Source organism: Puma concolor, chromosome F2 (assembly GCF_028749965.1).
Source record: "Puma concolor isolate L17-30 chromosome F2, mPumCon1.1.hap2, whole genome shotgun sequence".
In the NCBI taxonomy this organism is placed as follows: domain Eukaryota; kingdom Metazoa; phylum Chordata; class Mammalia; order Carnivora; family Felidae; genus Puma; species Puma concolor.
This window is the reverse complement of record NC_141684.1, coordinates 45,359,404-45,587,758: the sequence shown is the minus strand read 5'-3', so window position 1 is coordinate 45,587,758 and position 228,355 is coordinate 45,359,404. Positions and strand designations below refer to the sequence as shown.

The 228,355-nt window shown below is 38.2% G+C and overlaps 3 protein-coding genes and 1 long non-coding RNA gene across 9 annotated transcripts; 2 read left to right on the top strand and 2 right to left on the bottom strand.

Moving 5' to 3' along the window:
• Window positions 1–5,394: 5,394 nt before the first annotated feature.
• PIP4P2 (phosphatidylinositol-4,5-bisphosphate 4-phosphatase 2) lies at window positions 5,395–91,360 on the bottom strand. 5 transcript variants are annotated; one of them, XM_086695179.1, is made up of 9 exons: window positions 91,115–91,255; window positions 59,987–60,400; window positions 51,271–51,346; window positions 38,526–38,674; window positions 33,369–33,475; window positions 31,878–32,001; window positions 22,196–22,248; window positions 7,825–7,915; window positions 5,395–6,963 (listed from the first exon to the last, which is right to left on the bottom strand). In XM_086695179.1, exons 3-9 carry the CDS (start codon window positions 51,275–51,277, stop codon window positions 6,820–6,822), a joined length of 675 nt encoding a protein of 224 aa, XP_086551305.1. In that variant the 5' UTR covers window positions 51,278–51,346; window positions 59,987–60,400; window positions 91,115–91,255; the 3' UTR covers window positions 5,395–6,819. The 5 variants fall into 5 exon arrangements, 4 of the variants coding, with proteins under 4 accessions (XP_086551305.1, XP_086551304.1, XP_086551306.1 ...); XM_086695178.1 differs by lacking the exons at window positions 59,987–60,400; window positions 91,115–91,255 and adding an exon at window positions 58,878–58,992; XM_086695180.1 differs by lacking the exons at window positions 59,987–60,400; window positions 91,115–91,255 and adding an exon at window positions 54,248–54,604.
• Window positions 91,361–91,447: 87 nt separating this feature from the next.
• OTUD6B (OTU deubiquitinase 6B) lies at window positions 91,448–107,822 on the top strand. Of its 2 annotated transcripts, XM_025922829.2 has the most exons (7): window positions 91,448–91,668; window positions 92,289–92,440; window positions 94,875–94,955; window positions 99,690–100,002; window positions 101,804–101,865; window positions 104,349–104,455; window positions 105,482–107,822. In XM_025922829.2, the coding sequence occupies exons 1-7, from the start codon at window positions 91,587–91,589 to the stop codon at window positions 105,564–105,566; spliced, it is 882 nt and encodes a 293-aa protein (XP_025778614.2). In that variant the 5' UTR covers window positions 91,448–91,586; the 3' UTR covers window positions 105,567–107,822. The 2 variants fall into 2 exon arrangements, with proteins under 2 accessions (XP_025778614.2, XP_025778615.2); XM_025922830.2 differs by lacking the exons at window positions 91,448–91,668; window positions 92,289–92,440; window positions 94,875–94,955 and adding an exon at window positions 97,589–97,721.
• Window positions 107,823–111,120: 3,298 nt separating this feature from the next.
• On the bottom strand, window positions 111,121–122,705 carry LOC147571999 (uncharacterized). The gene is made up of 2 exons (XR_015246620.1): window positions 122,652–122,705; window positions 111,121–111,473 (listed from the first exon to the last, which is right to left on the bottom strand). It is a non-coding gene; the product is annotated as an uncharacterized LOC147571999 (long non-coding RNA).
• A 67-nt stretch (window positions 122,706–122,772) lies between these two features.
• LRRC69 (leucine rich repeat containing 69) lies at window positions 122,773–201,846 on the top strand. The gene is given in 8 exon segments (XM_025922890.2): window positions 122,773–123,003; window positions 137,414–137,540; window positions 141,162–141,234; window positions 147,981–148,176; window positions 150,887–150,958; window positions 180,164–180,265; window positions 191,977–192,156; window positions 201,727–201,846. Coding segments are annotated over 8 exon segments (1,053 nt in total). The 5' UTR covers window positions 122,773–122,820.
• Window positions 201,847–228,355: the final 26,509 nt, after the last annotated feature.

Below are 228,355 nucleotides of genomic sequence, written 5' to 3'. Positions count from 1 at the left end.
TAGACGTTTACGGTCCCCCAGGCCCTGCTGATGAGAGCCACAAGTAAGGTAGGTAGGGGCACGAAGGAAGAGAAGTGCATGTATTTGAGAGAACAAAGGAAACCGGATGGACTGTAAAGGGTAGAAGAATGAGAAGTGAAAATGCTGAGGCCAGTTATTGATGTGGGCAGCTAGATGGATAGAAATAACGACAAGATATTGTGAGTTCCCTGAGGAGGAAAGAGGGAATGGGATGGATCTAGAGGGTAGGTGGAGGGCGGGGACAAAGGAAAGAACAGTTACGATAAATCATCTGCTATGAGAGGAAGGGGGTCTCCTGTGGAAAGTATGATAAGGGGCTATAGGACTTTGAAGTTTGCAAATAGTATCTGTGGGAAATTTACACAGAGAGCCGGAGACAGGTACACAAGGCTGAGGAGTAGCTGAAGGTGAAAACTAAAAATCTGTAGTGGTATTAATCTGTGTGGTTGTGGGATTCATTGGTAAATATAGAGAAGACGATGGAGTGGAAGGATAATTAAGAAACTGGAAGTGTTGAAAGTGGTATTCATGCATAGTGGTACCAAGAGAGTGAGAAATTTATAAGAATAGAAGAGGCATGTGTCCAGAGAGTGGACATCTGAGTGTAAGACTTTAGAGATGGAGTGGTTCTAAATATGAGCACACTGTACAGCTAGAGGTGAATAGCAGAAGCGGAGCAGAGGTAAAGGTCATTAGACTTGAGGGAATCAGAACTGAGTCCAGACCAGAGCATTACCATTCACATTGATGCTTAAATCAAGGGCATATGGTAAGAATGAAAACCAGGTACTGAAGTCTTCACTGATTACGGGAGCGTGAAAGGAGATTTACAGATGGCAGATGGTAGGTAGAGAGGATCTTTTAAAGGAAGGAGTAAGGCAGGTGTTCAGGAAAAAGCCAGGAAAAAAGTAAAGCATTGTATGAGCTAAGGAATTCTCTACACGTATCCCAAGCTTACTCTTCCTAAAAGCTTAAAAACCAATAAAAATGTAACGCATTTTTTCCATATTTAAATGTCCAATATCTTAAGCCGAAGGTATAGCTGATGTAGAAATGTCAGGCTCTGCATCAGGGATTTTCAGAAAAATTGATTGGAACATTGGGAACTTTCAGAAGCTCTGTAGCCAACCACTAGCACTGACACATATGCAGAAGCCACTCAGGGTAGGTATTTAAAAAATTTGTGGAGGGGCGCCTGGGTGGCTCAGTCGGTTAAGCGACCGACTTCGGCTCAGGTCATGATCTCTCGGTCCGTGGGTTCGAGCCCCGCGTCGGGCTCTGTGCTGACAGTTCAGAGCCTGGAGCCCGTTTCGGATTCTGTGTCTCCCTCTCTCTGACCCTCCCCCGTTCATGCTCTGTCTCTCCCTGTCTCAAAAATAAACAAAACGTAAAAAAAAATAAAATAAATAAAAATCTTAACAATAAAGCCATACCTAATTTCAAATGTGAACATTTAAAAAAATGAGGGGCGCCTGGGTGGCTCAGTCGGTTAAGCGGCCGACTTCGGCTCAGGTCATGATCTCGTGGTCGGTGAGTTCGAGCCCTGCGTCGGGCTCTGTGCTGACAGCTCAGAGCCCGGAGCCTGTTTCCGATTCTGTGTCTCCCTCTCTCTGACCCTCCCCCGCTCATGCTCTGTTTCTCTGTCTCAAAAATAAATAAACGTTAAAAAAAAAAATTTTTTTTTAATTTGTGGAGAGAAATGTGAGTGACCACTTCCCAGATTTAGCAAGTTACCTTAGATGAATTTAGTTACACAGTCAAAACTCAAAAGGCTACTTCTGTCATAGATCAAATATTCTCACCTGCAAATTACAAACCGTACTCACCTCTTAGACCTGTAGCTTTATCTGATACCTTAGTCTGTGGGCCAGTCCCAAAAGAATATAGGCTTCTTATTTTCTGCTTTTCACATAGTATTCCACCTCAAGTCAAATATATGTGTATTTATCAAAATATAAAGAAACAGTATTTATTTATATTTGGAACAAAGCATGTAACATGGATTTTAAAAATTAAAAACCTTCACAAATCCCTTTTTAGCATCTTGTGCTATTTAACAATCATTTTAATATTGCTATCAGTATTAAAAGAAGTTACACTAAAATTCATTGTCAATTTCCTCATAGTTAGTAGGTGATATTCCTAGCTAGTTTTATGATATTATATGATAAAGAAAATAAATACATGTAATATTTTGTTACATAAAATGCTCTTAAATAAAGCTGGATATAACATCGAATTCATAAAAGTATTTTTTAAACAAAAGTATTCTATTCTTTGTGAAATACATACTGAGGGCAAACATTTTTCAATTTTCTTTCCACAAATGAGTTACAGACAATGAACAGCAGGGGGCACAAAATTCAAGTTACTCTCTACAGAGCAAAGCGCAATAAAATCTGCTGTACTGGAAAGTAGATCAATTTTGGAGGCAGACAGACTGTTTGATTCCAGCGGGCGCCATCACATATAAGCCGAATGACCTTTAATTATTTAGCCACTCTGAACTTCTTCAGTGGTAGAGTCATGATAACTATGACATAGAGATTTAGTATCAACATATATGTAAGGCAGATCAGTAAACACTAGGGGTTTTTACGTCAGTGCTTATATCATACGTAGATATAGATATATGTGTACGTGTGTACCAAACCTACCAAATAAGTGCAAATTTACATTTTATAGTAATTTGTGAGACTATGCACATGGAAAAGGTTATGATTTCATAACATACAAGCACAGGTATAGCTAAATCAAAACTAAAAACAAAAGCTAAACAAAGGAAATGGTGTTATTTACTCATATCCAACGAAAGCTTTTTCTATACAAGAAATGTGAATGCCCAAGAAGGTGGATGCGAACATGTGTGTGCAATGTATAGGGCAGTGTTTCAAGAGTAGGATCCAGGAAAACTACACCAAAACCACCCAGGAGTGCTTGTTTTGAATGCAGATGCCTGTCCTACTTAAAATGCTCATCTACGAGACAGTGACACTCAATTTCTTCTGGTGAAACAGGAATGGGAACATGTGCTTCCTAGGCTTCCCGTGGCTGTTAAACGGCATGTGCTGTGAGGCCAGCCCTGTACCTGACACACAGCATTATTAGGATCTTCTGAATGACATATGCACACTCACAAATGACTTACTCAAGAATAATTGATCGTGGTTCCATTGTTTCCCTCTTTTCTAAGAAGAACTAAGCCATCTTTTACTCCTTTGGACAGCAGGGGACAAAAAGAATCCTTTTCTGATTAGTGACTATGATCTATTCTTGCAAAAAACATTTTCCCAGCCCTTTGTGTGTTTCGTATCTGTACCAGGCATTGGAAGAAATGCTCTACTTTGACTAAAACTGGGTACAAAGTCTCATAAATGTGGATTTAATTAATTAAAAATTTATGTTAGTTCATAAAGGACTTAGCCTAAATATATAATTGGTTAACTTTAAAATTTAAGATTTTATCAATGAAATGAATTGGTTTGGATTTTAATAAATTTTAAAACTTCAAGAGGCTAAATGAAAATGGAACGTGATCATCACATAGCATTCTTATCTATTGATCAAGAGCAAAACTTAAACTTTCCAACTGTTAATCTGGCACAGAAACTTTTAAAAAGTTGGACTATCTTCCATCACCCAGGAATAAGCTCTGTTAATGTTTTAGTGTTAATTTTCCTTAGTTTTTTGAACACATACACCTAAAATCATTTTCTTCAAAAAGTGGATTATATTGTCCATATTGATTTGTAATCTGATTTAGTCACACAATGTTTTATGAGCCATTGCCAATTCAATTAGATGAGAAATTTCATCATTTTGTTAATGACTACTTATTATTTCATACTATGAGTGTACTATAACTTATTTCACCTATCCCTTATTCCTGAATTGAAGGACTTCTTGCTTTTAATCCCTAGTATGAACACAAATGTGATAAACATCATTGTACAAATATATTTGTTCTTTTATCCAGGACACCTTTAGGATAAATTCCTAGAGACAGAATAACTACATCAAAGACTGTGTGTGGTGTGTGTGTGTGTGTGTGTGTGTGTGTGTGTGTGTGTGTGCTTCCTCCTATCCTCAACATTACAGGGATTAATCACTCTTTGATTCTTTGTTAATATGCTAGGTAAAAAATAGTATTTCTATGTTTTAACTCACTTTGATTATGTGTTATTACTTTTTGTATTTCTTCTTTCATGAATAGTTTTTTTTCATGCCTTTAGTCCCTTCCTATATTACAAAGATTAACTCTTCTTACTAATTCAGAAAGACAATTTATCTTTTGGCTTTCGTTATACTTTTTTTTCACACAGAAGTGTTTTGTGTTTTTGGTTTTTTTTAATCATACAATCTATCAATCCTTTTGTATGATTTCTGCTTTGGGGTTTTACTAAGAAAGTTTTTACTTAACAGAAGATTATATGAATGTTCACCTATATATTCTGTAACAAAATATAAAGTCCAGACCCAAGGGATAAGAATTTAACACACTAATTTATTCAATCATTTATTCATCCATACAACAAATCTGTTGAACACAAATACACTAAACACTATTGTAAATGCTGGAGATAAGGCAGTGAACAAGATCACCAAGGTTCCTGCTATCGTGGAATTATATTCCAAAAGGAAAAAGATCATGCAGCATACAATTTAATGTGGGGTTTCAAATTAGTGGGAAAGGAATGCGTTGGTTATTCAATACACAATGCAGGTACAACTAACCATTAAGAAAAGAAATAAATTAGATTCTTATTTCATACCTTACACCAAGTGCATTGTAAATAGATTTTAAATCTATACTTTTAAAAGGAAACCATGAAAATACTAGAAAAATATAAGTGAATATTAGATGAAGAAACATTACGTAACGTTCTTCCTTTTTTTATTATTTGAGAGAGAGAGAGAGAGCACACGAGCAGGCAAGAGAGGCAGAGGAGGAAAGAGAGAGAATCGTAAGCAGGCTCCACACTCAATGTGGAGTCTGATGTGGGGCTCAACCCCATGACCCTGGGATCATGACCTGAACCGAAATCAAAAGTAGGTCACTCAACCTATTCAGCCAACCAAGCACCCCGACATTATATATGTTCTTAAACATGAAAACGCCTTTGAGTAATAACTCAAATCTATTTTGGAAACACCATCTTATTTTTATTTTTTAATTTTTTTTTAATGTTTACTTACTTATTTTGAGAGAGAGAAAGAAAGAGAAAGACAGTGCATGAGTGACTAGGGGAGGGGCAAAGAGAGAGGGGGAGAGAGAGAATCCCAAGCAAGCTTCATGCTGTCAGCACAGACAACTGACCCACCCAAGCACCCCCCACCATTTTATTTTTTTTTTAAATGGAATGTAACGAGGCAGTATTTGAACAATAATCTTTATTAGTGTATTTTCAAAGGTACATATAATCCTGAGCTACGGCATTTAGACATTTATCATTTACTCTTTTAAGTTTACATGTATTTTGCTCCAAATTCTCTGATGAGTACATTTTCATACTAGTCAGGAACATAAATACTTTATTATTCTTACCTCTTGAATAGCCAATTAATTTACTCATATCATCTCATCATCTTAATTCTACTACATTAAAGGCTTTAGAACATTTCTTCTCAATTAAGCAATTTCTTTTTCAAAACTGCAAAGATAGGCAGTGCGAGAGCTGATTCCTTAAATCCTAGTGAATTCTTAGAAAACTATGTTGCTTTTTGTCTTTGATCTACTTTCTGGAATAAATTGGGTAACTATCTGACCAGCTATATTTGAAAAGAATGATAAGAGTAACTACCTCTAATCTTCACATTTTAGCTAGTGTAAAATGTCATAGGCTCTCTTCTCATATAAGTAGTCCATAATTAGCCCAAAGAGGAAAAATTTATTATGATCTAATGAAAAGGAGGGCAACCCAGTGTAAATATATCTTTGTTTAAATGGTTAGTTTTATAAAACATGTTATGTGAAATACTTCCTCCAACATCTATAAAGGAATACATACAGATGATTAACATTAAGTTTCATAAATCTAGACCAGAACTTTTATAATTAGTAAATAAAAAAGCAGACAAAAATGAAAGACAAAACTCCTGTGATCTTTGAGAAAAAACATTTATCCAACATCATCTCCAACTGTGGACAAATAAATATTTTCATTCTTGTATTTTAAGTTACTACCAAAATATTGTATCTTTCTACAAACAACAAAAAACAAGCATACAGTATCTAGAAATGGTTTTTATCTGACAAGAACGTCAAGTCTTTGAAGGTACACTCAATTGTTCTTCCTGAATAAGGTCACTATGATCTTAGGTTAAAGTTACAGTAAGCAGTTCAAGCAAAATGCATATTGCTTAGATTTTAAAGCAAGCAATTTTGACACTTTTTAATTAAAACGTGAGTATAAATGTGAAGCTTTTGTAGAAACATTTATAAATACTCCTTGGGAATACTCACAGATCAGCAAGTAATGGAATAACTGATTCAAAAATAACGAAAGGGTGATGTTATATGTAATGTTTGGTGACAAATCCAAAAATACCTTTAAGAGATGTCAAAGAAGATGAAGACACAGTTTTTATTATTCGGAGCTTGAAACCCTAGCAGCAAAACAAACTATTTGCATATAATGTAGTGCAATGAGCATTTGTTCATAAAATACTCGTAAAGTCTTGAAACTTTATACATAAACCAGAATGGGATCCATTAGGATACATGATTTAAAGATGTCCAGAGTAGCTTATCAAGAACTGCTAGATACTCTCACCTGCATCACTGAATCATAAGCGAGCTTACGCAAAACTATGTTCTGGATAACTCACTCTTATGGCTCCCCAGTAACAAGCTCGGATAAGACAGATCAAACCTAAGAGATAAGCAATTGCCCAAGAAACATAGGTTGCATGAAATCGCCTTGCAAAGTCTTGGGTGCCAACCTAAAATAAAAAGCAAGTATAGTAATAAAAGATCAAAAACTTTAAGCAAACACTGCTTAGAGAACTTGTATAGGCTTACATGCGATTTTTATGAAACCTATCCCGGAGGCCATAAAATCCCTATGAACTATGAGTTGTCAGATTTGTTGACTATCACTGACAGAGTAAATTTTAATAAGACAATACTGTTAGTTACATCAACTATAAATTTTACGAAATAAACAAAAAAGCCCACTTGATGAAGTTTATTATTATTATTATTACGAAATAAACAAAAAAGCCCACTTTAAGTATTTAAATCTGTAATCTGAACTCCGTAGTGTTATACGACACAACAGGAGTGTTTAAATAATATGGGATGAGGGGACACAAAGGAGCATGGGAAGTAAATGGAGACAAAAAAGATCAGTAACTCCTCCTTCTCCTGGGACCGAATAATCCTCATGCCAACTATGTAGCTTCAGTCTCCTCTAAAAATAAGCCATCCCCAAAATGATAATAAATGTGTGCTTCATAGAAACAAAGAGAATGGTTTTTCAGAACTTCGTAGCTGATTGAGTATTGCCTTTGCTTTGGCCATGGCACTAAATAAAAACAGTGGCCTTCTGTTAAACGGGTGGTAAAGTCCCCAACGTCAACAACCTTTAGAGGAGCCCCAAAAGACTATTTCACAGGATGGGCAAGCTCCATTAAAAACAGGCCCACGGAGTGGGCTTCAGATTGCCCACAGGCCTTCAGAAGCTTCCAGGCCTAATACACCGGGGAGCTCTTTGGGGATCATTGAAGGTTCAGGCCTCATCAATTTACTACTGATAAAGTTGAGAAGAAAGAATTCTAACAGTGAGGTAGAGTAGTACTCACAGTTAATCCAACTCCAATGAAAATACAGATCATTCCAATGGTAATATATGCACAGCAGCGTCTTCGTGGGAGCGCACTACCCACTGAAGAACTGAAAATTCACGACAGCAAAAGAGAGCATTATTCACACGCAGATTCTCCATTTCATCTCTGTGAGTTTGCTTCTACGGTGTCAGTGACATATGTGCTTCCATTTATTTCTTCCATTTGAGACAAGAACATGCATAAAAATGTCATTTTTAATGAGTTAAAATCATAAATGGTAAATTATATTATATTAATTATATAATTTCTATTCTATCCTATTATATTGATTATATTTCATTATTGTGGCTTCAAACAAAGTTCAAGTCTTGGTTATTGACCGTATCCACAAAAGGACGACTATGGTCAGTAATGATCTTCCAAGATAAAAATAGATTTCAAAAAATGTATTCTAAGATGGAAAATACATGCTATCTTGCAAATTGCACTTGATTTCTTGCAGTTATAACAGTTACTATGTTTACTTTAGAAAATTTGGAAAACAGAGTAAAGAATAAAAAGGATAAAGGCAATTACCTCTAATCCCATTACTTTAGTCACCTAGTATTTTGGCATATTTTCCTCCAGCCATTTTGTTATTTTTTATTTTTGCAATTTACCAACCTACGTAAGTATTTTTCTGTCATTAAGTATCCTCAAATCGGAATTCTGATGGATGAATATAACATAAGTTAACCAATTCTTTGCTACTGGATATTTAGGGTTGTCATTATTGTCAATAATGCCAGGTAAACATCATTTAAGAGCATTCTCCTTGGTGTGCCTGGGTGGCTCAGTCAGTTAAGCATCCAACTTCGGCTCAGGTCATGACCTTGCAGTTTGTGAGTTCAGGCCCCATGTTGGGCTCTGTGCTGACCGCTCAGAGCCTGGAGCCTGCTTCGGATTCTGTGTCTCCCTCTCTCTCTGCCCCTCCCTTGCTCATGCTTTGTCTCTGTCTCTCTCTCCAAAATAAGTAAACGTTTAAAAAAATTTTTTTTAAAGCATTCTCCTTAGTTTTCTTTGTTTTCTCAAGATAAATATTTAGAATTAGGATTACAAGATTAAAGAGATTTAACTTTTCAAAATCTTTTAATACATACTCCAAGAAGCCTATGGGAAATCCATAAAAGCATATACTATTATCATACTTCTCACCTGAAGTTTTAAATCCAAAAGTTTTTAGTTATTTATACTTCTAATTTTTGTAATTTTCAAAACGATACAAGCACAGCAGAGATCACACAGCCAAATTAGCACTTTCTATTTTTCCTAAGCATAAATATATTAACACATGTATAAGTGCTCAAGGAATGTATGCTGAATAAACGAAATACAGAAATACATTACTTGCTAGGCATACTTTAGAAATTTGCTATTCCAAACAGGTTAACTTTGCAGAACAGAAAAATGGTTTCCTTTAAGTTCCAAATATTTTTTAAAAATGTTATGACTATCATTGCAAATATATATCAAAAATATTCCTGAATTCTTGAACTGAAACATAAACGTCTGGATAACCTGAGGTCATCGTCAGCATAGTATATGTTGCTATCTAGAGTTACCAGGGCATATGATTCACTGCCTTTATGTTATATTTAGCCTTAGACTACTTTTGGTTTTAATTTTTTTTTTCAACGTTTATTTATTTTTGGGACAGAGAGAGACAGAGCATGAACGGGGGAGGGGCAGAGAGAGAGGGAGACACAGAATCGGAAACAGGCTCCAGGCTCTGAGCCATCAGCCCAGAGCCTGACGCGGGGCTCGAACTCACGGACCGCGAGATCGTGACCTGGCTGAAGTCGGACGCTTAACCGACTGCGCCACCCAGGCGCCCCCTACTTTTGGTTTTAATTCTTATGCAAGCATTTGGTGGTTTGCCCTGCCTTTATACCTCACAGCTGGCTATCATTTCTCATTTACCTGTGTATCGGCCTCTGGCAGTCTAATCTGCCATGGATTACAAACCAACTCAGTTTATTAGAATTATATATTAAATAATAAAAAAAAAATCTATATTAAATAAATCAAAAGGTTCTAAGTGAATATTGGAGCAGCTCTTCTGTGAGCTGTAGCACATTAATTTCAGTGCATGAATTCTCCTTTGAAAACCCATGCTCATTTTTCATCACCCAATTTACAGTCACTACCTCTGGGAAGTCTCCCCAGGAAAAAAAATAACCTATTGCTACTCTACACCTCAAGTGCCATGTTATCGCCAGGATAGAGCAATGACCAACAAGCACCTGTTGCATAGATTGAAAAAGCTCATATACATTTATTACACAGGTGGAATCTGTATGCAATATGTATTGTTTTGCATGTTGTTAAAACTTTGTATGTGCACATGCTAAAGTACACGTTTGTGACTTGCCCTTTTTCGTTTGCTGAATACTCTACATGAGACTCTTCCATACCCATACGTGGATATGTAGAGATCTAGTTCATTACCACAGAAGTGCCAGTTTACTCATTCTCCCTATTGATGGAGAGTCAAGGGTTTTTTTTTCCTTAACTTTTTGCTATTATAACAATGCTGCTTTGAACACTCCTTTATATTTCCTACATACATATGCAGGAATTTGTCAAACATATTCCTAGGAACAGAATTGCTGGGTTGTATTGTAGACATATCTTCAACTTGAATAAATGCTAAATTTATATCCCTACTCTCTTTATATGAGAGCTTCCAATGCTCCTCCCACATCAACACTTCAACTGGTATTGTTTCCATGCTTGACAATTTCATGGGTGTGAATGGTATTTCACTGCGGTTTTAACATATATATCCCCGATTTCTAGCAAGAGAGAACATCTTTTCAAACATTAGCTGACTACTGGTTTTTTCTATTAAGTGCTTGTTCATATTATCATCTCTTTGTTTTGGGCTGTCTTCAGCTTACTGATTCACAGATGATATTTACATAATCTGCATACTATTCCAGGCAGCTATATACACTGTCTATATCTTCTTTTAGCCTATTTTTTTTTAATCAGCAAGATTAACCTTTACTTAAAAAACAAACAAAACCCAGGGGGCCTGGGTGGCTCAGTCGGTTAAGCATCTGACTCATGACCTCAGCTCAGGTCATGATCTCACGGTTCATGGAATGGAGCCCGCATGCAGGGCTCTTCTCTGACGGCACGGAGCCTGCTTGGGATTCTCTCTCCCCCCCTCTCTCTGTAACTCCCCTACTCACACTCTCTCGCTCTCTCTCTCTCAAAATAAATAAAAGTAAACTTAAAAAAATTATTAAACAAATAATTTAGAAATATTATGAAAACCCATGAAAAGAAGACTCAACATGGGTTCTAAACCTGATTAAAACACACTTCAGAAAGATTATTAATGCTAAACTTCTGCCAAACGATGACCTTAAAGTGCCAAACACAAAAGAATCTGTTAGGACCGTTTCTCAAATAGGTAATCTGTCCCTGGCTTGGCCATCTCTCCTTTAACTATACACAAAGTTCTGCTAAAAGTACACATTTTAGTTGACTGTAGAATTACAACGTAAACTAAACAGGTTCTTGGTACTGACAGTATGTTACCAAGGTTTTTTTGTTTTGTTTTGTTTTGCTTTCATCTCCAAATCCAACAATTGGTCACAGAGGTCAAGGATCATCAAAGTTCCTTTGTGGGTTCTCGATCACGTCTGCCTCATCCATCCTTCAGGTACAGGAGGGGCTCAACAGTTTTCAAGAGGCAGAAGCCTGAGGCCATTTAAGACTCAGATGTAACAGGATTGTGAGGTGAACCCATCTGAATAAGGACTTGATACAGCCACTGGAGGAGAGCATGCAAGTGGATCTCAGCCCAGCAGGGGGTGCTAGTCACACGCTGGTGCCAGTGTCCTGCTCCTGGACGCTTTACAAAGCTTATGCGCATACATGTTTTAGTAACCTCGTATACTGTCTCAAAGCCATGCTTCACAGACTGTGCCAATAACTGAGTGAAGTCTTGGCTATTCAAAATTTTTAAACTACATCCACCAGGGATCTTGCAAACAGCAATGAGGTGAAATCCGTGATAGTAGTGGCAGTTCCAACTTGGTACAGTTGGTGAGGATTCTGGCCTGTGGTTTCTAAAATTCATTTTTAATAACATCTTTGGATAATGAGTTTTTATTCATGAAATCAATGTAATGTAAGGTAATTCTTTTTTTTTTAAATTTTTTAAAATGTGTATTTATTTTTGAGACACACGAGAGCGCGAGTTGGGGAGGGGCAGAGAGAGAGAGGGAGCCACAAAATCCGAAACAGGCTCCAGGCTCTGAGCTGTCAGCACACAGCCCGATGCGGGGCTCGAACTCACGAACTGTGAGATCATGACCTCAGTCGAAGTCCGACGCTTAACCGACTGAGCCACCACACGCCCCATAAAGTAATTCTAATATAGTAAAAATTATCAATATTTTCCTTTCAGGTTTGTGCTTTTTGTTGCCTTGTGTAGGAAATTCTTTCCTACCTGTCATAAAAATATTTTTAAAGTCTTCTAAAAGTATTAGAGTTTACCTTTTCATATTTATGTCTACAGGAGTACAGTCCTTATAATTATCAATTTTTATTTTACTTAATTTTGAAGTTATATTATGTGGTGCATACAAATTCAAAATTTACGTTTTTGATGAAGTGACCATAATAATTCTTTTTACCCTAAAGCATATGACATACTTAGGTACCTGCTAGAATCCGATCATAGAGACATCCAGAATACAGTAGCTTAAAAAAGTTTATTTCTCTTGCAGAAAAGAATTCAAAGGTAAATACAGCTTAGGGTTGGTAGACAGCATGGTTCCATGATTAACTGTCATTGCCAGATGCAACGGGTGACAAGGCTCCTGCTGTAGGTGACTTTTTCAGTCACATGGAAGAGGGGAGAGAAAATTAAGGCAAGTAGTTTTGCCTTTCAGGAGAGTATAAGGAAGCTGCACTCATCACTTGTGTCCGTATTCCATTGGCCTTAACTTAAATACATGGCTACAACCTTCTGCAAGAGAGGCTAGAAAATATGGTTAGCTGGGTGGTCAGTTCCTCTGATAAAAGGAAGAGAACAGCTCTTTTAACTAATATTAATATTACTATTTTAACGTTGGTTAGTGTTCGCCTGGTATATCTTTCCTTTGCTGAGGGTTTCATGATTTGATCTTTTTCCCTCCTTTAACTTCCATCCTATGCTCCTGTATTTCGTGTATTTGCTTTTCAGATTGCACAGATGGGCTTCAGTCTAGTCTGATAATTTCTGGCAAGTCTTACTGAGAAGTTTAGTCTAATTACACATATTCTGACAACTGATATATATATATATGGATTATTTCTGCTCTTTTATTTTGTTTTCTATGGTTTCTGTATTTTCTATGCTTTTCTACCCTCTTTTCTGGATTTCTTGTGGATTAACTTTGATTCTTTTAGTTTATTTTCCCCCTACATTTAGAAAGGTTTACAATTTATTTCTACTAACTTAGTAGCTGCATATAAAATTTTAATATACCTAACATTTAAAAACTAAAATCATTTAGTAAATCTACCTTCCCACTAAATACAAGAATCTTAGGAAGTTTTAACTTCAAATATTCGCTCCCAGCTTACATGTTCTTGTTCTCCAATATTTCAGTTCTGTTATGGGGCACCTGGGTGGCTCAGTCAGTTAAGTGTCTGGCTTTGGCTCAGGTCACGATCTCAAGGTTCATGAGTTCGAGCCCTGCACCGGGCTCTGTGCTGACAGCTCAGAGCCTAGAGCCTGCTTTAGACTCTGTGTCTCCCTTTCTCTCTGCCCCTCCCCTGTTCACACCCTGTCTCTCAAAAAAGAATATTTTAGTTCTGTTGTATTTTTATTTCTATAAATTAATCAGCATTAATATTACCATTACTGTTGTTTTTGCTATTTTATTCAACATTCTTTATGGCTGTTTACAATGTCTTCGTTTACCTTTTCTTCTTGCCTTGTAGAACCATCTTCTGGGATATTTTTCCATTTTCCCTAAATTACTTTTTAGCAGTTTCTTCAGTGAGGATATCAAGATAGTAAACGTTCTGGATTTTTTGTTGTTGTTTGTTGGTTCATTGGTTCTGCATTTGAAAACACTTTTATTTTGCCTCCATTATTCTATTATGGTTTAGATCTAGAATACCAGTTTGATAGTTAATTTCTCTTAATGAAGTATTTTTAAATTTATTTTTTGGCTTCCATTGTTGCTGTTGAGATATTTGTGGGCAAAACTGTCATCCTTTTTACAGTAAAAATCTGTCTTGGGCAACTGGCTCAGTTGGTGGAGCATGAGACTTTCGATCGTAGGCGTGTGAGTTCAAGCCCCACATTGGGTGTGAAGATTACTTTAAAAAAATTAAATCTCAAAAAAAAATCTCTCTTTTCTTTCTTTGATTTTAATATTTTCTATGTATCTTAGGTTTTCTGCAATTTCACTATAATGCATTTGCTCATTTTGCATGGATTTCATTGTTCTCTTCAAATCCAAAGGCTTGTACCTTTCATAGATCTGAAAATCTTCAGGGATTAATTAGCTCTTCAAAATGCCCCACCCATCTCATTCTCTGTTTTTGCCTTCAGATATATTTTGAATGTTCTCATATATATTTCTCCTAATATTACTGTCACCTCTGTGTCCCTGATGGATTCTGGGTAATTTCCTTATCTCTATCTTCTAATCTACAACGTTGGTTTTCAGCTTAATCTTCTGCTTAACCTGTCTACTGCATTTTAATGTCTGTAACTTTCAATTTCTGTATGTTTTATTGTTTCTTTTAAATCTACCTGGTTGTTGCTTTTGTTAGGTAAAGGTTTTATTTTAAGACAACTGTAGATTCATAAGCAGTTGTAAGAAATAATATAGAGAGATCGCATGCATTTTTGGTGCTATGTATCCAGGGGTAACGTCTGGCAAACTACAGTACAGTATTTATGACGAGGATATTGACACTGATACAATCCACTGATACTCAGATTTCCTTCTTTACCTATACTCATTTGTGTGTTTAATTCTACACAATCTTATCACATGTGTGGGTTTAAGTACCCATTACCACAGTCAACATACGGAACAGTTCCAACACTACAAAGATCCTTTCATAACCATACCCACATCCCTCCCACCTGCCTATTGTCTGTACTCACTAATCTGTTCTCCATTTCTAAAATTTCACCATTTCAAATGTTACATAAATGGAATCATACTGTAGGCAACCTTGTGGGACTTTTTTTTTTTTTTTTTCACTGAACATAAATTCCTCAAGATTCATGCAAGCTGTTGCATGTGTCAATAGCTCATTCCTTTCATTGCTAAGTAGTATTTCAAGGTAGGGAAGTACCACAGTTTGTATAACCATTCACCCATGGAAGGACATCTGGGTTGTTCCCAACTGGGGTCTATAAAGAATACAGTTGCTATGCAAATTTATGTACAGGTTCAAGTGTGTGCTTGTTCATTTTTTTATAGACTGTTTTCGAATTTCTATTTTCTTAAACATTTTACACATGGTTATAACACATTCTATAACTAATAATTATATGTGAAGTCCTTGGGAGTCTAATTATACTGTTTGTTATTGATGCTGATTCTGCTTATAGGACCTTATTTCCTCAAGTGGTTGGTAAATTTTGTTGAAAAATTTATTTTGGTTAATCTTAATGTAAGAAAGCCATAAGAATGGTTTAGGGTGGCTTCATCCACAGAGAATTTTCACTTGTCTTTCTTAGGCTCCCTAGAATGAGGCAAACCCTAAACCACTTTAAGTTGATTTCTGGGACTGGGTTTTCCTAGACCACATAAAAGAGTAAAATATAAGGCTCAAAGTCATTGTTCTTCTAAAACCTGTACTTTGTAATATTCCTTTCCTGGTAGATTTTTTTCCTGACTACTCTTTTCATGGACCATGAAGGACTTTCTCTGGGGACAAAAGATGGTATTCCAATTCTCCACTTTCTGCAAGGCCAAGGCCTTTCTCTTGTTCTTCATCTGAACATGGAAACCCAAGGCTGTGGACCCCTATTATTGGCAAATACTCTAAGGATATTTGAAATCACAATCCTGATTGCCATTTCCTCTTTATTGCTGGTCCCTAGGTATTTTCTTAACTTTCATAGGAACTGAGCTATGCCTTTAAAAGGATGTTTGGTATAATCATTAACTAGTCTTTCATTTTACTGAATGTGAAAGTCAAGAGACTCTAATATGCAAAATATGGAGACTGAATCTCCCAAAAGAAAAAGATCATGCAATACTTCCCAAACATGTAACTATTCACTCTTCAAATTATTAACCTTCCCCTTCACAATATTCCCCTTATGGGCCACGAGCAGTGTAAAGAACATGTAGAAAATGAAGGTGATGCCAAGCAATGTTATTTACAGCACAATTTTCAGAGGAAGTCACCAGGGAAGGTTTTATTAGGTGAGGTTTAAGGATAGGATAAGATGTGGATAGATGAGAAAGTAAGTAAGTCATTTTAGCAGGTAACAGTGGCACTGTTCAGGTATGAACAAAGTAAGAATTTTGTTCAAAAAACAAGCAGCGGAATAACCTTTCTTCTGGAGAAGGTTTCTGTAGGAGAGGAAAGCAGTGGAAGCAAGGGCTGTATGAGCTAATATGTAAAGTTAGGTAGGGATTTTCCAGATTTATAATAATGAGAAAGGGACTAGCCAGGTCATCCCAGGCCTAGCAGGATGAGGATTAGGGACAGAAGCAAGAAACTCTATTGTATATTTACAGAAGTAGAAGAATTTGTTGAAGTTGGCCCATAGTGGGTTGTGTGTAAAGGTGCATAATAAAGATAACACTAGGGAAGTCAGGCAAATACCTACACCTGGGGGCAAATACCTAAACCTTGCTAAGAAAATTGGAGTTTGATTTTGGATTTTAGGCAATGGGCCTATCCTATAATAATCCATATGGTGCATTTATATCGATAACTAGAATATATCCTTCCTCAGGATAGTTTATATGCCACATATATAGACAAACCTAGGATAACAATGAAAACAGCACCTCGTTGTGAAGTCTACAACTTGCACAACTGTATGCCATGACCGTGAATTTCGGAGCTACGAAAACATGTGAAGACAAAGAGTTTAAAATCACATTTGTATCTGGGGTCATTCTCTAATAGATGGATAGAGAACAGCGAGACTGAAGGCCAAGAGATAAATTACAAAGCTATGATCACAGTCCTGGAGAGGGACCTTAAATGCATGAACTCAAGCAAGAATAGTGAGAATAAGAGAACAGAATTGAAATGTCAAGAGACAGAATTGACAGGGAACAGAATTGCTTCCATTTGGATATGGAGAGTAAAGATACATTCGGATTTCTGGCGTGGTCAGCTGGGCAGACGGGATAACATCCACTAGTATAATATACTCACCAACATACAAGGAAACTTAGTAGAGTGGGGTAAGGAAGTTGGATATGACCATTTGAGATGCCTGTGGACACCCAGGTTGAAATAACTACAGGGAAAATAGCGAATACAGATTGTATATCTATATCCGAAGCTCCAAAGAGAGATCTGGGGTGATTCAGTGGCATTTTGGTTGCGATTTCATGGTATACAAATGGCAGAAGAAACTATGAGAAAACCAGGATACAGTGTAGTCAAGTTGCAACCCGCAAGAAGAGCAATATTTAACAGCTTGGAAGAGAAAGTGAAATCAACAAAGGAGAGAGCAAAGCAATGTTTTCAGAAATGGGAGGAAACCAGGAAAAAGTGGTACCTGGACTTCACGCAAAGAACAAATTGTAAGGAAAAAAAGAAGATGATCAACAAGAACCTAATACTCACTACAGAGAAAACAAACAGGATGGGGACTGAACAGACCTATTAGAATTTGCAATGGCGATGTGAATTTTATCAGAACAAATTCAGTGGCCTAGTGGGGATGATGGCTAACTGCACTTCACTCCAGAGCGAATGGGTGCCGTGATTAAGGGAAGGGAAAAGCACGGAGAGGAAGAGACCCCCTCCCTGTGTGAAGAGGAAATGAAGGGCACACAGTGTACAGGCAGGCAGCGCAAAGACGAGGGAGTTCACAGATAGGTTCGATCATATAGGAGGCAGAAGGCGACTCATCTGCGGAGCCTGCGAGAGTAGTAGCGTGAGGGATGGGAGCCTAAGAGGAACAGTAAATATCTGGAGATCATTATTTTGGAGAACGGAAGAGGGAGTTAATGAGGGACACTTCCAACCGGAGCATTAAGCCAGGGTTTTGTTGAAGTGTAAAGCTATACTTTTGTAAAAAGATAACCAACACAGAATTCTTGGGGCGCCTGGGTGGCGCAGTCGGTTAAGCGTCCAACTTCAGCCAGGTCACGATCTCGCGGTCCGTGAGTTCGAGCCCCGCGTTGGGCTCTGGGCTGATGGCTCAGAGCCTGGAGCCTGTTTCCAGTTCTGTGTCTCCCTCTCTCTCTGCCCCTCCCCCGTTCATGCTCTGTCTCTCTCTGTCCCAAAAATAAATAAATGTTGAAAAAAAAAAAAAAAAGAATTCTTTCAGCTGTCAGTTATCTTGGTAAAGGAAGGGAGAAGTCATGGCCATATTGATCCAGGATCAGTAGTTTGAAAAGTGGATGGCTCTGAAGTTCAAGGGATGAAGACTTAGCCAATCTGGCAAACCTAGACTGTCTTTGTATCTAATATGTTCAAAATGAATGTAGCATCTTTCTTCCAGACCTAGTTCTTCTAGATGCTAGATTCCCTGTCTTAGTGAGTGGTTCTATAGCCCCTCAGATATAAAGCCATCCTTCAGCGCAATCTCTCTCTTATACCTTCACATTCAATCCTATTTATTCCATTTCCTTAATACCACGTCTACACTTTGACTCCACTGTGCCTCTGCACAGGTAGCTCCTTCTACAAGGAAGCATCCTGCAGTCTCTTTCACATCATTCCCACTCATCTTGAATGTGACTTACTTCATATACCCCCCTCCTGGAAGTCTTAAGTTCCCTTTCCCTCCAATCTGGGGGGAAGGCTCCTGAGAACAGAAAAGGCAGGGTGTATCTCTTCCAAAGCACTTAAACAACTTTACTCTAGTTGCCTATTCTCTTCCCTATACCCACAAGAATAAGTTCCCCGAAGGCAAGGTTGTATCTTTTATTTCAAGCGCCCAGTGCCTGGTGCAGGACTATTTACTGAATTCACGGAGAATTATAAAAGAAAGCACTAAACAGCAAAATGAAAGAGAGTAAGAGTCCACCACTATTTAAAACGTCAGGAGGTGATCCACAAAGGAGTACATCACCGAGACAGAGAAATGATATTCAGTGATAATCACCGTGGATTAAACCGCCGTCTCTACCAGTCTGAGGACGGTTATAATGATAGGGTACGAGTAGGACTCTCAGAGGGCTAGGACTACAGCTCCTGTCCTGCAGTGGCCACAAGCCGCCCACCTGAAAGAGCAACCTCACCTTCAGCTACAACAGCCCACTCGCTGCATGAGTAAGAAACAGTGACATGAAAAAACGCTCCTTGGTCTCTGGAGGCCCCTGGGGGAAGCTTTCCAGCACATGTTCTGTGATGGTTTCCTAGTGATGATTTAGTAACTCCTAGAACTTAAAAATAGTTTTAGGGTATTTTATATTTGTGTTTAAAGAAACAATATTCCTTAGAATCGTATCGCAACAGATGTCTCATCATTTTGTTACGAAGAAAAACATTCCAAGGGAAAAGAAAATGTAGACAAGAAGCCATGAGTGTTCATGTGACAGCAGTATCTTTACTCAAATAAGTAACGGATGTCCTGAGTCCTCCCATGGTTAGCATGTGATCCCAATTCCATAAATGTTCCTTTAAGAATGATATTTAAGCAGACTTATTCCATGTGAAATGTCTTTGCAAGTTGTTCCTTAAGTAATTGATATAAATTCTTAACATTAATACACTGTCTTGTGATATTTTAACCAATCATAGACTATCTAGACATTCAATACTTCTTTATTATCAGCAAAATATTGCCACTGTTCTAAAATAATTACCCAAGTCATTTGAGCAAAATCCTTAACCTCTCTAACAGTTCCTCATCTGTAAAATGAGGATAATAATTCCTGCATTCCAGGATTGCTGAAAGGATTACAGTTCGGGTATCTCTGTATATAAAGTAACCATCACTGTGCTTAGCATACAATCTGCTAATCACAAAAAGTTTCTGCTTTTTATTTTCCACAGAATTTTTAGTGATCTTGGTGAAGACAGTTTGCAATTTAATATTTTCCTTTTTGTGGAAACAGAAATAACACTCAGAAATCTGGATCATTCAGGGGTGCCTGGGCGGCTCAGTTGGTTGAGCGTCCGACTTCGGCTCAGGTCATGATCTCATGGTTTGTGAGTTTGAGCCCCGTGTCGGGCCCTGTGCTGACAGCTCAGAGCCTGGAGCCTGTTTTGGTTTCTGTGTCTCCCACTCTCTGTCCCTCCCCCACTCTCTCTCTCTCTCTCTCAAAAATAAATAAACATTAAAAAAAAAAAAGAAATCTGGATCGTTCACATACATATTCACGTACATGTGGGGGGAGTGTCTCTAAAGTATATATTTTTCTGTGTGCTTATTGGGTTTATCCACTTTGCCTCTCCACGTACAGACTTCTACTGGATTCAACAAAGTTAAGAATTCAGCTGATTAATTTCACAAATAAAAAAGGAAGTATCTGTTCCTTTGAAGCTAGAAATATGCTGTAAAAAGTTATTCTTATGGGGCTATATTGAGTTGGAATTAGATCTAGCAGAGATAAATAGATTTTATTACATACATTCTATTCAGACACTTCAATTCTTTTCTCCTAGAAATCATTCTTAGGATTTCCTCAAAATAGATACGGTTTTTATATCAAACTAGGGACCACACCAATTAAGCTCTAAACCCATATTTTCAATGTTAAAAGTTGACCTGTCAGGGTGCCTGGGTGGCTCAGTCAGTTAAGCGTCTGACTTCAGCTCAGGTCATGACCTCACGGTTTGTGAGTTCGAGCCCCGCGTCGGGATCTGTGCTGACAGCTCAGAGCCTGGAGCCTGTTTCAGATTCTGCCTCTCCTCTGCTTGCACTCTGTCTCTCTCACTCTCAGAAAAATAAACATTAAAAAAAATTTTTTTATAAAAAAAAACGTGACCTGTCAAAACACTGCAGTTTCATTTCCTTAGGTTAAGTTACAATTCACACACATAAGTGGACAACAATAATTTTCAAATTAAAATTTTGTTATCAAAATAAATACTGTGCAGGAAGAGTCAGTGTATAGCAAGCCTGAGATAGCTCTCCTTTGAATGGTCTGCTTTCAAGATGGGACCCTTGGCTAGCATCTGTGAACCTAAATTTCTAAAATGTTCCCACAATTCCCTGATAAGAATGGCTTACCATGCCTAAATTGTTTGTGCAAACAATATGGTTTATGCTGAATACTGAATGCTTTCCTTCTGAGAGTTTGGAAATTTGGTATGTGCCATGTAATAGGTGCCTGTGTGGTCAGCTCCAATAAAAATCTTGGACACTGAATCTCTAATGAGCTTCTCCGGTAGATAATATTTCATCTGTGTTGTAACAATTCCCTGCTGGAGGCATTAAGCCCTTTCTGTGTGACTCACCTAGGAGAGGACTCTTGGAAACTTACATGTGGTTTCCTTCAGACGTTGTCCCATGTGCCTTTTCTTTCATTCATTTTTCTTTGTATAATAAATCATAGCTATGAGTACAAATATATACTAACTCCTAATAGTACTCCTAGAAAATCACAGAATCTTGGGGTGATTTGGGGACCTCCAACACAGCTGCCATAAAATGTCTTTGATCAAACTATCTTCTACTTTTTTCCCATTTTTATATTACGTTTTGTTAATTTCCTTAGGTACACTATTTAGGAATAGAGAAAATAGACTGAATAGTTAAGACAGATAAATAATTATATAAAATCTGCTATCAGAGAATAATCTCAGTAGATAGGAAATGAAAAAAAGCTAACAACTACCTAATTATAAACCCCCAAACATTTGGTGTTTCTCCTAGATTACAGCCATATTTTAAATACAAATTTTAGAATATTTGCAACAGATCATAACCTCTCAGGACATTTGCAAATCCTCACCAGGTTACTGGCAATTTTAGTAATTTCTTTCTTAGAAATGATTTCCCTTTGGAGAGTGATAATCAAGCCCAATCGTTTTCATTTCAAAATAGAATACATTAATCAATTTAAAGATGTCTTTTTTTAGTTTTGAAAAGCATAAATATATTAAACATGCATTTGTCCCACAGCATGTCTGCAAATCAAAATCCACCGAAGTGAGAATTCTGAACTCTTTAAACTGTTCTCGAGAACTTCCCAGTAGCATTTCCAATGGTAGAGAAACTTACATTTTTTTGCAGTGTGGGCATTTTGCCAGAGTGTTGAACCTCAGTTCCATCCACTGTAAATAAAAAGAAAAGATTGAAAAGAAAAACAACTGAAAACTATCCAATCTGATAAGATGCTTCTCTTAGTTCAAATGTTACCAGGGATCACAGCAGAAGCAACCCCCTTCTCTGGGGGTATAGGCGCTTTCCCCCTCCAACACTTCTTCCGTCCCTTAAAATAAAGTTTGGGACTCTCCTTTGCGACAGTTCCCATGACTTGCCCAAGGCTTTGACGCAATCTAGGTTGGCTTCACAATGAAAACTGAATGTAATGCTGTAATTAGAATGATTTCTTTCAGCCTTATATCTCAGTTCACTCCCAAGGAATAAAAACATATTTTAGGGACCTTCAAAGAAGTTTTGCCTTTAAATCTTGAAGATTAACCTTCAAAATATATGAATATTTAAATTCATTACTAGAATGCAGCTATTTATAATCTATTTATGTGGGAAACCCACAAAGTAAGTAAACTAAGCAAAGGAGGTGGAGGGAGAACTCAAGTCAGGCGGCTGCTCTCGGTTCTGTCCGTGCGTATTCTAAGTAACAAATACAGTCTTTCTACAGCACCAATTTTTTTCCCTTGTAAATGTAGGCAATAGAATGGGCTATCTTCCTTGTTATTGAGATCCTTGAAATGGTTTCCTGGTAGCGGGTGAAAGTCTTTGAAAGAATGTGCAATATAAGTTTAAAGTAAATCTTAACTACAAAATGTATATTTAAAAATGCCTTGGGGTACCTGGGTGGCTCAGTCAATTAGTTAAATATCCAACTTCAACTCAGGTCATGAGTCGAAGTCTCACGGTTTGTGGGTTCGAGCCCTGCATTAGGCTCTGTGCTGACGACTGGCTGGAGCCTAGAGCCTGCTTCAGATGCTGTGTCTCCCTCTCTCTCTGCCCCTCCCTGATGACACTCTCTCGAAAAATAAAAAATAAAAAAAAATGCCTTTCTCAACTTCCATTTTGCTTGCTTTTCTATATACCTTCTTACAAAGTCTATTTCCTTTATAGTTTTAGGAGAATTCCTTTAAGTACTTCAGTTTTATCATCAAAACAACTTAATCTTTTATTAAAATTAATTTTTGTTTAGGATTCCAAATCATTCCTATCTCTTTTCATAACTTTCCAATTCTAAGTATAGCAGGGTTTCAATAAATTATATATATCCAAATGTTTTCCACACAATAGAAGATAACTTTCAGAAAGTCTTTGATGCATGACGTTTTTTTAATTTTTAAAAAATTCTTGAGTTTTGGGGTACCTGGGTGGCTCATTCGGGTGAGCGTCCAACTTCGGCTCAGGTCATGATCTCCCCAGTCGGTGAGTTCGAGCCCCATGTTGGGCTCTGTGCTAACAGCTCAGAGCCTGGAGCCTGCTTTGGATTCTGTGTCTCCCTCTCTGCCCCGCCCCCACTCGTTCTCTCTCTCTCCCTCCCTCCCTCTCTCCCTCTCTCTCAAAATAAACATTAAAAAAATAAATAAAATTTAAAACTTAAAAAAATATTAACTTTTAAAAAAGATCAAATATATCTGGGTTTTCCTAGGCGTCTCTTTCTTCATTTTTATTTCAAACCTCAAAGAAAGTTAGTTAACCTTGAAATTATCTCTCAGTCATGGTAGGGACATACAGTCCCAACATAAACAAACTAGAGATGAAACCACATGAATGTTCATTCCCTTCTCAAAATCATTATTTTTCAGCATCTGGGAATGCCACACCAAGGCTACATTTTTTTTTTTGCAAGCAACAGTGAATCTTTCTTTCATACTTATTTTGTAATGAGTTAACTTACTGCAAAACTTATACTTTTTTTTAAAAAAATATTTATTTTGAGAGGGGGGTTGAGAGAGAGAAAGCACGCACATGTGCAAGTGGGGGGTGGGGGGAGCGGATCTCTGACGGTGCAGAGCCCAGTGTGGGGCTTGATCTCACAGACAGTGAGATCATGACCTGAGCCGAAATCAAGAGTCAGTCACTTAATGAACTGAGCCATGCAAGTGCTCCCCACAAAACTTATTCTAAGTAAAAATGCCAGAATTAATGTGCTAATAAACAAAGATTGCTAGAGTTGTACAGAATATTGAGCAGTGAAGAACCTAGAAATCTTATCAGTGCTTTTTTATGTTTTTATAATTAGTTTTAGGACAACTACTGAACTTGTAACGTCATTTCAAATTTTATTTATAAATAACAAATTTAAGTTTTTCCTAGTTAAAAGAACCAAAGCAGCCAAGGGGGCAATTATGAAACCCTTGAGCGAAGAGGAACTCAAAATCCAAGCCTGAAGGCTGACGTGTTGGCATAGAAATTCTAGAATTTTAGATGACCAACCTAAGGAGGTGATTTAGTCCAGTATTATCATTTTATAGTGTTCTTCATTTTAGCACAGATTATGCATGGTAAATTTAATTATAACTGATAAACAAGTAAGACTTCATTATGTAATTAGTAAATTATACAGCCAGCAACCTAACACATCGGGTTTTGTTATCTCCAAGTACTCACTTAAATGCAGCAAACTAAGAACAGAAAATCATCTATTATTAGAAATGATTTTGTCATAACCTATTCAAGGGAATGCAAATACTTGTGCTTATGAAAGGAAGTTGACTTACTACTGTTCTTTTATCTCAAATGCAGCCTCTGCACTCTTAGAATTGTATTGCCAGAACTTTAATAGGGGAAAAAAAAACAAATTATCTTTCTTCTATCAGAAAAATTAAAGGCAACTTCTCTAAAACTCTAATCATTTTTAGCGAAGGTCTTCCAATATTTGGCTTATTTCTAACGATTCTATGTAATAGGTAAACTCAGTTTCCTCAAGATATATTTTTAATCAACCTTAGAAGGCTCACAAGAAAGTTACACTGCTAAAAATGAATCATTTGACAATACCTTATTGGATTTTATTTTTTATTGGATACACTAGGCAACCGGTGTCGTGTCGTTACTTTGAAGGACGCAAATTAAAACTATTGTTACTCTCCGCTACAGCACCAAACTGTATGTCCTATATCCAAATAAGGAAAATCTTACCCTGACTGAAGGTACTACATCAGAGCGAAGTTGAACCATCATGTATGACTCAGGCACATATTGTAGACTGTGTTAGTTTTTACTGAGGCATGTCAGCCCACAGTCAGATACTGGTTGACAAAGCATCTTGACCTACCTTTCATCAGCAACAGAGAACATCTGCCCAGTGGAAATGCAAAATTAAACTCCACTGTTCAGTGTCTTAAGAAACTTCTTTTATTTTCATGCGGGGCTAGCTAAATGCTACGTATTCCCTTTATTCTTCTGGAAAATTATTTTCCAAGCAACGTTCCTCCAAACAGTACTCTGACTAGATGATGCCCTCAAAATGATTTGAAGCTTAGAAAATGTGTATAAATACTACATTAAAACTCCCTCCTGGATATTGACAATGATGCCTGGTAAGAGTGCTAAAGAATATACCCGTAGGGGCACCCGGTAGCTAAGTGGGTTAGGCATCTGACTCTTGATTTCAGCTCAGGTCATGATCTCACGGTTCCTGAGTTCGAGCCCCACCTCCAGCTCAGTGTTGACAGTGAGGAGGCTGCTTGGAATTCTCTCTCTCTCTCTCTCTCTCTCTCTCTCTCTCTCCTTCCCTCTATCCCTCCCTGCCTCAAAATAAATAAACTTAAATAAAATACACCTATAAAAAAATATTTGTTTAGTTTTTTTTTTTTTTTATCCTAGCAATTCCCAATGACCATGGAACTCTTTATTCACATAACACCTATTATTATCCTGCAAAATGAATGTTCTATTGAATACGGTTTGGAAAATACAAATCTAGCTTTTCTAAACATCGTCCATGGGTCCAGCCAGGCTGTGAAATAAATAGTGGGAATAGTGTGGATTCATAGTAAATTTAACTTTAGCATTGTAACACTGAGATATTAAAAGATGTTATGATAAACAGAAGGTTGTTGAGGACATAGTCCATTATATTGTTCTTTTAGTTTAATCCATGGAAATAATTCTCTTTCAGGTCACAGTATTCCAATAAACCTTCTCCTATGTGATCTTTTTTAAAAAAATCATGAATATCTTGTAATAGAGTATGTTTTCCTCTCTTCATTGACTCTAGAGGTCTCAAAGCGAAAATTCAGACCAATTTTAACAACTGTACAGGAGTAAATATTGTACATATTTATATCTTTATGTATGATTTATCATATTTTTTCTTCCCTTTGTTTTCATTGTCCCGAAATTTTCAAATTTCCTTTTCAATGCTATTGAACTTTGTAACTTATCTCAATTGTTTCTAAGCCTTGTAAGCCAAGCTGAAACAAAGTAGAGAAAAAGTAAATGAATCCTAATAGTTAAAAGCTTGAAGGACAAAGGACATATGACAAAGGACATAAGACTATTTGTGGTCAGCATAATAATAAGGAGAAGGCAAAGTTCTTGAGTCAGAATTAAGATATTTGCAGTTTATTTATTTAAAAATTTTTTTAATGTTTATTTATTTTTGAGAGAGAGACAGAGCGCGTGAACAGGGGAAGGACAGAGAGAGAGAGACACAGAATCCAAAGCGGGCTCCAGGCTCTGAGCTGTCAGCATGGAGCCTGAGGCGGGGCTGGAACCCATGAACCATGAGACCATGACCTAAGCTGAAGTCGGATGCCCAACCGACTGAGCCACCCAGGCGCCCTAAGCAGTTTATTTATTTTTTACAACACCGAGTAGCTCTCATTAATCTGAAACTCTCAAAAGTAAGAGCCACCCCATTAGGTATGTACTGTGTACTCTAATTACCAAAAAATTGTTTTCTAGGAATTTTTAAATCATCTTTAAATATCACATATTAATCCAAAACACCCTTTCCTGCTAAAGAATTAAGATTTTTAATCATATGCACTGTGTTAATATGCTAATATGATTCACTTGCCTACACTAAATATTAGATAAAAAAGAGCTAGTTTTAGAAGTTTGTCTCTGAATTGTTCATTACTTTAGTAGTTTTCTTCTAGTGTGAAAATATCTAAATGCATAAAGTACTTTTTAAAGTATTAAAAATCATGTCACATACATGTGTTTTAACCTCTCAATTTGGATCACTCTCTTGGATTCATACCAGGTGATTTCAAAAAATTAAATATGACCTTTCTAAGAGTTGTCTTTGATTTCCTTTTTTCCTCATTCCCTTATCTACTCTATTATCAGCACGTTAATTCTCTCTCAAAATCTTTACGCTATTCCCCAACCATCATCATCACTTTTTTTGAATAATAAAAGTCAAACATCTAGTCTTGCCCCTCTTCAGCCTTTCCCTCCATGCAATCCATGTTCCGTTTTATACATAGCATCCCTACACACAGAATTAATTATAAAGCTCTACTGAAGCTTTCATTACTCTGAGCATAATGTCACTCGCTCCCTCTAGGCTGGGTACTTCTGTGGGTGCGCAAAGAACCCTCCGTTATTTCCCACTCTAGCCTAAACACCCTAAACATATTTCATATAATTCTTGTTTTAATTGTCTTTCTTCTCCAATTAGATTATAAAACTGCATGAGGGCAAGGAATGTGTCTTCCTGTTCCTTCATTATGCAGTCCAGTGCCTGGCGTGAACTCAGTAATTATATTTGAACAAATGAAATCAGCTCACTTACAATGTGGCTCTAAGGATTATCTGTGGCAAGGATTTAGAAAATAAAATTTAGCTGAGCAAATGCAAATGTAAGCTAATTATGGAGGGGAATTGACTGAACAAGTTGAAAAGAAATCTGTTTTGAAGATCTTTAAATGGTATTTCAAAATATAATTTGTTCACATGTAAGAAAGAAAATAATAAATATATTTAATATGTATTTAACTTAGTCAAATCACTCAATATCTATCAATACCTACAGAGTGTATTATCCTATGTAGTAATTTTCAAAAAGAAATATTTTAACTACTCCCACCAGCTATATCTTCTAATTAAGCAACTTAGTCACCAATTTAATGAATAAAATATAAGGAAGAAGATTTATCTTCTCCTTACAAGATCAGAAGTATCCTAGAAATTCTGATTAAATGAATTAAATCAGATAGATGCATGCATTTCCATTTCTTTTCCTAAACTTGACTGAAATAGGGGTAAATGAATTTTAAAAAGTATAATACCATAAGGGTAACGAGGAGAGATGGCCCCAAATCTCTGAACAACGGAACGCTCATGGAGCCTGGAGCTGGCTTAGTGAAAGGGGTGCTGAAACTTGCCTGTCTGCAGAGAGATATGCCAAAGGAAAGCAAGCTTTTTCAGGTATTGGGGCTACCACGTGTTTTCCAAGGTGGGGCTCCTAGCAGTATCCCCTGTAAATGCTTCCCTACCCTCCGCAAAACTGGAAACCCCTCTCTTCCCGGTACATGCAAGAAAAGAGTGATTTATTCTGAAAAGAAACTGGACAAGAGAGCTTGTGAACTTAGAAACACCCGCCACAGCAGAAGGCAAGAATAAAAGAAAGGAATCAAGTTAAAGTCTACGGTTTGAACAGTGGATGAGACCTTCATCTCATTACCTTTAACTCCTAAATGCTGCCTCCCAGGCATATCACTCACAAGAAACTGCAGGATTTTTTCCCCAGAGAAACTTGCCCTCCAAGAAGACTTCTTGATATTAAGAGTTGACAGTTGTTCAAAAAAATGGGAGAGGGAGAAGAAAAAGAAGAAGATGCAGAAGAAGGAGGAAGGAGGGAAGGAGGGAAGGAGGGAAAGAAGAAAGGAAAGGAGAAAGATCTTAACTCTGCTGCATGAATAGAGGTTCCAATCAGTGACTGACCCTCAAATATAAATGAACTTTTCTGTAAAATCTCTACCACAAAAAAAAAAAAAAAAAAAAGGTGGGGAGAAAACAGAGACAAGGCATAAGGAAGAAAAATACTTCACAAAAAAATAGAACTAATAGTTTCAGAAAGATGCCATAGAGAAGAGAATGCTCTTTAGAAAAAGGAAAAACTAACCAGAGAACACAGGAAAAGTCTTTGAGATTAAAAATTAAGTTAGAAAATCTGAAATTAAAATTTTGAATTAAGTTTGGAAGATATAATCAGGAAAGTGTTCCAGTAAGTAAAAGAAAAAGCCAAACCTTCAAAGAAAATGTAAGAAAAAGAAAAGATCAATAATTCAGGTGATCTAAAGAGTTCTAGAAAGTGGGAACAAAGAAAAGAAAATAGTCTAGACCATAAGAGGGCCCACTGAGTACCCAGACAATGAATTCAAACATATCCTCCCTAAGACACATTCTTTTTATAAATGTTTTTTAACTTGAGTATAGCTGACACACAGTGTTACGTCTCTCGAGTGAACAACACAGTGATTCAACTAGTCTTTATATTATGGTATGCTCACCACAGGTGTAACTACCATCTGTCATCATACAACACTATTACAATATCATTGGCTGCGTTCCCTGTGCTGGTCCTTTTATTCCATGACTTACTCATTCCATAACTGGAAGCCTGTACCTCCCACTATGCTTCAGACACTCACTCCCTTACACTGGCAACCATCAGTACGTTCTCTGTGTTTATATTTATGGATCTACACTTTTTGTTTGTTCATTAGATTCCACATATAAGTGGAATTATATGGTATTTGTCTTTCTAAGTCTGACTTATTTCACTTAGCATAATACCCTCTAGGTCCATTCATGTTGTCACAAATGGTAAGATCTCATCCTTTCTAAAGGCTGCGTAATATTCCAGTGTGTATGTATGTATGTATGTATCTGTATCACATCTTCTTTTTCCATCCTAAGACATATTCCAATGCAATTTCAGAGCACTGGAGAAAATGAAAGAAGAAAGAGGCAAATAAAGAGAAAAAATAGAAAGGACACGGAATTAGGGCAGTAGTTGAACTTTTCATTAATAGTGGAGCAAAGCCTTTTAAATTTTTGAGAGGAAACAATTAGCAACCTACAATTCTACATCTGGACAAACTATAAAGTACATGTGAGATCAGATTAAAAACTGTTTAAGAAGTAGAAGGTCTCTAATTTATTTCCTTGCATATTTTCTCAGAAAGCTAAGAGGGGATGTAGTTCACCAAAATGAAGGAGTAAACCAAGAGCTGTAAGGAAGGCATGAGATCCAATACAGGAAAAGAAAAAAGGAAATCCTCGGATAATGATGAGGGGAAATCCCACAATGGCAGCTGTGTAGCAAGAAGCCTCAATAATAGATTCCCTGATGTGTCTGACTATATTGATAGGAATTTTATAGTTCTGTAAAATAATATGGGAATAAGTAATGATTTGTAATAGAAAATTAAATTCAAAAGGAGGAGAGACAATTATTCTTTTTTTTTTTTTAAGTAATCTCTATACCCAGTGTGGGGCTCAAACTCATGACTCTGAGATCAAGAGTCAGATGCTCTACCAAATGAGCCAGCCAGGTGCCCCAAAAGGAGGATATACAATTATTAACAAATCCAAAAAAAATCTGAAAAGTCATACAGTGCCAAAATATAATATATTGCTTGGCTAAGCTGTGGACATAATTTACCTAATCATAAAAAATATAAACATTAAGCTTTAATTGAAAAAAATATTAAAACTCTAGCTGGAGCATGGAATCAAGAAAAGGACTATGAGTGGGGGAAGGGATGTTATGAGTGCTAAATCCTCAACCTGCATTGTACAGGGTAATAGGTAATATCTAAAATCAAAAAGAAAAAAGGGTAAACAAACAATTTAAACACATGTACATAATACCAGCACAGCAGCTGGAAATGCTGGAAGTATTTGCAGGATGGTATTTGGGGATGATCACTATTTTCCTTATAAGCTTTACAATCCCATTTAACATTGAAATTATGCACATGAATTACTCTACTAAAAATAAAAATTAGAAGGAAAAAAATGCAAATCATCTACACTTGCTTAAACCTGTTCGTCCCTTAGATTATCCTGCAGTGGAAGACCACTGTGACCTCAGCCCTGCCCAGGCTTACACTCTGGAAGTTTTCATTAATACTTAGGTTCTAAAGAAAATTTTTTTGTCTCCTATGAGGGCTGAATAACAAAAGAAAACCTTTCTGACAGGGCAAGGCATTATGAACTTAACTTTTGAAAATCAAACTTAGGGGTGCCTGGGTGGCTCAGTCGGTTAAGCGTCCAACTTCGACTCAGGTCATGATCTCACAGTTTGTGGGTTCAAGTCCTGTGTCAAGTTCTGTGCTGACAGCTCGGAGCCTGGAACCTGCTTCAGGTTCTGTGTCTCCCTCTCTCTCTGCCCTTCCCCCACTCAGTCTCTCTCTCTCTCTCTCTCTCTCAAAAGTAAATAAACATTGAAAAAAATGTATTAAAAAAATCAAACTTAGGGTTAGAGTTAAAAGTTAGTTGAACAAGAATTCCTATAACTACTTATAACTTCTTATTTTTTCCCCAGTAGTTTATCTAATTATGGACACCAGAGTTAACTCCCTTTAACTCCAAGTTTAATTTTTTAAAAAGCAGAAAAAATTTTGATAAATTATAATAAGAATTTTTCTTGAATCTAGAAACCACAAATCTTCTGATTAAGTGCACTTGGATAAAACTACAAGACCATGAGCGGTGGTCAAATCTATGTGATCGTGACCTACATGTTACAGATTGATGTCACTGTGACAAATGTCCGGTTACTTACCAGGAATGTGTTTCCACAATGCCCACACACGACCCTTGTACCTTCTGGTTGGACTGGCAATGCAGGTTGAGCTGGTTGTTCTTCAGAAATAAGCATTACTGGGCCAAGGTTAATTATGCGTCTACTGTGGAGAGAGAAATGAAACAACGTCATTATCCCACAAATGGACTGAGGGCAAAACCTGTAATATATGACCAAAAACATGGAATATAGCATTGAAAATAAATAAATTGTCAGGCTTCGAAGCTAAATTCACAGAAAGTAGTAATAAGCAATACTTCAAAAGCAAAAAAAAAAAAGTGAGAGTTTTTAATATTTTTGATGGAAACCATGTATTATAGTGTTGGATCCTAATCAATGACCTTGGGAACCATTTCACTGCCTTTTTCAAGTTCTTATAAGTCCAAATCAGAAAATAGTTTTTATCATTCCCTATCTAGGAACACAAGTTGAGTTTTGTAGAAAACTACAAAAGTTAAAATATTCCATATCAATAAATACGTTGCGTGCCATGAAGGTACCAAAGTGCTGAGTCACAACCAAATTTCTCTGAGTAGGTTGGTATTCCTTGATGTCTATTTAATCACAGTTGGACAAAAAGGAAGATGAGAAGGCTTCTTTCTCTTCCCTCGCCTGCCATCAGATGGGGTTGCAAATGATTCATAGAAAGGTCAAAGAGCCAGAAATCACAGAAAAAACACAGGTAAAGTCTTGACAGACTCCGATCTGGGCACATCTATAATGGCATTTGATATGGGCAAATAGCTCCAGAATTTACTGCATAGAGTATGTTCAGCAAAGACCAGTATAGCACATGGTAAGGTACATAATGATGACTAAAACACTTCCAGATTAAGATGAATTTCATCAAAGGTAAACTAGGCGGTTACTTTTACTTATTTATTTCCCTTTGGAACATCTTTATTTGAGTTGATCTTAATCACTCATATATACATTACAGTTGGGTGCCACCTCCCTTCACTGATGAAACAGGGGTCTGAGATGGCTTACAAATAGTATTTTTAGAAACACCTTTATTACAACTGTTTAAACATTTGACTACATGTGTTACAGAATGGGTTTATTCCATTCACTCATATAATACCAGTGTGAATACAGGTTGCAACTAGAGATCTCATAAATATCCTTATTACAAGTGTTCCTAATAACTTCACTATATACATAACAATGAGGATAAGTGGTTACTTTTAAATAAGTTTCATGAGTCACTAATTTATTACACTGCATTAAGTACTGACATAATATCAAGAAATCTTCATTGCTCATTCAAGAATATTATATCTTATAAATACTTGTGACCATTAATTTCAAACTAACCATATCATTCCTTTAACAAAGGGAAAATAATAATCTAACCCCTGTAATTACTTTGAGGACAAAGACTCTAGACAAAGCCTGGCACATAATAAGCCTTTAATAAATACTAGTTGAATGAACGAATGAATGAATGAATGAATGTTTATCTCTTACCAGTTAGGTCTCGGACATCCTATTCGCCGAGATGTGTCCTTACAAATGAGGAGACAATTACAAGGGCATCTAACATATTTCTTCCCTGTTGGGGGGTTTTTGATTGGCTAGATAAGGGAAGAAAATGCAAACACAGCAAATTAACCAAAGGACAGATTGCCAAAGCTTGTTTATGTATAAAAAGGAAATGATTCCTTAAAAACGTAGGCTCCCCATAGTGCTATCAAAGTACAGGTTAAGGAAAAGTGCATCATAAGTGGTTTTAAATAGCTCAGATGTTGGCAAGCACTCTATGAAGTCTGGGGGCTGCAGAAATTTCATTGTGAAGGGCGTATTTCAAAGTTCGCTTGCACTGCCCTTTCAATATGAGAAGAAAATTTAAGTGCACAACAAAAATTGTTTTCCCTTTAAAGTTTTAGGACAAGACAAAGTCATCTATCTGTCTCACCAGGTACAAACATTCACTAGTTTCTTGCACCTGTCTGGGAAGAGTGAGCTCATTAAGAATAGTGGGCAAAGAGGAGTGTATGATAAATTTGAACTTGACTGCCTGGAATATAAGAAGTGATCATTTTATTACATTTTTTAGCTTAAAAACAAACAACCTGCAATAACTCTTAATGTTAACGTCTTTTTAACTTTACAGTAAATGTAAAAGCAAGAATAAACACCAAAGAAAACAATCCTTTCAACACTAGGACTCAGGCCTGTTGAAGTAAATAACCTATGAAGCAATGGAAGGACTAGAACATCACTCTCTTGGGCATGCCTGCCAAAAATGTACAACCTGAATCCAGTCATGAGGGAATACCAGACAAACCCAAACTGAGGAACATTCTACAAAACATCTTGCCTATACTTTTTGAAAATATCAAGGCAGTACAAGACAAAGAAAGACTACATTTCAGATTAAGGGAAATTAAAGAGACATGACATCAAACATGATATGCAATTCTGGATTCACTCCTGGACCATGTGTTTTGTTTGTTTGTTTGTTTGTTTTCTTTTTAAAATTTTTTTTTTTCAACGTTTATTTATTTTTGGGACAGAGAGAGACAGAGCATGAATGGGGGAGGGGCAGAGAGAGAGGGAGACACAGAATCGGAAACAGGCTCCAGGCTCTGAGCCATCAGCCCAGAGCCCGACGCGGGGCTCGAACTCACGGACCGCGAGATCGTGACCTGGCTGAAGTCGGACGCTTAACAGACTGCGCCACCCAGGCGCCCCTGTTTGTTTGTTTTCTAATGGAACCATTGAGCAAATATGAGTTAGGTCAAAAGATCAGATAATAGCATTGTGTTAATGTTAATTTCCTGCATTTGATAACTGTACTATGATTGTATAAGTGACTGTCCTTTTTTTTTTTTTTTTTTTAAGGAAATTCACACTAAAATATTTAGGAGTAGAGGGGCCTCTGGGTGGCTCAGTCAGCTAAGCATCCAACTTCAGCTCAGGTCATGATCTTGCAGTTTGTAAGTTCAAGCCCCGCGTCGGGCTCTGTGCTGGCAGTTCGGAGCCTGGAGCCTGCTTCTGATTTTGTGTCTCCCTATCTCTCTGCTCCTCTCCTGTTCACGCTCTGTATCTCTCTCTCTCTCAAAAATAAATAAACACTAAAAAAAAATTTTTTAATGTTTAGGGATAGAAAAGCCCCATGTCTGCAATTACCTTAAAAGGTTCTAAAAAAAAAAAAAAAAGAAAGAAAGAAAGAAAGAAAGAAAGAAAGAAAGAAAGAAAGAAAGAAAGAAAAGATTATTTATTTAAAGAGAGAAAGTGAATGTGACAAAATATTAACACATTTGGGGAATGTGGGTACAGAATGTGTGGGAATTCTCTGTACATAATATGTACTATTATTTTTGTAACATAATTTCAAATCTGTGACATATTTCAAAAAAATATTTAAAAATTTAAGGAAACAACCTTGTTAGAAATATATAAAAATTAACAATAAGTCATCAATAATTTATTAAGCTATATTACAGATAAAATCTGAAAATCTGAATATCCCAAAGTTATAAACATCCAGAATGTGTTACTATTCAATCTAAAATATCAAGAAAACCAGGGGTGCCTGGGTAGTTCAGTCAGTTAAGCATCCAAATTCAGCTCAGGTCATAATCTCATGGTTTGTGAGTTCGAGCCCCACGTCAGGCTCTGCGCTGACAGCTCAGAACCTGGAGCCTGCTTCCGATTCTGTGTCTCCCCTTGTCTCTGCCCCTCCCCATGCTCATGTTCTGTCTCTCTCTGTTTCTCAATAATAAATAAACATTAAAAAAATTTAAATATCAAGAAAACCAGAACTTGGGTTAATTTATCTATACATCCAAATTCTACCATTAAATAAACGTGTACTTGGCAAATGACAAGTTTTTCTTAAAATTTTTTTAATGTTTATTTTTTGAGAGAGAGAGATAGAGCATGAACAAAGGAGGAGCAGAGAGAGGGGGAGACACAGAGAGAGGGAGATCTGAAGCAGGTTCCAGGCTCTGAGCTGTCACGACAGCACAGAACCCAATGCAGGGCTCGAGCTCAAGGACCGCAAGATCATGACCTGAGCTGAAGTTGGCCACTTAACTGACTGAGCCACCCAAAGGCCCCTACCAGGTTTTTTATATTTTATTCCCACCTTACCTGTAGACCCCAGTTCCCTCGTTTACAAAACAAGGCAACTGAATTAGACAATTTTAAGCACTAGTCCTTAGTGCCAGCTTGTGGCTTGTCACGGGGACACGGGGGTGACACTGTCCTGGTGCATAAGTTTTAGAATTCTTACTTAGCAAAATGAACTTGTATGTGCCAGATGCAGTGCTGGGCACTTTGCCTCTGTAATCCCAAGAGCAACCCTATTAGGTAGGTATTATTATTTTACCACTCTACATGAGGAAACCACAGTGTGGAAAAGATAAATCCCAAGGATAGATAGCTCTCAAGTGGCAGAGCTAGGATTCAAACCCCAGTCCCTCTAGTCCGTCAGCCTCCAGATCTCACACTCCTTAATCAATCACTCAGCCAATTAGTTCCGCTCTTCCTCCAGGACTTCTCAACTTTTCCATTACCTTGCCCTAGAAATTGCTTCTCCCTTAGCTTTAAATTCTGTATTCTCTAAGTCTTGTTAAAATTTGTCCATATTTTCTCTCCTCCCACTTTTTACTTCCTTTCCCAATTCTAGCTACCGAAAGAAGGACTTATGTTAGCCTGGTTTTGTTTTGTTGTTTCATTTTTTGAATCTCCTCAGGAATATCAGGTTCCTATCAGAGGTGGCTGCCCAGGAGAACAGACACACTGATACCCTGTTTTAGGTGACATGAGGAGAATGAACCACAGTGAAACTGAGCAGGGGATAGTGACAGTGAATAGAAGGAGTGGCTCTGTTGGACTCTGGTCCGTTTGTCCGTTCTTTTTAACCTAGAATTTCTCCAGAGAAGCTGCTGGCTGCCTAATACCTCTTCATTCATAAATTTAAGATCAAGTTACATTGCCAACATTGGGAAGTCATCTCTTAAAGCACTCCTCACACACACTTTCCCCTCCCTTTCCTCCCCTGTAGTATGACTGACTCCACACAAGGCAATCTAATTAGATACTACTGATTTTCTCCAGGATACTGACAATTATTTACATTACTTAACAGGAGCAATAATGATACAAAAATGTCAGCACGATTTTCCTTATGTCCAGAAGTAGTTTATTTGTGCCCAAATCCTACTGTTCTGGTATCATGAACTCCTCACTTCTAAGTAGCCAGACTGAGGCTGTTGACGAAACCCATAGTCTGCTCTGTTTACTTCCAAGGGTGAATATAAAGCTCTAAAACTTTTTTTTCTACTCATTAAAGAACAAAAGTTTGTGTCAGTGGTGGCATAGGAGAAAAAAATCAACAGGAACATCGAATCCAAAGAAATCTTTAAGGTACTGGTATTTTTTTTAATTGCCATCTATGTCTAACAACTCTTAATTTGGTTGCTAACTCTAAAAGCAGCACGAATGAGGCTGATGGCTAAGTTTGCTAATGGGTGTTTAACTTAAAAAGGAAATAGCAGGTTTTGTAGGTATCACCTCTATTTACACAATAAAGTTTATCCCCAAATGATGTCCCTTATGAAAATGTATATTTACAATGAAACATATTGCTTCAAGCCTTAAGGTTTTATTTTATGACTTTTCTATAAAACACATAATGCCCAGTGTGCGTGTTTTATGGTTTACAGAGACACGGTAATCTCTGGTTGACTTTTTTTCAGACTTTTCTAAAAAGGAAAAATATGCAAGTACCAACAATTAAATTAATATTTAATTGCAAACTTTGAGAGAGATTGAAATTTTATTTTTTAGTATAACTTATTGTCAAATTGGATTCCATACAACACCCAGGGCTCATCCCAACAAAGACTGAAATTTTAAAAATAAAGCCTAACCATGAAAGTAGGAATCTATTTAATCTAACCAGTATACACTTTGTCAGTTCATTACTTGAAAGTTTCAAAATTGTACTTAAAATTTAGTTGCCTTTCTCAAGGTTCATTTAAAAAAAAAAAAACAATATACCCTTCAAGTTTTTTGAACGTTTCACTAAATTACTATCAAGCAAGTAGAATAAAATATCAAGCTATTTATAAACCCTTTGGCACAGATATTGTTACTACATGCATAATCTTAAACCCAGAAAAACCATACAAACATCCTATAGACATAGAGCAAATTTAAATAATTTTCCACATAGTAAGTACAAAGTCCACATGTGAAGTGAACCTTGGTGTATGTATCTGTGTATGTATATATATATATATATATATATATATATATATATATATATCCTCATTTTTTTGAAAATCAAAATGGATTTAGTTGTGACGTGGATAGACACTGAGGACAATTGTAAACATCTGTAGAGGGTCAGTCTCATGTTAGAAAGTAAAGAGCCAGATGGCATTATGCTTAAATTCACCATGAAATTTTCATAATGGAATTAACCTTAAATACCTGGGCACATCTTTGTATGATAAAAGAGGAGTAGAGAGAAGAAAGAAAGGATGAGAAAATATGGTTGTATCTCTATCCAGTGCACGTCTACCTTTAAGTAACATTAGTGGAGTACTTCCTTTAGACAGAAGATGTCAGACAATAATTTATGCTTTATTAATGGAAACCCCCACTTACCGTAGCTTCATTGCAAACTGTGCACTTAACCACATGCTGGTGAAGCTTGCCATCCAAGTTGATGAGAGACTGGCACACGCGGCAGTTAATTACTGGAATACCAGTGGCATCAGGACTGGCAATGGCTGTATATGGAGGGGGGAGTTCCGCTGGAAAGAGCATCAGTCACTGAATCAGGGCCAATGGTATTATGAAGGGTTTGAGCATATAAGCAATAGCAGTAAAGCAGAAACTATCAAAAATGTCCTTACTCTTGTATTTATGTTTTTAAAGCTAGCCACCTTATCCTGGTTTCTGAGCGCAAACACACATGGGCCTACATTGTGAAGGGGAAGAATTCTTAACTCCAATAAAATCCAAATCATGCTTGCCTTGGTCTATCCAAACGATCCAGTTTTCTTTTACTAATCTATACTCAACATACCCATTCTGTTCCCTCATAAGTCACAGAGCTTGTAATAGGAAAGGGATGATTCATGCCTAAAGTAAGAATCTTACAACTAATGATCTGATTACCAAGAAAGAGAAATAGTCAATGAGAGAAAGGTTTAAAATCACTTATGCATACACATAAACTATGCAGTTGCCATGCAGTGTTTATAAAGGGACCACTATACAACTGCTGGCTGTGACAAGAACAAAGTAGTTTTGGTGGCAGTTTAAGGAGACACAAAAGTGAACCCAGGAAAACTGAACTTATCAACATGGAACAAAGCCAGTTGGAATGGAACAATGCTAATTTCAGACACAAAACAAAAATAAAAATACACTTAACATTTTTTTTATCTCAAATTTTTAACGTTAAAAATGGGGCGCCTGGGTGGCTCAGTCAGTTAAGTGTCCGACTTCGGCTCAGGTCATGATCTCACAGTTGGTTCATGGGTTCAAGCCCTGCGTCAGGCTCTGTGCTAACAGTCCAGAGCCCGGAGGCTGTTTCAGATTCTGTGTCTCCCTCTCTCTCTGCCTCTCATCTGCTCACGCTCTGCCTCTCTCTCAAAAATATATAAACATTAAAAAAAAATTGTTTTAAATAAAAAAAAAATCTAGGAAATGCGTTTACGTATTTATGGGTAAAAAATACATCTGGAACTTAGTTTAAACGCCCTAAGAAAAAAATGGGTTAATAGATGAAACAAGATTAGCAAAATGTTGATAATGAGTAAAAATATAGTAACACAGAAGGTCATTTTGGTCTATCTACTTTTGTGTGTGTTTGAAAATTCCCAGAATACGTGCACACACACATACCACATACCACACACACACACACACACACACAGTTTAAGAGTCCTAAGATTGCCTGATTGGGTAAAGGGTAGTGGCCCAATTTCAGAACTACGCTCATCTACCAGAAGTATATATTTGTTGTAGAAATTTAAGAAAAAGAATATAGATATACTACTCTGGAATGAGATTTCTAAAGGACTGCCTAACCCCACTCTGTAGCTGCCTCAATTATAGGCATAGGAGGCCCTTTTAAGGAAAGGTAGTATCTTAGGACATCTAGAAAGGCCTACACCTCAACACACGATTCATGTTTGAAGCCCCACTAAAGAGATCTGATATTTCAAGAGGCTTCTGTGATACTATAAAATAGAATCGCAAAAGCTAATCATGAAAAGAGCCATTTTTGAAGTAGAGATTTCTACCCACTGAATTAGATTCTGAACTCTGTGGTATTTTTAAAGCATAGCACACTATGGTATGTTTAAAATCCACATATCAGCACCTGGCATCCTTGAGGTTTATCATATAGATGTTTTTTAACTAGCAAATGACTAGCAATAAGTGTTATTCATTTAATTTTTTTTTTCAACGTTTTTATTTATTTTTGGGACAGAGAGAGACAGAGCATGAACGGGGGAGGGGCAGAGAGAGAGGGAGACACAGAATCGGAAACAGGCTCCAGGCTCTGAGCCATCAGCCCAGAGCCTGACGCGGGGCTCGAACTCACAGACCGCGAGATCGTGACCTGGCTGAAGTCGGACGCTTAACCGACTGCGCCACCCAGGCGCCCCAAGTGTTATTCATTTAAAGGATTCATAATAAGCTGAATTTCTGCAGCAGTCAAGGCTCTGAAAAGGGCCACTTTGAAATGACAATACGTTTCTGGAAGGCTTATGCCAGAACACCGCCAAATACTGAACTTGAAAAGAAGCTATAGATGTCTTACGTTATAAAAATAGCTTTAAATCTTTGAAAGAATTTGAGGTTGATCCAGAGTGACTTGTAAGGTATTAATCAAGAAAAAAAATGGGTTAAAGGAACAATGAGTCAAATATACACGTCGCAGCCCTCGCAATTTGCAGATTCTTTTATCAGCTTTCAATAAAGAAGATATTGTTCTGGGAAACTGAATACATACCTCACTAGAAATGCTAGACAAACTGCCTGGTGCTTAATAATAAATATTGTTCTTCATAATTATTAGCATTATTATTAAAAGCAATTTCCTCTCTTGCCTTTTTCTTGAGTTATAAAGTCACATGAAGCAGTTCTCCCATGATTTCCGGTCTCCATCTTATGCAGTATGACAGAAAAGAAATTCAAAGACAAGAAAATTTCACAGAGGAAACAAGTGTACTGAGGGTGAGGGAGGCAGCTGCACACTGCAGTGCACATAAAAGGCCAGCAAAGCCCACCTACTCCAATAGGGCAAAGGCTTCGCTCAAAGGAATCTAAAAATCCCAGTAGGGGACCTTAAAAAAGCATTTAAAGTACATCACGGTCAACAAACCCCTGTGACTGTTTTCGCTAAGATTTGTACTACGTAATTTTTAACCTGTTGAAAAAAGAAAGCTTCCAATTATGACAAAAAATATGCTTGAATCTTTTGGAGGCTTGAGAAGTAGAAGGAGAGGAAAAGAACAACAAGTGAGGATCAGAAATTTAAGATGGGAGAGGCTTTAAGCTCCATGAGGACTGAGGCATATCTGGCTTGTCCGGGACTGATTCACCAGCACCTGCACAGTGCCTGGTCTAGGATAGATGCTCACTGAATATTCACTGTGCGGACAGATGGATGGATGGATGGACGAGTGAATCACTGAAATTTATGAGACACATCTATTTCTCTTGGGAAAACAACACTAAGTATATTACTGCTGCTCTCCTTGAAGAGGACCTGGGGTGCTAACACATGAATAAGCTTCACTAAAAAAAGGGTCTCTTCTACACAGAATACCCTCCAAATCATATACTGACAGAGGTGAGGTAGTCAGGGGCCATTGGCCTGGCCCACCGGCTAGATGGAATCAATCCAAGAGATCAATAGAACGACAGATGCTGCAGCCTAATTGCTCCACAAAACAGTGCTTCCAGGCTTATTGTCTCAATCTTCTGTCCCTGACCTCAGCCCTAAGCTGACATAGAGATATGTCTTGTACTTTGGCCCCAAGAAAACCTTCACCTCCAACTCCATCTCCTTTTGTAAGGGACTTTTTTAAAAATTTTTTTTAATGTTTATTTATTTCCGAGACAGAGAGAGACAGAGCATGAGTCGGAGAGGGGCACAGAGAGAGGGAGACACAGAATCTGAAGCAGGCTCCAGGCTCTGAGCTGTCAGCACAGAGCCCGACGCGGGGCTCGAACTCACAAACCGTGAGATCATGACCTGAGCCAAAGTTGGACACTTAACCGACTGAGCCACCCAGGCGCCCCAAGGGACTTTTAACTCCAGAGATAAATTCCACAGTTAGTAAACCCGTAGTAATTGGCAATGTAGATTGTTTGTCCTCTTTTCACTTTAAAAGTCAAGAGATGACAACTATCATACCTATTTCAAATTTCTGCCCTGGATAAAAAGTCCACCGTAATCTCAGAACTCAGGATCATTAGATATTGAGAGTCACAAAAAGTCTTCATTGTGGAAGAGTCTTGTTACTTGTTTGCTGTTAAGTTTATTTATTTATTTATTTATTTTTTAAATTTTTTTTTCAACGTTTTTTATTTATTTTTGGGACAGAGAGAGACAGAGCATGAACGGGGGAGGGGCAGAGAGAGAGGGAGACACAGAATCGGAAACAGGCTCCAGGCTCCGAGCCATCAGCCCAGAGCCCGACGCGGGGCTCGAACTCACGGACCGCGAGATCGTGACCTGGCTGAAGTCGGACGCTTAACCGACTGCGCCACCCAGGCGCCCCAAGTTTATTTATTTTTGAGAGAGAGAGAGAGAGAGAGAATACAAGCAGGGGAAGAGCAGAGAGAGAAAGAGGGAGACAGAATTCGAAGCGCCTCCAGGCTTTGAGCTGTCAGCACAGAGTCCGATGTGGGGCTCGAACCCACGAACCGGGAGATCATGACCTAAGCCGAAGTCAGACACTCAACCAACTAAGCCACCCAGGCACCCAGAAGAGTCTTACTACTTAAACAACGGTCATTTTCTCTATGGGGTTTGTCTAAGTGAAAGATCTTTTTTTTTCCCTTCCATGTGAACAGTATTTGTTAGACCAGTAGTCCCCAATCCTGAAAACTCTCTCAAAGTTCCAGAGTTGTACCATGTTAGAAAATCAAGCAATATTAGGAATTACACTGTCTAATTTCTTCATCTCATGGGAGAGAAAACTGCAGCCTAGAGATTCTAACTTTTGAATAGATTTTTATACAGCCTTCAGAAAAGTCAGGAGCGGACTTCTCTCCCAGAGGTTTCTCCAAGGTAACAGTTGTCTCTTTCGCTCAATCATTTCATACAGGCAGAAAACGTAAGAACTACTGAGGATTCCGTAGAAACACCTAGACAAGAATCAGATCTGAGCTAAAGAGGAAGTAGAGAAGGAGAGGGAAGAGAGGGAAAATAAAAAAATAGCACAGAGTATGAAAAAGAATCCATTCATGGTAATAAAAACTTCATAGAAAAACTGAGACTCTTAAGAGAGACGATATCAAAGAATATGGATCACAAGGCACATGTGATGGTCTTCCTGAAACACTCCAAAGGAACCATTATTATTCTGTAAACCCACCAGATGAGCAAGAAAAATATAAAGGATCAAGCCTGGCTGGTTTTTTCCCCTCCTTAGGATCCTTGGGGAGAATATGCATCAGGGAGGGTGTGAGCCTGGCTGGTATGGGTTATCTCTGCTTCTCGGGTAAAATCTCTCCAGTCCAGTTCAGCACCCAGAAAGGGAAGACCAGCTTGTGTTCCTCCCCTCTGTGAAACCAAAGGAATAAAACTATTCCGGGAGACTCTTGGGTTCTTGCAGAGCCATGGATCCATTTGGCTGAAGTCAGAATGGAAGGTAAATGTGCTACTTATTAGGTTACTGACTCTTTGCTCCAAATCTCCCCTTCTCTGCTTTGTCATGCTGGCACTGGAACTCTGCAAACCACAGCGTGGTTTTGCCAGCTGGCTGCAGGCTGTATTCTGTAAACAGGAGGCGATAAAGGAAGCCTGGATGGTTGGAGGAAGAAGGGACTTGCAGCCCTTTCCTCGGGGGCATGAAGTCTTTCTCCAGAGCTCAGAGGCATCAGCTCCAGCTGGCCCGTGTCTCTCAGAAGTCCTGTTTCATTTCTGCAGGACCCCGCCTCGAAATTATTACATTTTACTAATTCCAATCCCTTCCCTCTGTTCTCTCAGCCCTAGACTCTGTGGTAGGTATTTCCCACGTTCGATGCCTACTTGACACCTCAGAATAGTATTTTCACAACTTCATACCTAATTCAGAATTAAAAATCCATACCTAATTATATTCTCTTCTGTGGTGTCTCTCTTCAGCTATTCATGCCAAGAATAATCCCAGGAAACTGACCCTCAAAAATGGGATTGAAGAAATGGTTTGGTCCTGCCTTGGGCTCAAAAGCAGTGTTGAGCTCCTCTACCAGTGGGACACGGTATGATCCTAATTGGTGGCTTGCAGTGGTATCCAGATGAATCAGATTATCCCTGAAGATGACTGTGATGTTTGTGGCTCCTTCAGTTGACCATTATGGCCGTAACAACTACTATATGGATTGTGATGTGGGATGGATTCCCCTGAATACATTGGGAGCCTTTACAGAAAGAAAACGAGCAGCTCAGGTCTTGAAACTCTCAGCTCAAGTCATGGTCGGAGCACTTCTAGCGTAGCCCTGAAAGTATCACCTGTTTCTAATTGTCACAGGGCTTATACTGCTGGAAATCAAACACAAATTTAATTGTGTAGACTGCAAAATTAGAACACCACATGAATTCACAGCCTTACCAAGCTGTCACGTGAAAGCTGGGGCATTGACTGCAAAGGAGTGGACCTCGGAAACACGGAATGGGCCATCTGGTTGTCGCCAAACAGAGCTGAGAATATGAATCCCTGAGTTACTGTGAGCCTCCCTGGTGAGTGGAAAGCAGCTCTTCCTCCGAGTCTGAAGAGATGAGCCTTCCTTGACAGGAACACTGCCCCAACCTCCCCTGAAGTAGTTGTCTCACAAGTGGACAGTCATTCTCCTGAAGATGCATTCTCATCTGTTGTTGTCTCAAGACACGTAACGAAGCTCAGATCTCAACATGTTCCAGGAGGTACAAGTAGAAAGCATGACTCAGGAAGAAGCAGCCTATACATCAAGAGACTTGCAAGGTTTTGAAAATATATACTGCCAGAAACTTGGAGAATATGTGTGGGGGGAAATCCTAAGGGTGTTAAACCAAAGAGGATGGAATATAACACTGAGCTGAGCCAAATTTAATCATACGGGTGTGCTCGTCAGATGTTCTGGGTTCCATGTTTGTTTTAAGGCTGCAAGTAGCTCTCTATCAGTTTACTTGTCTGTTGGTGAGACTTGGCCTTACCTTTCATGGCACTGTGGTGTCAGAGCATCCCTAGCATGGTGCAGGAGAAGAATCAAAAGTTTAGGGAGCTAGGAAGTTGGGGTGAATTTATCATAAGAAATGTGCATGCCCACACCTACTACATCAGTTTGCTTATTTTCTAAGTCGAACTGCTCCTCCGGGGAAATCCTAGTGTTGTGACTGCGGACGTGTGATAGGAAGCCCCGCTGTAAGTTGTGATGCCAGACAAAGTCAAGAGGCCTTCAGCAATACCCAGGAGACAAGTAGCAGCCAGTCAGGCACTCTACAGTGGGTTCCCAGGAGTTAGTGAGCATTCAGTGGGTCACAAGCATCCATTATGTACCAGGCACAGTGCTAGATGCCCGTCAAGGACACCATGGGGAATGAGACAGGTTCCAGAGGTCAAAGAGCTCACGTTCTTAACATGGAAAAAGGCAGTGAAACTGAAGTACAACTTGGTGTGGTAAGCGCTCTGATAAGGATGTGCGCGGGGGCTTCTCGAGCACAGAAGAAGGCATCTAAATCTGACTAAGGCAGAGCGAGGGTCAGGGGCGCAGGGTGGGCAGAGGGGAGAGGAGGGTAGCAGTGGACTCACTCTAGCACAATTTGGCTTTCCTCCAATACTGCAACCTTTCTCTATCCTGTTACCATTAACCCCTCCCTCCGCAGCAGCTCTAGAAGAGCCACACGTTATTGAGTGTGGTTGTAATATCAGCTTGGAACCAAGATCAATCTGCATCCCAATGCCTCCAGCATTGCTTGTAAGAGTTTATGTGGTGCCCACGGCAGGCCCCAGGCAACGACAAACCAGGCCTTCTTCTACAGCAGCTGATGATGTGTACTGAATTCCACTACGAGCTATTAATCTGTCGTTTTCCTCTCCCTCCGTGGTCTCAGGCGTTCGGACTGTGTCAGAACACTGCCTCCTAACTGGAGGTGCTGGCAAGAAGTGCCCAGTGACCTGCCAATGACCAATTCCTGGACGACAAAAGCTTTTTGCCCTGATTTCTCTGTTTCTCTTAAGGCAATATTCCTGCCTCATTCTATTAATGCCTCTCGTCCGTGGTACTAGTGCTCTCTTCAAGTATTGACAGTGAATAAGCCACATTTGCTTCCTCCACTTGATCAACTACAGTGTCTGTGCTGACTTGTATTTCAAAAAATGTGATTTGTTTCCTGACCTGATTCATTCTCCGTAAACCTACGCAAAAAATCAGACACATATTTGGAGTGAGATGAACCTCCTAAAACCAGTACTTATTTTTTAAGCATACACTAAGTGTATAAAGATATTTAGTGAATAAGTCCCTTAAATTCTAGTGTTCAGATATCTTTACCCCATGGGTTAACTAAATTTCATTTCAAAATACAGAGATTGCTAATGAAAGCCAGAAGTTAATCCAGGAGAGAAAGTTCCTCATTATAGCCAATAGAGGGTATAGCCACTGTATATCACAGCAATCTTCCCATAATGGAATGGAGAGTTTCCTCATTTCTTTCCTAGCTGCATGGTTTTCCAGTCCATGGCTATCCCATGCTTGTTTCTGTGGTGGTTTTACAACATTCCTGCAACTTTTGGACACTCCTCCCGTTGAGAGGTAAAGTCTATGTTTCTTCATCTTAAATCCAGGTGGTTTCTAACTGCTCTTACCAATACAGCATGGCAGAAAGTGACACTATATTTGACTTCTGAGACTAGGTCATAAAAGACCGTATGGCTTCCACTTAGGTCATCTTGTATTCAGGCATGTCTAATAGTTTTAGTAATAACCTACATCTTCATTTAGGACTGGTAGCAAATACAAACACCCTTTCATTGAGCATGGCAAAGTATTCTGTACAGAGAACCAACAGAACCGGATCCCTGAATTCTGTAAATCTGAAAATGGTTTTCTTAGAAATTTTTGAAATAGTTTTGTATTAATTGGTAGAATTCATACAGCTCAGTAGATATCAGTGTTTTTTAGGGAAACATCCTATGGCCTAAGAGTAATAACAACTCGGATGTTTATGAAAGTCTTCTCACCTTAAATCTACTCACTATTCTCACCCTGTGTTTCTTTTCTTTTGGACTGTGAATCTTAGCACTTTAATCTCTAACACTATAAGATTTCATCTTATAACATACCTTCCCCCAAATTCTCCCTCTGTAGAAACCACATGTTCAAATGTTGAACAATTAGAAACTTTCTTATACACTGTTTTAAAATCCCTATTATGAATCTACCAAGCTTAAATATTTCAACTTGGAAGAAGGATTTTGCCATTACCTTTAGAAATAGACGCTTTGATAGAATGCCCTAACCGTCATGTGGCACATACAAATACTTTCTACAGAATAATATATTGCACGTTAGTTGGACTTCCAACGCTTAAAAGAGCTATGTAATACTCTTTAATACAATATCTTTCCAATTTTCAGAGAGTAATAGAGTAGGAACTTAAGTGAAAGAGGGACATTGGAAGTGAAAGAGTGAGATAAGATAACCACCTATATTTCAAAGTTATAGATCTATTCTCGTAGGTGTATCCAGATTGCTTACCAAGAACAACTGTGTCATAGAATAGAAAAGCAAAAGGAAATATACTAAACCACGCCTTCTCATTTAGGAAACTGAGGCACAGAGATGTCAAATAACTATTCTCAGGTCAGCAGCTAGCCACTGGCAGAAAGAACTCAAGCATCAAGTCCCACAGGCTAAACCATACCTGGTAGTGAGATCATCTCTGACATTATAAAGGGATTTAGATATCCAGTGCTTGAGAAACTGACCTGAAGGCCAGGAAGAGAAGCCATGCTTTCCATTCCTTTGTCACATTGTTTTTAGTCTTACGGAAAAAAAAAAATTCACTTTACAACAGCAATCAGGAAAAGGAAAGAATCTGGAAAAGTGCCAAAGCAACACAAACGCTAATACATTCCCCCCACCCCCAAAAGTAGAGAAGTCCTCTCAAAAGAACAGAAAACAACAGGAAGAATGTATTCCCTTTTAAGAGCTAATAGAGGGATATCCCTCCCAGTGTATACAACATCTCCTCATCCTTACAAAACTGAAACACAAAACAGCTGAGCACAAAACTATATCCAATGTTGTCTGCTTTTCCCCATTTGGATCACTTCCCAGATAGTTGCTTATTGCCCTCAAAGATAGTTAATGAACATCCATCTGGCTAACTCGCCTCTCTAACATCTGTATTCGTCTGGCTAACATCTGTATCCATCTGCCAATCTTTCAAGATTTTAACAATGTTATACCCTAAACATCTGCCATTCCTGAAAACCATATGCAAAGTCCTTCGAAATGAATGGGAAATTCACAGCATCACCTCTCACCACAGTGATGTGTTATCATACAGATGATAAATAATTGCTGAATGAAATTTACTCTTTAGCCCTGATGTGTCCTCATATCCCAGACTTGCTCATCCACTGCCTACTCGACACCCCCAACTGAGTGAGGAGTGAAGGTATTTCAAACTCAATGCTTCTAAAACAGAGAATTGAGGGGCACCCGGGGGGCTCAGTCAGTGGAGCATCAGATTCTTGATTTTGATTTTGGCCCAGGTCATGATCTCATGGTCATAGAATCGAGCCCCGCCTTGGGTTCTGCCATAGGGCTCTGCGCTGAAAGCTTGGAGCCTGCTTCGGATTCTCTCTTCCTCTCTCTCTCTCTGCCCCTCCCCCACTTGTGTGTGTACACTCGCTCTCTCTCTCTCTCCAAATAAACATTTTTAAAATATAAAATAAAATAAAACAGAATATGGATTCCCACTGTCCTTCCCCCTGCCCCCACATACACAACTTCTTCTCCTGTTTGTCTACCTTAGATAAAAGAGTTTCCTAGTTGCTTGGGTCATTTTTGGAGATTTGTGATTCCTTTCCTTCCACTGACTCAGTCCGTTGGCAAGTCCTGCTGCTCTATGCTTAAATATGCCCTGAATCCAACCACGTCTCACTGCTTCCTTCCGTCACCTCCACCCTGGTTCAGACCTCTTACCTAGCCCACATGAACAGCCTCCTGATTAGTGCCATGTCTTATTCAGTGTCTTCTTATTTTCCCCCCAGTAATCCACTCCCCACATCCCAACCACGATGATTCTCTTTCTTTTTTTGATGTTTATTTTTGACACAGAGTGTGAGTGGGGGAGGGGCAGAGAGAGATAGGGACAGAGGATCCAAAGCGGGCTCCGTGCTGACAGCAGCAAGCCCGACGTGGGGCTTGACCTCATGAAATACAAGATCATGACCTGAGCCAAAGTCGGATGCTCAACTGACAGCCACTCAGATACCCCGATTTTCTTAAAAAGTAAAGCATTTCACGTTTCTCCTTTGCTCCAACCCCTCCACGGTTTGCCATTACCCTCGGAATGCAACCATATCTCTGACGGTGACCTACAAACCCTCCTTGTCTTCCCTGGTCCAGTCCCCTAATCCCTTCCGCCACACTTCCCCTTAGACACCACGCTGTAACCCACCGCCCTCCTTGTTTTCAAACAGCATGTTTCAACTTGCACACTTCTCCCCTGTCTTCCAATGGTTGATTTCAACTAATTTTTCAGGTCTCTGAGCAACTGTCATGTCTGAGGTATCTTTCCTGAAGCAATCAGAGACACTCCCCATGCAGTTAACTCTCCATCCTCATACCCTGCTTTATTTTCTTCACTCTCTGAAATTATAGTGCTCACAGTATGTATCTCTCACTGGAACATAAGCTCCCAGGCATCTGGAACAGTACAATAGGCACTCAAATATTTGAAAGGATGACTGACTGAATGAAACACGTCTTGATTAATGTACTAAAGATGCTGGCTAGAGCCAGGAGGAAGTGTGGGCATTATAAAATAGAATAAAAGAATCATGGAGACGGATGCCTGCCAAACGGTGGGAAAGGGTTGTAATAAGAAATGGGCTTGCCGCAATACTGGAAAACTAGAAGCAGATACACTTCACCGACGTTTGGGCTCCATTTTCCCTTCATAAGGATGTGGCCTCAGCGAAGCAGCTTGTGATCCAAGAACCAGTCTGAAATCGTCCTCCTATAGGTGGCGTTAGTTTTAGCCTATCACAAAATCAGCTTCAGCAAGACCCTACTTGCTCCATACCACAGCCGGTGCACACCCCCGGGGAGGCCTTCACGGGGTGTGTGGTCCAGCCGCTAACCTTACAGTGGGTCACGCGTATGGTGTGGGTCTCCGGGTCTGCCTCACCTTCTCCTGCCAATCCACAGCCAACCCCAAACTCCGCAAGGGTGCGAGGAGGTTCAGAAATGTAACAGACTGCCCACATATATTCGAGAACTCTAATTCAGCGCACCGGACTGAATGTTTACGTCCCCTCAAAATTCGTGTTGAATCTCTCACCCCCAGCGTGATGGTATTAGGAGGTGGGGCCTTTGGGAGGTAATTAGGCCATAACGGCGAAACCCTCATGCATGAGGCTAGCGCTATTACGAAAGGAAGCGGAGAGTGAGTTCTCGCGCACTCTTTCCATCATGTGAGGAGGATACAAGAAGTCAGCACTCTGCAACCTGAAGACACTCTCAGCTCTCACCAGATGCTAAACCTATTGGCACTTGGATCTTGGACCTTCCAACCTCCAGAACTGTGAGAAAGAAATGTGGTGTTTCAGCCACCCAGTGTATGGTATTCTGTGATAGCAGCCTGAACTCAGACACTCAATAAAACTCTAGGCTGGAACAGAACATAGTTCTAAGTGAAATAAGACTTTGCCCCACTTTAAACTGAGGCACCATTTCTAACTTCAGATTTCTGCAGGTAGAGGACAGAAGACCACTAAAAACATACCTTACTTACTATACAATTTCTAAGTGAGGAATGCAGGGGTTACATAGTAAATAACTTATCTCTTCAACCAGAAGTGAATTTATTTTCTAGTCACTGAAAACATTTCCTCAAGCAATTTCAAATGTACACGTTTTTAAAAAGTGAAACAAAGGCGAAAAGGAAATGACAATGTCTACTTACATTTCATACGAAATCTACGTGTGTTTCAGAATAAAGAATTGGCCTCTTCCCTTTAGTTAAGTCACCTTGAAGGGATCTTACAATTAAAATAAATGTACATTAGAATATTAGATCAGGTGGAAATGAATAATTTTTCAATTCTTTAAAAAGGACTTGAATATAAACACGTATAAACAATTATCACTGAGGTTACTAATGACCTCCATGACACTAAGTTCAAATGACATTTTTAGCCCTTATCTATTTGTTCTTTCTTGCAACTTTGGACATGTTCGACTACTCCTTTCTTGAAGTGTTTCCTCTCCTTGATTCTGTGATATGAGAGTCTTTGGGTTTTCCTCCTACCTGCCTGGAAGCTACTTATCAGTCTTCTCGGAGGTTCGTCTTCCTCTAACTAGTCATTGAATGTCGGAGAATCTCAAAGCTTTACCCTAGGCTCTCTCTTCTTTTTACTTTGTTTTTTTTCTCCCTAAGTGGTCTCATAGATAGTCTCCCAAACTTTTGTGCATTTTGGTACACAGAGAACATGACAATATTTTTATAGGTACTCAGAGATGGAGGCCTCTGGCCTAAAGCCTTCTGCTGTTCCAAGGACTGATGATAACCAATATCTTAATACACGTATGTTCTATCTCAGCACATTGCATGGCACACTGGTGGGGCCTCGGGAAGTTCTGAATCAACATCCATGTACTTGGCTGTCACCAATACACAAATAACACAATTTTGTGTTTTTTAACCCAGGCTTCATTTCTCAGCTCTACACCTGTAGATCCAATTGCCTATCTGACATCTCTTCTTGATATTTGAAACCATCTTAAATGTATCATGTCTAAAAGTAAGCTCATGACCTGTGTTTCCCAAAAACTGATGCTCTTCTGGGGATCTCTCAGTGTAGGCAATCACACCAGGCTGTGGACACCAGAACTCTGGGAGATATTCTTGCCACCTCCTTCTCACCCTCTCAGCCAATCTACCATCAAGTTGTCTTTAATTTACTTCCTTAACATCATCTTGTCTCCACCTCCACCACCCGAGTCCAAGCTATCATCACAGCATAACTGATCTGCCTGAATCATTTCAGTGGCCACTCAAGCCATGGATCCTCATTGACTCTCGCTCCACTGTCACTCATTTTCTACTCTAGAAATAGAGTGATTTAAAAATAATAAAAATAGAATAGAGATTTCTCCAAAGAAGACATACAGATGGCCAACCAAACCATGAAAAGCTGCTCAACATCACTAGGCATTAGAGAAATGCAAATCAAAACTACAATGAGATATCATCTCACACCTGTCAGAATGGCTAAAATCAATAACACAAGAAACAACAGTGTTGGCAAGGATGTGGAGAAAAAAGGAACGTTCTTCACTACACTGTTGGTGAGAATGCAAACTGGTGCATCCATTGTAGAAAACAGTATGAAGGCTTCTCAAAAAATTAAAAATAGAAATGGCATATGATCCAGTATTTCACTACTGAGTATTTACCCCAAGAAAACAAAAACACTAATTGAAAAAGATATATGCACCCTATGTATACTGCAGCATTATTTATGATAGCCAAGATGTGGAAGCAACCTAAGAGTCCATCAACACAGGAATGGATAAAGAAGATGCAATGTGTGTGTATACACACACACACACATACACACACACACACACAGAAACACACACACAGGAATATTACTCTGCCATAAAAAAGAACAAGATGCTGCCATTTATGACAACATGAATAGACCAAAAAGGTATTATGCTAAGTAAAATACGACAGAGAAAGACAGGGGCACCCGGATAGCTCAGTCGGTTAAGCGTCTAGCTCTTGATCTCAACTCAAGTCTTTATCACAGGGTTGTGAGTATGAGTTTGAGCCCCACATTGGGCTCTGCACTGGGTGAAGAGCCTACTTAAAAATAAAAAGACAGGGGTGCCTGGGTGGTTCGGTCAGTTAAGCATCTGACGCTTGATTTCAGTTCCGGTCATGATCTCACGGTTCATGGGATCGAACCCCATGTAGGGCTCTGTGCTAACAGTGTGGAGCTGGCTTGGGATTCTCTTTATTCCCCTCTCTCTGCCCCTTCCCAGTTATCTCTCTCTCAATCAGTTTTTTGTTTTTTTTTTTAATTTTTTTTTTCAACGTTTATTTATTTTTGGGACAGAGAGAGACAGAGCATGAACGGGTGAGGGGCAGAGAGAGAGGGAGACACAGAATTGGAAACAGGCTCCAGGCTCTGAGCCATCAGCCCAGAGCCCGACGCGGGGCTCGAACTCATGGACCGCGAGATCGTGACCTGGCTGAAGTCGGACGCTTAACCGACTGCGCCACCCAGGCGCCCCTTGATCAGTTTTTTAAAAAAACTTAAAAAAAAAAAACACAGAGAAAGACAAATACCTCACATACGTATGGAATCTAAAAAACAAAACAAACAAATAGCAAAAACAGATCCATAAATACAGAGAACACACTGATGGTGGTCAGAGGGAGGAGGTAGGAGGGGGTAGGAGGGTTGGAGGTTGGGCAAATTGGAGAACGTGGAGTGGAAGATACAGATTTCCAATTATTAAATGAATAAGTCCCATGGATAAAAGGCACATCATAGAGAATATAGTCAATGGTACTGTAAGAGAGTTGTATACTGACAGACGGTAGCTATACTTGTGGTGAGCACAGCATAACATACATCCCAGTCACTGTGTTCTACACCTAAAATGAATGTAACGTTGTGTGTCAATTGTATTTCCATTTAAATAATGATGATGATGATGATGATGATGATGATAAATATGTAATACTACTACTACTACTAATAATAATAAAGATGTAACCAGATCATCCCTTCGTTGAAGGCAAAATTTCTCAACATGACCAATAATAGCCTGCATGGACTGAGCAATACTTAATTGCTCTGGCCGTCTGTTGCTGCAAAACAAATCACCCCAAAACTTAGTGGTTTAAAACAACAGTTTAATACTACCTTTAATGATTCTGTGGATTGTTCAGCTTGAGCTGGATGGTAATCATCTAGAATCTATCATACAGCTACAATAAGAATTTGGCTTCAGTTGGAGTCATCTGAAGGCTCAACTGGGCTGGGCATCCAAGATGGCTTCTTCACTCACATGTCTGAGGGCTGGTCAAGCATCCCTCTTCCCTTGTAGTCTCCCCACATGTGTAATCAGGGGTTCCTTAAAGCATGGCAGTCTCAGTGTATTCAAATTCTTACAAGACAAGTTACTTTCTTCAGGGTACGTTTTATAAGAGACCAAGGCAAAAGCTGCAAGACCTCTTGTGACCTTGTCTCTGAAGTCATTCAGTTCTCTTCTATTTTATCCTATACATCAAAATTGAACCACACGGCCAGTCCAGATTCAAGGAGGAGAGGAACTATCCAAGGACTTGAATATCAAAAAGCATAGCTCTTTGGAGGGCGAGAAGGGTCTTTGGAGAACATTAACCATACCCACTTCTCCAATCCCATTTTGCAGTGTATTCCCTGTTAGCTTCCACATTAGCCACACGAGCCTTCTTCCAGTTCCTTGTACTCATCATACTCCATCCTCCTGAAGGCTTTTGTAACAGAATGTTTTCTTAGTCTGGAATGTGTTTCCAATCCCCCTTTCCCCACGTTCAACTTGGAGACCAAAGTCTCAATCAAGTCTCAGGAAAGCCTTCCCTGTCTTCCTAAACAGGTTAAGTCTTTTTAGTATATAATTTCATTGCACTGGATAAATTTCAGGCACTGTCCTTATCCCCACTGCACTTTGAATTTGTTCAAATGACTATGTAATTGATGTCTCAATATCCCCCACTAGACTGGAAGAGGGGCCATATCTGTTTTTCCCATCCTATCACAGAACTTAGCTAGTACTCAAATATTTATTTGCTGAATGAATGACAGAAATAAACTAAGTAAATGAACTGTCTCTTATAACAACTCCTTTAAAATTATAGTGAAGTAGATAAGCACATTCCCTATTCAATACATGGATAATTAGGCAATCCCAAATATAAACCATTTTTCACAGAGTCTCGTCTATAAATATAAAGGTCATATTCTCTTGCTATATCCTACTTATAAAAATAGCAGATGTATAAAGAAATCAATTAAATATAGTCAAATTATGTAAGTTTTGTGGTATTTCTTCCAATCTTTTTTTTCAAATGAGCCTAAACCTGTCTTTGCTTTTAATGTCTATGCCTTAACAAAAGCTGACACATGTACCAAATGGAGTATTCTAATCACTGGAGAGGTGCTCCTCTCCTCTGTGCAGGAATCCGATACTGATGGTAAAAGACCACTAGAAGCATTCCACTTAGAAACCCAGGTGGATTATTACACAGACCAGACATGATTCTCACTGCGCTAAAACCAGACGCAGAATACTAACTGCTTCCCACTACATTATCAATAACCTGTCTATAAATAAACACTTCACCAACTTTCAACTTAAAACGGAATACTTCATCTTGGAGTGAGAGCTAACATTCCTGTTCTTAGATGGTAACACAAACAGCAAAGGATTCGATTAGAGAAAATAATCACGAGTTACGGCTCTTAACTATTTTTTTAAAAAGTGCATAATTATGAATGGTATCATAAAACAAAGTTCGTTATCAAAAAGTACATTCTATTCTATTTTGAATCCCAACCTTCAATTCTAATTCTTGTCAACCACTTTCAAGACTTAAAAGATCTGGTCTAGCAACAGAGTGTTTCCTACAATACAAATAATTCGCCATTGTGTTTATTTATTATTTCTGCCCACTTCAACATGGGCTCCAAGAGGGGATGGGTTTGGTCAGTCTTGTTGACCTAGAGTAGTCTCTAGCACATCATGCTGCCCAGTGAATCACTGAATGGGTAAATAGCACTGGTGTTCTAGAATCAGATCTTGTGTATTACTCAAAATATATATGAAGATGCTTATTTGTTAGTTAAGAGAAGATATTCTGACAAAAATGCCAACACATAAAACGTTCTCACTTCTCATCTATGTTTCTTGCTTCCTAGGTATTGTGCCACATGAAATTAGTGTTTCTAATTATCTAATCTTTCTTATCCACCAGGTATAGAAAAAAAAATTATATTCTACCATAAGGCAGAAACAGCTTTTAGCTAAATCAATTGTTAAAAACAAGACAACAGGCTCAAAATGGAGTCACTTAAGCTCAGCTCCATATCACCAAACTGAGACTTAATTACACTTTTGACCTCTTCCAGAAATGGAATCTTAAAGTGAATCAGGAACTACCTGATCAGCACGAGTGAGGTCATCTGCCTGATAGACCCCTGCCATCCCATAAAGGAAACTGGTCTTCCCACAACCATTCCACTTTTTGGCAGTATAATTTCCTTGTTCCCACTCCCTTCCACCTATACAAGTCTTTCATTTTGTACAGCTTTTGGAAGCTCCCTTCTGTCTGCTAGATGGGATGCTGCTCTAGTCATGAATCATTAAATAAAGCCAGTAAGGTCTTCAATTTTTTAACCTTTATTTATTTTTGAAAGAGAGAAAGTATGAGCAGGGGAGGGGCAGAAAAAGAGAGGGAGACACAGAATCTGAAGCAGGATCCAGGCTCCCCACTGTCAGCACAGAGCCCCACTCAGGGCTCAAACTGGAACTCTCCAACAGTGAGATGATGACCTGAGCCTAAGTCGGATGCTTAACTGACTGAGCCACCCAGGCGCCCCAAGCCAATAAGATCTTTCAAATTTACTCAGTTGAATTTCGTTCTTTAATACATTGAATTTCTTCCATTATTAAGTTATCTAGAATGAAACTTCTTTTTCTCAGTGGCTGAACTGGACTTTGCAACTTCTTCTGTAATGTGAGGGGTTTTATCAGATTAAACAAATACATGGCAAATGATACAGAATTCTACAAGCAGGTCCATGAGTATGACTATTTTTGTGGAATAATTTCGCCACTGTGGCTAAAAATACAAAAACAAAGATGCAAGATAGAGGGCATGAAAATCTGTCATAGGACAGTTGCTTAACTCCAAAGTTTGTCTTTTAATAAATTGCAAACGTTTTGCCTCAAGGGGTGACTTGATGAAACATTCATTTATAGGTGGTTAAACTTCTTCTAGACCACCCAATTTAGGTTAAGAGTAAAATATTAATATCAAATTTGTGCATTAAAGGAAATTCCCCCAACTGGTATCCTCTGATGCAAGTTTAACATGGACCTACAAACATGACTTGTGGTTTTTCTGTAGGTGAGTCTCTGCTCCATTTTGCACCTTATTTCTTAACTCATTGATCACACTGAATTATTCACAGCTGAACATCTTTTTCCTCTGTCCTGCTTCTTGTTAAGTGCAGATTAAGATCTAGATTGTTGTAATTCATTAAGTGGAAATTTTAAACACTAAACAAGTTGAACCTGCTCCACAACCGCTCCAATTCCAGACTTGAACTTAGAAAAAGTTGTGTTACAAGAAACATGATCTGCCCATATTTTCAAAGGCATTAACATCTGTCTCCTCCTAGGGTTTTTAAACTCCTCTCAAATTCAGCCAAAAAGAGAGATGCACTTAAGCTACGTTGGCAAGTGCCATATTTGACCATTCATTACTCTAAGTGGTTTTTTAAAGTCTTGTCTTCCATTTTCTATAAGTCCTGACTCCACCTTCTTTCTACTATAGAACTCGACTACAAGGCTTAGAACAAAGATCTTTGAATAGTTTGCTAAACACCTCCCTCCACCCACACACTTCTTTCTTCAGATCCCACCGCTATCAAATTGTTTCTGATTCCATCCTGAGCAGTAAATAAATAGAAATACATGCAGGATTAACTTGGGTTACTTTTAGAAGTAAGTTCATTTCGATCTCACCCAGACATGCATAAAAAATAGTACATCTTCCTTTCTATTCTTCATCATTCACCATTAAAGCTAACACATACTCATTACTAAGAGGAGTAACAGGGAAGGGCAGGAATTTCAGACATATTAGGAATATTGATTAATTCTATTCCTTTTGGGGAGACAATTCCCTGATTGAACAGAGCACTGGTGGGGGAACAGGAGGAGATGCACATTTTTCAAGCTAAGCCCTTTCAAGGACAGATCCCAAGGTGAGCAGTACTAGGGGTTTCTCAGCAACCTGAAAGGATTTGTGAATGATTGTGAAAGATTTGCACCTCCTCCAGCTGCACTTAGGGGCTGTTCTAAAACAGTAAAGCCCAGCTTGGGAAATTCATGTCACATCCTGTACCCCTGGGCAAGAAGTGGTGAAATACACACACACGCGGACGGACGCGCGCCACACACACACACACACACACACACACACGCACACGCACACGCACACTCCCCACACACACCCAGCGGGTGAGAAGCGGTGAAATACACACGCGCGTGCACACACACACACACACACACACACACACACTCACGCTCACACCCCACCCCACCCCACCAAAAGCCCTGCGGGGAAGCTCCCAGCCAAGCAGGTTCGGGCTTGGGAAGGCACAGTCAGCATCCCTCTCTCCCAGCCCAAGTGAGAGGCTCGCCTCCGCCTCGGAGCTACAGCTCCCTGGTCTTTCACATTCTAGGCTTTTCCTTACGAAGTAGAAAGGTCTATGCTGGCCTTACCTCTGGGGCTGCTTTCCTGTAAGTACGGCGGGGCCGTGGGAGTGACATTCCCCGAGTGGGATGCTGACAGCAGCGGCGAGCGTTCGTCCACCCCGTCAGCAGCCATGACTGCGGCGGCGGCGGGGCCGGGGGGAGGCTGAGCCGGGGGCTGCGGCGCCCGCGGAGGTGGTGGCTACTGCCGCGGCCGCTGCTGCTGCTGCTGCCGCTGCCGCTGCTGCTGCCGCCGCCTCCGGGAGGACCCGGGCTGTGTCACAAGGCAGGAGGCGGGGGGAGGGGAGGGTGCGGGACCGAGAGGCGGGGGAAGGGAAGCGCGCTGGGAAGCCAGTCTGGGGGAGGGGAGGGAAGCGAGAAAGAAGGAGCCCGGGAGAGGGGCGGAGGGGAGGAGTGGAGAAGGGGAGGAGCGGGAGCCAGTGAACACAGTAGGGCTGCCCCCGGAAGGCGGGGAAGGGAAGGTGCGGAGCCACGGAAAGAGGGGCGGGCGGGGGAGGCGAGAGAAAGGGGCTGCAACTCTTCTCTCTTTGTACTTTACGTTTCCTTAGCTAAGAAGAGGAAGAAGGGTAAAGAGCAACCTGAAAGGGGGTAAGAGAAAAGGCCTTGACTGCGGAAAAACTACAGCAAACACGGATCTCAAGTTCAGCTACAAGATGGGGGCGGGGGGGGGGGAGGAGGAGGGATTCTGTGCCGTCCAACTTTGCAGCAGTTAAGGGAAGAAAGCTTACTCCTAGGGTTATCAATTCCTTCTTGAGGGCTGCTGCTGCTTTTGTTGGAAAATCACTTTTCAGTATCTGTTGTCTAGGACGAAGTAAATTTCTGCAGGAGTGGTGCATTCCTTGCTTGTCCTTGTTTTCTCGTATCTGTTTGGCACTCTCCTAACGGTATCTTACTGAAATGATGCATAGTGTGCTGGCTTTTACAAGTTTAATTTGACAAAATACGTTGCCCTCATAGTTTTGTTTTTGGACCATATTGTCCCTGACACCTTATACAATAATGACGCTTATGAATAATGTAAAGCAATTAAAAACTACTTTTCTTGAGCTAGCGTTTTAGAATGATCTTTCACATGTAAAAGAGAGTAAGAAAAAAAAAAAAAAGCTAGGCATAGTTACCGGCATGCTTTCTTGTTTTTTTTCTTCTCCTATTTTGGTGGTTGGCCAAAGTGGCTTAAAAATCAACGTTTTGAGTATGCCAGACAGAAACGCAATAGGAAATTATCGAAAGATAATTTTTCTGCAGTAATTCTTGGAGCCATTCAACAAACATATATTATGTACTTCCTGGGTCTACAAAGGTGAATACACGGGGCAATGGTCTTTATCCTTCAGATGTCTGTGTGGGAACACAGTTGAAAACAAATAAAAAATGAGGCTGGTAGTCCCAGCTGTAGTTTTAAAGGGTCAGGAGGAAAAGCTGGCTTTAGAAATTTGAAACTGCTTCTCATGTTACATTAAGAAGGGTCTTCATTTTGCTCTCTGAAGATACTCTTTCTTCAAAAAAATCCATTTAGGCATCAGCTGGAAATCCTAAGGGAAAATCAAAGAATAATGCTTTCTATTATGCAGCATCTTTTATGGGTCAGTAGTATCAGGACCCAACACAATATAAGGATCCCCATACGATATAATCCAAGGGCGTTTATAGATCTCCAGAAACCTGAAAAGTGAGAGGTCAAGATGTAGTGCTCCCTGCAAAAATGAACATTTTACAAAAATGAATGGCAGGCTTTTTGGTTTTTGTTTTTGTTTTACGGTGCAGTGAAAGAAGCTATTGAGTTAAAGAAACTTTTAAGAAGAATCAACAAAATCCTATTACTCTAGCATCCTGTCCTGGGGCCTATCACACTGGATTGTAACAGTGTATTTACGTTTCTATTACCCACCTCCCCCTTATTCCCCACTGACTTTGTGAGTCAGAAACCATAACTGTCTCATTAACTCTTGTATCTCCAGTATCTAACACAATGCCTGGTTCATTAAGAAGCACTCGGTAAATATTTGCCAAATAAATAAGCAAATGAGTGTATGAGTAAATCCTCCACAGTGCCAGAATCTTACTAAAGCAAATTGTTAGCAGAAAAAACATGGAGCATCTTGTGATTTTTTTGATGAAAATGACAGCGTTGCCATCTGACCACCGTTTTTACTGTTCCATTATTATCTCTTCAACTAGGGTCCCTTTATTGTCCAGGTAAAAAGGTTTCTTTCTTTCTCTTTCTTTCTTTCTTTCTTTCTTTCTTTCTTTCTTTCTTTCTTTCCTTCTTTCCTTCTTTATATGGCTTCTTTATCTATTTCAGAATTCATTAGAGGGTGACACAGCTAGTGGAAATCACTCTTCTCAAACTATACAAGGTAGAGGGTAAACCAAGAGTATATTTGCAGCAATGCGAAGTTTCATAAAAAGTAAACAAAAACAAACAAACAAAACACTTTTATTAGGTGAGTATCACTTCATTCTAGTTTAAAAATAATACTATAGTTTATGGTTACTCAATAAACATTAAATAATTCTTATCAATCCAAGGCATTTTATGATGATAATATTTTTCCATCTCTACTCAGGAAATGAGGTAATGTGTCTTTTGGGATACAAGTACAATATAAACAGATAATGTGTGAGCTAGTAAAAGCTGTATCTTACTACTTACTGAAGCTACTTACACTACAATTTTAGTTACCTACTACTGAGCAACCTACCATACCCAAATCCAGCGGTTTAAAACAACATGATTTGTTATTTTTCATGACTCTATAGGTAGTTGTGTGGTTATTCTATTGGTCTTGCCTGGGCTTGTATTCAGGAAGCTGCATTCATCTGGCAGATTGGCTAGGGGCTAGCTCAACTGAGGCAGCTTGGATGGGGGTTGGGGGGGTGGGGGCGGGTTGTCTCTCTTCAGCTCTTCAAAGTCCGTCATTCCAGGCTTCTTCACATACCTGGTAGTCTCAGAGCAGTATTTGAGGGGTGAGAGGGTGACTGTGGAAGCTATGGCACCTTTTCCAGATCTAGGCTCTGCGTCTCAAATAATGTCACTTCTACCATATTCTTGTATCTCCCTCAGCCTGCCTCCTGCTTCCTGTCCAAAGAAAGTTAGAGGCTCAGAGGCCTCTCTTCATGATCAACCCCTATTATGATCGTCAGTCATTGTAAAGATTAAACAACTTCCTCATTTTCACTTTATAAGCCATCCTATGACATCCTGCCTCTGAGTTTCATCTCAGTGTTGGATTTGAAGACCTAATTCGTGAGCTATTCTTTTGTGCACAATAAACTCTAGCTAAATACTATTTTACTCATCTGGTTTTAATTTTTACTGCCTCTGGACTTCAACAGAACTGTAAAATGATACATGTATGCTGTTTGAGCTGTTGAGTTTGTTGTAATTTTTTATGGCAGCGATAGAAAATGCCACCTCCCATCAAAGAGAGCTAAAAGAAGCTAATTGTTACTTTCTGTGTTCTACATGGAAATGACATTAGTGAGATCAACGAGTTCATTAGGTATGTTTACTACCTTACAAGGTACCACAGACAAGAGTTAATTGGTCTACTTTCTGCCCTCTGGTCTCCAGGAGCAATCTCCTCCCTGCTTTTCTAGCTTTCACCGACAGTCTCGTCTCTGCCCCTTCCAGCATTCACCTGCTGCCTGGCCTGAAGACTGCCATGTGCTTTGGGTTTTGTTGGAACAATACTAATTTCTCTTACATTTATCTATTGCTTTGTACTTTAGCTACTCATTCCTGTTGAATTAATCTATTACTTTGTACTTCCGGTCCATCCCACTTTGTCTGGTTAACCTATTATTGCTTTGGAAGAATCCAGCATCCTAAAACTTAGAGACTGAAATAACAATGCGTTATTTTTCAGAAAGGTGCATTCAGCTGGTGGTTGCGCTGGTGACTGCACTCAGCTGAGAAAGCTGGATTGGCTGATCCTCGCTCTCCAAACTCGCTTTCATCCTGGGCACCTTTGTTGAACTCACTCTCAGAATAGCGCTCCCACAGGGCAGAGGCAGATGCTGCCAAGGCCTCATGGGTCCCAGTTTTGGAACAGCTACAAGCTTGTTTCTACCACTCTTTACTGGTCAGAGCAAGTCATAAGGCCAGCCTGCATTCAAGCCAGCAGAGGGATAAATTCAGTCTCTTGAGGGGAAGTGTGGCAGTGTCACATACAGAGGGGCATGAATGCAGGGAGGTCACTGTATAATGACCCAACACAGCTAAAACAGTATTTGACATAAGAAAAGCAGTGAGAAAGGCAAAGGAGAGTTCCTCAAGAAACATCATGTTTTGGGGAAGAAGTTTAATTTGAAACGTTAAAGTCCATCTAAGAAATATGTTTTATTAATATCTATGCAATGTAAAGCATATTCATATTAAATATGTTGTTGTAAGGATTATGATTTCTCTCCTTGGCGCATAACAACATGCTACCTCCACTTGGTCACCTTGATGTCTCCATCTTTCTCCTCTGTGCTGGGGGAGGTGGGGCGGGCTTGGAGATCAATTATATTTCAATATGATTGTATATAATTTGAATTCAGTACCTCTAAATAGTGATCTTAGTTCAGTTAATTTAACTTCTCTATACCTCTTTTGTTGAATTAGTCTGTAAAACAAAGAAAATAATACCAACTCATAGGGTATTTATGATGATTGGATGAGAAAATGTATGGAATATAAATAACTATCAGTGCTTGGCACATAGATTTGCTATAAATATAAGCTTTTTTTTTTTTTTACTGTTCTCCCTTTTTAACTCTATTAGAAGGGAAACCAGGGGATAAGCATCACTGAACTAAGCTAGGAGTACAATGGTCTTGTATATACTAGGAGTACAATATATATAAATTTAAACAAGACACTGGGATGGGGAAGGCCCCTAAAGAACTTACACTTGGGCCTTCTCTGGAAATCCGTATATATATATATATATATATATATATATATATATATATATATACACACACACATACACACACATATATACATATATATATATGTGTGTATATATATGTTTAATCCATATATATATATGTTTAATCCATACACACACACATACACACACATATATATGTTTTTGCTTGTTTGTTTATTGTTTTTTTTTTTTTTTTTAAGTAACCCCGAGGCCCAACATGGGGCTTGAACTCATAACCCAAGATCAAGAGTTGCAGGCTACACTGACTCAGCCAGCCAGGTGCCCCTGAGTATGTTTATATGTGTATATATAAATATACATATACATATATATACACATATATATATATATACACACACACATAAATATATATGTGTGTATATATGTATATATTTATATGTATATATAAATATAAAAATATATATTTTTATATGTTTATATTTATATGTGTATATATATATATATTTATATGTATATATATTTTTTAAGTAGGCATCATGCCCAGTGTGGGACTTGAACTCATGACCCTGAAATCAGGAGTTGCATGTTCTACTAACTAAGCCAGCCCGGCACTCCTGTTTATATTTTTAACTCACTAATTCATTTATACTTAACTAATAGTTACACAGGGTAGCATCTCAGTGTGTAGCCTGCATGCTCAATGCAAGAACTCCGGAGCATCTCAGCAGGCCTGAAGGGGTTGTATTTAAGCATAAAGGTTCCCAGGTCCTTTGGAAATTCCTATTAAAGAAACGTTGAGGAACACTGTCAGATCCAAGGAAACAGGGATTTATATTTCAAATGCAGAATGAAATATCAGTGCCCCTTCATCACTGTGGGGCTTGGGAAGGCAGGAACCTGGGTGTTAGGTGAGGGAAACTTGAAGGATGGGTACTCCACCATGTCTAGGGTAAAGAGGTTTGCCTTCAGCTCCAAGGGTTTTTGTTCGCTTCTCCAGCAGACAAACTTGTAAGCCCGAAAGAACAACGCCATGTTCCGGAGTTGAAAAAGGTGCTACGTTTTGCAGACACAGTCGAGGAGGGGTGCAGACTTGACTGTGGTCACAGAAGAGTTTTCAGTTAATTTGTCTTGGATTGCCTGTCACTATCTCAGTTTCATCAGCAAAATGGGGGATAGCTGTCTTGCATCTCATAGTATGCTAATATGCGTAAAATAAGACACAAGCTCTATAAGCACCCTCCAAAAGAGAAGAGTGAAATGAAGTTCAAGAGAGGATATGTGACCTGAACTTGTGTAGAACTTTCCCTGTTGACCCAAAACTGACAGCCAGGGTCCAAAGCTGAAGATAAAGAAGCAGTAAGTATTTGCACATACTAAATCAGCAGCACTGGCCCCTCAATAACCACAATTATCCCAAATCATATAAGCCAGAGAAGGAGGAGAAAAAATGAGAATCACTGGAGTCATAAATTGTTGGCTTAACAAAGTTCTACTGTGGCTTTTCCCTACCCGTTTCCAAAAGGCCAAGTGAGAAGGGCTGTAAGAGAATTACTTGCAAAGTCTGGGGGTGCCTGCACTCCGTTTTCTACTCATACCTCAAATTAGGACACAGGCCAGTCCATCTTCCTAAAGTCTACGTGAACAGGAAAAAAGGAATTGGTGAATGTCAGTAAGAGAAACAGGAAGGCTTGTGGTGTAGCCCAGCTATCGCTTCTGCTTTGATGAGAATGTGAGTTTCTGGTAGGCCGAGTGAGTACCACAAAGCTGGGCTTGTGCCATCATGTTCACACCAACACACACACACAAAACTAACTACTGGGCAAAAAAAGTCCCCCGGCAATAAAAACAAAAGTTCAGGAGTATGCCACTTAGTGCAAGAGCTGAGGAGAGTTGGAAAAATTTAAACGAGACACTGTGGACTGGGAAGGCCCCTAAAGAACTCCTATTTGTGCCTCCTCTGGAAATCCAGTATCTGAATACCTGCTATGGAGAGACCATTGTCAATGGCAGGGTGGTGTTGGTCCAACAGTGAGTGCCAAACAGCCTGAGGAAGATGACGATGATGGCCCCTTTTATCCCTCTGGCTCCTCCCCGTGTCCACTCCCTGGAGAAGCTAGGAACCAGAAAAGGAAGGAAGGACCTACAGCCCAGAAGTAAACTACACTCTTCCCTCCAAGGTAGAAAATGGGAAAGAGGTAAAGAGAAGGCCATACCGTCTCCCCATTTCCAGTCCTTCAAACCGCCATGCTAGCAGATGACAGAAAAAAGAAATCTTTTATTTGGATATGAAATTGGAGTTCTAGACTGAATGGATTTTTAATCACTGAAATTGACCAAGAAGTTATAGAACCTACAGATGTGACAAGATATCTGTGACAGGAGGTGGGGGTGTGGGGGGGGCGGGATTTAAAATGGCTGTTTTAAGGGCAGTATTTGGAGGAGACTATAACCATTTCTTATTTGTACCTTACTGAGTTACATTTGTTTAGTAAGTTGGATAGATGGATAGATGATCGATAGATGGATAGATACAGAGATACAGAGATAGAGAAATATATATGACTGCTGCCCCAAATTCAAGCTTTCCTTGACTAAAACATTTTTGATGAATAAGTACAAGTATCTTGTTCTAAATGCTGTGACTACAAAGATGAGATACAGCATTTAAGAGGTAATTAAGGTTAAATGAGGTCATAACAGTGAGGCCCTAATCCAATAGGTTTGATGGTCTGATACCTGAGCTTGTGCTCACGCACACGTGCTTGCTCTGTCTCAGCCTCTCCCTTTCGATGAATCTGCACTGAGGAAAGACCAACTGAGGACATAGTGAGAAGACAGCCATCTGCAAGCCAGAAAGAGTGTCCTCATCAGAAACGCAGCCCTGTTGGACCTTGATCTTGGACTTCCCATCTTTCAGAACTGTGAGGAAATAAATTTCTGCTCTTTAAACCAAGCAGTCTGCAGGCATTTTCCTATGGACACTCCAGCACACTAATACAACCTGCAAAGAATAAGATTGCTTTTTAAAAATCCTCTTTGCCCTTGGAAACACCCATTTTCACAGAGAAACCTATTTGAGACCACAGGAGCAGTCGATAAACGCAAAAACACGTTTTATGATGAGAAACTTCCTTTTCCTATGGTTTCAGAAACCAGTTGGGTAAGAAAAGTAACTGTTACCTCTTTAGAAATTGGTATTCCCAGAATTTCCTCCTAGGAGATACAAAACACATTCTAGTTTTATTTTCTGCACGTCTAGGCTTTCGATTCTGTCTTAGCAGAAGTTCAGACAGAGGGTCTGTCTGACCCTCAAGTGCACCATCCAGTTTATTTAACCAGTCCCCTATTTTTTAATGTTTCAGAAATTTTGCAATATTTTATTCACTCATTCAACAAACACTGAATGCCTTCCATGTGCCAGGCACTCTTCTAGGAGTTACAAAACCCCTGACCTCATTACAACTGAAGACCAGTAACACTCAGGTGAACAAGGATATGTAATATATCAGGTGGTGATAAATGTGATGGGGAGAAATCAAGCAGTGTAAGGGGAAATAGGAGAGAGAGAGGTAGAGGGGGCACATTGCTTTCTTGCATGGAGGAATTTGGTAGGCTTCCCTGAGATCTGAGCAGAGATAGGGACAGTGAACCGCAAGGTCCCGAGGAGGGAACACACTTGACGCGTGCAGGAATGGCAAGGAAGCCTGTGTGGCCTGAGCAAAGTGAGCTGGGGAGTGAGGGTGGGGTGGGGGAGTAAAAGATGAGATCAGAGAAGTTTGCCATTGACCTGGGTGTGGCAGATCGTATGCAGCCGGTTTGGCTTTTCCTCTGAGATGAGAAAAGTTTGGAGCTCTTGGGGGCTTTTAGGGTAGAGGAACGACACAGGTTTTAAAAGAATCACAATGGCTGCTTGTGTTAAAATTGGACTGTAGGTAAGAAAGATAGAAGGACTAAAGGTGGGAAAAAGGAGTCAGATTTTGGATATACCGTGAAAGTAAATCTAACACGATTTCCTGACAGATTTCATGTAGTGTATGAAAAACAGAAGTCAAGGATGACTTCAGTCAATCTTTGAACACTTTTCTGAGATTTACTTATGATAAATTTTTTTGAATGGAAGGCCAGATCAGAGACTATGCACATGTAAAAATTTGGGGGCATATATTGTCAACTGCCCTCTGGAACTTGGAACCATTTTATACCCTCACTTGTAGTGACGGAGACTCTCCATTTCTCAGTAGCTTAGGAAAATAACATGGACCATTATTTTTAATATTGACAGCTTAATATGAAAAGTAGATTTTTTGTGACTTATTTAACTTTATCCTTAATGATTCTTAATATTCTTGAATATTTTTAGTAGTCCTTGGTATTGACCACTTTTCCACTGGGAAGTTCACCTTTTTTATTATCACTTAAAATTTTTATTTATAAGTTTAATTTAAAATTTTATTGATCGACAAAATCCATTCCCTTCTCCTTCTAAAAACCCAGCTAGACCACATTTCCCAGCCATCCTTACACTTAACAATAGTTATATGTCCAAATTCTGGCCAATGGAAGATTACAGAGGTACTTTTAGCCTGGCCCATAAAAACATTCCTTTCATGATCCTGCAACCCTCTTTTTTCCTCTAAGAGAGATGGCAGGGAATGACCCCCAAGGAGACCATGGGAGTCACATTGTTGAAAATGGTACCAGAAAGAAGGATCTCGAGACACTAATCACTATGTACAGGAGAGCTACCCACCAAGAACACTGGATTTGGAGAGTTTTGTGAGAAATGCGCTTTACTGTGTTAAGCCACTGAGATTTCAGAGTTTATTTATTACAGCAGGGGGTGTTTTCCCTGATCAAGAAATACATAGAAAGAGTTATAAAGAATTTCTTTATCTTCAGATAGGCAAATATACTTGTCTTTTGCCTGTGTGGAGAAATGTAAAATTTTCTTCTCTGAAGGTACACGGACCCTGGTGCTCCCTGGTACTGAGAGAATAATCCATCCCTCTAAATTCCTTCTTTGAGTTAACAACTCCAAGAACAGGATGTAATGGACTAGAACAGGCCAAATCTCTCTTCCTACGCCCCCACTCTTTTTTTTCTCTCTCTCCCTATCTCTCTCTCTCTCCCTATCTCTCTCTCTCCCCACTCCTCTCTCTCTCTCTCTCTCCCTCTCTCTCTCTCCCCCTCTCTTCCCCCCACCCCCACACATGCATGCGCGCATTTTTTCTGAAAGATTGCCTGATTGCTTACCGAACTTGTAACTGGGACTCTGCCAATTTGTTTCTTTGCTATATAAAATATCTCGTTTCCCATTTTCCAGGAAATACTGCCTTTGGATATTCTCTCTGTTGCAATAGCCTGAATAAAATACCTATCCCCTTGATTCGCAGTCAGCATTTGAAAGTTCAACACATATAAAAAAATAAGGCAAATGTTTTTTCTTAGTGTATTGTCTTTCTATTTTGTCTGTGAAAATATTTTTCATGGCTGTCTAATTTTTCAATATATTCTGTTTCTGGATATGATCTTTCTTTATATGCTCTGTAACTTATAGCCCATGAAATAGCAAACTGTCTTCTTTTGCTCATAGAAGTTCTATCTACATTCTTTCTCATTTTGTGCTAAACCTAGAATATATGGTACATGAGTTAACAGAGTACAATTTCCTGCCTTGTCCTTCTCATGTCTTATTGGGCACTTCCTCTCAAGACTACTGTCTTGGTCATCTGACTGTTAAGGATATGCCTCAGGTCACTGAGTCTTTCGAAGGCATCTTGTTTTGTCTACCTGAGTCAATTTGCCACCGGCCTTATGTGTTATGTATTCTCACTGGTCACCAGTCACCCTGACCACACTCGTGAACACTAGTCAGACTAGCGAGACTGATCACATGCAGCTGTCTCTGGCCTGCATGACGGGAGGGGCTTTTCATTTACCAATAATATCATGTATGTAGAATAATACAAGGGGAGTGTATCAGTTTGCTTTGCTGCTGTAACAAATTACCACATGCACATAGGGCAGTGTAGGATTTTGATCATTAGTTGCGAGTGCAGGGCAGTGTAGGATTTTGATCATTAGTTGCGAGTGCAAAAGCTCCATTTTTATGGATGGCGAGTAATATTTTCCTTACAAATTAAAAAAAATGCAAAACTACTATCTTACATTTCTGGAGCTCAAAAGTCCAAAATGGTTCTCACTGGGCTAAACTTGAGCTGTCAGCAATGCTGCATTCCTCAGTGGAGGCTCCAGAAAAGAGTCTGTTTTCTCACCTTTTCTAGCTCCCAGAGACTACCTGCACACCTCCCTTGTGTGTCCCCTTCCTCCATCTGCAGAGCCAGCAGTGCATCCCATTCAAGTCTCTGACTCTGCCTGTCCTGCCTTCTTTCACAAAGAAGGGCCTTTGTGATTATTCATATGGAAATTCTTTCCATGTCAATATTCTTAACTTAATCACCTCTGCAAAGTCCCCTGTTTCATGTAAGGTAACATATTCCCAGGGCTTAGGATGTGGTGGGCCACCGTTCTACCTTCCACAGAAGGATTTCTCCGCACTGTAACACAATGGCAAATCCTCTTAATGGGCCTAAGTTGACTCTTAAATTATGTCTGGTCACGGATCACGCCATGCAGACAAAAAATCTCAATTCTTAACTAAATTCTTAACTACTTTGTGTTAATGAACACAAAGTAAAAAAATTACTAGAAGAAAGTAAAATATATACAAATAAAGGTGATACTCTTTATGGTGTAAGAAATCTATAATCCCTTGGTAGAAATAGTCAGAGTAATAATCAGAGATAAAAAGGTAGCTTTTAGTGGGGCTGATACAAAAAAGATCTACATTTATATGTGACTTGCTTTTTGTTTCTAAAAGTTGAAAATATCTCTTGAAGATAATAATATGAATTTCCATTTAGGCAAAATTGATTAAAATAAAACATAAGCTCTAAACAAGTGTTTCTACCTTTTAAGTTTTCTCCTATTTCTTTTTTTTAAATGTTTATTCATTTTTGAGAGAGAGGCAGAGTGCATGCAGGGGAGGGGCAGACAGAGAGGAAGACAAGGGGAGTGTACCAGTGTAACCAAAGCAGGCTCCAGGCTCTGAGCTGTCAGCTCAGAGCCTGATGTGGGGCTTGAACTCATGAACCGTGAGATCATGACCTGAGCCGAAGTCAGATGCTTAACTGACTGAGCCATCCAGGTGCCCCAAGATTTCTCCTATTTCAAATGAACCAGACGATTAAAAACATAAATCAATACAAAATGCTTCCCAGGATTAGTCAGTAAGGTAACATAAAATTTTTCAATATTGAAATTCTTTCATTACAATAATATTAGAGTTTCAGATTCAACTGCTTGATTTGTTTTCTCCAAACGGCTATTCTTATCATCTGCCCTTTTCTTCAATATAAAAATCATTTATTGATTGCTTCCTTTGTACAAGCACTATCCTAAGTGTGGGGACATAAAAATGAATAAAGTGTGGCTTCTAATTTTGGACTTTGCAGTCCAGTGTGACAAAACTTAGAAAATCAAACCATTTCTGCACTAATGGTTATATGAAGAAAATACCATGAAAACACAGGTAAGGGAGCATCTAACTATTTTTTATTTTTAAATATTTATTTATTTGTGACAGAGAGAGAGAGAGAGAGAAGGGGAAGAGAGAGAGGGAGAGAGAGGATCTGAAGTGGGCTCTGTGCTGAGAGTGGAGAGCCCAATGCAGGGCTCGAACTCACAAACTGTGAGATCATGACCTGAGCTGAAGTCAGATGCTTAACCGACCGAGCCACCCAGGTGCCCTGGGAGCATCTAATTCTTAAGCAATCACACTTTAGAAAATAATGTACTTAGTCTCAGCTAAAAATACTCGTACTAATAAGGTAAAAGAACAGTGAACCGAAAGACAAGATGTATTAACAAGTAATGGAATAAAGGAGTATTTAGGAATGAAAGATGATTTATGAGCACAGATTGCAGTAAAATTATTGTTATAGATACCAATATTTTGGTTACAAATCTTCTCTCTCTTGGGAAAATAGAATGGCTTCTTTGAGAAGCAGATTTCTCTTCCAAATGTTTTTCACTAACACCAATCTGGACGAGAGGAAGAATTTATCTTCCAGGACTGAATTTAACTTCTCTGTTTAATTTCAGTAAATATGAACTACTTATTGGGAAAAGAATTTCTTGTGCAGGTAGTTGCGTGGTTGTCTTTTACAATTTGAAATTCTAAGCTAAATGTGCCTTCTAATTCATCATTACTCAAAAGCATGTAAGAGTGGCCCTACATTTAAACAAAATACTGTATGAAGCAGTTTACACTTGGAGAGGTAAGGAACTATAATAATGATACTCTTATTATTGGAAAAATGATATATGCCAACATGCCAAGTCTAGAACATACCAAGTCTACTCAACAAGACCGGCAGCAGTCATTTATAATCATAAGGACTATTAACTAAACAAGAGAAAACAGAACAAACATGTTTAGAAAGTTCCACTGATGGGGACGCCTGGGTGGCTCAGTCGGTTGAGCGTCCGACTTCAGCGCAGGTCATGATCTCACGGTCTGTGAGTTCGAGCCCCACGTCGGGCTCTGTGCTGACAGATCAGAGCCTGGAGCCTGCTTCGGATTCTGTGTCTCCCTCTCCCTCTGCCCCTCCCCGGCTCACGCTCTGTCTCTCTCACGCTCTGTCTCTCTCTCTGTCAAAAATAAATAAACATTAAAAAAAAAATTAAAAAAAAAATTAAGTTCCACTGAGGAAAGTAAAGACAGATGATGGATAGATAGGCAGGTAAATACATAGATAGATAGATAGATAGATAGATAGATAGATACACAGATGGAGTTATATAAAGATAGAAATGAGCCATGAGGTAAAAAAGGAAGGGGGAAACTTCCTGTTCTGAAAAATTGAGCTCAACTGTAACCCACAAATTTTTCAAAAAATGTATTACTATTTTTTTTTTAATTTTAATGTTTATTTTTGAGAGAGAGAAAGAGACAGTGCAAGCAGGGGAGGGGCAGAGAGTGAGGCAGACACAGAATCTGAAGCAGGCTCCAGGCTCTGAGCTGTCAGCACAGAGCCCGACGTGGGGCTTGAACTCACAAGCAGTGAGATCATGACCTGAGCTAAAGTCAGATGCTTAACTGACTGAGCCACCCAGGTGCCCCCCAAAATGTATTATTTTAATAACATTTTCTACTTTCTCTATTATTATAGAAGAATGTATTTTCATAGTTTTACACTTGGAAAATGGACAGAGGACAGAGAAGATGATAGAAACCCCGTTAATCTCATTACCCAGTGATATCCACTCAAAAATTTACCTGCATTTGCTTCATTATTTGTCTATGAAAATGTATCTTACCCATAAGCAAAATTAAAATCCTTGTGTAAACTTTGTTTTGTAAATTTCTTTTGTTTAAAAATGTGTTATTGGGGTGCCTGGGTGGCTTGGTCGGTTAAGCGTCGGACTTCGGCTCAGGTCATGATCTCACGGTCCGTGAGTTCAAGCCCCGCGTCGGGCTCTGTGCTGACGGCTCAGAGCCTGGACCCTGTTTCAGATTCTGTGTCTCCCTCTCTCTCTGCCCCTCCCCCGTTCGTGCTCTGTCTCTCTCTGTCTCAAAAATAAATAAACGTTAAAAAAAAAATTAAAAAAAAATGTGTTATTATATTTCCCATGTCATGAATAGATTTTAAAAATATATCTTTAATAACTGTACTTTATATCTTTTTGTGGATATTCCATGATTTATTTACATAATTTCTTAATATTAGACACCAGTATTACTTCCAATATTTTGCTACTAAAAATGTTGCAATAAGTAATTTGCAATAATTATACAAAATTTGTTTCTTCAGTATATAATGTCTACTTTAAAAGTGGAATTTCTGGGTCAAAATACCTGGACTCTTTCAAAAGTCTCTTAAAAAGGGGTCAATTTGTTTACTCCAGGCTTCCCCACACCGAATGTAATACATAAGAACTTGTCTATCTTTTTTATTTACATAACTTGAATAATTCTACATGCATTTTTCTGTGTCGTGTTTTTACCTACTCATTTATTTCGGAGATCTTTCCATATCAACACATAAAGATCAGTTTCACTCTTTTTAGATTAGCATTTATTTCCATTGTATGAATTGTATGAATATTTCCAATGTATGAATTCCCAAGCCTTGACTTGTCCCATCCCATCATGAGCAAGTACTTTTGGGAGGGCACAGAAGTTCATCATCAGGTAGAAGATGGGAGCTAGTGTGGAGCCCAGTGCCAGAGAGGCACTGACCTCTCGGAGAGAAACAGGAGCCGATTGGATGAAAAAGTGTAAGAGAAATGGGGGGGCGGAAGGAGTAGAAGATAAGAAAGAAAGAGCAGGGGCGTCTGGGTGTTTCGGCTTAGGTCATGATCTCACGGCTTGTGGGATCAAGCTCCACCTTGGGCCCCAGGCTGGCAGTGTGGAGTCCGCTTGGGATTCTCTCTCTCCCTCTCTGCCCCTCCCCACTTGCTCTCTCTGTCAAAATAAAGACATAAAAAATTGGAAGAAAAAAAAGAAAGAAGGAAGATAAGGGAATAAAAAAAGTGAGAGAGGAGACATACAATGAAGTAGCTAGCCATGTCAAGGAGACAGACAGGGCCAGAGAGGAAAAGGAAGGGAGAGCTGACAACAAAAGAGGAACTCTGTCCACTATCGTTACAGTGTTATGATTTATAGTTTAAAATATGCTTTGTGTACAGACTCTAATTTCACAGTAAATACATGCAGCAAATAAGTAGGATAGTTAATACTGTTGAGCCATATGATATCAACCCCACATTTCTTATCTTATGAGATATGTCCATGCTTTTTTTTTTTCTTTTATATTTATTTAGTTTTAGTAATCTCTACACCCAACATGGGGCTCGAACTCACAATCTTGGGATCAAGAGCTTCATGGTCTTCCAGCGGGGCCAGCCAGGCACCCATCCGGGTTTCTATACCACAACTCAGACTAGCTTGGCTTTGAGGTATCCTGGGAAATACTAATTAGTTTGAAAGGGAAAGGTGAGGTGTCAGAAGCAAGAATAAATAGAATTGATGGGAACATAGGGCAGGCTGTAGGAGCAAGTTAGCACTGTCCAAATAGTCAGGGAAAACTGAAGTTTGTTCCAGAACAAATCAGTACTCAAAAGGGCTTCTGATTTAGCTGTTGAGGTATAGCAGCAAGGGAATCGAGGAGGAACTGAAAATCAACATTAGGAAAGCAGTCATCCAGTTGATGAAGAGTTAGAAGCCAATAATCGGAGGCACAGATCTAACCTCTGTGGAAAGGGGCTAGCATAGGCTCTCCACAGGCTGCTGGATATCAATGAAATAGACTTGTATTTAAGGAGAGGCTGCCATGATTTCTGAGCAGCAGAAAACAGGAGCTGGGGGCAAGTGGGGGCATAACCCATTCATAGGGATGGACAAATATAGGGAAAGGCTACAGCTTGGAGGACACAGGTTTATAAGCTCAGAGTTCAAATCAGAGACCAGATGATATCCCATCCATGCCCTGGTGGAAATGGGGATTTTGATCTTTTTCTTGTCCTGATCAGGAATGGCAGAGATACAAAACTGAGCCCACTGGGGAAGCCAGGGTTTGGCATACTTTATTTCTACCTCAAGTGACATTTCTTAACAATAAGGTGGGTTATCTTTGTCAATCACAGTAGCTAATATTGTTAAATGAGGGCTTACTGCTTTATGTGAATGATCCCAATTTATCCTCAAAGCAACCCTTGAAGCAGGTACTGCCATTTTATACATTTTACTGAGGCAGGTACTTTTACCGAGGCAGTTGCTGAGACCCTAAGAGATCAGGTTGCTCACTTACCCTATTACTAGCCTTAAGCATTAGAACTGGAATCTCAACCCAAGTCATCTAATCCCACACTCTTTGCTTTTAAACATAACTGCCTTCCTTATAGAGAGATTGGACATGTTGGGAAATATGAAGCCACATACAGATGGAAGTATCTATTACAATCCTTTAGCCTAATTATTTTTAGCCATTGTCTGCCAAAGTCTATCTTTTTCAATTTTATTAGGACGATCTGCTCTTGAATCTGAAAATTAAGTGTTTCACTTGACCATCTACCTCAATTTTGTACCACTCTTCCTCCATTTACTGCTAATCCTGAGATTATTTGCATCTGGTCATTTATCTTAGCTGCCTTCCCTTTCTTTGTCCTCTTCTCCCAAAGGTTTTTTTACCTGTTATTTGAATCATTTATTTCGGTCTCTCCCTATGGAACATTAACATGATAAAGATTCTTACCATCACTAAAAACACAACTTTTGAAAATAGCTCATATAATTAAAATGCATTATGTTTAATACAATTAACTTTTTTCCCCTAGGGTTAATTCTATATATATATATTTAATTTTAGAAGTGTGGATTACAACCTCTTACTATCTTTAAGCCATGCAGAACTTCAGTGCTGAATTTTAAGTTTTAAAAGTAGGATCATCATTCAGTTATAAGAATTTCATGCATAACTATAATAGTTGCTGTTCCATCCATTGCTGCTTATAGTAACTTTTTCGTATTAGTGATGTTTCATGTTTTTCTTTTAATTGTTAAAATCTCTGCTCCACTAACTGTAAATTTACGTATAGTTTTCCAGACAAAACTATTTTCTTAAAAGTTTTTCAAAATGAGAGAATTTCTGTCAGGCAGAAATCAGTCTGGGAATTTACTGTGATGAGCCTGCTAATTAATGGTGGATGACACTTTGCAGGAATGCTATTAGGAGGTGGAAGGCATCCGAAGAAATCAGAAAATTGCTCTTCATGAATAAAGGAAGACATGCTTTTCCCTCTGACAAAGAGATGGGAAAATAATAATAATAATAATAAACTAGTTGAAGAGATAGAAGCCACAAAAGAGAGAAAGGAACTAGAAAGACCAGTAATTTTGTGTGATCTGGCAATAACAAGATAGGAAACAATAGAAAAACTTACTTTCACATTACCAGTGAAGCAAAAAATATACAAAAATTAATCTCACAAAGCAGTACCTAAGAGCCTAAACCCTTACTAACAAAATATTAAAACTGCATTAAAGAGGGGTGCCTGGATGGCTAAGTCAGCAGAGTAAGCGACTCTTGATCTCAGTGTTGTAGGTTTGAGCCCCACGTTGGGTGTAGAGATTACTTAAAAAATGTATAGTCTAAAAAAAAAAAAAACCTATTATAGAGCATTTAAAAAGTCCAAAACAGGGGCACCTGGGTGGCTCAGTTGGTCGAGTGTCAGACTTCGGCTCAGGTCATGATCTCTTGGTTTGTGAGTTCCAGCCCCACAGAGGGCTCTCTGATGTCAGCACAGAGCCTGCTTCAGATCCTCGGTTCCCCTTTCTCCACCCCTCCCCCCCCTCAAAAATAAACATTTAAAATATAAACAAATAAAAGGGCCGAAACGGCTGTGTAGAAAAAGAAATACAACATGTTCCAGGAGGAGAAGTTTGGAAGGAGCTAGGGTAAGGGTGAGTGTGTGCCTAGGAAGGAGCAATACAAGGGAGTTTTTTGACAGTTCTGTGCCCTGATTGTGGTGGTGGTCACATGAACCCATACATGGAGTAAATTTCATAGAACTATGCCACAAACACACAAAAAGAGTACTTGCAAAACTGGTGAAATACACATTAGATCTATGGTCAATGTTATTTTATCAATGGCACTTTCTTGCTTTTGATAAAATACCGTGAAGTGGCTGAAGGGTACACAGGAACTCTATTATTTCTGCAACTTCTAAGTGAGTCTAAAATCAAATGAAAATATAAAGTTTTTTAAAAGTCACATTCTAAGAGATTCATGAATCAAAAATCTCAAAGGAGAAATTAGAAAGTAGCTTGAATTGAGAAAATAAGATCGGGGTGCCTGGGTGGCTCAGTCAGTGTCCGACTCTTGGTTTCAGCTTAGGTCGTCTCACGGCTAGTGTGTTAGAGCGCCACATCAGGCTGTGCACTGACTGCAGAGTCTGCTTGAGGTTCTCTCTCTTTCCCTCTCTCTCTCTACCCCTCCCCTGCTCTCATGTTCTCTGTCTCTGTCTCTCTCGAAATAAATTAAAAAAAAAAAAAAGATAAAACATATAGCATGGTGACTCCAGTTAGTAATACTGTATTGAATACTTGAAATTTGCAGAGTGCATTTTAAGTGTTCTCAACGCACACACATATACATACACCCACCCATACACAAAAGATAAGTGAAGTGATGGATGTGTTCATTAACCTGATAATCATTTCACAATATATACATATATCAAATCATTACATCATGCAGTTTAAATATGTACAATTTTGTCTGTCGATTATACCTCAATAAAGCTGATAAAAAATCATGAATCTTGTTTTTAAAAATAAATAAATGTTAAATAATTACTATATGGTAAAGTAGTTTCATGTAATATTTGAAGAATGACTTAAATGTTGAAAAATTAATCACTATATAAGGATAAAAGAATGGAATTGTCTGAGAAAATATGTAAATAGAGCAGTAGTAACCAGACAAATGGTTATAGCTGAAACTTCAATACTGTTAAAAAATAATATAGGGGCGCCTGGGTGGCTCAGTCAGTTGAGCGTCTGACTTTGGCTCAGGTCATGATCTCACAGTTCCTGAGTTTGAGCCCCGCATCAGATCCTCTGTCTCCGTCCCTCTCTCTGCCCCTTCCCTGCTAGTGCTATCTCAAAAATAAACAAACATTAAAAAAAATATGTAGTTTTTCATTGTTTTTTCTACTTGATAATTTATAGCTTTTGTTTAAAAGGTAAATGATTATAATTTGTAGCTGTTTACAAAATCAAATTAATTTTTCTTTAAAATCTAAGAGAGTAAAGTGTTGGAAATATTCGATGTGTTTTTGTTTTTCCTTTCCCAGAGCTTTTCATTCTTAATTCTACTTACCATGCTACTCCAAACAGGCACCACTGATTACTTAATTTGACTATAATCAAAATGCTAGAAATAAAGTACTTTAATCACGTCTTAAGACTTCCTTGATATAAACATCACAATGACAAAATCTGATTTTTCCCCCACCGTGATAGATAATGCTGATTTAAGTTAAAATCTAATTTTTTAAAACAAGATTAAGGACATTACATGAATTCCTTCAGAGACAATAACAATCCTGCCAAGAAAGTTACATTACCCAGTGCACTATCCTAACCATATTGGCTGGGGGGAGTGAGTAATTACCACAACAAACAATGGAGTTGATTTTCAACAGCAGTTCCCTCTCTGTTTCCTATTTGAACTCTTGCTACTTATGTTGAAAATTGTGTATTATCTTCTGATGCATTCTGCCTCATTACTTAGATTCCCAAACTCTCAGTTTCCTCTAAAATCTAACTTCTCTTTCACCTTTTATTTCCTGTTTATTCTCTGTTAGCATACTAAGTACTTTGACAGTAGCAACCCAATGAAGTGTCTCTGATACCAATTCCTTGTACACTGGTGGGAAACAATTTTAAAAATGGAAGAGACGTCAGGAGAAAATCCTGCATTTAGAAAAATGAAGCCAAATTCATTTTATAAAGGAGATAAGTAAAGAAGCAAAATTTTTTTAATAAGTTTTTTAAATGTTTATTTATATTTGAGAAAGAGAGAGAGAGAGAGAGTGCGTGAGTAGGGGATGGGCAGAGAGAGACATAGAATCTGAAGCAGGCTTCAGGCTCTGAGCTGTCAACACAGAGCCCTACGCGGGGCTCTAACTCATGAGCCACTCAGATCATTACCTAGGCCGAAGTCAATGCTTAACCAATGGAGCCACTCAGGTGCTCCAAGAAGCAAATCTTGAGATCCAGCAAATAATATTTTCAGTTGACCCAAAGTATACTTAACCCAAAATAGGTTATTAGGATTTGTTATTTTTTTTCATTGATTATCAAACTTTCAAAAGTCATCACTGTCAATATTCTTACCTCTATTCTAGAATATTAAAAATAACATGTAGGAGAAGGGTCAGAAGCCACCCTAATGTATCATTTTCCTTACCCATGGTGAAACTCTTCATTTAAATAAATTCTTCAAATTCTACCAAATGGAGATATTCAGGTTAACAATAGTTCTCAAAATGTGAAAATCTTAGAAAAGCTTAAGACGCATTTATTAACTATGGTCATTCATTTTGTCTCAAGTAAGTTTAATAAACAATTGTTTTCAACACCTGACTGAGATGCTTAGGAGCAACTGTTTCTCTCTCCCTCCTTTTTTTTTTTTTCTTTGATGGTGTGGGTAGGAGGATGGGGTAGAGGTATATAATTGTGAGGTCCGGATCTGCTTAATATAAGCGAAGAGAACAACTCTGGATAAAGAGAGAAGAGCATAAATGTTTGATTTGCCTGCGGCTTGTGGGAAAGACTATCAAAAGGTGGGAGGGGCACGTGGAAGGGAAGACAGGAGGGCCCTGAAAAGAAACTCCGCTTTTTCCACGGTTTTGTCTAAAGTGGTTACTCATGTAATGACAACAAAGTATCATCCTTAGTTGACTCTATCGGAGTTAATGGGCTCGTTTCATTTGCCATGGATTTTTCCCTCCACAGGAGATCCGGACCAGGAACCTACCTACATCTGCTTCAAATCATGCATCGTACAGAATCTCTGGGCAGCAAGGGACTGGGGGTGGCATGTGGCATCTGTGCCACAGGTAGGAGATGGCTAACCCTTGTTCAAGGTCACACCGGTAAGCAAACAGCCTGGAAAACGCTGTTTCTCTTGGAAATGCCTGCCCCACTTATTCTGAAACGTTGACTCCCTATGTTTCATTCAGACTTTTGCCTGCTTATTACCTTCTCAGATCTAGACCATCCTGGACAAATCTGAACAGATTCCCACCCCCATCCCAACCACCCTATTATTCTCTATAATAGCACACTTGGTTTCTTTATAGTAATTAATACAACTTGTACTTGTCTACTCATCTGTTTACTTGTATATAAAATATTACCTTGTTTGGTACAAGTAAATAATAAGCCTTGATAAAAAGAATATGCCTTTGTACTGGTCTTCATGTTTATATTTTGCAAATATTTATTTAGCACCTATGGTATTTCAAGAAATATTTGTAGCACAAGAGATCAATGGGACACAAGCCAAACCTAGTTCCTTATTAAAGCTGAAAATATATTAGTGAATACTGACTGGGAATTTAATAATTGCAACTTAAATTGTATTTTTTTTTTTTTAAGTGGGCTCCATGTTCAACATGGGGCTTGAACTCACGACCCTGACATTAAGAGTCGCGTGCTCTACCAACTGAGCCAGCCAGGCACCACTTAAATTGTATTTGCTTCAAGTTTATTTATTTATTTTTGAAAGAGAGAGCAAGCAGAAGAGGGGCAGAGAGAGAGAGGGAGAGAGAGAATCCCAGGCAGGTTCCACACCGTCAGCACAGAACCTGATGTGGGGCTTGAACTGATGAACCGAGGGATCATGATCTGAGCTGAAATCAAGAGTTGGATACTTAACTGACTGAGCCACCCAGGCACCCATAAATTGTATTTTTTTTTTATATACACATACTTTTTTGCCTGTTTAGAATCAAAGAATATTTTTCACTTCCACAGGTAACTGTGCTTTCTCTCATTTTTCTTGATACATGGGGTCTTCTTGGCCCGGTTTTTATTTTACCACCTGTGGTAGACACATGGATACAGAAAGCAGTTCATATTTAACTGTGTTATGAGAAAACCCTGTGCAAGTGCCATGTAAATAGCAACTGATCCCTGGTCTCTGTGATGAGGACACAACAGGAAATGGAAAGACGTGGGTAGCTGGAGAAAACATGCCCCAAATAAAGGGTGCCACACCACGGCTGCTCTGTAATTTTACTGTTTGTGAGAGCTCAGTTTTTCAAGAGAAGCTAGAAGTCTGGGTTGGATTTTATTTATATTAAAGTATCCGATTTTTAAATTGTTTGGGCTAATTAAGTGAAATGTGGCAACACCAGGCAGGTCAAACAAATATGATGTTAGACCATACTCAGCCCTCTTGATATGTTTCCTCCATCCTAATGTTCATTAGGATTTCTCATTTTCAACTGATAAGACTCTTTGACCGCTAACACTCGGGACATTTAAAGGCAGATAACTTTCTATTTCTTCCTTTCACAGTACGTAACAGGTACTTACAAAATATTAGTTGCGCAGACTGACTGAATGAAATCATTCACACTTTGTAATGTGGTTCAAAAGTCAGAGTTATTTCTCTGAAGTGAGAAAAATTGAATAATAAAAATGTATTTACATATTTGATAACCGTAACAGTGAACAATTTTGAGCACTTTCTATGTACTAGGTGCTTTGAGGTCTTGCCCTAGTAAATCATGATGATGATTCTGTGTAGTAAGACTATCATTGTCCCTAACTCGTCCAAAGAGTTAGTAAGCTACAGAGTTATTAAAGGGAAGAGATATAAAATAATCTAATTCTGACTCCAAGTCCCAAGTATCAATCACTTAATTATTATTCCATGTTCATTTGTATTAAAGAACAACCATAACATAATAAAGACCTATGAAACAAATATTGTTTTGTTCTGGAAACTGACACTGGTTTTTGCATCAGCTACGTAATCTAAGAGAACAGAGATATAATGCGAGGTAAGAACTTGGAAAAATCCAAGGACTTTTGGAGAAGTTGTAGGTTGAGAAGGAAAACACAAGGCCCCAGAATGGGACGAAAGACTCGCTTTAATCAAAAGCGATGAAAAGTGGAGTGCTAGGAATCAGAAAAAAAGCTACCTGGAAAAGTTTTTTTCGAATCCTGGCTGCATATTAGAGTCATCCGGGAAGTTTTTAAAAAAAGACTCCTGCCGGGTTGCAAGGGCAGACTCTTTGAGAAAGAGACCACAACATCAGCATTAGAAACAAAACTAATCAAAACTCTTTAGATGGTTCCAAAATACAGCCGGATGGAAATTCCTGCCTCAGATTATCCAGTGATAGTCAAACTAAACTCTTAGAGGATCCTCAGAAGTGCCTCAAGTTTAGGGAAGAGTAGGTCGGACTTCATGCCGCTCGTTCCCGTCAGTCTCATTGGCTCTGCTTTGATCTGTTTCGTATACTGGGCTTCTGCATTAGATTTCATTTGAAAAAATAGTTTTGTAGTAAAAAATAAAGAGATGGCTTTTCATCCTTCTATCCCCCTCAGTTTTAAATTGGAAACTGAGGAATAAAGGGGCCAATACAGAGGCTGCCACAAGACACGTGGATTTCAAGAACCCATCTCCGTGGCTTTGATCAGAGACAGAGAGACACGTAGAAATGAGGTGTCAGGCACTGGACACTGGAATGCCGCCTCAGTGCCATGCGCAGTCTCCATAGATGTCCTCGTCAGTGGTGACAGTTGAAATAACAGAAAAACCAGCCGGCTCAGTTAATCTTGGGCAAGTTCCTATAAATGATGGAAACTAATTTCCATCCAGAATCCTATAAGAGACAGAACACAGCACTTGGTGTTCCAGTCTTTGAGATTTCTTTCAACTTCAGGAAGAACTTGGACTGGATGCTGAGTACCAGTTGTCAAGTCACTACACCAGGCTCCACCATGTTAGGACTCTTAAATGCCACGTGATTGTTCAGCGATAAGCAAAGGTCAAAAGTGAAAAACAAATATGAAGGAAAAAAAAAATAACTTAGCAAAAAGGATTTAAAAATGGGCAAGGAAACAAAAATGAAAGATTTAAAAAAACTGCAACTGAAAAAACTTGAAAAAGCTGAAATACAATATAAATTAAGACACATACTAGAAAGTTAAAAGGCCAAAAGAGAAAGTTCTATAAGGTGTTTCTTTTTCACTTACTGGTATTCTGTTAATTACCATTGGGTAAAACCTCAGTACAGAGACAAGATCTGATTTTTTGTCTTCTAATTACTACTGATGACTGATTTGAGTCTGAGAATATTGATAATAAAGTCAATGGACAATGTTTTCCATTGTAGGACAATGTTTTCATAACTGTATGAAGATGAAAGAGACCTTAATTTTCTTTTTTTGTCTTTATTATTGCTAAATGGTCATCTAGTCCATGTTTGATTTATTAAAATGTTTACTAAATGGCTTTTGTGTGCTAAGTACTATATTAGGTAATGAGGACAAAAATGTGAAGACGACAGATCTAGTTAGACATATCTGTGCTTCGTGGAGGTATATTCAAATACAGAAAAAAGATAAAAAGTAAAAGTATTGTAAGGGGGAAGAACCAGGGCACTTACAATAGGGAATGAATGGATAAAAATTGTGCATTACTTTAGATACAGTGGTCAAAGAGTGATGGCAGATCAATATTTCCAGTGGTGAGAAAGCACTATTTCCAAAGGCACTCCATTTCTGAGGGAAGAGAAAGTGTGAGAGTTCAAGGTACCACAGTCCAGAATGGCTTAAACAGATTATAACAGAATGTGGCATGGGATGAGACTGGAGATGGCCTTGAGGAGCATATTAAGAAATGTACACTTTAGGGTGCCTGGGTGGCTCAGTCTAAATTAAGCATCTGACCTTGGCTCAGGTCATGATCTCACAGTTCACGGGTTCAAGCCCTGTGTCGGGCTTTTTGCGGGCAGCACGGAGCCCACTTAGGATTCTCTCTCTCTGCCTTTCCCAATGCTCTCACGCTCTTTCTCTCTCTCAAAATAAATAAACATATAGGAAAAAACAGAGTTGAAACTCGTAAATTTGTGTTGAATTTTACAAAGATCACTTATATTGTGTATAAAGAATAAACTTCAGCGGTGTCTCAGTGGCTCAGTCGGTTAAGTGTCCAACTTCAGCTCGGGTCATGATCTTATGCAGAAGGTAAAGTGATGGACAGTGCCTTGAGATAAGTGACATATACTTATCATGGGACCCCCCTCTCCTCCACCACTGGCAGGGGTCTCAGGCAGCTTGTTGTTTAGGTGATGAATCTCTGATAAATGAAACACAGCAGTTTTGACCTGAATGATAATAAAAGTCAGCATTACAGAATATTTTTCCCACGTCAAAGAAGCACCCAGTGAAAAACTTTTAGGCATCAAGATGCTTGGTTTTTCTAGAAACAGAAAAAAAGACCAAGATGGCTGAAGTTCTGGGATTGGGAATAGATGAAATCAGAGATGAAGGAACAAAAACATGTGGGGTCTTCTATGAGGTGGAGTGGTGCCATTTACTGAGATTAAAAAGAAATTCTGGAAATGCAGAAATGTTATTCAAAAAAGAACAAAAACCCAAACAAAAAACCTGGGGTACAAATTTAGAGAAAACCCAACCATTTAGCATGTTAAGTCCAAAGTACTTGTGGGGCGATCCAAGTGAAGTCACCCAGGAGGCTGGCACCTGGGAGAAAAGTCCAGTTGGCACATAGATGTAGTAATTGAAGCCATGGGAGTCGGAAGTTGGGAGAGTGTATAAAGTGAGAAACAGGCCTGGGACAGAGTCCTAAGGGACCCAGCAAATTTCAGTGAGAGAGAAGGAGCAGTTAGAACCAAAGAAGAAAAAGTAGGAGAGGGTGTGTCACAGAAGCCAAGGGAGGAGATAGGTAACACTCAATTTAACAAGGATATACATAATAATATCAGATGGTGGTAACTGTTAAGGAGAGAAATCAATCAAGGTAAATAGGGAAATAGGAAAGGTGGGTGGGGAGAGCACATTTCTTCTTTCCTTTTAAATGGTGGGACAAGGCAGGCTTCATTGACATTTGAATAGAAATGTGGGCAGAAGTGATAGCCAGTAGTGTCTAATATTGCTGAGAAGCAAATTACAAGCTGAAAAGTGGTAATTTTTGACAGTTGGTTTATGTGATGGGAAAATATGCAGCAGTTAAAAATGTTTTTGAAGAATAAATGACTTGGAGAAATGTCTGTATTATAATTGCAAGTGAATAAAAAGCAGAAATTTATATATATTATTAGCCTAAATTTGAAAAGTAATTTAAACATAATTTCCAGAAGGAAATATCCTGTTCTGAGGGCATCTATGCATGGTGGGATAATGGGTAACACTTATCTCTATCATGTTCAAAGTTTCTGCAGAGATGTTTTTAATTAAAAAAAAAATAAAATGTTTTTATTTTGCTGTGAACATGACACATGATAAAGAATAAGGAATTATTCTAAAAACCTACCATCCAGGCGTGCTTGGGGGCTTAGTTGGTTGAGCGACTAAGAAATATATGTGTGTGTGTGTGTGTACACATATATATTTTTATCATTATGGCAGCTTTTAGGACAAGAGGCTCAAAATCGCCAACTAATTAAAACCAAGGCTCAATTTCCTTCAGCAGTGCATGTAACTCTTATGAGCTTTGCAGTTGAGTGTCACCCTTGAATATCAAGCTCATTTCATAATTGGTTGCACGATCTCTCTCAAATATGCAGTTTGGTCAAACAAAAAAAACACTCAATTTTCCTATACTCTCTTGGCATAGAGATTTATACTAACAATTAGTCTTACTGACAGTTAATATTTGGGGCAGGCAGTCTAGATTTCAACTTGCTCTATTCCATATTGGGAACATTCTCTTGCTGTCCCAGACAGGACAGCAAAATAACAGCTGCTAGTAAGCCAGACCTGCTGGCTCAGTGCTAACAGTAAGGAAAGAAGCTTGTGGCACCTGGGTGGCTCAGTTGGTTGAGTGTCCACCTTCCACTCAAGTCATAATATCACAGTGAGTTCGAGCCCCATATCAGGTTTTCTGCTGTCACCCTGCCAGCACAGAGCCTGCTTCAGATCTTCTGTCTCCCTTCCCCTGCTTGCACTCTCTCAAAAATAAACATTAAAAAGGAAAAAAAAAGGCGAGGAATGGGGCGCCCGGGTGGCTCAGTCGGTTGAATGTCTGACTTCAGCTCAGGTCACAATCTCGCGGTTCGTGGGTTTGAGCCCTGCGTCGGGCTCTGTGCTGACAGCTCAGGGCCTGGAGCCTGTTTTGGATTCTGTGTCTCCCTCTCTCTCTGCTCCTCTCCTGCTCACACTCTGTCTCTCTCTCAAAAATAAAGATTAAGCAAAGTTTTTTTTTAAAGGCTGGGGGAGAAAGGAAAGAAGCAAACCCCTCTGAGTTCTTGATAATCATGCACACGTTTTTCAGGACCTTTGCAATAATCCTTAGTTCCTTGGGAGTCATCAGTGTTGCACCTTCTCAAAGCTGCATTCTTTGGCATCATTAGTGTAACTATGGCTTCCCAAATTCCAGTTGGAAAGATACTTAACAAAACCATGTTGAATTACAGTCCAAATTCACTTCTTGCAGATTATGTTTGTGAAATTGCTTACTACAATTTATTAGTAACCCTCAAATCAGAACTTCTGTTGCTTTCATGGGCATGTGTATGTTGCAGAGTAGCAGCAAATCTGTCATCAGACATGTATGGGCCCAAATGAAGTGAGACCAGGTGACACTGTCTTATCTCTGCTCTCATACTGTAAACAAGTGCCCTTTTCATGGTATATATTTTTTGCATTATATATTTTTGCATGGTATATTTTTTTGTTGGTGATTTTGCTGTTTAAAATGGTCCCTAAGTATAGTGCTGTGTAGTGGTTGTTCCTAAATGCAAGAAGGCACTGATGTACCTTACTGAGAAAATGTTAGGTAATATTTGTTCAGGCCATGAGCTGTTGGTTGAGTTTAATGTTAGTGAATCAACAACAGATTCTAAATTAAATATCTTAAAACAAGGTTATGTATTGATCAATTGATGAAAATGTGACCAGAGGTTCACAGGAACCCAATCCTAGATTCCTCCGAGATGCAATGCTACAATATTCACTAATTCAGTGTTTGACTTTATAGAAATAACTGTGAGTAATAAAAATAAACTATATACAGTTACATAGTAGTGAACTAGAAATTAGAATATTTAGGACAATGGGTGTGCCATTTAGAGCTTTAAAATTATAAATTTAAAAGACTCCATACAAAAAATATCGTATTACTCCATTATTACTCATCTCTAAGTATATGGCTGACTGTAGTGCACTGTTTTTGATGTTGAATTCAACTGAACTATAAATCTCAATCTTCTATTCCTCTGTAATACCTACCCACCTCCTTTCCTTTTTCCTCCTATTTCTTATCATCCTTTCCAGGGTAATTGCTAATGGCCTCAAATACTGTCTTCCAATCAGAAAACTCAAACCTAAATTTCTAATCTTTACATCTTTTCTGGCTCTGGATTTGTATTCCAAATGCCTGTCTGACATATCCACAAATTTCCCTGTTACAAATCATGCCCAATTTTACAAACAAAACTCATTTTTCCCCCTCCATAAGCCATTCTCTTCTGCGTATATACCTCATCTGAAGTAATGAACTTTCTTATCATATAAACCAGAAGTTTACTCTCACAAAAATCATTTTTTTTTTTTAATTTGCATCCTAGTTAGTTAGCATATAGTGCAACAATGATTTCAGGAGGAGATTCCTTAGTGCCCCTTACCCATTTAGCCCATCCTCCCTCCCACACCCCCTCCAGTAACCCTGTTTGTTCTCCATATTTGAGTCTCTTATGTTTTGTCCCCCTCCCTGCTTTTACATTATTTTTGCTTCCCTTCCCTTATGTTCATCTGTTTTGTATCTTAAAGTCCTCAAATGAGTGAAGTCATATGATATTTGTCTTTTCTGACACAATCTTTTCTTAAAAAAAAAAAATTGTTTATTTTTGAGGTGGGGGGAGGGTCAGAGGGAGAGAGACAGGGAGACACAGAATCTGAAGCAGGCTCCAAGCTCTGAGCTGTCAGCACAGAATTTGATGCAGGGCTCGAACTCACGAACCGTGAGATCATGACCTGAGCCCAAGTCAAAGAGTCGGACACTCAACCGAACCACCTAGGTGCCCCTCAGTGAGAAACTTTATAGATGCTTAATATATTTTATAATCTAATCCTACGTTATTAGCCTGAGATCCATTTCTAACAAGCTCCTAGGCAATGCTGAAGACCATAATTTTCACAGAGACCACAAAGCAGGAAGTATTATATGGAAGTCTAAGAAAGAGATGACACTTTAGTAAGTTTTTGTATGGGGGGGCAGGTGTGGTGGTAAGACTTAGACCGGAAGGTAACTAAATTTAGAAACTCCAGTTACTAAGTCTATCTTATTAGGTGCATATTCAGCTCTTCACCTAATGTTCCTTGTTCCTTGCCTTTTATGCATCCATCCCACAACATGTAATGTAGAACATCCTTATTGTAGCATTTCATGAATTACCAGTGTTTGTTGTAATTTTCTCTTTGCCCAAGTTATTTAAGAACATTCCAAAAATTCCAAGTGTGTGATTTTCCAACATCTAGTCTTAGCTTCAAGGCTGTTTTGCAATGTGGTCATTTGTGCAGTGTGATCATACATTAAAATTTTCTCTGTATCCTAACGTTAGATCATTTAGACATGTTTCAGGATAATCTGAAAATACAAATGAAGTAGCAAAGTAATACCTACTATACATACATACACACACACACACACTCCTATTTAATTACTTTATCTCCTTTCACTTACTTTACTAAGGACTATGAACGTTTAAGAGTCCATCAGTTTTTGCCATATGTATGTTAAGAATTACTTTATTAAATACATAAAATGCAACAATTTTAAGTCTACACTTAAAATGACTTATGTATACATCAGTAAAACTACCACTCAGATACTGAACATCTTACATATGAATGCCACGTTATTTACCACACAAAGCTTAAATATTACATCCTACAGCTTTATACTTTGTTATAGCTTAAATTCTGATAAAAACGTTGCTCCTACTTCAATTTCTAGGACTTTGTTTCCTTGCTGTTTTTCACACTTCCCCTCCAATCCATAAAGCTGGTATATTCTAATTTACCCATAACCTTATTTCAGTGCCAAATTTACTTATAATGAACTACTACATGAAGCAGGAACTACTGCTTTTCCCTGGACAAGATGTACATAAAACAAAGTTTTCATCTACCACCTCCCCAACCAGGAATTTAGAAATTTTCTTTTTACACAGTATTCACATTACAGATAAAATTGTTACTTTTTTCCCCTCTATAATTAAAAATAGAGGACACAAAACTGTACCGATTTCTCATTTTGTCAGATTAACACTTGGAATGCCTTTACTGTGTCCTGTCCACACTGACAAAGCCCTTTTATTTTACTTATGTTTAGCTGAAGAGCTTGCATATCTTTGTCTACAACGCATACTAAAAATAACAGCTCTTACTTGCTTTGTAAATTAAACATTTACCACACCTTTGTAGTTTAAAATGAGAGAAAGTGAAATTTTACATTTAACTTACAAATCTATTTTTTGCACTTAGTCTTATAACCCCACATATAACAAGTTAATCTTAAGGCTGTTTAACTAGCTTTAATGTTTACCCAGTTTTTTTTTTTTTACCCTATTTTTTTCATACAATTGCTTCACTACCCTTGAATTGTTTTAACTTATGGTTTTTATGAGTTGCAGTAACGTCATTTAACAAATTTTTCAAGGACAGCATTTGGGTGATACACTTTATACTTTAACTCCTGAGTATCTGTAAATGTCTTCCAGTTGCCCTCGTATAGAAATAACTTAGCAGGATACAGAATTCTTGGCTCAAAATTATTTTCCCTTAAACCTCTGTAGACATTGCTTGTCTTTTTGGCATTCGGAGCTGCAAAAGAAATTTCAGGTCAGTCTGACTTTTACCCCTTTATGAGTAACCTGCTTTCTCTAAATACTTGTAGAATTTTTTATCTTCCAGTTTAACGTCACTAGGGTATGTCTAAGTGTTGCTTTCTTTTCGTTAAGTTCTGGTAGCCTATGAGCTTTTCTATCTGCCGATCTAGTTAGTCCCTCAAGTCTGGAAAATTTTCTACTATTGGTTCCTAAATTTTGTCTCTGCTTCAATTGCTTTGTCATCTATTTCAGGTATTCTTATTATGCGTAGATTGCATCTCTTGGACAGATTCTCTAGTTGTCTCTTCTATCTTTTCCCTTTTTTTCCTCATGCTTAGTTTCTTTTTTCATTTATTTCTGTAATTCGTTTTTGTGGCCGACCGGGTTTGCATGTTTCCGTTCTCTTTCAATTCTCTTATACTTTTCCAAGTGCTCTGACAGTAGCCTCTTTATCTTCGAGCATAGGTCTGTAAGCTCCTGTACCATATGATGGTCCATCCTTAAAACCTCTTCGGTTTCCACTTCTATATCCATTTCAAGAGGCGGCATTTTCTCAATTGTGAGCGGTTTCTGAACTCAGGTATTACGACCTTTAAAACAATGAACAAAACTTAATTCCCTACCGTTTGACTGACTCAGCCCAAAGATTCCCATGGATAATTATTAACAGTTTTACTTATATGTCTTCTTTTTCTTCCTTACCTTTTGAACAGCACGTCTCAGGAATTTGACCAAAAGAAACGATTAGAGAACGCCGTCCGTCTGAAGACCCAACGAAAGGTAACGAACTTCCAAAATGGCTCCCGTCACGTCATCACTGCGCGCCTCACGTCAGAGCCGGTAGCCGGACGCGTAGCTTTATTCCTGAAGGAGCTATAACGCGCTAGCCAATCACGAAGCAGCAAACTGCAGCGGTCAAGCCACACCCCCACGCGCTGTCGCGCCCTCCCCCCCACCGCCTCGCCTCCATAGACCAGAGTCACGGGAGTGCGCATGCGTCTATCGCATCGCCTTTCTCTTCGGCCCAATGACTCTGCTTAGATCCGGTACCGCCTCGAAGGCGGGACTGGGTCCCAGCCGCGACCAATGGCACCCCGGGTGAGGGTGAGGGGTGGAAGGTGCCTGTTAGCTCGTGGTGCAGCTACCAGCGCGTGTGCTGGGCTACCTGGTCGTCATGGAGGCAATCTTGGCGGAAGAGCTTGCTGAGGAGGAGCAGCTAGTGAGAAGGCATCGCAAAGAGAAGAAGGAGCTGCAAGGTGACCAGGGGGTGGGAAGTCTCCCGGACCCAGGAAAGGGCGCGTGGCGGGTCGGTTCTGAGGAATCTTGAGAGGCTTCTGATCTGGCTCCTCCTAGACTTTCCCAAAGTAGCTAGTATCCTCTTCCCTCTTAATCCCCTATCCCGGTGGTCCCTTAATCCGCCAGATCTTCAGAAGCTTCCTTTTCTTAGATCCGCCACGTCTCGGCTTCCCCATGTCACCGCCTGGGTGCTGGTGTCTGAGAATACCTCCAAGCCGAGATGTTGGGCCCAGACTGTACCGCCCCCTCCCCTGTCTCCCTTTCCCGTTCCTGAACCTGTTACCGACACTTGGATCTAATGGATGCTCTTAAAATACCTCACCTCAATTTTGAGGACTCAAAAGGGATAGTTAAAAGATTTAAAACTTGAGTCATTTTTCTTTTTCCTATCACACTAAACAAACGTACAGTTTTGAGGATTTTCTTTTTGTCTCCATCTGAGCTCTGTAGACTGTAAATGTGTAATAACGCAGTTACTCTTCTATCATTATTTGTTTCCACCTTTCTCCCCTGATTGTCCCCATTTCTCATTTCCTCTCAATCCTGAATTGTTGACTTAATGATTTTGGTGGCTTTTCAGCCAGAATTCAGGGTATGAAGAATGCTGTTCCCAAGAATGACAAAAAGAGGAGGAAGCAACTCACCGAAGATGTTGCTAAGTTGGAAGCAGAAATGGAACAGAAACATAAAGAAGAACTGGAGCAACTGAAGCTGACTTCTAAGGAAAGTAAAGTATGTAAAGTAGTGTTTCTCTTTGCCTACAGCATTTGAAAGCCACTGCCCATCTCTAATATTAAACTGTTGACTGTATGACATCGTACAATTAGAGGGAACGGAAGTCACAATCATGCGTCACCATTCATTAATATTTCTGTGACCAGGTTTACATGGTAATGTGTTTTTGTAAGGGAGGTCAGCAAAAAAAGTACGCGTCAACTATTTACTTGCCCCATAGAGGAACAGATTGATAAAGTGGACTAGAGGAAGCTTCACCAAATGGAAGTTAGGACTTCTAGTCCCAGAATTGCCATTAAATAGTATTGTAACCTTGGTAAAGTTACTTAAACTTCCTGAGCATAAACTTCTCCACATATAATGTGATATAAATACTTCTGCTGCTTAAGCACGAGATTCTGTAAGAATCAAATGGGACAGCAAATATGAAATCATTTTTAGATTATAAATTGCTTTATGAACAAGTTGTAATGAGTGAAAATTTACGTTTCTTGGGTAAATTGGAGCATACTGTCATTTTAACTAATACTTACTGTGGCTAATAGGTATTGTGTGCCAAGCACTTCAACATATTTGTACTATCTCATGTAATTTTTATAGTAACATACTAAGATATTATCCATGAAGTGAATGTAAAGAATCTCATTTTTCAAGAGGGAAATAGACTCAGAGAGATTAAGAACTTACTTCTGAACAGCTATTAAGTGCCAAAGCTAGAATTCAAAATCAGGATGGTCTTACTCCCAAGATGTGAATATTGAATTCTGTTACAACCTTGTATGGTGTGGTAGTTTATTGCATGAGTTTGGATACCAAGGATCACAGCCTCCATAACATTCCATTTTCGATAGTTAGAATGTTATGTCTGTGCAAAGTTTTATCTACCGTAATGTGGTTTTATTAAGTTTATTTTTGGTCTGTTCTTGACAGGGAAAACAACTTGTCTGTACTGATTAACAGTGGTCATTATATTAAACATATTCTCATTTTCTTTAGCCCTGTTAGCTAGTCATCAAGATCCTGGCCTTCTGTGCCTTAACATATTTTAATAAAAAAAAAATTTTATTTATTTATTTTTGAGAGACAGTGAGACATAGTGAGAGTGGGGGAGGGGCAGAGAGAGAGGGAGACACAGGATCCGAAGCAGGCTCCAGGCTCTGAGCTATCAGCACAGAGCCAGACGCTGGGCTCGAACCCACAGACCATGAGATCATGACCTGAGCCGAAGTCGGACACTCAACCAACTGAACCACCCAGGCGCCTCTGTGTCTTAGCATATTTTATTCCCAAGTAACCTAGTATGATGCCCAGGTGTTTGTGTTGTCACAATCATGGTATTCCAATTATCTTCTCATTTGCAACTTTGAGCTTTCCTACGTTTCCAAGGACAAAAATGTTTGATTCTTAAGCTACATGTTGTTTGTTAAAATACAAGCTCCCATTTTACTTTGACCTATTGTCTTTTTCATTGACTTAAGCTTGTTTTCTTTCTGAATGCTATATGAATTCTTATGTCATTGCTTTCCAGATGCTTTTCTGTTTCTTGCCTATTGTCAGCACGGCAGTTTGTAGATTTTAGCAGATTCCTCTGAAAAATATAACAATATTCATTTTATTAAAGTTGATGTAACTAGTATTTGAAATCTTAATTTGGTTTTGATATTTTGATAATTTGGGAATAGCCTTGAAGAGTGCTAGCTCTATTGTTACTAGAGGTCTCTATATGCATTATATATGTATCCTACTAAAAACTGGTTTAAGCTATAGTTGCAATAATAAAATGCTAGCTACTAATCCTGATCGTTAAAAGTCTAGCATCTTCTTTAGCAGACACATGACAGCCATTTGATGATTAAGATTGGTTGTGCTATCTGAACAATACCTTAACTTTTCTACCTATAGTTATCAGTTTGTAAATGGGAAAGGATAGAGAAAGCTCAATATGTTACTACGGTCAAGAAGCAGGGTTCATCAGGTTCTGGCTAATTAAGATGGAGAATGGCCTTTCCTGCCACATTTGAGCTTATGAAGGCAGTAGTGAACTGAGCCAGTGCAGGACCTTATGTATCCTATAGGTACTGTCAACACTTAGAGAAGGGAAGGGTGGACTGCTGAATGAGTTGGCACATACAGAAAGTATTTGGGTTAATGGAGTAGGAATTGGAAGCAAGAAGGAAAAGCCTGCAGGGATGAGCATTATCTTTGGAGAGCTGTAAGAAAACCTTTTGGGAATCGGACGAATTCTCCCTTAAAAATAGAGAAAGGAGACACAACCATGTCTTGTAATAACGTAGCTAGTAGTATTATTCAAATTTGAGTTGTGGGATTACATGCATTTGTGATTTTTTTCAATAATTTAATAGTCTGATACTTTGAATGATAAATTAAAAGTATTTTTCATTAATTCGTTAATGCTTTTTGTTTCCTTCAGATAGATTCTGTTGCTGTTAACATTTCAAACTTGGTTCTTGAGAATCAGCCACCTCGGATATCAAAAGCACAAAAGAGACGGGTATGAATGTCATGTCACCAAGTAATTAAGTTAGTGCTGTATGCTTATTACTCTCTTAGGTGTTGTGTAGGAAGGGAGTAGGAAAAAAAATGATGGAGTTCCTTGTCAAAGGACCTGAGCTAACATTTATTAGGCATTTGCTGTTTGCTAGGTACAATGCTAGGCTTATTATAGATTATATGAAATCTCATTTACTCCTGATTATAATCCTGTGAAGTAGATTCTTAATCTCATTTTAAGAAAATAGGCCTAACCAGTATAAAATAACATGTTCCGTTTCTAGTTCTCTTAAGAGAGTGGGCATAGAAGGGGAGTGTGCAAAGAATATTTTTTACAAATATATTATCCCAGACTTAATAATTTAGAATCTACACAGTGTGGGCCCAGATGGTTCTGATGCACAATTTTGGTTAAAAACTATGGTACTAAGTGGTGAAACAAGGATTTGAATCTAGAAATTAAGCAAGATACACAGGTGTCCAAAATTCTGAGGTTTATGCAGGTACCTATGTAATGGTTAGCTGCAGTGGGAATTCAGAGAAGGAAAAGTTCATTGTGACAAGTGTTAAATGAGTTAGAATTTTAAGAAAATAGTTATTTAAAGAGGATATTTGAAGTACGATAAATAGCACGCATGTGGGCATGAAATAATTCTGCATCATGGTGAGAGCTATAAGGAAACTGATTTGTTGGAAGTAGTGAGTTCATGAAATCAAAACTATGGGACTGAGATTAGATAAGTAAGGGCTGTTCACTTGGAAAAAGAAAAAGGGGTTTTAAAAACAGTCTGTTTAGTCTCTAGTATTGTTTTACTAACACTTGATGTTTTATAGGATTTAAATACTTATTTTTAAGCTAACTTAGCGTTTTATAATTTAGTAGTACCCAGTTTAATTGGGCATGGTATTTGGTATCAGACTTTTGAAGGTTTTAATCCTACTTACTGTTGTGACTTTGGGTAAGATTCTCAACCTTTTTAAACCTCAGTTTCATATGTATAAAATGGGTGAAATAATACCTGCTTTGTAGAGTTATTGTAAGTATTAAGTAATTTACTGTTGCCAAAGCCCTAACACAGTGCCTGGAGAACTAGCGGGTCAGCCAATGATAGTATGTTTACTGTGTTCAGTCCTGTGTAGTGTGCCTCTTACAAATTCAACCCAAGACCAGTAGCTTGTTTTTTGTTGTTTGAAAGTTGATTAAGTTGCAAATGGTCAAACATTTTCATGCTTATATAAGATTGTATTCTTGAGTTAATATTATGATTGTGAATTTCACAGAATCATGAAACTTAGATTTTATGGTATCTTGGAGGTTATCTGTTTTAACTCCCTACTTAAGATACATGTTCTCTTTGTGATAGCCTTATAGTTGTCATCTAGCTGCTATAGATCAAAAGCAAAGGGCAGAGTTTTTGCTTGGCAGTAGCATAACAAAATATTTATTGGGATTGCCTCTACTTAGTAATTGATACATCTTGGAGTAGCCTATTTAATTTTGGAAAACATAGGCCCCAACTCCTTCCTGTCTGTATCTAATCTTATTCATCCCCAGCTGGACCCCAGCTGGACCAAAACAAAAAATTAAACTCCCTTTTCTCAAACATTTTGTTACTTTTCTCCTAAAACAATGCATAGCTAAAATGCATACCTTTTCAACTATACTCTCAAAAAATTTAGTATCTTTTGTAGTCAGCTGCTTAAATACTTGGCAGAGAAAACACCCTAGAAGTAATTCCCAAAGTTTTTTTTTTATTGCTTTGTTATATTAATAGTATTAATAAGATTCTGGAACTGAAAACACTTAAAAGTTTATATAAGAAAATGAAACTTGAACTTTTTTTTTTTTTTTTTTTTGTTTAGACAAAGGCACCAAGGAATAAAAAGAATGGTGTTTGTCTTTGGGAGAGATACAACTCTCTTTTAGAAAAACATGACAAAAATTTATAAATATTTATTATTGGAGTATCGTAGGACAAATCTCTTATTTTTAATTGAGAAAAAAAGGGGAGTATTTTATTTAATTCAGCAGACTTGAATGGAAGAAGCTCTTTGGTATGCTGGAAAGAGCCCCAAGTAGAACTCAGGAGAACTGGGTTCCAAAAATAGGAAATTTGAGAGCCAGAATGAGTTCTAGTTCAATTTCTTCATTTTTCAAAATTGTCAGTGACATACTGAAAGTTTGATACCAACCCAGGACTGGTACCCAGCTCTTAAGATTCCTCTTCAGAGTTGATTTTGCTGCATGACTTCATTGACAGGACTCTAGTTTTACTGACAATATATTTATGAAGTTAAGTGCTGTTTTCATCTTACATATATGCTTTTATTAGGTTTAATTGTTGCCATTCTGTCTCCAGCACTTGGGCTGTAGAAACCACAGTGCCTAGTGCCACGGGGAAACTATTAGTGGCTGGGAAAAGAATCCAGTGAATTTCCCACCTTGTGCCCTGGAAAGGAAACATAGTTACTGTGTAACATTAAAGTGGAGCTTGAGGACAAAAGTGAAATGCTTGGATTAGATTTTAGAAGCTTAAACGGTTTAGTATAAAATTCCACTCTTCCAGTAACTAGTACATAACATCATTAACTCCAGCTCCCATCTGCTCCAACTTTTATTCTGATTTAGGTGCCTGGATAGAAGGAGCGCTCTGTGTTGTCCTTGGTCCCACTCTGCTTCTAAACCAGCTGTATGGCCTTTGGAAATCTTTCTGCGTGCTGTTTCCTCAGAGGAAAATGAGGGGTTTTGGATTAGATGATGTCCAAGGTGCTTATCCTCCGTCTCCCCTCTGAAAATGTTTTTTAGACTTTCATAAAGTAACAGTGCCATCTTGTGTTTTAAGATTTTTATGCCGCTGTGATGCACAGTTGTAGGTATGCAGTGAAATAAATTTGTTCATGTTATTTCTGGCATGATTGGATTTGGGTGGAATAAATTTAAACAGGTGTATATTTCATTAGGAAGATAATACTGCTTTTGATTCAGGTAACTTACAAATCACTTTAGGTTCTAGTATGGCACCTACCAGGCAAGTAGTTCAAATGTGTGACAGTAAGTTACATTGAAATTTGCCTTTCCATTAATTTTTCTGCCCCAAGGAGGAATGAGATCTAGGGACATGACAGTCTTTACCTTTTCTTACTTTTTCTTGATTTTTATTCTCTTAAATTGAAAAGGAGTCATGACCAGCATATAAATGAAGCGTATTCATGGTAGAGAATTAGATGCAGAAAAGCATGCATGTGTGTACACACACAAAACAAAACTTATTTTGTAAACAAAAATGAGACTCTTAAATACAGAAAACAAACTGATGGTTGCTAGAGGGGAGGTAGATGGGGAATGGGCATGGGGGGCAAACAAATTATTTTGTAATTGTACCATCCAGAGAAAAGCACTATGAATATTTTGTGTATATTTTTCTAATTTTTAACTATGTATGTGTAGATTTAGTATATATTAGCTATATACATATCTTTTCTTAGCTCTTGACATGTTTCTGTGGTACCCTAGCTATATGAACTGTGTTCAGCTATGAAACAGTGCTTTCTGGCTTTGATCCTTGCTAGTCCAACTGTCAGGATTTCTTTCTTTCCCCCCAGCCTTCCCACTCTACTTCTCATCCATCCTTCATGTCATACATAGATCTCATGCCCCACCCATACCTAATCCTTGCATATGTTGCCATGGGAAGAACTCTTCTGATATTTGAATAAGGAAAGCAAGTTGCAGAATATAATGTGATACCATTTTTGTTAAAGTATTTTTTCTATACTTTGAGTACATCAATATTTGTTAAAGCGCTTAGGAAAAAAAATCTAGAAAGATACACACCTGACTTCTACAGCAGGCACTGAAATTGGCATTGGTCATTAGAGGAACTTTTGTCTATCATGATACTTTAACTTTTTATAAGAATGTTTTTATCTGTTGTTTCAGTTAAGTGTGTGTGTGTGTGTGTGTGTGTGTGTACGTACACATGCACTGTTTTTTTCTTTAGGCTAGATAAATAGAATTCCCCTACCCTTCTAAAGTCTTTGGCATATTAATACTGCACAGGTGATTTAGCATGCTAATGCCTCAGTAGTGGAGTGATAAGTTAAAAAGCTTGGATTAGCTTGGCATAAATATGATAATGATGTTGCTTTAAGGCCTAGCACAACACAGTATTAAGGCAGTACTTTGAAATCAGTAACTAAAGCTTTTAGAAATGTATTTAAAAAAATTTTTTTTTTAATGTTCATTTATTTTTGAAAGAGAGAGACAGAGACAGAGTGCAAGTGGGGGAGGGGCAGAGAGAGAGAGAGAGGGAGACACAGAATCCTAAACAGGCTTCAGGCTCTGAGCTGTCAGCACAGAGCCCGATGCGGAGCTTGAACTCATGAACCGTGAGATCATGACCTGAGCCAAAGTCAGATGCTTAACCGACTGAGCCACCCAGGCACCCCTCATGTAGTTTTTAAGTAGACTTTAAAGAAAAATTTGAAGGTTTTTTTTTTTTTTGTCCTGGTATAGAGCTCGGTGCTGGGTACATGCAGATGAGAAAGATAGTTGCCCTTAAAGGAGTTCCCAGTATAGAAAATTCTACAAGTGATGAGATCATCAATATGATAATGCTTGTGGGAGAAGGGACAAAAATGGCAAAAGTCTTGAGGGTCTTACATTTCTATCCCCTTAATAAATGTAAAATAGTCCTCATTATTGTGAATTAACTTTCCTATATTCTCCTCCTAGGACAAAAAAGCTGCATTGGAAAAGGAGCGGGAAGAAAGGATAGCTGAAGCTGAAATTGAGAACTTATCTGGAGCCAGACACTTAGAAAGTGAAAAACTTGCTCAAATATTGGCAGCAAGACAGTTGGAAATTAAACAGATTCCATCTGATGGCCACTGTATGTATAGAGCCATTGAAGATCAACTCAAAGAACAGAAATGCCCTTTGACTGTGGCTGCCTTGAGAAGTCAAACTGCTGAATATATAAAAGGCCATGTGGAAGACTTTCTGCCATTTTTAACAAACCCTAATACGGGAGATATGTATACTCTAGGTAATTTATTTTTCTTTACTATGTCTTGTTCCTGCTGTTAAATAAAGTGATTCTTGGCATTGAGAAGAAGAAAAACCTATTATAGTTCTTATGGAGGAAAAAGTCTCAAAATTTAGGCAGAATTGTTTTTTATATTACAATAGATACTAGTATATTGTTTAAGGCAAAAGTGGAATAGGATTCATTATTATTACTGAGAAAATTATGTTTCTGAGTTCACATGTCACAAAGTAGGCATAGAGGGAGGTATGCTTTGACTAGTCTGTGGAAGTATAGGGTCCAAAGACCATAAGCAGAGAATGATCGGAAAACCAAATCCTTTTATCCTATACTTTGGGAAATTCAATTTTACTTTCAATAAGCCACAATACTTAGGCAAAATTTGACTCTGCAAAACCAAAAACAAATGAGTTAATAACCTGCCTTATTATTCTAATACCTTTGACAATTAAGATAGAATATTTATGGGGAGGTAGAAAAAAGAAAAACTAGCCAGTAAAGGAGAGAGCAGGTGAAAATCTGAAAGAGTGTTGGGGAGAGTCAGAGATATGATAGAGGAAAGTTCATCCTTAAGAGAAGATTGCAGGTGTGGCAGTATCCATTGGCAAGTCAAATGACCAGGAGGGGTAGGAGAAGGGATGGTTAAGGTTGACTTTGCTTTAATGGAGTCCCTGACTCTGCTAGTTGCAGGGCAGTGGAAAAGAGTTGGCAACTCAGCATGCTGAATTTTAAAAAAAGACAAAAGACTTAATTTCTTATTCATTTAGTCAATATTTATTGAAGGCCACTATGTGCCAGGGACTCTTCTAGGCACTTCTAGGACCCTGAGCACTGGGAATATAGCAGTGAATGAGGCAAACACACAGGACATACTTTTCTGTACATGTCCATAATTTTTTTCCTTTCCTCTAAACAGGAAGGGTATTAGTTTCCCATTTTTAACTTTCTGTATAAGGTGTGTATGCTCAAGATGTGCCATTAAACTGCACTTAGGTCCTACTCTCATGACTCGTCCAGGAAGTCCTTTCTTTGGCTAGAACTGATACTGAAGCAAATAAGGTAAATGCTTTAAAAATAACAAATAGAGGCACTGTTTGATGCTACTGCTGGCAAAGGAGTTTCAACTCCTTTCTAGTTTTACCCTGATTCTCTTTTCACATCTTTTTTTTTTTTTAATGTTTATTTTTGAGAGAGACAGAGCGTGAGCTGGGGAAAGGCAGAGAGAGAGAGAGGGAGACACAAAATCTGAAGCAGACTCTAAGCTCTGAGCTGTCAGCACTGAGGCTGATGCAAGGCTCAAACTCACAGACCGTGAGCTCATGACCTAAGCCAAAGTTGGATGCTTAACCGACTGAGCCACCCAGGTGCCCCTCTTCTCACATCTCTTGTGGGGTCTTACAGTGGACCCAATTTAAGGCTGCAGTGTTTTAGTTCAGTGTATTTTTTCAGATGCAGGTTTGGATTTTAAAATACATGTCAAAATATTGAGTATGGTGGCAGTTTTGAGGGTTGCTTAGCTAAAGAGAGAAGAATAGGCTTGCTATGTAATTAAGTCCCTAGGCCTCAGCGTGAGGGAGAGAAACAGAAATGAATTGCTTTCCTCTCAGATGGAGAGGTGGTGGAAAGTTGGAGCGAGTTAAGTTTGGATCTGGGAATTGGATTAAATTCTAGAGAGTGCAGGTAGACAAAGGAGTAGGTTTACAACTTGAGTAATGATCAGGAATTGTGGGAGCTATAAAAGGGATCTGGTAACATGAGTTATGAAAATTATTAAGTGCTATATTCTCATTTTTTTCTACAGAAGAGTTTAGGAAGTACTGTGATGATATCGTCAACACAGCTGCATGGGGAGGTCAGCTTGAGGTAAGTTTGTAATTATTCATAGTATTTGTGGATTGTTAAATTATTTCTAAATCCCGTATCAGATGTATTTTTCAGATGGTCCCACTTTCTCTTTGAGTATCCCTTTTTGTTACGTATTTGCCGCTTCTCTACTCATGAAGCATTGAAATGGGGAATTAACATTCTTAGGCCATTAAGTATGTATCTTTGGGAAGTAAAGCACTATTTCATTTTAAATAGCCCAGTGGTTGATTTGTGGGTTGGTAAGGCTAATGTTACTCTTGGGTGTTTCCATTTGTGATGCTGCTCCTGGCAATATATTTGATTTTCTGGACTTATGAAAGTGATGATTTTATTCAAGTATAGTAAGATTTAGCCTAGTGGCTCAGCTGATGAAAATCACTATTATAAAGTAAAGAGAAAACCGTATTTTTATGTGAAATTATGGGTCAGATCCTGCCACAGTACATCATAATTGGAATTCCAGTTGAGACTGACTTCAGAGCAGTATCTGATGCATCAAAATTCACATGTAGGAAGACAGTATGTTCAGCCACTTGTAGGGAATTCATCAGGATTTTTTTAAAGCTTTATCTTACTTTAACTTTGTTTTATTAAAACAGAATAAACATCTAATAGTTCCAAGTGGTGATAAGGCAGCCTGGGGTATTCAAAAGTCAGGGGATAGGAGAGAAAGTCCTAGGTTTGGGTCCTGGCTTTCCTTCTACTTTTCAGTTTTGTGACCTGCGGGGAGTCAGCCATGTTTCCTGAGCTCGAGTGTCCTAATTGAATAGGGATAATAAAACCCCTGTGTGTACTTGGTAGGTCATTTGTGGACATTAAATAAGACAAGTATTGTATGCATAGAACTTTGTAAGCTAACGTGCCAGATGGATGAATCTAGCAGTGGAATTAATATTGTGTAGTGGTAATTAGTCACCTTGAATGGTTTGTGGATCTGAGTATTTCACTTCAAGAACTATACTTTTTGGAGAAATGACGTGAATGCTTCTTTAACGTCTTTTTCTCAGTAAGTCTGTATTTGTACCTCTTCTGAGCCACCAGAGGGAACTGTGTCCATTCGTTTTGTATGCCTCTCCTGGGTCTCTGAAACTCAGGAAATTGTCATAGTAGCTTTGTGACTACATTAGGAGTAAAGGTGCTTGAACTTTCTTGAGGAGCACAAATTAATAGAACTACAGACCTAAGCAAGTCTTTTTAAAGAGAGAAAAAAAACTTTACAACATCTTTTGAAGGACATTTACTCATAAATTTTTGGTCTATGAATTCATTTGACATAGGAATTGCTGTTTTTACAATGGGGTAAATTTAAATTATTCAAGAGAAATTCTTTATATGATTTTTAAAGACTTCGAAGGGATGTTAAGATTTCCAGAGCTTGCTTCACACTCTCCATTCTGTGCTGGCTTTTAAAAATGTAATTTCAGGTATAAGAAAAAAATACCTCAAAGGAACATTTTATGAGGTAGAGTGTGGGATTAAGTTTGCTACTGTGCAGTACAGAATTTCCATATATTTGAAGAAATTTCTTACCCTTCTTTTACAACATCCTAAAAGGACCATGTTCCAGACAAAATGTTCTTATGATTGGGCAAATACATAGATGTGAGGGCACTAAGATTGAGGACTGTTGAATGATTAATTTATGAACTTGGGCTCCAGAGTCAGACTTCTCAGTTCAGTTGCAGGTCACTTTATTTCTTTACGCTTGACTTTGGGCAGGCGTCTTGACCACTCGCTTTAGATTCTAGGTCTTTACCTATCCCATAGGATTATTGTCAGGATTGAATGAGTTAATATACATAAAATGCTTAGTGTTCCTGGTCATAGTAGGTCTAAACAGTGTTACTACCAATATTTATTATTAACTATTAGTCATCTGCCTTTAAACTCTATTTTTATAATGTATGGTATGAAATTAACATTGTGTATTAATCATGTGGAAAATCCATGAAAGGATAGTACAATTCACATACATAGCTACTCATGCCTTGAATATTATGGAACAGTGGTTTTCAGCACTAGTACATTAGAATCATCTGAAAGCTTTTAGAAGAATAAACCTCCTAATATTTCCTGTTCTTTCTCTCCTTCTCCCAGCCCCTCCCAAATTGTAATTGATTTGATCTGGTGCCTGAGTGATAGTATTTTTAAAAACTGGCAGTTTTCAAGCAGTATTCAAAAGTAGAGGGACTAGTATAATGAACCTTTACTTCATTAACTATGGTATTGCTATTTCTAAAAAGCTGTTGTGTAGCCAGGGCTTGAAATTTCTGCGTTTGATTTAATAAATATTACATTTGTTTTTTCAACAAATCGTATTAAATGTCTACTCTGTGGCAGGCAGGCTCTTGGTGTATAGTGAGGAACAGAGTAGATCTCTGTTGGATGATGGTTGCCCTATTCATGCATACTCAGTAGTTTATGACTTGAGTAAGATTTACCTTTTTATTTTCCTTACTAATACATTTTCTTTCCTATAGCTAAGAGCCTTGTCTCATATTTTACAAACACCAATAGAGATAATACAGGCAGATTCTCCTCCTATTGTAGTTGGTGAAGAATATCAAAAAAACCCATTAATACTTGTGTAAGTACCTGGAAATTTCTACTGTTACATTTTTCATAGTTAAGACAAAAAGAATTATTCAAAGATGTTAGGTTGTATATGTTGATTAATTAGAAAAAATATGTCTTCGGTTGCATTAATTACGCTTATTTTATGTTAAAGGCAATTATAAAATTAGAAAGCATTGTCAGTGAATATGTGATTTAGATAATTGTTTTTTTTTTTTTTTTTCAACGTTTATTTATTTTTGGGACAGAGAGAGACAGAGCATGAATGGGGGAGGGGCAGAGAGAGAGGGAGACACAGAATCGGAAACAGGCTCCAGGCTCTGAGCCATCAGCCCAGAGCCTGACGCGGGGCTCGAACTCACGGACCGCGAGATCGTGACCTGGCTGAAGTCGGACGCTTAACCAACTGCGCCACCCAGGCGCCCCTAGATAATTGTTTAAACTTATAGTGGTTTATTCTTGTGTATGAGTTAAGAATAAAATCATTTCTAAAGATTACAGATTTTAGGATTAGTTTTCATACTGTCTTAGTGTGACATTAATAATGCTAAGTTTCAACAAGAACAAAAGCGGAAATATATTCATGTTGCCTAATTGGTTATTCCTTAGAGAGTTTTTCTTCGTATTGTCAAAGTATTTTACATGATTGAGAATTCTTTTTTGAAACACAGCATGGAGAGTTTGCTGTTGGCTTTAGTGTTGTTTATTAGCCAGACTACCAAGGTAATCATTAATGGCTTAGATTTAGGTAAAAATTTAAGGTTATTGAGTACTCAGCATCTCAGTAATTTTCCTTTGCCCCCTAATGATTGTGTTTTCCCTGACTTAAACTCAGCAGACAGAGTTATTGAACCAGATTTTACTGACTGCTGAAGCTTTTCAAATGGGTTTGAACTTTTAAGTAATATGTCAATGAAGTCTTTGAATGATACCCCTGTGGAGTGATTCATTGAGTGTTTGGTTTTATATACATAATAAACATTTATATACAATGAATTACTTTCGTCTAAACTACTCATTTCTCCTTTTCTCATTTCAGATATATGAGACATGCATACGGCTTAGGAGAACATTACAATTCTGTTACACAGTTGGTGAACACAGCTACTGAAAATTGCAGCTAGTTTACAAAATGTTACACAATTATGTTTTAGTACAGTGTGCCGATCTGAGTCTTCTTACAAGTGCTGGATTGTTCTGACATTACTGAAAAACAAAACTACCTTAAATCAGTTTTATGGCAAAGCTACTAACAGATTTTTTTTTAAAGTATGCCAGAGATAAACTTTAACCAGTGTTCCCTTTGTGGTATTTAAAAACACTTGTGAGTCGTTGTGGAATACATCATTTACAGACCAAGATAGTACCTATTTGCTGATATTTTTACTAATATAGGGTCTTGAACATTCTGTTATGCGTTGAAATAAATTTGATTTTTCTCCTTATTACTACAAGCTTTCAGTAACCATTTTAATGTAACTTTCTTGAAGAAATGAAATGACTTGGTCATTGCAAAAATGTGGTAAAGGTGACAGCAAATCTAATTAATGCTTATAAATGTATCTGATTTCAGTAACCCTGGTACTTGATGGAATTAATACTATGAAGCTTTTTATATAACCCCATCAAAGTGCAGCTAAAAAGCTTGCTTTAATAACTAAAAATTTTAAAATATTTATTCACATGGGAATCAGTTAAGTGTAAGAAATGAGAAATTTAAAGGTAAATAGGTGTTCCTATCAGATCAGACCTCTAAAGAAGTACCATCATGTTTTCTTACAGTTTTTTAGTGTCTTTTATTTTTTTATTCTATTTTTTTATTTTTTAAGTAATCTCTCCACCCAACATGGGGACTTGAACACGTGACCCCACAATAAATAAAGAGTTGCTTGCTCTAAGTGAACCAGCCAGAAGCTCCAGTACCATCATTTCTTGATCATATTCAAAACTGCAAATTTTTATATTCTTCGTTATGTTTTCCTCGTCACCACTTAGCTGCTTTGCTTTCCTTGTGGTCTTTTCCACTCATAAACAGTTTGTGGCCTCTCATTTTTTTTTTTTTTTTAATTTGTACACACTGAAGGAGTAGCAATGTAAAAGGGTCCAAGGCCAACTTTACTTCAAATTCTCCTCACTTTCAATTTGTCTTACCAGACCTCTGTTTTTGTTTCATTCTCCAGGATTAGAAGAAAGTTAGTTAGCCTACATTTATTTCAGATATGTGAGAATGTTTATGTTACATATAGGGATCAAGTTGAAAGCCACTGTTTGGGAGCTAAGACTGAATAGTAAAATCAGTATACAATACTTTCTGATATGAATGATTTATCTGGCTCAGATTTCACATTATTCTTAACACTATTCTAAGAAGATAGTATCTGTATGTAGAAACATGTCTCGCTGATAATTTGTTATGTAACTAAGTATTAATGAAAATGAAACTTTTGGTTTCATCTGTTTTTCCCAAATTAGGAGTAAATACTAAGATTTAGCATCAAATTTATAATATTTCAATTTTTGCTCCATGAGCGCAACTAATTTTTGTAAGTAAATATTGGGTTTTATGATATTAAAACCAGTTGTTAGTCTCACATGCCCACCTGATGACAATGTGGGAAGCTGGTAGGGACTGTGGTCAGCTATAGCAAGTACTGCACGAAGGTGTTCTAGCTCAAATGATGAAAAACTGTTCTGTTTGCCTAACAAAGTATATTCTGAAGGCTGACTGTTTTGTAATCCTTGATCTGAAATTGTTTGGGTCTGAAATTATAAAAGAATTAAATTATAAAATGGTAAATGGCTGACCTTTTTTTATGAAATCATCTGTTACTTTAAAATCAAAAGATAAGCATTAAGAAGTAATAAAAAAAGTATCATAAACCTAGTTAGTACAGATGCCATCTATATTTAAAATAACTTCCTCATAATTATTTTTTCTTAATAAGATGAATGGAACCTTCTTGATTATAGGTTTATTTTTATTATTTTTTATTTTTAAATGGGCAGATATTGTTATGAGTAAGATTTGTGTGGTCAGCTGCTGTTCTTCCATAAAACTTCAAATAAAAATCATTTTAGCTGTAACCAAAAACTGAAGTCTTTAAAAAATGGCAGATGTAATTTAAAAACAGTATATACTAATTTAGTTTGCTGTATGATTATGGTCTAATGGAAGTTTCATAAGCTCTCTTTTCTCTTAATTCAGAAAAGTATATGTCAGAGTTTTGGAATATGTCTTTAGCCAAGAATTTTATCCACTTACATATGTTTACAAACTTATATAAAGCAAAAAAGAATGTATGTAACTATAGTGAGCAATATAGTTTTGCTCATGTTATCTGATGTTTGCCAAAAGAAGAATAAAAGATGTATGAATTAAATCATTTGTTCGTTCAAATTGTTATTCTTAAACAATTTTACAATTTAGAAATAGGGAAAATCTTCTTTGTTTTAGAATTTTATCCTGGCTTTATTTTGTCCTTATATATAATTGAGAATAATACAATCCCAAATTCTTGCTTTAAGGGTTTTGGAATAAATATATAAACATAGCACTATGTCTCAGACAAAATAGAGGAAGATAAGGAGATAGGCATTTAAGCCATGGCTCTTAGAAATCAGGTTGAAGCTTTAAACCTTTTAGAATAATGAAGGTTATTTAGGGTAAATGAAATTGAAGAATATTCTAAGACTCATGGGTGTTGAAGAAGGAAATTTGCACAAACTAATGCTGGTACAGGATTGTTAATGTATTATTTTAGTCCAGGTGTCATGAACTAGCTGAAGGAGCAGATCTGTTGTGTTTCTGAGAATTTAATTGGTAATTTCATCATATTTTTACTGTTATTGAACAAATGAGTGTGATTTTTCTTCCTTTCCATATGTTTTCACATACTGATTCTTTCCTGTCTTAGATCTTCTTTAAAACCATTTTCCATCTTGCAGAAAAAATATAACTCAAAGGGTTTTGATTTTTTTTTTTTTTTAAAGCAAGTTGTAGGAATTATCATTTCTTGTTCACCACCCTTCCTACTTGAAGGCCTTTGAGCTGCCATTGGGAGTTGAGAACTTCACCCAACCTATTTCACCTAGCTTACTGTCCTGGTCTCCATTTCATCAGCACCAACTCCCACCTGGCCAGGGCTGGGTACCCCAGTTCATACATGTTGGTTTCTAGTAACCACACACTAGTAATTAGTATTATTTGTATTTAGTTTATTATTATTGTTATTATTATTTTCCTTTAGTCTGTAAGTGCTTAGAAACAACTTGTTGACTTACTAAATTATCTAGCACACTGCCTGCCCTATATAGTAAGTGCTTATTAATAAATGTTGACAGTCATAAGATCAATTGAGAGGATAAGATTGGACTCTTAAGGAGTTGTCATTAGGTTAATGGACCATTAAGAGTACAGAGAGGTATTGACTTAGTATTGTGTCTGCTCACAAAAGGGCTGCTTTCTAATTTTCCTAACCCCTTGGATAAATCCTTAAGTCTTTAGGTCAATTTAAGGGAGGAATAGAACCCAAGAGAGCTTTTCTTTTTTCTTCTGACACGTTTTGTTTTGCCTTCATGTATCAATCTACAGAATATAAAGATTCTTTATAAGTATACAGACCAAGAAACTATTAAGAACTTTGTTAATATATTGGCCAGGAAGAAGTTTGTAGTTGTCTTCTTTGAGTAGAATAAGGATGATGATTAGTGTAACTTATTGAATCAGATTACAGCTCTCTGCTGAAACTATCAATGCTCTGAACAGAGATGACTTCCAGTCTTCCTGCTGATTTTTCTTCTCCATGTTACCCTTACCTTGACAAAAGGAAACCCCTGTTTACTGTTTATTTACTGTTTATAATCTTAAGCAATACAGTATCAACCTGAGGACTAGTGAGAACCCAGTGTAGGAGTTTGCTGAGCAAAAATAAGAATCTAGTTTTAAAGAATAAACTGCTGTTTTTGAATCAGATATTTTCTCCCCTGAAATGAGAAGGGCATTCTACACCTATCTCAGAGTTTGTCAACAATGACACTACAGACATTTTAAGCTGGATAACTGTCATGAGGGCTGCCCTGTGCATTATAAGACACTTAGCGTTGCTGGCTTCTAGCAACCAAGTGCCGGTGGTACTCTTCCCCGCACCTCCCACCCCCGGAGGTGTGAGGAAGGAAAATGTCTCCCTGGGGACAAAATCACCCCTAAATGAGAACCACTTACTATATCATAAGTTGTACTGCTAACGAGGTTGGCAAGTTTTAAGGAAAACCATTTAGAATAAAAATGCGGCACATTAGAGCTATTCGTCTGTTTTTTGTAACTTTGTCAACTGCCTAAAGCTAGACTTTACATGAACCCCCTTTGAAAAGCTCAATGGACCTTCTTTTTTCCCTTCTATTTTCAGACTGTATCCTGACCCAGCGAGATGTGTTTATTTGACTTTTGAGACCACTGGTGGTAGTCAGGATAGACTAAGTCTGTGGTAACAACTCAAAAATCTTGGTGGCTTGTTCGACAAAGGAGTGTTTCTTGTGTGTGCTATGTTTTTGCCAGTTGGCTGGGAGCTGTGCTCCATGTCTGTATACTCTGGGACCCAAGCTGTCACCATCTTAAACTTTTCTTGGAGAGTTTCACTCCAACAAATAAATTCTGTGGTTCAGAAGGAACAGTCTGGTTTCCATTCGTTGACTTCAATTCTTCATACGGCCTCACCCAAACAGGAAAGTACCCAGAGGTATAGCCCTGCCATGCATGTGTCCTTAAGACAGCTGAAATAATTGGTGAACATCATTAAGGATTTTCACATGTACTGGAGAGACTGGAATTTGGAGTCAGACCTAGATTTAAGTCTTGACTGGCACTTAACTAACTTTTCAAACTGTGCATAAATTGGGGTGCCTGGACGGCTCATTAGGTTAAGTGTCTGACTCTTGCTTTCCACTCAGGTCATGTTATCTCAGTTCGTGAGTTCAAGCCCTGCTTCGGGCTCTGCGCTGACAGTGCGGAACCTGCTTGGGATTCTGTCTCCCTCTCTCTCAGCCCCTCCCCCACTTACTCTCCATCTCTCTCTCGAATAAAAATGAACTTTAAAAAAAAGCGCATAAATTTAACTTTTCAGAACACCAGTTTGCTTGTTCTAAAATAGGAATAATAACATTTACCTAGTAGAACAATAAAATATGAAAGTTTAGACAACACATCTTGCATTTTAGCATATGCTCATAGCATAATTTATGGTAAATAAAAATAATGGTTATTTTGCTGTGGTGTGTGTGTGGGGGGAGAGGGGGGATGTTTTTGCTAGTATGTCACCAGAAAGGGAGGCAGACATGATAGAAAGGCTGTTGATTTCTCTTGGGAAAGTGGGATTGGGATTGTCGAGGTGGTTCACAAAGCAGAGCCCGGAGATGCTAGAAGGAGGGGGAGTTTCACTGTTGCCCTTGGTATTCAGCATGGAGGAATTTTCAGTAGCTTGTAGGTCATTATGACACGTAGGAAGCACTGAGATGGTAAAGTGAAAATTCTCATAGTATTTGTTTAGCTTCCTGTTATCTCAAAGGTTGACATTTATATTCTGTTTGGAATTGAGCTGTCAAGATTCTTGATCAGAATAGAATTTTTCAGGCTTGGCTGGGATATTCTTAACTGATTTTTTAAATGATATTGGTGAATTAATGTGAATTAAGGAAACACCTTTGGTAAGCTCCACAAAGAACGCCCACAACTGTCTGGGTTTAATCTCCACCACTGCACTGAAACTGCTTCTAGAAGCGGTGCCAGTGATCACCTTCCTGTTCTTATGTCCTCCTGGAAATTTCTGCTGCATTTAACACTGTAGACCACTCACTCCTTGAAATTCTCTCTTGCTGTTCACCACACTACTCTGCTGGTTCCTCCTCCTCAGCTCTGTTCTTGCTGCCCCTGTTCCCTTGACTGTCTTTCAGGATGTTCTCCTTGACTCCTTTTCTCTTGCTCCACCAGACTTCCGAACTGGTGGGCTGAATGTGACCCAAGAGGTATTTTGTTTGACCTATGCAGCGATGTAAAGAAAATTAGAAAGTGAATTAGTTGATAGTATTTACAAACTGGGAGATTTCACTTAATTAAGATCCATATTTCCACTTCTCAAAAAAATCAAAACTGTCAACACGGGGCCAGGTTTTCCTCATGGCAGCACTCAGCATGCATGTTGTTCGTCCACCACCACCCCCAGCTGGTCTGTGAAAATAAATTTCATGTCTCCGTCAAGAATGCCTCGGTCTCACTTTTGCACTGCTGGTGGGAATGCGCTCTGGTGCAGCCACTCTGGAAAACAGTATGGAGATTCCTCAAAAAATTAAAAATAGAACTACCCTATGATCCAGCAATTGCACTATTAGTTATTTATCCAAAGGATACAAAAATGCTGATTTGAAGGGGTACATGCACCCCAATGTTTATAGCAGCAACAGCCAAATTATGGAAAGAACCCAAATGTCCATCAACCGATGAATGGATAAAGAAGATGTGGTATAGGGGTGCCTGGGTGGCTCAGTTGGTTAAGCGGCCGACTTTGGCTCAGGTCATGATCTCGTGGTCTGTGAGTTCGAGCCCCGCGTCAGGCTCTGTGCTGACCGCTCAGAGCCTGGAGCCTGTTTCGGATTCTGTGTCTCCCTCTCTCTGACCCTCCCCCGTTCATGTTCTGTCTCTCTCTGTCTCCAAAATAAATAAACGTTAAAAAAAAATAAAAAAAAAAAAAGATGTGGTATATACATACAATGGAGTATTACTTGGCAATCAAGAAGAATGAAATCTTGCCATTTGTGACAATGTAGATGGAACTAGAATGTATTGTGTTAAGTGAAATAAGCCAGAGAAAGACATGATTTCACCCATATGGGGAATGTAAGAAACAAGACAGATGAACACGGGGGAAGGGAAGGAAAAATAAGATAAAAATAGAGCGAGGCAAACTATAAAGACTCTTAAATACAGAGAACAAATTGCTGGAGGCGTGCTGGGTGGGGGGATGGGCTAAATGGAAGATGGGCATCAAACAGGGCACTTGTTGGGATGAACACTGGGTGTTATACGTAAGTGATGAATCACTAAATTCTACACCTGAAACCATTACTACACTATATGTTAACTAACTTGGATTTAAATAAAATTTAAAAGATAATATACGTGTGTGTATATATATAGATACAAGAATGCCTTGTTCTCAAGTCAAAATCTGGCTTGGTATTATAACATCCCACTTAGATTCCCCTTTTTGTTCTTTAATTCTATCTTTAGATTTTATAAATGTTTAGCTATCTTTATCTTACTGGGCTTGGTTTCATCTTATTGTTCTCTTTCCTAATCCTTTCTTTTCTACTTTTGATGGTTACTTCTTTCTGTTTTCTAGTGTATTTGAGTTTTGGTAGAAACTTCCAAAATATATGTATATGTGTATTTGTATGTGGGTGTTTAAGTAGAATCTAAGAGTTTCATCTAGCCTAGTAATCAAATGCTGATGTATAAGCTGATACCATTTGGAAAATAAAATTTTGTATAAGATGATGAATTTTTTATAAAGCAAACTCACTGTAAATAAATTTATTTATATTCATTTTTTACCAGAGGGGTTTAAAATGTCCTTTTATGAAATTATGGTGGGAGTAGAGGAAAGAGAACTTTTAAAAATGACTTTACTTGGCAAAATTAAGAATTGATAACTGAATTTCATACAAATGTTTGCTGTGTTAAAGCCTGTGAACCACCAATGTTTCTAACCTCATGGATAAAGAAGAGGACAGCGCAGTGCAGGTCACGGTAGAGAGACCGGTCTTTGGAACAGTAGGCTTATATTCGCACCATATATCAGTCCCAAGAATGGTACGTGCACACCTGAGATTTCCCAAAAGGTGGAGATCTTGACTTAAAATGTACCACAGGGGCACTTGGGTGGCTCAATCGGTTAAGCGTCCGACTTCGGCTCAGGTCATGATCTCATGGTTCATGAGTCCGAGCCCTGAGCTGAGCTTTGTGCTGTAGAGCTCAGAGCCTGCTTTATGTTCTATTTACCTCTCTCTCTGCCCCTCTCCCACTCACGCTCTCTCTCTCTCTCTCTCGAAAGTAAATAAATTTAAAACAATTTTTTAAATAAATTTAAAATTAAAAATTTAAAATAAATAAAAATTTAAAATAAATAAATAAATAATAAATAAATAAAAATTTTTAAATAAATGAATAAAAAATTAAAAGAAAAATGTACCAGAAAAACCACAACTACCTTTTACTGAGCATTTACTATATGTGCGCTAAATGCTTTACGTAAGTGGGCTTATTTAGCCCTCACAGAAGGCCGGGTTGGTATTCTCATCCCTGTACTAGACATAATGGGAATGAAACTTGAAGAGCTTGGGAGCGAGCAACTTGCTAAGCCACACTGCCAGTGAGTGGTAAGGCTGACCTCAGAAGGCAGGCTTCTGAGAATCCAAAACCCTTGAAATCAAAACTTCCATTTCCATATTTAAAAAGAAAATGAACGAAGACAGAGGCAATGTCCTTTTTTATTACAGGACAGAAGATTTCTACAGTAGGATTCTAGTACATGAAGCATCTGCTCATGTTTGAAAACTTTTATCCCAAGTTTCAGACCATGTTTTCATCACGAGATAAGATTGCCAAAACAAATCAAGTAAGCGTGTTGTTTTCTGCCATAACCTGTTTGCTGAACTCCTGTTTTTAATGCATTTTTGCAGCTTTGAAAATCCTTTAATTTGTCATAGGGGCCTGTGTCATAGGATTGAGCCAGATTCTTTTGTGTTTTAGGTGTTAATCAATGTATTAATGTAATTACTGAGTGTTTTAAAGTCCTTTAGATTCTAGGATGCTATATATTTTAGCATTCCTACAGCACTGTATACTTCCAAAGTATTTTATAATCATTAGTTAGATGTTTCCCATACAGTCTCAGTGGGATAGATTGGTATTCTTTCTTGTTATTTTACTGATGAGGGCAGAGATAAAGCCAGTTTGACTGACTTGAAGTTTACAAGTCACTTGCTCCATCTAGATTAACATTCAGTTTAAGGTTCCTCATCTTGCGTTGAGTTCACAGGATGAGGCTGTCTCAAAAAATTGGTGATTTTTCAATTTGCCTGCAAACAGACTGGTTTCTGGTTGTGGGAAACTCTGGATGCCAACATCCCATGGGGCCAACCCACACAGCAGAACTCACAGCTCTTTTAGCTGGGTGTTTCTAGGGAACACGTTTAGATGCAGGTCAAAACTCAGGTCTGAAATGGTAAACCCCATCTCCTTTACTCTATTTCTCTTTGTAGATTTAAAAAACATTTTTTAATGTTTATTTCATTTTTTTTTTTTTGAGAGAGAGAGCATGAGCAGGGGAGGGGCAGAGAGAGAGGGAGGCACAGAATCCAAAGCAGGCTCTAAGCTCTGAGCTGTCAGCACAGAGCCTTACGTGGGGCTCGAACCCACGAACCGTGAGATCATGACCTGAGCCGAAGTCAGATATTCAACCGACTGAGCCACTCAGGCTCCCCTCTTCGTAGATTTTTAATGCCTTCAGAAACTGGGCTTGTGCCACAGCCTCACCCTGCCAAATACCACCCAACTCTCATTGCCCCACTTCATACCCTAAGTTGTGGTTCACCCCATCTAATGTACCTACGAGATCACGTTCTAGCGGCAATCTTACCCACATTATACCTTCTCATTTCTTCTCTATCCCTTTTTCCTCTCACCTAGAATAGTACACAGATGTCAAATTGCCATCCTGCCCACAGGGCTACTCCCTGAAACTCCCCCTTCCTTCATGCTGCCAAAGTGAACGGCCAGAAATGCAAATCTGAGTCCTATCCTAACCTAAACTTGCCAAGTCGCTCCCTGTTCCTACAGGATGAAGTCCACTCCTTAACATGGCATTTAAGGGAGATCCTTCATGACTAGTCCTGTGTACCTCTCCAGCATCACTTCCCATCACTTCTTTCTTTAGAATTATGCCCTCAAATTATTTATATTCCCTATGGCCCCATTATTTCATGCCTGTCAACATTTTTTTCACACTCCTTTTATTGAAATACATCCCCTCCCCCCCACACACATGTATTTTGTCAACTGGTTAATTCTTTTTAACCCCTTATGACTGGACTCAGCAGTCAACAGCAGAAAATCTTCCTTGAGCCAACAAGGTGCCTCAGTGCAAAATGGTACCCAGCATGTAATGGGCACTTAATAAATATTTGATTATTGTGGTATTCATTTTGCAACATATACACATATCAGGTCATTATTTTGTACATCTTAAACTTGTACAATGTTAAGTAAAACTGAAAAATGATAAATACCTGAGGAATGAATGACCTGTTTACACTTCTAATTTCCCTCTAGATTTATGCCCCTTGAAGACAATGACTATTATTCATATTTGTATACAAGGCATCTTGGACAGTGCCTAACAAATAGTTACTCAAAGTTTTTGTTTTATATTTTATTTTAATTTTATTTAATTGCATTAAAAAATCTTTTTAATGTTTATTTACTTTTGAGAGAGACAGAGAGAGAGAGAGAGAGAGAGAGAGAAAGTGAGTGGGGGAGGGGCAGAGAGAGGGAGACATTGAATCCGAACCAGGCTCTAGGCTCCGAGCTGTCATCACAGAGCCTGATGCGGGACTTGAAGTTATGAACCATGAGATCATGACCTGAGCCAAAGTCAAACGCTTAACCTAGTGAACCACCCATGTGCCCCTTGTATTGTATTTTAGAAAGAAAGTGTGAACTGTTGAGAGGGAAAGAGGGATAGAAGGAGAGAATCTTAAGCAGGCTCCATGCTGACATGGGGCTCGATCCCACGACCCTGGGATCATGACCTTACCCAAAATAAGAGTTGCATGCTCAACCGACTGAACCACCCATGTTCCCTGTTACTCTGTGTTTTTAACTTCTGTGCCTTCACATGTCTTTTCTTCTATATTTTCATGAACACTGATTTATGCTACTAATAGATTTTACATAAGGTGCTCTTTTAGACAACCCCTAGCCATAAAATTCAATTTCATTTAATGAACATTTAAATTAAATGTTGTCCTGCTCTATGCCAAGCATGGTGATAGAGATTGCAGTTCAAAGGTATAGCAAGGGAGAAATATGACAAGAACAATAATACAAAGTATTAAGTGTTAAATTAGAGTTTGTACAAAGTCTTCTTGAAACAAACATGGAAGCAATTCTGCTTGGAGAGAAGGTCAAGGAAAATGATAGGGGAAATACTTGATCAGATTCTTCGAAGGATTAGGGACAGTTAGGCAGATAGGTGCGTGGCAAAGACATACAGGCACAAGGAATGGCAGAAGCAAAGGACTAAATACAGTTGATGCTTTTGACGAATAGCTAGTCGTCTTCTAACGGCAGCATACTAGGTTTGTGAAAGGAAATAACACAGAATGAAACTGGGGCTAGACTGGTATTTTGAGCCCCAACTCAATAGTTGGGATTTTAACTTCTAAGCAATGAGAGGCCACTGAAAGATTTTATTTAGGGTTATGGATTTATTGTCGAGGAAGATGTATTGTAAGATGACTGATGGCAGCGACAGTGTATGTAATGGCAGAGTGGCAGAATACGTAATGGAAGTGGTAATAGGTAGAGATAAGGAGAGATGAGGTGAGGAATAAGGTAGAGATGAGGAGACTTTGGACTGGGATAGCAGCAGTAGAAAGAAGCAGATAGATGTGTGCTTCTATGGTGATGGTGATGGTGATGGTGGATTTGTACTGGATCAGTTTAACTAAGCTCAGATTATATCTCAGAATCCCCTTCCCTGCATAGTTTCAGGCCAATCCTGGCCACAAGAGACATTTTGCACAAAATGTGGAAGGCACAAGTCTGGCGGAAGCTTGGAAAGTTTTTGTGAAGGCATCAAGTAACATGCGTACTGTTGCGAATCTGCTGGCTCACTTCTGGTGTGAATTAACCATTGAGCCTGTGGCTTCCCCGACTTCTGCCAGATCTCCTTCAGCATCTCTGAATCCTGGGTCAGGCACAGCACCACACATCAGCAACAGCCCTACATAGATGGCTTACACGGTTCCCATAATTATCTCAGGCCAAAGTCTATATAATTCTTGTTGGTCTTTTTCTCTGATACAAAATTTGCTGCTGTAACAAAAAACTTAAGCCATGTAATGGGTTCTGGGACTGGGCCTCAGGGTAAGTCAGACGGGTCTTGAAGAGACTGTTAGCAGGAGCCTGATGCCACCCCAGGAAGGTGTTGGTGAGGGTTTAAAAGAATATGAGGGAGATATTACTGGAAATGTTATTGTTATGTTGTTGGAAGAAAGGTGACTCTTGTACACAGTAGCAGGAAGTTTAGCAATGATGCTGGCAGCATTAACATGGAAAATAAAAAGTATACCTCATTAACTGGATGATCTACCTATGGGGATTTCTAGACAGAATATTGAAGGTATAAGATTCTTCTAGGTGCCTATAGTAAAAGAGGAGAAAGGCAAGCAAAAAGAACTGTAAATGAGCCACAAATTGGGAGGTTTGAAAAATAAAATTTTCTTATTCATAGCCTCTCCAGACAGTAAATGTTGCTAAAATTACATGAGTTCCAGACAGAGAACAAATCAGGGAACTGTCAGGAAAATGAAGTCTGAAGAAGAAGCCACGGGCATGTTGAGACCTTTGCTGAGACCTCAAGAGGATGAAAGATGCTTTCTAGTCAACACATGAGAGAGCTTCTCAAGTTCTTAAGGCTTTTGTCCCGCAGTAGTCTCACGGAAACCAAAACAGAGAGGAGCTCTTGCAAAGACATTCTGGGTGTGGCTTCTGTTGGATGAAGAGAATTGTAAACTCAAGACAAGCCTACAAAGTTTTAAAAGGGACTGTATCAGTTTGGCTCAAATGTGACACCATAAAATGACAGGATGAAGCTTCACATGCTGCTGGTAGGAAGGTAGACTGATGCAGCCACTTTGGGAAACCGTCAACCAGGTCCTCAAAAGTACTCTATGACTCAGCAATTCCTCTTCTGGATAGACACTCAAGAAAACTGCACGCAAATGTCCATGGCATCATATGCAACAGTTGAAAAGTAGAAACAGCCTAAATGTCCATCAACTGGTAAGTGGATAAATAAAAGTAGTAGAGACCTACGATGGAATCTTGTTAGGCAATAAAAAGGTACGAAGTACTGGTACGTGCTGTGGCACGATGAAACTCAGAAACACTGAGTGAAAGTCGCAAAGACAATGTGTATGATCCCATCTATAGAAAAATGTCAAAAATGGGCAAATCTACAGGGCTAGAAAGGATGTCAGTGGCTGCCTGGGACTGGAGTGGGTGGGAAAAATGGGAGGATGATTGCTAAAGGACACATGGCTTCTTTTTGGGCAATAAGAGTTCTTTTTTTTTTTTTTTTCAACGTTTATTTATTTTTGGGACAGAGAGAGACAGAGCATGAATGGGCGAGGGGCAGAGAGAGGGAGACACAGAATCGGAAACAGGCTCCAGGCTCTGAGCCATCAGCCCAGAGCCCGACGTGGGGCTCGAACTCACGGACCGCGAGATCGTGACCTAGCTGAAGTCGGACACTTAACCGACTGCACCACCCAGGCGCCCCTGGGCAATAAGAGTTCTAAAATTGATCGTGATGGTGGCACAACTTGGCGAATATACTTAAAAAAGAAAAAAAAAAAAACATGAGAAGACCTTTGGAGCCTTGAACTTCTATGGACAGGGTAAAGTCTGAGAAAAAAATAGCAAACATGAGCTATGTTCTATGAAGAAGGAAAGATAATTCAAGAGCCCAGAGAGAAGACCAAGAACCAGTCCCAGGCAGTAGGGCTGAACGTTAATCAGGGATCTGACAACATGTATCCAGTTGAGTTCCAGAATTGTTATGAACCAGGGCTGCCTTGTGCCTCTAACTTTTCCCTTTTTTGAGTGGTGCTATTGCCTGTCCTATGGTTCACCCATTGTTAATTTCTGGGTACCTGAGGATGAGATAACTTGTCTCTTCAGTTCCTAGGTTTTCAGATCAAGATGGACTGTCCCTGAAACAGACTCAAAGAACTGCCTTTAAGGAGCTGCATCCACCCTTGTTACTTGATTTAGATGACGAGATTCTGTAATCTGATGCTCTCAACAAAGTTTTGGGGAAGGGGGCTCTTGGGAGAAAGGGGCCCACTGGGGTGGATTTTAAGATATGTCCACTTACCATCAAGAGGTGGGGTCTAGTTCTTCTTCCTTTGAATATGGGCCGTTCTTAGGGACTTGAGTTCTAATGAATAGAATGTGGCACAAGTGAAGCTACCTGATACTGAAGCTAGGTCATGAAGTGATAAGGCTTCCATTTCACTTTCTCGCTTGAGATGCTCACTCTCAGAGCTAAGCCACCATGCTGCCAGGCAGCTCAGGCCCCCTTGGATAGGCTATGTGGGGGTGTTCTAGCTGATTGCCTGAAGGTCCCAGAACCTACCACCAGATACAGGTGAATGAGTCTTTACATGATCTCCACCTCAGCCTTTGAGTCACCCCAGATGTCACCAAGAGCAACACTGATAAACTTTCTCCACTAAGCTCTGCCCAAATTCTACATTTGTGAATAAAATAAATGTATTAAGCTGTTATGTTTTGCAGTGGTTTGTTACCTAGCAATGGATAACCAGAACAGGTGGCATTTATGGGGCTGACTGCATGTTGGAAGAGAGAAGGAGGAATCAAGAATTCTTACCAGATTTTCTAGGTTAAGCAAATTAATAGAAAGCAGTATCAGCTTGCAGTGGCCTGTTTTACCCCTTTAAATCAAATTACCCGTGTTTGGGTAGTGTCAGCTGGTGTCCTGGCCACATAGAATTATTTCAGAGGAGATGAGTGTCCATAAGATTTTTTTTTTTTTTATGTCTCATGATTAGTTTGTTTAGATAGTAACATGTTTGTTCCTAGGAAACGCTGAAGTGTCAGAGTAATGAAGCTGGAAGATAGGTTTGGAAGAGATAAACCAAAGCGCAGTGATTAAGTAGCTGAAAAATGATTTTACTCTAGCAACTGGAAGTCACTATTAATCAGCACCTCTTGTTTTACTGTTATGATGATACTGATGCACCTAAGACTCTTTAAAAATTCAATGATTCTCCTTTAGGACTTGGGCATTGCTTTATTCTTTTACTGGAAAAGCTCTTTCCTCTAATAGCAGCCTCTTAGGGAGGCCTTCTCCGGACGTCCTGTCTAGAACTGCAAACTCCCCACTCTCACATTCCCTATTTTCCTTACCTGCTTTGTTCCTTTTCCCCTTCCCTAATGCCATCTAACATACTAGACTTACTTATTTATCTTGATTGTTCTTCTCCCCCTACTAAAATGTAAATTCACTGACAGAGGGATTTTTGTCTTTTTAATTCACTTTTAATTTCCCCAGTGCCTGGGACAGTAAATTCACTGACAGAGGGATTTTTGTCTTTTTAATTCACTTTTAATTTCCCCAGTGCCTGGGACAGTATTAAGCATATAGTAGGTGCTCCTTAAATATTTGTTGAATAAATAAATAAAGTGATTTGTGAATTACAAAGAAAAGATTGAATTGTGTCCTGAATACTTTCAATACAGTATATATTTTATAGTGTTTAAGTTTTTGGAAATCAACAACCAAAACAGGCATATTTATTTATATAACCCAAATAACCCAAGTGCCTCCAAGCCTCATATGGACTCAAATCGAGTGTTTTTTTTTTTAATTTATTTATTTTTGAGAGAGAGAGAGGGAGAGAGAACGAGAGTGGGGGAGGGGCAGAGAGCATTGCAAGCAGGCTCCACGCCATCAGTGCAGAGCCCAACTCTAGGCTCAAACTCACAAACTGCAAGATCATGACCGAAGCTGAAACCAAGAGTCGGTCATTTAAATGACTGAGCAACCCCAGCACCCCTCAAGTGGAGTTCTAATAGTAATCAGATACCACTGGTTTCAGCTCCTCCCCATTCCCGTTATTTTTGTCTTTGTCCTAATCTTTTCTCTGAATAATGAGAATAGTATAATGTACTCATATGTACCCATTATGGGGCACCAATAAGTTAGATCTGTTTCTTTTCACTCACTCCCCACACCCAAGTTATTTTAAAGGAAGTTCAAGATATCATGTCATTTCACCTGCAAATTTCAGATGCATTTCTAGATGTTAAGTACATTTTTAAGAACACTACCAGCACGCCATTATGACAGATAACAGAATTAGCAATTCCTATCATCTAATAACCCGTCCGTGATCACATTTCCCCAAACCACTCCACAGTATTTTTATTCAAATCAGAATCCAAACAAGGTCCACATACTGCATTTGGCTGTTATTTCATGACAGTTTCTCCTCCCTTTTATTAATACCATGGATTTGTTGGTCAGACCTCGTGTCATTTTTGCCCCGTAGAATTCCTTGTGTTCTAGATTTGGCTCACTGCTTCCCTGAGATGAATTTAGCTTGTTTTCCCGTCATCATATTTTCTGTAAGTGGTAGTTTTGTCTGGACAGTTGATTAGCTTCAAGGTTCAATTTTTAGGCAATAATATTTCATAGGTGGTGCTGAGTACTTTTTATTGTATCATGTCCATGAGACTTATAACGTGACTGTCTCAATTGTAACGATGCTAAAATTGATTACGAGTTTAAGTTATAGCCTGATTTCTTACTTATGAAGTTCTCATCAACCTCATACCTAATGCTTTTAGCATCCAATTATCATATTTCCTTAGATCTGTTTTTTTACTAGGATCTGCAAAAATTGTGATTTTCCTAAATCAATTTTTCCTTCCTCATTTATTAGCTTCAATTTTTCTTTGAATAGGAACTTTGTTAACTATTAGATTACACTCAAATGAACTTTGTGCTGAAAAAGCAGAATGCTTCCTTTTTTTCATTTATCAATTTTCATACTTATGAATGAGTTGGTTCCCTAGCAATCCCTGTGTAATCAACACATTTATTTTTAAAATACCAGTATGAACTCTCAGATTTTAATGTATTTTTACGTGTTTCACTCTAGATTATTCCTTATGATCCTCAAATTTTCCATTTTAGACCAATGGGAGTCCCTAGAAGTTGATTTCTGTGTCCTTTTGATGTGATCTCATTAGTCTGATAACATCCATGTCTCTGGCATAAAGTATCGTAGGCTCATCTTATACATTAACTGCTTTAAATGAAGAGTCAGCTATTTCCTATCCGTACCTTTTACACAGGAAACTATCTGATGTCTCCCGTCTTCAACATGGTACATCTCAGAATGTTTTTGTTTCCATGACACCCTAATTCTGTCATTAAAGGTTCTAAAGATGCACAATAAGTAACTTAATCCCTAGTGATTACCTTCTCCCTTTTCTATTTCTTTTCTAAGGCCATGACTGAAAAGATGTTAGTAAGGGCACTGAAAGGTGGTAAAAATACTAAGATTGTTACTTTGAGTGGGAAGAAGATTACAAAGATGCCCTCATCATTAGATAAACTGCCTGGCCTCAAGACCTTAAACCTTCAGAATAACCGAATTTCCAAGGTGTGCTCAGAGATAAGCACCTTGACCCAGGTGAGGAATAAATAGCATATCTTTTTGGACTGAGGTTGGAAAACAGGAAAAGAGAAAAGAGGTGAAAGAAAAATAAGGCTTTGATCTCTGGAGACGTAGCTCTGGGGAGATTTACTGTGGAGTGTTATTGGAGAGGCATCAAAAAGCTTTCTCCCTTAGGGGATTACATATGGTAGGGGAGAAGATGTTTCAACTTATTCATGTGCTCTTTGGCCCACATCTGGAATCAGAGGATTAGATCTCTGACACACTCATCTTTCTGGAGGCTGTCATCTGGAAAAGGGTTGGGAAACTGGATCTGCTTGTCCACCTTGGGGGCTCCATCTGGAAGTGAGGTTGAGGATCCCAGAGATGTTGTTCACCTTGGGGACTATCCTGAAGCTTTTGCATATTGAAGGAAGAGGCTTTGGGGTTGTAGGAAAGGGGTTCCTTTTCAATTTCCTAGAGCAGGCTGAACTTTGAAATGGGAGTGCTGGCAGGGAATGGGAAGGAGGAGACATTCATTTCTTCTGAAGCAGTCTTTTAGGGAAGGTTAGTATTTTAAATAAAGAACACCCTTCTTAAAGAGCAACAGTTGACATGAATAAATCCCAGATGCTCGTGTTAAATATTTCTGCCCAACAATGTGAAACTTCAGCTGCTAGAAATCTTGAGGTTGGGAGAAAGCAAGGGATATTAACTTGTGGTTTTCTTTTTCTCACTTCTAAACTGTTACCAAGCACTAAAAGAACCTATAAACAGTAAAGTCGTTGCAGTTCACTAGTTCTGAGTTCAGAGTTACAAAACAAACAAACAAAAGACAAAAAAACCCGTCTATTTTCTTACCTACCTCATTTCCTTTTAGGCTCCTAAAATCATTTGAACTTGCAATCTGTGGTTGAGTCTTTGCCAAAAATAAGAGTAATATTCACAAACTCCTCCCTTTAATGATAATTTCCAGAAGTGCATATATATGGTTATAGGATGAGGATTTGGACTTTTCTGATAGGAGAGAGGAGTTTATATACAGAAGAATTTAGAATTTGACTGAGCCATGAGCTAATTTTCTCCCCCCTACTTGCTTGTTTTTTTCCATTAAAGTAACACAGTGCATTGTTTGAAGATAATCAAAAACCACAAAACCCTGTAAGAAAAAGCTACTACCTTCTGTCCCACTCTCCCCCATTTCCAATTCTGATCTCCATATATAACCATTTTTTTTTTTTCAACGTTTATTTATTTTTGGGACAGAGAGAGACAGAGCATGAACGGGGGAGGAGCAGAGAGAGAGGGAGACACAGAATCGGAAACAGGCTCCAGGCTCTGAGCCATCAGCCCAGAGCCTGACGCGGAGCTCGAACTCACCGACCGCGAGATCGTGACCTGGCTGAAGTCGGACGCTTAACCGACTGCGCCACCCAGGCGCCCCCATATATAACCATTTTTCACTCATCTTTTTTTCCCCTTGATTTGTGCATTTTAGATATCATTGTTCTTCATTCTTCCAAATACAACATATTTAGTTTCTCCATAGCTATCTTTTAAACTTAATATTACTGCATCTTCATTTCTGCTTTTCCCAACTACAGTCTCTTTTTAGTCCCCATCTGTAAGATGACAATGTTAGCATCTCTACTCCATCGTCAGCTCTCCTTCCCTCTTCCCCACCAAAAATTTTAAACTTGTTACTTTACAATTTTTTTAAGGTTTATTTATTTATTTTGAGAGACAGAGAGCAAGCGGGGTAGGAGGAGAGAGGGAATCCCAAGCAGGCTCCTCACTGTTAGCACAGAGCCCAATGTGGGGCTCGAACTCATAAACCATGACTTGAGCCAGAATCAAGAGTCAGATGTTTAACTGACTGAGTCATCCAGGTGCCCCTAAACTTGTTACTTTGATAACATGTAGAGCGTTTACAGTATAGTCAGTTATAACTGTGGTTAAATCTCTGTCTCTTGGAGAATTCTAAACTTCTAAAATATGTGTCATTAATAATTAAATATCATTCACACAGAATCAATTAATGTATTATGATCATATCTTCTTCCTCATATACCATTTTTGCTCCCTTGGAGTTTCCAATTGCCTTTCTTTCATTCTTGTGTCTTTTGCCTTTGTTGTGGCCTCATTTTCTTTCAAACTTGATTATGTTGCATATTTTATCAAATATGCTTTTTCCTTGAGTGTCTTCCCTCCAGGAGCCTCCATTCTCCTGCCCCAGTCTAAACTGATTACTACACAGGGTCACTGGATACTGTCAGTCTAGGGCATCCCTTTGCGGTTCTCCTGAATTGGACCCACTGTGTCCTGTGGCCCATATGTTCCTCTTTCTTGGTTTCCCTTGTTATTTTGTAGAAGTTAAGTCTGCAGATACCATCCGAGTCTGGGTATGTGGTAGTTTAATTTTTTGAACCCTTGTGTATCTGAAAACATGTATTCTTCCTTCATGTTTGGTTATAGTTGTTTAGTTAAAAATTACAGACTGTAAAATACATTTCCTCAGGAAAAAAAAGCCTGGGTCTGATTATCATTACTTTGTCTTCTTGTGGCTCTCCCAGTACTTACCTCCTTATCCTTTTATTTATGAGAGCCTCTAAAATTTTGACTTCTGTTAACTCACAATTTCCTTAAATAGGGAGCTGGCAAAACTCAGTCCTTAGAAATTAGGTTTCTTGTGGTCTCCTTTGTACTTTTTTTTTTTTTAAGTTTGTTTGTTGATTTATTTATTTATTTACTTCCTTACTGATCATGACCTGAGCTGAAATCAAGAGTTGGGTGCTTAACTGAACCGCCCAGGCGCCCCTATTGCAGTCAACCTTTAAAGCACTATACAAGTCAGATTCAGGCTAATGCCATTGTTTAGCTATTCATGAGTTAGCAGTTTTCTCAGATTGAGTCTCCACGGTTGCGGAATTTTGAAAAAAATCAATCTCTCCTTTATTTTTCTTAAGTTTATTTATTCATTTACTTGAGAGCAAGAGCACATGCACCTGTATGAGCGAGCGAGTGGGGGAGGGGCTGAGACAGGGAGAGAGGACCTTAAGCAGGCTTCAAGGTGCCAGCACAAGAGCCCAATGTGGGCTCAAACCCATGAACCCTGAGACCATGACCCCAGCTGAAACCAAGAGTCAGACGCTCAACCAAATAAGCTACCCAGGCACCCTTCAATCTCCCCTTTATAATGGGAGTTCTAGAAGTAGCTCGAATAAAATGTGCTAGATACCTTCAAAAGATATAGATTGTTCATACGGTTCAGAAATACTGCATAGTTATTCCCACGATTTCTAACGGCAAGGACAGACGATAGTTTCTGAAAAGAAGAGAGGTAAGAGGGGCTGCTAGTCCTGGAGGAGCATTTGGGAGCCTTGGATATCTTAACAGGTGCAGCCACTTACCGGCTAAATAAAAGGAGCTTAATCCCGTGGGTCTCAATTTCTGCCTTCATTTACTCAGTCCATGCAAAGTATTGAGCACCATCTGTGTGTCAGGTGTTCAGAACTGGTGATTCAGCAATAGGTGAAAACCCCTGCCTTCATGGAGCTTCTGTTCCAACCAGAAGGGCTGTAAGAAACAAACAAGCAGGGGCGCCTGGGAGGCTCAGTCGGTTAAGCGGCTGACTTCGGCTCAGGTCACGATCTCGCAGTCTGTGAGTTCGAGCCCCGTGTTGGGCTCTGTGCTGACAGCTCAGAGCCTGGAGCCTGTTTCAGATTCTGTGTCTCCCTCTCTTTGACCCTCCCCCGTTCATGTTCTGTCTCAAAAATAAATAAACGTTAAAAAAAAAAATAAGCAAAACAAACAGGACGTGAGGCAATGATCAGTGCTAAGGAGAAGAACACAGCAGAGAAGGCAGAAAGGGCATGTCGTGGAATTCAAGCCCAAACGTTGAGGAATGATCTAAGCCACAAAGTGTCCTTGTGATCTTTATAACCTGGTGATATGTATGTCACAGTTCTAAGATCAGAATTTTTCTTCTAACCATTTTCTACAAAACCCCTGAATGTATTTTTCAAAAGTTAGTTTGAACTCTTTCTTGTATTGCTTCAGATCCTACCTTTTATTAGTAATTATTGAAAGTATCTCCCTACCACATTTTTGAGGGGGTCTATACTGTGCTTGCTTTTTGGACTAGCCTTTTTATTTTATCATCGTAGGAAGTCCACTTTGCCCCAGTATTCTGATTTTTGGTCATATTTTCTACAAAATAAAAAACATGAAAATAGTCTTGGTATTTTTTAAGTTCCTGAAACAAAAATAATACTTTTAAATTTCAGCACCCATAAAATGCTATCGAATAGAATAACAACATAAATCATTTCTTGAGAGCCAGGCACAACGCTAGGAATTCCGTTCCTCTTCAAGGAAGTTACTATCCTCATATTGTTAAATAACATGTATGGTTTGGTAAGAGGTTAAGTCACTTGTTGAGGTCACTCAATCAGTGACTACATCTATAAAATGAGGTCTCTTTCAAGGCTGCTTTCAGCTGTACAGGTTCATTATTTATATATTTAGTGTGAAATTTACCAGGGTGTGGTGTTCAATTTGTAGTTTCTGAAAACAAAAACTGGGTTGCCTAAAAATTGCAGGTTTGAATGCTACATGGATTGTCCCCACTTTCCATTTGTTTACGTATGCGTTTGTTTAACAAATATTTACCATTCATCTTCTTGTGTCTGTGCTGGTTCCAAGGATATAAATGTGAAAAACACATGGACCCTATCTCCTTGTTTGAGGATTAAGTTGAATGTTAACATATGTGAAGCTCAAGGCCTGGTACATAGGAACTTTTCAAATAAGTTATAGTTGCTATTATAATTAGTATTACCATTATAGTGTAACTGGCAACAAGGTTAAAGTGGGAGGAGTTTCTTTAGAAAATATAGATCGTATTTCTTCTTTCTTTGCTTATTTGACTAGTGAAACTGGAAAATTTTAATCACTTCTAATGACATGAAAAATATGAGTTGATGCCCTATAATTTATGGTGAATGCATTTGGTCTGTGACTGATGAAGTGCTGGGATATCAACAATTTTCAAAGAAGCATTTTATAACTCTTGAGGGCGGTGACCTTGTCTTGTTCCTAGTGCCTGGCACCTAGTAAACCATATAATGTAGACTTGAGTGGAATGGGATGGAAGCCATTTTCAGAGTTCAGCTTAACCAAACACAGTGTTACCATAATTATGGCATCATCTAGGAACAAAGTTCCCTCATAGGTAAATCAGTCATAGTTTCAAAATCCCCAGAGAAACAAATAGCCATCATCTCTAATTGTGTGTAGCAGTGCTGACATGCATCATAAGGTCCAATGGCAGTACAGTAATACTCCTTTATGAGGCTCACATGTGTGGCTGCCCAGAACAAAGATACGGTCTACCAGAGTTTCTTATTTGACCATAAACAATTGACAGTAAATAAGGCCAACCCTAAGCAGAGTTGGGTAGTTTGTAAATTTGTTATTGTGTTCCTGGTCTCTCCTTTTTCTATTTTCACTGTCCTCCTTGATGACCCCTAACACAATCAACTTCCCTTCTGCCTCCGACCCTCCCTCCCTTGCTTACTAGCTTGCTTCCTTCTATCTGTCCTTCCTTCCGATGTTCAGCAAATAGTTATGTGTGCCTGCAGTGGATGAGGCATCGTGCTGGATTTGGGCAACAAAGAAAGGAACAAAAACACTCATGTGTCCCAATTCTCAGGTTTAGTGGGAAAGGCAACCAAAAATACAGACAGATGTAAAATTACTATTGTGAAAAGTCCCATGAGGGAGAATTATACTGTGCTAGGAGCATCTCTAGTTAGAAAATTAAGAGAAGGTGGTCCTGAGAAGTGCAACGGAGTTAAGACCTGGAGGATGGGTTATGCAGAGGAACACAGGAGGGATGGCACAAGCAAGGACTCCCCTCTCTCCCTCCTTGGGTGTTCTGGGTCTCACTCTCTAAGCTTAGTAGAACAGAGGGAGCTGATGTCATCTGTCCTGTTGGTCAGCAGTGCTATCCTTTCTTCTGTCCTTATCCACTGGAAATCTCTTCTTCTTCCATCAATAGGTAATGCCTCTGTTTTCTAAGCCTGGCTTTTCTATCAAACAGAGATTGATTATCCTGCTTTCCTGTATCTGTCCAGGTACAGAGGCACCTAGGAGTTCCTTCTCTCCAAGCTTCTTTACTCTTCCTTTGCATCTGCTTCTTTGCCCAAGCCTGTGGTAAGCCTCTTACACCCTTTCTGGAGCTTCAGCATCCTCTGCTAGAAGCAGTCAGCCTCTAGAAGAGACTACGCCTCTTCTCTCACTTGCTGGCTGGGTGATGTGAAACAACTCACATTATCTCTGTGCCCCGCTTGTCTCATCTCTAAAACACGCTTCATTATTCTTAGTGCCTAAGGTTGCTATTAACAGTACCTTGTATAGAGTGCCTTCATACTGGTTACTTAGAAAGTTTTAGCTCCTACCCTAAAGGTACCTAAATATAAGGTATTAACATTACCTTGTATAGAATGCCTTACCCTACTGGTTACTTAGAAAATTTTAGCCCCTACCCTCAGATATCCAAACGCTCCATTCTTCCAAATACTTCAGGTTTTACATTTTTAATTGAATGTCAGTTTTGTGCTGTAATTCCCCTTTTCTGATAGTTTGAAACTCTTGTCTGTTTCCTCTGTGTTCTTTCCTTAAGAAGCTTCTGACAGGATGCTAACAGGTAATTCTTTGTTAATGATTTTAGTATAAATGCTAATCAGAGAGCCCTTCTTATACTGAGTGAATAGGACTTGCCCATTCCATGACACTGGATTTAACCCTGGGCTCTAAGGGGACAGGGCTTAAAGGTTGCAGGGATCTCTAGAGATTAGATGCCATGCTGGACCTTGGAACTTTTGCCTCTCTTTCCAATGAAATTACAATTGTTTTGAGAAATCTGACATTGTGTACTAAGAAGTTTCTGTGAAATTAAATAATAGTTTTGAAATCTGTAAACTTATTCAAATAAACAAATTCTTTCAGAAATAGCTGGACTTAGAAGAAGCATTTGGCAATTGTGTTAAACTGTGGTTTTAAAGATGCCACAGATTCCTTAAAAAAAAAAAAAAAAAGCATTTATAAGAATTAGCAGAGTGAGCCATAATGCCACCCTCCCTGATAGGCCTTGGCCATATACACGCTAGTAAAAAATGTAAAAATTCTGTTAGTCTTCTCTCATTAATTTGGTTACATTATTTTTATTAAAGAGCTTACAGAACTTGACATTATGTACTACTTAGGTATAGCAAATGGGGACAGTCACTGTCCTTAAGGAATTTAAGGATTAATAATCACATACTAGATCAAACATATACATATACATGTTATAGGCAAGTGATAGAACAGCTTATTCCAAAGTGGTATCATCAAGCATGATTTAGTTCAAAAAGATGTCCAGATAAAATGGACATTTGAACTCAGTTTTTTTATACTTCTAAAAATGTTTTTATCCAAGTTAGTCATAGATATCATTTTAAACATCAAATAAACAATTGAAAGACACAATAAATAGCACAAAGTTCTCCAGTGGTAATTAATAGCTACAAGCACAGTATAATTAAATGTTAGGAGAAGTTTCCTGGTATAAGTTCTAGGCATACATATGATAGGTCTTACATTGAAATGAGTATAGGGGCTAGTGAAAATGAGCAGATGGCTAGAATAAGGAAAGCAGGCAACCCCTTAGAAGAAAGTAAATCAAGATGGGAAGATTGGAGCTGATTGAGCTCAACAGATACTTGCTTTTGAAATTAAAAAAATGATATAGAGCCATATGAGTATTCCACCCACAGTATGAACCATTAGCTTGCAGAAATGATCTAAGCAGGCAGCATTCAACTAATATTTATTGAGAAGCTATTCTATTTCAGACACTGTTCTTTGAATGCTAGATGAACACAAAGAGACCCTGTCATTGCAAAATTTCCAACTTAATAGTAGAGGTATAACATATACATGAATCACTACAACACAGAGCAGAAGATAATAATTGGTCATAGAAAGCACATAGTGCTTGGGGTGCCTTGGTGGCTCAGTCAGTTAAGTTTCTGACTTTGGCTCAGGTCATGATCTCATGGCTCATGAGTTTGAGTCTCGTGTTGGGCTCTGTGCTGACAGGACGGAGCCTGGAGCCTGCCTTGAATTCTGTGTCTCTGTCTCTCTCTGCCCCTCCCCTGCTCACCCTCTGTCTCTCTCAAAAATAAATAAACATTAAAAAAATTAAAAACAAGAAAGCAAGCAAGCACACAGTACTATAAAACTACAAAAGGAAGGTGGCTTCCTGGAGAAGATGGTTTATGCCAAGGGGGACCAGTAAATACAGAAACCTATTACAATAATTGGAGAACTAAGGTATAGTGATAGTTTAATGGAAACAGAATCCTGAAACACATTATCACTAGAAACAATAAAAAATTTTTTCCCATCAAAATTGACAATTTAACAGAAAGTCATTATTCTGTGGCCAACATTTTTCTCTTCCCTGAAAACGTCATTGAAAAGGGATCATGACCTCAGCCAAAGTCGGCGCTTAACTGACTGAGCCACCCAGGCACCCCTGGGTGCCTGGTATTTTTGAAACCCTTTGTGAATTGAATACCATTTGGAACAGTCTTGTCAAGGTATCTCAAATACCTCACCTCAAACAACTTGTCAAGAAATCCCAGTTAGCTCGGCTCAAACATCACCTTCTCAGGGAAGTCTTCTCTTATGACCCAATCTGGCCTTGAGTACTTTCCAACCCATTATCCTGTTTTCTTTCCTTTATATGAAGCCCTTAACACTAACAGAAATTACTTGTTTACTTATTTGTTGCCTGTCTCGCTTCCCAACATATAAGCACTATGAGAGAGGGACCGTGGGTGTCCTTGTCACTCTAGCACTCAAAACACCATGCACATAATAGACACATAATAAATATGATTGAGTTAATAGAGCATTTAGGTTGGGTCTTGAGGTGTTTGTCACAGGTAATTCAGTCCTGTTATAGTGTCTCTGGAAGTTCTGTATAATTTATGTAATCTAGGCTGAACTTCTGACATATTTGTTCTGATGACAGAGTGTAACCCCACAGTCTTTCAGATACCTTTATGAATTTAAAGGTCATAACCAAATCTTCTTTTAGTTACCCTACTCTATCAAGAATAATTCCAGTTCCACTCACTCCATCTTAATGTTAACACTGGAATCCTTTAAATCTTGAGGTTTTCATGTCACAGTTTTGGTGTGGAGCTCAGAATTTCACACGGTAGCCTTTTCTAGCCAAAGGGCCACGTATTTAATGTGTCCTACAAAGCAGGTGACTTTTCCTGGGTCATCTATCCATTTTATATCATCTTTGGAGCTGTTCAATCAGAAAACCAGCTGTGATTTTCACAGCTACCCTACCACATTTGCTCAGATTGCTCTTCAAAATAACATTTCCTCAAACCTCGTTACATCTCCTCCTCCAAGCAGATGGTTTTGTTTCATATTTCATTGAAAAAATAGATAGTCAGGAACTCCCTCCTATTGTATCACCCAATCCATCCATGGCCCTGATCTGCATGTACCTTCTCCACCTTCCTTCATACAACCTTGGTGAAGAGTCCTTACTCTTATGCAGGGCCAGGACCCACATGTACTCTGGATCACATCCTTTCTCATTTTCTAAAGGATTTTTTTAAAAGTAGGCTCCACACCCAATGTGGGGCTTGAACTCACCATCCTGAGATCAGGAATCGTATGTTCTACGAACTGAGCCTGCCAGGTGCCCTTCACTTTCTAAAAGATTTTGATCCTGCAATGATCCCTCTCCTTATATCATTAGTTTCCCATTCTCTGCAGAATTATTTCCATCAGCATATCAATAAGCTATACTATCTTTTATTTTTGAAGAAACAAACCCTACAGCTCCCTAAGTTTTTAAGATCCCTTTATAGCAAAAGTTCTTAAAAGAATTGTCTGTTACCCATTATCTTCACTTTTTCACATTTTCTCCATAGCCAACTTCAATCAGCATTTCTTCCCCAACACTTCACCCCTATTGCGAAGGCCACTAATGATTTTCATGTTGCTAAATCCCGTGGTTATTTCTATGCTTTTATTTTACTTAACTTTCCCTTGGGATCTGACCTGTATCTTCTTTTTAAAAACAGCTTTCTTTTCCTTTTCTTTCCCCTTGGCTTCTGTGACACCATGTATGTTGGAGAACCTAAGTCACAGATTTTTGTCATTTATTGAAGCTGTGCTCTCAGAATAAACCTGTAAAAGTGTGAGGAAGAAGAACAGGGCAGGGAAAGAATTAAGGTTATGATGTGATTTCAGGAGAAATTTAGCCTCAGCCTTATCCCATCAGAGTTCTGGAACATGCCTTGCACCACAGAGGCAAAGGGGCTGGCTGTTACATCCCTGCATCCATTATGGGATATAGGCCACCTTAGGAGGATGGAGTAGAGGCATAACCTTCCAGGCATTTCCAGGTAAAGTGTCTCCTAGTAACCAAAGGAAATTCTTCACAGAAGGATGCAGGAGAAAGTCCTCCATAGGAAAAATCCAGTTCCTGAAGACTGAACACTGTCTCAATAAAGCAGATCTGCTCTACCAGACGCTGTAGGTGTCACACCCTCCCTGTCTACCTCACTGGCCATTCCTTCTCCTCCTTTGCTAGTCTCAATCCTCTCCTCACACCCTCATCCTCACTGATCTCTTACCATCCCACATGATACCTTTTACCTGGTAAAAGCTCAGATTTCACCCTCTGGTCTTGACTACTGGAGAATTCTAGACTTGCATTTATAACTGTCTACTTTTCTCCAGAACGAAATGCAGCCCTGTCAACCCTTTGTTTTTAGGTCAGTGAAACCCATTTCATTTCATCTGATAATAAATTTGCCTTGTTTTAAGTCGCTAAGGTTGTGGTAATTTGTTATAGTCCAATAGGAAAGTAATATAAGCATAGACTCTGGATTTAGTCTTTCCACTAGAATGGCTACATGAATATATTTGAACTTCACCTTTACAAAAGAATAAAGCCTTCAAGATGGTATATGATGGTCATTCTCAGTGGAAGGCAGGTATAAAAGCAAAACCTTTTCCATGAATTCTCAGGACATGGAATTTCATTGTAAATATACTATGCTTTATATTACTTTAAATCATTAACATACATCCAAATCAAATACCAGATATTGAAATATAAACCATAATTTGCCTAAAAATTCTTATTTTTCTTGTCTTATGTTAAAGTCATTAATTTGTCAAGACTCCCATGATTCTGGGGCACCTGTCTGGCTCAGTCGGTAGAGCACGTGACTCTTGATCTCGGTATCGTTAGTTCAAGCCCCACCTTGGGTGTAGAACTTACTTTAAAAAAAAAAAAAGAGGGGCGCCTGGGTGGCTCAGTCAGTTGAGTGTCCGACTTCGGCTCAGGTCATGATCTCACGGTTCGTGAGTTTGAGCCCCGCGTCGGGCTCTGTGCTGATGGCTCAAAGCCTGGAGCCTGCTTCGGATTCTGTGTCTCCCTCTCTCTCTGCCCCCCCCCCCCAACTTGTGCTTTGTCTCTCTGTCTCTCAAAAATAAATAAATGTAAAAAAAAATATTAAAAAAAAAGACTAAAGACTCCTGTGATTCCTTTTTTATACCTTTTAATATTAAAACTCTGAAAGCTGGTATTGAAACCAGGAGTTGGTATTGAAATATGAATGGTAAATTCTGTTTGGGAGTGAAAGAAAAGACTCTTTTTATATCTTGGAGGTTACAATTAGATCTCAAATAAAAAAAATTATAATTTTTTGGGAACAATCCTGTATCAGTGATATATTGGATTAGAAAATCAAGGAGTATCTTTCTTTCTTATGTGCGGTTCTTCCTACATCTGACCAATCAGTCATTATATGATAGGAGGATCTCAAATCCTGGGTCATATTTCTAATTTCAAGAAATTAGCCCCTTTGCATAGTTTTTTCTTTTTTAATTCAAGTATAATTAACAGACAATGCTATATTAGTTTCAGGTGTACAATATACTGATTTAAGTTCTATATATTTCTCAGTGCTCATCAAGATAAGTCTACAAGATAAGAGGGGGGTGAAACAGATAAAGGGGATTAAGAGTACACTTATCTTGATAAATCCTTTGCCAACTTTTTAAAGGTTTTGATTCTGTGGGTCGCAATATTAGGATACTCTTTGAGATGCTCAAGTGAATTACGAATGAATCATTTGTGTTTTTAAATGCCTTTGGAATGGTTTGCATTACAATTTTAATAAAGTTCAGTGGTTTAATTAAAAATTAAATTGTGCTTTAATTAACATAAGATGTTTGAACATGAAGATTAAATAAACTTTAGTTATAAAGCTCATTTTAGGTGTATGTGAAATAATTGTTTAAGATTATGCTGACATTTTCTTAGGTTACATGAATCTCAACAAAGGTCCTTTTTAAAATATATATATAAATAATTTTAATGTTGAAATTGTAAGGTATCACATATGTGTAAGGCATTGTCAGACATAAATTTTGAATAGAAAGAATTTTATATAGAACAATAACCAAGAATAATGATGCTATTTTTCATAGCAGTCAATTTAGTTGGCCTTTCCTTGTTTTGAATTACTATATTATTTTCAGCACGTTCTTCCTAACATTTCTCATTTCTATTCCAATATTTTTATTCTGACATGCACTTTTCTTGTGTCTTATTTCAATTTTTCATGCAACATACCCAAAAGACTGTTTTTTAAATTTAATTTTTTTCTTCCAAGTATTTATTTCAATTCCAGCTAGTTAACATACAGTGTAATATCAGTTACATGTTTAGAAGTTAGTGATTCGTCACTTAGATACCACATCCAGTGCTCATCACAAGCACCCTCTTCAATACTCATCACTCATTTAACCCATCCCCCTGCTCACCTCCCCTCCAGCAAATGTTAATTTGTTCTCTATAGCTAAAAGTCTGCTTTATGGTTTGCCGCTCTCTTTTTTCCCCACTATGTTCATCTGTTTTGTTTCCTAAACTCCACATATGAATGAAATCATACAGTATTTGTCTTTTTCTGACTTATTTTGCTTAGCATAATATTCTCTGGCTCCATCCACATTGTTGAAAATGGCATGATTTCATTCTTTTTGATGGCTGAGTGATACTCCATTCTATATATATATATATATATATATATATATATATATATATATATACATATATACATATATATATATATATACATATATATATATATATACATACATACATATATACATACATATATACGTATATATATATGTGTATATATATATACATATATATCTCACATCTTCTTTATCCATTCATCAGTTGATGGACATTTTGGCTTTTTCCATAATTGGCTATTATTGATAGTGCTGCTATAAACATTGGGGTGCATCCCTTTGAATCAATATTTTTGCATACTATGGATAAATACTTAGTAGTGCAATTGCTGGGTCTTTTTGAGGAGCCTCCATACTGTTTTCCAGAGTGGCTGCACCAGTTTGCATTCCCACCAGCAGTGCAGATTCCCCTCTCCCTGCATCCTTGCCAACATCTGTTGTTTCCTGTGTTGCTAATTTTAGCCATTCTGACAGGTATGAGATGGTATCTCATTGCAGTTTTGATTCATATTTCCCTGATGATGACTGATGTTGAGCATCTTTTCATGTATCTATTAGCCATCTGGATGTCTTCTTTGAAAAAAATTTCTTCTGCCCATTTTTTTAACTGGATTATTTGTTTGTTAGGTGTGGAGTTTTATTAATTATTTATATATTTTGGATACTAACCCTTTATCAGACACGTCATTTACAAATATCTTCTCCCATTCTGAAGGCTGTCTTTTAGTTTTGTTGATTGTTTACTTTGCTGTGCAGAAGTTTTTTATTTTGATGAAGTCTCAATAGTTTATTTTTGCTTTTATTTTCCTTGCCTCTGGAGACATGTCTATTAAGGAGTTGCTCTGGCCGAGGTCAAAGAGATTGCTGCCTGTGTACTCCTCTAGGATTTTGATTGTTTCCTGTCTCACATGTAGGTCTTTCATCCACTTTGAATTTATTTTTGTGTATGGTGCAAGAATGTGGTCTAGTTTTTTTCTTTTGCATGTTGCTGTCCAGTTTTCCCAGCACCATTTGTTGAAGAGACTGTCTTCTTTCCATTGGATATTCTTTCCTGCTTTGTTAAAGATTAGTTGACCTTATGGTTGTAGGTCCATTTCTGGGTTTTCTATTCTGTTTTATTGATCTATGTGTCTGTTTTTGTGCCAGTACCATACCGTCTTGATCACTATAGCTTTGTAATATACCTTAAAGTCAGGAACTGTGACGCCTCTATCTTTGCTTTTCTTTTTCAAGGTTGCTCTGACTATTCAGGGTCTTTTCTTTGAAGGTGAATAATACATGAGTTCATTAAATTTATGTATGTTTACAGTTGACAGTACTAAATTTGGGAAATAATCTTTTAGAAGAAATTCCAGAAGAGATGAAATACCTTACATCCCTGAAGAAGCTTCATTTATTTGGAAATAAGATTTGTAAATTTGCATCTGGAGCATGTGGTAAGTTAGTCATAGAAGAGCAACATTATAAGGCCAAACTTAATATCCTTATATTGAACAAATGCAAAAGTAAAAAATTTACCTTTTAATAATTTTTTGTTGGAGTTATTTACACATTGCTCTTGAAATTAAGGAATTCTTGGGACTTTTTTTTCAACTATTGTACTAGGTGGATCTAAGAAAAGAAGTTAGTATTAGATTAATGAATATCCCGTTTTCAGAATCAGTGTATATTTTGACTCTTGAATCTGGGCACCCTTTCTCTGTACCTAAGAGGAGACTAGTTGAAAATCAAATCAAGGAAAGTTCCCCTTATTTTTTACACTTTTTATTTTGTCTCAATTTTAAGCTACAATCTTTGATCAAGATGTTAAGATTGAAATCAATTTGAGGAGGACTTTAAAGAAAAAATATGAGATCCAATAATTGGCATTTTTTTTTTTGGTGTTTCCTTTCAAACTATAACTTCTCCATTCAATAGGACACTCTTCCAATTGAATACAGGTAGAGTGGGCTTAAAGACAAAACATATGACAAAGAGATCTAGGTGATTTTTATAGCTTCATATACTCATGTACAACACTTTGTCACTATAAGGCTTTGACCCTACTAATAAAACTAAAGCTATGTTATGAAATTTATAAGGTTCTGTGGACTTTTGAGATATGGGTGCTATATATAATCCCTGTCATCATTAAGCAGCATTTACTAAGGATATCATTGGGGGGGGCGAAATTAGGGGTATATTTGGCAAACAGCACAAATAGACTCTGGTACCATCTTTTTACTTTAAGATCCTAAATCATGTATCTTGGAGAAATATTTTTTTTTTCAAAATAAGAACAGTAACAAACACTTATTAATGTTCATGCACATTATATATGCAAAGCCATTGATTCAGGGTTCAATTACAATCTACTTAGGAAGAAAACAGTTTACATGCAAAAAAATTAAGGGCATGAAAACAAGCAGAGAATTTTATAAACTATTTTACAAACTCTACTTTGGGGACAAACATGGGCAAAACCTGATACATATAAACAATATTACGCAACCTAATTGGTGCTAATTTAAGGCTTTCTTAAAGAAAAATTTTGTCTTGTGTGCCCATAAATTTGAGGTTTATAAAATATATGTAATCTCTGTACAGTAGTCTCTGGATTTCTTGGTTTTGGGCTGTTGAACTTTGGAAATCCCATGTGAGTGGCAGAAGTTATGTTCTATGGCATGTTTTTATTAACCAAGGGCAGAAACAGTTTTGTGTCAGGTAGTTGAGCATTATCTGGCATGTATTACATGACTCTGTCCCCCCTCACCAGACCAGGGGGCTGGGCCAGAGCTAGATTTGTGTCCCATGGTGGGCCAGTATTTGTCTCTTTCTTGGGAATTACGATAGAATCCAAAACAGTTTAATCGGTCTGAGCTAATCATATGAACTAAGGCAGGGGTTGCAAACTGGTGGCCTGTGGGCTGAAACTGGTTCACCAATAAGTTGGTTCTATTTTGACTGCCTTTTAAAAAATGTGAATTAGGATACCAAAACTTGCAAATCAAAAGAGTTCACAAAAAGAAAAAAAATCTGGTTCTCTGGATCTTTTTCATCCACTTGTTTTAAGAAAGAAAGACAAGGCAATACTGGAAGCATATTCCTACATGATAGCAATGGCCAGGGGCTGGCTGAATGGCAGCTGGCCTGTTAGATAAGGCCAGTGCTCACCAGTTCAGCACACTCCTGCCAGTTACACTCTGGCCAGGGCCACTACTACCGTTTGAGTTAACTTCTCAGCTCCTGCAGGCATTTCAGTTCAAGAACTGTCTACCCGGTCTGTGAACATACAAACGCAGGAGCTGTAGGATGGCTATCCATATAGGGAAAATTAGAGAAAATCTGTTCAAAAGAAAAGCCTGGGGAATGGGGCAAAGAAAGGAGTAGGGAGAGACAATATGAATGTGAAGCTGAGAGAAGCTGTAATGAGAAATAAAACTCTACGTTCTGCAGAGACTCCCGGAGAGTATATCCCCCCAGACTTTGAGCAGCTCCTGGGAAAGACAGCATTAGCCTACAGCGTGGTATGGTGTCTTTGGACATCACAACCTGGTTCAATGGTTCAGAAGAAGCATGAAAAGCCCAAGAAACCCTGGCATGATCATTTCTGTGATTACCAAGAGCAACCAAAGGCCTATGTATATACATACACAGCCCAACATATCTTTATGAGCCTATAATTACATAGCACTCCATATAGATTATGTATATATACATATATTTATATTAATATGATATACCCCCCCCCCCCCCCCCCATCCCGAGGGCTGAGGGCCCAGTGTATTGGGAGGCAGGAACAGCCATGGCCTGGTTCTCAGGGAAGTTCAAAGCCATGCCCAAAAGGGAGAAGCTTACCGCGGAGATGTACCTGGAGCCACCGTGCACCACATCTGGAGTCACAGATGTAGAGTTCAAGGGCCTGTGGTGCTGCCTGGGGAGATGGGCCTCAACGAGAGGCTGGCAAGCTGCACACCTGGAAGTTTTCCCACTGGCCGGCCTGCAGGACAGCGCCATCTCAGAATTCTGCGCCGGGGAGGTGCGCCTGATACGCTGCGTGGACGCGCAGTGCTGTCGGTTCAACGAGCCGGCAAGGAGGATAAGTGCGAAGGCCCCCAGTCCGTCCATCTGGCCTTGAGCTCCGTGCAGAGAGGCTGGTGGCCGAGAAGGACGCAGCCCCCAGGAAATGCGACAGAGAATGCGTCAGCCCCTTCCGGCCCGGGGCGAAGAATATCCGGGAGTACTTCCGCCACGTGCTAGCGCACGTCGACGCGTCCCCTCTTCAAGGACACGGGGGCCCTGGAGCTCCGGGGGCACTTGTACACACGGTACACCCATTTCCAGTCCTCCTCACCGGGCAGGTTCATGGGCTCGGCCCCAAAAAGAGCGCCACCCTGGGCCGCCTCCCCGCGGTCACGTGCAGCGGCGGGGCTGAGGGGGGCACAGAACCGGCCTGACGGGCGTGCGCATGTGCGGAGAGACGAGGTACGCGTGCGTGCCCGTGTGAGTGCGCACACGTGCCCGCACGGTCGCCGGAGGTCTGGGAGGCCGCTCTGTGCACTGCCCGTGCGACTTGGGGTCTGCAGCCCGGCTGCTGTGGGGGGAAGGGGTGGGGGGTGGTACCCCCCCCCCTCCATTTGACTGCTCTCCCCAAGTCTTGCTGATGGATGGGTGAGTGTGGCCTGTAAGGAGGAACCTTTGGAATGATTCATTCACTCAACAAGCATTTATAGGACAACCCTTGTGAGTTGAAACTAAAGCATAACCTTTATTTCTCCAAAGGATACAGGGGTGCTGTTTCTAAGGGGCATGCGCACCCCAGTGTTTGTAGCGGTGCTATCAATAATAGCCAAAGTACGGGAAGAGCCCAGTTGCCCAGCAACAGATGAAAGGATGAAGAAGATGTGATAAATTCCCCCCTTTTTAGCTGAAGCTAGTTTAAGAGGGTATCTGTCACCAGGAACCCCAAGAGCATTAGCCAAGGCAAGAAACCGGAAGGAAAACAACGGTATATAGAAAAGTGGCTGCAAGTTATTTTGTAAGAGATGGCTAACGTGATTAAAATGATTTTCTGACAGATGGCTTACAGAATTTGATTCTGCTTAATCTGAACAACAATGAGCTGGCATGGGTTCCTCAAGAAATCAGCAGGTAATTTTGTTTATAGTGAGACTTGGTTAAACAGCCCTTCCCCAGCCCCACCCTGGTCATCTGTTGTGCCTCAGTGGCCTCAAGTCCTTGTGGGGTTTTAATTTTAAGCAGGTGATTAAAATTTTAAGCTAATTTTAAGCAGGTGATTCTTTGAACACTTGAGGGAAATGAGAAATAGCAGAACTTGGTGGTCTTGGTATAAGGGTGAGGGTTCGAAACATTAAAGTTCTAAAGTTGATTGTAATATTGATTTCCTAACTCTGGGGTTCTTGAGTCTGCCCTGATATGGGACTGGGGACATGAAATTTTACTTCATATAAGTATTGGAAAACATTTTCAGCTTGATAGAAAAGGTAATAGAAAAGCAAGGTGTTGAAAATCAAGATAATCATTTTCATTAAACAACCCCACATTTTATTATCATTAACAGCAACAAAATGCTGCACAGCTTATCCTGCACATCTGCACAGATGGGCTGCCGTTACAGTGGCTTTCTGGAGCCAGCTGAGGGCCTTGTCCTTCTGCAGGCAAAATGCTCTCTTGGGCTTTTCCTCCGACAGATGGAGAAAAAAACCCTACTTGAGTTTACTTGACTTTGGAGATTCTCTTTATTGCCTGTTGAATAGAAACAGATGTGTTACAACATAAGAGCATCCAGATTTTTGAAGGATACAAAACTATGAACAGTCTTTAACAAAGGGATTTTTGCAGCCCCTAAAGTCTATTCCAATTCACTTGTCTATACCTCTAGCCAATATATTATGCTTCCCAGAGAGATTTTCACAGAGAATGTAATGTTTCTAGTCAGAGTAACTAGAAAAAAGTTTTAAGTGTTCTACTTTATGAAGAAAAGGAATATTTATAATGGTGAAAATGCCAATAGCTCTCCGTTTGCTCCTTCATTTATTCAGCTTCTCAATGGGTTTGTGTATCAATGATACAATGAAAAAAGGGAAGATCTGGTGGACTAGGTCATATCTTTGTGCAACTAGCCTTATGACTTTGGGCGAGTAATTTAACTGCACCTTAGCTTTCTTACCTCTAAAGGAAAAATTTTGAGCAGATGAACTTCAGAACCTTTGCAGCTATAACATGTTATGGTTTCACAATTCAGCTTAGCTCTGTTTGGAGTACTAAGCGTAATATTCAAAGAACTATATAAATCTATAGCGATATGTTAGAAACTGCAATGAAATGAAAGCTTTTACTGAAGAAAGTAGGGTTACAAAATATATAGGTCGATGCTATTTTATAGATAATTCTGGATTGTCTGTATTCTGGCTGTGTCCTTTATGTAAGCTGATTGGTCACCTCCTCAAGCAGTATTTCTATTTTCTGACCTTGGGAAAGTTTCTTCGCCTTCCCATGCCTTAGTGTCTGCAACTGAAACAGGAGAACAATAATAGTGCCTGTTCATGAGGTAGTCTTGACAGTTAAATATTCTAATTAACCAAAAATATTTAGGGTTGAGCCTGGGACGTAGTAAATTGCTCCGTGGATGCCAACTTTTTTTATTATTGGTTGTTATTTTTATTTTCCCTTCTGTTCCTCCCATTCATTCCTTTTTAAAGGCAGAAGATTGACTTAGTGGTGAATTTGGGAAAAGCATTGAGCATACATGGCTCAGCATCCTCTTTTTACTCTGCCACCAAGTAAGCAGCTGCCTTAGGAGGAAAGGCTGTGACTGGATGGGTGTGGTTAATTTAGTGGAGGGCTGGTAGGAAGCCTGAGAATGTTCATGGAAGCTCTGTGCTGATGTGTGATTACCTTCGTTCTGAATCTCGTGTCTCATTTCTCAATTTGTTTAGAACCTGGGAGGGGGAACGTTCTGTTTGTTGGCTTACATAAACTACAGAGTAATGGTTTATGGACTTGGAGTGGAACCTGGACAGGTTAGAGTTTTGCCCCTAAACAACTCTATATGGGCAGAGCGGCACAACCACAGAAGGAAAATGAGAACGTGGGGCATCCTGGGAACAGAATGTCTCTGAAAGAAAGAGGGAGAAAGGAAGAGACGAAACCAGTAGGCTCAGTTCTTCCTCCAAACTCGCCAGTCAGTGAAATTATTCTTTGGCCCACTGGAGAGGAAGAGGGCAGGGAGAAGCTGCAAGTGTACCTCCTGTGATTTTCTCTTGGAAGAGTAGGGAAGGTCTCCCTGCTCCTGGAAATGGCAACATAGCCATTCCTTGTTTTCTCTTCTGCTCTTTTTCAACCAATGAGTGACGACTAATTTACAGTAGCCTCTGAGCCCAGCTTAGTGCCTTGAAATAATGACAAAATGAAAAGCCAGCTGCCATAATATTAATTCAGAGTAGAATCAATTAAAATAGTGATTATAACAATGATTAATGAAGAAAATTCCTTGTCCCTTTCTCCACAGGACCTACTCCACACATTTTCACTCTTTTAACATTAGGTCGTCCATTTTTGACTCTATATCCTCTCTGCATATGACTTTGCACCTTATTTTACTGAGAAATTTGCACTCCCTTCATTCCTTTCTTTTCAGCCTCTTTATCTTGCCTTAAGCAGACCTTAAGACAAAGTCTACTTCTTGCCTTTTCTCCTCCCTCATGGTCTCTCCATAACCAGAGTTCTCTAAACTGCCATCTGTCTATTGTTTTTGTTTCCTACTTAACCCCTTGAAATTCTGTTTTTTCCCTCTTCGTTCTACTGAATATTATTTTCAAAGTTCATTAATGTCCTTTGGGCAATCAAGTCTAATGGCCTTTTCTCTCTGCTGAATACCACGTTACACAGAAATAGTGAGTGTTCCATTCAATGAGTTTGGACAAATGTATACACACCAGTAAGGTATCAGACATTTCCTTCAACCTACAAATTTCCTCTTACACTTCCAGTAAATTCTTACCTCTCATAAGCAACTACTGTTCTGATTTCTACCTCTACAGATTAGTTTTACTTGTTCTGGAACTAAAGAAATGGAATCATACACTATATATTCTTTTGTGCCTGTCTTTTGCTGAGCATATGTTTTTTTGAGATTCACCTTATTGTTGCATTTGTCAGCAGTTTGTTGTTTTTTGTTTATCCCCAGTAGCATTTCATTGCATGAATTATGCCACAAATTATTTTCTCCTGTTTATAGACATTTGGATTATTTCCCATTTGGGGCTATAATGAATTAAGCTATTATAAATATTCTTGTGCAAGTCTTTTTGCGGACATATGTTTAATTTACTTTTCATTTCAATTCCTAGGAGTAGAGTTGTAAAGTTGTAGAGTAGGAGTGTAGGTGTATATGTTAATTTATAAAGAACTGTCAGTTGTTTTGCAAAGTGGTTGTACCATTTTACATCCCTAGCAGTTTTAAAGATGTTAACCATTGTAGTGGGTATGAAGTCACATCTTAGGGTATTTTTAGTTTGCATTTCCCTAATGTCTAATGACAATTGAGCACCTTTTCTTGTTCTCATTGCCCATTTATGTATCTTCTTTAGTGAAGTGCTTGTATCAAATATTTTTTCCATGTATAAAAATTATGTTTTTTTCTTTCTTAGAATTGACTTGTAAGAGTCCTTTAGGGGCGCCTGGGTGGCTCAGTGGGTTAAGTGTCCTACTCTTGATTTTGGCTTAGGTAATGATCTCACTGTTAGTGAGTTGGAGGCCTGCCTAGGGCTGTGCACTGACAGTGCAGAACCTGCTTGGGATTGGCTGTCTCACCCTCTCTCTCTCTCCTCTCTCTGTCCCTCCCCTGTGCGCATGCATGTACTCTTTCTCTCAAAATAAATAAACAAACATTTAAAAACAGAGTTCTTTATGTATTCTGGATACAAGTATTTTCATAAGTGTCTGTATTGCAGATATTTCTTCTATTATGTGACTTGCCTTTTAATTTTCTTAACAGTACTTAGAGAAGAACTGAAATTTTTAACTTTGATAAAGGCCAATTTATAAATATTTTTATTTTCAGATTAGTGCTTTCTGTGGCCTTTTTTTTTTTTTAAATTTTTTTTTTTCAACGTTTATTTTTTTATTTTTGGGACAGAGAGAGACAGAGCATGAACGGGGGAGGGGCAGAGAGAGAGGGAGACACAGAATCGGAAACAGGCTCCAGGCTCTGAGCCATCAGCCCAGAGCCCGACGTGGGGCTCGAACTCACGGACCGCGAGATCGTGACCTGGCTGAAGTCGGACGCTTAACTGACTGCGCCACCCAGGCGCCCCTTCTGTGGGCGATATTTGGAGATATTTGCCTACCCCAAAGTTATCAAGATATTATCCTATACTTTCTTCTACAAGCTTTATAGTTTTAGTTTTTATATTTAGGTCTATGATTCATGTCAAATTAATGTTTGTGCATAGTGTGGGGTAATAGTCCAAGTTTCTTTTTTTCCCACATTATCCTATATTTTCTTCTACAAGCTTTATACTTTTAGTTTTTATATTTAGGTCTATGATTCATCTCAAATTAATGTCTGGTGTGCTGTGGGGCAATAGTCAAAGTTGATTTTTTCCCCATATGTTTATCCAGTTGTTCTAGCACCGTTTGTTGAAAGACTGCCTTTTGAGGGGAGTAGGGCACTGGAGAAGCCCACAAGCAGGGGAGGGGTACAGGGAGAGAGTGGGAGAGAATCTTAAGCAGGCTCTACACCCAGCATGGAGCTGGTCTTGGGGCTGGATGTCACAAGCCTGAGATCATGTTATAAACTGAGAGAAATCTCAGTTATAAACTGAAAGAAACATTACTAAGAGTCAGTTACAGCTGACATATAGTATGAAATAAAATAAGAGAACCAGGCGACAGACACACAGAGTCATTTTTTTCTTAAACCTTTTTTATTGTTTTGGTTATTTATTTATTTTGAGAAAGAGAGAGAGCATGAGTGGGGGAGGTGCAGAGAGAGAGAGGGGGAGAGAGAATCCCAAGTAGGATCCACACTACCAGTGCAGAGCCCAACGTGGGGCTCAATCTCACAACCCTGGGATTATGACCTGAGCCGAAATCAAGAGTTGGGTGCTTAACTGACTAAGCCACCTAGGCTCCCCTTGACTTTGTCTTTTTTATAATAGTTTTGGCCACACTAGTTACTTTGAATATCCATATAAATTGTAAAATTGATTTTTCAATTTTTACGCAAAGAAACTTAAGATTTTTATTTGGGCTGAGTTGAACTGTAGATCAATTTGGGGAGAATTGGCATCTTAGCAATATCGTTTCTTTTTATATATGAATAAGACATATCTATACTTTTATTTAGAGCTCTCTTAAATTTTCTGTCATGATTTACAGTTAGTTGTTGGTGTAGAAGTCTCTCATATCCTTTGTTAAATGTATTCCTAACTACTTTATAAGTGTTTTTATGTTACTGTAAATAGAGTTTTCAGACCAATTATTTTCCAGTTGTTTGTGGCTACAGTATAGAAATCCAATAGATTTTTCAATAGTGACTTTGTAGTCTATGACCCTGCTTTTGGTTCTAGTAGGTTTGTTTGTATTTCCTCTCTTGAACATTAAAAAAAAATTAATGTTTATTTATATTTGAGAAAGAGAGATAATGTACAAGCAGGGGAGGGGCAGAGGGAGAGACGGAGACAGAACATGAAGCAGGCTCCAAGCTCTGAGCTGTCAGCACAGAGCCTGATGCGGGGCTCGAACCCATGAACCGGGAGATCTGACCTGAGCCAAAGTTGGATGCTTAACTGTCTGAGCCACCCAGGCGCCCCATATTTTCCTTATTTCTAAATTAAGGGTAATAATTCCAACCTTAGGGTTGTACTGATTATTAAATTTAATGCATAGGTGCATAGTTGGTGCTCAACATTACTAATGTCTTTCTCCTTTATTCAAAATATTAGTATTTTCTCAGCTTATTGTGCCCACCATTGCCCCGATTTTACAAGTTCTGTTATTCAAAGCCAAATTCAAAATGTTTGTTCTTCCAAAATGCTTGTGATAGACATCATGTACCATATCTGCAATTAGAAACTCAAATTTCCTTAATCTCTTTCCCCAGGTCTGATGGCATTTCCTATCTTCATATTATGGCTCCATCTAATATCTCCTTCTAGACCCTGACATACATAAGGGCAGAATGTGTGGCTGATTCATCTTTGCATCTTTCATAGCAGCTAAGAGTGCTTATATCTGTTTGGTGCAAGACATTTAATCTGTACCTGTATCTCTATCTCTGCCTCTATCCATTTGTGTCTACGTATGTATGTGTATGTATATTTGTGCATATGTATGTCTTCCTTTGTCCTCTGGCTTCCTCTTCAATATAGCCAACGTATACATACAAAGAGTGAAAATGGAGTTTCTTCTTTTTTAAATCTGCATTTTGATTTTATAAAATACTTTTAACATAAGGGATGCCTGGGTGGCTCTGTGAGTTAAGTGTCAGACTTCAGCTCAGGTCATGATGTCACCGTTCATGAGTTTGAGCCCTGCATCAGTCTCTCTGCTGTCAGTGCAGAGCCTGCCTGCTTCAGATCCTGTGTCCCCTCCCAACCCCCCCCCCCCCCGCTTCTCCCCTGCTTGTGCTCTCTCAAAAATATACATAAAAAAATACTTTCAACATAAGTTATCCAATTAAAAATAGCTTTAGAAGTTAAATTATAGAAAAGATTTTTTATGCTCAAAGTATTTGTAATAGTTGTGAACCTGTGACTAAAGTAAGGCTCAGGTGAGCTACAAAAGAATGAATTGACACATGACTTCTGATAAGTGGTATGCCCAATGGACTTTCTTATTTTCATGAATATCATTCATATCCTTTTTTTTAGATTAAAAAACCTTAAATATTTGAGTATAAATCATAACCAGCTAGCCAGCATTCCTAAAGAACTTTGTTTTCTTAAGAATCTTTTTGAACTTCACCTTAACTACAATCAGCTCATTTGCATACCTGAAGAGATTAAGTTCTTGAAGAAGCTCCAGAAGCTTCTTCTGGTCAGGAACAATATTGAAGTTCTGCCAAAGGTAAGCAAAACGTGGAACCAGATTTTCATGGGTAAGAACTCATTGCCACATGATGGGGAGTGACTATGGAATAGATTTGGACATCTCAATACAAGCCATCATTTACTTTCCCTCCAATTAGACATAGTTAGTTCCCAAAGACCTATGACATAGGAGGGTAATAACTTGGATTATTCCACATAGTAGGGGTGCCAAATTTAATAAATAGGGACGCAGGATGCTCACTTAAGTTTGAATTTCAGATAAGGAACGAATAATTTTTTAGTATAAATATGTTCCAAATATTGCATGGGACGTACTTATAGTAAACAAAATTGTTCTCTGAAATTTCTATCTAAGTGAACCTCTTGTGATTTATCTGGCAACCCTGTGTATGGAATAATATGTAAGTACACTTTAGGTTTGGAATATGTGCTATCTGTCTTCCATTTTTCCTACACAGCTACTCTTCATCCTCTTCCAGACTGTTCTGTGCCTGGGAGACTGACCTCATGGGCATCAGTAAGCTTCTTTGTCCTCTGACTTCCTCTTGGATGTGGCCAATGATAGCCACTAGTAGGATGTGAAAGGGAGGAGGAGAGTGTGTACTAGATGGTATTCCCCTGGTACCCTCCCTGATAGGATGTTGTAAGTTGCCTGCACACTTTTCTGGAAGACCGTAGTTAGTAAGTATAAGGTGATCCTCATATGGACCATTACTACCTCCCTTGGCTCTTCAGGCCTGTGGCAGTGAAGAACTCCCTGCTGTTTGGGGGAACTTTGTCAGAACCTTGCTAAACTTTTATACGTGGTGGTTTTATTAAACTCTCCTCAAATTTCCCATTTTGAGAGTACTGTTTCTTGCTGGGAACCTGTCAATGGGTTTACTTTCCTTCCTTATGCAAATTAAAATTAATTTGATAGGAGGGAATGCATGTCATACAGTAAATTGAGGAATACAAAAGGTAGATCCATTCCTACTGTTTCATTTTTCTCTCAAGAGGATAATATTCCCTTTAAAAATTCTGTGCACACTGTAATGTGATAAATATAGCAAGGTGTATGGGGCACCTGGGTGGCTTAGTCGGTTAAGTGTCCAACTTCAGCTCAGGTCATGGTCTCACAGTTCGTGAGTTTGAGCCCTGCATTGGGCTCTGTGCTGATATCGTGGAGCCTGGAGCCCGTTTCGGATTCCATGTCTCCCTCTCTCTCTGCCCCTCACCTGCCCATACTGTGTCTCTCTCTCTCTCTCAAATGTAAACATTAAAAAATTTTTAAAAAATATAGCAAGGTGTAGGCTTTAAATAGGTGTATTTCAAAAATGTTATTCTTGGGGTGCCTGGGTGGCTCAGTTGGTTAAGTGTGCAACTCTTGGTTTCAGCTCCGGTCATGATCTTGTGGTTTCATGAGTTCAAGCCCCTCGTCGGGTTCTGTGCTGAGAGCACAGGGCCTGCTTGAGATTCTCTCCCTCTGTCTCTGTCCTTCCCCAACTCATGCTGTCTCTATCTCAAAATGAATAAATAAACTTAAAAAAATTAATTTTTTCTTACGTTACTTAAAAATCCTAATTTCTGTAAATAAGAATATTTCCTGAAATTACAAAGTAAATCTGTTAGAAGTATAACTCCTTTATTTGAGGAAAAAATAGTAACAGTAGTAACAGGATCATGGTCATGAAGTATTATATTATTAGTGTTCATAACTCTGGTATGTTGCTCTTCTTATTTACCCACTCTAAAATAAGGAACAGAGAGGTTAGACGACTTAAACACACTTTACAAAGGTCAGAGAAAGGGCTCAAATCCATGTCTGTCTGACTTAAAAGTCTGGAGTTCCCATCAATACTCCTACTACAATTATTTTTTTAATCCCGAGGAGTTTGGACTCTAAAAATTTAAATCCTAGTAAGTCCTGTCCTAAGTTATTATGTAAAGAATGCCTATGATTACTTATGTCTTTGTACATTTAATCTGATTCAGTCTATCATTGTGCTTTTTGGTCTGCATTATACATAAGGTATTCTAGAAAATACTAGTTTGTTTTGGTAATGAGCAAATTATGAATCATTTTCTGGTACATTATAAATTATCTGTGTGTCTGCACATGTGTGTGAATGTATATGCCTATTCAGTCACATTGGACATGTAGATAGAGACACTAATAAGTTTAATTTTTTTTCTATAAGGAAAGGATTGAGTGAGCACAGAGCTAAGCAAAAGGTAGATGTGAAATAAATGCCTTTGGAATTGTTGATAGACCTTTTACATCTGTTTTTCTGTTTCTCTAAGGTTCTATTTTAGTTTTAGTATGTTTACTGAGTTCTCTCACTATAAGGCCTTTCAGTAAGCACTTACTGATTAGTAACTTATTTAATCCATTCAATAACCATATCAAAGGAAGGGCTTCCATTGCCATTTTCATTTTACAAATGGAGAAAATGAAGTACAAAGAGATTGAGAAATTTGTCTGTAGTTACATAGTGTTGGAGATCTGAGCCTACAAATAGTCTAACTCTTGGCCACCATGTTATGTTGCCCTGGAGTGGTCAGAGGTAATGGAGACCTTAGAGAATCTGGGACCCCAGGACATAGTAACTCCTCAGGGAGGACGTACTGAAGAACCGATCAGGTAATTAGGAAAGATGGTCAGTCCTATAAAGTTTGAATTTAGAAGAAATATTTATGATTCTACATACTAGATTTTTAAAAATCTCTCTTGTTTTCTGACACAGGGAGTTTGTTGTCTTAAAAACCTAAGAATCCTAGACATAGCTGGAAATATTATTCAGACATTTCCATCAGGAGTAAGTAGAGCCTACTTCTATTATAACTAGAACATGACTTCACTTATGCTATTGAGATTAGAGAAATATGCATAGTCTTAAAACCTGTAGTAACTGGAACCTTGGATTATACAAATAACTCAAAGATTTGCTTCGTTCTAGAATTTCAAAACCTGTTCTCTCCCATTCCTTCCTGTGTGTTCTCTGCCTAATGAAACTGTTTGAACTAAGTGAACTCTGATTGCTATCATAAATATTTTAATATATTGGTTACGGTTATGTGTTTTTTGTTATTATATACTGCTTTTAGTCACCTCAGACTTTTTGAAAATATGACTTTTCAAAGCATAAATTGTTATACTTTGTAATTTATCCAAGGTGACACTTTTGTTAGTTGTTTTTGAGCCATAAACAATGAAAAAATATTTTTTTCCCATTTATAAATGAATTTTGACTTTACCGTATTTCAAAGAACTGAGAAACAGTTGGTCTTGACACGTTTTGAATTTTGGGAAAGAAATGGCAGTTTTTGATATCACATTTTATATCTGAGCAAGTATAATTCCACATGCAAGGTAATAATTAGAAGCCCATCAATCCAGAAGGTGTACAATAAATAGTTTTTGATCTATTAAATCCTTTTTCTGATCAAGTCCAAATTGAAATTTCAATGCTTTTTGCCCCTAGAGAAATTGTTTGTACCGAAAGTGACTCAAATATGAAAAATAAGTATAAAGTCTATTTTAGAAAAAATGTAGTTATTGTTGTGTTAAAATATACATAACACAAAATTGATCATTTTAACCATTTTTAAGTATTTAGTTCTATGGCACTAGATGTACTCAAAATGTTGTACAACCATCATCATCTATCTCCAGAAGTGTTTTATCATCTCCAACTAAAACCTTGTTTCCTTTAAACACTACTGCCCCGGATAGCTGCCATTTTCTGTGTCTACACATTTGACGACTCTGGCCACCTCCTTGAAGAACGATATACATCATACAAACATACCATAATTTGTCTTCTTGTGACCATACTTCACTTTTAACATGTCTTCACGGTTCATCTATGTTATAGCCTTTGTCAGAATTTCCTTCCTTTTTTAGGGCTGAATAATATTCCATTGGATGTATACATCACATTTTGTTTATTCATTCATCTGAAGCACTTGGGTTGCTTTACCTTTTGGCTTTTGAGACTAATGCCGCTATGATCATGAACATACAAATATCTGTTTGATTTTCTGTTTTCATTTCTTTTGGGTATATACCTAGAAGTGGGATTGCTGAATCGTATGGTAATTGCACGTTTACTTCTTTTTTTTTTTTTAAGTTTTTATTTAAATTCTGGTTAGTTAACAGTGTAACATTAATTCCAGGTGTACAGTATAGTGATTTAACACCTCCATACAAAACCTGATGCTCATCATAACAGGTGCACTCCTTAGGAATTGCCAAGCTGTCTTTCAAAAATACACAGTTTCGAATGTTTAATAATAATTGGATGTTGTTAATATTGACCTGGTAAAGGCTACCAAGTTTTTATCATCTTACAAGTCTTAGTTCAACTCTGTCTCTGCCCTGTGATGCCTTCCCTGGTTCCCAAAGCACCATTATAGTTTGTACCACTAGTAGAATAATTCTTTTCAAGTCTGTCTTGAAAAGCTACCATTAGGCTGTAAGCTAATTAAATTGCTGAATATTTTAGTTCCTTGAAACAAATATTTTTAATATTTTAATTTTTATAATTTTAATATTTAATATTTTAAATATTTTTAAATTAAAAAAAATCTTTCAAGCAAAAATCTTTCTGTAACTCCTCTCTCCCTTAAGAGCACAGTTATTTTTCATTTATTTGAAGAAACAGTTGACCTGATAAAACTGAGATAAAGTTTTAATGATCATCACCAGGGGGCATCACGACATTTGTCTTTGATATGAAGTTTGTAACAAAATATCGTCTATAAAACATTTGCAGACCTAACAGAAAACTTCACATTTCTGTAACACTCTTGATCAAGACCCTCCATTAGCAATCTAAACTCCCTGAACTATCATAACTGTACTTTTCAGATTGAGAAGTGGTGCTAAAAGTTGTATTTCTTTTTTTTATTTCTTTTTATTTTTTTAAATTTTATTTTTTATTTTTTTAAATTTACATCCAAATTAGTTAGCATTAGTGCAACAGTGATTTCAGGAGTAGATTCCTTAGTTCCCCTTACCCATTTAGCCCGTTCCCCCTCCCACAACCCCTCCAGTAACCCTCAGTTTGTTCTCCATATTTATGAGTCTTTTCTGTTTTGTCCCCCTCCCTGTTTTTATATTATTTTTGCTTCACTTCCCTTATGTTCATCTGTTTTGTCTCTTAAAGTCCTTATATGAGTGAAGTCATATGATTTTTGTCTTTTTCTGAATGACTAATTTCACTTAGCGTAATACCCTCCAATTCCATCCACGTAGTTGCAAATGGCAAGATTTCATTCTTTTTGATTGCTGAGTAAGACTCCATTGTCTATATATACCACATCTTCTTTATCCATTCATCCATCAGTGGACATTTGGGCTCTTTCCATACTTTGGCTTTTGTTGATAGTGCTGCTATAAAAATGGGGGTGCATGTGTCCCTTCAAAACAGCACATCTGTATCCCTTGGATAAATGCCTAGTAGTGCAATTGCTGGGTCGTAGGGTAGTTCTATTTTTAGTTTTTTGAGGAACCTCCATACTGTTTTCCAGAGTGGCTGCACCAGTTTGCATTCCCAAAAAGTTATATTTCTAAAGCAGTTCTTTGCAGTTATTAGTAATTTGCAGATTTGCAAAGCAGTTTTGCATGTTATCAAATATTTGTAACAATTTGATATTGAATAGCCCATTGAAGAATACAGATCTGGTATTATTATTCCTGTTCAGCACTCTGGAGAATTAATTTGGCTTCAGCAGTTGCCCTTAGACTTGAGAGGGCATCAGAGTCCCTGGGTGATTTGTGAAAAGGCAGAGGGCTGGGCCACACTTGTAGTGTTTCTGATTCAGTAGGTTGGGGAGCCCAAGAATTTGCATTCCTGGTAAGTTCTCAGGTGATATTGATGCAAGTCTGGGGACCACACCTGGAGCACCACTGGCCTGAAGTATAGAGCAGTGAGAGAGTTTGAACTTGCACTCCGGATTTTCAGCTGCAAGCCGAGGGCTCTTCCCATAATAGAATGCTGCCTCTGAGAAAAAAAGAATTGCTGAGGAATAAATTCTTTGTCTCAGGAGTGACAGGCAGGGCCGTCCCTGTTATGCTACACAAATAAATGAGACATTTCTTTCATCTCACTGGGAGTTTGGGTTCTGAGAGTTTGCCTGTGCCCTCCATGAAAATGATACTCAAGGAACATGCCTTGAACAATACAATTCTTGTATATTCTGGAAGACACAAGGAATGCCTGCAAAGTTGGAAGCTGAGTTTTGTATGTCACTTACTCCTCTTCAGCCACCCCGTGGATGTATTTGGAGCATGTGTGCCGTTGACGTAACTTCCTAAACAGTTATTCATCAGCCAATCTACACATCAAAGAGATTTTTAGCATGTGACTTCAAACACTAAATTTTATTTTTGGATAAAGTTTGGTCAAACCATCATCATGTAACTTTTAATTGTTTCTGAGGTTTGTCTTTATAAAGTTTCCCATTTATATCAGGTGGTTGTATTTGGAAGTGAGGCTCAGGTCTAGCTACAATATTTACAAGGACACATATAAATATGAAACTTACGGGAAGGTGCTTTGCTGAGCATAGACATTGAACAAATATGCTTTAAAAGATGTAAACCATAGCCAATGCTACATTTTCCACAGTTGCTGATTGCTTTCAGTTTCAAATTCATCATATTAGCATTCATTTGAAGCGGTGGCCTCCATAAACAGATTCTGTGTTGGAGTTAAGAATCTTGAGTGTTTGTATATCCCTAAAGTCTGTAGACATACAGTGTTTTTATAAGAAAAAAATACAAGGAGAAAGAGCTTCATGCAGTGGTGTTGTCATGAGAAAAATATGCTTGGACTATTTATGGGATGGATAATAGTTATAGCACCTATTCCATTTTATCAGTGCCCCCCTTTTTTCCATGAAGAATTCTTCAGTCGTCATAAATCATATTTGAAAACAGTGCTAACACTTTCCCCTTTCACAGTATGAGAAACATAGGAGGGAAAAAAAATGTAAGTAACTTTCCCAGAAACACAAATCATTTGAATGGCAAAGGGACTATTCAAATCCACTGTTCCCAAACAAAAATTAAATATGCCCAAGTTAGTAATTTATCAGTTGGGTGACCTTGAGCACATAACTCAATCACTTAGTGTTACGTTTTTTTTCCCCTATGGAAGTTGGGCATATTAATAACACTTACAACATTGTTGGGAAAGGGGTGACACAGCACTTGGTGTTCAGCAAATATAGAATGAGTGAATGATTAAATGAGATAATACATATAAATCTTTTACTAGCGCTTGGCACATGATAGATAGCAAATGTTATTTTCTTTTTATTTTAAAGTTGGGTCTGAGCTACATGCCACTGAGTCCATCCCAGATATAGGGACATTTTTGCAAGCCTTTACTTTATTTATTTATTATTTTAAAAAATTTGTAATGTTTATTTTTGAGAGAGAGAGCAGGCACAGATGCAAGTGGGGGAGGGACAGGGAGAGAGGGAGACACAGAATCTGAAGCAGGCTCCAGGCTCTGAGCTGTCAGGACAGAGCCTGACATGGGACTCAAACTCCTGAACCGTGAGATCATGACCTGAGCCGAGTCAGACGCTTAACTGACTGAGCAGCCCAGGTGCCCCTACATGCTTTTAAAATCATGAAAGCACCTGATGATTTTAACTATTTCAGATAGCAGGGTAATGGTTGATCTGTATGTGCGGGTATACTAGGGAGATACAGGTTTATTAGCAGTTTACTGTGCTTCCTGTTCTCCGTGTGTTCTTTACCTGAATAGCTGTTCCAAGTTACTTTCCTCTGTAGACCCATTTACAGTCTTCTGACCTACCTTGTTGAAGCAGTAAAACAGAACCAACAGATGATTTCCCTGAAGATGGTCCTTCTTTCCCTCGATCTTCACTTGTGATTCTGTTTATTTCTGTCTCATCCTTTCACCCTATCTCTTGGCTCACTTGCTTTCTGATTGGCACACCGGATTACACTGAAAATAGGACCCCTCGTCACTGAACTCCCTTTTTCTTAGACCCTTTTCTCAAATTGTTGTCTATTATCCTGAGGTCTTTTCTTTCCTCAAATACTTTCAGTTTAAAATGGTATCTCTAGAGGTGCCTGGGTGGCTCAGTCAGTTAGGCATCTCACTCTTGATTTCAGCTCAGGTCATGATCTCCCAGTCCCCAGGTCGAGTTCTTGCATCAGGCTCCACCCTGAGTGTGGAGCCTGCTTGGGTTCTCTCTCTCTCTCTCTCTCTCTCTCTCTCCCCGCCAGCTCTCTTTGTCTCTCTCAAAAACAGAAAAACAAAAAAACAAAACAAAAAACCTTTCTCTACGTATAGCCAATGCTGATTGATTTTGATCCATGCCAGTCTAAGCATGTCTTGCTGTAGTGTTCTTGATTCCAGACACTTGCCTTACATCTAACATGGCACAGATCCTGGCTTAGTGTCATTTCGGCCTCATATTTGTCTAACCCATAAAGCCTAAATATTTCACAAATGCTTCCACTGTCTTTTGTTTTACTTTTCTGTGGTTAATTCAATATCAAGTGAAGAAAGCCATGTTATTTTTTTAAAAGATATTTTTTAATGGTTATTTTTATTTTTGAGAGACACAAAGCATGAAGGGGGAGGGACAGAGAAAGAGGAAGACACAGAATCCGAAGCAGGCTCTAGGCTCTGAGTTGTCAGCACAGAGCCCAACACGGGGCTTGAACTCACAGACCGTGAGATCATGACCTGAGCTAAAGTCGGACACTCAATGGACTGAGTCATCCAGGCTCCCCGAAAGCCATGTTATTGTTGAATGACGTTCATCGTTTATAAATGAGATCACCTGCCTTCAGTAGAATGATTTCTGTATATGAGCAGTTGCATACACATATGTGCACTACACATAGAGAGGCCATTTAGCTTTGGATAAAGAGAAATATTTCTGTGAAACTGACCGAACATGTGGAGAACGGTTATATAAAATTTCAAAATGTCCATGATCAAAAGTGTCCTTGAGTGGTCAAAAGTGCAGTGCAATCGTGGGAAAGGAGATGCTCGGGAAAATGAAATTGTGATGTTTCCTTAAATCAAAACTTCTATCCAAACTTTTGAAACTCTGTTGCAAGATGATTAGAAAGCAGCCTAAAAGTTTAAAACTGATAATCAGGGAAATATCCATGAAGCTGTGTTCAAGGACACTTCCAAATGTCTCCACCATCTAGTGTTTTGGTTTGAGGTATTCACTTTGTTCAATAGCCCATGAGAAATTTCAATCGTCTACCTCATCCTCTTTGCTTTTCTGCCTCTTGAACAGCAACATTAGAGATCTGCTTTGTTCTTGTTGCCATATCTGTAGTTTATTTTCTGTCTCTGTTGAATATTAAGGAAAGGTCTACCGTATCCTTGAAGCTCATTAAATCCTTTTTAAAATTTGACCTTAATTTGAAAATAGTATATTTTCTTTGGTTGTTGGTGCTGCCTGCAGTGGCTCAGTTTATTAGGAGATATACATTTAAAACAACATTCAGTGACCTTTAAAAAAATGGGATATGGGCCAACGCTTGCCTAATGAAAACCCCTTGTGGCCTCTGTGGTTTTATGTAAGTGATGTAAGCTTAGCTAATAGAGAATTAGTGAGTTCCAAAACTTGACTAAATGCCTTGCCTGTCACTACTTTTACGAGAATGAGATCATGTTTTCTGCTCTTTCTTATATGGGGGAAGGCAAAAAGGAGGGTGTCGAATTATATGGGATTGCTTCTTTCACCATTCTAATTCTAAAATTTCATGAGATAGACTTTTTGAAATGAAAAGCTTAGAGAAAATTCATAAAATATTGCCCTGGAAGCAGTGAGGGTTTTGTGAAAACTCTGGTTCAAAAACTGAGGGCTCAATTAAGTTATAGGTATAACTGATATTCCCTGCTTAGCTAAAGTAAATAACCTGAGTTCTGCCTTTTTACTTCTGTATGTGCGAGTGTCAGAATTCAAGACAGGCTGGTCTTGGATTCCTGTAAGTGCCACAGAGTACCCTGTTCCACATGGTGGGGGTGGTTGGTGGACAAGGTTTAACTCTCATTTGTTACTCTTGGAAATTTTCTTGTTCTAGCCCTGTAGCTAAAGACACTGAGGAGACAAAAGGGATGCTGTTTATCTTCGAAATGGAGAGCCCCAAATTTAAGTAACACCCACCTCATGTGTTGAGAGAAAGGGAGCATAGGGTTATTTGCTCATAGAGTCAGAGTGAGAGGTACTATTTTTTTTTGCCTTGTGATAAAAGCTGATTTTAAATGATTTCAAAATAGGGGCCAGTACTTTTCAAGGGTAGTAAAAAATGAGAAAAATTTTAAAGAGAGACTTTGATTGACATTCAGTAATGCAGCCTATTTAAGCATTGATTTTTATTTAGATGATGACTTTTTTTCCACCCCCTATCCCCACTCCCAAATGTAAGCTCTTTGAAAGCAGGGATTGTTGTGTCTTTTCAATGATGTATTCCCAACACCTAGAACAGTGCCTCTAATGCAAACTAGGCACCCAGTAGATACTTGCTCAATGGACAGATGGTGGATAGAAGGATGGATTGGGTGGATATGGACTTTACCTAACAAACGTATCTGCTTTGTGTTGCCTGAAAAATCAAAACTCCTGTGTGAGAATGAGTAACCAAAAAGTTGCGCTAAGGCAGTAATTTTCAACCAGAGAAGATTTTGCCCTTCGGGGACTTTTGGCAATATCTGGAGGTGTTTTTGGTTGTCACCACTGAGGAATTGTGGTGGTACTGTTAGCTAGTATCTAGTAGGTAGAGGCCAGAGATCCTGCTAAACATTCTGTCAAGTACGGGGCAGTCTCCTGTAACAAAGTACTGTCTGGTCTAAAATGTTGGTGTCTTGGTTTGGAAACCCTGGTTTTAAGGATTTACTGTTTATTCCTCTATGGTTTCCGGCTCATACTCCTTAGAAAGTGTGTAGCCTTATCATACGGATTTTAGAGTGCATGGGAATCATTAGTGGTGCTTCTTACAATTTTGATGTCTTGGCTTCATGCCTATGTATTCTGAATTATGGCTAATAATGCTTTTTTTGCTTTAAAGTTGGATTTTCTCATATTAATGTGGCCATATCAGCTACATCTATTTTGATTCATGTTTGCAGAATATATCTATTTTAATTCCTTGCTTTCAGCCTTTCTATATCCTTAGGTTTTAGATACGTTTCTTATAAATAGCACATGACTCTTTATTTTAAAAAGCCCAATATGATAATCTTTGTCTTTAAATTGCAGCATTTAGTTCATCTAAATTTAATGTAGTCGCTGATTTATTTGGGGCCGAATCAGTATCTTCCTGTATATTTGTAATGTGTTCCTTTTTCTCTCCTTCCCTTCTTTGAAATGACTGGAGATTGTTTTTTTTTTTATTTAAAAGAAGTTTTTTAATATTTATTTATTCTTTGAGAGAGGGAGAGAGAGCACGAGCAGGGGGAGGGGCAGAAAGAGAGGGTGACAGAATCTGAAGCAGGCTCCAGGCTCTAAGCTGTCAGCACAGAGCCCAATGCAGGGGTTGAAATCACCAATCATGAGATCATGACCTGAAGCTGAAGTCAGACGCTTAACCTACTGAACCACCCAGGCACCCCGTTTGGAGATTTTTATGATTCCATTTTTTAAAAATTCTTTGTAAAGAGTCTGTATACAATTCTGTTATTCTTTTGATTTACTACCTTAAAAAAATCCTACTTGCTTTATGAAAGTGTATTATTAAGAATTGTGCAAAAACTTTAGGATACTTTAAATCTATTTATTGACCTCCATTCTTAGATATTTTGTATGTATTATAATTTCATATATTAAATAGTATTTTGCGGTGCCTGTGTGGCTCAGTCAGTTAAGCATCTGACTCTTGATTTTGGCTCAGGTCATGATCTCATGGTCGTGAGATTGAGTCCTGAGTCAGGCTCAGCATGGAGTGTAGAGCCTGCTTGTGACGGTTTCCTTCTCTACCCCTCCCCCACTTGTGTCTGTGTGTATTTCTCTCTCTCTCTCTCTCTCTCTCTCTCTCTCTCTCTCTCTCTCTGGATAACTTTACAAGTAAATACATAAATACAATTGTATTTTAAATGTAACTTTCTAGTTTAAAAGGTTTTATTATTATTTTACACGGATGGTACTCATTTAGATTTATTTGCAGGTTTCAAATTTTTGTTGTTGTTCATTTCCCCACGTATCTTGCATCTTCCTTTGGGATTCTATATTTGCTTAGTCTTCTTTGAGAATGAGTCTACTTGTTCAGTTTCCCAGTTTTTGATAGTTTGAGTTAAAACTATCATTCTTTTAACTTTATTTTTGACGAATAATTTTTACTGGGTATAGAATTTTAAGTTGACAGTATTATATTTCATAACTTTCAAAACACCAGCTTCTAGCGTCTGTTGTTGCTGCTTAGAGTTCTGGGAAAACTGTAGCTGTTGTTCCCCCTCAGGCAATCTGTTTTTCTCTTCCTGGCAGCTTTAAACATCGTCTCATTGTCTTTCATATTCTGCATTTCCAATATGATGTGTCTAGGTGTGAACTTCATTTAATTTGTCCGACCTGGAATTTATTTGGCTTCCTAAGTATGTAAATTACTATCTTTCATTGTTTTTTGAAAAATTCTTAGTTATTGTCTTTTTCAATACTGCTTCTGTCTCCCCCTTCTTCTTTGGTAACTCTAATTTCCTATATGTCACAACCTCTCACTTTATGTTTTTTTTGTCTTACCCTGTTTTCTCTCCTTTTGTCTCTCTGTGCTTCATTCTAGATATTTCTTCCTATTGTATTTTGTATTTTCCAATGTGATAATTTACTCTTCAGTTGTGTCTAATGTACTTTTAAACCCATCCATTAAGTTATTTCCATTTTATTCAGTGGCACAATTTTTGGTTGGTTCTTTTTCAAATCTACCATGTTTTTTTTTTTTTTTAATTTTTTTTTTTAACGTTTATTTATTTTTGAGACAGAGACAGAGCATGAACGGGGGAGGGTCAGAGAGAGAGGGAGACACAGAATCCGAAACAGGCTCCAGGCTCTGAGCTGTCAGCACAGAGCCCGACGCAGGGCTCGAACTCACGGACCGCGAGATCATGACCTGAGCTGAAGTTGGACGCTCAGCCGACTGAGCCACCCAGGCTCCCCGTCAAATCTACCATGTTATTTTCCATATTTTTCAGTTGTCTACTAAAAAATTTAAGTTTAGCTTTTATTTCCTGGAACGTGTTAAGTATGGTTGTTTTAATGTCTGAGTCTGGTAAACTCAGTATTGGGAAGTACTTTTGGGTTGACTTCTGTTGTTTGTGTAGTTTATCTGTATCACTCAGAGTTCTCCAGAGAGATGCTATTCAACCCAATGTACCATCTTTTCTTCTTATGTGATATATAGATATGGATCAATATTCTCTCTCTAAGTGTACACACACACACACACACACACACACACACACACATTTAATATTGCATTAGTTTCAGGTATATAACATAGTGATATGACAACTGTATATACAATCCTTGGTTATATTTGATTATATCCAGGACATCGTTTTTGAAAAATTATTTTTGAAATAGCTTGAGGTCCAGATGATGTAACTTCCTGGAGAAGTTTTGTTTTCTTTTTTCTTTTTTCTTTTTTTTTTTTCTTTTTGGCCACTTTTACAGTAATGTAATGGCATCACTGTAATACAGTGGAAATAATAATACGGTACCACTTTAGTTTCAATGCTTAAGAGTTACCTAGAATATTCAAAGTAGGGCTGCTATCTATATGGGGTGGATATTTTTTTTATTTACCCTTATTCAAATGAAAATTTCTTTCTGGTGTCAGGGAACAAAAGTGGTTTTAAATATGGGACTCATTTCTTTCAATATCTATCTGCTCCTAGATCATGTCTTGGTTTTTCTATTGGTCATATTAGTTCTTTGATACCTTGAAGATTTCTAATATATATTTATGTTTATTGAGATATTTTGCCTGAATTACCTTATTTTCTGTTACTGGATTTGGAAGTTTTTGATAGATTTCATTAAGACAGTGAGAAAACTTGAGTGGCTTTATTCTGAAAACCTCATTTGCCTTCTTCAGCAAGCAACACATTTCCTTTTCTTTAATGAACATTCACCTCTGCTCATTTCTAGGTAGCAGACTATGAAACAACAAAGCACTCTAACTGTGACTCAGTCAGATCATTCTCTTGCTGATGCATAGATAGTAGATCTGGTTCTCTGGTTAAGTAGTATTTATGGTCTCCTTATTTCCTGCCTTTCTGAGGAAATAGTCTTCCCTCATCTCCCCATGCCTGGCTCTTTTGTATCATTTTAGGTCTCTGGATAGATATCAACTTCTCAGGAAATCCTTCCCTGGACACCCAGTCAAAGTAGCCATCTCATTGTTATGTCAATTTAAAAAAAAATTTCTTTATGGTACTTACCACTGTTATAAACATTTATTTATTTGTTTACCTGCTTTTTGTCTGTCTTTATCTACTCTCCATTCTTTTATGCCCAAGGGAATATAAATTCCCATGACAGCAGGATACTTGTCTGTTTATTCATTGCTATACTCTTATTGCCCAAGGGAGTGCTTGGCAGGTAGTAAGCATTCAATATGAATTTGTTGAATGAATGAATGGCTGATGGCCTGATCATAGCCATCCTTTGATTTCCCTACTCCCTACTCTTCATCTGATGCCAATAAGTCACAAGCACTGGGAGGGTCTCAAGATTCTTCTCTGACTTTGAAGTCTGTCCCTACTTCCTACATCTTCCACTTTATTTACTTGGTCATATATTGCTTTCCTGCTCCATTTTCTTTAGAGGACTCTGTGTTCCTTAGTCTTACAAGACAACTCTAAGGTAAATTTCTGTTTAATAGCTGTGTTACTTTTCTTTTATAGTTATACTTGCTTTTTAACTTTAAGAGATAATTAAAGTTATACAAGCTCTAGTCTTCTTTTTGCCTTGGGTGCCAAGAAGTTCAGAACAGAACTGAGAGATTGAAGTTTGTTTGTTTACTTGTTTGTTTACTTTTTAAATATTTTATTTTTGTGTAATCTCCATACCCATTGTGGGGCTCAAATTCACAACTCCAAGATCAAGAGTCAGATGCTGTACTAACTGAGCCAGGCAGGCACCCCTGACAGATTTCAATTTTACAATGATCATCTTTTTCTATATTTTTGAATTCTAATTATATTGCCCACAATTTATAAGTCTTCTACTATAAATCACCTAAAGTTCTTGGAAGATAATTGAGACTATATTAAAATACAAACCGAAGCAAAAATAAAAACCTGAGCCCTGGCTGAGTAGGTATCCCAGGAGACTTCCAAAGCTCCCTATATTAAATTGCAGGGCATTTAACATTTTATTTATAATCAGTAGTGAGGGTAGGAGGAAAGGAGGCCACTTTTCTCATTATTCATAAGATTTTTATGTGGCAAGGATCAAATAAATTTATGGAAAATTACTCATGTATAAATGTTAGCTTTCTCTTGTTTTTTTGTTTTTTGTTGTTTTGTTTTTTGCCCCTTTAAGTTTTTTGTTTTTTGTTTTTTTGCCCATATGCAAAAAATTACACTGATTTGCAGAGGAGATATAATGGTAGATAGGTACAGTGATTAGTGACAGTAAAGACTCAACGTTCTAGAGCATAATGAAGGGGGAAAAAAACCACCTTTATCAAGAAGACAACTACCCAGAGTGTCAGGGAAGTAGGCCCAGAAAGTAGTTCTTTCTCTTGTTAGTACCTGGGCAGCTTTCCTTTAGGAAATTCTGGAAAGAAAATTCCGTGGACTAGATTGAGTCTGAGCATAGGGGCAGAACCATCAGGGTGGACAAATGCCATCATAGGAGGGGTGCTCTTCAGTTTGTGATATATTGTTGTATTGTTAGTAATTAAGGATTTCATCCACCCAGGTCACAGATGATTGCCAGAAATACTAATATGCTAAGGAGGATGTATAAAAGTTACTGCATAAAAACCAACAATGATAACTAATATTCTTTGAAAACTATATATTTGGTTTTGTATTAAGTATTTTAGAAGCACCATTTTATTTAATCTTCATATAGCTCTACGAGCTAGGTACTATTGCTTTTCCCATTTTACATATGAGAAAACCAAGGTCTTGGGAAGAGATTAATGTACCTATAGCAGAGCTGAAATTCAAACCTAGGTCACTTCAAATTCCAAATACTCTTTTTTTTTTTTTTAATTTTTTTTTTTCAACGTTTATTTATTTTTGGGACAGAGAGAGACAGAGCATGAACGGGGGAGGGGCAGAGAGAGAGGGAGACACAGAATCGGAAACAGGCTTCAGGTTCTGGGCCATCAGCCCAGAGCCCGACGCGGAGCTCGAACTCACGGACTGCGAGATCGTGACCTGGCTGAAGTTGGACGCCTAACCGACTGCACCACCCAGGCGCCCCATCCAAATACTCTTAATTACTGGTAGTAACTTATATAAATATACCATGCCTGATTATCATAGATGGTTCCTGTTTGTCACGATTGTATGTTCTTTTAATTTTTGTGGAAGGCATGGCTGAGTTGAACTAGCCAGAGATAGGACTGATCTCTGAATCCTCTGCCCCTGCTGCCTAGCTCCCTATGCTCCTATAGGCTCTGGCTAACTTTACAAAATTGAAGTCAAGACCCTTGAAATAGGTTCATTTGAGATAAGGAGTGGAGATTGGAAGTTGATGCTGCAAGCTCTTGCTGAAATGGGCTTTTTGTGCCTAGTAATTAGGAAGAACAATTGGTAACATCTGAAGTCTCCCTCAAACGGAACCTCTAACCTTACTGCTGAGGGTAAGAAAACATACTGAGTTTGGAGCATATTTTTAGGTACATGTCAGAGAGTTTGTTGCTGGCATTCCTGGATTAAAGGGGGAACTTCAAAGAAACTGCAGGTGCGACTCTCTAGGAGGGTAGACTAAAGAGAAAGCAGTGCTATAAATCAAGGAAATAATTCCAGACAGAAGACACTGGGTTCGTACAAGGCTTAAGACAGCTAAGCAGTGCAGTCGATATCAGAGAACGAACTCACAGATGGGGAGACAGTAGGTGACATTACGGAAAGCTGAGTGTGTCACTGTGGGGAGACCGTGAGGCTTTTGATACTGTAGTTTTTTTGTTTCAGAATACACACATTGTGCTTTTAATAATACAGATAATACTGGCTGTTGTAGTAATTGACTGAGCTAGCAAGTGTAAGTCATTAGAAACCTAGCTAGTGCTTTGTGTTACATTAGTCCTGATTCCTGTCTTTGCCTCTCACCTTCAAAGCCCAAGCACTGTTACAGTGCCATGGGGTTGCCATCATTGACGTCAAGGCCTTAGAGAAGTTATGCTAGAAGATACCCCTCACTTTTTCCCCTAGGTTATCCCTTACATATCTAGGTGCCCCTTGGGCAATCTGAGCCAGAGATGAATGAGGGGTTGGAGGAATAATGGAAGAATGGGGTTGGAGGAAAAAAAAAATATATAACCTATGCATACCTGAGGTGTATTGTTGGAAATCTAATTAGTGCTAGTAATTTTTTAACTGGATGGCAGGAAGAACAGTTATAGTTTATGCTCATGGATCAAAGATGCACTGCAAAGCAGGAACAAAACAAAATAAAACAAACATGTAGCTTGTGTTTAATATTACAGTGGAAGAGGCCACTTTATGAAATTATTTTACAACACTCCCATGTAATTTTTATTCAGGTATTCACTGTTTGGAGTACAAGTTCCACTGAATGTCCTCTGGGGAATAACAAGTAGAGTCAGTCCAGCACTAACTGTCCCCATAAAAGGAACAAGAGGATTTATGCATCTTCAGAATAAGACCAGGACTGCCAACCAGGCGCTGTCTTCCAGTAAAAGTTCTGCCCCTGCCCATTTTCATAGACAGAGAGCTGGTCATAAATTCTGCTGTTCTCTTTCCCCACCTACACCTGATGATCTTGCCTGATTTGCTTGTTGAATAGTCACAATTTTTAGTTACTGTATTGCCCCACCCTTGTTGGGCTGTGATCCTTATTCAAAGATTTTGAGATTTGGCAAGTGGAGAAAGCAAGAGGAGGGCACCATGCTGAAAACTCAGAGTCCCACAGAAGCAGCAAAGTAAGGACAGCTCCTAGGGAGAGAAGGAAGGGTAGCTCATCTAAGTGCTTTCAGGATGAATAGATAAGGAAGTGGGATGGGAAGGAAGTATCCAGTGGTGTGCCGGTAAGTGTTTGACAACTAGCTCTTTTTGTGACATCTACCGATTACCATGGGGTAAAAACTCCCACCATAGTCCGTTTCAGGTTACCAACATGATATCACCAGAAGCCAAGTTGAACGTTGATGCTCATAATTGGCTTTCCTGATCTTGTACCAGTCAGCAAATCAATGGCAGTCACCTTGGCACCACTGGTTTAGAATTTAAGGAGATGATATGTCTTTCTTTTGTGTCAGAGATTCATAAAACATTAGCCTTACTATTTATAAGCTGTCTAATCTTGGGTAGAGATCCTACAATTCCGTTAGTCACATTTCTTTACTATTAATTCATTTGTTCAGTATGTATTTGCATGTCTTTTGTAGGCTAGGAACTATTGTTCTAGGCATTCTGGATACAGAGGTGAATAAAAATAAACTCCTTACCCTCTTAAATCTTATATTCTAGAGGGGGAGACATAATACGCAAATACCTAAAATATAACTTTAGGTAGTTCATGAAGAAAGCACACAGGGCACTTTATGTCCTGGAGGGCAGATTTTGTGTGTTTTGTGCACTGCTCTGTTTGCAGGCTTACAACATTGCAAGAACAAATCACAGTATAAAAGGGAGTCTGCTACTCATATGATCAGAGGGACTTGAATGAACCTATGTGGCCGGTGCTGTTGGGAAGCTGTTTGATGGCTCCATCTCAAACCCTCTACCTTTGAACTCCTTTTGTGGAGAGTGGCCATGTGTCACAGTTCTGATCAGAGAAAATCTTTTGGATGGGGTTTCTGGAAAAACTTTTATTATTGTTTTAATATTAACTGATGTTAATAGCTGTCAGTTGACACTTCTTCAAAGCTTTGGACACTTATATTTGAAAACAGAAAGCAACACAATGCTTAGAAAAAATCTAGCATTTTATAATTTTTTGTCTACACATTTGAGTATACAGGCAAGTTGTTGAAGAGTCAATTGGTTGAGTTTTTTAAAACAAAAGAACATGTGTACATACATGTATGTGTGAGTATGTGTGTAATAAAAAAATAAATAAAAGTAGTGAATGCTCTAAGCAACCTGAGAGAGGATATGTGAAAAAAAGAATTTGGGTTTTCTGTTCCTATAGCTGAACCAACATTTCTCACTATTTTTTTTCCTTTTTTGTTTTCATTATTGTCCTCCTCCTGCTAGGAGATTTTTAGATATTTTCCCCCTAATAATTCCTCCCCTACCCCATTACATTTTAGCACTAGAGAGAGAATGTACATGTTTATATTGTCAAGTAGGATTGAGTTGTGAGTGCCACAAGCAATTATAATATCTAAGATTGTTTTGCCTCCTCCATAAACTAATTTTCACCTCCTTAGGGATCATAACAGCCTTCACTATTGAAATGCATGAGCTGAACCAGCAGAGAACTTGAAAAAATACTTCCTACATTCTTACATTTATACTTCATGGGCCAGATATGTGGGAGAGTTTTCAAACTTCTGAGAGAATCTTAGAATCAGCACAGATGTTGAGATAGCTTTCTTGAAATCCTTGAAATACTTTTAGCCCTGGGAAAATTCTGTCTACTTTGGGAAGCTGTATTTTCAGTCCTTTAACCCAGTACAGGAGGCGTCTATCTCCCATTGCTGCCATTCCCAAACACATCTTCTGAAAGTTTGCAGATCAAAAATCAGAATTAGGGTGATGTAAGTTTAATCATTTCAGAAAAAAACTTTTGAAATATATTTTCACTGTGGATTACTTGGAAAATAGAGATAAGCAAAAAGAAAAGCAAAATGACCTATAATGCAAGCATACTGGGGCCAAGGGAAAGCGCCAGGGAAACCAAATTAACATGTTGGTTTATTTTTTTCCTATTCTTCCAGTTTTGTTTTTTTTTTTGGGGAGGGGGGAGGAGGGACAGGGGTGTCTGTGAATGCATGTGTGTACATGCACATGTAGATTTTTTTTTTAATGGAATAGTCATATACGCTAATGTGTTAGTATTATTAGTATTACTCATGCATATTAGTGTATTATTTATATATACATGTTTTATAATCTGTCTTTTCAATTTTTATTTAAAAAATTTTCCCATTTCTTAAAGTATTTCCCTACCTTTCTATTTCTTTCTTTCTTTTTTTTTTTCCCCATTGTGTATCTAGATTTATTGTGGACATTTGACTTAATTATTGAATTTTTTTTGCTTGGCCTAGTTTGTGTTAACTTTTTTTTGAATTACACTTGACATTAGTATCAGGTGTACAATGTTATGTTAGTTTCAGGTGTATGACATAGTGATTCAACCATATCTCTCTATTTCTAAGGGATGCATCATATTGACATTGTTTATATTAAAGCAGTCTCCTATTTTTTGACAAGTAGGAGATTTAAACCTGTGTGCCACAATTAAGATGTTTCAATGAATATCATTGTACCTAATCTTTGTACATACCATTAATTACTCCCTTAGGAAAGATTCTTTGAAATGTAATTGCTAGATCAAAATTATGCATACTTTAACTGCTTTGATGAATGTTGCCAAATTTTGCTTCAGAAAGCCCAACATTTCCAAGTTTTAAAATTGGTTCTTATTCTTGCTTTAAGCAATATTTCACATACCTCTTTAAAGATATTAATTATACTAATTACTTTAGAGTCTTGTTTTATTAGCTCTATTTCTTCTGGTATAAGTTCTTACCTCTTATTTTCAGGTAATTTTATTTTTAAACTTTCGTCTTATTTTTGAATTTGGAACACAAGATTCCTGAGAGCTGGCAGCTGTCTTTGCAGTTCACCTTATGGGACAAGATAAAGTTATTACAGGAGTTTGTATTGGTCAATGACACTACAGAAATACTTAAAAATATTCCAGCAGGTATAATGCATTCTGATAGATGCTTATTCTTCCCTTGTGTTGCCAGCCACTCAGGGTCCCTCTTACTTCTTTCTATTCAAAGCACTGCTCCTATTAGGGTATAGGTGTGCAGGATTCAGGGAAAGGAAGTTTGGAGATGGGAGGTGGAGTGTGGCTGTGGGATAAGAATGGGTGAATGAGCCCAGTGTCTACCTGCTTCTGAGAGAGTACAGTAATCCTCCTGTCTGTTGTTTCACTACCCATTCTTTTCTGGAGACCTCTACTGCCTTTGTGTACTGAGTTCCTTCATTTCTATTTGTGTGTGTGTGCGTGTGTGTGTGTGTGTGTGTAGGGAATTTTTTCTGGGGTTTTCATATCATCCTGGGTTGATACTTCCTTATTCAAGTGATACTATCTACACATGATTTCTGTTCCTATGAGGATTTCTCTTCCTGTATTTAAGTGGCTATTTATTCTTTATTTTAGAAGGTATCTTTGTGTCATTTCTAGGATTTGTCGTGGGAGAAGGATATTGCTGATTGTGCTGTCTTACCATCTTGAAACTGGAAGTACTTATATCAGTTTGCTAATACATTTGCAGCATGTGAAATGCCTTTACTCTTGCCTGGTAGAGCTTAAATGAAGCAAAGTATTGGGGGTAAATAAGGAAGACAAAATACTGGCTGATCCTAACAAGCCAGAAAAACAATAAACCTGACTTGCTAAATGGACTACATGTTGGTATAGTACCTAATTTTTCTAGAATGCTTTAAAGTTTATTAAGTATTTAATACTTCCTCATTTGATTTTCACAGTCATTGAGGGGGGTATTGTTATGTTTATACATTAAGAACAGTTTCAGATACTTTAAATGACTTGTACAAAGAAGTTATGTGGAGGACTTGGATTTGAACCAGTTCCCGGCCTTTGAGGACAATGCTTTCTCTGTTCTATTACTACATATAGATTGAGTTATATGAAGAGCTTAAAAGAAAGGGTGTTTTAGTTAAAATAACAGTGAATTAAGAGAAGGTAAAGAAAAGCATTCAAGAATTCTTGAAACATTGATATCTAATATGAATAAAGAACAAAGGTATGTTGAGTGGAATTAAAGGTGTTACACCTTTGAGGAGCTTTACTTAAAACCACATTGGGGCTTGCGTGGAAACCAAGGCAGAAGCTACAAATTGGCATTCTTTCTTCAGTTCTCATCAAGAATTTGGCCACTAAAATTTTAATTTCCTGTCAGAATAAAAAAATGGAAGACCAAAGATCTCACAATTGGTTTTCAAACCATAAACAGCTTTCACAAAATCTTTGAATATCTTTCTTCTGGTTCACTACTCTGAATTGTTGCCTGGTCTGAATAAATTTTAAGATGGAATTCTTCAGTTTAAATTGTAGAATATTTCAGGGCAGAGGTTGGGAACTTTGATTTCTTTGTTATTCCCCAAGGAAAGTGCCTTTTATAGTTTAGTTACTGCTGATTACTGCTTTTTATCTGTAACTAGGTCTGTGAGATTTACAATTATGGGTGAAAGAACATCACTAGGTATACAGCTTCCCTATCCTGTGGAGAGATACTAATTACATAATTTTCTTTCAAAAGTCTGAAACTGTTTTTAAAGAGTAACTAAGGTTTGAAAGTCTTAGATTGAGAGGAGGGAGAAGTCAATTTTTATGTTTTACAAAGAAGGATTCGCATTAAAGTACCCAAGAAGGTTATTTGGAGCAATTCAGAAACAGTGGAGAGAATCATTTATCCGTTGAAGGTGGGACAAGAAAATTCTATGACATGTTGAAATTGGTATATGTGTTTTATTTTGGCTCTTCGGTTACAACATAAATAGAAATTAAAGTTACATAGAGAAGATGTAATGAAGAGAATTTCACAGGTATTTAAGAAGGAGCTACAGTAAGGCTGGGCAGAGCCCAAAGGTATTGGAATGAATGTTCTCAGCTCAAAGAGCATCTGGGATCTTCAGTGGCATGAACTATTAGGTCATCACACTTATTGCAATTGGTTGGTATAATATTGGAATAATGTGGCCATATTCCAAATGCTGCTCTGCTTATACCTTGGTTCCAGTCTCCTATAAATTCAACATACACATAGCCTACTGTGGAGTCTCCAGGTCCTTGACGTAATAACTGTTCTATTCCAGCTTCCAGAACTCAACTGCAAATTATTTCCATATTTCTTGGTTTAAATTCCCAAGAGAGTATTTGATTAGGCAAGCCTGTTGGATTTCAGATGATTGGTTCAGGCATATGATTAGCTTTCTTTGGCTCAAGAGTCAAGCCCCTGTTCAAATGTCCAAGTAGTAAAACCATACCATGTAAAATCTGTAGGTAGCAGACTCCCTGGGTAGTGGTGGAAGATGGGTGCTGGGGAAGCATCCGCAGAGTAGGAAAAGTTTGGTGGTCCCAGTATAAATTTCAGTGGAGCTGAAATTTAAATAAGGCAGTTTGATTCTGAAGTCTGTCGTCCTAAACCCATACGTGTCATATACTAAGTCCTGCACTAGGAACTGGGAATATAATAGTGAGGAACCAGATGGGATCTCTGCTCTCTCAGAGCTGCAGTATAGTGGGAGACATATTAATCAAGTAATTAACATTATGAATGTATAATTACAAACTGAAATCAGTACACTAAAAGAAAGAACCCACTGGTCTGTGAGAGAAAACAGAAGTCTGACTCAACAGATTGGTTAAGGAAGGCATCCTGGAGGAGGTGACAGCTGAGAGCTGAAGAGTGAGTAGGAATCAATTAAGTGAAAGGAAAAGACATATTTCAGACAGAGTGACAAGTATGTGGAAAGGGCTTGGAGGGAACATGGATGTTCAGGGAACTGGAGATAATTTAGTGTGGCTGGAGCTCAGAGATTGGATGAGAGGAGGCCATGGCCAAAGAATATAGGATATGGTAAGGATTTTGATCTTTATTTGAAGAGCAACACAAATCTCAAAGGATTTTAGGCAGGAAGTGACACAATCAGATTTGCATTTTGAAAAGATCATTCTGTCTGAAGTGTGGAAGACGTACTGGAGGAGATCAGAGGGAACGTTGGGTGGACTTCTGGTAGTTCTTTACCGAAGCCAAGTAAAAAAATTGTGGTAACTTCGTCTAAGGTGGTAGTAGTAGGAGTGGAAAGACCTGAATGGATTCATGGGATGTTTAAGAGGTAAATTTGTGGGGCGCCTGGGTGGCGCAGTCGGTTAAGCGTCCGACTTCAGCCAGGTCACGATCTCGCGGTCTGTGAGTTCGAGCCCCGCGTCGGGCTCTGGGCTGATGGCTCAGAGCCTGGAGCCTGTTTCTGATTCTGTGTCTCCCTCTCTCTCTGCCCCTCCCCCGTTCATGCTCGGTCTCTCTCTGTCCCAAAAAAATAAATAAACGTTAAAAAAAAAAAAATTTTAAAAGAGGTAAATTTGTAAATGGTGATGAGCTAGTAAGCTTTTTGTGGTCTTGGATAGAAAACACTGGAAAAAGACAAGCCTCAGGAGAGCAGATCATGAGTTCAATCTTGAACATGGTGAGTTTGACTTGTATTTAAGACATTCAAGTGAAGATTTTGAGTAGGCAGTTGGCTATCATGTGTGGAACCAGAGTCATTGGCACAGAGATTTAATTGAAATTGTGGATTTGGGTAAAATTGCCTAGGGAAAAGAAAATAAAGTGAAAAGAAAATGTGGTGAGCTCTGTGGTGGACTCTTTCATGGTTGGGCAAAGAATGATAGGCCCGCAAAGAAAAAATAGAATTAATGTTGGCTAGCATACTGAATAAAGGAGAATTTCTGGCAACCACTAAGAGCATTTTGGAAGTTGGTGACTATGATTCCTGTGTACCCTAATGTGTGACTGTGCAAATGGAACTTCTTTATTTGGGTGCAGAGATAGGGAAAACTGATGGCAGGGATGACCCAGGGTTTTGTTTCCCTAAACATAGGGAATTAAAAGACAGAGGGCAGAGGATTCAGGTATGTCCTATAACTTACCAGGTCATTTTTTTTAATGTGGGAAAAGATTTTTAAATTTTAAATAATTCTGAGAAACATACTGTGTGTATAAACATTTGTTCCCATTTCAAATATTTATTTTGGGTGAATTCCTACTAGTAGAATTAACAAAGAGTAAGAATAACTTTTAGGCTTTTTGATGACATTGCAAATTTGCTCACAAACTGATTGCCCCAATCTTGTTTACATTGGGCAGTGGGTGTTCTAATTTTAATTTTTAATTTTTTCTGTAGATGAATCTAAGAAGCTACTTTATTTATTTTCATTGAAGTATAATTAACATACAATGTTATCTTAGTTTCAGGTGTACAATATAATGATTCAGCAATTCTGTACATTACTCAGTGCTCATCGCCATAAGGGTACGCTTAATCTCCTTTATCTATTTCACCCATCTCCCCACCCACCTCCTAATTTTTATTGTTTGCATTTTGGTAGGCAGAATAAATGTATTCCCCCAAATTTTACTTTTTGTTACTCTCTTTCAGTTGCTTTGTGTCTTGAGTAATTTTTTTGGTTAAGGTAGTTAGCTCATGCATGTGAGAATACCTTTCCATTGTCTTTGTGCATTAATGAAAACTTTTCTGGCTGTTGAATCTGAACTCCTAAATGTATGAGTCCATTTTATTCTGAATTTTAATGGTATGGACAAATCTGAGACCAGAATGCCAAGAAGAGGTGCAGAATTTCTGGAAAAAAAGCCAACATTGCCAGAGTGGAGGGATAAATAGAGAAAGTGAGAGAATGAATGCTCAGGGTCAAAGATGGTGCAGGGTCCAATCATAAGAATCATATAAGCCAGTGTGAGGAATCTTGTGTTTCATCTTGAGTGAGATTAGAACCCCTGGATGGTTTTGAGCAAGGGAGTGATGTGATCTAATTTCCATTGTAAGGAGATCACACCATTGGGGATGGAGCACACAGGGCCTCGTGGAAACAAAATCCTGTTTCCCTGCTGGTTCTCAGGTGGTACGAGGACAAAAGTGGCGTCTAAAGCAGGTGTGGGATGGGGATTGTGAGAAGATACAAACAAGCCCTTGCAGATCAGTTGTTCATTTTACAGTGATATTTAGACCAAGAGTCCTGACAAGGACTCTGGAGCCACTGTCCCATCAGCTTTAAGGCCAAGTGTAGTGAAGGCAGGCAGGAAGGGGCTTGAGCTTGGGGACCTTTGGTCGCTTCTCCCTGGCCAGAATTGAGGAAGGGGTGTGTGTGTGTGTGTGTGTGTGTGTGTGTGTGTGTGTGTGTGTGTTTAGAGCCTGGAGTTTAGTTATCTCCCTCCTTCCAGGCTTCTCTTGGCCTCCTCTCTTCAACTCCTTCTAAGGGTATTCTCTTGGGACAAGTATCCAGCAGATACTAAAGGATCCTCACTTGAGGTCACTTTCACTCCCACTTGTACAGGGTGTGTGAGACAAGGGTTCCCAGAAGAGAGTTTTTGGCTTTCTTATGTTCAAATGATATCATCAGCCTACTCATTACACAATTCTGATTAGATATGAAGTTTATCACTTACTTTCTTGAATTTCTCATTGGTCACAAATCTTATTCATGTCCCTTTTAGAATTGTTAACATATATTTTTTTGAATGCCATAGCCCCACACTTAAAAATCTTTTCCTCTTTGCAAGTTAGGCTTTAGCTTATTTAGAAATTCTAATTCTTCCTAATGGGTAACCCCATGAGTTCTGAAATGGTCTGAAGAGTCCATATTAATTTGCTGTTAGCCTACTTATCACTTCTGGTTTGGTCATTATCAAATCCTAGCCTCCTTTCTCCTTGTTTACATTAACGGTGTTCTTGCTAAACCAGATCCTTCTGATCTCCCTCACTACTTTAGGCTAGTGGAAGCAACAGAAGGACTTGCTGAATGTATACATTGTTCCTGAGGCATGGGGCTTTGGAGGAACAGTTACCACAATTGACCACTTGTGGAGAAGGAGGCCTTTGAAAATTTTGAGTTTCCAGGGAGAGCTGTGGGTACCTGGGGATATCTGAGAAGACATTTGTTAATATAGCAATTATTTACTGGGCATCAGCTATGCTCAAAGTACTGAATTTAGAAGTTGCATTTATAGGCACTTAAGATATCATTCTTAAAGAGACAAAAGCCTGGGAGATGAAGATAGACTTTTCAACAATGATTATTTCATAGTGTTTGTAGGTGGAATGATTTATACATAAGGCCCAAGGAGTGGACGTGGAAACATTTGGCAGAATCCAGAGAAGCTTAGGTGGGTGATATTTTCATTTTGAAGAAGTGTTCCAGGAATGGGGTGAGAAGAAGGCACAGCATTAGTAATAACTGTGAGATAAGACACAGGCCTCTTGTGAGACCCCTAAGTACCTTGGGATGGCTGGCATGTAAGGGCAAAGGTTGAGCTTACCAGGATATAGGGTTGGAGAAACCAGCTGAGGAGAGCCAATTATGACATACTAAGGATTTTGAATTCATTCTGTGGACAAAAGAGAACATTGAAAATTTTTCAGCAGGATTGTATTATGATCAAATTCGTATTGTAAAAGACAATTTTGGCAGCAGAGGTTTGCATGGAGACTAATTTGAGTACTATTGCAATAATTCATGTAGGGTGAAGGCCTTAAGGCAGAGTGTTGGTGGCTGGGGTCAGAAGTAGGAGGAGATTCTGCAGAAGTAGTGAGGAGGTTGGTGGGAGAGCAAGATGGAAAGAAAGGATAGATTCCAGAAGTTTCAAGAAGGTAGAACTGACAGAACATGGTGGGAGATTTGATGTGGCTGATCAGGAAAAGGAAAGAGGAAAATTTGGAGGAAACATGAGTTCAGTTTCAGATGTTAGACTTTTTAGTCATTGTGGGACTTCCAGCAGGAGATTTTTCATAGACACCCAAATATTTGAGAGAATTACTCAGGAAGTTCATTTGTAAAGGTGGTTGATACAAGCAACCTTCAGCTTGTGGTGCCTGGGTGGCTCAGCCAATTAAGCAACCAGCTCTTGGCTTTGGTTCAGGTCATGATCTCATGGTTTGTGAGTTTGAGCCCCATGTTGGGCTCTATGCTGACAGTACAGACTCTGCTTGGGATTCTCTCTCTCCCTCTCTCTCTGCCCCTCCTCCACTCACACTTTCTCTGTCTCAAAATGAATAAATAAACTTTAAAAAAAACAAGGAACCTTCAGTGCAGAGCACCTTGAATCCTTGATTTTAACGAGTTTTTCAGTGTTTACTTCAACAAACCACCTCCACTCTCACGTCTGAATCTTTTATTCTTTTTTGTTAAAGTTTATTTATTTTTTGAGAGAGGGAGGGGGAGACAAAGAAGGGGGCAGAGAGAGAGGGAGAGAGAGAATCCCAAGTAGGATCCACGTTGCCAACATAGAGCCTTATGTGGTGCTCGATCTCATGAATTGCAAGATCATGACCTGAGCTGAAACCAAGAGTGGGACACTTAACCAAACTGAGCCACTCAGGTGCCCCTTATGTCTGGATCTTAACATCATCTTCATCTGCTCTAAAAATTGGAAGAATTAAAGTCCAAGATGGCAGTTTGAGCACTGGTTCCTTCTATGTTCCAGTTCCCTATTGCTTTATAGCCATATCTTTTCTTCTGGGTCACGGAGACTTCACATCCCTTTACTTCTCCTTTTACTCCTGGTTAATTGAAACATTGTACTATCATTTCTTTTTCTATCTAGTCTAGATCATAAAGTCCAAATCATTTGCTCTTTAGTACATGCAATGCATTCATTCCCTTGCTTTCTGATGCACAATTCTCAGTGTTGGATCTGGGCTACTAAGTGCTAAATGGAAGCACAAAATATATGGACGGGAAAAACCACACCTGTGTGGATTCCAGTAGGTCATCCCTCAGCACCTCTGTCTCTGGCCAGGTTTCTCTTCAAAAACCTGTAGCATATTCCCAGCTTTCACCACCTTCTTCATGCCTTTTTCCACAATGACACCTTGCTTCACAACTCAGTTAACAGATGGTCTTACTCTTTATTTTTAAGACAAAATTGAAGGCATCATGTCTGATTCCTTCAGTGATCCAAACCTGCACCTTCAAACTTATCCATGCCTACATTTATACCTCCTTTCCTGTGGCCACAGAGGAGGAAATAATGCAAAGATTTTAGTATTCAAAGGTCATTTTGTGTTCACCTGATTGTTATTATTTCAATTATCCTTTTTCTCTCCTTTATGTTGGCATTTACCTTCTACATGCTCAAGTGACCCTTATCTTAGAAAAGTAAAAAAAAAAAAAACCCTCATTTTAACCTTTATTCCTCTGCAGCTGCCAGTCCCTTCTCCAGATATGACAGGTCAGTGAATGCTTATGACGTTCCAACTTCAACACTACTTTGGACCTGATAATTCTTTGTTGTTGGGGCTGTCCTATGCATTGTAGGATGCCTAGCAGCACCCCTGGCCTTTGCTAATTAGATGCCAGCAATACTTCCCCTTACCCAGTTATGACAACCCAAAATGTCTGTAAATCTCTGTTGTGGTGGAGGGGCAAAATTGTTTCAGTTGAGATAAAACTCATAACTCTTTTAAAAAAACTTTTTTTAGTGTCTATTTATTTTTGAGAGACAGAGAGAGACAGAGCATGAGTGGAGGAGGAGCAGAGAGAGAGGGAGACACAGAATCCCAAGCAGGCTCCTGGCTCTGAGCTGTCAGCACAGAGCCCAATGTGGGGTTGGAACCCACGAACCGTGAGATCATGACCTGAGCTGAAGTTGGATGCTTAATTGACTGAGCCAACTAGGCGCCCCATAAAAAAAATTTTTTTTAACGTTTATTCATTTGTGAGAGACAGAGAGAGACAGAACATGAGTGGGGGAAAGGCACAGAGAGAGAATGGGAGACACAGGATCCAAAGCAGGCTCCAGGCTCTGAGCTGTCAGGACAGAGCCCAGCTGGGGCTCAAACTCAGAAACCACGAGATCATGACCTGAGCTGAAGTCGGCTGCCCAACTGACTGAGCCACCCAGGTGCCCCAAAACTGATAGCTCTTATTGAGTAAGCACATGCAAAGAGACTCTGACAAGCTGTAACAACATTTTACTAATAGAAGATAATGTAACTGATTTTGCTACTGGACAAAAATATTGTTCTATTAAGTTACTAGGCTGACAGGAAATCCAGTAGTGAACAGAAAGAGAGGGTAGAAAAAATGTTTTTTTCTGAATATTCTGGGGAATATTCAGAGTGGACATTGAGAGATTTTGTCACTTTGCAAAACACATGCTAATGAATTTCAGTAATTAATTTCATTAGGATCACCTCCTTAAAAATTTTTTTTTCTACGTTTTTATTTATTTTTGGGACAGAGAGAGACAGAGCATGAACGGGGGAGGGGCAGAGAGAGAGGGAGACACAGAATCGGAAACAGGCTCCAGGCTCCAAGCCATCAGCCCAGAGCCTGACACGGGGCTCGAACTCACGGACCGCGAGATCATGACCTGGCTGAAGTCGGACGCTTAACCGACTGCGCCACCCACGCGCCCAGGATCACCTCCTTTTAAAATATGTGTGGTAAGTTAGCAAACTGAATAACTCATTACCATGTATGATGGAAGTGTAGTGACAGGATTTGAAGGAAGAAAAGCATGATTTCATATAGAGAAATGTATGCTCTTTGAAGCACAGTTCAACTTGAAATGATGTTAATGATGTTTACACATACCAAGATATTCAAGTTTGTATCTGCTTTGAAAAAAGTGGCTATGAGTTTGGTTATAAATTATGGACTGTTGTTCTTTAGGACAGAAAGAAAACTATGATGGTTCCGTTAAGCACAGGGAGTGCTTTCTTCATTTCAACACACTTAGCACTGACTGGGGCTACCATTGGATTCAACTGTCTAGGTTGCTCCCTCATGGTGGGCAACATAGGAAGCTGCGTTAGGAAAGGCAGAATGTCTGTGGTGGGACCAGGAGACAAGGTGATTCCAACATGGCCTTGAGCTCTGTGTTTTATTTCAAAATCTTGTCTGTGTTGTAGAGATTTCTGGAGACTTTTGAGACCTAGTGACATGACATGCTGGAAAGATGTTTTAAATCAATTATTTTAGTTTATTGAATGCTTGCTATGTTTCAAACCCTAGGCAGAATTCAGGGAACTATCTGTAACTTTCCTGTAAGTGTGAGACACAGCGGTGTGATGATGTCAGCGCATCCTGGCTCATAAGAACCAATTTTCCATATTTCTCCCCAGCTCTGTGTTTTGTGACTGTAATCGCTATGGTAGAAGTAGTTATACTAAGGATAAGGAACCAAAATATGCCACAAATCAGGGCTTTAAAAAAATTATATTCTTTCCAGAGAACTGTTTTACCAGCACACCACCAAAGATGGGTCTTCTTTTTTTTCCATTTCAAAGCTAAAACTGAAGTTCAGGAAAGTAATTCCCTAAAGTGAGTTTAACTTTGAAAACCACATGAGTTCCTAGGAGGCAAGGCACACTATTAGTATGAGAGAATCCCTTATTTTTCTACTCAAATGGTAGAGTCCAGTTGAGGTTAGGTTTTATCCATAGGGTGTTTGATTTTCCTTTGTTTCTCTTACCTTTCTTACTGAACATAAATGGGTCATGGTTCACAGTCTTTCAGACCTGGATTTTGGTGTAAATTAGAATGTTATTTTTCATCATACTTGGTTTTCTAACAAATATATTATTTGCAAAATATTCCCAGCATTTGATTATTTAACTAACCCCTATTCTATTACTAATCAGTTCTGTTATCCTCAACAAGTTTCCTCTGTTGTCTAGTATTGGGGATGCCACCAGGGACCTCTAAGGTCAATGCCATTCATTCCAGCATGAAGACCTTTATGCTTTTAACAATAGAATGTTTCCATGTGAAAATACTAACATGGAATATAAGTTCTAAATAAAGTAAGATGAGCCTCAAAAGTGAAGTTTGTTATTTTATGATGAAATGAAGTTTTTATTTTGTTTTGAAAGTTTCAGAACCTGAAGCTGAGGGAATTCTACTGTGAAGGAAACCCTCTGTTCCTGAAGGAGCCAGTTACCTCTGTACAACAGGATGATGTCTGGAGTCTACAGGTGAAGCCTTATACCATTCACACAGCTCTTGAAACTAAAGCTATGATTTAAGTTTTAAAGAGTTTTCTTTTAAAGCATTCTTGCCAAACTGGTAAATGATTACAGCAGCCCTAGTCCATTGGCAATGTGGATCCTAGACATAATCTCTTTGACTGGCTTATAGAATCCAATGTAATACTGATTTCTAGAGTGACCAAATTTGGAGAAATGGAAACATTTTATTGGATGAAAAGAAAAGAGAGGAAGTTATTTTCACTTTAACCTTCCAAGTATTTTTTCAGTATTATTTAAAGGGTGTATTTGATTTGTTTTTACCATGGTTTTTGCCTCTTCCTTCCCATTTGCACTTGTCCCTGTTTCTAGTGGATAAAGGAATCTGACCCACAAATCATGTTCACTTTAATCAGACAAATTGATGATATTAAAATATGGAATAGAAAAGCGTAGCAGAGGACTCTCTTTGTGTGTTTTTTAGTGACAGATGAATTAAGATTGCAGATCTTCCCACAGTTGAGTATGAGTCTCCATCATGAATTTGGACTTCTCCGATTCTAAGTATTTAACAGGAATGAACTAATTTATGATTTAGTCCTCCGATAACCTTAAAAAGTAGTGCCATTATTGTCCCCCTTTTACTGATAAACTGAGATCAGGGTAAGTTAAATAACTTGTCCATGTTCACAGAGCTAGTATGTGTTAGTATGATGATGCCAACCTAAAAGCTGGGCTTCAGACTCCATGCTTGGAAAGCTCCATTGTCTTAGAAAGAGTCTGCTGGAAGGTGAGGGAAAGGGAAACAGGGCTAGTCCCTTTCTGGAGGAGGTTCTGGTTTGTGGAGGGGACCAAATGAGCAGTCAACCCAATGTGGCAGTAGTTTCACTGGGATCCCTTGAGGGCAAGAATGTTGCTGTGTGTCCAGCATGAAGATGCAGAGTGAGAGAGAAGTATTTCTTCCCCCTTTTCTAAAACTATAAGGACCCAGGAGCACAAGAATTTTATGTAGGCATGCGCGTGCGTATGCACACACACACACACACACACACACACACACACACGCACAGTTGACCCTTCAACAACATGGGGGTTAGGAGCACAAATCCCCAGGGAGTCAAAAATCCATGCATAAATTTTGATTCCTGCAAAACTTAACTACTAATAGTCTACTGTTGATGGAAGTCTTACCACTAACATAAAGAGTTGATTTACATATTAACACATAACAAATAGGTGTTAATGTATATATGTATTATGTACTGTATTCTTACAATAAAGTAAGCTAGAGAAAAGTGAAGGTTAAGAAAATCATAAAGAAGAGAAAATACATTTATACTACTATGTTGTATTTATTGAAAAAAATCATTGGTTTTGAAAAGCAGAGGGACTTAACATTGTGAGTTTTTATAATCAGTGGGGCTTAACTCCTGGAACTTTAAAAATCAGCAGCTTAGGTCTGGGGGAACCAAAGGGTGGTAGAAAACTGGTTCCCTGCCCTTAAAGAGACTGCAGTATAACAAACAGCCCCAATGATATGGCATAGAAGCTGCGGTTTGAAAAACACCAGGGGTATGGGAAGGCTATTTGTTTACTTATCTCAGAGCCTCTGCAGCAGGGGCAGGGATCTTTAGGAGACTTTTATAAGAACAAAAGAGCTGACAGGCTCTATTTCCCTCCCCCACCCCCTAGCCTAGATACATGGAGACCTGCAGGAACCAGTACAGTGTGAACACTACCTGGCTTGCTGACAGTGTACCCCATACCCATGAAGTTCTGCAGACTCACCCCTCTAGCCCCAGTCTCCCCGGGAGTTTTCCAAAGTGACTACAGGTCCCCTGACACAGTGGACCTGCACAAAACTTGCTAACACTGTGCACCCCACCCTCGCATTCTCCTATTGACCCACCCCCACCAACCTGTCCTCCACGGAAGTCCAGAGGTGTGCCACAAGTGTGGCATTGTGCAAGCAGCCCCAGTAGGGGCCAGCACCACTCCAAAGTGACTTCTGTCCCAGGGAGTGTGGAAGATAACCACACATACTAGTTGAACTGCAGCTCCAGCAGTGGGCTAGGCCAGATATCTGGTCCCACTATAGGCCCCACCCACCAACAAAAGCCTCCTGGGGGACAACACAGGGAGAGTATCCTGCAGTTTGGTGCAACTGCATCTCTGCCCAAGGCAGCCCCAGATTGGTCCATTAACAACAGGGACCAAACCTTGCCAACAACAGGGAAAGTGAGCCATTGTTGGCAATTCCACTGAAGACAAATGCAGCTCAGCCACAAGAGTAGGGTGCACAAAATATATGTAGGAGACACCCTTGAAGCTCCAGATTCTGATGAACAGGAGACATTGCACTACAGGGCATCACAGGACATTTCCTTCATAAGGCCATACCTGCAAGAGCAGGAGACATAGTTGATCTTTCTAACACATAGATACAAAGAGACAAAATGAAAAGACAGAGAAATATGTCCAAAATGAAAGACCAGGACAAAATCATAAGAGAGCTAAACCAAATGGAGATGAGTAATATGCCTGGTAGATAATTTAAATTAATGGTCACAAAGATACTCACTGGGCCTGAGAAAAGAATGGAAGATCTCTGTGAGAACCTCAACAAAGGCAAAGAAAATGAAAAAGAACCATTTAGAGATGAATTCAAAAGATGAAATTAAAAATACACTAGAGGAAATAGAGAATAGATTACAGGAAGCAGAAGCATGGATCAGTTGACTTGGAGGACAGAGTAATAGAAGGTAAACATGCTGAACAGGAGAAAGAAAAAGAGATTAGTAAAAATTGAGAATAGATTAAGGGGCCTCAGCAACACCACCAAGCATAATAACATTCACATTATAAGGATACCAGAGGAGAAGAGAGAGAAAAGGAGGCAGAAAATATGTTTGCAGAAATAATAGCTGAAAACTTCCCAAATCTGGGGAAGGAAACTAGATCCGAATCTAGGCAGCACAGAAAGCCCCCAACAAAATCAGCCCCAGGAGGTCCACACCGAGAGCATTGTAGTTAAAATGACAAAAAGTAGTGATAAAGAGAAAAATTTGAAAGCAGCAAGAGAAGAGAAATCAGTTACATAGAAGGGAAACACCATAAATCTACCAGCTGATTTTTCAGCAGAAACTTTGTAGGCTGGAAGGGAGTGGCATGTTATATTCAAAGTGCTGAAAGGGAAAAAAACAACAACAAACCTTCCATCAGGAATACTCTATAGGAGAGTTAAAGAGTTTCCCAGGCAAACAACGGTTAAAGGAATTCATCACCACTAAACCAGTCTTGTAAGAAATGTTAAAGAGGAATTTTGAATGGAAAGAAAACACTATAATATAAGCAAGAGTAAGAAAGATAGGATGGATAAAAGCAGCAAAATTAAATATATCTATAAAAATCAAAGGATTCATAAAATCAAAGAATGTGAAGTATGACACTATATACAAAAGACATGGAGGGGAGAGAAGTTAATATTTAGTGCTTTTTAGAATGGGTTCAAACTTAAGTGACCATCAACCTAATATAGACTGTTATATGCACAACATGTTATATATAAACCTAATGGTAATGACAAAATAAAAAACCAGTAATAGATGCACAAAAAAATTAAAAGAAAAAGGAATCTAAGTATAACACTAAAAAAAGCCTGCAAACCATGAGAGAAGAGAGCAAGAGAAGAAAGGGACAAGGAACAACTACAAAAACAGCTATAAATCAAATAACAAAATGTCAGCAAATACATACCTACCAATAATTAATTTTTTTCATGTTTATTTATTTATTTTGAGAGAGAGAGCATGTGTGCACACAAGTGGGGGAGGGGCAGAGAGAGAGAGAGAGAGAGAGAGACAGAGGGAGAGAGACAGGGACAGAGAGAATCCCAAGCAGGCTCCACACCATCATCACAGAGCTGGCTGTGGGGCTCAAATTCATGAACCATGAGATCATGACCTGAGTCAAAACCAAGAGTTTGACACTTAATCGACTAAACCATCCAGTTGCCCCGGTAAAGGAATTCAAATATATCACTAAAGAAAGCCAGCAAACCATGAGACAATAGAGGAAGAGAAGAAAGTAACAGAAAAGAACTACACAAACAACCATAAAACAAGTAACAAAATGTCAATAAATACATACCTACCAGCAATTAGTTTGAATGTAAATGGACTAAACACTCTGATAAAAAGACATAGTGTGTCAGAATGGATTAGAAAGCAAGACCTTTCTATATGCTGCCTACCAGGGACTCATTTTAGACCTAAAGATACATGCAGATTGAAAGTGAAGGTGTGGAAGAATACTTATCATGCAAATCGAAAATAAAGCCAGGGTAGCAATATTTATATCAAACAATATAGACTTTAACACAAAAGTTGTAACAAGTGACAAAGAAGGACACTATATAATAATAATAAAGGGGGCAACGCAAAAAGAAGATATAATAATTGTAAATATTTATGCACCCAACATAAGAGCACCCAAATATATAAGGCAGCTATTAACAAACATGAAGTAATCAGTAGTAATACGATAATAGGGGGGTAATTTAACATCCCACTTATATCAATGGACAGATCATCTAAACAGAAAATCAATAAGGAAAGAGGGGCTTTGAATGATACATTGGCCCAGATGGATCTAATAGAAATATTCAGAACATCCCATCCTAAACAGCAGAATACACGTTCCTTTCAAGTGCACATAGAACATTCTCCAGAATAGATCACATGAGGTCATAAAAGAAGTCTTAAAAAATTAAAAAAAAAATTGAAGTCATATAATGCATCTTTTCCAACCATAATGCTATGGAACTAGAAATCAACTACAATAAAAAATCTAGAAAGAACACAAATGCATGGATGTTAAATAATGCGCTACTAAACAATGAGTGGATCAACCAAGAAATCGAAGAGGAAATAAAAAAAATACATGGAGACAAATGAAAATGAAAACACAATGGTCCAAAATTTGGGGGATGCAGAAAAAGCTGTTCTAAGAGGAAAATTTATAGCAATACAGGCCTATATGAAGAAGCAAGACAAATCTCAAACTAACCTAAAGAAGAAAAAGAAGAACAAACAAAAACAAAACAAAACAAAAAAGAACAAAGCCCCAAGCAGTAGAAGGAAGGAAATAATACAGATTAGAGTAGAAACAATGCAATAGAAACTAAGAAAACCAAAACCAAATAAACAAACAAACAACAATAAAAATACCCATAGAACAGATCAATGAAACCAAGAACTGGTTCTTTGAAAAGATCAACATTGATAAACCTTTAGCCAGATTCATAATGAGAGAGAGAGAGAGAGAGGGAGACAGAGAGATACAACTCAAAATCAGAAATCAAAGAGAAGAAATAACAAACAGCACAAAAATACAAAGTATTATAAGAGAATAGTGTGAAAGATTATAGCCAACAAATTAGCCCAAAGGAGATGAATAAATTCCTAGAAACATACCTCCTAAAGCTGAATCAGGAAGAAATAAAAAATTGGAACAGACTGATTACCAGTGATGCAATTGAATCAGTAATCAAAAACCAAACAAACAAAAACCAAAACAACTCTCAACAAACAAAAGTTCAAATGGCTTCACAGGTGAATTCTACCAAGCATTTAAAGAAGAGTACCTAGTCTCCTCAAACAATTACAAAAAAATAGAAGAGGAAGGAAGGTTTCCAAATTCATTCTATAAGGCCAGCATTACATTGATACCAAAGCCAAATTAAGAAACTACAAAAAAAAAGAGAGCTACAGGGCAATATCTCTGATGAACATAGATGCAAAAATCTTAAACAAAATATTAGCGAACAATCCAAAAATACATTAAAAAATTCATTCACCACAATCAAGTGGGATTTATTTCTAGAATGCAAGAGTGGTGCAATATTTGCAAACCAATTAATAGGATACATTACGTCAGCAAGATAAGGAATAAAAATCATATAGTTATTTCAATGGATGCAGAAAAAGCATTTGACAAAGTACAATATCCATCCATGATAAAAAAACTCTCAACAAAGTAGGTTAGGGGGAACATCCCTCAACATAATAAAGGCCATATATGAAAAATTCATAACAGACACCATACTCAATGGGAAAAAACTGACAGCTTTCCCCCTAAGATCAGAAACAAGACAAGGATGTCTGCTCTCACCTCTTTTATTCAACCTGGTACTAGAAGTCCTAGCTGCAGCCAGCAGACAAGAAAAGAAGTAAAAGACATCTGAATTGGTAATGAAGAAGTAAAAGTTTCACTATTTGCAGATGGCACGATACTGTATATAGAAAACCCTAAAGACCACCAGTAAGCTGCTATAAATGATAAATGAATTTAGTAAATTCTCAGGATACAAAATCAATATACAGAAATCTGTTGCATTTCTATACACTAATAACAAGGCAGCAGAAATAGAAATTCATTGAATAAACACTTTTATTTATAATCGCACCAAAAATAATAAAATACCTAGGGCAAACTTAACCAAAGAAGTGAAGACCTATACTCTGAAAACTATAGCACATTAATGAAAAAAATTGAAGATGACATAAACAAATGGGAAGATAGTCCATGGTCATGGACTGGGAGAATAAATCTTGTTAAAATAGCCATACTACCCAAAGCAATCTAAAGATTAAATGTAATCCCTATAGAAATACCAACAGCATTTTTCACAGAACTAGAACATCTTAAAATTCGTATGGAACCATAAAAGACCACAAATAGCCAAAGCAATCTTAAAAAAGGAGAAAAAACTGGAGGAATCTCAATCCCAGATCTCAAGATACACTACAAAGCTACAGTAATCAAAAAGTATGGTACTGGCACAAAAATAGACACATAGATCAATGGAACAGAACCCAGAGTCCAGTAATAAACTCATAATTATATGGTCAACTAATTTACAACAAAAGAGGCAAGAATATGCCATGAGAAAAAGACAAATGAGAAAAAGACAAACTCATAATTATATGGTCAACTAATCTACAACAAAAGAGGCAAGAATATGCCATGAGAAAAAGACAAATGGTATTGGGAAAAGTGGATAGTTACATGCAAAAGATTGCAACTGAGTCACATTCTTATACCATTTACAAAAATAAACTGAAAATGGATTAAAGACTTAAATGTGAGACCTGAAACCATAAAAATCTAGAAGAGAGCACAGGCAGTAATTTCTCTGACATTGGCTGTAGCAGCATTTTTCTTGATATTTCTCCTAAGGCAAGGGAAACAAAAGCAAAAATAAACTCTTGGGACTACATCAAAATCCAAAGCTTCTGCACAGCAAAGGAATCAATCAACAAAACAAAAAGACAATGTACTGAATGAGAGGAGATATATGCAGACAATATATCTGATAAGGGGTTAATATCCAAAAAATGTAAAGAACTTCTATAACTCAACACTGAAACAACAAATAATCCAATTAAAAATGGGCAGAATACATGAGTAAACATTTTCCCAAAGAAGATACACAGAAGGCCAAGAGACACATGAAATGATGTGCTCGACATCACTCATCATCAGGGAAATGCAAATCATAACCACAATGAGATACCACCTCACACCTGTCAGAATGTCTAAAATCAAAAACACCTGAAGCAACATCTGTTGGTGAGGAAGTGGAGAAAAAGGAACCCTGTGCACTGTTGGTGGGAATGCAAACTGGTGCAGCCACTCTGGAAAACAATATGGAGGCTCCTCAAAAAATTAAAAATAGAATTACCCTATGATCCAGTAATTCCACTAGTCGGTATTTACCCAAAGAATACAAAAACACTAAGACAAAAAGATATATGCACCCTACATTTATTGCAGTATTATTTACAATAGCCAAATTATGGATCCATTGATAGATAATAAAAAGATGTGAAATACACACACACACACACACACACACACACGTATCTACACACACAGTCGAATATTACTCAGCCTTAAAAAGAAATGAAATCTTGCCATTTGCAACAACGTGGATAGATCTAGAGGGAATAATGCTAAGTGAAGTAGGTCAGTCAGAGAAATACTGCATGATTTCACTCATGTGGAATTTAATAAAAAAAATTAACAAAGAAAAATGAGACAAAAAAACCCCAAACTCGTAAATATAGAGAACAATCTGGTGGTTGCCAGAGGGGCGGTAGGTGGAGATGGGTGAAATACGGGAAGAAGATTAAGAGTACATTTATTGTGGTGAGCTCTGAGTTATGGATAGAATTGTTGAATTACTATATTGTACACCTGAAAGTAATATAACACTGTATGTTATACTGGAATTTAAAATAAATAAATAGGAAGGAAGGAAGGAAGGAAGGAAGGAGAAGGAGAGGAGAAGGGAGGAGAGGAGAGGAGAGGAAAGGAATCAACATATGACTAGATCCACACAATTCAAACCTGTGTTGTTTAAAAGGGTCAGTTGGTGGTGCCTGGGTGGCTCAGTCGGTTGAGCGTCCGACTTCAGCTCAGGTCACAATCTCGTGGTCCGTGAGTTTGAGCCCCGCGTCGGGCTCTGGGCTGATGGCTCAGAACCTGGAGCCTGCTTCCGATTCTGTGTCTCCCTCTCTCTGCCCCTCCCCATTCATGCTCTGTCTCTCTCTGTCTCAAAAATAAAAAAAGTTAATAAAAAAAATTAAAAGGGTCAATTGTACTTAGTAGAAAAAATGATTTTTACTTATATTAATAATTTGGGTATTTTTAAAAGTATCTCTAAGATTTTTTTCTTAGAAATGTGCCAAATTTATTATACATTTTATATTTGTACTTAATCCTTTTTACTGGATATTTGGGTAACGTTACTGATTTAAACTACTTTAGAAAATATTTTTTAAGAGTTTTAATTTTTTTAGTAACCTCTACACCAAGTGTGGGGCTTGAACTCATAACCCCTGAGATCAAGAGTCACATGCTCCACCAACTGAGCCATTCAGTTTGTATTTTTTAAAATTAATTTATTTATTTTGGGGAGTGGGGGAGGGACAGAGCAGAAGGGAGAGGGAATCCCAAGTAGGCTCGGCACTGTCTCCACAAATCATGAGATCATGACCTGAGACGAAATTGAGTCAGATGCTTAACCAAACTGAGCCACCTAGGTGCCCCTGAGGCGCCCTGATTTAAGTACTTTATCTGTCAAAGAATTGTAGCGCTTTGATTTAGGCTATGCCTTGGTTAGGATTTTATTTTTAAGCTTATTTATTTATTTATTTAGAGAGAGAGACAGAGAGAGAGAGAAGAGAGGAGAGAGAGAGAGAGAGGGAGGGGAGAGAGAGTCACAAGCAGGTTCCGTGCTGTCAGTGCAGAGCCCAATGCTGGGCTCAATCTCACGAACTGTGAGATCATGACATGAGCCGAAATCAAGAGTCGGAGACCCAACTAATTGAGCTACCCAGGCACCTCTATTTTTTTTTTTTTTTTTAATTTTTAGAGACAGAGAGTGCACAAGTTGGGAGAGAGACCTTTACTTTTAAGAGATGTCCTAAAAAATACTGTTGGTCATGCCAATAGTATCTTACTTTATATATACTAGCAGTTCCAAGTAATAACTTTATATTTCAGTGGTATATGTTATTCTTCCAAAGTAACATATTGGCAGCAAGTAGGAGAATAATATAATTAATGGGTAATATAAGAGTTATCAAGAGACATATCAAGTGCAACAAACATGTTTGGTTCCAGAAATCATAAATGGAAAAAGTGAACTGTATGAATTGTGACCTTTTTATAGGTCCCATGTATTCCAACAAATTTTTCTACCATCTGCTGTTTTGGGGAGTGAATCCTTATTTATTAGTTTTCTGCTTTATAGTGAGACCTAGCCTTTGAGTTCTGGTAGCTAAAAACTTACCTCTAAAATCATTATTTCACTCTGAATCACACACTATGCTGTGTGTAAGTAGTTAAAGAAAAGGTGATAATAGACATCTAATTTAGAAGTCCTAGTAATATTAGTGCGAATGAGTAATTCTTTCAGAAAGGATAATCTTTTTATGTCACCATTCAGGAAAAAGAGCTAAAATGAGTAGGAGGTTATTCTGCTGACGGATCAGACAGTTAGGGAGACTGTGCATAAAGGCAGCTTTCTCAGTTTCTCAGATGCTTGTTAGGTGGAATGGACAGAGTAATAAGGAACAGGGAGACAGCAATTTATAGGATTTTGTTGTTATTTTTTTAAGATTTTAATTGGGCACATGAGTGAGGACTATGTATATACATATGTATGTATGTATTTCCAAAGATTCCTGTTAGAGCCTATTGTGGACCATTTTAACACCAGTGGGAAATCTTTCACTTTGGCCAGAAAAAAACAGTTCCATAAATTATTAAAATTCATGCAATGTTTGTGGAACATTTATACAGGGCTTCCATGCTACCAGCACAAGAGGCTCAGTTAGCAGAGTAAATCAAATATTTGTTTTATTTGCTTGCTCAGTGAAGATTTGATTTTATGTATTATATAGTATTTTACTGTAAAATGACGACGTTGTTGATGGTCATGGCAAAAGCCAGCTTATATTTTCTAGCCACCCTTTTGTTATTTAATATTATAATTATTACCAAAAGTTAAGTTTCTGGACATGGCTGTGTGGATAGGTTTAATACAGATTGAATTCAGACATTTGGGTAATAGAAATCAGTGCTCTTTGCTAATATGACTATTCAGGTACTCACTGAAGTAGGTAACTTAGACCAGTGCACCTTAAAGTTGAACAGGCATACTGATTACCTGGAGAAACTTGTTAAATTGCAGATTCTGATTCAGTAGGTCTGGAATATAGCTGGAAGTCTGAATTTCTAAAAGGTTTCCAGATGATGCAGATTCTGGTCCTTGAGTCACAGTTTAAGTTCTAAGGATTTAGACATTAGTAAATATGACAGACTCAGTTATTGAGTCCAGTATGAATATTTGCACAGTCCTTGCTGCTTGTAATGAGAGGTATAAAATTTGAACCTAAACTTGAATAATGTAATTTTTTTAATTTTGGATTTATCTTTAAAAAAATTATTATTGTTTTTATTTTGAGAGAGAGAAAGAGAGCAGGTGTGAGTGGGGGAGGAGCAGAGAGAGAGGGAGAGAGAATTCCAAGCAGGCTCCATGCTGTCAGTGCATAGCCTGACACAGGTCTCTGTCTTACAAACTATAAGATCATGACCTGAACCAAAACCAAGAGTTGGATGCTTAACTGACTGAGCCACAGGCACCCCAATTATGTAAATTTTTAATAATTTGGATTCCTCTATATAAGAGAGATAGAAATATTAAGATGGAAGTAACTTCCTTTTCTTTCTTTTTCTTTCTTTCTTTCTTTCTTTCTTTCTTTCTTTCTTTCTTTCTTTCTTTCTTTCTTTCTTTCGTTTATTCCTGAGAGACAGAGAGAGACAGGGCATGAGCGAGGGAGGGGCAGAGTGAAAGAGAGACACAGAATCTGAAGCAGGCTCCAGGCTCTGAGCTCTCAGCCCAGAGCCTGATGCAGGGCTTGAACCCCCAAGCCGTGAGATCATGACCTGAGCCAAAGTCGGACGTTTAACCGACTGAGCCACCTAGGCACCCCTCTTTTCTTATATTATTGAAAACTAATTTATAATGCCCATCATTGGCAATAAAATTCATTATATAGATTATGGAAAACTAATTTAACAGAAATTGTGAAGAATAAGCCAAAAATATAAATTAATATAATTAATATAATTTTTTTTTTTAAATCTAGGAAATAACATCAAGATTTATAATGAATGAGCTCTCAGAAAAGAATCCTTTTGTAATGCAAGCTATAACATGGCACCCACTGGTCAGGAACATAATGTCTCAGAGAAGAAAATGTGCAATATGTGAAAAGTACTTTTTAACAATATGGCTGGAATGTGTTGAATTTGTTCCTCCATCAAAGGTAAATGTGAGTAGAGCATAATATCTCCTCTTTTTCTTTGTCCTTCTCTAAGTGAGCCAATACTAACTAGATTTTTATCTAAGAATTGACTTGTATGATAGTATAATGGTTTTTATTGAGCTTTGTTGAGATATGATTGACACATAACATTATGTAAGTTTAAGGCATAAAGCATGTGGATTTGCTACATTTATAAATTGCAAAGTGGTGTTGGGAAACAACAGATGGTGGGGAAAACTGGACAGCGACATATAGAAGAAAGAAACTGGACCACTTTCTTACAGCATACACAACAATGAGTTCAAAATGGTTGAAGGATCTACATGTGAGATAGGAAATCATCAAAATCCTGGAGGAGAACATAGGCAGCACCCTCTTTGATCTTGGCCATAGCAGTTTCTTACTAGGCACATCTCCCTGAGGCAAGGGAAACAAAAGCAAAAATGAACTATTGGGACTTCATCAAGATAAAAAGCTTCTGTAAAGGAAACAATCAGCAGAACTAAAGGCAACCTTTGGAATGGGAGAAGATATTTGCAAATGACCTATCAGATAAAGGGCTAGTATCCAAAATCTATAAAGAACTTACCAAACTCAATACCCAAAAAAACTATATAATCCAGTTAAGAAATGGGCAGAAGACATGAACAGACATTTCTTCAAAGAAGACATAAAAATGGCTAACAGATACATGAAAAGATGCTCAACATCAGTCATCATCAGGGACATGTAAATAAAACCACAATGAGATACCATCTCACACCTGTCAGAATGGCTAAAAGTAACAACTCAGGCAACAACAGATGTTGGCAAGGATGCAGAGAAAAGGGGATCCCTCTTAACACCATTTGTGGGAATGCAAACTGGTGCAGCCACTCTGGAAAACAGTATGGAGATTCCTCAAAAAGTTAAAAATAGAACTACCCTATATCCCAGCAATTACACTGCTAGGTATTTATCCAGAGGATACAAGAATACTGAGTTGAAGGACACATGTACCCCAATGTTTATAGCAGCACTATCAACAATAGCCAATTGTTTGGAAAGAGCCCAAATGCCCATTGACTGATGAATGGATAAAGAAGGTGTGGTATATATACATGATGGAATATTACTCAGCCATCAAAAAGAATGAAATCTTGCCATTTGCAATGGTTATGCCAAGCGAAATAAGTCAGAGAAAGATACACCATATGATTTCACTCTTATGTGGAATTTAAGAAACAAAACAGATGAACATAGAGGAAGGAAGTGAAAAATAAGATAAAAACAGAGAGGAAGGCAAACCATAAGAGACTATAGAGAACAAACTGAGGGTTGCTGGAGCTGTGGTGGGTGGGAGGATGGACTAGATGGGTGATGGGCATTAAGGAGGGCAACTGTTGTGATAAGCACACCGGGTGTTATATGTAAGTGATCAATCACTAAATTCTTCTGAAACCAATACTATACTATATGTCAACTAACTTGAATTTAAATAAAATCTTGGAAGGAGAAAAAAAAAAAAACCTGGGAGTGTCAGAAACTTGTGAGAAGAAAAAAATTGAAAAGGAAAATTGCTTTGCATTGAAACAACCACTGATCCTAACTTTATTAAAATAATTGAAAAAATTTAAAAAGTAACATTTAGTAAGTATGTGATAGTGAAAAAGTATGTAGCATGGAATTAGAATAAGTATATAGTAGGAATTTATAAATTATGCCAAAATATTAAAGATATTTAAAAATTGGATACAGAAAATTTAGATTGGGGGGGGTGCTGGGTGGCTTAGTTGGTTAAGCATCTGGCTTTGGCTTAGGTCATGATCTCATGCTTTGTGAGTTCAAGCCCCTCATTGGGATCTCTGCTGTCAGCAAGGAGCCTGCTTTAGATCCTCTGTCCCCCTCTGTCTCTGCCCCTCTCTCATACTCTCTCTTGCTCTCAAAAACAAAAACAAAACCAAAAACAAAAAACATTAAAAAAATAAAATTTAGATTGGAATATACATTACCAGGGACTTAGCAACTGAAACATGGTATTTTCATGGGTTTGTTTAGTTCCCTGTTTCTTGAGTGAAAACGTGCACAAAATACATGGGGATGATAATCAGATTAACCATGTTGGTAAACAGTTGCTTTCATATATTTTTAGGATGTTGTGCTGCTTTTCCCAGTTAAGCAGAAAGAGATTATACAAAAACTAGTTTGCCTAGAAGCCTCCCTTTGTATTAAAAAATTTTAATATCTTAATTATCTTTTAAGGAGCTAAACTTAGAGAATGCTGACCTTTAGAGTAAATACTTCATCATGACGGGAGAGCCCATTTGATAATGCCAACGTCTGGTAGCTCTGTTGTGCCTTACAGAATGTTCTGTCTCTGATGGAATTTGCCATCTGAAGGCACAGTTGAAGGAGGGTGACACTTGATGACAAATGGGTCTTTATTCTTGACATAAAACAACTAGAAACAACCAAATATCAAATTGTAATTGCTTTTATTTAGGTGAATGTAAAATGATGTGGTACTTATCTTATGAAGTAGTGAGGTGAGGAAAATAGTTGATGAAGAGTTTTGCTCGATATCGAATATTATTAACCTTTACCATAATTCATCCAGATGCTTTTGTCTTTTTTCAAATGTTATAGCTGTTGCCATCTGAGTTCAGTGAGTCCTTAGTAGTGATAGAATTATCAATAATTTCAGTGTAATTGATATTTAAGTATTAACTGCTAATGATATAAATCTTTGAAATTAATCCTTTTTAGTTACTACCAACTTGGGCCATAGTGACTTAGAAGTAACCTAAATGGTGTTATAAAATCCATTCCAAACACTTGAGAGTGATCCTGAGCCCAAGATATGCATTTGATAGTTTTCATTTTGTATAGTTACATTAGTTGAACTTAACATTTCCCCAGATACCTTTAAAGTTGAAGAGTTTAGGGAGGGAACAGTTTGGAACATGAACTCTCAACCCTGTGTAGAATGATGTAATGTAATTAAAACTACCCTCAAAAGAGATTAGATTGAGTAAGTTTCACTACAAATGAATGAAAATGCTGATCTACTTTATGAAAATAAATGAAAATTTGCAACCTTAATTCCTTTTTTATGACAAGCTGCCAGTAATGAAACATAATATAAGATTACATTTAATAATTTTATTCATTACTTATAGAGAAAAATCTTACTTTGCAGTAAAAAGTTATTACTGTTTAGATACCACTGACATTCATTTATGAAACTGATCATTTCAACCAGCCAACTGTGAAAATGAATGTAGGTTTTAAAACATTTATGCAGTGGTTAGTCAATTTAATGTACATTAGCCACTAAGAGGATCAGAAGGCATCACATTTCTAATTCTAAACAGTCGTGAAAGTAATATGTACTTATTGTTCAGAAAAATTGAAATGGTGTGAATGATCCTTATTATTTTATTCAGAAAATAACAAAACAATTATAGTATAAATTAACTCACACTGTATCTTGATTACTTCTAGGGGAACTCATTGAATTCTCTTTTTCTTTAGAAAACTCTCGTTGTTGTTGTTGTTGTTGTTGTCCTCCTTCTCCTTCTCCTTCTCCTTCTGCTTCTCCTTCTCCTTCTCCTTCTCCTTCTCCTTCTCCTTCTCCTTCTCCTTCTCCTTCTCCTTCTCCTTCTCCTTCTCCTTCTGAGAGAGGGTGGGGGGCGGGGAGAGGGAGAGAGAATCTTTAAGCAGACTCCACACCCAGCTTGGAGAAGTGGGGCTTGAATCCCGAGATCGTGACCTGACCTCCCTTTTGTTCTTAAACTGCTGGGTAGAGTTGCAGTTGTCTTCAATCTCTATGATTATTTTTTTCTTCTAAAGAATCTCAAATTGCATTCAACTTCAGTACATTTTTCTGAAGCTATGTGTCACCAAAATGTTTGAACCTCCCACGTGAAATTCAAAGGACATTGGTTACACAGAGGTGGTGCTTGAGAGCAGGGTTGCTCTGGAGAGGAGAGAATGCTGCTTAGCTGGATGGGTGGCTGCAACATGAGCAGGATTTTCTTTCTGGTTTCTGCCTTACTGTAGTTCAAAGTGCCCTGTGGGTGGAACAGCCATATAATCTATTAATTAAGCCAAGATGCTTTTGAGAGTAAAAGTGAACATTATCCATGAACTGGAAAACCAGCAGGAAATCGGGACTGTTCTGGGCAAATTCAAATGTATGGCTATACTTCTTAAATGGTGCCATTAACTTTAGAGTAGTGCTCATTGCTGGCTTTTATCACTGTTGATGTGGAGGAGTTGTCATTCTGAATGTTCATCTTAAATTTTCAAATTATTTTTGGTGGCTCCCTACATTTTTGAGGTCCTGCTTTAAAAGGGAAACTGTGGGTGCTAAGTACAGTGCCAATAGGTGGGGGGGCCTGGTTGGTCCCAAATGGCTTAAAATCTAAGAGTTTAAACTCTAGAGATGCAGAAGACACTGGCAATAAAAACTAAAATGAGTGGTAAGAGATTTAGTGCTTCAAAGTGGAAGGTGAGATAATTGTAGGTTGTCTGGCCTGGGAAATGCCAGAAAGATTCTGGGACTTCACAAGACCTTGATACAGGTAGAATTCAGATACATGGAGAAGGAAGCACAGGGGATATTTTAGGAGAAGAGAATGACATGGAGGAGAATGAATCTTGTTCATAGGGCAGTGAATCAATTAAATAGGTTCATAGATGGAAATTGGAAGAGGAGACATTATTTAAAAAATGAGGTCAAATTCTATGAAGCTGTCAAAGGATAGAATAAGGAGTTTGAATTTGATCCCATTTGGGAAATGGAGTCCTACTGAATATGTGGGGACAAACCAATGATATAAAGAAAGATGTATTTTAGAAGGAATCATTTGGCAGTATTGTACAGGATTAATTGGAAGCTGAAGAGGAGGGAAGCTGAAGAAAAGAGATCTATTAGTGGTTGTCTAGCGTCGGTGTAAGAGGTAGTAGTAGAAATGCAAGGAAAGGAACCTCCATGGGGAAGGAAGCATGACAGGACTTGAGTGGTTGGATAAGGGAAGCCACAGAAGGGTGTAAAAGAGAAAACCAGAAAACTCCAGAGGAAGCTTTCTGTGAGAGCAAGACCCCGGTTTTTATCTCAGATATACTGTTACAAGTGATGTGTGATAATTCAAGTGAATATGTTTAGCCAGTTGGAGACAGGTTAGAACAGCGAAGCAGTGTACTTCTGCGCATTATCTGAAAATGTGTACACTTTTCAACAACTGTTCATTCTTTCAGAGAGTTCTGCATATTGTTATTAAACCATAATCAGAGCCCTCCTTTGGTAAAAGACGCTGGGAGGCATGCTATGACTTAACGCAGATCGAGAGTTTGGTGAACTTAGATTCTAGTCCGGTCTCTAGCTTGAACTCTGAGGCTTAAGGTAAACCACATTTCTTCTCACTATATCTGGACTAATTTCCTTATCTGGACCATGAAGAGATGAGACCAAAGTCTCTTCTAGCTCCAGAATGACCGAGGGGCTGTCACAGTCATGCTTTTCATGGTCCTGCTAATTTGGAACATGATACCAGTATTAGTTTCCTATTGTTTCTATAACAAATTGCCATAAACTTGGTGTCTTAAAAAAATTCATTATCTTGCAGTTTAAGTAGGTCAGAAGTCCAACATGAGTCTCGCTGAGCTAAGATCAAGGTGTCAGCAGGGCTACATTCCTTTCTGGAGGCTCTAGGGGAGGATCCATTTTCTGGTTCTTTCCAGCTTTTAGAGGCCACTGACGTTCGTTGGCTCATGGCTCCTTCCTCCGTCCTCACAGCAACATTAGCGGATCTGGTCCTTCTCATGTCACATCACTTGGATCTTCTCTTCTGCCTCCTTCTTCCATTTTTAACAATCCTTGTGATGAAAACAAAGCAAAACAAAACAATCCTTTTGATGAAATTGGGTCCACTCAGATAATACAGAATAATTATGGGTCCCTCAAGGTCCTTATCTTAACAACACCTGTAAGATCCCTTCTGCTATGTAAGGTAACATACATATTCACAGCTTCCAGGGATTAAGACATGAACATCTTTGTGAAGTGTTGGGGGGATATTATTCTGCCTTCTATGATACTTTTCCCAAGAAACAGGAAACCATCTTACTTTTTTTTCGTATTCTGTATGCTTCATGTAATACTGAAACCTTATTCAAAGCTTTAGTTTATACTGTGTGCTATACATATATATTTTGTGATAATTTTTTATTTCTCAGTTTAAAAGATGACAGTGACTATCACCGATAAGGCATGTGTTGAATGATTTTTTTTTAAAAATCTCAATTCCACCATTCAATAAATATAAAACTTAGTGAATATATGTTTTTAAATTTAAAGTACAGAGCTACTTTTTCCTAAAATAGGGAGAAGATGTAATCATCTATTCATTTGCTTTATGAAAGAATGCATTTCACTATAAAGAGTGAAAAATTAGCCTGTAGTATAGCTTTTTTACATTTTAAAGCTTTTGCTACAAAGATATTTCAGAATAAAAGTATGTCTAATCATAGACCAATTCCTTTTCCTTTCCTAACCTCAACTTGACAAAAAGGGGCTTTCGAGTGTTTCAATTTCTATCTGTAAACAACGACCAAAGCAGTAGTTATCTTACAGAGTCCTGAAGTTATGTTAATTGATGTTTGTGAAGAGAGGTCCTCTATAAGAGGGTGTGTGATTATTCCTTCATGACATGCTCATGTCAAATGGACAGGTGTCATACTGGCAGAAAGCACTATCATGATCCCACAAGTGGACATAAAAATTTAAATGGTTATCAACAGGCTAGGTATTCGAGACTTTCTTTTTTTATGAAAACATTACTGAGTCCAGTGACTCTAGGTGGAAAAGTATATGGCCAAGGAATTATGCTGAGTTCATTTTTCTCAGTAAAATTTCCAGGAAACAGTTTATAGCCCTGAGAAATATTTTATCAGAAATAGTAATAATTAAGTTATAGAATAATTACAAAGTTTCACATTCAGTACAAAACTGATAATGGCCCTTGGTAAAATAAAGTTCTAAAAAGTTAAATAAAACATTTTATTCTAACTAAACAGTAATACCCCCAAGTAGGGGAAAGAGGGATACAGACACTTCATATTGGCACAAGGGAAATGGCTAAAACCACAGTGGAAATAGAAAATACCATCGATCGTTTCTGTTGTAAACTTTGTATCTCATGGAGAAACTGGACAAAGCAAATCAGATTAACTCTATGGCTCCACTTGTTTCCTTGGTAGATGTTTGACTTTCTATAACCTCCTCTTGGCTCATGGCTCTACTCTTTGTTCTAACTTCTTAAACAGCAGCTAAGTGAAGTGTGTTAGCATGGCTTATTTTTATAGCCCTTAGTTCTAGATGATAGGTACTTCAGTAGTAAGCCAAGGTTGCTGGTGGCATGAGAGGCTTGTCTACCATATGCAAAGGGAAAAAACACATTTAGCTTTTGAGTGCAGTTTCAACACTTTGTCATTGTAATCTAATTGACCAGTAGGATCTCTTGTCTATTTAAAATACTATACATAATGTGTGTATCATTAGAAAACTGATTATGAATTCTTCTTCCCCTAATGTAGTCACATTGTTGATATCCCATGATTCAACATTTTATGGTCTATTTATTGTTTATACTGTGTTGTTTCCCCAATACAATATGCACATTCCTGAAGTTTTGCTCCCACAGCTCACTCTTTCTGAATGTCCTTCATGTCCTTTCTAGGCAGTCATATCCTAGTCATCCTTTAAAACTCAGCTCACTATTTTCTTATACTGTGAAATCTTGCTTAATGTGCAGCCTATGGTGGTGTCTCCCTTCTTGGAAATATCATAGAACCTATCATAGTATTGAGTCTTTTGTTTCTAGGTTTTTTGTGTGTTTATGTCTTAGCTTTCCAACTAGATGCTGAAAAGATTCTTTGAGGCAGAGATTATTTGTTATATCTCTGTATCCTTGGCATGTTGCTTAATGTGGTTCAAGTTTTAGGTTGCTTATAATTTTTCAGAACTCCTGGTTGCAAACTAACGAAACCCAACTTACACAGTAACTAATAGCAAGTGATAAAGAAGGCTTAGGAATGGGTCTGGCTGAATATTTAGTCATGCTGGATCAGGTAACCCAAAGTTATCATGAGGAATCTCTCCTTCTATGTGTATTGTGTCTGCTTTCCTTGGTCTCCATTTTGCACTTATTGTAAGCTAAACTATGCCTTCTGGCAGTAGAGGGAGAGCTTCCCTCAGTAGATCCAGCAAAGCCCTGGGGCCGATGTTCATTGGCTTTATTGGACTGTCCTGGGTTATGTGTCCAGCTTGAATTATGTGGCTAAGTCTTCAGCCAAGGAGTGGGATCAGTTGTCTTCTCTGTTCCATAACATACGCACTGAAATCAGTGAAAAGGTGGTTCCCAAAAGGAAAAGATGGGCTTTTGTGCCAGCAGAATGGGGAATAGATGCTGGCCAGACAAAAACAAGATGCTTATTGGAGATTTCAGTAAATGTTGGCTGATTGATCAACTAAACCTCCTTCTAGGAATAGAGTCAGATTTGTAGAGATTCTATACAATTTTCTACCTTCATCCAAAATATTTTATCATTAGAATAGTGCCATGTATCCTCTGAGCACTTCATAGCCATGGTTGGAGGTGGATGTGAAGGTGATATGATATATGACTTGGACTCCCCACCGATTTGCCACCAAAGCTGAAAGGCTCTTACTCTCTCAAGGATGGATTAATAAATGTGCTTAGGTATTTGAACCCTTAAATGGGCCCTCAGTTCTTTTGTGGAAGAGTGAACAAAACAGTAATGAAATCTCTCACTGGGGCTTGTGATGATGACAGCCCAGTGGGCTCGTGATAAAAGTAGCATTGTCGACCAATTAAACTACTAGTTGTGTGACTCTGTTTTGGATTCTCTTACTAATAGCTATGTTGACTTCAGAAGTTGTTTATAAAGAATGTAAATGGTAAGCTTTTGAAGTTGCCATTATTTCCAGTATTCGTGCTCAAGACATGTATACTAAGTTGGCTAAGAGTTCTGACTGCCTATTTTGTGCATGGAGAATGAAAATCAGAGATTTGAAGTACAAAAACTTACACAGTGGGCAACTTGCTGAAATCCAGCCAATGAAAATCAACATTATGGATAGTGAGCAAAGAATACTAATTTCCATGGGAAATGGGTGATGGACAGACCAAACGAGGACATTCATTGGGAGTTCAGTAAATGTCTGCTAACTGATCAATTTAACATCCTGTAGGACAGATGTCAGGTTTGTGTGGATTCTGTATTTTTACCTTCATTACAGACACTTTATTGCTAGATAGTATAATAATATATTTGGGTAAGAGCATAGACAATCCTTTACCATTTAAATTTTGTTTAGTGTTGAATATGCCTTTCTTAGCTAGTTAATTTGTTTATTTGTGCATGAGAAAGGAGCACATCAAGCATAAATAGAACACTGTGCCCTTTAGAAATTAATGCTGTGAAATCTCTGAGAAAGCTAATACTTATTTTATTCAAAAATATTGGAATATTGCTTTAATGTTATTTTTAATCTTTACCTTTTAGAAATGGAAGATAAGCAGAAATCTACAGCTGGTACCTCTTCAAATATTAATTTGTTCTTACACATGTTTTAATCAACGCGGCCCTAACCTCTTTGGAATTGCTCAAGTGTAGAGCCGGTGAGAAGCTCATGTAGAGACTCACATGACTTGCCCCATCAGTTCTGCACACAAAGTCAGATTATGCCCTACTATGGTACCGTGCTGTCTCTCCTCTCTTTGCCAATACATTAAGCAAAGGAAGAAAAAGAATTTACTTGTAAAGATCCCAACTTAAGCACTATAGTCTACCGTTAGCTTGTTTTTAGACTCTAGGTGTGCTGTTTCTTCTTTGACTTAAAAACAAAATAAAGAAGGGAAAAATAAAGGTCTGTGTGGCAAGTGTCATTCTTCCCTGTCATTTTATGACCACCACCCTCCTTTTCTAGATAAGTGTTGAGAGATTGTGATGGGGACAAGGATTTATTTTATGCATGTTTTGCAATTGAAAGAGAATTACTTTTTAATGTTAGACAGTTGTATCCCATTTGTATGATTTCAGCTGAGCTCTTATTTTTTAAGAGGCACTAACGTCTTATTGACTAAAATAAAACCATTCCACTTAAAACGGAGTAGAAGGCTGGAAACTCAGGCTTGGTTACTTCTAACATCCCTTTGTTTCCACTTTTAAAGTTTTATTCTATCTTTATTTTTGTTTTTCACAAGAAACCTACAGAAGCCAGGGCAGTAGCACTGAAATGAGAATTTGACTCATTTTCTCTGAAGGACAACAGAAAAGTAGAAAAAGAAATTACGAAAATGTACAGTATAACATAGACTAGTAGTCTCTTAAAAAAAAGTTTTTTTTAATGTTTATTTATTTTTGAGAAAGAGAGACAGAGCACAAGCCGGGGAGGGGCAGAGGAGGAGGGAGACACAGAATCAGAAGCAGGCTCCAGGCTCTGAGCTGTCAGCACAGAGCCCGACACAGGGCTGGAACTCATGAACCGCAAGATCATGACCTGAGCCGAAGTCGGGCTCTTAACCAACTGAGCCGCCCAGGTGCCCCGGACCAGTGGTCTTTGGATGTGCGGTTCTGTCCAGCAGCAGTCATATCACTTGAGAACTTTGTTAGAGTACAAATTATCTACCCCAGACCTACTAAATCAGAAACTGGGGGAGTATGACCCAGTAATCTGTTTTTTAACAGATCCCCCACGTGCTTTCAAGGCAAGCTGTCATTTGAGAACCACAGGTACTGACGAAGAGAAATTTGCTGTAGGTTCAGAAAAGCAAGAAACTTAATCCATAATGTGATATTTACATCCCACTAGAAATACGTTTCTTCATGTAAGTATTTGATGGTACTTCTGGTGGAAAGCTGAGCGGGTTCTCATCTTCCATATAGTTTATTATCATGACACTTTCCTAACTAGGCCTTTTATTAGTTCACTTCGGGATGGAATCCTTTATGAATCAGAGTTGCCTTTGGCATACCTGGGAAGCCAAATCAATGGAGCACAGCTGAAAGGCCTTCAGTCCTAAAGAATACAAGAGTTAGGCCCCACTGAGACAGAGATGGAGCCTCAAGGTAAATTTCTAAAGGCTCCATTAATCAAGAATGCATTTTAAACAAAGATAAAAAGCAAAGTACAAACGAAAGTCATAGGAGCTCATTAAAAATGAGTTATAGGAATAAACTGCATGTTTATTGAGGGAAAACCACTCAGAAAATTGATTTTGATTAAGGAAATATTTTTGTGCAGCATGTGCTGCTCAAAAGAGTGTTTTGTTTACCAGTTGAGTCTCATGACCTCAGCCACAGTTTATGTGCCATCTTGGTTCTGGGGAGAACATTGTATCCATTCATTCATCTGAGTACTCATTTGTTCAACAAATATTTCAGGTACCTTTGAAGCCCAGGTGACATGAAAACAGAATGGTAACTCTCCACTTCCACCTTTTCGCCCCATCCTCTTCATGTGTCAGGGTCCTGAGACCTGGTTTCTGCCCTCTATTCCCAAACCGGTCTTTTGGAGGTTGTCAGTGACTTCCTTCCAATCCTGCTGCTGCTCATCTGGCTGGGCTTCCCTGCAGGTTTGAGCTCGGTTGACCATCTTCTGCCTCTTGGGACTATATGCCGTAGGTTCATTCATTCTTACTCTGGTGGCCTCTTCCCCATACCTTTAGCTGAATTCTCTTCTGTATCTTCTTCTCAAGAGAAAGACTCTGATACTCTCTTCCCAGTACCATTTTCTTCTCTCTTAGCACTTTGTCTTTACCTGAAGGAGCTCATCTACTCCTACCAGTTTCATTTAGCTTCATTCAACACCCCTGCATGAGTAGCCACTCAATCTCTTCAGTTTTACCTGATATTTCCAAGCTCTGCCACTTCAACATTTCTAAAATAGGCCGGATTCTTTTCTTCACAAATTGTTGTCAAACCATTTATTCATGTAGGAAACACATATGTATTGAGGCACTACTGTCTGCCAGGCACTGGTTTTTTGTTTTTTGGGTTTTTTTTGTTGTTGTTGTTGTTGTTTTTTGTGTGTGTCTTTTTTGTTGTTGTTGTTGTTGTTCTAGTAATATAACAGAACACACTGACAGGCCCCCTGCTCTCAGAAAGCTTATATTTTTATGGGACAGGGGAGGCAAACAAGTGTAAATAGGCAAGTAATACGGTGATATGTACCATGAAGAGAGTAAAATAAGATTTGGGAGGTAGAGAATGATGGGAATACTTTTTACAGAGGGTGGTCTGGGTTTGATAAGGTAATATTTGATCAGAGATCTGAAGCAAGTGAGGGGAATGAGCTCTACAGATAGAATATAATGAATCAGAATAAGTTGAGTGTTTGAAAGGCAAAAAGCTCAGGATGATGCTAAAAATGCCAAGTAACCAATGGCATGCTAAAGCAAAACCACGATTCTGATGTCAGGAAATTTAGGGTTGCTGGATGCATGGTCATGTGTCAAATACCAGCATGGCAACCAGATTGGGGAAGGATGCATCTGCTTCTTTTTTTTTTTTTAATGTATAGTGTTATTTTATTTTATTTTTATTTTTATTTATTTTTTTCAATATATGAAATTTGTCAAAATGGTTTCCATACAACACCCAGTGCTCATCCCAAAAGGTACCCTCCCCAATACCCATCACCCACCCTCCCCTCCCCCCTCCCTCCCATCCCCCATCAACCCTCAGTTTGTTCTCAGTTTTTAAGAGTCTCTTATGCTTTAGCTCTCTCCCACTCTAACCTCTTTTTTTTTTTTTTTTTTTTGGATGCATCTGCTTCTACCCTGTGGGGCCACCCCATGTTCTGGTTCATTGGTTAATTAAATCAGAAATTTAGTTCATCTTATTCCATGTGTACATGGGTGTGTATGTGCACATGAGTTGGTGATCTCTTCTGGCCAATCTGTAACCCATTCGAGACACTATCGGAATCTGAAACATTGCCAGATAGTTTTACTTCCTAACAATTACAACCAACCTTTATTTATTCAGGTGAAGTTGAAGCAGCTGAAACATTGATGTTTTGTGAATTATTTGGATTCAATTTTTTTTCCCTTTTTTGTCTCTTCTATGGGTGCTCTCTGGAATTTTTTTGGTTTACTCCCATTTGCCTCAGAAAGATGTGGGAGAGGAAAGAGAGAGAAATTAGGTCTCTTTTACTGTTTTCATAAATTCTATCATCATGAGCTATGGGGAAGTAGTTTCCAACAAGAATATATATATATATATATATATATATATATATATATATATAATTTTAGGGTTATTAATGAATTCTATTTGTCCCCAGTTACTAATTTCTTCCCAGTCTGTTCTATTCATATTCTGTTCTATTCTATTTTCATTCTGTTAATGAATTTCTGTATGTTTCCAGTTACTATGAGTAATTCAAGCATAATCTCTGATTATTTATATTTGTATATCTCCTTTGTCTACACAGTCTAACATGGATTTTTCTCCCAGTATTAATTACCCAATATTTCAAACAGTTGTTCAGAGTGGTGTTAGTTGAGTCCAGTGGGCAAAGAATCAATAAATCTAGCTAAGTAATGATACTACTTTTGTATAATCAAAGCAATCAGCCATTAACAATATTTGCCTTTTTTAAAACCTTTTTGGTTAAAAAAACATTGTTTTCTTAACATTAATGTTTACATTAAGGTTTATTAATGGGGATTACTGAGAAGGTTTTAGATAAAGGGAGATTTAATTGTTTTTCATCTGATAACAAGCTTCTAAAAACTTGAGAATAACAGTTGGAACTCTCATTGGTATTTCTTCATAAAATACCTCTTTGCAATGTTCCTTATTGTCTAGCTTATTTCCCAGACTGCAGCTGTGAAAAAATAAATAGCTGGAGGTCAGTTGCACTTGCTAAGAAGAATTGTTTTGCTTCTTGGTGCAGAGAAAGTCCCCAGGCAGTTTAATCTGCAAACCCACTGCTGGAACTTGGGGAGCCTTCTGTAGACCACACAGCTCCAAATCACGTGGTCTCCTGACCTGCAGTTCAGAAGGGACTTTGAGGCACCTAGACCAGCTGTGGCACGCCAGGATTGACGAGGGGGACTTTTCAATAATCCTCATTCTGCTAGAGTGGGTATGCTGAGGGGCCAGAGCAGTCACCTGAGGTGGAAGGGAGTGCAGGATGCGTGCCCTCTTTCTACATCCAGGGTTGGAGTGAGTGAGGATGGCTAATAGGGCAACACCATTAGTGAACACTGGGCTGGTGGTGGATGAGTGAGCTACCAGCGCTGAAAGAGGGAGGCTGCTTTAGAAGGTGGGTGGAAAAAGCAAGGGATCTCTCATGTTGTCTGGTCATGCCATTCAAGGGTAGCTGAGAGATCGGATACATTCAAGTCCTGATGTCTGGGCCTCCCCAGGAGACGTGGGGCTTGTCAGCCTCACTGCAGACTCAAGGTGAGGACAAGCTTGGATCTCGGCTTGTTGGCAGATAGCATGTCGCAGGGGCCATGTGGGGCAGGGTGTTCACAAGATCTATTTTATGGTAAATCTCTGCCTTTTATTCCCTTAAAAAGTTGATAAAAATTTGGAGAGGAAAAAGAGTGTTTTGGAGGATGAGGAATATGGATGCAGGGAAACGGATCATAAATAGCTACCACTCTCCTGGTAAAATTAGAAAAAGCTTCCAGTCAATCAAATTATAATCAAAACCTTTTATTTCTTTCTGGTGTAAATGAGGGCTTACATGTAATTTCTTATTTTATCTGTCCAAACAGAAGACAAAATAGAGCATTTAAAATGTTTTAAAGCTTACCACTTAAAATGTCTCAGTCAAGTATGTGATATTGTCTTTAAAAGAAAAAAGCACTTAGGAGACTAAAATATCTATATTCCATTGAAAGACTTCCATTTTATGTTTATAATTGCTCATCCAACAAATGTTTCTTGATACCTTCAATAGGGAAGACATTCTCTAAAGCTAGGAATGGATAAAGCCTTGTAGAGGTTCTATCTGTTCCTAACAAAACAACATCCCCCCACCCCCACCATCCCGCAGGGAATACTTACTTAGCCACGTATTTATTTAATTGTAAGTTCCATCCCTGGCATGACTAAACCATTTCACTCCATAATTTCCTTACCAGTTTTATTTAGTGTCTGTCTCATTCGACTCTAATGTAAATTCCATGAGAGCAGGGCAGGGCTTTTCCCCTTAACAGTTGTTATAAAAACTCTCAAACATTCAGAAAAATTGGGAGGATTTTACAGTGAACACTCATGTGCCTATCACCTAGATTCTACAATTCACATTTTACTATATTTGCTTTATTATATATCTGATCATCCCTCTATTCAACCATGAATCCGTTTTATTTTTGATCTATTTTGAAGTTGGAGACATTAGTGTGTTTTTCTTCCAACGTTTCAGTGTATACGTCACTAACTAGAGTTCAATACTTGTTTCTTTTTTTCCCCAAGGTAAAATTTACATGCACGTGCTTGCATGCACAGTCACGTGACTTTGGCAAGTGCATTTATACACCTTTATTGACATATGCAGCACTACCACCATCCCAGAACATTCTTTCATGTCCCTTCCTTTCATGTCCCTTCATCTCGTTTCTCTGCCACGAGTTTGATGAATTGAGAGTGACTGGCATAAAGCTGGAGTTGATCACTGATGTCCACCCATTTCACTTTTCCAGCATCATCTCCAGCTTCTAGGGTTGTTAGATTTGACAAATAAAAATGCAAGACACCCAGTTAAATTTGAATTTCAGCAAAACAATAAACACATTTTTCTTTATTTTAAAATGTAAAATGTTATTTATTTATTTAATTCCAGTATAATTAACACACAGCGTTCTATTAGTTTCATGTGCACAATAGAGTGGTTCAGCAACTTTTTACATTACTCAGTGTTCATTGTGATGAGTGCACTCTTAATCCCCTTCATCTGTTTCATCCTTCCCCCCCACAGACCTCTCCTCAGGCAACCAACAGTTTGTTCTCTATATTTAGGAGTCTGTTGTTTCCTTTGTTTTTTTCTCTTCTTTCTTAAATTCTACCTATGAGTGAAATCAGATGGTATTTGTCTTTGTCTGACTTGTTTCACTTAGCATTATATCCTCTAGATCCATCCATGTTGTTGCAAATGGCAAGATTTCATTCTTTTTTTAATGACCGAGTAATATTCTACTGTGTGTGTGTGTGTGTGTGTGTGTGTGTGTGTGTGTGTGTGTGTACTGCGTCTTCTTTATCCATTCATCTTTTTAAAAAGATTTTTTTTCAACGTTTGTTTATTTTTGGGACAGAGAGAGACAGCATGAACGGGGGAGGGGCAGAGAGAGAGGGAGACACAGAATCGGAAACAGGCTCCAGGCTCTGAGCCATCAGCCCAGAGCCCGACGCGGGGCTCGAACTCACGGACCGCGAGATCGTGACCTGGCTGAAGTTGGACGCTTAACCGACTGCGCCACCCAGGCGCCCCTATCCATTCATCTTTTGATGGACACTTGGGTTGCTTCCGTATTTTGGCTGTTGTATTCAAATTATGTTTTTTGTTTTATTTGAGTAATACCCAGGTGGTGGAATTATTATATCGTATGATAATTCTATTTTTAATTTTTTGAGGAACCTCCATTCTGTTTCCCACAGTGGCTGTACCAGTTTGCATTCCTACTGACAGTGTACAGGTGTTCCTTTTCCCCACGTCCTCACCAACACTTACTTGTTGTGTTTTTAATTTTAGCCATTCTCACAGGTATGAAGTGATATCTCATTGTTTATAAACACAACTTATAGTAATCATCCACGCGAGTGCACTCAGTGGGAATTGAGTTAATGGAAGTAAGAATTGAAAATGTGAGATAGATTCGGATGACCTTTAGAGACAGAACCGACTGACTGAATGTCAGAGTAGAGTAAAGGTGGAGACATAGATACCTCTGAGTTTTTATTACTGTTCTACAAACCTAAGTCCTCTTTTATACTCGCCCTGGATGGGATTCTAACAAGTAAACAACTCATTTCCTTCCACATTACATTCTCAGGTAACAAAGATACGGGGACAGATGGAAAAGGATCTTTTAGTGGTAGCGGGTCAAAGACACATCTGAGAAGCCTGTTTAAAAGTCAGAAATGGCAGTGTTTGAAGGGAACCGCTTAATAAGGTCTGGTTGTGGCTGTGATTCTTTTCTTCTTTTTTTTTCTTTCTTCTCAAGGATTAAGAAGACTTTGACACTTTGAATCACTGTGTTTCAATTTGCAGTTTAAGGTGGATTATTTTAAGTCCAAAAACTGAGAGGAAAAAGATGGAGTCAGTGGGTGGCCATTATATTCCTGATTTCAGTGCAGGAAGTCAGTAGTACATGACGCAGGGAAGGGGGGGGGGGGAAGTGTGTATTGTCTGTCTTCCTTGTTTTGATTCTTTTCTACTGCGAGGCAGGAATTGGAGATCAGAGAAGCATCTGGCACTGCTACTGTGGCCTTCCTTTGATCTAATAAAAACTTCCTAGTCATAGTGCTGGGGCTTTGTGTCACTTTTTAGAGAATTAGGTGTATGTAATTTTTTATCTATTATTCTATATAATTTTGTTACAGTGTGTTGTAACAAAAACTACCCAAGATTTCCAAGCTGAAAAGTCCCGTTGAGACATAATTACTCATTAAGAAAAAAAGAAACTGATCTGAGTTAATTATTTTCTCTGGATGTATTTTAAAAGTACACAGGCAATAAATAAAGTGCTGTCTTCTTGGTGGAAGTAGTCATGGAATCGAATTCTTTCAATCTAACATTTCCAGGGGTCATTTATCTAAACAAGTGAATCTACTCACAATATGTCATTTGTATTTATGTTCATAACAAGGGTTTGTATTGTGAACCAGAATTCTGATACGTTAAGTTTTTAAAGAGGTATTTAGACAACCTGAGAGAATCTTTCATGTAATAGACACCACATGTCCAATTCCGAACTGACTACTGATTCTGAACTTCTCATCTCATGACAGGAATTCTTTATGGTTAGAAGTACTTTTTCACTGTACTTACTGTGTTTTGTATAGTGCTAAGGGTATTCCCATTAGCTTAGCACCCATAGATTTTTCAGGGCGCGTATCCCAGAATCAGTTCTTCTGGTGGAACGTGTCTTGCTGAATTTCAGAAACATCTAAGCAAAGCACAGTGACCTGGCATGAGAGAAACCTGAGTTCCAGAATGCTTGTGTAGGTGACAGGAGGGCAGAACTAGTGAAGATGTTGCCAGGCATGCTAAATGGGCCTATTTTGTGGTGCTGGTGGTTGTTGACAGAAAACATCCACAGGATGCTAAATATTGGATACAAGAATCAGTCACTGCCTGTGCCTAAAAGGCTTATCATATATTTCTGTGAAGCCTCAATCAAAATAGAATGTAGATCTTTCTAGTCCTGTAATTCTAAGAAAGGTTATACATTTCCGAAGCTGGTGACTATTGACAAATTAAGATTTGAAAATTCTAGCTAAGAATGATGCTCAATGTTCATTGGGAGAACTGAAGCATGTTGGGAATATCTCTAAGTTGGTGGAGAATGCCCTGGGTTTGCAAGATGCTCCTATGGTCTTGCCTGGTTGTATTTAAATTGTTTTTAGAAAGATCCTTTGGAAACCCTGAGGATCATTTATTTCAGCCTAGTTAAGATGCATCAGGTTGACTCTTAAAAATATAAACCAGGGTGAGCCCAAAAGGAGGGAAAAGGAAATGTGAAGAGAAAAAACAACAAAGAAGTTGGTCACTGGAAAGACAGTGTGGAAAGGGAGGAGGCTGATTTCCCCTCAGAAAATATGGAAGAGGGGCACGTAACTTGATGTTGTCTCACTTTTGAAATAAATGTATTCCTGAAACCTGAAAAGGCATTGAAGTAACTCGTCTGAAATCACTCAGTGTGTCAGTTGAAAAGCCTTCCTGGTTAGTTCAATTTGTTTTATTTAAAATATGCCTTTCCCATGTAGTCTTCCAGAGAGCCAGGCTTCCTATAACATAGTATATTAACTTTCTTGTTGCTACACAAGGCCATTCTTTGTGCGATTCTTTAGACAGTTAAATGTAGTTCTTGCCTTCCAGCCCCATCACTGTCCTTTGCTCTTTTCTCTTTTCTCTTCTCTAGCACCCTTAAAGATGATATCCAAATATGAGTTCTCAGAAGCATTTGCTTCTTCCAAATAGATCAGATAGCATAGGCAGAAGAACAGAGCAATAAGAAGATTGGATTTAATTTGTTTGCCATGAATCTGGAATTAATTTTCACATTTAGCCTAGTTTAATTTCCTTCCAACAAGTATAACTCTCAATTCTCTGAAAGTTTCAGTGTTTGGTTTTTTCTTGCTCTTCAAAGCATGACCACCTCTGGGGGTGGAATGTTGGTCAGGAATATATTTTAGAGATTACTAGCTTTATAACTTGATTGGTTTTAATCAAGTCTGTTGGTCGTATCACAAACTTTGCTCTTTAATTCTTGCTCAAAAGTGTTAAACCCATTGTTTTTCAGAGTGGCTTCCCAAAGTCTTAATAGTTGGTTTGTGTATTAGGAAATTCCCCTAGGTTTCTTAAGAAGAAGAATAGGAAGTAGACTAGTTGCTTACCATTAAGTCATTACTAATATATATACATATTATATATGTATGTGTATTATATATACGTACATATATATACATACATACATATATATACATACATATAGAAGTTATATATATTTGTAGATGTAAAAATATATATTTACATATATTCATATTATATATATATATATATATATATATATATATATATATGTAATTATTGCATAGATTACATTTAGGTAGCTCCTCTGTTATTGTTTATAAAAATGCTGCAGAAAGACTTGGCAGCAGAAGGCATGTATCTTTGCCTATTTTTCATTTGTATATTTGTATGTATTTTTCACTTGCTCATTCTCAATTCTAATTAGGGAATTGAGAGCCCAAATTTTGAAGTGTATGATGATCTTAAATAAGACAGCCAAATCTGACTGAGAACTCTATATTATTCAGATAGGAAATTATCGTGATTGAAAACAATCTTCCCATTCAGTGAGTAGACATATTATGACCAAGCTGTCATTGTATTGCTACTTGGTTTTCTCAGACACATTCAGATAAGCGGTACACTCAAGGAAGAACATGTCATTCCTTTCCTCACCTGACTCACATGGATGAGTTCAAAGAGACTTTGCTATGTCACCTGTTACTTCAAGTTTACCGTTTCTTCTAAGAGCAGTTATTCATGCCCTACAAATAGACATGCCATGAATTAGTCAGCTGGATTCCCAGCTGTGCAGGAGCTGGAGGTCCTTCGAGGATTAAGTGGTCCGACTCTGTTGCTAGACCTGGGATTTCTACAAGGTAGAATTGTGTCTTAGCACAATTGTGTCTTAGCACCTCTGGCCATTGAGGGCTTAGTCCCCAGATTCTGAAAATAAGCATCAGGGGGAGAAGGAGCAATGATAGGAGATGGAAGGAAACATCACAGGAGATATATTCTTCCCTCGTGTTTAGGGCTGACTTTGGGGACACTGGCATGCACTTTCTAATAAATTATCCATGTGCATATCCTTACTCATCCCGGTCAGGAGAAAAAGAGGACATCAAAATTCCTAGCAGTCTAGGAACATTGTGAAATAATGTCAGCCATGAAATATTTATGAAAGATTCTGGACGAAGCAGAGTCTGGGGAAGGAAAGGACTGGGAAACGTCTGGGAGACACAAATATTTTGGTAATTGAGAATCATTGTCTAGGGATTTAAACACATATCTAAAAAAAGATTGGTTCTTTGAAAGGACAGATTCCTAATGGATGTCTAAGATATATATATTTCTCATACACACACAGGAAAAATTTCTAACAGCCATTGATTAATAACTCTTAAGTCATATTTGAGTTGATACATTATCAGTTTTAATGCCAAGTTTAGTTAATTTAACCATTTCCTGACCACTAGTATTTTGGTTTGGAACTTCTATAATATTCTCATAAAAGAAACAGATTAAAGAATCAGAGTAAAATCTCGCCCCAAAGCTACTTGGGATTCTTAATTTCTCTTGACATTTCTCTTGCAAGTGGAAAAAAACTTCACTATTCATTACTTTTGAAACATTTTACTTACATACATAGCCCTGTGAGCTATAAATCTCTTATCTCTTTGGGAGTCCCTCAGGACAGAAACTATAGAATATATCTGGAGTTGACACTGGTCCCAATTAATACAGAAACAAAATTTGTAATATATTTATAGCTCAATTTGAGTTTTGGGAAAATAGTATCTTTTATTTTCCCAAAGAAAAGCGTAGATCCACTTGACTGCGTGAGAAAGGAAAAAGAAACATCTAACCTAAATAGAAGGAAAAAAAAAATTGAGTCTGGTAATTGAGCAAGCCTCAAGCTTCAGATATCCAGCTCTCCCCACCTCTCCTTCCCGTTCTGCCGAGGTTTCAGAGAATAATAGTCAGAAGAAGCCGTGAGAAGTCCAAAATCCATTTGAGTAATTTCATAATTCAGGCATCCTGGGCAGCAGGAACTTGCTTCTGTAACAAAGTATGTTTGATTGTCAGATGAAGTGGGGAAAAGCAGCAAATAGCCAATATCTTCTCGATGACAGGGCCCACATAATTTTGAGAAGATAAAGTGAGAAGAATTGATGCACTATACTACAGAAAATATTAATCACCATCAATAGTCATCCCTGATGTAAATTCGGTAAGTCCTGCGCAGGTAAAAGCCCTAGCAGTCTTTATCTAAGTCATTATTGACTTAACAACCACTAGGTGTCACTGTTGCTTCACCGAGTTAACGCAGGACCCTCCATCAACCGTGTTAAGTTGTAGAGGAAACACTATTTATATTTGTCATAAACATATTTTTTATAGTTTCAATATGAATATTTGATTTATCAGCCTGACATGGAACTAATATTCATTGTCAATATTCCTGAAAACAGTTTTGACAATACTATTTACTATATGAAATTTACACATGCTAGAGTAAAAGAAACTACTGTTGCTGCTGCTAAACACCGACGTCTAAGACGCATCAGCTGCTTAGTTTCTGACAACCTTTGTGCTTAGTCTTTTAGGTAAATTGTTTTATTTGATCCTTCTGTCAGTCAAGCTTGCTAAAGATGCCACATCTGAGCAGTAGCAGGACTGGAACTCCGACCCCATCTGGCTGCTTCTCCAGCCCCTTCCTTAACAGATGAAGTGGCCAGTCACCTGGTAGGTTAGTGGCAGGGCACTACCTGAGCTCTGTCACGGTATTTCCGATCCAGTTCTCTATATCAGAATAAGAGGGTCTAGGGAAAATTAGTTAGAGCACGTTTAACACACACATAATATGGTTTCCTTTACATTATTTTTAAAAGCTATTTTTGGGAACTCATATTTGTGAAAAAACCGCGTCTATTTGATATACCTGTTAATGTTTTTATTCACAGCAAATAACCTTAATTTAGGATTGTTGCATAAAACACAGGATCCCCATGTACATTCGTGTTTCAGATAAATGACTTTTTACTGTAAGTATGTCCCATGCACAAATCTGAATTTCTGACAAACAGATGCATTTATTTTTTTGCATAAGTCTGTTCCAAATATTGCATGGGGTATATCTATATTTAAAAAAATCATTCTTTGTTTATATGAAATTCAAATTTAGCTAGGTGTTCTATATTTTAATTTGCTAGATATGGCAACATTGACTTACCTAGTTAGTTTGGGGCAGTTTAACAAAAACTCAATTTCCTTTCTCTCTTTCTTGGACTTTCTCCCTTTTTCCATATCTCTCCCTTCCTTCCTGTCTGAGGAATATGCATTTAACCTTTTAGAGGATGATCTTGTGATCTGTGCCCTTCATCCTTTTGCTTCCTGCCTTTTTCCAGACTTGCCCCATCTGGTATCATGCATGTTTCATTTTCACTCCCCCCTTCCCCTGACCTTGCCTATAAAAGTGATTGGAGATTTCTGTATCAAAGAACCTCAAGCTTCTTCTGCATCCTGTTTGGTTATACTTCTTGAAAAAGTTGCCCACCATTTTCTTATCATTTCTTACTCTTCAAATGGCTGCAGTTTGGTGCCTACGTCCATTACTATAATAAAACTTCTCTCCTGAAAGTCATTCAACACTTTTCTAATTGCTAAATTCCACACTTTTCTAAGCCCTCATCTTTTCCCCCTCTATTTGATGGTGTTCCATCTCTAATCCCTTAGTTCAGTTCTCCATATTACTTCCCATGGATGAATCATCACTTTCTTGGGGTGCATTCTGAGATTCTTAGTCTCTGCCTCTATTGTAATAATAGCATCACCATAGACCCAGACAGTAGACATATTTGTCTTTGACATTTTTTTTTAGCCCTGATACTTTTGTTTTATTATGTGGCTACTGCCTCAACTGTATTCTTACATATCCATTCCTTCTGATATTTAATCTGATTATATTAATCAACCAAAGGAAGGGGATTTTTCAAAAGAATTTAAGATTAACGGGAAAGGAATTGTATTCCATATTTCTCACTTTCCTCTCCTTACTTAATGATTATCCTGGGGTGACAGGAATAAAATTTGTATTCTTGTGATGGGGTTCTTTATTTTTCTGGACTTACGGATAAGTTGATGAGCTCTCTGCTTTCAACTGGTTGCTTTTGGGCAGTGATTCCTTGGCCCATGAAAATAGAGATGGAAGATGAACTGCTTTTCTTGTACCTGACGTGAGCCATCAGGTTCAGAAATTGCTTTATTGATAAATGTGATAGACGCACTTTCATTATATTCACTGTTTTGAACATTATCTACTCAAGATGTGGTCAAGTATATGGGAAAGAACATATATACAATTTGCCTTATTTGTAATCTCAAGAATCAATTCCAGAAGGCACTTTATACCTTGAACTCTTAAATCTTTTGTCCTTGGTTTTACAATCCTAATTATGTTAGGTCTCCTAAAGTATAATGCTTCCTCATTCTGAGACTTCCTTGGAGATGGGTAATCCATGGAGATATGTCAGAAAACATGCTGATCATCTGCATAATTTTGAAAGCAACCCATTAAAACAGTGGTTTCAGATAATAAGAATGTTCATTGGATTGGAGACTTTGGGACCATATATTTAATTAGGTGGAGATTTTCTTTTAAGTACAGGTTAGTAGACTGTCCATCAAAAATAATTTCTTCTCCATAGACAACTAAAAGAATTGATAAGCATAAGTACCATGTGCTACTAAGCATATTCATCACTTTTTACTTTGCACTAATTTTAAATTTCTAAGTGCAATAAAACCTTGCTTTTTATAGATTGGATTGAGACTCACAGTCAATTTGTTAAAAGCAATTGTAGATAAAAATATGAGAAAATGTTTCTTCTAGTTGTCTTAAAGAATTGCCTTAGATTAAAAACTCCTAGGGCAATAGAGCAATATAAGTTTACACTGCATGGATGGTCACTCCTGCCAATGCCTATGGAAGACATTGCTGATGGATCTTTGAAAACTTTCTGCTGAGCATGGATGCATTGCTTTAGATTTTTTTTTAACTTCACATTTCAGTAATTTGACTGAGGAACTAATTCATCTCTATTGACATAGGATACAGACGGCCTTTTGTTAATTATACTCAGAATATAGAGGATAAATACCAGAAGATAGAGTCAAGAGTTTAGGAATGTCAGGAACACCTTGAGGACATGACAAAGTTTAGGATCTGAACGGAGAGAGTGGAATTGACATGTAGATTTCCAGACTAGACAGACGGAGTACATGACCATGTTTGGAGGATAAATAATGCTGTACCCAAGTCAAAATTTCAGATTCAAGTAAGGCAGATGGAAATAGGTTTGGGTTGTTACTCAGTTTGGAGGCCAAGTAGACTGGTTTGCAAAAAATTATAAACTGGATAAGATTGTCCATTCCAGAAGAAAACATTCCATTCTAATTGAATAATGATGGGAAATAAGACATATATGGTGTTCTTCTTTTAAGCTTTTAATGCCTTAAGGCATATGAAAAGCTCAATTCAAAACTGTTGAAATACCCACACACACTGTTCAAATCATCTTAGCAACCAATGAAAGAGATTTATAGGAGTTAACAACTAACATTTATCAGTGCCTCTCCCATATGCCAGGCATTGTCCTTGGTACTCTACTTATCTAAATCCTCCCCTCAAAGACCTTGAAAAGCTAGCATAGAATTTCAGCTTTGCCTGCCAATGGGCCGGTTGGTTGTCTCGCTCCACAGTACAGCACTTCAAATACTTCTTTTTTGTTGTTCTTTAGACACAAACAAAAAGCAAGGTTCCCCAGGGTTTGGTTTATCTGCTCTACTATATATATAGTGGATATGGTGCAAATATCATTGCAATCTATGTGCAGTGTAAACCTTGCAACTTCTAGTGTAAATTTCAGTAATGCCAGTAATTGGGAGAATGAAAACTCTGGTACTATTCCCTATCTGCTACTTCTTGAAGCAAAAGAAATGCTTTATGGAAGGCCTAAAAAGTCCCTTGAAGGTTTGAATTTTCAATAAACTAAAATGGTTTGGGTATTTGTTTACATTTTCCAATAAGTGATAAATTTGTAATTATTAACTGTTTCTTTCTCTGGCTCCACTCCCAGAGTTCTATTTAGCTACCCAATTTGACTTCCTAAGGACAAATAAGCTTGAGCACTGAGAATTTCTGAATATTACTATTTTTAAATTATTTTATTTTTAGTTGAAGTATAGTTGACATGTAATATTAAATTAGTTTCAAGTGTACAACATAGTACAATTATATACATTATGAAATGTTCAACACAATAAGTATATTGTAATATTATTGACTACATTCCATATGCTCTTTGAATATTATGTGTTTTTTGGTAACATTAGTGGTAGCCCACATTTGAATTATGTTGTCAGATATGGAATGTAAACCAGCAAGTAAAAACTATCTCAAAAGAAAAATATGTTCCATGGCTTCAAGGTCCCAAGAAATTCTAAGCATGGTGCTTTAAATTTTTATTGGAAAGTCAATTGATCCAGAAAACTAGATATCATTAAGTGTTGTGTAAGTCAACATGTGACAGATCGAAGAATGTCCCAGTGAGACCACTCAAAAGATGAATTTATTATAGATCAGGGCTGGTGTAAGATGTTAACCCAAAAAAGTGCCTTGGAGCATGGGAAAAGTATCCACCAATAAAAATGACATCATTGGTGATGATTCTTTACCAGTTAGACCCTAATAATTCTACTTCTAAGGAAATAATCCAAGACTTGCCTTAAGATTTATGTCCAAAGATGTGTATCCCAGTGTTATCTGTAATTTTTTTTTTTTAAAGCCTAAAAACTGGAAGAACCAAAGTGTCTACTCCTAGGGGATAGGTATGTAAACCATGGTACATGAAGGAATGAAGGAATATTGTATAGTCATTTAAAAAAATTGGTCTTCTCTGAGAGTTTTCTATAATATGATAAAGGCTGATGATATACTACTCAGTGAAATGAAAAGTTATATGTACAGTAATGTCTTAACTATGTAGAGGAAAATTTTTCATGAAAAAAAAAAAAAAACCCAAAAAACTAGAACAGATATACCAAAATTTCGATCACCAGTATGACTCTGGGACATATTGTTTTTTTTAATTTTTTAACACTTTACAAATTTTTCTATTTCATAATAGTAATTTGACCATTTAATAACCATAAAAATGAAAAGAATCTAGAAAAATGACTTCTAAATTCTTGTCAAAGTGTAAGTGTTTTTGCATTTTTCCCTATTGATCCTTGACACAATGTATATACAAAGCCATGAGGTTGAACACGGAAAATAAAAGGAATGGAATGAGTAGGAACTTGAGCTTTAATTTTTGATATTTTATTTAAAAAAAAAATTTTTTTTTCAACGTTTTTATTTATTTTTGGGACAGAGAGAGACAGAGCATGAACGGGGGAGGGGCAGAGAGAGAGGGAGACACAGAATCGGAAACAGGCTCCAGGCTCTGAGCCATCAGCCCAGAGCCCGACGCGGGGCTCGAACTCACGGACCGCGAGATCGTGACCTGGCTGAAGCCGGACGCTTAACCGACTGTGCCACCCAGGCGCCCCAATTTTTGATATTTTAATGCATACGTATTTATGAGACCAGTTTGGTTATTTTTCAGTTTTGTAAGTTTACTCATATTTCATGTACACAATTAATTACCTTTTGGTAAAAACACTTCTTGGGGTGCCTGCCTGGCTCAGTCAGAAGAGCATATGACTTTTAATCTTGGGGTCATGAGTTTGAGCCCCATGTCGGGAATAAAGATTACAAAACAGAACAAACAAAACACTTCTCATTGCAAGTAAGTGAGAACCTAAAAGTCGTCTTGCATCTTAGAATAGTCCCCTGTTTCATGCGTTAAAAGCTGAGTGACTGTCTCTCAGGGAATGCTATAAAATTATTTTCACACTACTTGGATCTTCATTAGGGATCATCTCCAAGTACTATTTCAACTTTAAGACTTAAAAGCGAATAAGGTTAGCATTACAAAATCCACACTAATGTTGAAATTTCACTAAAAGTAATTTCATAAATTAAACACCGATAATATTGGGGAATAATGTTGATAATGTTGGGGAAATTTACTTTTCTGGACTGATTCTAATGCAGCAATATAGGCTGTGTGGACTGTTTTAGCTCTTTTTCTTCTAAGTAACACAACAATTCCAAAAAGCCAATTTTTCCTCTGATATTATGATCCCTTCTAGATGAGGACTGTGCCCAGAGGGAGAGTCTAATGAAACTATTAGACAAATTCCATGATCTCTTTTAATAGAAATACTAGATTGAAATGTTACATTACTACTAAAGACATAGTATATTTGATTTCAGGAGTAAGTTTGCTATAGACTCTTAAGACACCTTTTTGGACAAAATGAAAAAAAAAATCCTATTTGACTGTTCTCATATAATTCCTACTAAAGAATAAATTTTAATCTGAAGGAGTCTAGTAGATGTGTCTGGTTTTTCTTATTCATTGATTTGAATAAGGACACATAGGATGCTTAATCAATTTCTGGGTAATGCTATGGCCTGAATTCTGTCCTCTGCAAATTTATGTTAGAGCCCTAACCTCCAGTATGATGGTATTTGGAGATGGGGCCTTCAGGAGATAATTAAGTTTAGATCAGGTCATGAGGATGGGGCCTTTCTGATTGGATTAGTACCCTTATAAGAAGAGATATCAGAGCTTGCTTATTCTTTCTCCCCCTGCTATGTGAGTAAGGACACAGTGAGAAGGTGTATGTCTACAAGGTAGGAAGAGGGTCCTCACCAGGAATCCAATTGGCCGGTACCTTAATCTTAGACTCTCCAGTCTCCAGAACCATGAGAAATAAATTCCTGAGGTTTCTAGAATAAGCTACTTACTCTATAGTATTTTTTGTGGCAGCCCGAGCTAACTAATACAGGTAACACAATGCTTGAAGGAATAGCTAATATGTTGAAGTGAAATATATAATTATCAGTATTAATAATGACTGGGTCAGATTCAGAAAGACTTCGGCAAAATTAATTGAATGACCAGATTCAATATATCAGATAAGGTTTGATGTAAAACTTGGTGCTTAGATTGTTATAAAAAGCTCCTACATAAAAAGAATGGAGAACATATCATTTAACAGATTCGTTTGGAAATAGTTAGAATTTAATCATATGGTATTGTTTACACTTTTAGTCAGAATACAGCTAAGGACTATTAAATTCTGGTATCACATTCTAAAGGAAAATTGGAAGCTATAGCAAATGATAAGGAAACGGTCATAATGGTGGACTGCTTGAAAGCCATATTACATGATGAATAACTTTTATGTCCAGCCAGAATGGAGTAGTAGGGACTGAACTTACCCTTCTGCCTGAAACAAATAAAAAACCTGACAATGTATGTGAAACAACACTGGCAAGAATTTGGATATTAGGCAACAAAGGACAATAATGGAGAGATTGGAGACAAATTAAATGAGTTCAATGATTGTCCCAGCTTACTGCTAGGAAAATTTCCAAGCCATGGTACAGCAGAGCATGGGGGTAGATGGGAGCCCAGGAGACTGGTAGTTTCCCTAAGCTACAGAGAAGGATCTGGGAGTCTGGGGAGGCCAAAGCAGATAGATTTCACATGGCAGAGTATGAGAGAAAAGAGTGACACAGAGATAGAGTCTAAGAAATCTACACATGCTGAATATTCAGCTAAGTAAAGATCAGCACATGGATGTGAGGAATCTATAGACACTAGGTAAATGGTTAGAAGGAGCGATCCTAGGGACTTACACAGGGTCAGGAATAGTTCATGTTTCCATCAGCCAGAGTGAAAATCTCACGATCCACAGAACATCAAGCAGCGAATTTGGTTTTGTCTCAATAGTGGGAATAAATGTTCTGTGGTCCCACCTACCAGTATAACGCTTTTAGGTCTTGCTTTTGAATTCCAAGATGAAAAACACACTGGATGGAATTAACAGTGGATTAAACACTACAGAATAAAAGATTAGTGAACTTGAAGACAGCAGTAGAAGCTACCCAAAATGAAACATTAAAAAAGCCTGAAATAAATATACATAAAAGCATCTGTAAACCGTGGGACAATATCAAGTAGCCTAATATATATTTATTTGGAGTCTCCAAAGGATGTAGGGCAGAAAAAATATTTGCATAAGTAATTGCCAGACATGTTTCAAATATGATGAAAACTGTACACTCACATATCTAAGAAGCTTGACAAACACCAAGTATGTACATCAAGAAGAACAAAATAAGTTGGGAGGAAGATGCACCAAGATACATCATAAAGAAATTACTTAAAACCAGTGGTAAAGACTTAAAAGATCTAGGGAAGAGAGGCACATGTACAGAAGAACAAAGAAGATGACAAAAATTTTTTTGTTGGAAACAATGCAAGCTAAATGTGAAGGAATGTCTTTAAAGTGCTAAAACAAACAAAAGAATGCAACAATGACAATAACAACAGAGAAAACCCCTGCCAACCTAGAATCTACAACCAAATGGAATTATCTTTCAAAAACAAAGGTAAAACAAAACCTTTTTCAGATATATAAAACCTGAAAGAATTCATTTAGCAAACGTGCACAAGAAAAAATGCTAAAGGAAATACTTCAGGCAGGAGAATAATAACAGATGAAAATCTGGGAATATCCGAGGAAAAACGAAGACCAATAGAATGGTAACTTCATGGGTAAATATAAGAGACTTTTAAAATTATTTAGCTGTCTTTAAAAGGTAAGCAACTTTAATGGGGCGCCTGGGTGGCTCAGTTGGTTAAGCGTCCGACTTCGGTTCAGGTCATGATCTCGTGGTCCATGAGTTCGAGCCCCACATCTGGCTCAGTGCTAACAGCTCAGAGCCTGGAGCCTGTTTCAGATTCTGTGTCTCCCTCTCTCTCTGGCCCTCCCCTGTTCATTCTCTGTCTCCCTCTGTCTCAAAAATAAATAAACGTTAAAAAAATGTTTTAAAGATAAGCAACTTTAAGACAGAAAGTAATAATATATTTGGGGGTTTATAACACATATGGACATGAATATGTGACAATAATAGCGCAAAGAAAATAGAAGTGTATAGTTATAAGGTCCTTATACTAATTGTGAAGTGATATACTCTCTCTTGAAGATAGACTTTGATAAGTTAAAGATGTGCAATATAAACCCTGAAGTGATCACCAAAATAAGAGTTATAGCTAATAGACCAACAAATGAAATAAAAGAGTCATAGAAAGTAATCCAAAAGATGGTAAGAAGAGAGAAAAATAAAGAACTGATGGAATAAGTGTAAAATAAATAGCAAAGTGGTAGATTTAAATCCAACTATATCAATAAACACAGAAGTATAAATTTGCCTTCAAAGAAGGCATAGATTGTCACATTGTATTAAAAAAGCAAGATCCAACTCTATGTTGCCTACAAAAAGCCTACTTTATTTTTTTATTTTTTTTTTTTTTTAACGTTTATTTATTTTTGGGACAGAGAGAGACAGAGCATGAACGGGGGAAGGGCAGAGAGAGAGGGAGACACAGAATCGGAAACAGGCTCCAGGCTCCGAGCCATCAGCCCAGAGCCCGACGCGGGGCTCGAACTCGCGGACCGCGAGATCGTGACCTGAGCTGAAGTCGGACGCTTAACCGCCTGCGCCACCCAGGCGCCCCCAAAAAGCCTACTTTAAATATACAGAAATAGGTTAAAACTAAAAAGATGAAAAGCACATACGGCAAATAATTGAAGGAACTGAGGACATGTAGCTGAAAAATGAGAATACTTAAGAGAAGCCCAATCACAATTTTCCAATTTACATATATTTCCTTTAACATGGGGGTTAATGTTCCTAGAAATAGGACAGCTAAAGGAGCAGTGAAAGATTCACAATCATCAAGTCCTTAAGGGGGTGGATTTCTAGCACTGCACTAATTACCCCTTTTGGCATTTTCAAATCTTGTTAAGTCGTGATATGCCCCCAGCCATAGTATATTTCACTTACTGTATATCAGTTGTTGGTCAGAAATGAGAAAGGGCTTTTACTAATTCTTAATGAACTATTTTTACTGTTTCCTTCTTTCCTTTTCCTTCCTTCTTCCCTTCTTTCCTTTCTCCCATCCTTCCTTTATGTCTTTTTCAGCTCAGGCTGCTGTAACAAAATTACCATAGGCTGTGTGACTTAAATAACAAACATTTATTTCTCACAGTTCTGGAGTCTGGGAAGTCTAAGATTGGGGCACTCAAAGATTAAATGTCTGGTGAGGGCTCTCTCCCTGGCTTATAGACAGCTGCCTTCTCATTGTATCTCACATGGCTGAGAGAAAGAACTATAGTCTCTTTTTCCTCCTTAAAAAGACCTAATCCTATCATGGGATCTCTATCCTCATGACATCATATAAAACTAATTCTTTCCCAAAGGTCTCACTTCCTAATACTATCCCATTTACTGTTAAGGGTTCAACATAAGAATATTGGAAGGACATAAGCATGTGGTCCATAGTAACTTCCTCCCTCCTTTTCTCCCTGTCTCTGTCTCTTTCTTTTTCTTCCCTGTGTATTTGAAAATGCCTTGGATCCTTGTAAAATATGCATTTGATACCCCCCCCCCCATGCATTTTTTTTAAGTTCCACCAGAGCTATCTCCTTTTGGCCACTTTTATAAGTCAAAATAAGTCACAGAACACAAAATATTGGCAGAAGGAAAAAACATGGTAAAGAATACAGACTGGGAAGTGCTGTTTAATCCAAAGAAAGCAAAGTAAGGTACATTAGTAATCGACACTGAGAGCACAAGATTTTGTTCACACTACTATAATGGTTTGTGTGTCATGAGTAGAATATTAACTGTACTGCTCAGGACTGGAATTGACTTGTATGTGTGCATCCACATTTAAATTTTTTTTAATGTTTATTTATTTTTGAGAGAGAAAGACAGAGCATGAGTGGGGGAGGGGCAGAGAGAGAGGGAGACACAGAATCTAAGGCAAGCTCCAGGCTCTGAGCTGTCAGCACAGAGCCAGATGCGGCACTCGAACTCACAAACTGTGAGATCATGACCTGAGCCAAAGTTGGACGCTTAACCGACTGAGCCATCCAGGCATCCCCAGCCCAATTTAAATGTAACAGTATTTCTGAAATAAATAACACCAAAAAAAAAGAAATCAGAACGCTTTTGGGATAGCACTAAATGAATTAGTCCTAAAGCTGACTGATTGTTAAGTGTTACAGGAATTAGGGCAAATACTAAAGAGTGAACATTTTCATGGGGCGCCTGGGTGGCTCAGTCGGTTAAGCGTCCAACTTTGGCTCAGGTCATGATCTCACGGTTCATGAGTTCGAGCCCCGCGTCGGGCTCTGTGCTGACAGCTCAGAGCCTGGAGCCTGCTTCACATTCTGTGTCTCCCTCTCTCTCTCTGCCCCTTCCCTGCTCATGCTGTGTCTCTCTCTGTCTCAAAAATAAATAAACATTAAAAAAAATTTTTTTTTAAAGAGTGAACATTTTCAGTAGTAGATCTTGGCACAATAATTGGGAAACAGATGTTTTAACAATTAGAATGTCTAAAGACTGGAATGAGCTATTGTTCTAAGCTGTTTCAGTCATTAGAAGAATTAAGACAGAGGTTGGAGTCAGGGCTGTGCCAGCCTATATAAAATTTTGGGTGAATTAGGAAAAGGTTTCCTAACCTAGAAGATGACTTAATAGAAGTTGCTCTCTTTGTGTGGTTGTATCCCCAGGCCAGTTCTGTGGCTTAGTAGCAGAACATGGCCTTCATTTCACAGTCTCTACTTTCCTCCTCAGATGGGAACCTTTTAAAGTGTCCTCTTGATAGAAATGCTGTAGATCAACTTCTTGAATCAGGCATGAGTTTGGAGTGATGCCCTCTGAAGTTGATGAGTCTATATTTCCAAGTGTAACCTGGATATAATTCAGTGCTTTAGGTGTCCCGGTCGCCAGCTAGATCACAAAGAAACATAATAGTGCAATCAAAAGTAACACAAGATTTTTAATCTTAACTAGTGTCTCTCAAAACCCATTAAATGTGGTCCAAAATTATAGCCTGTACAACATTTCTTAGAAGGTTCTTTCCTCATTCGAGCCTGACTCAATTTCCTCATACTTCAGAATTTCTTCAGAGGCTCTTCTTACAGTCTAACCCTGTAAAACTCTATCTGAAACCCCAGCACATGAGGTTTTCTGTCTTTGCTTTGTCTCCTCCCTTTCTCTTCCACTTACTATCTAGTTTGTCCTCCTTCTGCTCCCTAGACTCTATAATATAAGAAAAAGGAATTGTGTTGAAAAAGATAGAACTTTCCTTACATTGTAAGAGAACTGTGAGAAGGTGAGCAAGATAGGATCTCTATTTTCCCCACTATCTCTTACTCTCTTTCCCTCTACACCGATTTTCCTCATTCTTTAATATCACAGTCTGGAAACCAGGCTGAGATAGACTAAATAATTCTGGGGTAATTTTCAAGAGTAGGGCCATTCATATGTTAATACTTTAGTGAGTGGATCCTATGTACGCTGAACTTTCTATTAGATCCTAAGGAAAAAGGCAAAGCAAGTTATTTAAATAATCCTTACTCACAAGGAATTTACGATCTCATGAGCCAGATGGACTACAATAAAATCAAATAGATTTCAAAGAAGAAAACCAATAGCGGACAATGACTACAGCTGTAGACCCATAAGTAGCTTTGGGGTTACCGGGGTGTTGGGTGTACATCATGAACAGAAGTATGGGGAAGCCAGGGAAGGTTTCATGGAAGAGATAGGTATTGAGTAAATGTTTAGATGAGGAAAAAGACCATAGAACAAGGAAAATTAGTGTAGAGATCTACTGAAGAGTCAAAGTAATGTGCTGTAAACAGTGGCTATACTTACCTGCTGGAACAGAGGGTCTGAGTAGGATGGGAAGCCTTTTTTTCTCCGTGAGCATGCAATTCTCCCTTCTCTGGTAACCATAACATTCCTTGTGCAACCTGTTATTAACTTATCCCATTCTGCTTTGAGTGAGTTAGTTGCATATTTTCTATTTCCTTCATTAAATGTTAACTCCCAGACAATAGAGACAATCTCCCCTCACCACCACCCTACTCCACTTTTATAGCACCTCACGCAGAATCTATCAAATTGTGGTTATTCAGTACATACCTACTGAATTGAATGGAGGTGATGAGAAGCTAGTCAGAGTCCGTGGATAGGGGAGTGGAGAAGGGTCACATGCCTGTGCTAATGAGTTTGATATTGGAGATCAATGGAAGTTCAAACATGTCAAGGATGTGATCAAAATGATATTTTAGGAAGAAGAATTTTTCTGTCATTCCTCATAGGAGGTGGAAGATATGTTCATCTTTCTAATTGTCTCAGTGTTGCCTGGACATTTGGGAAAGGATGTCTCCTATAGATGATACATAGTACTGAACTTTAAGCTGATTTTAGTCATTGAATCTTTTGAATAAATATATTTAGTCTTCTTGCATTTTATGGGCTGGGTCTAACATACTCTGAGAATCTCATGGGTGTGAATAAATTTCTTCATAAGGGTCTTTGGTATTGTTGATTATAAATAGGAGTGACATCATGCTCTGGGGTGAGATTTTGGCATGTTTTAAATAATGTGCAAACACACGGAATTGGGAAAAAGTCTGGATATTGGAATTCCAGATTTACACTTCAACGAAGATTTGGGGGGGGTAAGGTTTATTGTAATTTTTAAGTGTTTTTTTATTGAAAGACAATGGAACCATTTTGTCAAACTAATTTCTCCTCCTTCCTGGTCTTAGGATACTTTAGAACAATTGCTGGCACTAATATATATTTAGGTACTTCTATACAGATTCATCTAAAATTCTAAAAATCCATTCATGTGAATTCTTTGTTACTAACAAACATTTAACACATTTTTTTTAATGATTGAAATTACACAAATCATAGCTATTGCTTGGCGATTTCAGTCGAGCTTTCATTTTTTTTTTCATTTTGTCAGTATAGATTTGAATTTATGATCTAGCTATGTTTTGAAAAAATATCTTTAGTGTTTTGATTGTAAAAGTAATACATAGGATAGATAGATAAATATAGATATATTGATATATGGTTTCTGAATTACTTTGTTTATATCCTGAATGTAGTCTATAAAACAAAACCCAAGATTGCTGTTTGTGAAGGAAAAACAATGTAGCATCATTATTAAGAGTGGATTTGGGGGGCGCCTGGGTGGCACAGTCGGTTAAGCGTCTGACTTCAGCCAGGTCACGATCTCGCGGTCTGTGAGTTCGAGCCCCGCGTCAGGCTCTGGGCTGATGGCTCAGAGCCTGGAGCCTGTTTCCGATTCTGAGTCTCCCTCTCTCTCTGCCCCTCCCCCGTTCATGCTCTGTCTCTCTCTGTCCCAAAAATAAATAAACGTTGAAAAAAAAAAAAACTTAAAAAAAAAAAAAAAAAGAGTGGATTTGGTTATCTGGTTCTACTTCTCACACCAAAAGAATAGGGTTAAAGTACTACAACTCAGTCTGTGATATCTAAACTAAGGAAAAGTTTGTAAATTTAACACGATGTAAACAATCAGAAAAATACAAAGCAAATTGTATTCTGTACATATGAATGAAGTATACATACATCCCTACATGTTT

Coding starts and splice junctions, on each gene's coding strand:
- PIP4P2 (XM_086695177.1), bottom strand. CDS start 58,983: ATGGCTGCTGACGGGGTGGACGAACGCTCGCCGCTGCTGTCAGCATCC. Junction 38,675..58,877: donor ACAGGAAAGCAGCCCCAGAG/GTAAGGCCAGCA, acceptor TGCTCTTTCCAG/CGGAACTCCCCCCTCCATAT. Junction 32,002..33,368: donor GGATGTCCGAGACCTAACTG/GTAAGAGATAAA, acceptor CTCTCTCCACAG/TAGACGCATAATTAACCTTG.
- OTUD6B (XM_025922829.2), top strand. CDS start 91,587: ATGGAGGCAATCTTGGCGGAAGAGCTTGCTGAGGAGGAGCAGCTAGTG. Junction 92,441..94,874: donor TGACTTCTAAGGAAAGTAAA/GTATGTAAAGTA, acceptor TGTTTCCTTCAG/ATAGATTCTGTTGCTGTTAA. Junction 94,956..99,689: donor CAAAAGCACAAAAGAGACGG/GTATGAATGTCA, acceptor TTCTCCTCCTAG/GACAAAAAAGCTGCATTGGA.